The sequence below is a fragment of the Panthera onca genome, chromosome B4 (assembly GCF_046562875.1).
Source record: "Panthera onca isolate mPanOnc1 chromosome B4, mPanOnc1 haplotype 2, whole genome shotgun sequence".
Lineage (NCBI taxonomy): Eukaryota > Metazoa > Chordata > Mammalia > Carnivora > Felidae > Panthera > Panthera onca.
The window spans coordinates 15865236-16153593 of NC_138345.1; the positions used below are offsets into that span (position 1 = coordinate 15865236).

Here is a 288358-nt window from a genome sequence, read left to right on the forward strand (position 1 = left end):
GGAATAGAAGCATCTAATCGTCAAGCGTTTGCTTCAGAGTTTCCAGGCCTCAGAGAAGTTCAGCTGGTTTTTGGCATCAGGATGTATGATAATGGACTACCTTTCATCAGTTACCTCCTTCATTTTTATTTCGCTTTGCTCTGTGGAATCCGGGGTGTAAGTACGCTCAGAGCTGATATTTCCTGGGAATTAGTGTCAAGAGGTTAATTCTGTAAGAGGCGCTTTCACAAGTAGGAAACATCAAGGAGAGCCATCTCTAACGGACGCGTGCTTTGTTGTAAGAACACTCACGGATGAGTAAACAAATAATCCTTTTGGAGGAAGAAAGCAGTTTGAACTGGCTTCTCTTGACCTTACTTTTGTAGATTGCGGAGCTGATTTCAGAGTGGTCCCGCTAAACCTCCGAAACTTTTCGGAAATTGGCGCTTGCCACAAGCAACTGGAAAGTCTTCCGTCGCTTGCCACTCAGGCAACATTTCCAACACCTACTATGCGTGGAAAACAACAGGGTAGGGTGTGGAACTTTACAGTGGTGACACACGTTTTCAAAAGATGCCCAAGTTCAACAACAGGGGCAAAGGGCGCTTGTATCACAGCAACTGAGGTCCTAATACCCCTTAGGAAGAGAGACAGGTTAGCGGCAAGAGGCAGGAAACCTCTCTGATGGGACTATCAGACACAAAAGAACACGTTAGCCGGCCGTGTTCCCAGAGAGGCAATGGTCCATCCCTGCGCTGGGAGAAATGGCAGATTCTCCAAGCGGGAGCATGGAAATCAGTCAGCTGGTGAGGAACTTGGTCGCCAGTGGTACACGGTTGGAGGATTAACTACTTTAGCAGCTGTGGTAGTTTCAAGGTCAGCAAATTGTGCCCTTATGCTTCCACATCGACCTAGTATCTCAGGTGACTTGTTGGCTCCCCTCAAGACAGCTATCTTGGCTTAAAGAATTCGGGGTCTTCTGGAGAGTCTCTGGGTGCAAAGACGTCTAGTTCCCGGACCACACTGAAAGCTGAAATAGAACCCTCTTGTATGAGATAGCAGTACTCATTTAGAGGAAATGCTTCTAGAAAACCGAAGCCTTAGTTCTACATCTAGAGTGATTAACATAGATCGTATCATTGCTGGCATTTTAACTGGACATCTTAAAAACCTAACATGTGGAATAAAATAACGATGAGCCTCAAGGTCAGAGGTCCACACTGCTCCCGGCTCTGCCATTCACCATCTGTGGGGCTGACATGGGGGTCACCAAACCTCACTGAACCGCACCTTCCCCTTCTACAAAATGGAGAAGGGCACCCCAGTGGGCTACATGAGATGGTGATACATGTAAAACCACAATGAAAACAACAATATTCCACTCACCGATCAATGCCTCATTTATTATTGATGACCAATAATTTGGAAAGAACAGACTCTGATATATGATCCACTGAGAGTGAAAACTCAGAGGGAAATTAATGGGGAATAAAATTTTACATAATCAAGAACGGAGAGATGTGCCAGGGCAGGCAACCTTTTATGTTCCTTGCGAGTTCCATGTGATTGTGATACATAAAGCCACCCAGAAATGAGATGAAATCCATTTCGCTGAGGGGTTATGCAGGGAGGGCAATTATTTCCTATGAAACGCACATAACAAAGCCGGGAAGCTTCACTTCCCCTCAGAACACACCGCTGCTCTATTAGCTGGATTAATTAAAATGTTTTCTATCTCAAAACACTCCTGATATAAAAAAAGGAAGCAAGCATGTTTTATTATGATAGTGCCGGTCTTATGGCATGAGTAAAGAAGGATCAATATGAATTCTTCTTTCTTCAAGAATAAAACGTTCATTTTAACCTGAGAAATAAAAACCACGTTACCATATAATCTATAGTTAGCCTATCAAGAACTCCATAAAAATATGCACTGTTTTGAAAAAAGCTTTAAAGCATACTGCATAGTAAACCCCATTGCCAGAAGATCAAATCCAAATCACAGCCTTATTCAGAAACTGTCTCAGTCAAAATAGCTCTTTCCTGCCTAGCCCCCAAACCCTCTAATTCCTTCCTTAACCTTAACCTCTAAAGGAGCTCCATTCGATTTATGATGATGTTTTCATGTAAAGTTGATAAGAAACGAATTTTGAAGTTTGAATCAGATGCTCTTACAATTCCTTCCCACTCCTCATTTTGCAGATGGAGAAAGCCCAGTCTCGTGACAGGACACACATCCCCACTCTGTTCTGATACCTTCAAAAGACGATCACATAGAACATCTCCAAGTGAAAGGACAATGCAGCCTTGTTTACTCAGAAATGTAAGCATTTCGTAACTTTTTTATTAAAGGAAATGAAACTTGTTATCCTGTTCTTTAAAATTCATCCTGAAATTCATCCCACCTATTTCCAATTTAATGTTAAAACTATATTTTATTCTTATTTTTGTTGCTTTCCAAATCTGAGGTCATAGCCACTCGTCCATCTAAAAATAAGACACAACCATCCCCTACTATCTACATCTCTTTGTTGATTCTTGTTCCTTGCAACTCTCTTGAGCTGCACGTCTAAAAATCTCAGGTTGATGGGTATCTCAGATTTAGAGGTAAATTAGCACTGCATAGGGCTGTGAAATAATTTGGCTTCTGCACGCGCAGCACGGTATATATCATTTCTCCAACAGAACTCTAAAATACCTATGACTCTAGTAGATCAAAGTTATGGAGTCCATTTACGCTCTTGCATTTACTTCAAATCCATTCAAAAGACCTTAAAAAATATGATACGTTGCCCTATTTCTTTCTTACCAAACAGACAGGATCACAATACTCCTAGAATGCTAACCTCATTACAGGTTCCACTTTTATATATTTATTTCCTATTAGAGAAAAATGAGTCATGGTGAAGTTTCCTCGGAAACCTGAAAAAAATTACTTTTCAGGATCTCATCCCCAAGACTTATATAAATGCCCTCAAGGGTGTTACTTACTCTCTCTCCTTTTACACCAGATCCTTCCTGTGTAAATTAAGGAATATTTTGTACTTGTTGCTTATTTTTCCCTAACTAAGCAATAACTACCCAAGCCTCATGGGCTCTCCTGTGAAAATAAACACTGGAAATGATATCTTTGAAGTGATAAAGCAAAATGAAGAAAAATAAGATGAAACACAATAAAGCAAGAGAAGTAAATGAAAGCTTTATTGAGAAATCAGATACATAGAGTCTACTCCCTTCTTGTTTTATTAACATCTGAAGTTTGATATGCATATTAATATCCAGTGAGGGGGTTCTCTGTGGCTGCAGGAAAACATTAGAAAACCAAAATACATAACCCAAAATGTTAAAGCGAGAGCAAGAAAAATCACAAGAATAAAAAAGATCCATTCACAAAAATTCAAAAAATACTTCATCCCTACTGTGTGCCAGGCAGTATTTTAAGTGACAGGGATACACTATGAATGAGACAAAGACCCTGCCCTCTATGGTCACTTAATATTGCTCATATAAACTCAAAAAAAAAAATTTCATTCTTACTTATTCCTTTCTTAGACTATAAGTTTGAAGGGAAATTTGGAAAAAAATACACTTATGGAGGTGGACAGCAACAATATGCCAATTCTCACAAGTGAAATACTAATCACCCTCCTCTCCAGGAATGAAATCTTTTTTCTATATTAACCACCTGCACCAGAATTACTCACCCTGGTTAAATGCTCATCTGCGAGGCTCCTGTGATTAATTGCTATTAACTAATTCATTGAGTGTCATATAAAAGATGCCGTCAGGTGCTAGAACAGATGCATTCAAAGTCAGATGGGATAGGGTCCCCAGTTTTTAAAAAAAATTTAATTTTTATTTATTTTTTGAGAGAGGGAGACAGAGCGTGAGTCGGGGGGGGGGGGGGGGAGGTGGCAGGCAGAGAGAGAGGGAGACACAGAGTCCAAAACAGGCTCCAGGCTCCGAGCTGTCAGCAGAGCCTGACGTGGGGCTCAAACCCTAGAACTGTGAGATCATGACCTGAGCGAAAGCTAGACGTTTAACTGACTGAGCCACCCAGGCACCCCAGTTTTTAAGGCACTTGGAATTTACATGTATGAAAAACAAACAAGTAAATCTAGAGCAAATTAACATACAAACCCTAAGTATCTTTCTAAATCATATAAAGCAGAAGGTCTGCTTTGTAGATGAATGATGTATTTTGACTTAAGGTTTCTGTTTGCCTCGTCCAGTTGAAGGTAAATAGGCCAGCGTCTCATAAAAATTATGTCTCCAAAACATCTCCCTGGTCCCCATCTCTGCCTTCAGTCCCTTCCCATTTCTGCCTTGAGAAAACTCCATAATGTTCTAAATTTCAGGCACCCAGAATGCTGTTTTTTCATTCCCTCCCCACTACCCAAATCGGGAAGGTTTCCACATAAAGGAGAGACTCTGACAAAAAGCGATTCACTCTATAATGTTTGCCTAACCCATTAGTGCATTTTCTTTAAATCTCATATCCTATGCCTCCCCTGACCCCCATCCCCCTCCCACTGTCCCACCGCAAATTTCCAACAAAAAAGGTAGAACATTTTCAGGATCCAAGGGACCCCTGAGATCACATCAAGGCCTTTCAAGGGGTCTCAAAGGAAAACCTGATGTTGGCTTTTTGGCCAACTGTCAGGGGGAGAGTCAAAATGCAACTGGTTTTATACCTCAATTTTTATATCCTGCAACTTCTCTGAATTTGTTGATTAGCTCTAATGGTTTTCGGTGGCGTCTTATGGTTTTCTGCTTACAGGATCATGTTACCTGCCAACAGGTAATTTCAGGATGTGCCCCCATCAGAGCTGAAGGAGGCTAGTTCCTGTTGCTAAAAGAGAAAGGTGCTGGGTCTCTTCATCACTGACACCTTTAAAACATAAAACAACAACAACAACAACAACAAAAACAAAAAAACAAAAACACCCAAAGCCTAGGTAAGCAGTTTTCAATTTTGCCTTTTCAGCTGATATTCGTGGTTGAGATGGGCTGTGTCCATAACTCCCCTCACTCTCAGGGTTACTTGGGAAACACAAATCCTGCTTGAGAGCTACAACTATCTTTTTCCCAAAGAAAGCATACCAGACCTGTTCATGGGGATGATCTTGAATCCACCCTATTTTATTTTTCAGAAAGTAAATCGTTTGTGAGCTTGAGCAATTTGTAATTGTAAATTATAAATTTACAACTGTAAATTTGTTTTTTGGGTTTTTTAAAGCTTATTTATTTTGAGAGAGACAGAGATAGTGTGAGTGGGGGAGGGGCAGAGAGAGAGGGGAAGAGAGAGAATCCCAAGCAGGCCCACTGCTGGCAGCGCAGAGCCCGGCGTGGGGCTCGAACCCACTGAACCGCAAGATCATGACCTGAGGCAAAACCAAGAATTGGATGCTTAACCGACTGAGTCACCCAGGCACCCCCACAATTGCAAATTTATAAGTAGTAACTTGTAAATACTGTTACTAGTTATGACTTAATCAGAATGAACCTGACGGCTAATCTCAATATTTCTATTGAGAGCTCCTATCCCTAATGAAGTGTTCCGAAAACTTCTGGAAAGGGCTAGGTTGCAAATATTCTCACCTTTGTGGATCATAGAGTCTTTGTGGCAACTGTTCAACTCTGTCGCTGAAGCGTAAAAATGCCCAGAGATGATACCTAAAGGAACGAGTGTGCTGTGTTTGAGTAAGACTTTATTTACAATAACAAGGAGGCTGGATTGGGCCCTTGGGGCATACTTTGCTGGCCCTGCCCTCCCCAGCTCTTGCTCCCTTCACAGGCTCCCGGGACCCCGCCCTAGGGTCTTGGCCAGTCTCTGGTGGCTTTCTCTCCTTGAATGCTATACACTCTCCTCTCCCTTCCCGACAAAACTTCTCAATACGGATTTTATTCTTTCTTGAACTTTTGATGTGATTTTACTTCCTTTTCTTAAACCACTGTTTTCCTTCAGTCGGCTATCCTGAAACATATTCCTCTGTCTTCCATTTTATTTATGACCATGGTAATACATAGTTTTGACAGAGAAGTACATTTCCCTTCATTAAATGAAGAGTGCACTTCCTCTGTTAAGAAAGAGCACTACTGCATTTATAAATTTTCCAGTCGGCAGTAATTATTGCCAAATAGAGCTAGGCTTCTAATTAACAAATTCCAAATTCAAATGGTGTGCCAGTCTACTCAATTGTATCTGTTGCTTTTTAATTCCCTCACTGGAAGTCTCGGGCTTGGCTTTATCCCCACCATCACGTCTTGTCTTTAGCCTAATCTCAGTTGGACTCTAGGTCATGTTAATTATCTCCACTAATTTGTTTGTTTACGTCGGGTAGAGGACCTCTTAGCCTGTAGAGTTCAGGGAATGTCAGAATCACTCTGACCCACAGTTGTACTTGTGTTACCTCGCAGGCAACAAAAGCAACACCTGACTATGGCTTTGTTTGCTTTGCTGGTTTCATTCTCTCTCTCTCTCTCTCTCTCTCCCCTGCAGTCTCTACATCTACAACCTAACAGAACACTAAAATTCAAACAAAATGACACAGAAGAATAGTAAGTACTGCCGCGTCAGCAGAGAATGAAGTCCAGGAGGTGGAGGTGAAGGTGAAGGTGAAGGTGCTAGAGAGCGGCAGGTGCAAGGCTGAAAAGGGAAGTGACTAGGCAATTAGCAAGGTGGCACCTTGAGTGCCTTCCTGATGTCCTCGCCTCTTGACTCCACCTTCCAGCTGCTTCTGCGCAGCCTGGCACCTGTTAGCTTTGGGCAGGCCTGGAGGACACGTGCAAAGTCTCCATGCGGGTCAATAAGAGAAAGCTTAAGCGCGACTTTTTTTCCTCTTGATGTGAGGTCAACTGTATGCATTTCCTGTTACTGCTGTCACAAATTATCACCAGCTTAGTGGCTTATGGCAGCACAAATTTATTATCTTAGGGGCGCCTGGGTGGCTCAGTCGGTTGAGCGTCCGACTTCAGCTCAGGTCATGATCTCACAGCTCATGAGTTCGAGCCCCACGTCGGGCTCTGGGCTGATGGCTCGGAGCCTGGAGCCTGCTTCTGATTCTGTGTCTCCCTCTCTCTCTGCCCCTAACCCACTCGCATTCTGTCTCTGTATCTCTCAAAAATAAATAAACATTAAAAAATTTAAAAAATATTATCTTACAGTTCCAGAAGTCAGAAGTCCTAAATGGGTCTCACTGGGCAAAAATCAAGGGGTCAGGCAGCAGGGCTGAATTCCTTGGGAGACTTTGGGGGAGAATGTGCCTCCGTGTCTTCTCCAGCTTCTAGAACCCACCAGCATTCCTTGGCCCCTTTATCCATCTTCAAAACATCACAGCAGCATCGTCAACCTTTTTCTGACTCTGACTTTCCTGCCTCCCTCACTTACATATGAGAACCCTAGTGATTATACTGGGCCCACTCAGAAAATCCGGAATAATCTCCCCATCTCAAGGTAAACTGATTAGCAAGCTTCATTCCAGCCACAACCTTAATCCTCCCCTTGTGGTATAATGTAATATATTCATAGGTTTGAGGAATTAAGACATCGTTGACAGTCTAATATTCTGCTTGTGGCATTAACTGAGTCTGGAGTTCAACAAATGAGGGTTCCAGAGGTGTCCCTGTGCATATTGTCAGATTTTCTGCATTCTAAAACTAAAGTTTTACAGGACTTTAGACAGAAAATATAATAATTTTACACACTCTCTCTCCTATCAGACTGGCATTAAGTTCATCTGTAGAACGAACATGGAAGAGGACGGACATCTGCCGACTTGTGGGGTAAAGAACACCCTTGCAGGAACACCTGGGTGGCTCAGTCAGTTAAGCTTTGGACTCTTGGTTTCGGCTCAGGTCATGATCTCACTGTTGGTGGGTTCGAGCCCTGCATTAGACTCCGTGCTGACAGTGTGGAGCCTGCTTGGGGTTCTCTCTCTCCCTCTCTCTCTGCTCCTCCCCTGCTTGCACTCTCTCTCTCAATAAATAAATAAACTTTAAAAAAAAAGAAAGAAAATAAAAGCACCCTTGCAATTCAAGAAACATGTCTCCATCTAAGACATCATTCACGCAATCTGGAAGGTAAAGATATTTGTTTATGGATATGGAAGGATTCCAAAAATACATATTCCATGAGCCTCATCCAAGGACAATATTATTCGAGAAAAAACTTTTAGGCAAGCAAAAAAATATTCACAAAAGAGCTCAGAAGATAGAAAAGTATGGAAAGAGAAAAGAGTGGTCAATAATGAGCTCTGAAATGTACAAATCATTAAATCTAAGGGAAGAATGGTCATATCTGAAGATTAAAAATTAGAGGCTTACTTTATTTGACTGGTCTTAGTAACAAAAATATAATTCACATTTTTAATTGATGAGAAGCCCTGGGAGAAAAACTAGTCTTGATGACACAGGTCTTCAAGGGTTATGTTGCTATGCTTTTCTTAGCAAGACAAGAAAGAGAACGATGAAAAATATTTCCATCCTGGTGACGCCCACAGTCCTCGAAACAAGCAAACAAAGAGACAAACAGTGCCGGGAACTACCCAGAAGGGTCCACGGTACGGAAGATTATACTGACTCGGAGACGCTGTCGTTACATTTACTCGCAGTTATGAGAAAAAGCAGGGCTTGTTGAGAAATATAAGCACTTGACAATCAGGCCTGTGAATATAATGGTTTAACCACAAAGCTTGAAAACATTGTTATAGGAAATTGATTTTGTTCACTTCAGCTGTAAATTAACTCATCAGACTTGTGATAAATAACCTACCACTCAGGATGTGAACTTTCTGGTCTTGTGAAAATGAATCCACCACACCACACGTTCTGTTTTTCAGAAGGCTTTGTGTGTGTGTTTTTTTTAGCCAGTTCTCTTCCCAACAGCTAATCAATAGAATAGAACTATGTCAAGCTGTCTCTGATAGATCTGATCCACACACAACACAGAATTTCTTTCTTCCACACAGTGTAAGTGAAACGCTCATAATAGTCTTGAACTAAAAGTTCTAAATTCAACAAGACCTAGGAATTGAGGGAATGGGAGAAGATTAAGTCAAGTTAGAAGTGTCTTCTTTCTGGCTGCATGGAGGAAAGCAGTGGAGAAATCGTGTATCTGAACCATAAAGGAAAAATATCTTATCTTCACATAATAGTAAAGAAATGATATTTGATTATGAATGTTCTTGTTTACAAGGAGAAAAAGATGGAGACATTTCCAGAAGTTGAAATTTTTAGGACCACGTTCTTTGATGATAATCAACTGAAATTAGATTAAAAAACACACATATGCCTCTATTCCCCCGAAAAGCAGAAATTCACTTCTGAGTACATCTTGGCTAGAAGAGAAAAATAAACGTGAAATCATGAACTACGCAGAGAAAGTAGCAAAAGGCAGAGCACTGCATTCTAAAATCTCTGGAACACAGTGAAAAGTGTACTCGGTGGAAAATTATAACCTGGAATAATGTCTCTGGGGTTCCCAACACCCACAGACGCAACGATTCATGAGGACTCACGGGACTCAGAAAAACTATTATACTCACAGGTATGGTTTATTGCAGGGACAGGGTATGGATTAAAATCAGCAAACGGTGGGGCACCTGGGTGGCTCAGTCAGTTCAGCGTCCGACTTCGGCTCAGGTTATGATCTCACAGTCCGTGAGTTCGAGCCCCGCGTCGGGCTCTGTGCTGACAGCTCAGAGCCTGGAGAGCCTGCTTCGGATTCTGTCTCCCTGTCTCTCTGCTCATCTCCCTCTCTCTCTCTCAAAAATAAATAAACATTAAAAATTTAAAAAAACCAACAATCAGCAAAGGGAAAAGGTGCAAGGGATGAAATCCAGAAGAAGCCAGATGCAAAACTTCAGTTACTGTCTCCCAGGAGAATTACAAAGATGCACTTAATCTCCCAGGACTGATGTGTGACAACACGTGCAAAGTGTGGTCAACCAGCGAAGCTCCCTGGTCTTGGTGTCACGGGGTTTTGCTGGGAGGCAGAAACATAGGCACACACAAAATATTCAAATCACACACACACACACACACACACACACACACACAAATTCACACATACACAAAAACTCACACACACAAAAAAATCACACTGTTAGCATAAAGCATCTGATTAAGCTGGTTACACATGGGCCAAGGCCTCAGGCATGCAAAACACTCTGATCAGGCAGAATATTCTAAGGGCTCAAAGCTCATTTCCCAGGAGTCAGCAAAGGGCCAATCCTGAAGACAGGTTTTTCTTGGCTATGTGCAGAGTTTGAGCAGCCAGACCTGCTGAGTCAGCACTTTCCTGCACAAATACCATTATGATTATAGAAAACAAAATTTAAAAACGTAATGCTAGTTTTAAGAAATTAGAAACAAAATAACGATAAAACAGCAGAAAAAGGACTCAAGATAACAAAAAGAAATAGAAAAGAGGGGGTTCCGGAAGATGGCGGCGTAGGAGGACGCGGGGCTCACAGCGCGTCCTGCCGATCACTTAGATTCCACCTACACCTGCCTAAAGAACCCAGAAAACCGCCAGAGGATTAGCAGAAGGGAGTCTCCGGAGCCAAGCGCAGACGAGAGGCCCACGGAAGAGGGTAGGAAGGGCGGCGAGGCGGTGCGCGCCCCACGGACTGGCGGGAGGGAGCCGGGGCGGAGGGGCGGCTCGCCGGCCAAGCAGAGCCCCCGAGTCTGGCTGGCAAAAGCGGAGGGGCCGGACGGACTGTGTTCCGACAGCAAGCGCGACTTAGCGTCTGGGAGGTCAGAAGTTAACAGCTCTGCTCGGAAAGCGGGAAGGCTGGAGGACAAAGGGAGGGAGAGCTGCTGAGCCCCCGGGCGGCAGAGCTCAGCTTGGCGGGGAACAAAGGCGCCAGCGCCATCTCCCCCGCCCATCCCCCAGCCAAAATCCCAAAGGGAACCAGTTCCTGCCAGGGAACTTGCTCGCTCCGCGCAAACACCCAACTCTGTGCTTCTGCGGAGCCAAACCTCCGGCAGCGGATCTGACTCCCTCCCGCTGCCACAGGGCCCCTCCTGAAGTGGATCACCTAAGGAGAAGCGAGCTAAGCCTGCCCCTCCCGCCCCCGTGCACCTTGCCTACCCACCCCAGCTAATACACCAGATCCCCAGCACCACAAGCCTGGCAGTGTGCAAGTAGCCCAGACGGGACACGCCACCCCACGGTGAATCCCGCCCCTAGGAGAGGGGAAGAGAAGGCACACACCAGTCTGACTGTGGCCCCAGCAGTGGGCTGGGGGCAGACATCGGGTCGGACTGCGGCCCCGCCCACTAACTCCAGTTATACACCACAGCACAGGGGAAGTGCCCTGCAGGTCCTCACCACGCCAGGGACTCTCCAAAATGACCAAACGGAAGAATTCCCCTCAGAAGAATCTCCAGGAAATAACAACAGCTAATGAACTGATCAAAAAGGATTTAAATAATATAACAGAAAGTGAATTTGGAATAATAGTCATAAAATTAATCGCTGGGCTTGAAAACAGTATACAGGACAGCAGAGAATCTCTTGCCACAAAGATCGAGGGACTAAGGAACAGTCACGAGGAGTTGAAAAACGCTTTAAACGAATTGCAAAACAAAATGGAATCCACGACGGCTCGGCTTGAAGAGGCAGAGGAGAGAATAGGTGAACTAGAAGATAAAGTTATGGAGAAAGAGGAAGCTGAAAGAAAGAGAGATAAAAAAATCCAGGAGTATGAGGGGAAAATTAGAGAACTAAGTGATACACTAAAAAAAAATAATATACGCATAATTGGTATCCCAGAGGAGGAAGAGAGAGGGAAGGGTGCTGAAGGGGTACTTGAACAAATTATAGCTGAGAACTTCCCTGAACTGGGGAAGGAAAAAGGCATTGAAATCCAAGAGGCACAGAGAACTCCCTTCAGACGTAACTTGAATCAATCTTCTGCACGACATATCATAGTGAAACTGGCAAAATACAAGGATAAAGAGAAAATTCTGAAAGCAGCAAGGGATAAACGTGCCCTCACATATAAAGGGAGACCTATAAGACTCGTGACTGATCTCTCCTTTGAAACTTGGCAGGCCAGAAAGGCTTGGCACGATATCTACAGTGTGCTAAACAGAAAAAATATGCAGCCGAGAATCCTTTATCCAGCAAGTCTGTCATTTAGAATAGAAGGAGAGATAAAGGTCTTCCCAAACAAACAAAAACTGAAGGAATTTGTCACCACGAAACCAGCCCTACAAGAGATCCTAAGGGGGATCCTGTGAGACAAAGTACCAGAGACATCACTACAAGCATAAAACATACAGACATCACAATGACTCTAAACCCATATCTTTCTATAATAACACTGAATGTAAATGGATTAAATGCGCCAACTAAAAGACATAGGGTATCAGAATGGATAAAAAAACAAGACCCATCTATTTGCTGTCTACAAGAGACTCATTTTAGATCTGAGGACACCTTTAGATTGAGAGTGAGGGGATGGAGAACTATTTATCATGCTCCTGGAAGCCAAAAGAAAGCTGGAGTAGCCATACTTATATCAGACAAACTAGACTTTAAATTAAAGGCTGTAACAAGAGATGAAGAAGGGCATTATATAATAATCACAGGGTCTATCCACCAGGAAGAGCTAACTATTATAAATGTCTATGCGCCAAATACCCGAGCCCCCAGATATATAAAACAATTACTCATAAACATAAGCAACCTTATTGATAAGAATGTGGTCATTGCAGGGGACTTTAACACCCCACTTACAGAAATGGATAGATCATCTAGACACACAGTCAATAAAGAAACAAGGGCCCTGAATGATACATTGGATCAGATGGACTTGACAGATATATTTAGAACTCTGCATCCCAAAGCAACAGAATATACTTTCTTCTCGAGTGCACATGGAACATTCTCCAAGATAGATCATATACTGGGTCACAAAACAGTCCTTCATAAGTATACAAGAATTGAAATTATACCATGCATACTTTCAGACCACAATGCTATGAAGCTTGAAATCAACCACAGGAAAAAGTCTGGAAAACCTCCAAAAGCATGGAGGTTAAAGAACACCCTACTAACGAATGAGTGGGTCAACCAGGCAATTAGAGAAGAAATTAAAACATATATGGAAACAAACGAAAATGAAAATACAACAATCCAAACGCTTTGGGATGCAGCGAAGGCAGTCCTGAGAGGAAAATACATTGCAATCCAGGCCTATCTCAAGAAACAAGAAAAATCCCAAATACAAAATCTAACAGCACACCTAAAGGAAATAGAAGCAGAACAGCAAAGGCAGCCTAAACCCAGCAGAAGAAGAGAAATAATAAAGATCAGAGCAGAAATAAACAATATAGAATCTAAAAAAACTGTAGAGCAGATCAACGAAACCAAGAGTTGGTTTTTTGAAAAAATAAACAAAATTGACAAACCTCTAGCCAGGCTTCTCAAAAAGAAAAGGGAGATGACCCAAATAGATAAAATCATGAATGAAAATGGAATGATTACAACCAATCCCTCAGAGATACAAACAATTATCAGGGAATACTATGAAAAATTATATGCCAGCAAATTGGACAACCTGGAAGAAATGGACAAATTTCTAAACACCCACACTCTTCCAAAACTCAATCAGGAGGAAATAGAAAGCTTGAACAGACCCATAACCAGCGAAGAAATTGAATCGGTTATCAAAAATCTCCCAACAAATAAGAGTCCAGGACCAGATGGCTTCCCAGGGGAGTTCTACCAGACATTTAAAGCAGAGATAATACCTATCCTTCTCAAGCTATTCCAAGAAATAGAAAGGGAAGGAAAACTTCCAGACTCATTCTATGAAGCCAGTATTACTTTGATTCCTAAACCAGACAGAGACCCAGTAAAAAAAGAGAACTACAGGCCAATATCCCTGATGAATATGGATGCAAAAATTCTTAATAAGATACTAGCAAATCGAATTCAACAGCATATAAAAAGAATTATTCACCATGATCAAGTGGGATTCATTCCTGGGATGCAGGGCTGGTTCAACATTCGCAAATCGATCAACGTGATACATCACATTAACAAAAAAAAAGAGAAGAACCATATGATCCTGTCAATCGATGCAGAAAAGGCCTTTGACAAAATCCAGCACCCTTTCTTAATAAAAACCCTTGAGAAAGTCGGGATAGAAGGAACATACTTAAAGATCATAAAGGCCATTTATGAAAAGCCCACAGCTAACATCATCCTCAACGGGGAAAAACTGAGAGCTTTTTCCCTGAGATCAGGAACACGACAGGGATGCCCACTGTCACCGCTGCTGTTTAATATAGTGCTGGAAGTTCTAGCATCAGCAATCAGACAACAAAAGGAAATCAAAGGCATCAAAATTGGCAAAGATGAAGTCAAGCTTTCGCTTTTTGCAGATGACATGATATTATACATGGAAAATCCGATAGACTCCACCAAAAGTCTGCTAGAACTGATACATGAATTCAGCAAAGTTGCAGGATACAAAATCAACGTGCAGAAATCAGTTGCATTCTTATACACTAACAATGAAGCAACAGAAAGACAAATGAAGAAACTGATCCCATTCACAATTGCACCAAGAAGCATAAAATACCTAGGAATAAATCTAACCAAAGATGTAAAAGATCTGTATGCTGAAAACTATAGAAAGCTTATGCAGGTAATTGAAGAAGATATAAAGAAATGGAAAGACATTCCCTGCTCATGGATTGGAAGAATAAATATTGTCAAAATGTCAATACTACCCAAAGCTATCTACACATTCAATGCAATCCCAATCAAAATTGCACCAGCATTCTTCTCGAAACTAGAACAAGCAATCCTAAAATTCATATGGAACCACAAAAGGCCCCGAATAGCCAAAGTAATTTTGAAGAAGAAGACCAAAGCAGGAGGCATCACAATCCCAGACTTTAGCCTCTACTACAAAGCTGTCATCATCAAGACAGCATGGTATTGGCATAAAAACAGACACATAGACCAATGGAATAGAATAGAAACCCCAGAACTAGACCCACAAACGTATGGCCAACTCATCTTTGACAAAGCAGGAAAGAACATCCAATGGAAAAAAGACAGTCTCTTTAACAAATGGTGCTGGGAGAACTGGACAGCAACATGCAGAAGGTTGAAACTAGACCACTTTCTCACACCATTCACAAAAATAAACTCAAAATGGATAAAGGACCTGAATGTGAGACAGGAAACCATCAAAACCTTAGAGGAGAAAGCAGGAAAAGACCTCTCTGACCTCAGCCGTAGCAATCTCTTACTCGGCACATCCCCAAAGGCAAGGGAATTAAAAGCAAAAGTGAATTACTGGGACCTTATGAAGATAAAAAGCTTCTGCACAGCAAAGGAAACAACCAACAAAACTAAAAGGCAACCAACGGAATGGGAAAAGATATTTGCAAATGACACATCGGACAAAGGGCTAGTATCCAAAATCTATAAAGAGCTCATCAAACTCCACACCAGAAAAACAAATAACCCAGTGAAGAAATGGGCAGAAAACATGAATAGACACTTCTCTAAAGAAGACATCCGGATGGCCAACAGGCACATGAAAAGATGTTCAACGTCGCTCCTTATCAGGGAAATACAAATCAAAACCACACTCAGATACCACCTCACGCCAGTCAGAGTGGCCAAAATGAACAAATCAGGAGACTATAGATGCTGGAGAGGATGTGGAGAAACAGGAACCCTCTTGCACTGTTGGTGGGAATGCAAATTGGTGCAGCCGCTCTGGAAAGCAGTGTGGAGGTTCCTCAAAAAATTAAAAATAGACCTACCCTATGACCCAGCAATAGCACTGCTAGGAATTTATCCAAGGGATACAGGAGTACTGATGCATAGGGGCACCTGTACCCCAATGTTTATAGCGGCACTCTCAACAATAGCCAAATTATGGAAAGAGCCTAAATGTCCATCAACTGATGAATGGATAAAGAAATTGTGGTTTATATACACAATGGAATACTACGTGGCAATGAGAAAAAATGAAATATGGCCTTTTGTAGCAACATGGATGGAACTGGAGAGTGTGATGCTAAGTGAAATAAGCCATACAGAGAAAGACAGATACCATATGGTTTCACTCTTATGTGGATCCTGAGAAACATAACAGAAACCCATGGGGGAGGGGAAGGAAAAAAAAAAAAAAAAAGAGGTTAGAGTGGGAGAGAGCCAAAGCATTAGAGACTGTTAAAAACTGAGAACAAACTGAGGGTTGATGGGGGGTGGGAGGGAGGGCAGGGTGGGTGATGGGTATTGAGGAGGGCACCTTTTGGGATGAGCACTGGGTGTTGTATGGAAACCAATTTGACAGTAAATTTCATATATTAAAAAATAAAATTAAAAAAAAAAAAAAAAAAAAGAAATAGAAAAGAAAAACCCAAAATAGATGGAATGTATCTCAAAGCCAGTTCTTCCAAAAGACCAATAAAGTAGACAAACTCTCATGGGCTCAGTCAGGAAAGAGAACATACACTATAACTGATGCCACAGAAATAAAAAGGATAAGAGACTATCATGAATAATTATACGCCAATAAACTGGGTAGCGTAGAAGAAATGGACAAATTCCTAGAAATATACAGCCTACCAAGACTTAATCATGAAGACACAGAAAACTTGAACAGACCAATAATCAGTAAGGAGACTGAATCAGTAATCAAAAACAACTTCCCAGCAAAGAAAAGCCCAGGACCAGGCGGCTTCTATGGTGAATTCTACTAAACATTTAGAAAAGAATTAATACCAATATTTCTTATACTTTTCCAAAAAAATTAAAGAAGAGGAAACATTTCCAAACACATTTTATGAGGCCAGCATTACTCTGACACCAACATCAGACAGACACTACAAGGAAAGAAAACTATGGGCCAATATTCCTAATGATGAACATAGATGCAAAAGTCATCAAAAAAATACTGCCAAAATGAATTCAACAGCATGTTAACAGGATCATACACTATGACCAACTGGGATTTATACCTGAGATGCAAACATGTTTCAACATATGCAAATCAATTAATGTGATACACTGTATTAACAGATTGAAAGATAAAAATCACATGATCATCAAACTAGATATGCAGGAAAAGCATTTGACGAAACTCAACATCCTTTCATGATAAAGTCTCTCAACAAACTAGGTATAGAAAGAATGTGCCTCAACACAATAAAGGCCATGTGAAAAGCCTACAGCTATTATCATACTTAGTGAAAAACTGAAAGCTTTCCCTCTAAGATCTGGAGTAAGTCAAGAATGGCCACTCTTGTTACTTCTATTCAACGTACCATTGGAAGTCCTAACCACAACAGTTAGGCGGGAAAAAGTGATAAAATGCATTGGAGTTGGAAAGGAAGAAGTAAGATAATCTCTGTTTTTAGATGGCATGATCCTATATATAGAAAGAAAATCCTAAAGACTCCACCAAGAAATCAATCGATCAATCTTAAGACTAAATAAACAAATAGAGTTAAGTTGCAAATATAAAATCAACATACAAAAATACATCAACAACAAACTATCCGAAAAGGAAATTAAGAAGATAATCCCATTTATAAGAGCATCAAAAAGAATTTAAAAACTTAGGAATAAACTTAACTAAGGAGGTAAAAGAGTTTTAAAGCAGCAACCACAAATCAGTGATGAAAGAAATTAAAAACAAATAAATGAAGGGACATCCTGTGTTTGTAGATTGGAAGATTTAATATTGTTAAATGTCCATACAATGCAAAGTGATCTACAGATTCAATGCAATCTCTATTAAAATATCACTGGCATTCTTAATTTTTTTTTTAACGTTTATTTATTTTTGAGACAGAGAGAGACAGAGCATGAACAGGGGAGGGGCAGAGAGAGAGGGAGACACAGAATCTGAAACAGGCTCCAGGCTCTGAGCTGTCAGCACAAACCCGACGCGGGGCTCAAACTCATAGACCGTGAGAGCATGACCTGAGCCGAAGTTGGACGCTTAACCAACCGAGCCACCCAGGCGCCCCTATCACTGGCATTTTTAAATAGAAAAACCAATCTTAAAATTCCTACAGAACCACAAAAGACTCCAAGTAGCCAAAGCAATCTTGAGAAAGAGCAAAGCTGGTGGCATTACACTTCCTAATTTCAAAATATATTACAAAGCTATAATAATTAAAACAGTAGGACTTGAAACTAATATAGCATTCTATGTTAACTACACTGAAATTTAAAGAAAAAAAATAAAAAACAGTATGGTACTAGTATAAAAATAGACATAGACCAATGGAACATAATATAGAGCCCAGGAAAAAAGCCATGCATATTTAGTCAACTGAGCTTTAACAAGGGGGCCAAGAATACACAATGGAGAAAGGACAGTGTCTTCAACCAATGATGCTGGGATAATTGGATATCCATGTGCAAAAGCATGGAATTGGATCCTTCTTGTACACTATACATAATAAAACCAACACAAAATGGACTAAAGACATAAATGTAAAACCTAAAACTCTACAAATCCTAGAAGAAAACGGGTGATAAACTTCATGAAATTGGTCTTCGCAATGATTTCTTGGATAAGACACCAAAGCATAAGCAACAAAACCAAAATTAGGCTTGTGGGACTATATCAAATTAAAATTTCTCAGGCTGCCTGGGTGGCTCAGTTGGTTAGGTGTCCAACTTCAGCTCAGGTCATGAGCTTTCGGGTGAGTTTGAGCCCCGCATCGGGCTCTGTGCTGACAGCTCAGAGCCTGGAGCCTGCTTCAAATTTTATGTCTCCCTCTCTCTCTGCCCCTCTCCTGCTCATGCTCTTTCTCTCTCTCTCAAAAATAAATGGACATTAAAATTTTAAAAATTATTAATTAAAATAAAATAACTAATTCTTCACAGCAAAGGAAACAATTATCAGAGTGAAAAGACAACCGATGGAACGGGAGAAAATATTTGCAAAAACTATATATCTGACAAGAGATTAATATCCAAATTATATAATGAATTCTTATAAACTCAACAGCAGCAAAAAACCCGAAGAGCCCACTTAAAAAAAGTGGGCAAAGGAATGAGTAGACATTTCTCCAAAGAAATGGCCAAAAGGCATCTGAAAAGATGTTCAACATCCCTACTCATCAGGGAAATGTAAATCAAAACCATAATAAGCTATCATCTCATACCTGTTAGGATAACTATTATTTTTTTATTAAAAAAATTTTTTTAACATTTATTTATTTTTGAGAGACAGAGAGAGTCAGAGCAGGAGCAGGGGAGGGGCAGAGAGAGAGGGAGACACAGAATCCGAAACAGGCTCCAGGCTCTGAACCGTCAGCACAGAGCCTGATGTGGGGCTTGAACTCACAAACCATAAGATCATGACCTGAGCTGAAGTTGACGTTTAACCGCCTGAGCCACCCAGGCGTCCCTAGGATAACTATTATCTAAAAAATGATAACAAATGTTGGTGAGGATGAGAAGTTGGAACCCTTGTAACATTCTTTTGGGGAATATAAAATAGTTGTAGCTGCTATGGCAAACAGTATGGTCGTTCCTCAAGAAATTAAAAATACAACTACCATAGAATTCAGCAATCCCACTTTTGGGTAGTTAGTTATTCAAAAGAATTGCATTTGAAATATCTCAAAAAGAGATTAGCACTCTTAGGCTCATTGCAGCACCTATTCACACATAGCCAACACAGGGAAACAAACTAAATGCCCACTGAAGGATACATGGATAAAGAAGGTGTGGCATATACATACAACGGAATATTAGCCTTAAGAAGAAGGAAGTCCTGCCACAGGTAACAACTTGGATGGGCCTGGAGCACATTATGCTAAGTGAAATAAGCCAATCAAGGAAGGACAGGTACTACCCGGTCCTACTTACATGAGGTATCGAAAACAGCCAAACTCATAGAAGCAGAAAGTAGATTGATTGGTGGTCATGGGGAGCTTAGGGGTGGGGGAAATGGGTAGTTGTTCAATAGGTATAAAGTTTCAGTTGTCCAAGATGATTAAGTTCTGGATATCTATAGGTACCACCTGGTGCCTATAGTTACCAATATTGTATTGCACGCTGAAAAGTTTGTTAAGAGAGTAGATGTAAAGGGAAGTGGGTTTTTTTTTTAACCACACACACACACACACACACACACACACACACACAAAAGATGAGGTAGGGCTAAAAGAAAACTTATGAATGTGATGAAGATATTTATTACCTTGACCGTGGTGATGGTTTCAGAGGTATATGTATATATGTTCAAATTCATCAAATGTATACATTAAATATATATGCAATTTTTTTGTAAATGAATTATGCCTCAATAAAACTGTTAAAAAATCAAATCAAATAAAGAGCTTTCAAGAGAAAGAAAGAGGGAGGGAAGGAGAGAGACACAGAAAGGAAAGAAGAAAGGAAGGAAGGAAGGAAGGAAAGGAGGAAGGGAGGGAGGAAGGGAGGAAGGGAGGAAAGAAGGGAGGAAAGAAAGAAGGGAACAAAAATGTACAAGATTAGGACTAAGAAAGAAAACACGAAAAATAGATAACACAGATGAAGTCATTTTAAGAAAATGTTAGATATAATTCATAGCAATCAAGTTCAAAACCTAAAGAAAATGTATATACTTTGAGCAAAATATCAACTGCCAACATTGATCCCAGAAGCTGTGAATACCACGAATAAAGAAATTACTATAGGAGGGATTGCAAAGATGAGTAAAGATTTACCATACAAGAGACAGCAGTGCCAGAAACTGTCACAGCGGAGTTCCAAAAATAAAAAGTCTAATTTTGGTGTTAAATAAGTCTAGACCAGAAGTAAATATTAAAAACTCCCAAATTCATTTTATGAAGCTATCATAGCATCTATTAAAAAAACTGATGAAGGTGACAGAAGAAAAAAGAGGAACATCTTACATAAATATAACCAACCTTACATAAATATAAAATGCAAAACATTCTACTAGAAAACACAACCCATCAACTTTTTCAAAGGAATAATACATTATAATCAAGATTTGTTTCACAATTTCATGGGTGTTTTACTATTATAATATCTGTCAACATAATTTATTATGTTAACAAGTTAGAAGAGAAAAAGCATATATCATGACAATGGGTGATGAAAAGTCAGTTGATAAAATTAAACAACTTAGTCTAATAAAATTCTAAATAATGTAGGAATAGAACTATATAAGTAAGATAAATTCTGTTTACAAAAAACAAAATGAAACATCATCCTGAATGATGTAGTGCTAAGGCCATTTTCATTAAAATCAGAACAAGGTGAGGATACTGGTTATTCACATTAATATGGAATGCTTCATTAGAAGTCCTTATAAATAAAAAAATGCCAGAAAAAAAATTGGTAATGTACTTGAAAAGAAGAGATGAATTTTTTTGCTGTTGATAACACTGCATACCTTAAAAAACAAAAACCCTAGTTGAAAAAAAAATCTGTTAGATTAATAAGGGAATTGGGTAAGGTGTATAGGTACAGAAAAAATATTAAAAAATCCCTAGAATAATGTCTATACCATAATAACAGCTAGGAATTGCTATGGGGGAAACTGCATTCACAATCGTATCAATAATTGAAAATATGTAGAATAAATTTATTCTAACAAAGAACCTATAATATAAACTATGAAGTTTTATTGAGAGATGTAAAGCTAGAACACAACAAACTAAAGATATAGTGTCAGGGGGTGTCTGGGTGGCTCATATCATGATCTCGTGGTTCGGGAGTTCAAGCCTTGTGTCAGGCTCTGTGCTGACAGCTCAGAGCCTGGAGCCTGCTTCGGATTCTGTGTCCCCCTCTCTCTCTGCCCCTCCCCTGCTTGCTCTCTCTCTCTCTCTCTCAAAAATAAATAAACATTAAAAAAATTTTTAAAGATAAAGTATCAGAAGTCATGAAAATGTCACCCCTTGAACAGTTCCTTTGTAATTGCAATTCATGTATGATTTTGTAATATTTAATTTAGATAAATCATCTAAAGTTTACATGAAAGAACAGTGTTTAAGACTAGTCAAAAGATTATTAAAAGAAGAGTGAGATGAAACGTATTTTAAAGTCGTTGTAATGCAAACGTTATTATTTGCATTTGCTTAGACAGATTAGGGACACAGAATAGATTTCCCAGAGATGTATACATATATATATATAATATATATATACATATACACATAATATATAATATTACATATACACATAAACGTATATATATAATTGGGTTGGATATACGGGAGTTTAATAGAACATTCAATTCACTACAGGAAAAGATGATTTAATAAATAAGTAATTTTGGCCGTGTGTCAGTTCTGGGTCTGTTTGGTCTCAGATTCATTCCTTGCCTTCCGGCTGCTCTGCTTTGAATGGCATGGGCTGACACCTGCAGGCTGCATTTTCCTGTCTCCCTTGACCAATGGCCTGGCTGGGTACCAGTCCGTGGTAGACTATGAGGGGGTGTCCGGAAGTCAAGACGAAAGGAAAAGACAAGGCATTCCTCCACCTCGGGTGGCAACTCCAGCAGCAGCTGTGTCTTTTCCTCTTTAACTTCAGCTCCTGTGTGACTGGTCTTCTGGGGAATCAAGCTCCAATCAAGAAAATGCGTCAATAGGCAATTCCTCGAGGATAATACAAATGACTAGCTTTCGGGCCAGGTTCCCCCAGACATAGACTCTGGGGTCTATGGGAACAATACCAGTATTTGGGAGGTGAGAGAGAGAGAGAGAGAGAGAGAGAGAGAGAGAGAGAGAGAGAGAGAGAAGAGAGAGAGAGAGAGAGAGAGAAGGAGGTGCCCATGATTAAATAATATGTGTGATACTTATGTATTGTTCCATATATGTATGGGTATAAACCCAAAGATTTGGGTGCAAGTGGCTTAGTTGGGAGTGGGAAAGTAAGACAGGGACGTTAAGGAGCTAATAAAAGTTACACCTTTAAGTAAATCACCAGTTTTAGAAACTGGAGCATAACGTTGCTGGGGAGCTCCTGGGAAAGGTTGCGGACGTGCACTCCAGAGTTACCGCGCTCAAGTTAGCACCAGTCACGGGTGGAGGGTTGCTTCCAGCGAGCATGAACTCCCCAGCATTTTGGTTTGTCATGTGTAGGGGCTGACTGGATCCTAGCGGCCAAACAAAGCCAGAGATAGGTCAAGACATTAATATCATCTGCTACAACCATTAAACACAAAAATCTGTCCCGTTGTCCTGGTAGACAGGAAAATGCAAATTAAAACCATCGATAGCACTGTACCCCATAATACCGGCAAACTACAAAGAGGAGTGACAGACACCTACCTGCTGGGGCCCACAGGAGAGAAGGTTCTCTTACACTTGGGAGTAGCAACAGGAATTGTCGCGATCTTCTGAAGAGCAATCTGATAGGCTCCACTACGAGTCAAAGGGCGTGTGTGTAGAATTGTGTCTATACATAATTTACATGAATATAAATGGTTGTAGCAGTCCCAATGCTGGACTGCATCTCAGCCATTTCAGAAATAAGCGCCATCGTCTATAGGAATATATGTCCAGAATGATTTTATTTTATTTTATTTTATTTTATTTTATTTTATTTAAAAAAATTTTTTTAACGTTTATTTATTTTTGAGACAGAGAGAGACAGAGCATGAACGGGGGAGGGTCAGAGAGAGAGGGAGACACAGAATCTGAAACAGGCTCCAGGCTCTGAGCTGTCAGCACAGAGCCCGACGCGGGGTTCGAACTCACAGACCGCGAGATCATGACCTGAGCTGAAGTCGGCCGCTTAACCGACTGAGCCATCCAGGCGCCCCTTTTTTAATAAAAAAAAAAAAAAAAATTTTTTTTCCTGCCATTTTAGAAGTAGGGAGCACTGTGAGACTCTAGTATTCCTATGGAAAGCCACTGAAAGTTTTTGAGCAAGTGAATAAATGTTTTAGGAAAATTAATGTAGAGTGATGTGCTAGATACTAATGGCTTCTCCTCTCAAACTCATAAATCCCAGCCCAGTGGTTGAATATTTCACAGGCTGAGATCATTACTAGAACATTTTTTTCTTCACTTTGTCACTTAGCTGTCCCTCGTGATTTATGTAACTTCACAACCTTGGAGTCTATGGAATAGGGAGTAGGGGAGAAAAGGGGTTAATATAGACTAGCTGCTAGGATACCCGGCAGGAAAGAGACCTCACGGAATCTCACCAATGAATTTTGCTAAAATTGGTGTTGAAATAAATGGAGCATCACTAGAGCAGTCTTCATGAATGATATTAGCATTCATTATTATAAACCACTCATACTTATTTTTAAGTACACCAAAGCCTTTATTTTTACTGTCCATTTTGTAGAGGTCCAACGCAAAAGGCCCCTTATCTGTGCAGTCTTTCCTAATCCCTACCAATGAATGGACTGGTCTCTTTTCTGAATCTCCAGAGTATTTTAACTTCAAATACCAGTTCCAATCCTCCAGGAAAGATACAATTGGAACAGCAAAAGATTTAGTAGAATCACCTGTGAAAGGTAAGGAGGTGAGGACAAGTGTAGGCAGACTTCAGGCTGCGATGGGAGTCTGGCACCCGTGGAAGAAAAGGAAGGAGGGCTGGCTAGAAGAACCCCAGAGTGCAGGACAGCTCTGCGGAAGTCTCACCAGGCTGGGGAGCTGGGGGGGCCCCAGAGCAAAGATGGTCGGTTAAGCATCCCACATTGGGCAAGAATGGCTGTGCTCCAGGACCCCATCCATCCCTCGGGTGGGTCACCGGCCAGGGAGGGCATGGCCTCAGACATCAAGCCACGCCACCTGCAGCCTGTTACACTCCCCAGCCACAGATTCCTTCCAGAAGGAAGATCTGTGCAGCATACCATGGCGGACACACCTGGTATCTCACATGCCACACCTCACTTCCCGTCTTCGTTAGAGTTATTAACTATGTATCTTACTTCCCTAACTAGCTTGTTCGGTTCTTGAGCCCAAGGTCCCCGTCTGATTTATTCTTGGAAATGTGCCCAACTATGGCATACTTGGAAGGGCCCAGAGACTCGTAACACAAAACAAGTCCTCAGTAATTTATTTCTGCAGTAGTAATCATTTCTCTAATACGTAATGCCTCACGGCACGAAGTCAAGACTTCCCGAGCTACTGCAATTATTCAATTGGTTGCCCTTGGCACATTTTGAGTACAGCAGTTTACTATCCTGACAGCACTCCCTTATTTACTCAGGGATTAAAGTTTTCACCTGTTTCCCAAATACTTTTCCTTCTTTGACAGTGGCGTGAGGTTGAGCTAGTCCAGTGATCTCTAGTAGTCCACACCCCATTGCCAATCCCTTCGGCACAACATTCCTTCTGACGCCATGCTCGTGAAACATTCATTTCATCCATTTCCCAGATTTACCGCGCACCTGGTAAGAGTTCAAGTTCGATGTAGAGTTGGCACCGACTACCGAAGGCACTCGATAAATATTTCTACTTGGAATAAACCAGATTCAACTTTTCCTTCTTCTTCTTTTTTTTTTTTTTTTTTTTTTCAACGTTTTTTATTTATTTTTGGGACAGAGAGAGACAGAGCATGAACGGGGGAGGGGCAGAGAGAGAGGGAGACACAGAATCGGAAACAGGCTCCAGGCTCCGAGCCATCAGCCCAGAGCCTGACGCGGGGCTCGAACTCACGGACCGTGAGATCGTGACCTGGATGAAGTCGGACGCCTACCCGACTGCGCCACCCAGGCGCCCCAACTTTTCCTTCTTCTTACACGGTTGGGTACATAATACCAACAGGCAAAAACAGACTACTGCTCTGTTTACTGGGGGCAGGTCCAAATTCTCTTCCTCTTCGATGCTTTTGAAGAAAAAAATATGGGGTCACTACTGCTGCGGTGTAGAGTTTTTTCCTTTTAAGTGAAAATAGAAACATTATTCTTTGGCAACTCAGTGAGAGCCGACACCTTGAAGATGTCATAAAAAAAATTAAAGGACAAGAAGTCATAATTCTTTTTTATAATCTCATGTCAGTGTTACTCTGGTCAAGTGGCTCCTTTTTAAAAATTCTGCTTAATGTCTTATTTTATTTTTGAGAGACAGAGCACAGGTGGGGAAGGGGCAGAGAGAGAGGGAGACACAGATTCTAAAGTGAGGTCCAGGCTCTGAGCTGTCAGCACAGAGCCTGACACGGGCCTCAAACCCACAACTGTGAGATCATGACCTGAGCTGGTTAGATGCTTAACAACTGAGCCACGCAGGCGCCCCTGGCCAAAGGGCTCTTTGTAGCACAACTATTAGTGTTTTGCCAGTAACAGAATCAGTTAAAAATACAGAAGGAGGCTTACATACCTTCAAACATGCATATATACACAGAAAGAAAGAAATAGTTCCTGTGAACCACTATATTTTGGAATGACAGGTGCACCACAGGGATTAACATCTAGCCTGAGAAAGAAGGGAAGAACTCCCTGTTTACTGAGTGCTATTTTATTTAAAAAGAAACACTTATTCTTTCATTTTCCCCAGTTGCTCGCATCACATTATGAAATTATGAATCAATAAATATTTTTTAGTTCCCACTAAATCATTTATAATGCAGAGGACCCACTTCATGAAAGAGATCCAGGCTAGAATTTTTTAAATTGTCTACAATAAAGATCCCATGGGCTGAAATTTATGAACACCGGAGGTTTTACAAGCCGAAGCCAGAGCAAGCGAATCGAAGCATCTCTTCTATTGCACATTTATTTGAGGATGTAAAACTGTCCCCATGGCGAGGAGGTGAGGATTTCATTTTATCCCACTGAACAAAAAGGGGCATCGAGCCCTGAGCAAACCAACGGATCCTCAGAAACCTTTGCAAATCAGAGGGCGCGGGTTCCCACTACCTCCAAGTCACCATTTACTTGGTCTAATCCTTAACGAGCCCCATTGTGGTGATTTCAGGAGTGGTGGTGCAAAGGTTTAGGCCATCCAGAGTTGATGGCTTGTGAGTAGCATTCTGTGTGCGAGACAGAACCATCCAGTAGAGCAGAGCTGTGTCCACGCGGCCGCCAGCATTCCGCATTCCACTGGACACCTCCTCCTTCCACGGGGTGCCAACCAGCCTCACCTCTTGTAAGCTGCAGAAAATAGAAGCTTACATCAAATGGCCATTTCGGCACCTGCAATTCCCCGAATCCTTCATTTCGGTAGAAGAGCAAATCTGATTTCGCCGCAGCACAAGTTATTAGGGGATAGCGGGGATTATGAAATTTCCATCCCTTGATAGCTACTCTCAGCTTAAAAAAAAAAATAACAATCCTTTAAGAAAATAGGACTGCACTCCCTTCCTCCGCCCTTCAAAGTATCTGTTTTGTGCCCAGCGAATGAAGTCAAATAACACACCGAAGAAAATCTCTTGACGCCAAGATTGAGCTGTAGACCTGTGTGGCCTGAAGCATTATCACTTCACCTCTCGTTCTTGGGTCTGATTGAAATGAGCTTTGGAGAGTGTGGTGCAGTCCCTAGAGGGCCCTGCAGGACAGTAAATCTCTATCAAGAAGTCATCGTGGGTATGAATTCGTGCTGATTTTGTGGGACAGCCTGTTTCCACTTTAGACGGGTTCGAGCGCCACGGAACAGAATCCCTTCTTGCCTCCTTGGACGATTAAAAGTGGAAGCATTTTTTGAACAGAGTCCCCCACGTGGTATTCCCTTTATTACTTTTGTTTTCCCGGAATCATGCAATCTTTGTGTCCTGATGACAGCAAACCTTTCACCCTCTGTCACCTTCACTTCTCCTTGCAGAGAAGAAGTGTCTTAACTAGGAAACTAGCTGGCCCAAAGCACGTTCCTTCATTTTGGTTGCAAAGGAGAATTACAAGGCTCCAACAATGAATCACCAGCCTCCAGAGTGTCATCTCCTGAGAAACTATATTGTCTACTCAGTGAGCCCTCATATTTCTGCCTACCAATGAATTAAATATATTTTTTTTTGTATTTAATTTCTGGGAAATCCAAATGGGTTGCATGGAAAAGTAAATTAAAAGAAAGGCTTTGAAGTCTGACTTATTTCTTTGGTGTGTATTAACGTGGGAAAAATCCTAAAGGAGAAGATTAGTCCATTGAAAATTTATTGAAATCTCTAAGAACAATTATTATGACAATGATTATGACAGTAAGGGCTTATCTGTTCATTTAGGATTTATACACACCTGAACCCAGGTAATGAGAGCAGAAGACAGTCTTTCAAACAACTGCTGATTCATACTCTCCACTGTAACCTGAGCAGCAAAATTCAACATTATGGGCTTTGGAGGCACACAGACCCGTGTTGAAATCCGGCTGGCGTCTCCTCTTATAAACAGTTTGGCTAAATCATTCATCTTCTCGATGTGTTTCCTTATTTTTGGCAAGGCCGTTGAGGTATATACTCTTTTAGGGCTTTTGGCGAGCCCACAACAGACCCTTTCTCGGAGTGGTCCCCTCCTCGGACTCGGGCGGGCGGAAGTGGCCGTGTTTTGTGCTGTCACCTGGAATGGACGCTTGACCCAAACCGGGACCTTCATATTTCTTCCCTGAAAGTTATCACCGTGATGCAGTCGTAGACATTGTCTCTGCTTGTGGGCTGGAACCGGAGAATGGCAGAAGGGAAGGTAGTGTGTGTAAGGAGAGCCAGAGAAAGACAGCAAAGAGAAAGGACACTAGGACCAGACGTAGCTCTTGGCTGAGCTCACATGTGAGGCCAAATCGCACTTGAGTGACATAGTAAATTTTAGTAAATTTCCTTTTTTTGTTTTACGCGGTGAACTTCCTGCAACTAGAAATCAAAATAACCATGCCGGCTATAGAAATAATTGTACTTGTGGAAAAGGGCAACTGTGAATGTTAAATACGATAGAAGTAAAATGTTAGCTCAGGGTGCCTGGGTGGCTCAGTCAGTTAACCCTGTGACTGGATTTCAACTCAGGTCATGATGTCCCCAGTCCTGAGATCAAGCCCTAGATCAGGCTCTACTCAGAGTGTGGAGCCTGCTTAAGATTTTCTCTTTCTCTCCCTCTGCCTCTCTCCTCTGCTCATGCTCTCTCTGTCTAAAATAAAAAATAGGGGCACCTGGGTGGCTCAGTCGATTGAGCCTTCCAACTTTGGCTCAGATCATGATCTCACGGTTCGTGGGTTCGAGCCCCGCATCAGGCTCTCCGATGACAGCTCAGAGCCTGGAGCCTGCTTTGGATTCTGTGTCTCCCTCTCTCTCTGCCCCTCCCCTGCTCGTGCTCTGTCTCTCTCTCTCTCTCTCAAAAATACACATTAAAAAAAATCAATTTAAAATACATTTAAAAAATTTAAAATGTTAGCTCAATTACATTCAGTAAATGGGAGCTATTATTAGGAAATCACTTCTCCTATGAGTAAAATGAGAACACACTTAGCATGAAGGCAAATATCAGAGATAGACTTTAAAGTATGTTAATGGGGGAAAACACTAAGTTGGTGGAAAACATAATTGTTATAATTTATGCTAACATACTTTCCTAGTAACCAGATAGGAAGTTTCTGTACTCTTTCTCACTGGCCCTGCTAATGGGCCACAGGGCTCTTACTTGGGTGTACGTGTGTTTGATCGCTTGTGAATGTGCACGTGCTGTGCATGCACATGCATGTATATTATTTGTAGATGAAGATCATATATCATCATCACATATTGGATTCAGATTATTATAAGGGCACTGAATATCAACTAATGAAGATTACATTAGGTTTCATTACATGCTTATTCTATTTATACAATCGTTAAGTAAACTGGAAATTACAAGCTGTATTTATGAGTGCTAAAAGTGTTTTAAAAAACTAGCAGCAGCATCTAATACCTTAAAACCATAATGTTTGGGGGCGCCTGGGCGGCTCAGTCAGTTAAGCATCCGACTTCGGCTCCGGTCATGATCTCACAGGTTCGTGAGTTCGAGCCCCCAGTCAAGCTCCATGCTGACAGCATGGCGCCTGCTTGGGATTCTCTCTCTTTCTGTCCTCCTGCTATTTCTCTCTCAAAATAAACAAGCTTAGAAAAATAAACATCTAAAAATAAATAAAAGTGAAAACATCATCATGTTTGGCCAGTGGCGGTCTTAGAAGAAACATTTTTTTTGGTGTTATCTCTTTCAGAGCCTAGGGCCCGAAGGAGGGGCTTTCCCACCTTTCAAGTCACCAGATTTATGATCTCACTCTATTCCCTTCCATTTCTGTCTCAAACCAGCCAATTCTTGCCTGAGCTCAACTCTTTCTTGTGATACCTTCCTATATAGAAGTGATAACAACTAACATTCCTAATGTGTTTCCCAAATTCTTGCCTTCAAGCTCGAGCTTCACTGGTATTTGGTCAGCTTTCCTACTTGCTTGCAACGTCACCTCTGCCAAATTTTATTTATATATATAAAAATATCTATTTCATTATATATAATATATAAATAATATCTTTATAAACAATAGTATGTATTTATATAAATACTTATGTATTTATAAATGATGTGTGTGTATATATTTGTGTGTGTGTGTGTGTGTGTGTGTATAAAATAAAATTGTGGAAGGAAGGAAATTAGGGAAGGAAAAACCTCCTGGAAGGCTGGGTTAGGAGTCATTAACAGGAGAATTCTTCAACATGGAGCATTACGGATGTCTTTCCAAGAAGAGGACCTCAATGTCTGCCTGTACAACAATCCCAGTAGGATTTCACCACTGCTTTGGAACACTGACTGTTGTGTGTGTCTCATTCTTCTTTTCTCTCTTTCAGAGATTTTTATTATGTTTATTCTGACATTGAGAGTGAGGGGGTGCAGATAACGCTCCTTTTAATTCATAGATCCCCAAAATGCTAAGAGCCACACCTGGGCCTTATGGAGGAGACTGCTCATCACCCGGAAACTCCGGTCTCCGAGCTCCATTTGGTAACTGGATGAGTTCCTGGGCGGTCCTCCTGTGGGAAGAGAGTATGTTCCATGTGTGGAGAAAGTGTGTAAAAGAGAGGTCTGATTTCTAGAGATTTCCAGCGGTTCACCCAAACCTGTTTCCTTTCCTCCCTCTCCACGGAGACCATGTTTCTTACCCTTCTCTGCGGTAGGACCTGTGATGGGACTCTGCCAATGACCTGTGAGTACAAGTGTGAGGCACCACGCACACCTGGCCCAGAAAAAGCACCCAGATCCGCACTCCTCTGTGTCTGCTCTCTTTCTGTCGGACAGAGGTAAACGGACACGTTTTAGAAGTCGCCAGTCACAGACAGCAGAACACAAAATGCAACATGTCGAATCCTTAGAATGACCGCTTGGAGGCGGATTCCCAATCAGAAACTCCTCTTGAATTTAGAAAACTTAGAAAGAAACGTCGACACCGTTTGAAACGCTCTACGTTTTGAGGTTTGTTGGCCACGCTTACTGGCCTCCCCCCCACACCACACTTCCATTATCTCCAATTCCTTTAACGTTCTGATAAAATTTCCTGATAAAAGTAAATGTGCCACGTTTCAGAATTTCCTGAAATGCGTGCGGCGAGAGAGGTGAGTGTTTCCTACCCGGCAACAGTCCACGAAATTAATTATCTGGAGACGTTTATTAGACAAAGGCTCTGGTTTAGGATTGACATTAAGGAAAGCACAGAAGCATGGACAGCACGTCTTTATTATTCTGAAATGTAAATACTAAAATATCAATAATAGGTACAGAGTTCCAAGGAAGTGATCAATAATGAACCAAATGGACCTTTACAGCTCTTCAAGGATCTAAGCATGAAGCAGTCACTGAATTATCTTAATGTTAGATTTATACTTCATAAGCAAGTACGAATGCATTAATTTTGCCTTTTTCAAATATCAGTATTTTAAAAATCTAGCCATTCAAGTATATCTTTGAAGCTGGCTACTATTACTTTACTTTGAAAAATAATAATTCAATTATACATTTCTAAAACCTATGGGAAGCTACTATTATAGAGTCCACTAAATTGTAACAAAAAATGATGTAGAAACACGGTACCAACTAAAATCCGTCTATTCGGGAATAAAAAAAAGACAATCATTTATACACTCGAAAAAAAAAGCGTAAGATACTTTACAACGTTGATTAACTGCAGTGTAAATAGCAGGGAAGTCTCTTTAAATATATAACACTGACTTTATTTCATTAGAAGTTACATTTGCATTATCATTAGCCCCTAGGATTTTCTTGGGGACACGTTGAAAAGATACAAAAAGAATTTAGATGAGGGGCGCCTGGGTGGCTCAGTCGGTTAAGCGTCAGATTCTTGAACTTCGGCTCAGGCCATGATCTCGGTTTGTGAATCTGAGTCCCGCGTCAGGCTCTGCCCTGACAGTGCAGACATAGCCTGCCTGGGATTCTTTCTCTCCCTGTCTCTCTGCCTCTCCCCTGCTCTCTCTCTAAAAATAAACACTAAAAAAAAGGACTTTATATGAGATAATCATCACCCTCATCCTCGCCATCCATCCTAACAGCAATGGCTGCACCACTTAAAGGGATCTTCAAACTTCCCCATGGCCCTGTGGGCAGGTACCGACAATAATGGCCGGACAACTCCAGGGGGCGCCACTCGTATACTGGTCTATGTAAATGGTGCCTCTTGGAGTTGTGGACGGCCTCCGGTGCCATATGCAGCAGTCTTGACTTTTATTATTCTCACATTACAGAGGAGGAAACTGAGGGTCATAAAGAGGAGGAAAAAACAACAATGAAAGAAGATGAAATTTATACCAGAGGCTCGCTTTGCTTTAGGAGTAGGATTAAAATGAATTCATTTTGAAAAGACAGATAACACCTGTGCTGCTAATAAGTATTAAAGCAATGAAATTAAGTTTGGCGAAAGTTAACCCTTGCCTGTTCCTGGGCAGCTGCTCATCAATGAATGGTGAAGCCGTCTACTAACCAGCAACCAGGACAACTTAGGGCACCTCTTCTGTGTTCCTCCAGCTTTCTGGGCATTTCTCTCTGATCATATCACTGCGCTCTATTATAGGTCTCTAACATGCTAGTTCTCTCCCTGGAATCTAAATTCCTTAGGAGTCAACTGTCCCATATTTCTTATCTCTAGAAATAAGCACATAATAGACATTCTATCGGTTTTTGGGGGAATTGATGAAAGGAACATTAGTTTTCAAATAAACCTGAATGCTAGATTTTTAAAGTTGGTTTTCTACCAGTCACATTTGAGAATCAAAACCTCAACACATTTCAGCAATCAAGCTGCAAGGAAATGGAGGAAAATGTTATTTGACAATCAAAGGCAGCTTTGTAAAAGAATTTCCTTATCATGAAATCCCAGGAGTTGAACTATGTGTGGTATGCTGGCAAAAAACAACATCACATATCTCATATGAAGACAATTTTAACAGTAAAAAAAACAATGTGTCCTCTTAGAGAGTTCCACCCAATTGTTCATTTCCCCAAGTTTGGACCAATTCAAACTCGAAGATTATTTAATGTTGAAGAAAAAAAAATATTTAGTTACAGTTTAGAGTCACGTACTTCGCAAAGTTTTTAAGGCAACTTGAAGAAATAATGAGCCATATTTAAAATTATTTCAAGAGGTGTATTGCTTCTAGAGTGTCCTTTTTCTGGTTTGTTTGTTTGTTTGTTTGTTCTTATCTTGGACAAATATTTTCCACTGGTTTGTTGATTTTTTGGAATAAAGTAAAGAACTTTCGAGATGAAGACAAGAAACCCCAAAGGACATACGTCCCGGATGCCTTTTCTGAGACCTGGCAGATGGTTAAGCAGAGGGAGGGAGTCATACTCATAAATTTGGTGGCTCTGATGCAGAGAGAAAACTTTGGAAATTTAAAGGATAAGACAGCTTTAAGCTTTGAGATCTTAGATATATGAAAAACAACACTAGAATATCACTGTCTACTCAGGAACCTATTATATGAAGTGTCTGAGGCAAGACAGAGGCTGTGTTTAGTGTCAGAAATGCCATTTCTTATTATTAAACGAAAGTGCTTTGCTATCTCGTATGTCTCAGAGATTGACAAGTCCTACCTCAAAGTGTCCACTATTATACGATACATACACTTTTCCTGTGTATCTACTGAGGATCCTGAATTAAAAGTCAAGCTCGCCACTTGGGATGGAATAATGGGACGGGTTTTTTTTTTTTTTTTTTTTAATTTTTTTTTTCAACGTTTTTTTATTTATTTTTGGGACAGAGAGAGACAGAGCATGAACGGGGGAGGGGCAGAGAGAGAGGGAGACACAGAATCGGAAACAGGCTCCAGGCTCCGAGCCATCAGCCCAGAGCCCGACGCGGGGCTCAAACTCACGGACCGCGAGATCGTGACCTGGCTGAAGTCGGACGCTTAACCAACTGTGCCACCCAGGCGCCCCGGTTTTTTTTTTTTTTTTATCTCACCTTGCAAAGGTGCCAATGTTGAGGGTTGACAAAATGCTAGCAGGTGCGTGGCTCAACTCAGGAAGTTTTTATGAAGTCATGAAGGTCGGAATTCATTGGTTCCAACACATGTCATGAAGAGGAAGGGAAAACATGCCACAGGAGACTTCAGAGTTCCCTGCTCAAGGACATATTTATAGTAGTCTTGAGGTGTCTGGGTGGCTCAGTTGGTTAATGGTCCGACTCTTGATTTCAGCTCAGGTCAGGATCTCATGGTTCATGGGATCGAGGCCCGCATCAGGGTCCGTGCTGACAGTTAAAGAGCCTGCTGGGGATTCTCTCTCTCCCTTTCTCTCTGCTTCTCTCCCTCTCTCAAAAATAAACAAATACACTTAAAAAATTTTTTTAAAGGAGTTTCAACATTCTGTTGGAAGTCTGGGGAGTGAAGATGGGGGAAACCATAAAAATTCCAGTCTTTAGTCATAACCCTCAGAAAGCTTGTGATAGGAGAAACTACCTTAAGGTTTTCTTAGAGCATATGGAAATCAGAGACTTTTGAAGACCCAAGGATTCTGTTTTGTTTGAGTCACTGCAGTAACTTCACTGAATAATATACTGTGGGAGAGGAAACCCGCTGACTGCCATTTCCTACTACTTGGTTTCCTAATTTGTATCCAGAGGCCATAGAGGCTGTTAAAAAGCTGGCTCAAAATGAGTGATAATAATGAGAATTTTGTGAACAGTTTTCAGACTGCATTTACCGACAACTCAAAATAGCACTTGCTGGCTGACTACACATACGCCCAAGTACTGCAAAAACTAGAAAACGGTATTCTCAGGAACAAAATCGATGCGCTGACTCCAGGGTTAGCTACGTAACTAACGGGCATGCTCTTCACCTAGATTAGGGAAACAATCTAGCAGATCCGTTGAGAAGAAAATATGCTTCCTGAAATCCATGACTAATCACATTGTGCTTATGTAAGAGAATAACCTTGTTCTTGGACAGTACATGCTGATTTAGGGTAAAGGATCATGGTATCTTCACTGTACCCTCAAATCAATAGTTGATTCCACATGTAGGCATAGATGAGGTGCTCATCATACAATTCTTGGTAATTTTCTGTAAGTTTGAAAAATTAAAAATAAAAGTTTTTTTTTTTTTTAAAGATGCATTTTCTGGGCACTTGGGTGGCTCAGTTGGTTAAGCATTTGACTTTGGCTCAGGTCCTGATATCGCAGTTCATGAGTTCGAGCCCCACGCTGGATTCTGTGCTGACAGCTCAGAGCCTGGAGCCTGCTTTGATTCTGTGTCTCCGTCTCTCTCTGGCCCTCCACAGCTTGTACACTGTCTCTCTCTCACTCAAAAATAAATAAACATTAAAAATAAAAAAAATACATTTCCCCCCATCTTCCATTTCTCAGATGTATCATCTGGTTCAAGTACCTTACTGTTTTGAAATAATACTGGTGACAACCTCAGGGCACCTGGCTGGCTCAGTCGGTTAAGAGTCCAACTTGGTTTTGGCTCAGGTCATAATCTCATGGTCATGAGATTGAGCCCCACATCGGGCTCTGTGCTGACAGCACGGAGCCTGCTTGGGATTCTCTCTCTCTGCCCCTCCCCTGCTCTCTTTCTCTCTCAAAATAAATAAATATTACAAAAAAAAATACTGGTGACAACCTCAAGGAAGTCAATGAAATAAGCCATAACTCAAAAAATTTAGTGATAGATCATCACAAATCTGAAAAATTTCTTCTTATACTTGATTGTGCATTTTGGTTTTGGCCAATTAGAAACAGCCTAGTACTCATGTGATGTCCACTCTGATAATAAAATATGCTGATATTATCTTTATTAAATGACCATCAGTGCTTAGTGATATTCAGGTTTTGTAAATGCAAATATTGTAAAGCAGGCTATTACTGAAGCGCTCTGTTTAATGATAAAACAAGTGTATGTATCCAAAGATAGTTATTAGGTGAACCTGACTGGATCGGGAATTTGTCTGAAGTTAAACTTGGTTCAGAAACAGTGTGGAAATTTCAGCAGTTTCTCTAAAAACAGAAAAGAGAGAAAAAACAGGAAACAAATGTTTCCTTAAGTATTTCTAAATGCACTCGAAATGTTAATCATTATTTTTGTCATTTAGAGACAATGAAGTCATTTGCTGTTATCAATGTGTCACGGCGGCAGAAGAAATATTTTATCAACAAAAAAAATAAATATCAACACCTCCTCTTAAGAGGATACCAGTGTTCCAATTAGGATCAAGGCTATTTTTCACACAATGGACTATTTTTCTGATCCTCACGAGAGCTACAATCACTCTAGCAACTTCAATGTCTAACTTTAATTCCACTTAGAAATATTTTGACACACTGACGATAGTTACATATGTTACACCAGTGAAAATGAGAGGTTGCTTTTGCCTTTAGAATACTGAACATATTACTTTATGAAGATATTCTGTGGGGCGAGTACTTCCATCCACATTTCTTAGCATAAGAAAAGGAGATGAAATATATTCATAGCCCCAAAAGAAAGCTGGTAATGGAATGAACTAGGGGAGAAATGGAGCTGACCATACAGCCTTCTAATTTGTGTCTTTTCTAGAAGGCTGCACACGCAGAAGACAAAGTCCGTTCACCATGGACACAAAAAATACGTTGAAAATCCAAGCCAATTCTTAAAAACCTGATCTGCAGTGAGACCAACTATGGCTGTTCTCGAGTCTCAAGGGCGGTGGAAATACTACATTTCTGGTTAAGAGTATTTAAAGCCCTAACTTTAAGCTTTTGGCTGAGTTATACGGCACAGCCCCTCTGGGTCCTGTTTATGAAATTCTCATTTCGAAGAACCTGGGGGACCACACATGTTCGACCTGGACACCTTGGAGAATAAAAGGGGATAAACCAGGTCTATGAGAGTAAACCAGGACATAAACGTTCCATAGACTACTGCCTTTTACTGATGGAAAGTGGAAGGAAGCATTCTCTTCAAGAGATGTTTGCTACTAGAGGACCAACCATTCCTCTATGACTACAACTACCATGGTGCAGCTAATATATAGGGAATTTCATGAGTCTCAGAAGAGCAACTTGGATAAATACCTAATGAGAAGGGTACCATTCTGGGAAGCCAACAGCATTGGGTACTTAAGACAAAGTTGTTGCGATATCACTGTATTGACTTAAAGATCAGTGAGCTCAGAAAGTCTACTGTTAGGGCAAAGTCTTAATAGCTTATTTCTAAAACTTCACACGTGAGCAAACATTTCATTTCACATATTTGATGAAAATTAATCAAGGCAGTGTCTTACAAATAAAGCAAATAAGAGTATGGGATCCTACATATTACATTCTGATTAATACCACAGAAGGATCTGTGCCCCAAATGAAAATGTAAAAGGTATTATTTATATAAGAATTGCTTCTGGAGTTAATGCATTCAATGTCTAATAACTAATTTTATGGAAAAAAAATTGAAAGCCACATCGCGTATCTTCTCCATGATCAACAGGATAGTATACTAACAAGCTTCAGGGCTTGCAAGAAAGACCACGAAATTTGGAGTCAGAACTAGTTGGATTCAAACTTGAGATCAATCACTCAGTTGGTGAATGACACAAGGAACACCACTTGTAGCAGCGATGGTTAGATATCCATCCAACATCTGTTTTTCCCTTCCTCCTTCTCAACAGAACCCTACATTTGTTTAGGTACACACTTGTTCCCCTTGTGTATCCCCTATCTTATCCCAGGGGTAGGATTACTTGTAAAAGTTGGCTCCATATTCCCTTTATTCCCTTTGCCAATGACTGGTTTAGGAATGTGCATGTGACCAACGTGAGCCAATGAGAAACAAGGAAAGGTTTGATGGGACCATGGGGAAAGTTCTTTCTCCTTCTTTTGGGACAGTGTCAAGAAATGACTCTCTCCTCATCTCTGGATATGTTCAGGTGTACATTTATGAGGCCTGCATGTGCTGCGTTTGTTCAACAATGAGTCTTAGGATGAAGTCAACACACAGAGTTAAGCCTAACTATCACTCTTGCAGGGAAATGAAGCCAGAACAAAAGTTCTCAGCTTGCCCTGTTTTGGACATCTAGATTTGTGGCCAAGAATTCTACATGACTGAAGCCAGTTTGATGGAGCTTTCTGATATTTTCAGCTGGAGGTACTCTGATCCTCCTGAGTCCTTTTCTCATCTGTGAAAAGCAGACTGACAGCTACATCGCAATCTTGCAAGAATTCATGATAATACATGTAAAGTATTACACACAGTGCTTGGCACATTAATACAAACTTCCAGTAAATGGAGTCAGATTTGAGTTTGCCACTTGCCTGGTCACCTTGGCTAACCATGATCTTTAGCAAATTTTTAATAGCCTTGATTTCTGATTGCTCACATTTCCATATCAGAGGAGACTGGTAATATTAGCCTCCAAAGAATACACTGTAATAGCTGAAGCAAGGATCTCAAATCTCTTTGAGGCCCTCAAAAGGCAAAGAATGGAATAATGTGTTGGTATTTTATTGGCTATCACACACATACACACACACACACACACACACACACACACACACCTTAAAGCAAATAAAATAGAACCAGGCTGAGAAAAGAAATTAATCTATCCCATTAAATGCTTATTTCAAAAAGAACTCAGGAGAATGCAACATATTGGAAACTTACAAAATTAATTAAACTTTAGAATGAATACAGTAGGATATATAGGAACGTATTGTGTAAGCTTGAATCATCATTCCTTAATTTAGAAAAGTTAAAATTTGGGACTGAGCAAGAAGAACATGACAACTAAAGAAAAAAAAAACCCAATATGATGAGGATGTAATTCCAAAATTAAAAATTTTGGATAATGTTATTTTTTAAACAAAGCAACATGAACAACACTGAAACTAAAGAGAGAATAAAATATTAAGCACACCAGCTTTAGGCATATAACCTGAATTTGAAACTGGTCTCTGACACTTGCATGCTATGCAACCTTGGGCAAGTTTCTTATCCTCTCTTAGCTGGTTTTCTCACATATGAGAAATAAAAAACGGAGATAATAAGATCTACCTCATAGACTTAGGCTTAAAAAAGATAAAATAATGTACAGGTGCTGAGTATATAGGAAGCCCTTAATAAAATATTTTTACTATATTCTTATAATAAAGTGAGCCCCATGGAATCCCAATGACTTCTGGTAGTCTAGCATAGAACCTGGGGTTTAAGAAAAAAAAAAAACAGACTCAAATTTTCAGGTTCTAGTATAGAACCTGGGGTTAAAAAACAAAACAAAACAAAACAAAAACAGGCTCAAATTTCAGATGGGCCAAGGAAATTTCTAGATGCTATTTCCAGCAACCCCAAGAAAAGACAGGTGACAAGCACTACAAATATAAAATCATATGGGAATTTCTCCTGGATAAGACAGAGAGGCAGGGACTAGATTTAACCTGCTATCTGAAACAATTAAAAAATAACAGACAAGATATATGAAACAATGTTCTTCAGATATTGAACATTAGGCAACTCAGGAAAGTAATCCTTGAGAAAAAGACTCCAGGTTAGCAGAGTCCCACAGTGGCCCTAGCTTACTGCCTAGATGGTTACCAGGCCACAGCACAGGGAGGGGACACTCGGGCAGAGTCTGGTGGTCTCTGTGAGTAGGAGTCAGGGTGTGCCAAGGTAAATCCAGAGTGGAGAGGGCTTCACAGAGAAAAATCTCTGCACAGGGTTCTCTAGCCTTCAGTGATTACAGACCAGCACATGTGAGGGAGGAAACTACCTAAATCTGGAAAAGAATCACCCAAAAGGAGAAGAAACAAGTCCTAAAAGTTAAAAGGACAGAATAATTCACGCTGTTCCCAGAAAGAAATGAAAATCTTGTAATTCATGGGGGTACTGGGTAGGGTACTCATAAGGGTATCATCTCAGTATGAGAAAAACTTGAAAGAGAGACATTGAGCGAGTGGGGGAGGGGCAGAGAAAGAGAGAGAAGGAGAGGGAGAGAATCTCAAGCAGGCTCTGCACCATCAACACAGAGCCCCACAGGGGGCTTGAACTCACCAACTGTGAGATCTGACCTGAGCCAAAACCAAGAGTTGGACACTTAACCGACTGAGCCACCAGGCACCCTAGCACTTCTATGGTTTTTAACGAAGTCTAAAAGTAAGCCTCGAAAAGGAACAAACTGTTTACAAGTAACTGAATTTCCCCCCAGAAAAAATCTCAACATATTTATAGAAACATCAAAATATTCAACACCCACCAAAGTAAAATTCACAACATCCGGCATTCAATAAAAAAAATTCCAGACTTTCAAAGAAGCGGGAAAATACAACTTATAGTGAGGAGAAAAATCTATCAGTGGAAACAGATCCAGGAATTACACCAATGATGGAATTAATAAGGACACTGAAAGGGTTATAAGTATATTCCATATGTTCAAGAATGCAGAAGAATTTTTAAAAAAGGTAGAGGAATGAACAAGCCTGTTAAATAAAGACATGGAAGCTATAAAAAGGCACAAATTGAACATCTATCAATGTTTGAAATGAAAAACATACTGGATGGGATTGATGCCAGATTAGACACTGGAGAAGGAAACATTAGTCAAGTTGAAGATACAGGAATAGGAACTATCAAAATGAAAGACCCCCCCCCAAAAAAAAATTATTAAAAAAAGGAAGAATGAACAGAGAGTCAGTGAGCTAGAGAACAAATTTCAAGGAGCGTAATGTATGTGTTAACTGGTGTCCTTGAAGGAGAAGGAAGAGGAACAGAAAAAATATGTGAAAATAATGTCTTTTCTCCATTATGTAAGCAGTGTATCTTTATCATGTATCGCCCACATTTTCCTGATAAAAAGAAGAGTGCTCCTGGAAGAGTGATGACCCAGAGAAGATACAGGCATGAGAAATATCCCTGTCCATCCATCTTCTGGAAAAGTAATGGTGACTTTTACTATGGGGTCAGGCTTCTCGAAGCCATATGCAAATAGGAAGCCTTTAACTTATCCGGAGGATTGTTTTTAATCAAAGATAAAGTAAGAAGGGCACCTGGGTGGCTCAGTTGGTTGAGTGACTTCAGCTCAGCTCATGATCTCACAGTTTGTGAGTTCGAGCCCTGCATCGGGCTTGCTACTTTCAGTGCACAGCCCGCTTCAGAACTTCTGTCCGCCACTCTCTCTGTCCCTTCCCCACTCGTGCTCTCTCTCTCAAAAATAAACGGAATATTAAACATTTAAAAAAATTTTTAATGTTTACTTATTTTTGAGAGACAGAGCACAAGTGGGGAAGGGGCAGAGAGAGTGGGAGACACAGAATCCGAAGCAGGCTCCCGCTGACAGCTGGTGCTTACAGCTCAGAGCCTGGCATGGGGCTTGAACCCATGGACTGGAAGATCATGACCTGAGCTGAAGTCAGATGCTTAACTGACTGAGCCACCCAGGTGCCCCCAAAAACATTTTTTAAAATAAAACAGTAAAAGTAAGAAATAGTCTTATTAGGTCAAGGGCTTCGGATATTTCATGAGAATCTCTGAGATTTCTTGTGTTTACTAGCATAACAATGTGTTTGCACGTCACATTACATAAATAAAATGTTTTGCATGTCATAAATATACTACTCATTGCATCTTAACTATACTTCTCAGGTAGCTATTTAGGATGGGAGCAGATCTGTTATCTACAAGATTTTCCAATTTTCCTAAAGCTTCCTGAAATTCATGGAATGATTTAAGGTACATGACATGATATAGTATTGAGCTGGTACATTTTTTGTAAGCAAGAAAAAAAACCTAGCCTCAAACAGGTCTGATTTATGGCTTAATTCAGTATTCTATACATACAAAGTCCTCAAAAGAAAAAAAGAAAGTCCTTGGCTGATTACCTGGCTGAGAGCCCACATATTTACATGCAGAAGAAAATCTTCTTTCATGAGAGTCATGATCTATTTGCCTTTCTCTTTTGTTAGGAGAAAAAAAAAATCCGAGACTTCAAGGACCATTATATTGTGTAATGTTTAACTCTATGCAGTCGTTCACGGAGTCCTTTCAAGGGACCATACAGCACTATGGACTATATGTTTAACTATATAATCTGCCTTACCCTCAGATTTAGATGAAAATTATTTTAGAATCTTCCTATTTGGTTACATTGTCCAGCGGCGCTGAACAAGTAAAAAACAGAATCAAGCAAGCTAGTATTTCCCCTAGAAACTAGTGACATGTGGTATTACGAACAGGAGTCCTGACTAAAGTTTGGTACTTTCTAGTACCAGTAATCAGACTTTCTATTTTCAATGCTCACGGATGCACTTCAAGTTTAAGAGCAGAAGATCAAATCCATCAATATTTAACCAATGCTCATTATGCCCGTAGATTCCTGAGAGTGTCACAGTCAGACTTGGTGGTTAATCTATAAGATGGAGTTCACAGTTTTCTTTGTTTTGATCTTGGTATAAAAACTTGTAATAATTTGCCATTATAGAACAAAAAGAACTGTGACTTATGATTTACAGTTCACATAGCTGATATATTGTATCATCAAAATTTATGGGTTTTTTTCCTTTTTTTAAAACTTTTTTTAATGTTTATTTATTCTTGAGAGAGACAGAGACAGAATTCGAGTAGGTTAGGGGCAGAGAGAGAGGGAGACACAGAATCCGAAGCCAGCTCCAGGCTCTGAGCTGTCAGCACAGAGCCCGACGTGGGGCTCGAACTCACGAACTGTGAGATCATGACCTGAGCCGAAGTCGGTCACTCAACCGACTGAGCCACCCAGGGTGCCCCAAAACTTATGTTTTATTGTATTTTAGAAAGTTAAAAAATTCTATTTTGGCACAAAAGGGCATTATTGGCACATCATAATGGGACATGTGGTAGGTTGTCCTCCACCAAAGAGGAAATGTTGTGATGTGAGTGAGGCCTCCCATTGATTTCACAAGTTATAGACCAACTTGGGAAAGAGAAACAAAGAAAACGCATATTCTTTTTGATCAAAGACTTTTGGTTAATGCGACCCTAACCTAGCCAGGATTGTTGCAAAATTTCAACATGCTTTTAGGATGCCAATACAAATATTAATATAAATGTTAAAAAGAAAACCAACTTCAGTTATGTTCATGTAGAAAGGTCTACAATTGTCTCCACAACTTGTTTTTTTTTCCTACTGAACTTTTGCTAGAATGTTGGTATCCTTAGGATGCGGCTTCTTGATCTCACAGTGTTGGGGGAGGTCATCAAGAGGATACGATTGCCAGTTGACCCATGAGCGGGACCCCAGAAACTGGAGGCTCCTTATTCCCTCCCCTGTCCCTGGCATGTGCATTCTATTTGCCTTCCCTGCTCCCAGAAGCTTCCCCAAGGACACAGCCCTGAGACAGTGATGTGGTGTTGAGACCAAGTGGACAATTTACACGTCTGACCCCAGTTAAGGCCTCTACCTAAACTTTTAAGTTTAGCAGACAGATGTGGAGGCCTACTAGCCTTGTGGACACCCAAGACAATCCCATATGCAAGGTCCCTTGCTTATTTAAAGGGCCACCTACCAATCTGAAGTGGCCTGCCTCTTTGTTTGGTCTCTCCCTGTGTTCTGTGGACAGGGGCCAGTTTTGGATTACACCTGGGAAGTTCCAGAGAAGTCTGCGATCCAACACGTACCATTTCAAATACTTCTGAAATTTGTTATCAGTGACACTGAAGATTCTACTTTGATATTCTAGAGAAGATTTCCTCAGGTGAAACAGTAAGTTATATGGGGGAAAACGTAAGTAACCTCTGCCCTTAATCATATATAATTTTTACTAAAATAACTTCTGAATATCTACTCCTTCATCACTGCAAAACGAAAAGATGAATAAATTAGACTTCATGTAACTAAAAGCATGCTCCTTTTAGACAATATTTATATATGAAGTTTTAAGCAATTTATGGAGCCAACAGGTTTCATCTGCTACAGAAGAACAAATAAAATGTGAACAAAGAATGGCATAAAACAATGTCAACCACAATGAAATGGAAGAGGTACTTTACCAAAATAAGCAGCTGACAGCAGAGTGTTCTTAAAAGGGAACCTTTAGTAAAACAGCAGTCTGGCTACGGTTAAGAATTCAGAATTGTATTTGTAATTAATTCAGCATGCGGCCAGTCTGCTCCACTCCTATTTCTGCCCTCCTTGCAATGGTACAAAGACAAGCAAGACAAGCGGGGGAAAGTATAAACACAGCTACTCAGTTCAGTCAAATAACTTATGCAGCCAATGCAGGGATGACCTATGTTAACAGGTATCGTCGTCATGTAAGGGACTGGTATAAAAATGGCAATATTTGATATCACTGAAGCTTTATTTGATGTTTGAATTATTAGTCTTACTTCTCATGTGAATACACACCTTTCCTTGTGAGAATTAAATTTTTGTGTATTTTAATCCTTACAGCTTGCCTATGAAATCAATCAGGTCACGATTACTGCCATTTCACAGAGGCGGGCCCAAGCCATCATTCCCATGCACTATAACCTCCCTTCAAGTGATAGTTTTTGGGGCAAAGACCATGATTTACCTTCAAATATCCTCATTTGCGTGAATCAGAATCAAGGGGACAGCTTTTTTCCCCATCACATTCCCTCTACCTGGAATCTTCTTCATTTGTAAACACCTTACTCATTTTCAGGGCTTCACTCAGAAATGACCTCTTCTCTGAAACAGATTCCACCGAAATAGATTTATTTATTCCTACCTCTGTTTCCTCACAGTACTTCATTCATAGCTGTAACTCCTCATGCTCTTGAAATAGGTTCTCAGTGGAAAAGGAAAATGCTTAAGAGTAAAGTCAGGAAGTTAATATAAATTATAAAGAGTGACTTCAAAATGTAGACAAAGGAGGAAAAACATTGGCCTAAGTCCAACCAACACACCGTTGCAGCTAACGACACAATTCGTGAAGGTAATCAGAAGCAGGCACATTATCACCCAAAGAGAAGGATTTGATTCCTGAAGAATCAAGGGTTTGCTGTAAGTCCTTATATGCACTCTTCGAAGACAGGAAGAAGGACGAGAAGGATATGACCCATAATAGAGAGGCGTGCTGAGGAAAGAGCCCCAGCGAACGCTGGCATTTCACAGCTGTTCTCTCCAGGAAGGGTCCTCAAGACCACCCGCCTTTTATTATCGGTCTGGTGAGAGTGGAAACGGCTACGATAGATACCAACAAGGAAAAATTCGGGGAGTCCCTACCTCATCAGGCCAAATCCTTTGCCAAGAGTTTTCATAGATTACCACGTTTGCCTGAAGCGAGTTAGATTATCACGGTCCCCATTTCACAGGGAGGGAAACTGCAAATCCGAACAAGTTCATGAGCTGCTGAGGACACAAGCTTAGCGGGGAGCTCTGATCAAACCAGGTTTCAGGGCTCTTTCTCTTCTCCCTACAGCCACGGCTTTTCCTGTGGGGAAACACTGTCACTCACCCACCGCGTTGTATCAAAACCACCCCCACCTTAAGATACTATGCTTGGGCTATTTCACATTTGCTAAATTGCAGTTTGAGGATTCCCTTCAGGTGAAGTTGGAGAATTTGTCTATATTCTTTGGGCATCTCATGGAAACCGCGTTTAGGGAGGTTGTTGTCGTAGTAGTGATGGCTGACGGGTGTGTCTTTTACCGTTCTAGAGAAGGGCCAAAAGCCATACAGCTTCACGTGCTCACACAGTTCCACGGCCACACTTGTGATCATCAGGCCAGAGGACAGGCGAAACTCTGTCACACCTTCAGTTCTCCAGAAGAGGGCGAGATTTCTCAGGTACTTGGGATGGAAAAAGAGAACCTTTTGTCTTGCGTGAGCCTCTTTGAGCGTGTTATACACTTTAAAAGAGGCAATGGTGTTGGCCCTGAAAGAAAACGCCGGCAGAAGAAGGAATGCGTCTCCGTAGGTTGCAATGTCCTCCAGAAATATTTCTTTCTTTTTCTTTAAGTTCCCATACCTGCCAGATTAAAACAAAAACAAAAACAAAAACAAAAACAAAAAACCACCACCATCATCATTATGATCAAAGTAGCAGTTTGGGTTACATAAGGCTGAATTGACCACTGGCCAAGCAACTGAACCACTTTTAAGAGACAAACAATGGACTCAAGTACAAGGAAGCATCCTATAAATATCAAGGGGTAGGTCTTCAATGCTCTTTTGAGGTATCTGTAAGCCTTCATTTATATTTTCTTTCTTTTTTTTTTTTAATGCTTATTTATTTTTGAGAGACAGAGAGAAACAGAGCGTGAGCGGGGAAGGGGCACAGAGAGAGGGAGACACAGAATCGGAAGCAGGTTCCAGGCTCTGAGCTGTCAGCACAGAGCCTGAAGTGGGGCTTGAACCCACAGACCGTGAGATCATGACCTGAGCTGGAGTCAGATGCTTAACCAACTGAGCCACCTAAGTGCCCCCCATTTATATCTTCTTACCGGGCTATATCCCCACTGGACCACACATTTCTTACGTTATTTTAGTTTCCAACTCAGTAATTTCTTTCTCTAAGGTTGCTTTTTGATACACGAATACTTCTAAATTAATAATGATTGATGTTTTCTCAAACAGTACACTCTTAAAATGTCTACACATTAAAAAAAAGTCACTGAGCTGTACAGCTGTTATTTGTGTATCTTTCTGTGCGTGTGATCATAACAAGTTTCCTCTGAAGAACTTAAAATATCTATATCCATACACACACACCACACGTCAAATTTATCCCATGTATCGTGACAGCTCTGTATGTGTGATTTAAAGAATACCTTAGTAAATATACTAATCTGTGTGATTGTGTTTAGAAAATAAACTTTTGGGATACAGGTACAATATTTTATATTATTTTAAGGTATACTAGAACTCTCTGAATATATATTTCTACTGTGTATTTTATTAATAATGATTATTGGTCAATTTTGACGAAAGCAATGGAGCAAAACTATGTATGGGGTTTTTATCAACCAGCAACATTTTGTAGTAGTTATGCTGCAAAAAATGAAATAAAGGAATTATTTTTTGCTAATAAACTATTTGAAGTAAAAACTGTTTTTTTTTTTTTTGGGGGGGGGGGGGGGAGGCCAGGTTCTCCCAAGGCTCACTCTCTGAACTTTCTAAACTCTTTATCAAGAAACTGCTCTCAAGAGTAATGCTAAAACTCTGAAAGAAAATTCTCAAAAGTAACTTTACTATTGTTACAAAAGACAAAGAGATAAATGAGTTTGCATTTGATTAGTAATGTTCAGCTTATGACATTAGAAGTACAATTGGTCAGGGCACCCGGCTGCCTCAGTCAGTCGAGCATGTGACTCTTGATCTTGGGGGTTGTAAGTTCAAGCACCACACTGAGTGTAGAAATTACTTAAAAAATAAAATAACATCTTTAAAATAAAATAAAATGATTTCCTTTAAAAAAAAAAGTACAATTGGTCATACCTCTTATGAGGTATAACCTTGAGAAAAAGTAAAAAATTATGAATATATTCTTCTATCTTTTCCCCAAAAGTCATTCCAGCCATATTGCAAGTCAGTTTCAGCAACAAGATTAGTGTTTTTCAGCAACTAAGAAATGTGTTCGACAATGAAACGAATGTTCTCAAACAGTTGTGTAACTTGGAGATACTTACTTTAGTTTTATGATACTGGGGTTTACAGTCACAACATTGGTTTTACTGCCAACGTCTTTACTAACATTTCCTGTAATTGGGGGGAGGTTACACCTGAAATTTGAAAAAAAAAAAAAGTGTTTTCAAAATACCACTTATAAAAAAAGCACATGTACACATATGATCACTGTCACTTTACTGGAGAAAACTGTTGCTATCAAGGGGTTCTGAATTGGTCCGATTTCCATTTAAAACTGTTTAATAAGTACTGAACTCTTTCTTTTTAATTAAAAAAATATTTTTAATGCTTATTTATTTTTGAGAGAGAGACAGACTACGAGCAGGGGAGGGGCAGAGAGAGACAGAGACACAGAATCCAAAGCAGGCTCCAGGCTCTGAGCTGTCAGCACAGCTCAGCTCAGAGCCTGATGTAGGGCTTGAACTCATGAACCATGAGATTATGACCTGAGCAGAAGTACCCACCGAGCCGCCCAGGCACCCTCGTACTGAACTCTTAACTGGCATTTCAACAGTGTATGAAATATACAAACTTGATAAATGTTTTCAATATTAAGACCCTTATACCTATCAAATGAGAAATGACAATTACCTTGCCAAGCTTCTGAAGAGTTCATAATCCTGTATTAAAATTATTATTTCTATCGATTATATTCCCATTGTGGTATGATCGCCAATTTACAGATTTAAAAAAATTGAGGCATTGGGACTAAGGTTACAGTCTGCCAGAAGCAAACACTGTATTAAAAAAAATCAAAATCTCCTGATTCCCATATGGATAGTTTTTCTTGTACCAAATTATGCTGTTAATAAATAAAACCCTAATGTTCCTATAATGATGTTTTCATCTAAATGTTCTCTTCCTCTTTTGAGTACTAATTTGTCTTTAGTACTCAAAACAAATTAAGAATTGTAATTTTGAGTAATTATATTCCTTTCACAAAAAAGAGACGGTTGGTTATGACTCCCCAAGTATTGCTTATAGAATTTCAAGTAGACCATTTCTTTAAAGCTATACATACAAAGGAAGCATATTTGAGTGCTTCCTAAGGAAAGCTGTTTAAAGTTCATGTGTTCTGCAGTGACTGAGGTTGAAATAGTATTCCACACTCTGTGAAACATAAAATCAAATGAACCATGTGCATCTCTCATTGATAAAAAAAATAAAAAAGATATACCAGAAAATAATTAAATATGGCACCTTGGGAAAAATAAATATTAATCACAGATAATAGTCCACAGAAATGCCCTCATTAATGGGCATCCTGTAGTAACAAATCTACTTTCTTTAAAAAAAATATTTTTTTAATGTTTTATTTATTTTTGATAGAGAGAGAGAGACAGAGCATGAGCAGGGGACGGGCAGAGAGAGAGGGAGACACAGACTCCAAAGCAGGCTCCAGGCTCTGAGCTGTCAGCACAGAGCCCAATGCAGGGCTTGAACTCCCGAGCTGTGAGGTCATGACCTGAGCGGAAGTTGGACACTCAACCGACTGAGCCACCCAGGCGCCCCACAAATCTACTTTCTAAAACAGTCTCATACTCTTTTGAAAACCAAAGGTGATTTCCAATATAGTGTCATAGGAAACTCCAAGGCAAACTACATATACAGTAGTAGTTGGTAAAACCATTCATCACTCCTCTTTTTGTTTCTTACATACTTAACTGGGAGCTCCCAGTCTCTTGAAAGGAAGAAATGAATAATAAGCAGTTTCCAGGTTGTTTTTATAAAACTCTGGACACTTATTGCCAAAATCTGGTCAGGCTTCAAATTTAAATAAATTTTAATGACTCTGACGACATTGAAACCCTCACTTAGCCTTTCAGTCTGGGAGGCTAACTTCACAGGGAACTCAGCATCAGCAACATATCTGAGCCTCGGCAAATGCAGACTCTAGAAATGTACACACCTACTGTAGAGTTATAATTTTTTTGATGTTTATTTATTTTTGAGAGCGAGAGAGAGACAGAGAGCAAACAGGGGAGGGGAAGAGAGAAAGTGGGAGACACAGGATCCGAAGCAGCTATAGAGTTATAAATTAAGAAGTTGTTGAGTTCTTTGTTTGTATTTGTTTTTAATGTTTTTATTTATTTTTGAGACAGAGAGAGACAGAGCATGAGCGGGGGAGGAGCAGAGAGAGAGGGAGACACAGAATCCGAGGCAGGCTCCAGGCTCTGAGCTGTCAGCACAGAGCCCGACGCGGGGCTCGAACTCACAGACTGTGAGATCATGACCTGAGCCGAAGTCAGATGCCCAAGCCACTGAGCCACCCAGGTGCCCCTGCTTGTATTTTTAAGTCTAAATCTGTATTTCCTGTATCTGCTATAAGGTAAAGTGAACATTAGGCATAAACATCCCCACAGATGTTTTGGGAATTTTAAGTCTATACAAAGTCTAGCACAAGAAGAATTATGTATCTTTATTATGGCTTTTTCAAATTGGCTAAATCCTTCAGGTATTGGTCATTTTAACATTAATCGTGAGGAGCACACTCAGTGACCTGCTGGAGTGTCAAATCTATTGGTCTGTCATTACCTTCAGCATAAAAACTTTAAATGAGATTAAAGTGAGGCAGTGGGTTGGGGGTGGGGAGCTACCGACTGAAAATCTTCCTTTTCAGTTGCTAAAAAGGGCAGCCTGACATCGATAAAGATGAAAGGATGTCCTCTGATGTATGAAATCAGTACCTCGGCAATAGGAAGAAACAGATTTCGGCTTACTTTTTAAAAAGGTGCATTTCAATTGAAATCCATCGTCACAGGGATGAATCACCTTTCCATCGAATTCTGAAAGCGCAGAAACTCTGTAGCTTGGCTTGTTAGCACAGGCACACAGAGAAACCACTTTTGCGTCTGTTTTTGCAAGCTAGCAGGTATTGAGACACCAACACTTAAAAAGACCAGAATCTAGAAGCCCCACAATTTCTTGTTTTTTGTTTTTTTTTTTTAATTTCAAGCCAGAGAACTAAATAAACAATGATGTAGCATGGCAATAGGGTGCAGGTCAGCATTTTCTTAAATTTTATCTGAGAACAAAACTCTCGAAATGCTCTGTTAAAAAATATTTTTTTAAATATATATAAGCCATAATTATATCTGTGTATCTGTGTGTGTATATATATATGTATGAATATATATGTATATATACGTGTGTGTGTGTGTGTGTGTGTGTGTGTGTATAATCTTTTTTTTTTCAGGTGTACCTGGGAAATATTGTTCTCCAGAGTCCTTCTCAGGGAGCCATGGCATCCTTACGACACTGAAGGCTCTGAGAAGTCCTGCAGTGAAGATCCTTTTTCACCAGGATCTCAAGCTGAGTTTCTGCAAAGGGGCCACAGCACCGTTTTATCCTTCTGGTATTAACATGCTGAGGAACCCGTGATCCATTTTGCACTTCAGGAAAGGCCATCTACGTCATTTGTAGACTTAAGCAACACAGCTCAAAGGTCAAAATTTACACGGAGTACCTTTACACTATCCTTTTAAAATATCCAACTGATCTTTGGTTTCAAAGGAACCAATTTGACAGGTCTTACCTAAAAACGAAGTCGGATTTGTCTATTTCGGCTCCACAAAGAGACTTATTCAGAATCCCCCCGTTTCCAACCACGGCACACCGATTATAAGGGTGCTCCATAAAAGGCTGAGACTATCAGGAGAAAGTGAAATATCTTTAGTTTCAGAACCATAACCATCACCGCTTAATTCCAGCAGCTTAATATTTAGACATGCTAAGGAAAGAAAAAAAGCGAGGAAAAAAAGCAGAAGTAGCAATGCTGATCAACTATGACTTATAATAAAATATGCTGTAAACTTATACTATACCTCTCATTTCTCTTGAGAGGAATAGACAGTGTATCGAATACCATATAATGTAGTAATAGAAAATACAATACATTTGCTCATAAAATATAAGTTAGTGTATTTTACACCACGTAATTAAGTAAATAACATTAGAATGGCAAAATCCCACATTGGGCCTTTCCAACAAACAGGAACATTTTCAGCAAAATGGAGGAAATAAAGCAATTAGAAAGTATCATTAAATCCTCTATTCTCGGGCATAAAATTAATAGCTAATTTAGCGGAAGTTTCCCGTGCTTCTTAAATAGCTAGACCTTCAGGCTCAGTGCTGACATAAGATTGATGCCTGCCATCTCTCCGCAAATGACCAGCCGCGGTTCCTTAGGGAGGCCCTACTGACTCTGTGCTGACATCTTTCAAATTAATTTCCAAGGCCTGAATCTTTTACATTTCCTCCAAGGACCGGACTTGCCGACTCCAAAGGACATCCCCCTTTTACCATATCCTTCCCAGTCGGAAACCTGACTTCCCGAGTCAACAGCACGCTTTCCCCTTCCTGGTCGCTTTCCCTGAAAGAACGATGTGACCTTGGGCAGCACGAAGGACGGCAGCTCAGACACATGGTCCTCGTTTACCAGTTTTGTCTTCAGAATTCAGGTGGAGGTCTTCAAAGGCACAGAGGCTGTTTCTGACTTTTAGCTTTCCCTCTTCTGTCACCACAGACCTCGCACAGTGCAATGGACACGGTGATTTTACCCTAAGTGCGGGCTGGCTCAATGGCCTGCCCTCGTGTAGCCTCCAGCCTTGTGCTGGGGTGCACCTGTACGAGCGGGTGGGAGCCAACCGGTAAATATTCAGGAATTGTGTGCACTGTTGTTAAACCACGGGTAAATATGGGGGGCCTGGGTGGCTTAGTCGGTTGAGCGTCCAATTCTTGATTTCGACTCAGGTCATGATTCCCAGGGTTGCGGGACTGAACCCCGTCCCGTGTCAGTCTTCAAGAATGTGGAGGAGCTTAAGATTCTCTCTCTCCCTCTGATCATCTCCCCTGCTCACGCGCTCTTACTTTGTAAAAGAAATAAAACAATAATAATAGTAATAGTAATAATAATAATAATAATAAACATTGGTTATAAAAGAAATAAAACAATAATAATAGTAATAGTAATAATAATAATAATAATAATAATAATAATAATAATAAACATTGGTAAATTTAAATCGGCCACAGTGGGGGTACTTACACCACCAAAATCGGCCAACGCTACAAATCAGGGCACCCTACTTCCCAAAAACAGTTTACCAGTACCAGTGGCAACACCTCAGGGCCAACGGGGTTCTCAGAAGCCCAAAGTAACCCACGAAGCCTTATGACTGTGATGTGCTCCTGACGCTCTACCTGGGGGATGCCAAACAAGCAAAGAAAACCCTAGGTCGGTACTAGGTTTGTCTCTAGCAACTAAAAATCCTGTGGTGCATATGGTGCACAAGAGACACTCATCCAAGTGCAAGACTTATTAACGCATGTCATCCAAACAACAACCTTATGAGCATTTTACAGACGGGAAATAAAGACATGGGTTTAAGTAACGGCTAGCAGGTGCCAGAGGTGGGACTCAAACCCTTGAAAGAGTCCACGCTCTCATTCACAACACATTACACAGCTTCTCATATTCGATGAATAAAATGTTAATTTAATTATGTATCCGATTCCTCTTTGTATCTGCAACGCCCAGCGGTACCTGGCTCTTAAATTAATGGTTCCCAAATACCTCAGGGTATTTGAAGTTCACTGCACTGCTAGCTCAAGGTGTCTTCCAACACGACCACAATAAATTCTGAATTCCATACGCTGGGTAGAATGCAAATATTCTCTAAATGGTACAACAGAAAAGATTACTGAAGGAAACATCATCTCCAATTAAGCACGCGAAACAATGTTTTTCTCTGGCTTCTCGGTCAACTGGGTGAAAAAGCCCATATGCTTTGGGATTTCACGTTCGGCACGCGTTCACATGAATTACAAACTCCAATGGTTCTTAAAAGAAAGCTCCCAAGAAAATGGAAAATTTGTGCCACGCTAACAATGCCTGCTCATTGCTCACCCTGGTTGAAAACCAACTTTGTTTTCTTTTTATTTTTTATTTTTTTTTTTTTCTCAGGGTAAAATCAATGCTAAAGGAAGATGCATCATTTTTATTTCTTTAGCTTTGGACATTCCTTGACAAATCGTTACAATCCTTAGTTTGAGAAGCACAACCTGAAGGTATATTGAACTTTCTCTTTTTTCATAAAGTGTAAAGATTTCCCATGGCAGAGTGGTCACTGCTGCACATTAACAAATATTTAGGAATTATAAGCATCTTACCAATTATGAATGTCACTAACGCAAGATTTGTAAGTGGAAAATAGGCACTTATGAAATAGAATGGCAATTTCAAAAACTATGTTTAGGTCAATAACTGCATTGAAACCAGAAGTTTGTTTTGGTATGTGTACTTATTGAGTTATATTAGGAGTGCCTATAATGTCATAAAGTGTTCTAAATAAAACTCCAGAATTGCTGGTAAGTCAATGAAAGCTATTTACTGATTGACCTGCCTCTTAATCAGTGAATGAATTATGTTGTGAGTTAGAAATGTACTTGTAATCATATACCTAGGATGACTCCAAAACACAGGAAATTTTTTGTCATAGAATTCAGTACAAAATTTTTATACGATCTGAAGGGAAACCAGAGCATTGTTTTCTTTTTAAATAACTTAGCAAAAGTGTTTGGAGGAAATGACTTCACGACATTCATCAAAAGTATCTATTGTCACCTTCTTGCTGCATGTTCCACAGTGTTTCAGAGTGCAGTGTGGCAGAGGAGAGCACCGGGGGGGGGGGAGCAGGGTGAAGAGGAGGTCAGCTCCCTCACATGCCTCATCCATGGAAAGGGAGTGGCCTAGCTCTGCAAGCCTTACTGTACCGACTTCAGAATTCCCTCCCCCTAATTCTGAAAACTCAGTGTAAATTTGGAAAATGGATGCTGTTGTTATTAATTGCACACAGAATCATCAAGTTTCGGTTAAGTTATTCTTTTCAAGGCGACAATTAGAAGCAAAAAAAAAAAAAAAAATACCTGCTGCTTCTCTGTTCTAGTCAGTCTAAAGCAAGGAAAACACTAGAAAGAGTTGCTCATTATGAAACTCTCCCAGGCCGTCCTTGATAAGGAATAGAAATATTCTTTACTTATTATCTTTTTAATTATTGGTAATTTCAATGGATCATGAGGGCATTTTTAGAACGCTTTGAGTTATTTTTGGTCCCCCTTTCCTCCCAGAAAATTTGCAATATTTATTCTCTATCATTTGCTATTCAGTTCTCAATCATTCCCAGCAAATTCGTCTTCCTTTGAATTATAATATCAAAAGAAAATCCGGAACAACTTGCATGACCAAAAAATTAGTTGTGAGAGGTCAAAGTTCTAACAAAAGGGAATTAATGGCAAGAACTGAATATTCTACAGTTGGTAAAGTCATCCCATGTTTGACCACATTGCCTTAGCTTAACCGCTTTTAATCAAATCATGAAAAGATGCCCGAGAGTATGTGTTTATGAGCAACAGGATGTTCTTCAGGACAAAAATTTTCCCCAAGTTCGGGTTTATATTCAAGGAGAAGTTTCCTCTTACGATGACACTGTGCCATTACTCACTAGTTTATTTAATGAATACATAATGAACGCATATATATGCACTGGGAAATGTTCCGGAGCTTGGGATACATCAATGAACACACTACCCTGAAATCTCTGCCTTGTGAGGTTATGATCGTTGACTGCAAATCCTTAACATATTTACTTCCCAAAGACTAGCCACTAAACCCACAGTTCTTTGTGGACGAATTGATTCAGTCACCAAAACTGACAACTGGATGAATCTCATTCCAGGTGAAAAACGGTCCTCTTCCCAAGCCCCAGTAATTACTGTGCACAAAGCCCAAATACCTCATCTCATTCAAGGATGAGTCATGAAGGACTCAAGGACTCGGAGAGCTTATCATGTAAGATATAAATACATTCCCCACAGAGCTACTTGCATTCAAAATTGCCTTTCTATTTATTTATTTTTTAGGGAGATTGAGTGAGTATGAGCAGGGGAGGGGCAGAGAGAGACAGAAAGAGACAGAGAGAAAGAATCTCAAGTAGGCTCCACACTCAGTGCAGAGCCCAATGGGGGGTTTGATCCCACGACTCTGGGATCATGACCTGAGCCCAAATCAAGACTCGGACGCTCAACCAACTGAGCCACCCAGGCGTCCCCCAAAAGTGCCTTTTTAAAATGGACCCCTACAAACATCTTACACAACAAAACCACATACGGTATTTTAATTCTAAGTTAACCCCTCTATTTGTCTAAGTTACAACATAAAGTGAGAGGAAAGTCACCTGGAATGGTGACACAAATAAACCACAACAAGCCCTTACTCACCACTGGAAACATGTTAAAAATGTTCTCTCTAATTAGGATTTCATTTTTGCTTTCCACCTCGTAACTCATGTTGGTCCCAGCTGGAGTGTTATTCTGAGAAACAATGAAGTTTTGGGCAGCATCACAACAGGAGGCAAGTTTTGCTCTGCAAAGGATAAGAAAAAAAGTGAACCAAGGAATGAGACCAAAAAACCGGAAACAGAGGCTACAATGGAAAATGCAAGAGGGTTCTGCCATAGTGACTCTCAGGAGGAAGAGGCATCATTCACAGTGACATTGCGTCCTAACTGGCCTGGATGGTGAAATGGTGGCCTGGATGGAAAAAAGGGCAAAGAATGTAAAACATACATTCAGGTAGGGACCCTCTCACCAGCAGAAAATACTCGTTGACATAACGGTTCACATATACAAATGTACGCCTAAGCTCCCGGCTGGGGGCACCGGTGGGGAAAGCCCGGGGGTCGACGTCCCCCTCCCGGGCAGCAGCGACTCCTCCACCCTGCTCCAGGCCGAGGTGCTGGATCTGGACGAGGACGAGGACGACCTGGAGGTGTTCAGTAAGGATGCCTCTTTGATGGACATGAATTCCTTCAGCCCTATGATGCCAACGTCTCCTCTATCAATGATAAACCAAGTCAAGTTTGAAGATGAGCCAGATTTGAAAGACCTTTTCATTACAGTTGATGAACCCGAAAGCCACGTTACCACAATTGAACTTTTCATCACTTACAGGATTATTACTAAGACATCTCGTGGGCAAATTGACTCCAGCGAATTTGAAGTTAGGAGACGTTATCAAGATTTCCTTTGGTTGAAAGGAAAATTTGAAGACGCACACCCCACTCTGATTATTCCACCACTGCCTGAGAAGTTTATCATGAAAGGTATGGTGGGGCACTTTAACGATGACTTTATTGAAACACAGAGGAAGGCGCTATGTGATCACCCAACTCTATTGGGCGATCACCCAACTCTAACATTTAATGAAGACTTCAAAGTATTTCTTACTGCACCAGCTTGGGAGCTCTCTTCTCACAAGAAGCAAGGGCCTGGATTACTCAGCAGGATGGGGCAGACAGAGCTGTTGCACTGCAATGAGAGGAGTAAAAAGCCGCCCAGAAGAGTTCACGGAAATGAATAACTTTGTTGAAGTTTTTAGCCAGAAAATAAATTTGATAGACAAAATATCTCAGAGAATTTATAAGGAAGAAAGGGAATGTTCTGATGAAATGAAAGAATATGGCCCAATTCATATTCTGTGGTCGGCGTCAGAAGAAGATCTGGTTGATACTCTAAAAGGGATTGCCAGCTGCGTTGACAAATGCTGTAAGGCCACTGAAAAACGGATGTCTGGACTCTCAGAGGCCCTGCTTCCTGTAGTACATGAGTATGTACTTTATAGTGAAATGTTAATGGGTGTTATGAAAAGGAGAGACCAAATACAAGCAGAACTGGATCCAGAGAGGAAGCTTTGACCTATAAAAAGGCAGATACTGATCTGCTTACAGAAGAGATTGGAAAACTTGAAGATAAAGTGGAATGTCCTAATAACGCCCTGAAAGCAGACTGGGAAAATGGAGACATAATATGCAAAATGATATCAAGTCAGCATTTATAGATATGACTGAGGAGAATATCCAGTACTATGAACAGTGCCTTGCTACACGGGAATCCTTCTTTGCATCACAGACTGACCTCCACTTGGAAGAAACCTCTGAAGATAAACCTGAATCCCACTGAGGACTTCTGTGCTATCTTTGGGAGACAGCATCTATTAACCAAAGTTACTCTTTCTGGATGGACTGTGTCCTTTATAAAGTGGATGAAAAACATTTAGCACTATCTGGAAAACCAACAGCTTGAAACTCAGGTATTCCAGATCATTGACATGAACTGGATACACTCGTGTGTGTGTGTGTGTGTGTGTGTGTGTGTGTGTGTGTATATATATATATATATATATATATATACACACACACACGAATATATATACATGAATATATGTATATAAATATTTAGCTTAGTTTTTATTTTAAATTTATGTGCCAATAATTATATATAGAAAATTTTTTGTCCAAATATTTGTTTGTGGAACATGTCCTTTTAAATATATCATGAAGACTCAGTTTTAATAAAAAGTTTAATATAAAACAAAACAAAACAAAAAAACAAATGTACGCCTAAGGATCATGTTGTAACATTGAAGAGAAAATGACAGGATGCACTGTAGTTATTTCATAGTAATTATAAGGTACGGAAGGTACATTAAGAACAGTGTTACAGTCACCAAAGCAACATGTAGTCATTTACTAGGAAACAAGCCCAATGAAAGGAAGAATCATTCAATACAGTGATTTGTTTCTGGCTTCAGTGGTTTAATTCACAAGCACAAAGTATTTATTTATATTCAAGGTGTATGACTTCATGTTTTGACATGTTTGTACATTGTGGGACAGTCCCCACCACAATCGAGCTAACTTACCTACCCATCACCTCACGTGGCTGTCTTCCCCCCTCCGCCTTGTTTTGTGGTGAGAACAGTTAAGATTTACTCCTTTGGCAAATTTCTAGCATACAATTTAGTATTGCTATCCACAGTCACGCTGTTGTAAAGTAACAGTGACTTTCTAAGTGAACTTAAAGTTGCCAGTCCTTATAGAAAGCCTAGAAAAATGTAATTTATTTATGTTTAAAAAATTTTTTTAAATGTTTATTCATTTTTGAGAGACAGAGAGAGACAAAGAGAGACAGAGCGTGAGCTGCGGAGGGGCAGAGAGAGAGGGAGACACAGAATCCGAAGCAGGCTCCAGGCTCCGAGCTGTCAGCACAGAGCCTGACGCGGGGCTCGAACTCACGAACCGTGAGATCATGACCTGAGCCGAAGTCAGATGCTTAACCGACTGAGCCACCCAGGCACCCCAGTATTTATTTATTTTTGAGAGAGAGAGAGAGAGAGAGTGTGTGTGTGTGCAAGCAGGGGAGGGGCTGAGAGAGAGGGAGACACGGAATCCGAAGCAGGCTCCAGGCTCCGAGCTGTCAGCACAGAGCCCGACGCGGGGCTCAAACCCGCAGACTGTGCGAACATGTCCTGAGCTGAAGTTGGATGCGTAACCAACTGAGCCACCCAGGCACCCCAAGAAAAATGTAATTTAATACCAAGCTGTGTTTACAACTCCTACATGGAGTGAAACATTATTAATAGAACGTAGGCCCAGTCAGGTCCTTTCACGGATCATCTGAGTTTTCCCCTGACCTCTGGCAGGTCAATCTAGATCCACTCAGAGTTTCTATTTTGCTTCCATCATTTTCTAGGGATGCAGGGTCCACAGCATCACCTGGTAATTATTCCAGAGTCTGATCAACCTTGAAGTCCAGGGATTCTCCCATTTGCACAACTCCACTATCTCTTAACTTCAATCCATTTCCCTTGTTAGTTTTCATAGGATCTCTCCGTAAAAACACTTCATGTAATTGAAAATGGTAATAAATCAAGCAGAACTTGAACCTTTTCAATCTTGAAGCCTTCAGAGAAGTTTCTCTTTTCTCTCAGATTTTCCTCCTAGGACCAGTTTTTCATTATTTTAGTCATCTTGTTCCTCTTTAAATCTTTACTTATTTCTCCATATTACTTAAAAATATGTATCAAATAGGCTCTTAAGACAGAGAACAAGCTGAGGGTTGCCGGACAGGAGGTGGGCAGGGGATGGGGTAAATGGGTGATGGGGATTACGGAGGGCACTTGTGGTGAGCACTGGGTGTTATATATAAGTGATGAGTCACAAAACCCTACTACTGAAACTAATATTATACTACATGTTAACTAGAATTTAAATAAAAAACTGGAAAAGGAAAAATATATATAACAAAGCTGAATTCAATCCTAGCACAAGGACAGTCAATATTCAGTGAAAAGGGCTGACTGTGGTCGCTGCTGACACCCTAGATTCGTAACTGGTCCTTCCCCATTGGTTGGTTTTTGGTCTGGAACGGTATATTTTTGTATGTGTTCCTATTGAATTTTGTCCTTCTGAAAAAATACAATGCTCTAATCTGTCATGATCATGTTGAATTATATTCCAGTCTTTCTGAATTTCAGTAATTCTCAGGGTATAAAGAGTCAGTGCTGTGATATTTGTACCCTAAAATCAATATTTTCAACAATACTTATCAGTTCATCTATATCATTTAACTAGTACATTCTTCTTAATCGAATTCTATCACCGGCTTATCCCTCTTTGTATTTCAGAACCTATCATGTCTTAAAGATAGTTCATGGAGACTGACAAAAAGAAAAATTAAAAATGGAAGGATGTGTAGTCAAAAACATGATCTTAAGTAGTTTTTAATTGTAAATTTAACTTCATAACAATTCGTATTGTGAAATCAACATTCTTTTCTGTTTAATATTTTAAATGTCTCTTTTATGCAGCATTTTGAGCAAAGACAGTAGAATAAATTCTCATTTACCTTTAACAAGTAGCTAAACTTCTCTAAGGATATTCAGTGCTTAAAAGAATATTGTAGGGGCGCCTGGGTGGCTCAGTAGGTTAAGCGTCTGACTTCAGCTCAGGTCATGATCTCTCAGTTTGTGAGTTCAAGCCTCACGTCAGGCTCTGTGCTGACAGCTCAGAGCCTGAAGCCCATTTAGGATTCTGTATCTCCCTCTCTCTCTGCCCCTCGCCCATTCACACCTTGTCTCCCTCTCCTTCAAAAATAAAATAAAACATTTAAAAAAAAAGAATATTGTATCACCAAAAAACACTAACCACTGCATGCTTTGTGTTTTCTTATATTAGTAGGTTTTTTTTCTGAAATTGCATTTTTAACATTGTATTATAAAATTTTCAAACCTATAGGAAAACGCAAAGAATTGGCCAAGAAGTACCTGAATAACTACCAGCTAGATTCTATAATTCACTTTTGCATTTGCCTTATTGCGTTATTATTGTGTATTCATCAATCCATTTTTGTTATAGTTATTACAATTCAAAGTCAAATACAGATATCGGTACACTTCACTGCTAAAGATCTCAACACTTATATCATTATTTTGTTTACATTTGTGGGTAAATTTTACATACAATAAAATCGTAAGCACATTTGATGAGTTTTGAAAAATGTACACACCCCTGTAACCCAACCCCTATCAAAATACAGACTCTTATCTACACCCTAGAGAACTCCCTCATATCCCTTCCCAACCTGTCTCTAGCCCTTACCCACCTCCAGGTAAGCACTTTTGTCATTAGAGTTTTTGCCAAAGATTGGTTTGCTGGGGCGCCTGGATGGTGCAGTCGGTTGAGCATCCAACTTTGGCTCAGGTCATGATCTCACAGTTTCTGAGTTCAAGCCGTGCATCGAGCTCGATGCTGACAGCTCAGAGCCCGGAGCCTGCTTTGGATTCTGAGTCTCCCTCTCTCTCTGCCCCTTCCCTGCTCACTCTCTCTCTCTCTCTCTGAAAAATAACATTAAAAAAAAAAAAAAAGAAAAAGATTAGTTTGCCTGTTCTAGAATCCATATAAACAGAATCACATAGTGCATATGTTTTGCGTAAGACTTCCTTCTCTCAGTATATAAATGCTTTTACAACCCATCTACATGGCTGTGTATATCACTAGCTTGTTCTTTTTCATTGCTGGAGTACTATTCCACTGTATGGATATGCCAGAATTGGTTTAGCTAGTGCCTTTGCAGGTAAAAAAAAAATATATCAAAAATCAATGTGAAACACCTCATAATAACCTCCCAGGAAAATATCAGAATAATTATCTCAAATTTCATTTGTGAAGCTTGTCTTCGCTGGCCAATGGGACTTTGTAAAGCTTTATATTCAGTGGCAGAATTATAAATGCATGCTGTCACTTCCCAGCTCATCCATGCAGTAGAGACCCCTGTGGTAGCCAGTGTCAGTATAAAGTTGAAGTACTTAGAGCAAAAAGAAAAAAATGGAATTTTATCTCTGCTCTCCCATTTCCCATCATTCCTAAACAGAGTCACTTCTGGTCTCTGGAGACTCTAAAGTCAGCTAGATATGTTCACAATAATGAACAATTTTCCCCTCTTGTATAAAAAGAGCAGGAAACATTTAAAACATGGACACTGTTGGTATTACCCACACGTGATGGTTAACTTGATGTGCGAGTTTGGACCAAGGCAATGCCCAGATACGGATAAAACACTATTTCTGGGTCCATCTGTGAGGGTGTGTCCAGAAGAGATGAGCATCTGAAGTGCTGGACTGAGTAAAGAAGACTGCCCTCCCTGCCCAGTGCAGCTGGGCGTCGTCCAATCTGCTGATGGCCCGAGTACAACAAAAGATGGAAGAAGGCAAATCTGCTCCCTGCGTGAGCTGGGCTGCCCATCTTCTCCTGTCATCAGACATCGGTGCTCCTGGTTCTCAGACCTTCAGACTCAAGATGAGAACTCATACCCCCGCACCCTCTCCCCCACTTCTTGGGTCTTGAAACTCAGACTAGAACCTTCACCATCGGCTTCTTTTTCTTCCAGGCCTTCAGTTTTGGTTCCCACCGGCTTTCCTGTGTCTCCAACTTGCAGATGGCAGATAATGAGACTTCTCAGCCTCCATAACTGTGTGAGCCAATCCCTCAAAATACATCTCTATCTATCTAGATATATCCTACTGACTCTGTTCCTCTAGAAAGCCCCAATACAGATACAGGTACAAAGAAGTGGGCTGCTCCTGTGACAAATATGTACCAAAAAATGTACAAGTGGCTTTTGTACTGGATGATGGGAGGAGTTTTTAGGCACATGCTAGAAAAGGCCTAGACTTCCACGAACAGAATTTTAAAGGTGTTTCTGTTAAGAACTCAGGAAGAAAAAAGGAGCTCTGTAGAGAAAGATTCCATCTTCTTACAGAGTAAGAAGCAGAATACTGGAAGATATGTGGATGCTATCTAACGGCTGTTCTGATGAGGTCCCTCAGGAAATGAGGGACATGTTATTATCAGAGGACAATGGAGAAGAGGTGATCCTTGTTATAAAGTGGCAAAGAACTTGGTTTTGAATTGTGTTTTGGCTCTAGAGTTTTGTGGAAGGTAGGTGCTCAAACTGGATATTTAACTGAGGAGATTTCTAAGCAAAATATTGAGGGAGTAGCTTAGTTCCTCTTGACTGCTTATCACAACATGCAAGAAGACAGAGATGACCACAAGACCGAACTACTCACCAAGGGAGAAGCAGGACTTATAGATCTGGAAAAATCTCAGGCTATCCACATTGCAACAAAATGAGAAAGCATGTTCAGGAGAGAGCACTAAGAGGGTGGTCAAGAATCTGTTTGATAAGGAGATTAATATGGGTGTGAACCAGACCTAATCAACCACCCAGCAGGAAGACTACCGGTTTGAACTGAAGAAGAGGGACACAACAAGGAGCAAAGGAAGGCTGTCAGAGTGAGAATTAATAGGATGGGACCACAGAGCTACCTGGCTGCAAACACGCACTATTCTTCAAGATCAGGGAAGAATGACCCCAACATTGATTCAGGCTATCAGGGGTGCATCCTTGGTTTCAAGAAGGGAGATATGCCTTTGACAGGCCAGACAGCCTCTGCTCAAAGCTGTGCAGGTGGGGCCACTTGGGGACCCATCCTTGCCTGCAGAGCTTGGGGACAGGACCCCAACCCAGTGGGCCTGGAGGGCAGAGCCCAAGAGTTCAGGAAGTTTGTCTTGCTAAGTGCTGTACCTGCTTGGGACCTGTCATTCTCTCCTTTCCTAGTTTCCCCTTTTGAAATGGGAATGTCTATCCTATGCCTGTCCCACCAGGGTTATTTTGAAGCACATGCCTTGTCTGGTTTGACACAACTGGAGAGGAATTCTGCTTCAGGATTAACTGTACCTCGAGCTAACTCCTATCTGATTTAGGGGATATTTAGATGAGACTTTGGACTTCAGAGTTGATGCTGGGACCAGTTAAGACTTTGGGAGCTGTTGGGATGGAATGGATGCATTTTGCATATGAGAAGGACATGAATTTGGGGGGACTGCGCGTAATACATCATGGACAAAACATCTGTGTCCTCCCATAGACATCCTACCCGCCACATGATGGTGTTAGAAGGTGGGGCTTGTGGGAGGTGATTAGGATTAAGTGAGATCACAAGGGTGAAGCCCTAATGATGGATTAGTGCCGTCAGAGAGTCCTCAGAGAACCTGCTTCCCCTCTCTGCTCTCCGCCACATGAAGCACAACGAGAAGGCTCAGTCTGCAACCTCGAAGAGGTTCCTTACCAGAACTCGACCACGCTGGCCCTGATCTCAGACTTTTTAGCCTCCAGGACGGTGAGAAATCCATGCCTGCTGTTTATTAGCCACCTAGTCTATGGAACTTTGTTATAACAGCCCAAACTGACTAAGACGCTAGAAAATATGATCTTTACCATGACATCTAAATTGTCCAAACTGTGTGGTTTCACATTCCACAATAGTAAATGTCCAACAAGACGAGCACGCACAAACCACACACTTGGAAAGCACCCTAGACTTTCCAGAGCATTTTCACATCCACTTATGTCATCTGATCCCCGTGACAACCAGGGAAACAGAAAAGATTATTCTCATTTCAGAGATGAGAAAACTGGAGTTGAGAGAGGTTAAATGACTTGACCGAGGCACCCAGCTTATAAATGACCCCGACCCAAGTCTCCTCTGACATTCAATTCTCTGCAGTTTACGCTAGAGTATGTTATAATTGGGGGTGGGAGGTGGGGGGTAATAATCTCATTGGGAGTTTCTTCCTTCAGGACGCTTTCCATAATGGCACCACCACAACATAATGGTTCCCCCAAATAATGTTGGTAACGCCTCACTGAAAACTTGCCCATTCACAACTCAAAGGTGGCAAGAAGTTTACATATAAATACTCCAATCCTATATACAACTGAGATATTCAAGGCTCTTGTTTTACATGACATACAGGGTCCCGCAGGGAATCAAGGTTAAAGCTGTCCAGCCAACGTGCTTCCCTGTGTCAAAGGGAGAAGAAACCCCCAGCTTGATGATGGTCTAATGCTTGCTGTTTCATACCTTCCAACAACTTCCTCTATACACTCCGGTTTCAAAAAGCAAAGATTAGGGGCACCTGGTTGGCTCAGTCTTTAAGCGACAGACTCTTGGTTTCAGCTCAGATCGTGATCTCACAGCTGGTAGGATCAAGCCCCACGTCAGGCTCTGTGCTGAGTGTGGAGCCTGCCTGAGACTCTGTCTCTCTGTCTCTGCCCTCCCCCTCAAAAATAAATAAATAAAAGGGGGAAAAAAAAGCGCAAAGATTACTCCCCTCCATGCCCAGGAAAGAACCATATGGAGTTCCAGAACTGAAAAGAATTTACATACTTTCCCACGTGCTTACTTCTCAAGAAGCAGGTTGGTCCCGAAAGAATCGGGCTTAACCCCTGTAGCCTAAACCTAAAACGCCGGAGTCCAGAAAATGTGCACGTCATCTCCGTATCACGTCTGGTCCAGGAGATACCCTTCTGAGAAGGGGATCTTTCTTAGAACCGCAGAAATTCCTTTTCCTTTTACACTGCCGGGGCTGAGTGTTTCGTTTTTGTTTTGTTTATTTTGTTTTGCTTTTTTTTTTCCTATCCGTTTTAGGTCTCAGGTCAGAATGCTCCTTCGGTTCTAAACGGGATGCTTCCTGGATTTCCATGAAATGTTGATGAGCGCCTCAGGCTTAGAGCGTGACGGGCTGTGGAATACACTTGTGAATACTAACGACCTGACCGCCCCAGCTTGGAGCTCACAGGCGTCTCTTCTATCAAACTCCCCCAAACTCCTTAATAAGATGTGGGACGGTCAGGGTGAGGCAGAGGGTACAGGCACTTGCCGAGTGTTAATAAATAGCACCCTTCCTCTGAGATCCATTCTCGAAGACTCTAACGAGGATCCGAGGAAAGGGAGCTTTAAAACTTAAGCGCTTGTACAACCTAATCATCCTAATCAGGTCCAAAACAGTCACATTTCTTTTCTGTCACCAAAACCACCATATGCTTGGGCTAAGCAATACACCAACTCACTGCCTCTTTCCTCGTGATGTCCCCCGCCCCCCGCTTTTTCCTTTTTTGGTCTTTCTTCTATGTCTACTCTACATTCTATAATTCGTTGATTGACCACTAACAAAAATATCAAACACTTAGCGCACTCTGACTATATGCTAAATATTTCACATATATTATCTCACTAAGCCCCACAATAACCCTACAAAATAGGTAGAGTTGCCATTTATTTTACAGTGGAGGACGACCCAGGCTTGTCAGAGGTGAGGAGGTCACACATCACGTATTCATTCATACGTACTTAGCACGGGGGTAGTTACTGAGCACTGGGAGATGCCCTGTCTACACATGAATGAATAAACCCAGCACTGCCTCTGTCTTAATGGTATTTGCGATCTAGTAAGGAAGAAAATAAACAGGTTTTCAAGGATGCGCGGGAAGGGTAGCTGTTTATGACACCCGCCCTCAAATACGCTGCGTTGCTACGTTATTTTGAGCTGCAGGCAGTTGAAAAGCAGCAAATGCAGGAAGTTTTCTTTGAATTCCCCTTATCTGCCTAAAGGAGCTTAATAGTCATAAATCCCCTGCTCAGTAGTTCCACCAACGAGGGAAGATGGGTCCTTATTGCAGGAGAGGGAACGAGACATCACACGAAGACTTTGTCGTAAACTATCACACCTCCCAACCGGTCTCCTAAGAACCCTCATCTTTCCTAAAACCCACTGACTCTCCTAAGAGGCCTACGTGCCCCTGCTCCTTCCCCATGAGGATGGGATCTCAGCCTGAATTCGAAGTCCCCTCGGGGAGACACTCATCTTTCCGCGGGTGTCACCCACGGGGTCTACATGTCCATAATGTTCTATTTATTTGTTTTTCTCACTCATTTCTCTTTCGTTACAGGGGTTTCAGCCAAGAACTCAGAAAGGGAGAGGAAAATCCTTTTCCTTCCCAGAAACTGTAGAACAGTAAAGGGTAAGGCCGAGATTCAAACCCAGAACTCAAAAACCCTTACTATAAAGCCCCTCTCAGCCAATGCCCTACAAAGTACCATGATGTGCAATACTCCCTAAAAAGGAATTGGGGGACATTAAATAAGTAAAGTGTGCTAGTTTGAACCACCGTATCTTACACTCTAATAGATTTTTCTAGAACCCTCCAGTTCATAATTGGAAGCCACTGTCAAAAAAAGTAAGAGAGCGCTGTGGGTTCAAAGGGCCTTATGTATCCTGTAACTATCGATATCACATGACGTGACATCCCAGCCCCATCTCCACGCACCTCGTCACACTCTCGTGGCCGCACTGGGCTCTGTGTGAGTCCGGGAGTTTGTGTGTGAGCCTGTGTGTGCAGCACTGTGGTGTGGGGGCATGGGGAAGGTGGAAGAGAAAGAATAATTTGGAACTGGAGTGCCTGGGTGGCTCAGTCGGTTAAGCATCCAACTCTCGATTTTGACTCAGGTCACGAATTCACGGTTCGTGAGTTCAAGCCCTGCCTCGGACTCCACGCCGACGGTGCTGAGCCTGCTGGGACTCTCTCTCTCCTCTCTCTGCCCCTTCAGCACTCTCTGTTACTCAAAATCAATACATAAACTTGAAAAAAGAAAGAAGGCTTTGGTATGAGAGGTTGAGAATAAGTCATCCCTGGCACGGAGGCTTTGAGGAATGAATAAGATTTCCAATCAGGTTTTAAATGGACTCGTGAAAACAGCAGCATGTAGTGGCTTACTAAAATTCAAATGTGATGTGAACCACATAATTAAAGGAACAGAGGCCACACAAAGTGGGGAGAGATGCACCGTCTGTCATGCTCAGGCGACACTCCGTGTGCTTGGGTCTGTTGTGTAAACTCTGCTTTCAAAAGCACATTGAGAAGCCAGGGCCCCTGTCTGGAGGCAGCAGGTCTGCTGGTGGAAGAACTGAAATTCGTGACAGGTTGAAAGCAAAACAAAACAAGACAAACTAACAACGTCCAGATTGGAGAAGGACAGATGCAGGGGGGAATTAACAGCTGCCTGCAAATATTATATGTACGTATATCCAGAAGGAATTAGATTTACCTTGTGCGAGTGTAAGATCCAGAATTAGGACCCATGCACAGAACAATTGAGCACATATTCGCTGGGCTCTCATCAGAGGACGGTCCTGAGGATCACACCTTACAACTCAGCGCAAATACGAGTCAAGTATGGATAGGCCCTGGCCTCTGGGACCTTACGTACATTAGGAGAGACAGACACAAAATGTAACTGGTATTTCACTGTCATTTCAGGATCATACAGGTTGACACGAGATGAGGCTATGATAAGAAGCGGAGGAAGGGCACTGCAGATAAGCGGGGGGAACAGGGAATATTGTGTGAAGGGGTTAGTACAGTGCTCAGCACACAGGAGACACAGGAGAAATATTTGTTCAATGAGTGAATGGTCTTGTGTTTGTGAGCATGGACAACAGGGGCGGGAGGCCGGACAGGAAGGCCCATTGGGGGTCTATGACTAGAGTTTACGTAACTAAAGATTAAAAGGGCCTCCACTAAGCAAGTGATTCCAGGGTGAAAGGGCAGGGGTGGGGGAAGATGTGAGATCTATTTAATGGATGAAAAAACATGGGTGAGAGACAGACAAAGGTGGCCAGGAGAGAAGACGATGGCTCCACCAGAAATTACTGCCAAACTCAACGTCACGAAAATTTTCCCCAATGTTTTCTTCTAAGAGTGTTATAGTTTTTGTCCTTAAGTTGAGGTCTTTGATCCATTTTGTGTTAATTCTTGCATATCATGTGAGGAAGGGGTCCAACTTTATTCTATGCGTGTGGTTATTTTCTGCACCACTGTTTGAACAGACTGTCCTTTCTCCATTGAATGGTCTTGGCAAAAATGAATTGGCCATATACGGGAGGTTTATTTCTATTCTATTCTGTTTATCTATATGGCTGTCCTGATGCCAGTAACAAAGTAAATGTGTTTTATACATGACATTTAATCCCCATAATATTCTTTTGAAGTAGACATTCTTATTTTCATTTTATAATTGAGGAAACAACCTCAGAAAAATTAATTCCCTGAAGGAATCACAGCTAGTAACTGGGAGATTAAAGATTTAAACCCATCCAATTCCAAACACTGGAAATAAAATCAAGTTCCTAGAAAGACATTTCTCCCCGGGGAATTGAACCCAGACAGTTAAAAGCACTGAAACAAAATAAACTTATAACTCTGCAAAGTTGAAACTCTTTTAAAAAAGCAAAAACAAAAACAAAAACAGAAGATAATGGCTGCACGACAGGGTGCTTCTCCAGATTTTCCAGGACGCTTGATGTTCCCCAGGGGAATTCCTTTATTCCCAAGCTTCTAAATTTTTGAAGAATAGGAAACGATTTAATTAATCCAGAAAATATTTTTCACCTTTGAGTTTTTACATGAGGCCTAGCTGCAGAGGAAAGGAGAAAGACAAGAGAGAAAGAACAAAGCAAAACTGCGGGGAAACCAAGAAAATAAAAACAGACATAAAAGTGACACAGAGAGGAAGAAAACTCCGCGAAAAGCAGAGGGGACGAAGACAGAGGCAGGAGACAGTCTCTCTCTCTCTCTCTCTCTCTCTCTCCCCCCCCCCCCCCCCCCCACACACACACACACACGACCAGGACAGAGAGACCCATCAGAGAGAGAAATGCAAATATTCACGTGATCCCCAATTTCCAGATGCAGAAGCCGAGACAGGCTAAATTTCTTGTCTGAGGCCACACAACCAGGACTCCGATTTAAACCCCAGTCAATATCTGTGTGCTCTTACCCACTGCGCTACACTTCTAAATGTTGCCTTACGCCACACAAATCAGAGACCCACAGAGGGAAAAGAGTCCCTGACATAAGACCTGTAGATAAAGGCTCTGACCATCATGGGAAAATACCTGCTCTTGAGACATTTTGTAAAGTGTGATTAAGTATGCAAACTGCTGAATCTTCATGATTACATGCATAAGAGAGTAAAACAGTATCCAAATCCATCCCTTGGGGGCCAAACCAGACGGATACAGGTTAAAAGGCTGAGAGGTGGGAACTGGCATTCATTTACAGAGTCAAGGCCAAGGCTGAAGATTCTTGTCCAGGCAGGAGTTTTCTCGGGGCTGGGAGTGAAGGCAGAGCTCCTAACCCAAAGATAGGGTCTGACACTGAGAAGAACAACCATGAACAGTGAGCACTGAGAGAGTAAGTAGAGTCACGAATCAAGTTTAGTGACATGGGACAGTATTCAGGGTAAACTCAATTATTCACTCATCTGTGCGTATATTTAGTGAGCAAATGAAGCTCACAGTACTATTCTCTGTACCAGGGATATCATTTAAAAAAATTTTTAAGTTTATTTATTTATTTTGAAAGAGAGAGATAGAGAGAGAGAGAGAGAGAGAGAGAGAGAGAGTGTGAATATCCCGAGAAGGCTCCATGCTGTCAGCACTGAGCCTGATGCAGGGCTCAAACTCACCAACCGTGAGATCATGACCTGAGCCAAAACCAAGAGTCAGATGCTTAACCGGTGAGCCACCCAGGCATCCCAGGATATAATTTTTAAAAAAAGAATGAATGCCAAAGGAGAGCACGCGGTCCGATGGGAGAGAGACGACGGCAGACAATTAGAACATCACACCATCGGCCCTACACCGTGGTGGGGGAGCAGAGGTGAGTGGCTGGGCAAGGCCATGCCAGGCCGGCTGCATACCCCTGATGCAGAAGAGCCTGGAAGGGTAACACTGCAGCCCAGTGGGAACTTCCTTTTGTGACAACAGGGCGGACCTTTGAGACTGACATGATGTCACTGTGACGTACGGAGTGCACCAACTAAGGTCTGGGCTCCTTCTTCACCCCCCCCAAGGGCTACATAAACCACAGAAACTTTCGGTGCTGCTCCGAGCGGAATAAATAATCCACTTACTTGAATCCTTAATCTTGTGTTGATGTTTTGCTGGTTCAATAATAACACAAAGTAAAAGCGAGTTTAATGGAGTCTGATTCCATATGCTCACAAACCCAAGGACCTGGGCCAGCCCTTGAACAGGAGCCCATAGGAAGGTATCCAATCCCAACCCGGGGTGCCAGGGCTCAGCACTCCTGAAGAAGCAAGGCTTAAGTGAAAAGCCAAAAGACGAGCAGAAGTCGGCAAGGCAAGAGAAAGAAACGGAGGGGCCAAGGCTGTTTGGGAAAGCGCAAACGGGGAGTGCGAGAGCCCAGAGGAGAGAAAGAGCATAGAACATGCAAAATGCTGCAAGAAATTCCATCTGGCTGGGGAGACACGGTACTAGGTGGGGAACACTGCAGAACTATATCATGAAAAATCTTAGCAGCAAGGCAAGGTAAACAATCTGGCTTTCTTCTACAGGAAAGGGCAAGGTGCTTGGGCCTTGGGTAAGACAGTGACACTAGAAGATACGGGAGAGGCTCCAAAGTCATTGTTTCCAGCCACTGGGACGATCCAACAAATTCTAGAGCAACAACAGATAACCAGAACACCAGTTAGGAGACAACTAGGCAATAGCTAAAAGATAATTAGAGCAGCTATATCAGTTAGGGCTCTCCCAAGAAACAGAAGCAGTAGTCTATCAGTGTATGTATGGATGGATGTAGCTATCTATCTATCTATGTATCTATCTAAAGAAGCTTATTTTCAGGGATTGGCCCACACAATTGTGGGGCTGGCCAGTCGAAAAATCTGTAGGGCAGGAGCCAGGCTAGCCATTCAGGCAAGAGTTGATGTTGCAGTCTTGAAGCAGAATTTCTTTTCTGGGAAACCTGTTTTTGCCCTTAAGGATATCAACTGATTGAGTCAGGTCTGCCCACCTGATGGAGGGTAATCTCCTTTACCTAAAGTCAACTGATGGTAGATGTCAACCCCACGGATAAAGTACCTTCACAGAAACACCTAGATTAGCATTTGATGAAGGAGCTGGACACTAAAGCCGAGGCAAGGGGACACAGAAAAGTAACCATCTCAGTGACTCAGATCAGAGTAGGGATAGAGAACAGAGGAAAGCAGATCAGTTTGAAACACATTTGGGATTTGTTGTTACAGTTTTGTTACAGTTTTGTGGTTGCCTGGAAATGGACTGAAGGACAAAGTGTCAAGGGTTTCTGACACTGGTCACCGGGAGAAGGGGCGTGGCTTCCCTGACTCAGGGAGGGCACTGGCCTTTTCATAACAAAGTGGTGACCTTTGATCGGTTCTAGTCATACTAAGCCTGGCTCATTAAGGGGAAATGGAATCACGATGCCGCGGGAGAACTGGAGGAATAAATCTAGAAGTTAGATTGTGAAAAAGCAGGGCTGAGAAGTCTCCGAAAGGAGGAGAGACATTCAAGCACCTGGCTGGCTTCAGATGCCCTTCTGCATGAGGGCAAAGCTGTGGCCTGACTGCCCCCTTCCAGGCCCCTGCTTCTGCTCCGGGTCGCATGACTGTCCCCTGCCTTTTTAAAGTTATTAGGTTTAAAGTCAATTGCGAATTACGTAAGTGTGGAAAACACAAGTTCTAAAAATACGAAATCAACTGCTAAGATGGATGTTCAGATTTCTGAATATATTTTACTCTGCAGACCAAAAACTAAAAAAAAAAAGACAAAAAATCCAGGTCACTGCCCTTCATGTGCCATGCATGAAGAGAATGTCAAGGACTCATTTATACGAAACCTTTGTTGACAGAATTTATACTGCCACTTGGTCAGATATTTTGAAGGGGAGAAAAAGGGAGAGTAAGAAACCTTTTTGTTTGTTTCAGATATTGTCTGGCAACATATTTAAGATCCTGAATTAATTTTCCGAACCCTGTGAAAACAGAGTTGTATCATGATAATGGGACTCAATCTTACGCATAAGTGCACTAACATGTTATTCTGTGAAGCATCTCCTGAGGAAGTGTGTTCAGTATATTAGGTTCACACCACTTTCTTTCCTAAAAAGGTCTCATTATTTCATAATTTTTAACTTACTAAGCCAAAACCTAATTGTATGATTCAGTGAAAAGTGACGCACGCGTACCACAAAGGGCTCCTTCTGGGCTAAGGATGGGAGTCTCCAGTCCTGGATTGTTAGAAGGACAGGTAAGAGGCCGGTTCAGCCCACAGCCATTTAATGAGCCTGATTCAAATGCACAAATGAGCCCTAAGTGCTCCTAGAAAGCCACCGAAGGCCAACCCACATCTCAGGCGCCCATCCAGGACGGCACTCGTGGCTCCCGGTGCAATCTACTATCTTCTGCTCTTTTGGCTTCAGCCCCAAACTCAGCTTCTGTTTCTGCCTGGCCTCTGGGAACTCTATACTTATTTTCTTGCTGTTTCTGGCTTTCCTCCACATCCTGACTTTTAATCTCTGCCCCCAGGCGTCGTACAACAGATCAAATCCTCCAGTCCTACTCTGAGTCGACAGCCCTTATTCTGGCCCAATGGGGGGCTGAGTCATCTGGAGAAAGGGCAGAATGTGGAACTCTTTGCTCTGCCTGTCATCAGGCTGATTCATTTTCAGGCAACGCAGAGTCATTCCTGGTTAGACATGGGAGGATGCTACCACATTGCCAAAGAGAGGGAGGCAAGCCATCTGTGCCTACAAAAGTCCATCCTTTCCTATTGCAAATAATGCACAGAAAGACTATAACCTAGGAAGTTGAAGCTTAGTATCTCCTGCTCTGTGTGACCTACTTTCCATCAATGAAACGATGAAAGAACACTGAAATAGAACAAACTAAATAGGAAATGCTGGCCCTTATCAAACGGCATGGGATAATCCGCATGAAATGCATCACAAAAGCAAAACTGAGGCTTAGAAATGTTTACATGTTTCCCTAGGCAGAGGATCGGAAGTGAAACTATCAGAGCTTTGTTGCAACTCATAGACGTGCTACATTTACGACAAGTGACAAAAGTTTAAACTATTTATAGTGAAATATTAATTGTAAGCTAGAAAGATGATGTTAAACTGAAAACAGTAATAGCTCTCATGTATTGAGACTTTAACATATAACAAACTCTGTATTAAATGTTTTACATATGCAATATTCATAAAAACTTCCTGAGGAAGGTATTATCTCTTACCAATCAAGAGACTGCCCAGGAGAAGTGGCTTAGCCAGAGAGTGTTAGTGATGATGTCACAAATAAATTACTCAAAGGCCTCCTGTGAAAGGTGCCTTCAAGATTTTCTATTGGGGGGCGCCTGGGTGGCTCAGTGAATTAAGGGTAAGACTCTTGGTCTCAGCTCAGGTCATGATCTCACAGTTTTTGAGTCCAAGCCCTGCATCGGGCTCTGTGCTGGCAGTGTGGAGCCTGTTTGGCGTTCTGTCTCCCTCTCTCTCTGCTCCTCCCTTGCTTTCTCTCTCTCTCTCTCTCAAAATAAATAAAAATAAACTAAAAAAAAAAAAAGATATTCCAGTGGGGACTCAGCCATTTATAGGGGAGACCAAAGTGAAAATGAAATGAAAGACTATGGAAAACAAACAGGAAAGGTCAATGATAAGATGTGTGGGGCCAACCTAAGGCTGAGCCCGGGCTTTCGAGCTCAGAAACCAGGCTGTGCTTCCCAACCCCTGGTTCCTGACCCATTTTTAGAACCATCTAGAAAGACTCTTGGTTCCTCCCCATGAAAATATGCTCTGATCTTTATTTTGCACTTTATAAAATACGTGATGACAGATTAGCCAAGTCTATTAAGTAATCACCCACACAAAATGGAAATTCATACTAGCGATCAGTGTTTTGAAGGAGAAATTTGCAATTACCGGACAGCAGCACTGACCTAATCAGGCTGTTCAGGGAAGGCCTTCTCGAAGAAGGGATGACTGATTTGGGATCTGAAAGATGAGCACATATTCACTCAGGGAGGTCAGGGAGGCAGAAGGGAGGGCGCTCCATAAAGGCTCTATGGCTGGAGCACATAGAGTACATTTGATGAAGGAAAAGACCAACAAAAGTGGAACAATAAAGGTGTGGCGTGCAGTGAGGCTGTAGAAGTGGGTAGTGGCCCACAGCACAGGGCCTTGAGGGAGTTCGTTCAATGTTTGTTTTGAAAGCAATAAAATAAAAAAAAAGCCACCAGCAGATTCCAAATTGTTTGAGGCAGTGGTGGGAGTGGCAGAAGCCAGTTGTGACCATAGACCATTGTCTAATTTCCATTCAGAAGAATCCATCCGGCCATTGCACAGAGAATGGATGGGAAGGATACCAGCAAGGTGGATGAGGACCAGGGTGCAGGTCACTGCAATGGTCCACAGGAGAGGCAACTATGAGGCAAACAGATTGCACCCAACCACAGCCAGTCCTGGAGTGCCTGCCATGTGCCAGCAAGGATTCCCACGTTCTTAGAGAGAGATTCCGAAAAGGGTGGACTGATAGGGAGAGGAGGAAGGACGAGTGACACGGAAACCAAGCATGAGAATCTTCCAAGGCATAAGGAATGGTCTAAAATTTCAGGATGTTGATAAGAAGTGACAGATCGAGCAAAATGGGAATGGAAAATGCCTTTTGGAGGAGACAGTTTTGGTGTAAGAAGGGAAGTGAAAAAGAAAGTCGGGATGCCATGCTAAAATACTGTCATTTTAGAATCAACTGGCCCATGATGAATCTATGTCTCAAACGAAAGGAATAGTTTGTATCATTAAAAACACAATGATCAGGGCGCCTGGGTGGCTCAGTCGGTTGAGCGTCCGACTTCAGCTCAGGTCACGATCTCACGGTTCGTGAGTTCGAGCCCCGCGTCGGGCTCTGGGCTGATGGCTCAGAGCCTGGAGCCTGCTTCCGATTCTGTGTCTCCCTCTCTCTCTGCCCCTCCCCCATTCATGCTCTGTCTCTCTCTGTCTCAAAAATAAATAAACATTAAAAAAAAAAAAAACATTTAAAAAAAAAAAACACAATGATCTAAGAATTCCAGTGATTTACAGGGTTTCTAAAGGCATTAAAGCATTCCGTTTCAACCCCGACAGATCAGAAGAATGAAGGGCTTCAAACAGATAGTACTTCTTTTTAGCAACATGCCTGTATGTAAATTAAAATAGAGCTGTCCATGAGATTGAACTAGCTGCCCAGAGCACTGGGAAAAATTCCAGAAACCCAGAGGGCATCTGCTCTTAGTCCATGTGATTATCAGGCTGGCATCACACTGAAAAGTATGATGGGGGTATTGACAGTTACCCCTGGTTCAGATTAATTCATGACACTGATCACACAGAGAAATTTTATCTCCAAATCCCTGGCTCTCTTGCAAAATGAGGAAGATGCAATGGCCTATACATTTGGAATTAGAGAATCAGACATCAGTGATCACCCTTAATGAATCCAGTTAGATACAGGATAGAGGGAATGGGGTTCAGAAAAGCCCATCCACTGATCATTCACATCTTAACATGAATTAGTACATGACATTTCAGTGGAGATCTCTCAACGAGAAACTGGAGTTTTAAGGAAGGATAAAGGAGAGAACATTTGGAAACATGGAAACGTGCCATTGCACAGTGCCTCTGAATCCCTGAGGCATTGGATGGAGAAATAAGAGAGAAGCAAAAAGGGGCACCTGGGTGGCTCAGTTGGTTAAGCATCAACTTCGGTTCAGGTCATGATTTCCCGGCTTGTGAGTTTAAGACCCACATCCGGCTCTGTGATGATGGCTCAGAGCCTGGGGCCTGCTCCAAATTCTGTGTCTCCCTTCTTCTCTGCCCCTCCCCTGCTAGTGCTCTGTCTCTCTCTCTGTCAAAAATAAATAAACATTAAAAAAAGAGAGAGAGAGACAGAGACAGAGAAGCAAAAGAAGAAGCTTTACAAAGTATCCAAAAAAAAGGGAGTGGGGAAAACCCAGGCAGCTGAGACAAAGTGGAGGCTCAATGCATTTGGAAATAGATATGAAATGTGCAATGAAAGAATGCTTCACCTACTTTGCCATTGTGCCCAAGGTTCATCCTAGCTCTACCCCAACCCTCTCAAAACAGTGCTTCATAACCTGGCAGGCATCGACAAATCCAACAGGATGTGTGATCCAGTGTTCAATACGGAATCAATACAAGTTTCAGGCTAAGGAAGAGAGTAACTGAAGACGAAATTCAACCAGCAACTCAGATGATTGAGTTTTTCTCTTATTAGCTAACACGTGCACTGATACTTTGATGCTTATGAAAGATCAGCCCATGTATTTGAGTAGGATATAAGAACTAAGCCGAGATAAAATAAAGTATAACAGAGTATGATTATCAAAATAAATGACAGGGAAACAAGAGAAACTTGAACTCAGAGTAAAGGAGCAATGTTGAGACACTGGAGAAATGTCTACACACTGGGACATCGGTACCAGGGTTAGAACAAAGTAAGGGACCAATGAGGACACTGCAAGCAGTGTAAGCAGGGTTTGAAAGGCTAGGCAGCCTGAAAGGAGGCTTATCTGACACAGCTTCATAAAGCAATATACTTAATACTGAGTACAACTGGAGAGATAAATTTCCAAGTGAAATTTAAAAGATCAGTAAACCTCATGTGGGTCTGATGTATTTTCACGGCAAACTTTATATTCTGAAAACTAAGACAGGAAGGACTCCCTAAATGCACAAGAGCCAGTCGCTATTATTAAATACGGCAGGTGTAATGACACAGTGTGGTTTTTGTGGCTTCTCTAAATGCACGGGCATGCTGTATGGTGTGACAAATAGAAGATGATGTGACAGGATATTAACGGAGAAAAATGTTCCCGATGCAGAGGGAACGAGGAAACGGAGCTTTTTCAATCTGACAACTGACCCAAAACACCTCTCACAAAGTGCACACATCTTCTTACGTTGAAAAAAAAGTAAAATGTGTGTTTCTTTGAGCTGTCATCACAGTCACCCTGTATGAATCATAAACAGCACACATTTAAGGGGTATGAGGACGAGGGGAACGGTGGCTCGGAAAAATGAACATGGTCTTGGGGCTCCTGGGTGGCGCAGTCGGTTGAGCGTCCGACTTCAGCCAGGTCACGATCTCGCGGTCCGTGAGTTCGAGCCCCGCGTCGGGCTCTGGGCTGATGGCTCGGAGCCTGGAGCCTGTTTCCGATTCTGTGTCTCCCTCTCTCACTGCCCCTCCCCCGTTCATGCTCTGTCTCTCTCTGTCCCAAAAATAAATAAAAAACGTTGAAAAAAAAATTAAAAAAAAAAAAAAATGAACATGGTCTTGTATAATCAAAAGCACCCCCTACCAGAGATGATTCCCGCTTCTCTCCAAGAAATCTGTGCTACAAAACAAAATGCCTGGGACATAATAACGTTCAGTAAATGTTAACTAAATGGGGGAAAAAAAAGTGTAAGCTCTCATGAAATACTAACCAAAATCAAACCATAAGCATGCTTTTGGAGGAATATTTCAGAAACTGGCTAGAAGCTTCGTTGGTTAAACGAAGTCTGGTTGCTCAGTTCTATGATTTCTCGAAAAACATTGATGAGCTTATCCGTCTGTTTATCCACAGAATTTCTGTCCTTTCACAGAGCTAACTCATTAAATGACACTGTTTTGGTCACGTGATTGTCAGGTACTAAGAAAATATTAACATTTGTGATACAAGGTATGTAAATTAACAGCGTCGCTCTAGTTTTTCCAAGGAACTTTTCTAAGGAAAAGCAGCACACTGGCTGATGTTTTATAAAACTCAATCAATCTACTGATACAACAATGCAACCTTTTCTTATAAATCCTGCACAAGAAAAGCAAAGCAGTAACTTTCAAGAAAATTTAATCTAATCAAACCGGAGTGGATAATTCCATTTTTAATAAAATTGCTACCATGTGACAGATCTCTGTAACAAAGTAATCAGGTACAAAAATACCTGTTTTACAAGTCATCTGAAAGGTATCTCATTGGCATGAGTCTTCAAAAAAACGTGTGCATTTACGTAATAGCACTGTTCTCTGCCACTGAGTTTTCAGCAAACATGTGACTGATAACGTTCAGTCATTGTGGCTGCAAACTCACAGCCATGAAACCCAGGGATGTTTAAAGAAATCAAAGGGTATTACAGGATCCAGAAGAAACCGAAAACAAAATAATAATAAACGACACCATGAGTGTTTGTGGGGGTAAAAAGGACAGTCAAGTGAAAATCGAGCCCTGTTCCTTTGCGTACCTATTAGTTTTCCATAATTGATTACACAAATGAATACAGTTCTTTTAAGTAAGAAGACAATTCATGAAAGCTAATGCGGTAATTACCAGGCAAGTTCCTAGGGAATCCAAGACTAATTATTGAAGCTCAGAGATCTTCTGCTGGGAACAAACCTGCTTACCAGAAGTTCCCAGAGCTTTGCAAAGGAGTTTTCGAGGGTCACCTAGAGGAAGTGGAGAAAGAAATGTAGGGAGCACTTCATATCATGTTTAATTTAAATTTGAGGACCTTGGTATGATTCTCAAATAATCTGAGTATCCTGCTGAAGCAGATGATTATCCATCCATCAGTTTCTAAAAATATGAGGGAGAGAATGCAAAGAGTAATAATTCCTCAAACTGAAACCCAGGTTCGATTTTCCGCAAATCTATTATATGTGTTATCAGCTCCTGCTTGGGGCGGGGGGTGGGGGAACTGCAGTGGGTAATAGGAGACTCCATTGATTTTAAGAGCAGAAAGCAGGGGTGCCTGGGTGGCTCAGCCAGTTAAGTGTCCGACTTCAGCTCAGGTCAGGTCTCGTGGCTTTTTGAGTTCCAGGCTCGCATCAGGCTCTGTGCTGCCAGCCCCGAGCCTGGATCCTGCTTCAGATTCTGTGTCTCCCCCTCTCTCTCTGCTCCTCCCCTGCTCATGCTCTGTCTCTGTCTCTCAAAAATAAATAAATGTGCTGGAAGTTCTAGCATCAGCAATCAGACAACAAAAGGAAATCAAAGGCATCAAAATTGGCAAAGATGAAGTCAAGCTTTTACTTTTGGCAGATGACACGATACTATACACGAAAAACCCAATAGACTCCACCAAAAGTCTGCTAGAACTGATACTTGAATTCAGCAAAGTTGCAGGATACAAAATCAATGTACAGAAATCAGGTGCATTCTTATACACTGATAATGAAGCAACAGAAAGACAAATAAGGAAACTGATCCCATTCACAATTGCACCAAGAAGCATAAAATACCTAGGAATAAACCTAACCAAAGATGTAAAAGATCTTTATGCTGAAAACTATAGAAAGCTTATCAAGGAAATTGAAGAAGACACAAAGAAATGGGAAAACATTCCGTGTTCATGAATTGGAAGAATAAATAGTTAAAATGTCAATACTACCCAAAGCAGTCTACACATTCAATGCAATCCCAATCAAAATTGCACCAGCATTCTTCTCAAAGCTAGAACAAGCAACCCTAAAATTTGTATGGAACCACAAAAAACCCCGAATAGCCAAAGTAATATTGAAAAATAAACCAAAGCAGGAGGCATCACAGTCCCAGACTTTAGCCTCTACTACAAAGCTGTCATCATCAAGACAGCATGGTATTGGCACAAAAACAGACACATAGACCAATGGAATAGAATAGAAACCCCAGAACTAGACCCACAGATATATGGCCAACTAATCTTTGACAAAGCAGGAAAGAACATCCAATGGAAAAAAGACAGTCTCTTTAACAAATGGTGCTGGGAAAACTGGACAGCAACATGCAGAAGGATGAAACTAGACCACTTTCTTACACCATTCACAAAAATAAACTCAGAATGGATGAAGGACCTGAATGTGAGACAGGAAACCATCAAAACCCTACAGGAGAAAGCAGGAAGAAACCTCTCTGACCTCAGCCACAGCAATTTCTTACTTGACACATCTCCAAAGGCATGGGAATTAAAAGCAAAAATGAACTATTGAGACCTCATGAAAATAAAAAGCTTCTGCACCGCAAAGGAAGCAGTCAACAAAACTAAAAGGCAACCGACGGAATGGGAAAAGATATTCGCAAATGACATATCGGACAAAGGGCTAGTATCCAAAATCTATAAAGAACTCACCAAACTCCACACCCGAAAAAAAAATAATCCAGGGAAGAAATGGGCAGAAAACATGAATAGACACTTCTCTAAAGAAGACATCCGGATGGCCAACAGACACATGAAAAGATGCTCAATGTCACTCCTCATCAGGGAAATACAAATCAAAACCACACTGAGATACCACCTCATGCTGGTCAGATTGGCTAAAATGAACAAATCAGAAGACTATAGATGCTGGCAAGGATGTGGAGAAACGGGAACCCTCTTGTGCTGTTGGTGGGAATGCAAACCGGTGCAGCCACTCTGGAAAACAGTGTGGGGGTTCCTCAAAAATTAAAAATAGATCTACCCTACGACCCAGCAATAGCGCTGCTAGGAATTTACCCAAGGGATAAAGGAGTGCTGATGCATAGGGGCGCTTGTACCCCAATGTTTATAGCAGCACTTTCAACAATAGCCAAATTATGGAAAGAGCCTAAATGTCCATCAACTGATGAATGGACAAAGAAATTGTGGTTTATATACACAGTGGAATACTACTTGGCAATGAGAAGGAATGAAATATGGCCTTTTGTAGCCACGTGGATGGAACTGGAGAGTGTTATGCTAAGTGAAATAAGTCAGGCAGAGAAAGACAGATACCATATGTTTTCACTCTTATGTGGATCCTGAGAAACTTAACAGAAGATCATGGGGGAAGTGAAGGAAAAAAAAATTAGAGAGGGAGGGAGGCAAACCATAAGAGACTCTTAAAAACTGAGAATAAACTGAGAGTTGATGGGGAGTGGGAGGGGGCAAAGTGGGTGATGGGCACTGAGGAGGGCACCTGTTGGGATGAGCGCTGGGTGTTGTATGAAAACCAATTTGACAATAAATTTCATATTAAAAAATAACAAGTAAATAAATGTTAAAACAATTTTAAAAATTTAAAAGCAGAAGGCAGACAGCTCAACATTCTTAACTTTGTACAGCTCTATGTAAATTAAATGAGATGGCAAGAGAAAAACAGAAGGTAGGACACCTTTGACTCTTGCTTATTAAATCCCTCTTTAGGGTCAACTGGGATCTCACAGAAATGCCATTCATAACTGAAATGGAGGATGTCCAGAGGACAGGGAGGGATAAATCTGCAGTTGGGCCGTGGGGGGACTTATGGTAATCACACTTACAGGGAAGACGAAACAAGCAATAAAACCCCCAAGTCTGAAATGAGTCTGAAAAGAGTCTCTTGTAGGCAGCACATAGGTGGGTCTTTTTCTGTCTGTTCCGTCACCCTATGCCTCTTGATTGGGGCATTTACATTCAAGGTAATTATTGAAACACAAGGTATGTGTTTATTGCCATTCTGTTACTTGTTTTATGGTTAGCTTTCTTTAGTGGTAGACTTGTACTCCTTTCTCTTTATTTTTTGCATATTTGTTACTCATTTTTGATTTGGGCTTACCATTTGGCTCGTGTGTAACATGTTCTGTACATAGCAGTGTGGATTAAGGTGACGGTCACCTATGTTTGAACCCACCCTTTACTCCTCTCTCCTCACATTTTAAGTATTGGGTGTTCATATTTACATCCTTTTATCATCCCTTGACTGATTTTTACGGATACAGTTGTTCTTACTGTTTTCATGCCTCCTACTTCCCTCTTTCCTTCCCACTCAAAGAGTCCCCTTTAATATTTCTTGTAGGGCTCGTTAATGGTCATGAATTCCTTTAACTTTTATTTGTCTAGGAAACTCTTTATCTCTCCTTCTGTTCTGAATGACAGCATTGCTGGATGGAATATTCTTGGCAGCAGATTTTTTCCTGTCGGCACTTCGAATACATCCTGCCACTCCCTACCAGAGAGGGCCACGTTTCTTACACGAGCCAGCTTTACACTACGCTGACCTTTCTTCTTCAGAAGAGTCCAATTTCGCTTAACATTTACACGAAAGAGATGTCTTCTGCATCTGGCTGTCTCAGCGTCTGCTCAAACACAACCTGCTCACTAGGGCCTTGTCTTCTCAAAAGCGATCTCCCTCTGAAATCTTTCTGCTTTGCACTAGCATGGCTATTATCCCAATCAAACGGTCTCAACATTTCACATTTGTCTTCAATTCTCTTTTGCTTCCTCGATTTGAAACCCAGGGATCAATAAGCAAGCTAGTCCTGCCAATTTTTCTGTCATGTCTACTGCACCCATTTACTGGGTTCCCTCTTTGCGATGGGCACTGGGGACACAAAAGCTAAATAAGGCACGCCACGCTGCCAAAGAGACCGCTGTCGAGCGCCCCTTCCTTGATAGTTTTATAATGACCACTGATGTTCTAGATGTGCATCATCCTACAGCCAGCCCCTGACAATGGTATGGCTTTCTTCCTTCAGTCTATTCGCTCGCTCCTGAGACTCCAATTCACATGACATTTTTTCTGAGCAGATTCTTTCCTTAAAATAATAAATTCATCGTGTGATACCCTTGCTAAGAATACCTCCACGGGGTTCTGGGGTGTCTACAGGAAGTGTGTGGGCTCTACTCAGATCATCAGAGCTGTGTGTGTTTACCTGCAGGTTTCCCTTTATCCCAAGTACCCTTTAGTTTTGATTTCTTTTAATGTGTATTTATTTTTGAAGGTGGGGAGGGGCAGAGAGAGGGGGGGACAGAGGATCCGAAGCACTGACAGCAGCAAGCTCACTGTGGGGCTTGAACTCACAAACTGTGAGACCATGACCTGAGCTGAAGTCGGATGTTTAACCCACTGAGCCACCCAGGCGTCCCTCCCAAGTACCCCCCCTTTAGTACAATTCTCTGCTCCAGTGAAGCTGGTCCTGAAACTGACTGATGTTTACTCCTGGTCTCAGGACCCCTCCCCTTTCTATTGGTCCTCCAAGTCACGGCTCAAGTCCTGTCTCTTTCTGCAAATGTTTCAACATTTAGATGCTGATCATAAGTATTCCTAGTTTTATTTTCTATCTTTCCGAACTGACCACAATTTCTTGTGTTTTTCTTGTGTACTTTCATGTGTCCATTCATCTGAAATGTGTTTATTGAGGTCCTATTTTGTGCCCTGCACTGAACCAGGCTGAGGGGGTCTACTGAGCTTTAAATAGCAAACCCTAAACAGATATTGGTTGATTAGCAAAATGCATCCCTCCTGCTGGTAAGTGGCATATTTATTTAAGGAAAATAACACTTAGGCTTGCCTGGGTGGCTCAGTCAGTTAAGCGTCAACTCTTCAATTTGGCTCAGGTCATGATCTCATGGTTTGTGAGTTTGAGCCCCACGTCGGGCTCCGTGCTGGCAGTGCGGAGCCTGTTTGAGATTCTCTATTTTTTTCTCTTTGCCCCTCCCTGGCTCGTTCTCTCTCTCTCTTTCTCTTCCTTTCCCAAAAATAAAATAAACCTTAAAAAAAAAGAAAAAGAAAAGGAAAATAACTCTTAAAAACCATCTTATTTTTAGACCACGTGGCCAGAGAAGTCCCATGATTTCCCAACAGCCCCTTCGTGTCAACAGTTGGGAGTTTCAACAATCAGGCTGGAGGTGAATTTAGAATATATTCATTTGCTCATATTCATCATAATTGAATGAACCTTTTAGAATCCCTTTTAAAATTACGCTATCACCTTTCTAAGGGTCACATTTCACTTTTTTTCAATTTGGTGTAAAATGCTCACATAAAGCAAATGGACAATCGTCCATCGTTAATAAAAGGAGGTGTTTCTGCACTACCAGTTTTACAAATAAGCCCGAAACTCCCCAGATTTGGCCAGCTGTATTAGCAAAACTTTCGGAAAGTGGGCAGCTTATTATTACTTAATTGCACAGACTTCTGTTGAGGGTGTGCATAATTTAGTTTATAAATATGCCCATAAAAAGAACATTACAATATGATAAATATTCAAGCAGATAAATAAATGTCACTGTGACTCTTCTCTCCCATGACAACAAAGAGTAAGTGTTATAGTCCCAGCTGTTTACGTAAATTGGTCCTGGAGGGATAGACGGGCTGTGGGGAGTCATCACGGTTACTGATGTGCTTTTTATACTAAGACGGTACTAAGGGGGAAATGGTCATTCTGTCTGCATTTCCTCTATTTCCACAGCTTCTATTGGCATCATTTGCAGCAGCGACTCTCAAGCGGCTTTGGATTGGAAGACTCTTGATTTTTAGCATAAAAAAAAAAAAAAAGAAAAAGAAAGAAAAAAGGAAAAAAAAGAAAAAAAACCTTTGAAGAGAATTACTTTTTTACTTGGGCTAGATGTGTGAAAATTTGCACAGATTATTTAAGGCCCAGAATGAGGCTACCTTCTTCTAGAGAGGACTTGCTTTGGTTTCTATCAGACATCTGGGCTTAGGGTAGATCCAAATCCAATCGAGGGTGGAAATGATTCACATCTGGGCTTTGCTCCTTTAGAGGACTGGTCTTTTCTAGGGATTGTCGGAAGCTCGGCCCAGCTTCTCTGCCGGTCAGCCATGCTCTCGCTTTTGCATTCAGCAAGTTTCTTGTGAGGAAAAGTGGCCTCAAACGCAGGGCTCACCTCCCTTGGCTTCCTTCTTCTTCTGGATTTTAGTTCTGACAATTCTCCCTGCCTTGGTAGCTCACCAGTGTCCTCAAACAGCGCACTTTGTTTAGTATACTTTGTTTTCCTTGTATTATCTGCGGGAGGTTCAAGCGAAGGCAACGTCACAGCTGGAAGGAGAAGTTCCTCTCCCCCCTGCTTTGTGACCAGTGTCACTTCTCATCAGTCTCGCCAGCTGACCATTTTGGACTAATCTTTAATACCTCAATACCTCAATATCTCCCTCTTCCTTTTTCGTCTCTTCTGCACAGGTAGAAAAGTCTCTCTAAACCAGACTCTTCTGCCACTCATTGACCCTGTGATCATTTAAGTTACAACTGTCCAGGTTAACTTTCTATCTGGCCTCCTGGTCACGGGAATCTCTCAAGTGTAGTCTTGAGTAGGACTGTGTCCTAGTCCGTTTCAGCTGCCATAGCAGACCAGTATCCACTGGATGTGTTATAAACAACAGAAGTGTATTTTCAGAGTTCTGCAGGCTGGGAAATCCAAGGTCAAGGTGCCAGCAGATTGAGAGCCCACTTTCTGGTTCTTAGATGGCCATCTTCTTGCCGTGTCCACACATAGTGGAAGGGGCATAAGGGCAGGCTGAGACCTCTTATAAGGTCATTAGTCCCATTCATGAGGGCTCAACCCTCAGAACCTACTCATATCCCAAAGGCTCTACTTCCAAATACCATCACGTGGGGAATTAGCCTTTCAATTTATGACTTTTGAGGGGACACGTTCATTCTATATCAGACTATGTAGCATAAAATATCCTGGAAACTAAATACAGAAGAATCCCTTTATCTAGCCCCTCGCTCTGAAATGTCAGTTAGGAAAGATGCTTAATGGTATCCTACAGGAAGTCAATGACATCCAGGAGTCTACCCAACAGAGGGAAAATATTCACTCACTCTGAGCTCTAACACAATCAGGAAGTTACTCTTTCATGCAGTGGAGCTGGCCACAACCCCTCTCAGACTGGCAGCAGAATAAAAGGCAGTTGGTCCAATGACCTGGGCATAAAGTGACTGAAGGTGGGACAGGCTGAACCACAGGGCTATGTAAGTAAAGAGACCTGCCTTCCCACAGAAAGCAAGCCAAGGAGCAGAAACTTTTTAAGAGAATCTCCGGGGAAGGGCACCTGGGTGGCTTAGTCAGTTAAGTGTCTGACTCGGGCTCAGGTCATGATCTCATGGTTCGTGGGTTTGAGCCCCGCATTGGGCTCTGTGCTGACAGCTTGGAGCCTGGATCCTGCTTCATATTCTGTGTCTCCCTCCCTCTCTGCCTGCCCTTCTCCTGCTCTCACACACACACACACTCTCTCCCTCTCTCAAAAATAAATAAAAATCAAAACAAACAAACAAACAAAACAAAAACCCAACTTTTAAATAAAAGAGAATCTCCAGGGAAAATAATCTCTTTAAAAAGGTCTTCAAAAGACTCAAGGCTTCAAGTCTGAAAATATGAACCAGTGAAGATAAAAACATATTTCTGGATTGTAACATGACAAAATAACTTGGCACCAAAGAAAACCTGTGTTGCATGCACAGCAAAGAATCAGAATGCGGGCAAAGAAGGGCAGAGCAAGGAGGACCAGGCCAGCCCAGAGACAACTGGCCAGGGTGGGCCGTATGACTGGGAGTAAAGGGTCCCACGTAAGGATCATGCGCCCCCGGCAGCACAGTGGTTTGACCCCATTTATTTGTGTTAAGTGGCTCCAAGTTATCCAAGGGCAGGAAAGCTCTATAATCACCCACTGATAACCTGGTCTTGTCAGTTTGAGTTCCTCTCTCGGTTATTAGCTGGAGCAACTCACACTCCTGAATGTTGCTCGTGTTAAAAAGCTAACAAGGATGGGGCGCCTGGGAGGCTCAGTCAGTTGGGTGTCTGACTTCGGCTCAGGTCATAATCTCACAGTTCATGAGTTCAAACCCTGCTTCAGGCTCTATGCTGACAGCTCGGAGCGTGGAGCCTGCTTCGGATTCTGTGTGTGTCTCTCTCTCTCTGACCCACCCCTGCTTGCTCTCTGTCTCTCAAAACTGAATAAATATTAAATTAAAAAAGAAAAGCTAACAAGGAAACTGGAGGGGAAAACACAGAAAGGAGTGCAGTTTTTGTTCTGAAGCGATGGCACCTTGGAAGACATTTTCCCTCTATGTTTTCTTTTTTATTTTTTTCTTTTTTTTTTTAACGTTTATTTATTTTTGAGACAGGGAGAGACAGAACATGAACGGGGGAGGGTCAGAGAGAGAGGGAGACACAGAATCCGAAACAGGCTCCAGGCTCTGAGCTGTCAGCACCGAGCCCGACGCGGGGCCTGAACTCATGGACCGTGAGATCATGACCTGAGCCGAAGTCGGACGCTTAACCGACTGAGCCACCCAGGCGCCCCCCCCCACCCTCGCCTACGTTTTCCAAACATTCACTAATGCTATCCTGTTATATATGTGGTTATATGAATCAGATACACAAAATAAATAAATACCAATGCAAATGCTCTAAAAAAGAAGCCATGTCTTCTAAAATATCATAAAGAGTCCAACAAAATTTTCTTTCTGAATTCAGGATTTTTGTAATTAATTCCAATAAAAGAATTAAAATTTCTTTTTTTTTTTTTTTCAACGTTTTTTATTTATTTTTGGGACAGAGAGAGACAGAGCATGAACGGGGGAGGGGCAGAGAGAGAGGGAGACACAGAATCGGAAACAGGCTCCAGGCTCCGAGCCATCAGCCCAGAGCCTGACGCGGGGCTCGAACTCACGGACCGCGAGATCGTGACCTGGCTGAAGTCGGACGCTTAACCGACTGCGCCACCCAGGCGCCCCAAGAATTAAAATTTCTAAATAGGGAGACGGGGGCAGAGTGCCACGTGCCTCGGGGCGGGGTGGGGCGTCTTAGAATTAAATCAATCTGGTGGTCAGCTGGCCCTTTCTACTCTTCTTTCTAACAACAGGTTATTTCCCTCACAAAGCAAATATACAAGACATTTTTCAATCTCATAATACTGATGAAGAAACGTCTTACCTAAAATTCTCGTATTCTTCTTCTTGTCGTCTCCATGGGCAGCTCTGTATATTTCTGATAATCGGAAGATAGTCACTCTCTAAACACCTAAAAGTCAAATTGGTGAAATTAGAAAACAGAGATCTCACATATTGCTAAACAAATGTATTAAGTGTCCCAAAGGACATTATTATAATCTACTCACTTTAGCTCTCTAAATATTTTCTGAAATAAGGTAATGTAGAAATAACTAAATATCATACCCATTTCCAAAAACCTAGGAACACAAATTTGGAAAGAATTATTATGTTGATGTAGGAATGTGTAATTTGCATGTAAGTCTAGAATTACAAATAAACCATGACTGCACCCCAACTCACACTCATATTTTATAGCCATTTCACTTTGCTGTAACTCACTGACAAATATATCTTATAGATGTTTCCCATAAATACATGGTTTATCCTTTTTTTATACTCTAAGTTGACCGATATACCTTGGGATATATAGACAAAATTTCCTTAAAATAATTATCTTAAATTTTAACTTTGAATAGTAAAAAAACAGATGAAACTAAGTTAAGAGAGATGTATATTAGCATAAAATATCTATAGGCTCAGCGGTACAGTTTTGCAGGATTCCAGTCCCCAGTAAATCTCCCTCTATCCAAAATTCCATTATTAAGTATTAATTCCTTTAATCCTAGAATAGCCTATTTAGTCTTTAAGGGTTATCATTTAAAATGCAAGTATCCCTTTGAGTGAAAAAAAAAAAAAAACCCTTAAAGTTCTTTCAATGAATATCTTAGTCATTATTTCCCTGCTACTTGAGATCAAGGCTCTGCAGTAAGGAGATAGAGTGTGTGTGATAGGTGGGTGGAGAATGGACAGGGCTGTGGAAAATCCTGTCAGAAATCACTCCCCCATCCCCATCCAGCAAAATGCAGACCCCCTAAAGCTTAACTCTGAAAGAGGTATTTGTTACAGGTGGGGAAGGTCATCAACCTTCTGACAACTCTTCTCCCCTTGAAAGTTACCTATCTTATGGGTATCTCTCTCTTCAAAATAAATCAAAAATAGGGGCACCTGGGTGGCTCAGTCAGTTGAGCATCCAGCTTCGGCTCAGGTCATGGCCTCGCAGTCTGTGAGTTCGAGCCCCGCGTCGGGCTCTGTGCTGACAGCTCAGAGCCTGGAGCCTGCTTAGGATTCTGTGTCCCCCTCTCTCTCTGCCCCACCCCCACTCATGCTCTGTCTCTCTCTGTCTCAGAAATAAACATTAAGAAACATTTTTAAAAAATCAAAAATATTTTCCCTTGGCTGCCATTGGCCCAGCTAAGAAAATCTGAAAATCTTGAAAAACTGTTATATACTAAAGGAGAAGCAAAGCAAAAAGCTACCACCGGAGAAGTTAAAAATAGTTTTACTTGCATACAGGTTTCCAACTGTAACAGATTTTTTTTTTTTGATGTTTTTTATTCATTTTTGAGACAGGGAGAGACAGATAATGAGCAGGGGAGGGGCAGAGAGAGAGATAGGAGATACTGTCACATCGCTCAGGTAAAAAAGATACAAATCACCACCATGAGACCAATGGCAGAGGCTGCAGGACTGACAGTCCTACAGACATAAAAGCAGAGTAACAACTTTATGCCAAAAAATTTGACAACTTAGATACAATGGACATATTTGTTGAAAGACACAAACTACAAAGGCTCTCTCAAGAAGAAAGAGAGGTCAGAATCAGAGGGATTTCCTGTTCTCTGAACAGGAAAATGTTCAGAGAGAGGCAACGTTGCCAGCTTTGAAGGTGGAGTTAAAATATAGAAGAGATCTGGTTCAAGACGGTGACGTAGAAAGATCCTGAACTCACCTCCTCCCACAGACGCAGAGTCTACAGCTATATATACAACCGTTTCCTCTCATAAAAACAAAACAAAACCAAAAAAAAACCCTAAAAAACTAAACGCTAGCTGAGCAACAGCTACACATTGAGCCGAGGAGAGGGAAACCACATCAAGGTAGGTAGGAAAGGCTGGGACACAGCATTACCACGAACCCCACCACCGCCAGTGCAGTGACCCACAGCCAGGAGGGAACTCAAAACCCAGAGGTTCTCCCTGAGGAGTGAAGGGTTTGAATCCCACAGCGTGCATTTCAATTTTCAAGACATACAGTTGAAAGATGAGCCCCCAAACATCTCACTTGGAAATACAGTGAGTGAGGCTCACGTCCCAAGACCCACAAAATTGAAGCAGTCTGAGAACCTTCTAATAAGTGCTTGCGTCCTTGGACTCCGTCTGCCACCGCCCCAGGACCCAGCGCCACGGCAGCTGACTGCCCTGGACTTGAAGTGAAGGAGTCTCACCTGTTCTATGAAAGCACTGGGCTATGGGGGCAGGCATCTACTTTAACACTCCTATCTAGGAGCCTCAAGGACCATTCTCCAGGGATGGAGACTGACGGATGCCACCTTCATGCTCCCCTTGCTGTCTCTAGAACAGCAGAATATCCCAGGAACTTCCACACATCCAGTGCCCTGATTTCTGCACCTGCCACCTTCACTGCCTGCCTCGAAAGGCCAGGGGAACTTGCAATCCTGGTTCCACGGGACTGCAATAATCAGTGTCAGCCAGAAAGGAGCTCATACCCTTCCTCGTCTGGCACCCTGATTTTGGGGATTGCTGTTAGGGGATATGACCTGGCTCTGGTGGCCAGTGGGGCCACTCATGGATCCCACAGGACTGTAACCAACAGAGAAAGAATTCCTAAACACTGACCATCCTCAGGACACAGCAAGAGGCAAGAGGCCCGGGAATTTGGTCTTTAGTGAAGGAGGCCTACTGACTAATCATCACGACTGTGCCCTGAGAGGCAGGCTTCCAACTGAGCATACACCTGGGGGCTGACTATAATCCTTTCCAGAGTCCTTGAGGGCAGGTACTGTCCTCACACTCATCCTTTGCTGTGCTCCAGAGTGCCAATGTCTTCTGGAGAGGGGCATTCCACGTCTGGCACCCTGGCTATTTTGTCTGACGCTCCAGCATTTGTGGCTGCCACCCAGGTGACACTTTGTGGTCACCTGGATCTGGTGAATGGAGGGGCTTGCCTTTCTGGGTCCCATGGGACTGTAGCAGTCAGTATGATAGTTCTTGGGAGGCTACCGTTCTTCTTTCTGTGAAGGAGGCTTCTCTGCTCATCCTGGAGCTATGGTCTGAGGGGCAGGCTTCAGGTTTGGCACACATTGATGGCCTACGGAGTTGCTTTCAAAGAATGCAGGCTGTGGATGTCATCTTGGCCGTCTTTCTCTGTCTTGCTCTAGCTTGCCAGTTATCACCCAGAGAAGAGGTTTACATTCATCGGGGCTTTGATTTTTGCTATTGCCATCACCTCCAGATCACCTGATTCTGGTGGATGCAGGGCTTGGGCTTACAGTCCCATAGGACTGTATATACTGGCATACTTTAAAAAGCTGATGTCTGAGGGTCTGGCTTCCAGTGCGAACCTGGTGCTGAGATCTTCCCCTCTGGGGCACTGGCAAGTACTAGGACACACTTAACTACTGGAAGCACTCAAAAATATAATAGTCTGCTTGGACAAGCACAAAGGTTTCAGATATAACCAAGAGCTGGGGCAGGGTTGAGTCACAAAGCTCATATCCTGCACAAGGCCACTTCTTTAAGATTAGGTGAGGTTATTTTTTTTTCATCTACTACTATAGAAATCAACACAGAGTTAAGTAAAACTAAGAAAGAGAGGAATGTGTTCCACACGAAAAAACAACAAAGCGTCAGGAAAAACCCTCAATAAAATGGAGGTAAGTAATTTACCTGACAAAGAGTTGAAAGTAATGGTCACAAAGACGTCCACAGAACTGGGGAGATAAATGGATAAACATAGCAAGAACTTCAAAAAATAGAGAAAATACAAGAAAGTACTAAACAGAAGTCACAGAGCTGTAGATAATAACTGAACTGAAAAATATACTAGAAAGGTTCCACAACAGACTAGATGAAGCAGAAGAAAGGATCATTCAACTCAAAGACAAGGCAGTGGAACTCACCCAATCAGAGTAGCAAAAAGAATAAAGAATAAAAAGAAAGTGAAGATAGTTTAAGGGACCTAGGAAAACATCAAATGGTCTACCATTCATATCATTCAGCTCCCAGAAGGAGAGGAGAGAAAGGGGCAGAAATATTATTTGAAAAGATAACGGCTGAAAACTTCCCTAACCTGGGGAATGAAACAGACTTACAGATCCAAGATTCCTGGAGAGTTCCAAATAAGAGGAACTCATAGAACCCCAAATCAAGACATATTATAATTACAATGTCAAAGTTATAGACAAGGAGAGAATATTAAAATCCAGACAAGAACGTTTTGTTGGGAAAACAAACTTTTTATGTGGGAACCCACATAAGACTGTAAGATTTTTCAGCAGGAACTTTATAGGCCAGAATGAAGTGGCATGACACATTCAAAGTGCTGAAAGAAAAAGAACTTTCAACCAAGAATGCTCTACCCAGAAAAATTATCATTCAGACTTGAAAAAGAGAGAGTTCTAAAGAAAAGCAAAAGCTAAAGGAGTTCATCACCATTAAACCAGCCTTAAAAGAAATGTTAAAAGGACCAAGCATTGAAAAAAAGGAGAATGAACTAGTAACAAAAACAAATAAAGAAGAATATATCATACACTGAGAAGGTCAATACATAGTAAAGGTAGTCGATTAATCACTTATTAAGCTAACATGAAGGCTAAAAGACAGAAGTAAAAATCACTATGAATACAATAATTAAAGGATATACAATAGAAAAGGATATAAAATGTGACATCAAAAAACAGAAAACATGGAGCGGGAGAGTAACAATATTAAGCTTTACAATGTGATAAAACTTAAGCTGTTATCAACTTAAAATAGACTATTATAGATATAAGTTTTGATATGTAAGCCTCATGGTAACCATAAAGCAAAAACCTACAGTAAATACACAAAATATAAACAAAAAGGAATCTAAGCATACCACCAAAGAAAGTCATCAAACCACAAGGGCAGACAGCAAGAGAAGAAAGAAGAACCAGAGAGAAACTTTAAAAACAGGCAGAAAACAATGAACAAAATGGCAGTAAGTACATACGTTCAAATAAATACTTTAAATGTAAATGGACTAAATTCTCCAATTAAAAGACATGGAGGGGCTGAATGGACAAAAAACAAGACCTACCTATATCCTGCCTACAAGAGACTCACTTTAGATGTAAGGAATCACACAGTCTGAAAGTGAAAGGAATGAAAAAGATATTCCATGCAAATGTAAACCAAAAGAAGCCTGGTATAGCTATGCTTATATCAGACAAGGTGGACTTTAAAACCAAGACTGTAATAAGAGCCAAAGAAGAGCATCACATAATGATAAAGGGGTGAATCCAAAAGAAGACAAAACATTTCTAAATATTTACGTAGCCAACACAGAAGCACCTAAACATATAAAGCAAATATTAACACACCTAAAGGGAGAAATAAACAGCAAACAGTAAGAGTATGGGACTTTAATAACATTCTTAGATCAATGAATAGATCAATCAGATAGAAAATCATTAAGGAAACATCAGCATTGAATAACACATTAGACCAGATGGTCCTAACAGATACCTACAGAACATTCCATCCAAAAGCAGAAGAATATACATTCTGCTCAGGTACATATAGAACATTTTCCAAAATTTATAATGTTAGGACAAAAAACAAGTCTTAATAAGTTTAAGAGAAATGATCATATCAAGCATCTCTTCCAACCACAATGGTATAAAACTCGATATTAATTGATGAAGAGAACTGGAAAATTCACAAATATTAAAGATGAAACAATAGGCTACTGAACAGCCACATGGGTCAGAGAAGAAATCAAAATTGATATAAAAAAGATCTTGATACAAATGAAAATGGAAATGTAATATACAAAAACTTATGGGAGAAAGCAAAAGCAATTCTAAGAGAGAAGTTCATAGCAATAACGCCTACATTAAGAAGAAAGAAAAGTCTCAAATAACAACCTAACTTTATACCTCAAGAAACTAGAAAAAGAAGAAAAAAACTAGGCGTAAAGTCAATAGAAGAAAGGAAAAAACAAAGATCAGAGCAAAAATAAATAAAATAGAGGTTAAAAATAAAAAAGGACAATAGAATAATCAATGAAACTAAGAGTTGGTTCTTTGGAAAGATAACAAAATTGACACATTCAGCTAGAATTACCAAGAAAAAAGAGACTCAAATAAATAAAATCAGAAATTAAAGAGAGGCAGAGACACCTGGGTGGCTCAGTCAGTTAAATGTCCAATTCTTGATTTCAGCTCACGTCATGATCTCATGGTTTGTGAGACTGGGCCCCATAGCGAGCTGCAGGCTGACAGCACACAGCCTGCATGGGATTCTCTCCCTCCCTCTCTGCCCCTGCCCTGCTTGTGTACATGCTCTCTCTCTCAAAATAAATAGGGGCGCCTGGGTGGCTCAGTCGGTTAAGCGTCTGACTTCGGCTCAGGTCATGATCTCACGGTCCATGAGTTTGAGCCCCGCGTCGGGCTCTGTGCTGACCGCTCAGAGCTGGAGCCTGTTTCAGCTTCTGTGTCTCCCTCTCTCTGACCCTCCCCCGTTCATGCTCTGTCTCTCTCTGTCTCAAAAATAAATGAACGTTAAAAAAAATTAAAATAAATAAATAAATAAATACACTTAAAAAAAAAAGAAATGAAAGATGTGACAATTGATACCAGAGACCAATTGGATCATAAGACATTATTACTAACTATTACATACCAAAAAGTTGGAAAACCTTAAAAAAGTGCTTAAGTTCCTAGAAACATAAAACCTACCACGACTAAATCATGAAGAAACAGAAAAAATGATTAGACCAATTAAGAGTAAGGAGAATGAATGAGTAAATCAAAAACTTCCCCACAAACAAAGTCCTAGACCATGGCTTCTTTGGTGAATTCCACCAAGCTTCCAAAAAAAAAAAAAAAAATCTTCTCAAACTCTTCCAAAAAGCAGACAAGTATTGCACTCTGCCAAACTCATTTAACAAGGCCAGCATTAACCTGATACCAAAACCAGGTAAGAACGTAACAAAAAGAAAAGAAAAACAAAATTACAGCCAGATATCCCTGATGAACAGATGTAATACTCCTCAACAGAAACGTATTAGCAAACTATATTCAACAATATATTGAAAGGATCACACACCAATACCAAGTGGGATTTATTCCAGGAATGCAAGCAATGGTTTTCTTTAGGTAAGAGAAAGAAATAAAAGACTTTCAATTAGAAAGAAAGAAGTAAAACTGTCACTATTTGTAGATGACAAATTATATATAGCAAATCTTAAAAAACTCCATCAACAAACTTAGAATTTATAAGCAAATTGAGTCAAGTTGCAGGATACAAAATTAATACTCAAAATTCTGTTGTGTGTTTTACGCACTAAAATAAACTATCAGAAAGAGAAATTAGGAAAACAATCTCACTTACAATTCCATTGAAAAGAATAAACTACTTAGAAATACATTTACCCAAGGAAGTAAAAGACCTGTATGTTGAAAACTATAAAATATCAATGAAAGAAATTAAAGAAGACACAAATAAATGGAAAGGTATTCCACACTCATGAATTGGAAAAATGTTATTAAAATATCCATGCTACCCAACACAATCTACAGATACAATGCAATTCCTATCACAATTTTTCACAGAAATACAACAAGGAATGTTACAATTGGTATAGAACCATAGAATACCCCGAATATCCAAAGCTATCTTAAGAAAAAAGAAAACGCTCCCTCATTTTGAGCTGTATTACAAAGCTATCACAACTAAAACAGGATGGTAAATAGATGGGTGGAACAGAATACAGAGCCCAGAAATAAATCTACACATAGATGGTCAATTAATTTATGACAAAGCAGCCAAGAATATATCATGGGGAAAGAGGGCAGTATCTTCAACAATGTTGGAACAATCAGACAAGCACATATGAAATTGAACTACTACCTTACATCGCTCACAAAAACTTACTCAGAATGGATTAAAGATTTGAATGTAAGGCACAAAACCATAAAACTTCTAGAAGAAAACACAGACCATAAGCTACTTGACATGAGTTTTGACAATAATTTTTTCAATCTGATACCAAAAGCAAAACTAAGTAAGTGGGACTATATCAAACTCAAAAACTCCACATAGCAAAGGAAAGCATCAATAAAACAAAAAGGCAGTCCACTGAATGGGAGAAAATGTTTGCAAATCATATATCTGATAAAGAGCTGATATTTAAAATATATTAAGAACTCATACAACTCAAAACTAAAAAAAAATCCTTTTTAATAATGGGCAGAGGATCTGAACAAACATTTTCCAAGAAGATATACAAATGGTCAACTGGCACATGAAAAGATGTTCTATGTCATTAATCATTAAAGAAATGTAAATAAAAGCCAAAATGAGATGCCATCTCATACCTATTAGAATGGCTATTATAAGAAAAAAAGCTAGAAATAACAAGTGTTGGTGAGGATGTAGACAAAAGAAAACCCTTGTGCACTGTGGGTAAAATGTAATTTTGTGCAGCCACTCTAAAAAATAGTATTGAGGTTCCTCAAACAATTAAAATAGGACTACTATATGATGCAGCAATTCTACTTTTGGGTATTTATCCAATGAAAATGTGAAGAAGAAACTCAAATAGATATATGTACCTCCATGTTCACTGCAGCATTATTTACAATAGCCAAAATAGGGAAATAACCCAAGTGTACATCAATAGATGAATGGGTAAAGAAAGTATGGTATATACACCTTATTTAGCCATTAAAAAAATATATGTAATCTTCAGCACCTGGATGACCTGTCAGTTAAGCATCCAACTCTTGATCTCACCTCAGGTCATGATCTCATGGTTCATGACACTGAGCCCTAGGTCGGGTCTGTCCTGACAACATGGAGACTGCTTGGGATTCTTTCCCTCTCTCTCCTTTCCTCCCCTGCTCACACACTCTGTCTCTCAAAATAAATAAGTAAACTTAAAATATAGATAGATAGATGATAGATAGATAAAAATCTTGCATTTGCAACAACATGGACGGACCTCAAGGGCATTAGGCTAAGTGAAACAAGTCAGAGACAGGGAAACACAGTACTATTTCTCTTATCTGTGAAGTCTAAAAAATAAAAATTAAAAATACCAAGCTCACAGGGATAGAACAGATTAGTGCTTGCCAGAGGCAGAGGGTAGGGGTTAGGGTAGGAAAAATGGGTAAACTGGTTTGTTTCGTTTTTGTTTTTCAGTTTAAATAAATTGAATTTAAAAATATAAGAGGTTATATATAAGTTTATTACTTGATCATTTTATCAATACAATGCTAAGGGATTAAGACACTAGAGCAAGAAAAATTTGATGAGTGTAAAAAAAAAGAAAAAAGATGTGAATAGTCCTACAGCTATTAATAAAATTAAAATTATAATTAAAATCCATCCCAGCTGAATGTGTCCTTAAAAAACCCCTCCAGGCCCAGATAGCTTCACTGGAGAACTTTATCAAACATTTCAGGAATATTAATACCAATTCTACATAAATGCTTCTATAAAATTGAAGCAGAGGGACACTTCCCAACTCATTGTATAAAGTTACCCTGATAAAGAAAACAGAAAAAGACACTAAAAGAAAAAAAATGTACAGACCAACATATTTCATAAATGCAGATGCAAAAATCCTCAACAAAACACATTGGCAAATTGAATCTAACAATATGTATAAAGTATAAAGCACTATGGCCAATGGGGTGTATCTCAGGAATGGAATGTTGAAAATCAATTAATGCAACTCACCATACCAATAGAATAAAAAGGAAAAGAACAAATAATAATTTATGTACATTTAAAAAAAGCATTTCACCTAAGTCAACATTCAGCCATAATAAAAACTCTCAGCAAACTATAAAAAAGGGATTTTACAAAACTTCATAAGAAGTATCTACCAAAAAAAAAAAAAAAAAAAAAAACACCTGTCAGCTATAAGCCTACATACTGGTGACAGACTGAATGCTTTCTCCCTAAGATCAGCATCAAAGCAAGGATGTCCATTCTCACTATCTCTATTCCATCTTGTACTGAAGGTCTAACCATTGCAATAAGACAAGAAAAAAAAAGCCATTTAGATTAAAAAGAAATAAAACTATCTTTATTCAGAGATAAATCTGAGGAATCTACAAAAAACATTAGCAAACTTGCCAGACACAAGATCAATAATTATATTTATAATTTATAATATTATAGACCAAAATTATATTTCTGTACACTAGCAATAAAAAATTGGAATTAAAATTTAAAACAATTCCATTTACAATAACATCAAAAATATAAAATACTCAGGAATAAGTCTGACCAAAGATGTGCAAGACCTTTATATTTAAAAGAACAAAATAGGGGCACCTGAGTGGCTCAGTCAGTTAAGCATCTGGCTTCGGCTCATGTCATGATCTTGCAGTTTATGAGTTTGAGCCCCACATCCAGCTTTGTGCTGACAGCTCAGAGCCAGGAGCCTGCTTCAGATTCTGTGTCTCCCTCTCTCTCTGCCCCTCCCCTGCTCATGCTCTGTCTCTCACTCTCTCTCAAGAATAAACATTTAAAAAATTTTTGTAATAAAAGAACAAAATAGAGCTGAGAAAAATTAAAGAAGACCTAAATAAATGGAGTAATATCCCGTGTCCACAGGTCAGAAGAGTCAAGATAATTAGAATGGTGGCCATGTATATGTATATGTATATGTATATGTATATGTATATGTATATGTATATATGTATATATATGTGGATACATATGTATAGATAATAGACACGTGTATATATATATACATATACATATATATACATATACATATTTGGTGCAGCTGTAACCAAAATTTGAGAAATAATTTCTGTAGAAATTGAAAATTCATGTGGAAATTTAAAGACCTGGACTAGCCAAAAGAATATGAAAACAGGGGCGCCTGGGTGGCTCAGTTGGTTGAGCGTCTGACTTTGGCTCAGGTCATGATCTCATGGTTTGTGAGTTCGAGCCCCACATCAGGCTCTGTGCTGATGACTCAGAGCCTGGAGCCTGCTTCTGATTCTGTGTCTCCCCCTCTCTCTCTGACCCTCCCCTGCTCATGCTCAGTTTCTCTCTATCTCTCAATAATGAATAAATGTTAAAAAAATTTTTTATAAAAAGAATATGAAAACAAATTTGGAAGAGTTATACTACCTGATTTCAAGACTGACTACAGTGTTATAATAAGTGGCACAGTGTCTTATATATATCAAGATAGATAAATAAATTGATGGAAGAATAGGAAATCCAAGAATAAAGCTTTTAAACAAGGTGATTCAATGGAAAAAGAATAATCTTGTTAACAAATGCTGCTGGAAAAATTAGATACCTATCTATTAAAAAACAATCCTCCCCATTCTTATTTTATTCCACACCCAAATATTAACCTAAAATAACTTGGATCATTTATCTAAGTATAAGAACGAAAACTATAAAACTTCTAGAAGAAAACTAAGAAAAACCTTAATGACTCTGTTTTACACATACTATGCACAAAATGTACATACCAGAAAAGAAATCTATAAAGTACTCTTAATCAAAATTAAAAGGTTATTTCTCAGTAACCACTGTAGATCAAAGACACGACACAGACTGAGAAAAAAATACGTGCACAACACATACCTGATGAATAACTTACATCCAGCATATATAAAGAATTTATACAACTCAATGATAACACAAACAACCCAATTAAAAATTGGGAAAAGATGTGAAGGGACCTTTCACCAAAGATGGTAAGACAGGTGGCAAACCAATGCATCAGAAGATGTTCGACAACATTAGTTAGTAGCGAAATACAATTTAAAATCATCATGAGATGCCACTACACACCTAATACAGTGGCTAAAATTGAGGGGCGCCTGGGTGGCTCAGTCAGTTAAATGTCTGATGTCGGCTCAGGTCATGAGCTCATGGTTCGTGAGTTTGAGCCCCGCATCGAGCTCTGAGCTGACAGCTCAGAGCCTGGACCTGTTCAGATTCTGTTTCTCTCTCTCTCTCTGCCCCGTCCCTGCTCACTCATGCTCTCTCTCTCTCTCTCTCTCAAAAATAAACATTAATTTTTTAAATAAAAATAAATGAATATTTAAAAAATGGCTAAAACTGAAGACTATGTTTGTCAACTGGAACTCTCACACACCACTGGTGGGAAGGTAAAATATGCAACTACTTTGGAAAGCTATTTGATAGTTTCTTCAAAAAGTAAACACCTACCTGCCATGCAACCCAGATATTCTACTCCTAGGTTCGTAGGTATTTACCCAAAAGAAATGAAAACTTATATTCACACAAAGATTTGTGCACTAATATTCATAGTTTTATTTGTAACAGCCACAAACTAAAAATAACCTAAATGTCCATTATGATGTGAATGGATAAACAAATCATGGCATACACATCAAATGGGGTAGAGTTGCTTTTATGTAGTGAAATAAAGAAAGGAATTATTGGGGGTGCCTGGGTGGCTCAGTCAGTTAAGTATCTGACTTTGGCTTAGGTCATGATCTCGTGGTCAGTGTGTTCAAGTCCTGCATCAGGCTCTGTGATGACAGCGCAGAGCCTGGAGCCTGCTTTGGATTCTGTGTCTCTGTCTCTCTCTACCCCTTCCCTGCTCAAGCTCTCTCTCTCTTTCAAAAATAAACATAAAAAAAAACTAAAGAAATGAATTACTGATACCTGCCAGAACAATGATCAATCTTAAAATAATTATGCTGTATGAACAAAGCCAGACAAAAAGAGTACACAATGTAGATTACATTTCAGAAAATGAAAATTAGCCTACAGTAACACAAAGCATACCAGAGGCTGCTTGGAAAAGAAGGCTAGCATGTGGGGCTGGACAATGGTCAGGATAAATCAATTTCATGAGACACCTTTCATGGGAGGTGTAGATGTTCATCATCTTGATTGTATTCATGCTGCCTACATACGCCAATATTCTGTACATTGTACACTTAAGTCATACTTTGCTGCACACCATTTACACCTCAATAAACTTTCAAAATCTTCATTATTGGGCTAAAACATTGTATTTTCCATGAGATATAACTCAGATAATAAGCAATGTACATCAGCCATTGTTAAGGATCAAATATCTAAAATTCAAAATCTAGTTACTATGAATTTACAGTGTATCTAAATGGTTTTCCCTTTAAAAGAATTCCCTGGAGAGCTAGTAAATTGCTACTTCCTACCTCCCAGAGTACTTGAAACCAATACTCCAACAACAGCCTTTTTTACATTGAATTTTATTGTGTTTACATGTTGGTTTCCCCTTCTAGACTGTCTCTTTCTCCCCACCCCCGCCCAGGATCTCAAGGACTGAGCACTTTGAGCCCAACACAATCCCAAGGACAGGCTGGTTGTCCTCGTTAATCCGGAAAATGCATGTTTAAACCTAAGCATGAAATGTGACAAGGTCATAAACTCCTCTGAGTAAGTTCAAAGGAACGTTTTCCTTATTCCATGGATTATGGCTTCTACTTAATATTTTTTTTCCAGTGCTGACTTTCAGTTACTTTTTCTGTTCACAACGCACCCTATGTTAAAAGGAAGCCCTCCTTCACTGTGGTGCCTGAGAAGCTTGGATTTGAGCTCACTAGATATTCATTCAGTCGTTTCAGCCAATCCATTAACCCAAATAATCCTTCCTGCCTTCCAGTTTCTCAGCTTCATGAAAGAGAAGGGGTATGCATGTGTGTGTCCTGTTAAATGTTTACCCCCCACCTTTTTAAAAAATGAGTAACTGTCTCCATCAGTTGGGATCTCAGCCTGCTCAATAGTGATCAATGTAGAATTTGTTGAAGATTTCACATAGGAAATGGAGGAAAGGGGTTATGTTGCTGGATAAGTAGAGATCCAACCTTGGCAACATTTAAAAGCAAAAAGCACAACAAATCGCTATCTCATTTTGGGCAACTCTTAGAATCGAGAGTAACTTCTTTTCTCAACCTTCCTTGATGGCACAGGATGGGTGTGGGGATCCCCACATCCCTTCCTCCATACTTTGTCACTAGTGCTCCAGAGCTGATTCAGACAAGCTTGTGAGAGCTACCTGTTAAATTGTTGGGAATGCTGTGAGCAAATTGTTAAACCATCAGTAGCTTAAAATTGGCCAGCGTGGGTGTATTTACACCATGGGCATTGCCAAATGTGACCAATCAGGGCTCCCTCCCCCAGCAGGTTGCTCAACGTGAATGAGCGCATGGCTGCTCCTATAATTCAACCCAACTGGGAGACCTGTTGGCTTAGCTCAAAACTTTGCCCTCCCCACAACATCCCAGTTTGAGCTTTATGGAGGCCCACCGAGAAGGCCAGGAGAGACTGCTGCCATATCTGACTCTTCTGATAGCTCTTCTTCAAATCTGACAAGACTGATCCACAGCAGTCCTAAGCCTCAGGGAAATGAAACTATCATATTGGATCCAAAGAGCAACTGCTATCTTGGAAATTAAAGGTGACTTTATGTCCATCAGGATTTTGAACAAATGCTCAAGGGGGAAAAAAAGTATATTATATTTTTACTTTGACTTCCTTGAAAAGCAGAGTTTGTATCAGTTTGAAATCATTCTTGCCTATCAAGCTTAAGCTAGAACATTAAAATTAGCATCCATTGCCAAGTAGAATAAAGGTGCATTGGGCCACATGGGTGGCTCAGTCGGTTAAGCATCCGACTTTGGCTCAGGTCATGATCTCACGGTGGGTGAGTTCAAGCTCTGAGTCAGGCTCTGTGCTGACAGCTCAGAGCCTGGAGCCTATTATGATTCTGTGTGTCTCTCTCTGCCCCTACCCTGTTCAGGTTCTCACTCTCTCTCTCTCTCAAAATAATAAACATCAAAAAATATTTTAAAAAAACAGAAAAAGAATAAAGGTATATTATATAATATGCATAGTCTTTAAAACATTTTGTTTTCGTGACATATATCCCCCAATAAATTGTAGCTGGCTCCAATTTAACTGAATATTGAAAGATGTCAATCATAATGTATTTTACTAGTATGTTAGCTGTGTAGAAAGGCTTCTGACTGTACAGTCACTGATATTTAAAACTAAGTTAAGGGACAGCTGGGTGGCTCTGTCGGTTAACCTTCTGACTCCTGATTGCAGCTCAGGTCATGGTCTCATGGTTTGTTAGTTCAAGCCCCACATCAGGCTCTGGGCTGGTAGTGTGGAGACTTCTTGGGATTCTCTCTCCCTCTCTCTCTGCCCTTCCCCTCCTTACACTCTCTCTCTCTCTCAAAAATAAAATAAATAGACATTATTAAAAAAAAAAAACAAAAACAACTAAGTCAACACACAGCAGATCTACCAGGAAGAAATATTCCTGACCATTTTACATAGGATAGTACTCAAGCTACTTACTGCCTAAGGTTGCTACGTTCAGAGAATCCTTTTCATGTCCACTCTAGAAATGAAGCATCATCCGCTAATACTACAAAGGGAAGACTAAAGAATAAGGAATATCAAAGAACGCTTTTTTCCCTACATGCTTGCCTGTCCTCCTGAAAAATAAATCACCATCCAGCTTTTTTAGAAAATTAAAATTACCATTGTGATTTGTAAAGTGCGAGCATGGCTGGAGTGGAAAATCACTGAGGAAGGTAAATTACACATATGCTATAAGGGTGGGCTCATCCGTGGGAGAAACGTGTCCCTGTAAACGTTTCCTGTCAAGTAAAATGCTCTCAATCGCATCCAAATTTCTGCAAATTTACATTTATAGTTGGTTTTCAGTTACAAAGTATAGCCCCCATCCCACCACCCTGAAAGACAGCTGTCTCTGTACTACCCCATTTTTATGGATGACAAAACTAAAAGTTCTGAGAAGATGAACAGCTTGCGAATATTGTGCCGTAAGTGGCAGAGCTAAGAATTAAACTCGTGACTTCTGATTCACAGTCTGGCTCTCTTTCCAATGTATCACGCTGCATCTCATCTATTTTCATAATGAAACTGAAATTAATCCCATCAGAAACATTTTCTGGTCCCAAGATGTACAATAAATCATACTAAATAATGCAGCAAGTTATTTTCAAAAGAATAAATAACGTCTATTTAAATCATTATCAATAATACTCAAAATGAAATACAAATTATAAATAACATTTGAAATGACACTAAGTGAACATGTTAAAGTTTAAAAGATTCTTCTAGAAACTTCTCTTTGGAGATGAAGACCCACATGCTATGACCAGTTTTACCTCAATGAAGATGTAGATAGGGTTTTTTAAAAGCCCTCTATAACTCTGGTTAATTAATTTCATCATTAAATACTTACTGGTACTTATTAGAAGTTATCTTGAAGACATTCATCTATTAGTTCCATTTCAGCTGCTGAGATACTGATTAGTTTCCTACAACATCACTTCATGGTGAAAGCCAACCTTTCCGTCTAATGAACTGCGTGGAGAAATCCCAATAATATCAAGTCTGTAGGTTTCTAAGTGGCATGCCATGTAGATCACTTTTTTGTAGCTAGTTTCTACCAAACCCTGGAAGAGCTCGGGTCTACATGAAACCAAACACTGCAAATCAATATAACGCTATAAGATTTTCAGTTAATACAGCCAATCATTTTCACTGGGCAAAACTTGTTAAAGGAACAGTTGATGAGTGTATGACAGGCAACCAAAACACATATACAGCAGGTAGACTGAGTTGAGCTACGAATACTACAGACAAATTGTACTGACATTTCATCCACTAAAGGTGGAAGAATTCAATTTGCTTGGTTTTCAACTCTACATGATAGCAGCTTCTAATTAGAATGCTGTGGCTATTGTCAATTGGCACAGGGGAAAAGGATCTTAAACTTTTATTCTCTCCATACTCTTATCCCTCAGACAAGTTAAATATTCTAAAACAGCCTCAGGAATTAATTCCTAAAAATGCCAATGTTCTTCACAGCCCGTGAAATCCCCGAACTGCCATATGTAAAACAGTCAGATATTGATTTCGTAGGAAAGAACACTTTCTCTGCCCTAGGCAATTAGCTTTTGGAGTTTTGATATTAATTACATGTTTAAGACACATAGTAAGAAAGTCTGCAACAGGGACTAACCTCAGCCAACCAAGAAGGAATTGGGTGTCTATTTACAAAGGGGTGGGACGTGGCATAGGGAAGGTAACAAGGAGTGGTGACGGACGCTCTAAGGCTAGCAAAAGGGGTAGACTAGGAAAGCTGTTACTGCCCCAAGTCTATAGGCTACCTGGAAAGAACCGTGGTAGGTTCAGAAGAGGGCCACTGGACAGGAGGGATGGCCTTTGGTAGCCATCCCTAACCCAAGCCTAACCCAAGCCTACAGAGAGCATCTGGGGGAATAAATATTCCAAATTTTCTCTCCTCCCACTTTCCACTCTCCTGCCAATGACTCGCATAGGACTGACCCTAACCAGAAGCCACAGGCAATGGGAGTGCACCTAGTGCAGCCCAAGGGAGTCAGCTTCCTGGAGCATGCAGCACGGACAAAAAGAGTAGATTTGGAAGGTTAAAAGGGAATTTTATGGCACAAATAAAAATCCATTCATGATGCTATTTTTGGAATTATTTGGGGGGTAAGTGAATTTACTTTGCTGGTCTAGTTTGATAGCATGCCCCAATAAAGGAGTAACTCACAGCAAAACAAAAACAATCATTTTTAAATACCTCCCTCACAGAGATCTGCAAGATGCAAATACATTACCAGGACAGAAAGAATGAAGAAACAAAGAATGAAGATGCTCTTTAGGATTTTCCCATTTCCTCTCACGACACAAACACAACAAGATTTCCAAACATGAAAAAAAACGATGACCCACCTTTCAAGTTCATAGGAATAAATCTCCCAAGACATACACAAGAAGTTCCAAAGATGAACATGCCAATTTAGTGATCTTATACTATCAATTTTTAGAAACAGGATCCTATATATTTTAAGGGATCTAAGAGAACCAGTAAATTCAGGGTTTCTCCATCTCTTGAAGAGTTACATTCTATAGTTACAATGAATTAACAACAGTGAAGGAGCTAGCATGGAGAGTGTACCAAGTTAAGATTTTTTTTTAAGTTTATTTACTTATTTTGAGAGAGAGAGAGAGAGAGAGAGTGCACGGGGAGGGGAGAGGAGGGGCAGAGAGAGAGGGAGACAGAGAGAAACCCAAACAGGCTTGGCACTGTGACCACAGAGCCTGACACGGGGCTTAGACTCATAAACTATGAGATCATGACCCAAGCTGAAATCAAGAGTCAGATGCTCAACTGACAACTACCCCTAGGAGGTGAAGATTTTTAAGCTATATATAACTATTAACCTTCTGCCTTTCAATTCTTCTGACTCATATAAGCAACCCCCTGTATCTACTATATATTTCTATACCACTTTCTTTTGTTTGCATGGATTTACTCAATAAATACCTAATGGGAATCTGCTATATGTCAGGTACTATTCTGGGAACCAATAATACAATAGTGAACAAAACAGACTGTTTAAAAAAAAATCTATGGGGGGGTTCCAGGAAGATGGCGGCATAGGAGGACGCTGGGCTCACCGCGCGTCCTGCTGATCACTTAGATTCCACCTACACCTGCCTAACTAACCCAGAAAACCGCCAGAGGATTAGCAGAAGGGAGTCTCCGGAGTCAAGCGCAGACTAGAGGCCCACGGAAGAGGGTAGGAAGGGCGGCGAGGCGGTGCGCGCCCCACGGACTGGCGGGAGGGAGCCGGGGCGGAGGGGCGGCTCGCCGGCCAAGCGGAGCCCCCGAGTCTGGCTGGCAAAAGCGGAGGGGCCGGACGGACTGTGTTCCCACAGCAAGCGCGACTTAGCGTCTGGGAGGTCATAAGTGAACAGCTCTGCTCGGAAAGCGGGAAGGCTGGAGGACAAAGGGAGGGAGAGCTGCTGAGCCCCCGGACGGCAGAGCTCAGCTTGGCGGGGAACAAAGGCGCCAGCGCCATCTCCCCCGCCCATCCCCCAGCCAAAATCCCAAAGGGAACCAGTTCCTGCCAGGGAACTTGCTCGCTCCGCGCAAACACCCAACTCTGTGCTTCTGCGGAGCCAAACCTCCGGCAGCGGATCTGACTCCCTCCCGCTGCCACAGGGCTCCTCCTGAAGTGGATCACCTAAGGAGAAGCGAGCTAAGCCTGCCCCTCCCGCCCCCGTGCACCTTGCCTACCCACCCCAGCTAATACGCCAGATCCCCAGCACCACAAGCCTGGCAGTGTGCAAGTAGCCCAGACGGGACACGCCACCCCACAGTGAATCCCGCCCCTAGGAGAGGGGAAGAGAAGGCACACACCAGTCTGACTGTGGCCCCAGCGGTGGGCTGGGGGCAGACATCAGGGCCGACTGCGGCCCCGCCCACCAACTCCAGTTATACACCACAGCACAGGGGAAGTGCCCTGCAGGTCCTCACCACTCCAGGGACTACCCAAAATGACCAAACAGAAGAATTCCCCTCAGAAGAATCTCCAGGAAATAACAACAGCCAATGAACTGATCAAAAAGGATTTAAATAATATAACAGAAAGTGAATTTAGAATAATAGTCATAAAATTAATCGTTGGGCTTGAAAACAGTATAGAGGACAGCAGAGAATCTCTTGCTACAGAGATCAAGGGACTAAGGAACAGTCAGGAGGAGCTGAAAAACGCTTTAAACGAAATGCAAAACAAAATGGAAATGACGACGGCTCAGATTGAAGAGGCAGAGGAGAGAATAGGTGAACTAGAAGATAAAGTTATGGAAAAAGAGGAAGCTGAGAAAAAGAGAGATAAAAAAATCCAGGAGTATGAGGGGAAAATTAGAGAACTAAGTGATACACTAAAAAGAAATAATATACGCATAATTGGTATCCCAGAGGAGGAAGAGAGAGGGAAAGGTGCTGAAGGGGTACTTGAAGAAATTATAGCTGAGAACTTCCCTGAACTGGGGAAGGAAAAAGGCATTGAAATCCAAGAGGCACAGAGAACTCCCTTCAGACGTAACTTGAATCGATCTTCTGCACGACATATCATAGTGAAACTGGCAAAATACAAGGATAAAGAGAAAATTCTGAAAGCAGCAAGGGATAAACGTGCCCTCACATATAGAGGGAGACCTATAAGACTCGTGACTGATCTCTCTTTTGAAACTTGGCAGGCCAGAAAGGATTGGCATGATATCTTCAGTGTGCTGAACAGAAAAAATATGCAGCCGAGAATCCTTTATCCAGCAAGTCTGTCATTTAGAATAGAAGGAGAGATAAAGGTCTTCCTAAACAAACAAAAACTGAAGGAATTTGTCACCACGAAACCAGCCCTACAAGAGATCCTAAGGGGGATCCTGTGAGACAAAGTACCAGAGACATCGCTACAAGCATAAAACATACAGACATCACAATGACTCTAAACCCATATCTTTCTATAATAACACTGAATGTAAATGGATTAAATGCGCCAACCAAAAGACATAGGGTATCAGAATGGATAAAAAAACAAGACCCATCTATTTGCTGTCTACAAGAAACTCATTTTAGATCTGAGGACACCTTTAGATTGAGAGTGAGGGGATGGAGAACTATTTATCATGCTACTGGAAGCCAAAAGAAAGCTGGAGTAGCCATACTTATATCAGACAAACTAGACTTTAAATTAAAGGCTGTAACAAGAGATGAAGAAGGGCATTATATAATAATTACAGGGTCTATCCATCAGGAAGAGCTAACAATTATAAATGTCTATGCACCGAATACCGGAGCCCCCAAATATATAAAACAATTACTCATAAACATAAGCAACTTTATTGATAAGAATGTGGTCATTGCAGGGGACTTTAACACCCCACTTACAGAAATAGATAGATCATCTAGACACACGGTCAATAAAGAAACAAGGGCCCTGAATGATACATTGGATCAGATGGACTTGACAGATATATTTAGAACTCTGCATCCCAAAGCAACAGAATATACTTTCTTCTCGAGTGCACATGGAACATTCTCCAAGATAGATCATATACTGGGTCACAAAACAGTCCTTCATAAGTATACAAGAATTGAAATTATACCATGCATACTTTCAGACCACAATGCTATGAAGCTTGAAATCAACCACAGGAAAAAGTCTGGAAAACCTCCACAAGCGTGGAGGTTAAAGAACACCCTACTAAAGAATGAGTGGGTCAACCAGGCAGTTAGAGAAGAAATTAAAAAATATATGGAAACAAACGAAAATGAAAATACAACAATCCAAACGCTTTGGGATGCAGCGAAGGCAGTCCTGAGAGGAAAATACATCGCAATCCAGGCCTATCTCAAGAAACAAGAAAAATCCCAAATACAAAATCTAACAGCACACCTAAAGGAACTAGAAGCAGAACAGCAAAGGCAGCCTAAACCCAGAAGAAGAAGAGAAATAATAAAGATCAGAGCAGAAATAAACAATATAGAATCTAAAAAAACTGTAGAGCAGATCAACGAAACCAAGAGTTGGTTTTTTGAAAAAATAAACAAAATTGACAAACCTCTAGCCAGGCTTCTCAAAAAGAAAAGGGAGATGACCTAAATAGATAAAATCATGAATGAAAATGGAATTATTACAACCAATCCCTCAGAGATACAAACAATTATCAGGGAATACTATGAAAAATTATATGCCAACAAATTGGGACAACCTGGAAGAAATAGACAAATTCCTAAACACCCACACGCTTCCAAAACTCAATCAGGAGGAAATAGAAAGCTTGAACAGACCCATAACCAGTGAAGAAATTGAATCGGTTATCAAAAATCTCCCAACAAATAAGAGTCCAGGACCAGATGGCTTTCCAGGGGAGTTCTACCAGACGTTTAAAGCAGAAGTAATACCTATACTTCTCAAGCTATTCCAAGAAATAGAAAGGGAAGGAAAACTTCCAGACTCATTCTATGAAGCCAGTATTACTTTGATTCCTAAACCAGACAGAGACCCAGTAAAAAAAGAGAACTATAGGCCAATATCCCTGATGAATAGGGATGCAAAAATTCTCAATAAGATACTAGCAAATCAAATTCAACAGCATATAAAAAGAATTATTCACCATGATCAAGTGGGATTCATTCCTGGGATGCAGGGCTGGTTCAACATTCACAAATCAATCAACGTGATACATCACATTAATAAAAGAAAAGAGAAGAACCATATGATCCTGTCAATCGATGCAGAAAAGGCCTTTGACAAAATCCAGCACCCTTTCTTAATAAAAACCCTTGAGAAAGTCGGGATAGAAGGAACATACTTAAACATCATAAAAGCCATTTATGAAAAGCCCACAGCTAACATCATCCTCAATGGGGAAAAACTGAGAGCTTTTTCCCTGAGATCAGGAACACGACAGGGATGCCCACTCCCACCGCTCTTGTTTAACATAGTGTTGGAAGTTCTAGCATCAGCAATCAGACAACAAAAGGAAATCAAAGGCATCAAAATTGGCAAAGATGAAGTCAAGCTTTCGCTTTTTGCAGATGACATGATATTATACATGGAAAATCCGAAAGACTCCACCAAAAGTCTGCTAGAACTGATACATGAATTCAGCAAAGTTGCAGGATACAAAATCAATGTACAGAAATCAGTTGCATTCTTATACACTAACAATGAAGCAACAGAAAGACAAATAAAGAAACTGATCCCATTCACAATTGCACCAAGAAGCATAAAATACCTAGGAATAAACCTAACCAAAGATGTAAAAGATCTTTATGCTGAAAACTATAGAAAGCTTATGAAGGTAATTGAAGAAGATATAAAGAAATGGAAAGACATTCCCTGCTCATGGATTGGAAGAATAAATATTGTCAAATTGTCAATACTACCCAAAGCTATCTACACATTCAATGCAATCCCAATCAAAATTGCACCAGCATTCTTCTCGAAACTAGAACAAGCAATCCTAAAATTCATATGGAACCACAAAAGGCCCCAAATAGCCAAAGTAATTTTGAAGAAGACCAAAGCAGGAGGCATCACAATCCCAGACTTAGGCTCTACTACAAAGCTGTCATCATCAAGACAGCATGGTATTGGCACAAAAACAGACACATAGACCAATGGAATAGAATAGAAACCCCAGAACTAGACCCACAAACGTATGGCCAACTCATCTTTGACAAAGCAGGAAAGAACATCCAATGGAAAAAAGACAGTCTCTTTAACAAATGGTGCTGGGAGAACTGGACAGCAACATGCAGAAGAAGGAAACTAGACCACTTTCTCACACCATTCACAAAAATAAACTCAAAATGGATAAAGGATCTGAATGTGAGACAGGAAACCATCAAAACCCTAGAGGAGAAAGCAGGAAAAGACCTCTCTGACCTCAGCCGTAGCAATTTCTTACTCGACACATCCCCAAAGGCAAGGGAATTAAAAGCAAAAATGAATTACTGGGACCTTATGAAGATAAAAAGCTTCTGCACAGCAAAGGAAACAACCAACAAAACTAAAAGGCAACCGACGGAATGGGAAAAGATATTCGCAAATGACATATCGGACAAAGGGCTAGTATCCAAAATCTATAAAGAGCTCACCAAACTCCACACCCGAAAAACAAATAACCCAGTGAAGAAATGGGCAGAAAACATGAATAGACACTTCTCTAAAGAAGACATCCAGATGGCCAACAGGCACATGAAAAGATGCTCAACGTCGCTCCTTATCAGGGAAACACAAATCAAAACCACACTCAGATATCACCTCACGCCAGTCAGAGTGGCCAAAATGAACAAATCAGGAGACTATAGATGCTGGAGAGGATGTGGAGAAACGGGAACCCTCTTGCACTGTTGGTGGGAATGCAAATTGGTGCAGCCACTCTGGAAAGCAGTGTGGAGGTTCCTCAGAAAATTAAAAATAGACCTACCCTATGACCCAGCAATAGCACTGCTAGGAATTTACCCAAGGGATACAGGAGTACTGATGCATAGGGGAACTTGTACCCCAATGTTTATAGCAGCACTCTCAACAATAGCCAAATTGTGGAAAGAGCCTAAATGTCCATCAACTGATGAATGGATAAAGAAATTGTGGTTTATATACACAATGGAGTACTACATGGCAATGAGAAAGAACGAAATATGGCCCTTTGTAGCAACGTGGATGGAACTGGAGAGTGTGATGCTAAGTGAAATAAGCCATACAGAGAAAGACAGATACCATATGTTTTCACTCTTATGTGGATCCTGAGAAACTTAACAGAAACCCATGGGGGAGGGGAAGGAAAAAAAAAAAAAAAGAGGCTTGAGTGGAAGAGAGCCAAAGCATAAGAGACTGCTAAAAACTGAGAACAAACTGAGGGTTGATGGGGGGTGGGAGGGAGGGGAGGGTGGGTGATGGGTATTGAGGAGGGCACCTTTACGGATGAGCACTGGGTGTTGTATGGAAACCAATCTGACAATAAATTTCATATATTGAAAAAAAAAATCTATGTTTTCATGAAATTTATATTGTAATACGGGATGACAGGCAGTAAAACAAATGTATGGGCTGAATTTTATTTCCCCAAATCCATATGTCGAAACCCTAACACTCCTTTGAATTTGATCGTATTTGGAGATAAAGCCTTTAAATAGGGGATTACATTAACACGAGACCATTAGGGTGGTCCTCATCCAATCTGACCAGCGTTTTTATAAGAAAAGGAAATTTGTATACACAGAGAGACACCAGGAATGTGGCATGCATAGTGAAAAGACCACAAGAGGACACAGAGAGAAGGCAGCTGTCTGCCAGCCAAGGAGAGAGGCCTCAGGAAAAATCAACCTGCTGACGCCTAAATCTCGGACTCCCGGCCTTGTGAACTGTGAAAACATTAATTTCTGTTAATGCTCTGTTATGGAAGCCTGAGCAAACTAATACGCCAAATAATATGTATATTAATAGCATGTTGGAGTGCTATGACTTAGTACCATAAAGAAAAATACTGCAGGAAAAGAGGGAAAGTGTGTGAAACAGGGTTACAATTTAGGTAGGGTGATCAGGGAAGATGTCACCGGGAGGTAAGAGTTGGGTAATGACTTGAAGAGGTGACTAGGCAAGCCATGCACATATGGGGGGTGGGGGGTTGTGTGGAAATGGAAGGGCATTCTAGGCAAAGGGAATGACAAGTGCAAAGATCAGAGAAAGGGGCAGGCATGATATGCTTGAGGAATATCATATCCACAAGATGGACAGGATGCCTGGAAATCACCCATGAGTCACACAGGAGTCCATTCACAGGTGGCAAGAGATGAAGTCAGAAAGGTAACAAGAAATGTGATGGCAAAGACCTTGCTGTTCAAAGTATGGACCTCAGGGGCGCCTGGGTGGCTCAGTCGGTTAAGTGTCTGGACTTCCACTCAGGTCACATCTCACAGTTCGTGGGTTCAAGCCCCAGGTCAGGCTCTGTGCTGACAACTCGGCACCTGGAGCCTACTTCGGATTCTGTGTCTCCCTCTCTCTGCCTCTCCCCTGTTCGCTCTCTATCTTTTTCTCAAAAATAAATAAACATTAAAAAAATTTTTTTTAAGTATGGACCTCAGACTAGCAGTATTAGCATTACATGGTTAAGTCTGTTAGAAATGCAGAATCTCAGGCCCTATAGACCTACAGAGTCAGAATCTGTATTAAAATAAAATCCACGAGTGATTTCCGGGCACACTAAAGTTTTTAACAGCTTTTTGGAGGTACAAAGTTGACCCTTGAGCAGCACAGGTTTGAACTTCACAGGTCCACCCATACACGGACTTCTTCTCAATACAGAACAGTACTGTAAAATGTATTTTCTCTTTCTAATGATTTTCCTAATAACATTTTTGGTCTAGCTTACTTTACTGTAAGAATACAATATATAATATATATAACATACAAAATATGTGTCAACCAATTGTTTATGCTTATCAGTAAGGCTTCTGGTCAGTGGTAGTCTATTAGTTGCTAAATTTGGGGGAGTCAAAATTATAGATTTTCAACTGCATGGGGGAGTGGGGTCAGTGTTACTAATCCCATGTTGTTCAAGGGTCAACTATAATTCATATACCATATAATCAACCCATTTAAAGGGTACAAACCAATGGTTTTTAAAGAGTATTCACAGATACGTATAACCATCACTACAATCAATTTTAGAACACATTTATCACCTCAAAAAGAAATCCTGTACACTCTGGTTATCACCCCCAGCAACTCATAAATTTTGAGATGTTGTGTCTTCATTTTCATTCATCTTGGAGTATTTTCTGATTTCTCTTTGTATTACTTTGTGGAGAATTGTCTAATTTCCACGTATTTATGAGTTTCTCAATTTTTTTTCTGAATACTGACGTCAAATTTCATTACAATGTAATAAGATAATTTTGCAAGCTATAATAACACTTTTATTCTATTCTTTTACATTTATTTGAGATTTGTTTTATAGCCTGGCATATGATTTAATCCTAGAGACTGCTTTGTATGTATTTGAGAAGAATGCACATTCTGTTGCTGTTGGGTGGTATATTCAATACAAGTCTGTTAGGTCTTGTTGGTTTCTAGTATTGTTCAAGTCTTCCATTTCCTTGTTGATCTTCTGTCTCATTGTTTTATTTGCTTTTAAAAATAGGATACTGCAGTCTCCAATAATTACTGACTTGTTTATTTCTCCCTTTATTTCTGTCCGTTTTGCTTTGTGTATCTTGGTGCTCTGTTATTAGGTTTATAATTATTAAATCTTCCTGTTGAATTGATCCCTTTATGATTTATAAAAATCTCCTTTTATTTCTATTAACATTTTTTAAAGTCTATTTTGTCTGGTATCAGTATAGCTACTCTCCCTTTCTTGTACTTGCTCTATGCATGTTATATATTTTTCCATCCTTTCACTCTTAACCTATTTGTAAATTTGAATCCAAAGGGTATCTTCTGTAGATGGTATATGGTTGGATCATGTTTTTAAATCCGGTCTGACAATCTCTGCCTTTTGATTACATGATTTAACCCATTCACATTTAATGTTACCATTGATACAGTTAGACTTACCTCTGCCAGTTTACTCTTTGTTTTTATTTTTCATGTATTTTTTGTTCCTCTACTTCTTTATAGCATTCTTTTGCCTTAAGTGAATATTTTATAAAGTAGCATCTTAATGTATTTAAATAAGTTTTAACTTTATCTCTTAGTGGTTGTTCTAGGCCTTGCCATATACATCTTACTTTGTCAGAATCAGCTTCCAATTAATACTACCTTAATTGCACTTTTATATACAGTATTACTTATAGCACTATTCCCTTCCCCCCCTACACGTTGTGGAAATTTTGTTACACAATATGACATCTTTTCATGTTATAAACCCACTTAGACATTGTTATAATTATTACTTTACGATCTGTAATCATTTCCTTGGCCCAATAACAGCTTTGCTCTCACCCACCTCCTTTGTGCTATTATTGGCAAATATATTACATGTATGTGTAAGAAGTGCTCATAAGGGCCTTGTAGGCTACTGTAATAATTTTGTCTTTTATTTTGAGTGAAATGGGAAGACACAGAGTGTCACACAGAGTGAAATGGGAACAGAGAAGTGACTGGATCTGACTTATATTTTAAAAAGGTTTCTTCTGTTGAGAATTGCCTCTAAGAAAACAGGAGGCCAATTAAGAGAAGTTTCCCAAGGGCACCTGGGTGGCTCAGTCAGTTGAGCGTCCAACTTCAGCTCAGGTCATGATCTCATGGCTTGTGAGTTCGAGCCCACGTTGGGCTCTGTGCTAACAGCTCAGAGCCTGGAGCCTGCTTCAGATTCTGTGTCTCCTTCTCTCTCTGCCCCTCCCCCATTTGTGCTCTGTCTCTCTCTGTCTCTCAAAAATAAATAAATGTAAAAAAAATTTAAAAAAAAAAGAGAGAGAGAAGTTTCCCAGAATGCAGGAGAATAAAGATGGCTTGGACCAGGGTGGAATTTACAGAATTAGTAAGAAATAATCAGCTTCTATATATGATTTGAAGGTAGCCAATGAGATTTAGTGACAGATAATGAGATGGATAAAAAGAGAGGATTCAAGAATAACTCTGAGAATTTAGGCCTGAGCACTGGAAGAACAGACTTGGTATTAACTGAAGCTGGGAAAAGTGCTGGAGTACAAAGCATTTCCCTTTAGGAGAAAGTCCAGCAGATCCTATAAGATGTATGAAGTTTCAGATACCTTACAGACATCCCAGTGAAGTGCTGACTGGACAAAAGGAACACCCAAATTTGGGAAGAGGTTCAGGCAGGAAATGTAAGTTTGGAAATCATCAGTATGTACATGGTATCGAACTCCAAGAGACTAAATGTGGTCCTTGAGGACTGAGCATGAAGAGAAATGAGGCCTAAGGACTGAGTTCTGGGGGCACTCCAGTGTCAAAAGTGAGAAAAGATGAGGCATCTACGAAGAAGAATAAGAAGGAGAAGCCAGTGTATTCTGAATATCTGACCTTCTTAATATACTATGAGCGGCTAAAAAGAAATAAATTCTAGGGGTGCCTGGGTGGTTCAGTCAGTTAAGTATTCAACTTCAGCTCAAGTCATGATCTTGCAGTTTGCAATTTTGGGCCCCATGTCTGGCTTTGCTCTGACGGTGCGGAGCCTGGAGCTGCTTCAGGTTCTGTGTCTCCCTCTCTGCCCCTCCCCTGCTTGTGCCTGCTCTTTCTCTCTCTCTCTCTCAAAAACAAACATAAAGAATAAAAAAATAACTTATTATCATCATGTTTCTTATACAAGAGTTCTCAACCACACATATTTTTTTTAATTTTCTTTCTTTTTTTAATATAATTTATTGTCAACCGGCTAACAAACAGTGTATACAGTGTAGTCTTGGTTTTGGAAGTAGATTCCCATGATTCATTGCTTCCATACAACACCCAGTGCTCATCCCAACAAGTGCCCTCCTCAATGCCCATCACCTATCTTCCCCTCACCCCCAACTCCCCCATCAACCCTCAGTTTGTTCTCTGTATTTAAGAGTCTGTTATGGTTTGCCTCCCTCTCTGTTTGAAACTAATTTCTCCCCATCCCTTCCCCCATGGTCTTCTGTTAAGTTTCTCAGATTCCACATATGAGTGAAAACATAGGATATCTGTCTTTCTCTGCCTAACTTATTTCACTTAGCATAATAGCCTCCAGTTCCACCCACATTGCTGCAAATGGCCAGATTTTATTCTCTCTCATTGCCAAGTAGTATTCCATTGAATACTATATAAACCACATCTTCTTTACCCATTCATCGATTGATGGACATTTAGGCTCTTTCCATAATTTGGCTATTGTTGATAGCGCTGCTGTAAACATTGGGGTACATGTGTCCCTATAAATCAGTACTCCTGTATCCTTTGGATAAATTCCTATTGCTATTGCTAGGTCATATGGTAGTTCTATTTTTAATTTTTTGAGGAACCTCCACACTGTTTTCCAGAGTAGCTGCACCAGTGTGCATTCCAACAGTGCAAGAAGGTTCCAGTTTCTCTACCTCCTCGCCTACATCTGTTGTTTCCTGAGTTGTCACACTCTGACCAGTGTGAGGTGGTATTTCAACGTCAAACACACATACTTTGAAAATGCTTCGAAGGAGTCTGATGTGAACCTCTAGGTTGAAAATAGCTGTCGCTGTACCTGTCCCAGTGCTGAGCACAAAGAAGTGGTTGGGTGTTCCTGCAACTGAAATTTACTACGCAATTAGAACACAAAAACATCCAAAGGTTTCAGGTATTAACTTTGAACTATGACAATAATTAGCCATCAGCCTTTATCTTACCAAGAGAAGCCAGACTGACCCCAAAGTTGCAATTAGGGTACCTGCTGTGCAAGACAATGCCACATCCACACTATTTACATTTCAGAAGCTTAAGTAAAAGAAATATTAAAAAGTGAAGAGAATGTACAGTATTTTTCAGATGCACCACTTTTCAGTAGCTTCTCGTCACAAAGTCAAATGTTTTATATTATAAAGTCTTGTATTTGTCACTGGTAATTCTGCTCTCATTAAGAGCAGTACCATAGAGTGCTGAAAACAAAATAGTCAGAATTTCATCCAAATCCTAGTTCGGACTGTCTGATGCTCTTTAAGCCATTTAAACCCTCTGGCCTCGTTTCTTTCACTTGTGTAATCAGAATACTGAAACCCACTCTGAAAAAATATTGCAAGGACTATAGATGCGTTGAAATTCTCTTGCATACCGTAAACTTACAAAAGTAGTAGCTGTTAATTATCACTATTTAGTAATTCTGGCAATAATAATTGTCATTATGATAAAAATAATACAAAGGATTGTGAATAGTAATAATTAGTTATCGATGGATATGTAATAAACTACCCCAAACCTTAGTGACTTAAAAAAACAAGAAACATTTATTATTAAGCAGTTTCTGTAGGTCAGGAATTCACCAGCAGCTTAGTTGAATGGGTCTGGCCCACTAGTCCTCAGTAAGCTGCAAAGTCAAGATGCTTTGAGAAACCTCCACACTGTTTTCCAGAGTAGCTGCACCAGTGTGCATTCCAACAGTGCAAGAAGGTCAGGGCTAAAGGACCTACTTTTAAGAAGGCTCACTCACATGACTGACAAGCTGGTGCCAGCTATTGGCAGGAGACCTCAGTTCTCGCCATGTGGACCTCTCCATGTCTTTATGACACAGTAGGCGGCTTCCCCCAGAGCAATCTTTGATGGCAAGGCAGGACTTTTATGACCTGGCCTTGAAAGGTGGACTTTGTTACTTCTGCAGTACTCTTACACTGTTAGCTGGTTACAAGGGAAGCCCCCTTCAGTGAGGGAAGGGAAAGCATGTGGATACCAGGAGAGAATCACTGGGTGCCTTCTTGAGAATGTGGCTACCATAAAGAGTAAATAAACTATACTTTTAACATTACCTGCTTTATTTTTTTTTGAATGTTGAGTAAACATAATAGATTTGTTTTCTTTCTCTGTACCACTTCTAAAATTAGGAATAATCTCCATTATTTCTCAATGCCCTTAAAGAAGTTTCACTATTTTTATTGTCATTGTCTATTAAAGGTTTCTTTCCCATAACTAGTTATTTGAGCAAGTATAAGGAAGCCTTCTGATATGAATACATAATCAACTTTGCAGCATAACTAGAAAGCCAGCATTTCAATTTTCTTCTGAGGGCAAATTCAGCTTTGTTTCCACTGATAAATACAATAAAACAACACACTGTTTCAATCTTCAGCATGGCAAAAAAGATATACTAAGCAACTCTTACCAAGTATTAATTAAGGAATTCAGATTAAGATTATGTTAATTATTTTCCAGCATCAACAACAACACACGCAAAAAATCTTCTATTTTCCCAACTTCTCATTAACTGGTTGCCTAACATTAAACAAGCCATTGTCTCATTGCTTAATCTTTAAACTAACGCAATCGATTTTGTAGAAAAATTAAAGCCATACATACTTTTGGTAAGAACAGAAAAAAGTATATGGATTAGAAGAATTTGAGACTATTTCTTCGATTTCTTAAACTGTATGCTACCTATTTCTTATGTACTCTCTGAGGTCCAGAATGATGGTTAAGTAACCTTTTAATAGATCTGGCATAATTGTTTGGCATAAACGCAAAAAAAGTTTTACAGACTTCTTTCATAGCCTCAATATTAGCATCTGCCTCAACTTAAATTTTTTTAAATGTTTATTTATTTTTGAGAGGGAGAGAGACAGAGTGCCGATGGGGGAGGGGCAGAGAAAGAGGGAGACACAGAACCTGAAGCAGGCTCCAGGCTCTGAGCTGTTAGCACAAAGCCCAAAGCAGGACTCAAACTCAAGAACCTCGAGACCATGACCTCAGCTGAAGTCAAACACTTAACTGACTGAGCCACCCAGGCGTCCCCCACCTTAAAATTTTAAATCAACAAACACGGCACTGCTTTGGTTAACAAGAGAAATTTCCTGAGATATTAAAAAATGCACCATGTTGGTACAAATGGCTGTTTTGTGTTAACTTCTCCTTTCTGACCTTTCTACCAAGGAAAGAAAACAGTGCTAGATTCTGGAGCCCTTAAATCTGATATAAAAGGCAAGGTAAAGGGTCGGAGGTCAAAAGACAGAAGTGTGGGTATCATTTTAAGAAGCGATGAAAGCACCATAGATTTAAAGCTGAGCAGAAACAAGTCATATATCACCCTATGCCAAGAAAATCTTGTACAGGAGCAAAAATCATTTTTCCTGATAGACAACTTGAAACTTAAAAATACTTGCTTTGTTAGCAGGCTGTCAAGTGATATGCTCACATTCGGGGCTTTTTGAAGTCTGATCCACCATAATTTATACCTCTTCTTTTCAAACTGCAATTCAGGTCATGTTGTACTCTCCAAGATAATACTGAAGAACATTTAGGGTCAGTCTTCAACTCACTTTGCCTTTCACCTTGCAAAAGGGTGTGTTCTAACTAGCATCTCTGCGATGCCTCATTGAGATGATACCTTTCAGAAAATTCTACTCTCAGTTATTTTAAATGGTACCGCATGACATAGCTCATCAACCATGTGCAATCACCAAGTAGTGCATGGTTTAAGCCACACTTAACCTATGCAATGAAGTGTTGTTCCAAATCTTAATCCTGAGAATTTGGATCTTACCCTGCCCCCAAAAGTTCTGAATGCAAATGAGTGTTTTATGCCTCAGTGATTACCCAGGAAGTTACACATAATGTAACTATATACACATATGTACACATAATGTATAATTACACATTATATATTGCATTCCTAAAAAGATCTATTCTTTCCATAGAGATACTATATAAACTTCTCGAGTGTTCAAAGGATGTAAGAGACTGCTGCTTGTTTGTTTGTTTACGTTTTCTTCTTTCTTTAAGAAACACTTTAAGAGGAGTGCCTAGGTGGCTCAGCTGGTTAAGTGTCCAACTCTGGATTTTGGCTCAGGTCATGATCTTACGGTTCGTGAGCTCAGCTGACCCCCACCCCTGCCCGCCACACCTTGCACTTTGTGCTGATAGCATGGAGTCTGCTGGGATTCTCTCTATCCCTCTGTCTCTCTGCCCCTCCCTTGCTCATGCTCTCTTTCAAAATAAATAAACTTAAAAAAGAAAGAAAGAAACACCTGAGAGGCCAAGAATCAACAGAATGATGAGAATAAAAGAGCTATTTGATATATAGGTGGCAGAAATATCTCATTGACCACTACTGATTGGTGCTTTCTTTCTATAGTGTATAGCTGGTCAAAACTAGCTGTATGACTGCAAACATGGAGGTGGGCCCAGCTCTAGCCAATAAAATGTGACTGTAAGTGATGTGTGTCCCCTCCAAGCCATGTGTGCTTTGTCCACAGCATCTTCTTCAGCAGCAAGCCTGGGATCCTCTATTGTAGATGGCTATAATCCTCTTCATAAAATGGGAGGAACCAGATTCCCTGAGTCAATACTCAAAGAAAAGTCGCCTGATCAGAGTCTCTACACTGAGCGTTGTAGGAGAGAGAATCAAATTTTGTGTTACAATGTTGCATTTTGGGAATTTTTGTTATAACAGCTCATCTACCCTGACCAAATGGAGGAAATTGAACAAATGTAGGTGTGCGTTTTCTTGAGATCCAGGATAATCTGACAAAAAGGAAGGGAAGCATGAGGAGGAAAAAAAAAAGGCACAGCAACAGAGTCAGAAACACTCAAGGAGAAAAACGAGTTCATCTCCTGGGTCAGCTGCTCTCAAGTGTCTGCTCTTAGAAAAATTTCTTCATTTGTCTGAAGCAATGGAGACTAAGATGGAATGCTTGGATATTCACAAAAATCATCATTTTTCAAAAAATGTAAGCAGAAAACATTACACATAATCTTTGCCATACTGAAAAATGAGCAAACTAGCATTGATCATATAGCTAGATAGCATTTTTAGTACAGCATAATATTTTATCTGGGACACAACTTGATGACAAGGATTGGGCTGGAGAAACTCAGAGAAATATTCAAGGGGAAAGGATGGCCTAGGAAAAAATGGACAAAACTAGAGATTCAAATTAAGGAAAAGAGAAAAATAACTATTGGTTTCAAAAGGAGTTCCAGTTTATGGATTTATGGCTAATTTTTTAAGAGCTAGAAATTAAAGGTAGGATACAAAATGCTTTGGAGACCTAAGAAATATATTCATTCACTCATCGAATTATTCATCAAATATTTACCAAACAACTACTACGTGCTGAGGCCAGTGATAGGCACCCGGGACAAAAATGTGAACAAGCACTTTGGAACCAGTGTGTTTTTTGTTATTGTTGTTGCTTTGTTTTGTTTTGAGGTATAGTTGACATACAATATTATGTCAGTTTCAGGTGTACAACATAGTGATTCAACACTTGTATACACTGAGAAATGACTACAATAAGTCCAGATACCATCTCTCACCAAAATTAACATTATTGACTCTATTCCATATACCGTACCCTGTACCCCGTGTCTTATTTATTTCATAACTGTAAGTTTGTACTCCCTGACCCCTTCACCCATTTCAACCACCCTGCTCACCCCCCTCCTCTGTAGCAACCTCCCATCTGTTCTCTGTATCTTTTAAGTCTGGGTTTTCTTCTGTTTTGTTTTTCACACACAAGTGAAATCGTGTGATATTTATCTTTGACTTATTTTACAACCTAATACTTCAAGGTCCATCCGTGTTGCTGCAAATGGCAGCATTCCATTCTTTTTTTTATGGCTGTGTAGTATTCAGTGAGACAGAGAGACAGAGACAGAGACAGAGACAGTGAGAGAGTTTGTAACACATCTTTATCCATCCATCCGCCGATGTACACTTAGGTTGTTTCCACATCTTGCCTACTAGAAATAATGCTGTAATGAACATAGGGATGATGTATCTTTTACAATTAGTGTTTTCATTTTCTTCAGATACATACATACCCAATAGTGTAATTCCTGGACCATACGGTAGTTCTATTTTCTTTTTCTTGAGCAGTCTCCATGCTGTTCTCAATAGATGCTGGACCAGTATACATTCCCACAAATAGTGCACGAGGGTTCCCGTTTCCCACATCCTGGCCAGTACTCCTTTCTTGTCTTTTTTTTTTTTTTTCTTTTTTTCTTTTTTTGTCACTGAGCTGTGTGAGTCCTTCATCTACTTTGGATATTAACCCTTTTGGAAATACGATTTGCAAATATCTTCTCCCATTTAGTAGGGTGCCTTTTTATTTTGATGAGGGTCTCCTTTGTTGTAAAGATGCATAGTGTAGTCCCATTTGTTTATTTTTGCTTTTGTTTTCCTGGCTTTTGGAGTCAGATCCAAAACATACACACACACACACACACACACACACACACACACACACACACACACTGCGAAGACTAGTTTCAAGGAGCTTACCACCTGTTTTCCTGTAGGAGTTTTGTGGTTTCAGGTCTTATATTAAAAACTTCAATCCACTTGAGTTAAAATTTTTGTATATGGTATATGATAGTGTCAACCTTCATTCTTGCATGTAAGGTACCCAGTTTTCTTGACACCATTTATTGAAGAGACGGTCGTTGCCTCATTGTATATTCTTGCTTTCTTCGTGGAAACTGATGGACTATATATACGTGGATTTATTTCTGTGCACTCTATTCTATTCCATTGATCTATATGTCTGTTTTTGTGCCAAAACCATAATGTTTTAATTACTAATCTCTGTAGTATATAGATTGAATTCAGGGAGCATGATACCTCTGACATTGTTATTCTTTCTCTAGATTGTGGTGGTTATTAGTGATCTTTTGTGTTTCCGTATACATTTTAGAATTATTTGTTCTAGGTCTGTGAAAAATGGCACTGGAACCTTGAAAAAGACTGCAATGAATCTGTGCATGGCTTTGGGTAGTATGGACATTTTAACAATATTAACTTTTCCAATCCATGGGCACAAAATTTCTTCCCATTTATTTGTATCTTCTTCAGTTTCTTTCATCAATGTCTTACAGTTTTCAGACTATAGGTCTTTCACCTCCTTTGTTAAATTTATTCCTATGTATTTCACTTTTTTTGATGCAATTACAAATAGGATTGTTTTCCTGGTTATCTCTTTCTGATAGTTCATTATTAGTGTATAGAAATACAACATATTTTTGTATATTAATTTTGCATCCTGCAACTTTACTGGATTTATTTTTTAGTTCTAATAGTTTTTTGGTGAAGTTCTTGGGGTTTTTTATGTATAGTATCATGTCATCTGCAAATAGTGCCAGTTTTAATTACCTCTTCCTTTCCAATTTAGATGCCTTTTATTTCTTTTCCTGCGTAATTGCTGTGATTAGAACTCCCAATACTATGCTGAATAAAAGTGGGGAGAATGGGCATCCTTGTCTTGTTACTGATCTTAGAGGAAAGGCTTCTAGGTTTTCACCCTTGAGTATAACAACTATGAGTTTGTCATATATGGCCTTTGTTACGTTGAGGTAATTCTCTCTATACCTTCTTTGCTAAGAGTTTTTAATATAAACAGATATTGAATGTTGTCAAAACTTTTCTCACACTGAGATACCATATGATGATTTTTTTGTTCATTTTGTTAATGTAGCATATCACATTGACTGATTTGCAGATGTCGAACCATTCCTGCATCCCTAGAATAAATCCCACTTGATCATGGTGTATACCCTTTTAATGTATTTCTGAATTTGGTTTGCTAATATTTTGTTGAGGGTTTCTGCATCTATGTTCATCGGGGATATTACCTGTAATTTTCTTCACTTTTTTTGTTTTGTGGTTAACCTTGCCTGGTCTGGTATTAAGGTCTCATAAAAGGGTCTCATAAAATGAGTTGGGAAGTGTTCCCTTCTCCTCATTTTTTTGGAAGAGCCTGAGAAGGACAGGTATTAAATCTTCTTTAAATGTTTGGTAGAATTCACCAGTGAAGCTGTATGGTCCTGGACTTTTGCTGCAAGGTTTTTGATTAGTGGTTCAATCCCTTTACTCTTGACCAGTATATTAAGATTTTCTATTTTTTCACAATGCCATCTTGAAAGATTGTAAGCTTCTAGGAATTTATCCATTTCTTCCAGATTGTCCTGTTTGTTGGCATATAATTGTTCACAGTAGTCTCTTAAAATCCTGTGTGTTTCTGTGGTATCTTTTGTAATTTGTCTTTTATTTATGGTTTTATTAGAACCTTCTCTCTTTGTTCTTGGTGAGGCTACCTAAAAGGTTTTTTTCCCCATCTTTTCAGAGAGCCAGCTCCTGTTTTTATTGATCTTTTCTCTTGTCTTTTTAGTCTCTATTTCCAGTTTGAGCTTTAATGATTTCCTTCCTTCTATTAACTCTGAGCTTCATTTGTTCTTCTTTTTCTAGTTCCTTTACATGTAAAGTTAAATTGTTTATTTGAGATTTCTCTTGCTTCTTGAGGTAGACCTATATTGCTATGAACTTCCCTCTTAGAACCACTTTTGCTACATCCCATAGATTTTGGTATGTCATATTTCAGATTTTATTTTATTCTAATTATTTTTAAAATTTCTCCTTTGATTTCTTCTATGACCCAGTAGTTGTTTAGTAACATGTTTATCTCCACATATTTGTAGTTTTTGCAGGTTTCTTCTTGTTACTGATCCCTAGCTTCAGACCATTGTGGTCAGAAAAGATGCTTGATAGTATTTCAATCTTCTTTATTGTTTTGTGTCCTAACATGGAATCTATCCTGGAGTATGTTCCATGTGCACCTGACAAGAATGTATCTTTTGCTGTTTTGGGATGAATGTCCTGTATATATGTATTTAATTCATCTGGTCTAACATGTCACTTAAGGCCACTGTTTCCTTATCAATTTTGTCTGGATGATCTACCCATTGATATAAATGGGGTACTAAAGTCCCATATTATTATTGTACTACTGTCCATTTCTCCCCTTAGATCTGTTAATATTTGTTTTATATATTTTGGTGTTCTACATTGGGTGCAAATATATTTATAAATATTATGTCTTCTTGTTGGATTGACCCCTTTGTTATTACATAGTGCCCCTTTTTGTCTTTTATTACAGTCTTTGTTGTAAAGTCTATTTTGTCTGATATGAATACAGCTATACCAAATTTCTTTCCAATTTCCATTTGCATGAAATATCTTTTTCCATCCCTTCACTTTAAGTTTGTGTGTGTCCTTCCTTCTGAAATGAGTCTCTTGTAGTACACTATATCCTTTTTTTTTAACGTTTATTTATTTTTGAGAAAGAGAGAGAGAGAGAGAGAGAGAGAGAGAGAATGCACACAAGTGGGGGAGGGGTAGAGAGAGGGAGACACAGAATCCAAAGCAGGCTCCAGGCTCTGAGCTGTCAGTGCAGAGCCCAATGCGGGGCTCAAACTCATGAACTGTGGGATCGTAACCTGAGTTGAAGTTGAATGCTTACCTGACTAAGTTACCCAGGCGCTCTTTTTTTATTTTAATCCCTTCATCCACCTTATGTCTCTTGACTGCTGAGTTTAATCCATTTACATTTAAAGTAATTATTGGTAAGGTGTCATCTTGTTCATTGTCTTCTGGCTGTTTTTGTGGTTCCTCTCAGTTCCTTTCTTCTCCTCTCTCTTCCCCTATGGTTTGATGACTTTCTTTAGTGTTAGATTTAAATTCCTTTCTCATTTTCTTTTGTGTATTTACTACAATTTTTGCTTTGTAATTACCATTAGATTCATGTATATCACCTTAGGTATATAACATCTTATGTATAGATTTTAAGTTGATAGCAATTTAAATTTAAACACATTCTAAAACTACATTTTTTTTCCAACACTGCCACATTTTATATTTTTGAGATCACATTTTACTTTTTTTTATTTTATGTAGACTTTAATTATTGGGAGTTTTAGTTGATTTTAACTATGTTTTTTAACTTTTATAATAGTTTTTTAAGTGATTAATACACTATCTTTACTATATATTTGCTTCTCCCAGTGAGATTTTTACTTTCAGATTTTCTTGTTATTAATTAGTTCCATTTCTTTTCAGCTTAAAAAGTCCCTTTTAACATTTCCTGCAAGGCCACCTTAGTAGCAGTAGGCCTTTAGCTTCTGGGTTCTGGAAAACTCTACCTCTCCTTCAATTCTGAATGATAACATTGTTGGGTAGAGTATTCTTGGTTGTTGTTTTTTCTTTCCTTTTAGCACTTTGAATATATCCTGCCACTCCCTTCTGACCTGGCAAATTTTCTGTTGATAAATCTGTTGATGGAGTTACAGGTTTTCCCTTGTCAATAACAAGTTGCTTTTCTCTTGCTTCTTTTAATATATTCTCTTTCTGACATTTTAATTATAATGTGTCTTGGTATGGATCTCTTTGGACACATCTTATTTTGGATTTTCTGGATTCTTAGACCTGGATGTATTTTTCCTTTACCAGGTTGGTCAGGAAATTTTTCAGCCATTATTTCTCCAAATAAGTATTTTGCTCCTTTCTCTCCCTCTTCTCTTTCTGGGACCCCCATGATGTAAATGCTGTTCCACTGGATGCTGTCCCTTAGGTCTCTTAAGTTATCTTCATTTTTTAAGTCTTTCTGTTTGCTGCTCTAAGTGAATTCCACTGCTTTGTCTTCCAGCTTGCCAATCTGTTCTTCCGTTTTATCCGGTCTGTTGCTGAACTGCTCTTGTGTATTTTTCAGTTCAGTTATCGTATTCTTCAGCTCTGTGACTTCTGTCTGGTACTTTCTTACATTTTCATTCTCTTTGTTGACGCTCTCATGGTGTTCATCCCAAGTTCAGTGAGCAACTTGATGGCCATTGCTTTGAATTCTTCATCAGGTAGATTATTTATCTGCATATCATGAAGGTCTTTTTCTGAGGTTCTGCCTTCTTCATTCAGTAGGAACATATTTCTCTGTTTCCTCAAGTTGTTTGACTCTGTGTTTGATTCTGTGTAATAGGTGAAGCAGTTACCCCTCACAGTCTTGAAGAAGTGGCCTTGGGTAGGCGATGAACCTTCTTGTTCAACCTTGTCCTAGCTCTTGCACCTTTGTGATTGTCTAAACCACACAATTTATTCTTGATTTGTCTCTGTTTTTAAGAGTGTGCCAAGAACTGTGAGTGTTCCAAGGGCAGGAACCCCATTTAGCACCAAGTTTCAGGCTGACTGGAAGCCAGACCCTCAGGCAGCAGCTTCTAAAGTATGTGAATATATACACTCCTGTGGGGTCACAATCATGCAGGAGATCCAGAGGTGTCCTCTGGGCAAGAGTGCAAAAATCGGGGCTCAGGATGAGTATATAACCTTCTCACTGGGGGGGTCTCATCAAGCTGCAGGGAGGCCAGGGTGCTGCTCAAAGATAGTGCCTCCCTGGAAGCACTTCCTCAGCCTCCAGATATGTGGGGAATCTAAAGCCTGTCCCTCAGGCTGAAGCTCCAGGCCGAGGAAGGAGGCCTTTTTCAGAGGAAGATGGCTATTTTTCAGTCTGCTGTCTGTGTGGTGCCCCAGGCGTGGTGGCCTGTCAGTAAGTACCCTCTGAATTGTTACCTTTCTGGGAAGCTTAAGGACTCCAGCCCCCTTGGCCACCATGGCCAGGTAGTCAAAGGGTGTTCCCTGTGTGGACTGCATATGCCCACTGGCTTTAACTGGGCAGCCAGTGTTGGGGTTGGGACATGCTTGCTGACTTCAAAAAGGCAGCAGGAAAATGTTTTGACAATGTGCGCCCACCAGTGAGTTTCGGGAATAGTGGGATGCGCCTTGTCTGTGAGTGCGTGCCAGCTCTTGGAGAGCTGGAGAATACCATGCAGGAGAATACCATGACCACTCCCACTCACCTGCCCCAGCCAGGGAGCAGGTGAGTGCTACAACCACCCACACCCTTTGGCTTCAGCAAGGCAACGGGATGGTGCCACATCCCCAGAGCTCATAGTCTTAGACAATAAAGAATTGTGGTACACAGTTCTCATCCTGCTGTCCTCCAAGTGGCAACTGTTTAATTTTCTTTTATTTAAAACTGGACTAAAGACCAAAGGAGAAAAAGAGCAATTTCCCTCCCACTATGACTCTGTCTTCCTAGATTCTATTTTAGCAAACTGAAAGAGACAAACTGGCTGAAGAATGAGAAGATTCTAAGTCTTTAACGGACCATGACAAAAGACAGAGCTAAATAATTATTTCTAAGAAAATGAAATTACTTTTTATCACTATATACTGAATGGCCTTCCCGATTGTCCCCTGTAAATCCGTAATAACACCGAGTCGCAGAACACACAATTCCTGACAATAGACGATGCAGCTGAAAAAAAATTAGTCTCCTATGTGCAAAATAACACTTTCATAACAATGGGCAATTCATGCTTGCTCTCTCTAGACCTTTGCCAAACAGAACACCAGCGCAGGCTAATTATGTGAGCTAGTCGAAAATTGTGTGCATAATGGAAATGCATCCCCCTAAGGAATGGCAGAGAAGAGGTCTTAGCACCAAATCCAAAACAATAGAAAAGTGAGAGAGCAAACATAAGGGCATGCACACAGACATTCTCATTAGCACACTGCAGCTAACCGTCCTTGTTGACACACGTAATAAAGTTGTTCGATTCTGGCCTTAAAAAAAAAAAAAAAAACCACACACCTTCCACGATTAAAGAATTTTCTCCCATGCTGACTCAAGTGCTTTGCTCCAACGCACAACTATGGATGGTCCTTATGTTGAGGACTCTTGTCACTTTGGGGAGCAAGAACAGTTCATGTCAGACAGAACGCTGAAGAAAGTCAATGGCAACTTTCACTTGCTGAGTCAGACAAGGAGTCCAACTGGCTCGTGACAGGGTAGAGCATGGACCAGCTTTTCAACATGTGCCACAAGTCCAACGCATGGAGCATGCGGCAGGTCTGGGATTCGAGATCCGTGGGACAAGTTTCAGAAAAAGGCCTGTAAACCCCCACACCCAACGAACAAAACAACAGCTACAACATGCCCAAAAGAGACGCGCTGCACCATCGGTGATGCGTGTGCTACTTTAAGTCCATCCCCAAATTCAATAAATCGATCATGCGAGGAGGGAAGCGTTTCTAAGAGTTTCTCCTGGCCCATCTTCGGTGAGCAAGAGTCCTGGCAGAAATGATGGCCCACTCAATTGTGTCATTTAAGAAGAGCTTAAAGAGGGACTTTTTCAAAAGGCTTGGACTGGATGCAGGGAAACACAAGTACGATTCCAGGGGACTGTTAACAGTTTCTTCCTGAAGAGTCCAATGAAGAGAATGAAGGCAGAGGGAATGGGACAAAGAGGCACCTAACAAAAGTCACGACCTTCATTCAAGATGCAGCACTTTCCTTTGGTCAAGGAGGTAGTTAACCTAAAGCAACACCACCAAGCAAGATCTTTTTCCTTCCTCCCTCTTTCCGTTCTCCTTCTAGTGCTCCCCTCTGGGTCAAATCCAAAGAAAACTAGATGACAAAAGGAGCAAGGAATATATTGATGAAGTTCTCATTGGTCAACATTCCAGGGCAAAGAAAGGCACAGAGTAAACTTAGGGAGAGGAGTAGATCAGGTGTGGCAGATGTAAGGTACAAGGCACAGTGGATTTTTCCAGGAAGCTTAAGGCCCATCCGTTGGAATTTAAGGAAAAGAAAACCAAAATTTTATTAGGGCTATCCTTTTGTGATTAACTGAGCTAACATACAGGATTGGATGGTCACACCCGATTAACTCAAATCAGAGATCTTACCCAGGATCAGGCCTCGCTAACAATTTCAAGGATCCAGGCAGTCACGAGGCTCAGACAAAGAGAGACGCTCGGGACGTCAAGGGTGATCACCCTGGTACCGTCTTCCTGCACTGGATGTGTTCCTCTGGCCCAGAATAGTAGCTGAGGTCTCCAAGTAAAATGTGTGGGGTTCCTTACACAGCAGGAACACTTACACTGTGAAACATTTCCCTTTTCTGCCCAAAGAGTTGGGACAGTCTATGTGCCACTCTCCAGGGAGACCTACCTCACAGATCCTGGGTTCCCTTTAGTATCATTAATACTACATCCAACTCAGCTTTGCTCCTCTGAGGAAGATTACAGGTGTAACCACAGGCCCCCCTACCCCACATGCCCAGCCTTCACCCAGCACTGTCAGATTCTGCTCCTTCCAGGTATAGTCAAGGCAATACCACCCCCATCAGTCTCAGGCCACCAAGGGCCCTTCCATACGCGAAGCTTGGAGCTTTTAGATCCACCTTCCCAGTATGAAGAAGATGGTCTAAAATACAGAATTAGAAGCAGGGGGGAAGCTTAAGGTGACCCACAGTTAGGACGAGGGGTAAATCTGTTACCCTTCTGGATATAAGCAATTCAGTACAAATACATGTGCCTTTTGCTAGGATAGGGTCCAATGATGGCCTAGAAAAGTCTAGCCAGTAAAACTACATGGTGTTTTAGTGAACGTGGATCCAGGGACAGATACATTGAATCCCCGCTACCCTGGTCTGCACTGTCCACTCTCCTGGCCAGAGAGAGCTTCTCAGAGCCCAAGGTCAAGCCACAGCATGAACACAGTCTTATTTTCCAAATGGTTTCAAAGGTGCTGTAAAATATGTTGAATGCAAAACACCGATTTTACAATTAAATTGTGAAAAGTAGAACTTACCTTTTTACTTTGCTAGATAAAGTCGCAAAGCCGTGTTGCAGACTTTTGCATGTTTCCGTCAGCCGGAGCGACTTCTCATTCAGATATGTGCTGTTTCATGAAAGAGATTTTAAAAAGATTGATTTAAAATGAGAGGTATAGGATGTTGTTAACGAAATGCAGATTTAATTGATAAAGCACGCCCAAATGAAGCCTGAATTTCATTCCATAATGGATTTCCCCATGGAAAAGGAAATGGGTATTTTCACCTCTGATGGGTTTCAATTAAGAAAAAAAAAAAAAATCTCGCACTATAAAGTCAAACGGAAATGAACTCTCTGTGGAAGACTTCATATTTTCAGGTTTTCATATTTTGTGGTTCGTATTTACAACGAACACATTATTGACTGACTAGTTTTAAGACTGCATAGGACATAAACATTTTTCAAAGACATTGTCTCTGGCAGGAAGCACGCAGACACTGGAGATCAGTAGGTCTCTCCAAAAAGAAAGCAAGGGAAATCTGGCGCTTGATTTTTATAATGCCGTGATATAAAGGTCTGTTGCTATTGTTTCACGAACTTGGAAAATTGGAGTTGGACAGAAACCAAATTAAAAATCAAGGGAAGGAAATGGATTATGGAGTTGGGCGGCCTCATGAGCCTTGAAAACACACCTGTGCTATTTAATCACACCAGACCTCAGCTTCCACGTCTCTAGTCTGACCCCCCCCCATTCTGTTATCGTCGTGATATATACATGATATAGAAAATAATGTAAAGGCCTTGGTACCATGACTGAAACAGTAAATCCTCAAAAAAAATATCCAGTATCACTTTCCTGAGACTTCCAAAATACATGTACAGTTCTGACTTAGCATTAAATGCATTTATTTATTCATCCTGAACATTTTTGCTGAGAACCTGGTATGGGCTAGGGGCAGGCACAGGATGCTTAGGCAGCTGTAACAGACAAGGGTCCTTTCCCTGACACAGCAGGCCTTCGGGTCAGGGAGAAAGATACTGAACAAACAAAGAGCCACACAAATGAATACAGAATTAGGAACTGTCACTGGGATCATTAAAACAGCAGTGGATGCGACGGTGGAGTGTAGCAAGGAGACCCCCACCCCCATCCTGAGGGGGCCTCTGAGACAGTGGTGCTTAGGACAGAGATGGAAAGGATAATCTCCGTGAGCTGGGTGAACCTTGGGAAGTGGGGGGAAGGTTCCAGGTAGAGGAAAAAGCAGGTACAAAGGCCCCAGAATGGGGGCCAGCCCAGAGTGTTATAGATCTATCCTAATAACAAGGGGAAGCAGGAGACTAATGTGACACTGATGTATGTTTTAAGAGGTTTGCCTCGCTGAGAAACGGAACGAGAGGTGATAGGGCTGCCGAAAAGGGGGGCAGGTTAGGAGAGAGAGGAGGGCGGTTTGTGTCACTAGTCAGGATACGGTGGACTGTGATGTGATCACAACACACCCAGCTTTACACAGCAAGGTCTGCCCCTCGATCGCTCGCATGCCCACCGAGCTACCCTGGGCAGCTGTGCTCCTTGTGATGCACGGACCCAGACAGCTCCGGTCCTGTGGCACCTTCATTTCCACAACCCGCTTCAGTACCTGCAGTGGCAGGAGAAGAAAGCGCTGGAAAGTCCCACCCAGCACCTGAATGCATTAGCCCAGCCAGCGCCAGCCGCGGGCCCAACCTGATTGCAAAGCAGGAGTCACGAGCTGACAGACTTGAGATCTATTCTGGAGGTGAGATGGACAGGACTTCGGAATAAATTGGATATGGGAAGCGAGGGGAGCAGGAGCAGGAGGTGTGGAGGTAAAGATAGACACAAGACAGCCTCATAATCAATTCGCTGGTATGGTGCAGAATGCTTTCTAAAAACACTGTCCACAGAGCACTTAGAGGCTCACAGAATCCCTTTTCATCCTGATCCGATTTTTCTCCCCCTCCCCCGCTGCCTTCCTCCTTCTCCCTCCTCTGCCTCCATGCCTGACCTTCTGTGCTTTCCAATTGTATCATCGTACCTTCCAAGGATTTGTTTATTTCGAATTTGCTGTGTATTTTATTCAGGCAGCATCGCTAATGAAGCGAATTACCCAGCCAACAGTGCTTTGAATTATGATGGCTTTGCAATATTGAATTGTGGAACTGTGACCAGGAGGCACCAATAAGGGTTGAGCATCCTCCAACTTGTCTTAAATTGGAGAGGATCTTTGTTAATAAAAAGTCAGAACAGTTTTGCCCAACTGAAATCACAGACAGACTGATGGAAAGCAAATGAGAGGATCTGGTATAAAGTGAAGACAGACAGGAAGTCATAGCAAAAAAACAGAGTCTGTAGTATCGGTAGGGCCAGGTTTGACCATTTCCTTTTTAAAAATCTTTGCTCAATAGAGTAGTTACAGGGATGCTACAGAGGGAATGTCTGTGTCCCCCCAGAATTCGCATATAAAAATTCTGACCCCTTGGCAGGTGACGAAGGTCACGGAGGGGGGAGGGAGCCTCATGAATGCAATCAGTGCCCTTATAAAATCAGCCTGACATGCCCAGTCCGGTCCCCTTCTGCCATGTGAGGTTACAGTGACAGGAAGACCGTCTCTGAGGAAATGAGCCCTCCCCAAATCTGAAGGTGCCACCATCGTGGACTTCCAGTCTCCAGAACAGAGACATGCATTTGGGTTGCTTATAAGCCACTCAATCTATAGTATTTCATTACAGCAGCCTCAACAGACTAAGACAAGGGCTTACACGGGTGTGTATAAAAATACACAGCAGTTGGGGCGCCTGGGCGGCTCAGTCGGTTAGGCGTCCAACTTCGGCTCAGGTCATGATCTCACAGTTCGTAAGTTCGAGCCCCACGTCGGGCTCTGTGCTGACAACTCGGAGCCTGGAGCCTGCTTCCGATTCTGTGTCTCCCTCTCTCTCTGCCCCTCTCATGTTGGCCCTCTGTTGCTCTCTCTCAAAAATAAATAAACATTAAAGAAAAATTTTTCAAAACCCACCCAGAAGTCACTAAATACATGGTCCTTTTGTATTCTCCTAAAGGCATCATTGTATTCCTTCCCCAAACCAGTCATGGTTATGAACACAGGGGTCAGAAACTTCTCCCACCTCTAGAAGCTGCTTCACCATGAGAGGAACAGAAAGGGAAGTCCCCGGAGTTAGTTCTCTTTGCTTTCTGTTTTTTTCCTGTCCTCTTCTCATTCAGAGACTTCATAAGTTTTCTTCCTTTTCATCTAATGTCCTTAAAACCTGCCTAGGAAGGCACTAAGATACTCACAGGCAGAACCTGTGAACTTCAGACATTTGTCTCCCTGAGGCATCTGATCGATACAGCCCCTTTTGCTGCCCTCTAGAGAAGTCTCCTCCTCGCACGTGGTGTTTTCAACTATGTTTGTTATTCAAGACAGAAATACAAATTAACAATAGAACTGCCATGTTTTGAAATGCTCGAATACCTGAGACCCTAAGAGACACCAGGAATCCTGGGAGATGTGGAGAGCATTAGGCCTTCCAGGGAGAAGGTGAGATCATCTGGTTGGGCTAGCCCGTCAGACCTCTCTGCTGTGAGAATAAGTAAGAGTTAGATGTGGCTTGGATCTGAGAGCTTTAGGAAAACCACAAAAGAGTCCCTTGCTCTTCGGAGAGTAAAAGAAGAAACTTTCGCCATTCTGATTTGAGAGCAGACACGACCCGGAGACAGACCCTATTTGAGAAGCTGGTCCCCACCGCCAATGAAGATAGACGTCTGAGTCCTCTCTAACTTCTGGATTTGGGGATATCTCTCAGACAAGTCAAAAGAGAAAAAAATGATCAAGGTACAAGTAGGGATTCTAAAGACCTGGAGTCAGAGCCAACCTGGAGGAGCAAGAGATTGCCACGAGACAAGTGTGGGCTGATATGTAACCCAGAAGGGATTCTCGGCAATCGGGTTGGAACGGCCCAGCTGAAAGCAGCAGGTGTCAGGGAGAACTTGAAAAGGGAAGCTACGGAGGTGAAGCATATCACAGCCTGCTGTGCGGAAGTTCCTACGCAGGCAGAAGTCAGGACGAGGGCCCCCCTCCCACAAACTAACTCAAGTTCATAGTCTGAGCAGTTGAGTCTAGGGAGAAAAAGCACAGGAATGAGGAGGCCTGCCAGATGAGCTCTAATAACCAAAACCCATGGGGCGCCAGACTTTTTCGGGCTCAAAATAAGAATTCTATTTCTGTTGACTCAGACTTTTTTTTTTTTAATTTCAATTTTATTTCAATTTTTTGGTGAAGGCTCTTCTAACATACTTCTTACCAGAATTAGGTAAAGACAGGATCGGGTGACCTATGACCTACTGAGCTACACAGCTTGCTCCCAAGACAAGTCACAGAAGAGACACTGGCATGGGGAGCCTGGGTGGCTCAGTCAGTTAAGCGTCCCACTTTGGCTCAGGTCACAATCTTGGGTTCATGAGTTTGAGCCCCGTGTTGGGCTCTGTGCTGACAGCTCGGAGCCTGGAGCCTGCTTCGGATTCTGTGTCTCCCTCTCTCTCTGACCATCCCCCGCTCAGACACTCATGCGCTCTCTCTCTCTCTCTCTCTCTGTCAAAAATAAACATTAAAACAAAAATCTAAAAAAAAAGAAGAAGAAGAAGAAGAGACACTGGCCATCCTCCTGGAGAGGCACTAGACCTTGGACCAAGTCAGCGCTTGCAGCCTCCCAGATCAGAGAGCAGAGATCTCTGGCCAGTGCCTCTTTAATCACTCCATTATGAGATCACAGTCTCTGCTCATGAGTCACTGTGTGAGACTGCCTACCTACTCGTTTGTGACATTCGTGGCATCCTTTCAGTGCTCTCAGTCGCCTGCTCCCTTAGCATTCTGTCACTTCACCTTGCAAAGCTGCAGTAATGGAGCACGACAGCCCCTGGCATACTACCTGGCTGCACCTGACCCCTCAGGACTGCTGGGGAAAAAAATCATACAGGTAGGTGGTTGGTGCCTTGATAAAGGCATGGTGTCCGATCCGTTCAGCCTTTTTTCCACCTTGATGATAATGTTACATGTCGCCAGCTACCTTCTCTTCCCATTTCCCTCAATGGCTACCTACCCATTTACCGTTCTCTGCCCTCTGAACTTCTCAATCACGCGTCCCATCTCAGAGAAAAATGTCGCTGCCACGTGTGAACTGATCTTTAGGGATCAGACATCCTTACTTTCCTTCTTAGAGGAAAAAGTCTCTCTGCTCCACAAAAGGATAATCCACCTGCCATCCCCTCCCTCCCCGTCTCCCCTGAGATCTGGACCCGCCCCCTTCATTTTGCTCTCCATTGAACCTTCACCCTTTCCCTCCCACTGCCCCCTCCTCCTCCTCAGGCTCAATTCTCTGCCATCTCAAGGTCAAAACCAAACAAAACTCATTCTGCTCTTCTCCTTTGCCTAATGCCTTGCCTCGCCTTCCAACTGTACCCCGCTGCATTCACTTTTCTTTCCCCACAAATCCGCCAAACTGTTCTGGGGAGGCATCACCAAAGCCAGGGGTTATTTCAGTCCTCTTTTACGTCCCGCCATCTCAGCTGCAGACCCCCCACGCTGCACCTGGTTCCCATCACAGTCCTCTCTCCCTGTTCTTCAGGGTTCTTCTTCCTGTTCTGCCTGTTACTTTTACATAACTGGCTGGTCTTCAGTGACAGCATTCCCCAGGACTCCCTCCAATCGCCTTTTCTCCTCAGCCAGCCTGCTTTCTCCAAACACCTCAACCAACCTCTCTCCCCCTTTGCTCCATCCTAACTGCCCCCTGGGGGTGGTGTTACGCATGCACATTGGATCCTGTCATTTCCCTGGGCTAAGTCCATCTGGGGGGGACCCCCCCCCCCCCCCCCCCCCCGCCTCCAGCCACCTCAGGACAGGCTCCACACTTCTTGACTGGACCTACAGAGCCATCCAGGACGCAGCCCCAAAGACTCTGGGCTCCTCTTTCGCCGACAGTTTGCTAACTGCTAAACGGTACAAATTCTCCATTCCTTGCAAGTCTTACATTATGGATTCTGATGGCTTGTATTATTTAATTATAGAATTTGTTTATTTGGTTCTGGCAACCAAGACTTCAGGCACATCTTCAATCACTTCAGTATATGTCAGAGGGAAAAAAAACTCTTTAATAAGAACTGGGGGGAAAAAACGCACACAGAAACAAGCGTGTGGCTGATCTGTTTTTTAGAAATTCTGTCTCTTTAAGTCAGCCTTGAGTCGAAAGCGATCACTTTACAAAACCACCTGGCAAAATTTCACAAAATAGCAGGAAGCTTAAGGACCACACAGTTCCTGCAAGAGGATAAAAATTAAGCCTCTGAGGATGCAAAAAAAATACCTCTTTAAAAAAAAAAAAACAAGTGATTCAACCCCTACAAAATAATGTGCCCAGTACTCAGTGGGCAACCACTAGGACCTCGAAAACAGAGTTTACATCACCTTCTGAGCATCACTTGCAGTGAATGCCATCATGCCATTGTCCCCTGGACAAGTAAAATATCCCAAAGAATAATGTCCATAGGTGACTAAGGACTTTCAAGACCATGCAAATCCTTTGTCCGGTGGCCATAAAGGGGGCAAAACTGGAAGGTGTTATCTAGATGTAAAGCGTAAAGCCTAATCAGTTTTACTCTCTCAGGAGAAAGAATGTTTTAACAGATGGAGAATGCAGCCTAAAACTGGAAAGAGCCCAATGAATGGGAATTTTCCCATTTACTTCTCAGGCTCCTTCCCCGTTCCCAGGAAGAGGAGCTATAAAGCCAGGAGTGTCTCCTGACCACCAGCGGAAACCCCCTATAGAGACGTGTAAGAGGTGACAGTGACCACCTATGCTCTGACTTCAACGTTATCAAGCAAAGGTTCTAATTATTAATGTGCCCCCCCACCCTATAGTTTCCCTGAGAGACAAAGGCCAAGTACCCAGCCTACTGCATAGCTTGATTATTCTAGCAGCCTGGTTAACACAAGTCTGCCTTTACACACAGGAACTGGCCATACCAAGTCTTGGCGCCTTACAGAGATGAGGGGCAGACCCTGGGCTGCCTCTTTGTTCAGTCGTTAGCCATGTATCAATGGAGCCCATAGCCTGGGCCACTGGCAATGGTGGCTATCGGAGATAGGACAGTAGACAAGACAGTGTCCTTGCTGCCTTAAAGCAACGAGTCTGGTGAGGAGGACAGACAGGTAAACATGCACTTATCAGGCTGACTTTGCAGAATGAGCGCTGGCTGTTTTCTGTAATATTAATTTCAAGGAACCGTGAATCTGTGTTTTGGCGGATGTCACGTAATTCAAAATAACAGTAAATGCTCTCAAAATGACCACGCAGAACTTCATTCTTTTCCACATGAACACTGCAGCCAACTGAAAATGGAGGTTTCTGCAAAACAATCTCTTGCTAACTTGGTTTCACCTTAATGTTTGCCTGTCTTTGGTCACCCTTGACAGAGATTAATTGGGTAGCTCTCTCCCACTAAATCAGTAGCCATAATGTATTCTGGCCCCCTACCACTGTTGAAAGATAGCTTTCAAAAATGCAAAGTCATACATCTCATACAGATGTGAAATGAACACGCGTTAAAGATTTTGTTCTATTCAGAAGGAGAGAATCAGTTCAAAGGAGAATCCACAGCACAGACACATTTATAGACCAGGAATATCGAGATGAATGTCCAAAGGGGGGCAAAACCAGTGGAGAGGGGGTGGGGAAATCAAGTGGACCTCTACCAGGTAGGACATCGTTTGCATATTGCTGAGTTAACTATAACTTACAGAGTTGTGAAACTGCTCCCAAAGGATCAGGACCAGATAACTCGGAGGTGCGTTGTCTGAACAATGCAAACTTAACCAATGAAGCACAAAATTTTCCCTCGACCATTTACAATATCGCTGCCCATCGCTATGATGTTGAAGGAAAGATCCATAGTAATGAACCTCACAGACTCCCACTTCTGGTAAATTTCAGCCCTTCCGCCCCACAGCTTGCCCTGAGGGGAACAGGCTGGCCAGGCGCAGGTGTGAGTCCTTTCTGGCAGACGGGAAGCACTAACGATGAGTTACCAAAAGGACAAGTCTGATCCGGAGATTAATTAAAATTTCAAATCCAGATGGGCAACAGTAGGGTCAAAATAGAGATGAAATAAAATAGAAGCACGTTGGGAACAAAAGGAAGACAAGTGACAAGCATTGGAGCATTCGTGTCTCACTGCACTGTCCTTAAGTGTGAGATCCTTGGGGACTGGAGATAAGCTCACACGTGTGGAGTCGGGTGGGATTCGTCCACACTGTGGCATTTCTAAGTATTTTTTTAACCCACCATCAACAATATCTTCTTGCACGATACAGCCAAAATCATTCTGACTTTTTTTAAAGTCTATTTATTTATTTTGAAAGAGACAGACGGGGGGGGTTGGGGGGGGGCGGTGGTAGACAGAGAGGGAGAGAGAGAATCCCAAGCAGGCTCCACACTGTCAGCTCAGAGTCTGACGCGGGGCTCGAACCCAGAAATCTGTGACATCATGACCTGAGCCAAAACCGAGAGTCAGATACTTAACCAACTGAGTCACCCAGGCACCCCTGGTTTGACTTTTTCTTAACATGCTTCGAATTTGAAAATCTTGGACAAACTGAGTATATTTTCAATACTAATATCTATACTCCTTGAAGCAAAAATTCCACTATGCCTTCCTCGTGAAGCATAAAGACAATGGCAACATCTATTGCATGGACATTAGGCACCAGGTGTCGTTTCAAACACTTCATACATATGTCACCTCATTTATTCCTCAAATAAATATACAAAGTAGGCACTCTGTCCATTTTACATATGAGGAAAACAGCACGGTAAGATTAAAGGATATATCTACAATCACTGTGCTAGTTAGAACTGGAGTTTTGAAGCCACGTGCTATCGCTCTGTGTTCTTAACCACCATCCGATGCCACTTCCACTAATAGGGGGGAAATCTACCTTCAGTGGAGGGTTATTCACGGTCTATAGCAAGCACCACTTGCCCCCCCCCCCCGAATCTGAACCTATGGGAGCTGAAAAGACCCTCTCCTTGATCAAACTGTCGTCAGGTTCCTTGAGCTTTTTCAACTAGACCCCGTCCTGGGGCATGTCCTTCAGAGTCCAATTTTAGCAAAAATCCTGCTAAGTCAGTTTGGCCCGAATCCCTTACCCTCCACATGTGATCACGCTGAATATCTAACCCAATTCCTGATCCCCCACTGTTCCCCAGGTGATATCTGACCACCCTGGCCTGCCTTCAGGGAGAATCCTGCCAGGCCAGTTCAGCCAGAATGCCCCCTTACCCGGATGCCTCCTTTCAGTAAGTGTTCATCCACTAACCCCTGCCCCTGTGTGCTCCTTAGCTATAAACTCCCCCATATCCTTGTTGTCCCCAGAGTTGAGCCCAATCTCTCTCCGCTAAACACCCCATTGCGGTGGCCCCCATACCTGTCCCGAAAGAACTCTATAGTCTGCTTTACCACTTTAACAAGTGTCATGAATAATTTTTTCTTTAACAGAGCTATTTTGCAATTCTATAAATTGCAGCTAGCTGACAGCAATGCAAAATAATTCTTGTCAACAGGCATACAAATGAATTATGTCCAGTGGAGAGACAACGCTCCCCCACAGAGGGAAAATTAGGTTTGCCTCCATTTGGTCATTCGTCTCAATATTCCTGATCTATAAATCTGTCTGTTCCTTTGAACTGGTTGTAACACCTTACCAGTTTCTTTACGGATGAGTTAAACACAATCTCTCAAAGGTGTTCATTTTCCTATCTACATGAGAGGCATGATTTTACCTTTTTAACAAAACTATGTTCCAACACTCCGGACGAGAGTGTTGAAGACATTTCCGAACTGAATAAACAGATCACCCTGATCAAGAAGATACACTCTGGTGGCAAACAGACCACAGTTCAGAGCCGTGGCACGCTAGGCGCTTAGCTCCAAGAAAGTTCTTTAACTCCTCTGTGCTTTCGGCTTCGTGCGCAAAATGGGGATAATACCGTCTGCAGATCTGATGCAGTTTGTAAGAGACAGTGCGTGAACACGCTCAGCACAGTAAATGGAACAGAGAGCTCGCTTCAACGGGACTCAGCAGGAGCCCTGGAGGGGACTGTCATTTTTGAGGGTGCCTCTTAAAGCAACACTCCTGAAGCTGCAATGCGCCTCTGAATCACCTGGGAATTTTACTAAAATCCAGATTCTCAGTCGGGAGGTCTGGGATTGGGCCTGATATTCTGCATTTGTTTCTTTTTTTTTAAGTTTATGTATTTATTTTGAGTGAGAGAATGGGGTGGAAGGGGCAGAGAGGGGGAGGGAGGGAGGGAGGGAGGGAGAGAGAGAGAGAGAGAAAGAGAGAATCCCAAACAGGTTCTGTGGTGTCAGCAAGGAGCCCGATTTGGGGCTTGATCCCATGATCCATGACATGATGACCTGAGCTAGAATCAAGAGCTGGATGCTCGGGGCGCTTGGGTGGCTCAGTCAGTTAAGCACCGACTTCGGCTCAGGTCATGATCTCATGGTTCATGGTTTCGAGCCCCGCATCTGGCTCTGTGCTGACAGCTCAGAGCCTGGAGCCTGCTTCGGATTCTGTGTCTCCCTCTCTCTCTGCTCTGTCCCCACTCGTGCTCTGTCTCTCAAAAATAAATAAACATTAAAAAAAATTTTTTTTAAATGAGCTGAATGCTTAACCCTGAGACACCCAGATGCCCCCGAATATTCTGCATTTCTACCAAGCTCCCAGGTGATGCCAATCCTACTTGACTAAACATTGCACTTTGAGTGACAAAGTCTTACTCTTTTTTTAAAAGACTCTTTTTTTATGATTTTTGTAATGTTTATTTATTTTTGAGAGAGACAGAGCACAAGCAGAGGAGGGGCAGAGAGAGGGGGACACAGAATCTGAAGCAGGCTCCAGGCTCTGAGCCATCAGCACAGAGCCCCACACAGGGACTGAACCCAAGAACCATGAGATCATGACCTGAGCCGAAGTCGGATGTTTAACCGACTGAACCACCCAGGTGCCCCAACAAAGTCTTAAGCTTGATCGATGATCACGTTCTTCTACCCTGATTGTTCTCTCCTAATAGCCTAGAATAAGACTTTCAAGAAATGCAGGACTGCCTCACAGCCAGTAGCGTTAGTGGGAAAAATGATGAAATAATTTGAAAAATTGCAAGAGTAAAGTGAGCTAAGTTACCATGCCACTAACAAGAGTTTGTTGCGGTTTTTAAATTTTCAGATGAAAAGCTCAAGGAGGGAAATAATTTAAGAGGAGATTTATGGTACTGAGAACATTTAACATGATTGCTTTTCTGAGTCAAGACACAGCGCTCAGCCTCCCGGGAGCTCTGCTACAGAGAACACACAACCAGCCCCCATTGTCACTAATACCTCCATTCGGCCCCACCACCCCATCAAACGCAACCCTCCGATGGGGACTGTTCCAGAAAACTGGACGGTAAGTGAAGGACATGGCCTTTTCTGAGAGAATGCCAATGGACGTGAGTTGCAAATGTATCTAAAATGGCATTTAAAATCCATGTTTAAGGGGCGCCTGGGTGGCTCAGTCAGTTAAGCGTCCGACTTCAACTCAGGTCACGATCTCATGGTCCTTGAGTTCGAGCCCCGCGTCGGGCTCTGGGCTGATGGCTCAGAGCCTGGAGCCTTCTTTGGGTTCTATGTCTCCCTCTCTCTCTGCCCCTCCTCCGTTCATGCTCTCTCTCTGTCTCAAAAATAAATAAACATTAAAAAAAAATTTTTTTTTACATAAAATCCATGTTTAAGTGTCCATATGAGCTATGCAATCTCAATCAAAGCTCTTCATCCCAACCAAAAAATAAACAAATTTCTCTGTCAACTAAGTATTTCGTCAATAAACCTTGGAGAAGTAAATAGTAAGATAAAAATTTAACTGGGAAAATAACTTTTACCTATATTCCATGCTGAGCCTATAGTGGTGTCTGAGGTAGCCATATGGCCACCGGAAAACACTTAAGAATTTAAAAATATGTGGGGTGCCTGGGTGGCTCAGTCGGTTAAGCCTCTGACTTTGGCTCAGATCGTGATCTTATGGTCTGTGAGTTCGAGCCCCGCGTGGGGCTCTGTGCTGACAGTGCAGACCCTGGAGCCTGCTTCAGATTCTGTGTCTCCCTCTCCTTCTGCCCCTCCCCTGCTCGTGCTCTCTGTCTCTCAAAAATTAAATAATAAACATTAAAAAAAAATTTAAAAATACGTAAATATTTGAACCACAACTACAGTTTTAAAATAATCTTAGTCATGAAAGAGTAAAATCTGCCTTATAACCCATAGGTCCATAGCTCATTTTTATAAAATCATACTTCATATTCATTTTCAGGAAAGCATTAGGGTCAAACACTAGGAACCTCCTGAAGACGCTTTTACAGACTCTTCTTTAAAAAACAAAATGAACAGGGGTGCCTGGGTGGCTCACTCAGTTAAGCGTCCGATTCCGGCTCAGGTCATGATCTCACGGTTCGTGGGTTTGAGTCCCGCGTCGGGCTCTGTGCTAACAGCTCAGAGCCTGGAGCCTGCTTGGTATTCTGTGTCTCCCTCTCTCTCTGCCCCTCCCCTGCTCATGCTCTGTCTCTATGTCAAAAATAAATAAACATTAAAAAAATAATAATAATAAAAAGCAAAATGAACAAAGGTGGTGCAACGGTTTCTGATCATCGGAGCAAGGAGAAATTGACTCAATACAAACTACGGCAAAGACCGGGTACCAACGTGGAGGAGATATTGAAGCTCCAGGGAAATAATATGCTATGAAAACATAAGTATCCCCAAAGCTAGGCACTGAACACATCTGAGCAGTGAGCAAAATCCTAATTTACTGGTTTAACATTAAAAAAATAGCATATGGTGGGACACCTGGGTGGCTCAGTTGGTTAAGCGTCTCTCAGTTTTGCTCAGGTCATGATGTCGCGGCTTCCTGGGTTCAAGCCCCACATCGGGCTCTGCACTGGTAGCACAGAGCCTGCTTGGGATTCTCTCTCTCTCTCTCTCTCTCTCTCTCTCTTTCTCTCTCTCTCTGCTCCGCCCCTACTTGGACTGTCTCTCTCTCTCAAAATAAATAAATAAATAAACTAAAAAAAAAAAAAGTAGTGGATAGTGATGTATCTTATAAAGGCTATTTGGGGTTTACTTGTGGAATTAAGGTCAGTGTCACCATAATGAAAATCAGCGGAAAAAAGTCTTTCAGAAATCATGTCCAAACATTTGGGAGCACCTTAGATATGAAATAAAATGGCAATAAGGATGTGTCATAATAAAATAAAAGTAGCCAGTAGAATATTTCATCTTACTGTGGCAATTTTATAAATGTGAAATGAGGCAAAAGGCCCTGTCACAGAAAAATGATTTTCAAAATCCTGAAATTACTTCATTCAGTTCAACAGGAAGTACACAGAATCTCCCTATCGATCAAGATGTTTTGTGTGACTCATGTTTTATAAGACAATGATGAAAAACTATAAACTAGAGTTTGTTCAAAAAGCAACTTCTAGAATTTGCCCTCGATTCACTGTTAATACATCTCTATATCAGCCTTTGACACGATTGTGTCTTCCTCATCTCTCAGAGGCCCCCTCTAATAAATCTGAACAAATGGGTGAATGAGCAAATGGCAACTAAAACTGAGATACCAGAAGACTATAACTCATGGAGGGGAAAAAAAAAAAAAAAAAAAAGGAGTCTGGAGCCATTCAGACTGAAAAGAGAAAATTCTAGAAAAAAAAATTAACAGCAAGAACTAGAACCAAAAGGATTTTCTGATTAACCCCCCAGCTAATTATAAGATTTAATTACCCAGAAGAACCTAGTATCTCTTCATTTTATTTGAGATTTTACTGTGTTTAAAATGATGCTGTCCAAGCGTTCTTATTAATATTGAATGAAAGTGGAAGAGAATTGGCTAACTGAATTTCCGGAGCTTAGGTAAACCGTAATTAGGAAGCGTTAGGAGAGTATCCCAAGAGACCTATCCATCTCAAAATGGAGCGATAGAATTACAGATGAAATCTGACAAGGAAACAGCACTACGTAATCATGCCTGAAAAGACGAAACACAATTACTGGAATGTGGTGCCGGGTTCTACGCAGTGCACTCAATCGCGTCACGTCTCATTCCGTGCACCTCCAGAGCAATAACCCTACTCAACAAACCTCAACTCCCAATTACATTAAAATCTACCAATCTCCTTTCTGCCATTCGCAATTTCCTATCTGATAAAATGTGCTGCTGTTATTTCACTTAAAATCTGGAATAATCTGAACCTGCTTCAATCAGAGCTCCTGCGTCTGGGTATGGATTTGCAGAGAGGGGGGCTGGATGTTTACTTTTCGCTTTGCTGTCTTGCGTCTGAGCCTGGAAGACCTCATGGGCGCTGCCTGCCAGACTCTGAAAGGACCATTTCAGGCCATTTCTGAGAGGACCTCTTTCCCTGGGCTCAGGTTCTCCTTTAAAGTGCCTTCCCTCTGGAGGCTATTTCCTCTTGCTTGTTAACTAGTTCCTACTCCCATTTCCTACTCATCCAAAAAACTAGTCTCTGTGAATAGGATCATACATGGCAACGAGTTCTAATGAGTTTTTAATGTATTGCACTTCACAGTGAACGAATTTGCATTTAAAAAAATGCTTTTAAAGATGTCTTCTTCTGTCCCTAAGTCCAACCCCATTTGCAAGGAGAGCCCCCACTCTGGTCTAGGCTGAGTACTGCCATCGCTTGAGCCTCTGGCAGTGCTCTGGCCCCTCTGGCCTCCCTAGTCCCCACAACCCAAGTCCCTCAACCCAAGTCTCAACTTCCGACCCCACTCCCGAGGGACAGATTTGCCTTTCCCGGTTTTCACCTTAGGATCCCTCTCGGCCATGGCCAGCAATCACTGTGACTACCCTCACATCACTGACATCTGGCTCCTGTTGCCCTGGACAATAGCTGCCCTCACCCAACCCCCAGCTCTAGCCTCCCGGAGCCTCACACCATCCCACCCATCCACCAGTGGCCAAGCCAGCCCCAGCCCCTCTTGACGGGCTCAGAGAAATTAGTAATCCAATCAAGGGTGCTAAAGTGGGAACTGAGACTCTGGAGCAGCCCCAAATGTTGGACAGAGGGGAGCTCAGGCCCATGGGAGCCCCCATTCGCCCGTTAAGTGTCAAGCAATAGGCCTGATGAGGCCACGCACAGGGATGACCCTGAGTGGGGACCGATGTGCTATGAATCCCTAATGTGAGCCTAGGGGCTCCATCCGCTGCTACATCAAAACGGCTGCATCAGTTCGAAACCGCGTGTTCCCCAAACACAGGCCTTTTAGGTACTTTGCCCACAAGAACTTTACAGGAATGGGTCTGTATTCCACGTAAGTTGCATACTAACGCCACAGAATCAAGGAGAAGTTCAGATAAAGGCACACGCAGTACTAGTGTTTTCGTTATCTAACACACCTCTTTTTTCAATTCTATCAAAAATGGAATCTGTTCTATTTATTCTATCCACTGAATGCATTTTTTTTAATTCAAGAGATACAATATTCAGAATAATTACTTTTATTACAGCCATGGGTTTTTCCTTAGGCAATGAACGATTCCATCTAATTCAGCTGCTTATTATCTTTTTTTCTCAACTCCTGCATTTCTTTCCCAGTAATAACATATATTTTCTCAAGTTTTAAAATCTCTTTATTAGACACAATTGAATGTAATTTGGGATTTACAAGTCTTATCACATTCTGCTTCTGCCTGAGCGATTCTGAACACAGGAAGTACAGACTGCATGTATTTCTTCAGAGTCCCTCTAACTTTTTGCTTGAGATTTGTGAAAAAAAATTATGGTTCTTTGACATCTTTTCATCTAGTCACTGCTGCAGCATCTGGAAAACACCAGGAGCCTTACTTGCCCAATGCCCCACTCTGACACTTCTCACTTACAGGGTTGTTTGAAATGGGCCATTTTGCCAAGGGGGTTGGCCACACAGCTAAAACTAAGGAGAACCAATAATTTTGGACGCAACGATTCATCCATTCATGAAACCTATTTTACGTGCTATCATTTACATATTATGATTTTGCTCATGGGTGTGAGAGCTAGAATGGAGGGCCTTCAGGAAATCGAGATATATTATATCCATTGTATTACTTTAGTTTACCAGCCTGATACCTCCACTTACCGTGTAGCAAGTATTTTCACCCGATATTCAGAATAATCCTGCGAAGTGAATATTTCTATCACCACTCTCATATACCAAACAGAATTTATTGCTGCTAATTTTAATACGTTCTACTCACTTACGCCAGTATTCTCCCTGCAATCATTCTTCAATCGTATGGAGACTTCCCTGCAATACACACACCTGCCTTCATTTCTCTCCCTGCCCAACTCATGTCCCCGAAAGCATTCTGAATTCCCTTGCCTCTCTCTCTCCGTTGCCCTCGCCTGGAAAATTCAGAGCCCTGAATATACCCAACGCTCTGCCATCTGGGCCTGCCCCCAACCAGCCAAATCCTGCTGGAGAAAAAAAGCACACAATTCCAGTGAATGAGTGCACTTCAAATTTGGCTCTACAAACTTCAAATTGATTTCTGGCAGTCCTATTTCCCTAATAAATTTCAATCTCTTTTAAAATCATTAGTTCATTTCTTCTCTGCTCCAACCTCCCTAGCCCCCACCTCTCCTTTCATCTCAGCTGATGGCCTCACCTCATACTTCAGTGAGGAAAAAGAAGCCCACAGAGGGCCCTGCTTTCAAACACCTTCTACTAGATCTAAAACCTCTCGGCTTCTGTGCCTCTCTGTCTGCTTGGCCCGCCATCACAAAATACCTCAGACTGGGTGGCTACACCGACAGGCATTTATTTTCTCACAGTTCTAGAAGCTAAACGTCCAAGATCAAAGCATCAGGCTCGGTTTCTGGCGAGACCTCTCTTCCTGGCCTACAGATGGTCACCTTCTCACTGTGTCCTCACAGGGCCTTTTCTCTGTGTGCACACACATGCAGAGAGAGTTCTCTGGTATCTCTTCCTCTTTTTCTAAGGACACCAGTCCTATTGGATTAGAGCACTGCCCTTACTTCCTCATTCAACCTTAACTGCCGCTCTAAATATTTGCACGTTGGGCATGAGGGCTTTAGCATGTCAATTCTGGTGAAGATACAAATCAGTCCCTATCAGAGACCATCTTCTTTGCTTACCATGAATTACATCAGAAGAATGTCTCTGCCCCTATCAAGAGCCAACAGCCCCCCTCTCTTGCTCTGGATCCCCAGCCCTTACCACCTTTGTAAGAATATCATTGATGGGGCGCCTGGGTGGTCATTTAAGTGTCCAACTTAATCTTGATTTTGGCTCGGGTCACGATCTCACAGTTTGTGAGTTTGAGCCCCGCGTCCAGCTCTGTGCTGACAGTGCGGTGCCTGCTTGGGATTCTCTCTCTCTCTCTGCCCCTCTCGTGCTCTAAGTAAATAAATAAACAAAAACAAAAAAGGAAACGAACATCACTGACCTCCCCTTTCCTGTGCACAACCAGCGTCTGCCCCTCTCTCCCTTGGGTCGTTCTTGCAAGCGTTCTGACATGCTCCTCCCAGACTCACAATCCCTCTCCATCTCCTAGCTGCCTTCTCTGCCCCCCTTCAAACAGTTCCCCCAAGCACTGTCTACATCACTGCTTGCCTCTCCTCAATGATTTTTTCACTCATCAAAACCACTCAAATCTGGCTAAAACTGCTTGCCTCAAAAGCTCCACAACATCCCAACATGCTCCAAAAGTTAATGGAAACAACTTCTTATTTCACTCAATTGTTCAGTTGACCACTCTCTTCCCCCAAAATTCTCTTCTTGCTGGAGCCATGCTATCACACTCTCCTGGGTCTTTCTGCTCTGCTTCTCCTCCTCTTTCGAACCTCTAAATCTTGGAGCGCCCGAGAACTCGCTCCTGTATCATTTGGCATCATCATCTCTTGCCCAGCTACTTCTAACCCGATGTGATTTCAACCCTGTTTCCCGGCTTTCCCTGCCTCTCTGACGGTGACACACAAATTTATATGTGCAGCTCTGACCTCCCGGCTGAGCTCCAGACTCATTTATACGGTCCAAATGTGTGACAGCTCCTCTTGGATGTCTAATGTTCTTGTGCAATGAGGCATATCCAAAACATAACCCTTGACTTTCTTCTCCCTTTCCAGACTTCCCCATCTCAGTAGATGGCAATGAACTGCTCACACAAAAACTTTTATCACCCTTGACTTCTCCCCTTCCCTTATCTCCTACTTCCAGTCTTTGGCAATTCAGCCTCAAATGCATCTCCCTCTCTGTATCTCTAGCCCAAGGCACCTCATCTCTCCCCTGAACCGCACACAGCCTCCTAACTAGTCTTTCCGCTTCCATTCCTGCCCCACCGCCATCCATTCTCTATGCAGCTACCAGAAGAACCTGTTAGAAACTTACATCAGATATTTCATCTTTCCCTTACGCAAAACCCCTCCGAGATTTCACTGATCGTTGGAACAAAACTCAAAATCATCACCAAGGCTCGCGTCCTACATTATCTAACTGACCAGACCTCTCTTCCTACTCTGCCCCGTCTCCCTCACCTCCCCAGCCCCATTCTTTCTGCTTCTCAAACATGTCAAGGTCAGGGTCTATGTACCCACTGCTCCCTCTGCCTTGAACACTCTGGCCCGTCATGCAGGTCTTAACTCAAACGTCAGCCCCTCAAAGTGATTTTTCTGACGCCCTGTCTAAAGCAGACCCTCACCCGTCCCCAGCACTGACTTTCTATTTCCTTCATACTGCTTATCACAATGAACTCCAAGAGGGGAGAGTTTCGGTCTGCCATGCTATGTTCCCTGCTCTGTCGTCAGCACCAAGCCCACAGCTGGCACACAATGAAAACTCACTGAAAGAATGAAATTGGTCGCACGCACTCTCTCTCTCTCCTCCAGGACGCCAAAGGAAACCCATAATTGCCTTCCCCAATCCTCCATTTGTCCCCACCCCATCTATCTCCTAAGGAGAGCTATATCAGCCAGACCGGTCCTGGGCTCTTTGTACATCAGAGTCAGAGAGCTGACAGAGAATTAATAGAGGAAGATAGAACCTGAAAGGCTTAGGAAGGGAAAAACTTGGGAGAAATCGGCTGTCAGTCAAAAATAATAAAGAATAGAGGTCTGAGTGAAGAGATGGGGGGAGGAAGCAATGGGAAGGAGGGGGAAATGCCTGTGGTCTAGACGTAAGCGAGAGAGTTCTTTCTCCACTTGTCAAATCTGACTCTCTGGAAGGAGTGAGAGACAAAAAAACTGAGAAGAGTCAATAGGATACGAACAGCAGAGCTGAGGATTCTGAATTGAATCCCTTTTTATGTATTTTAAGAGGAAGGAAAATAAGAATGCATTTTTTTTTTTTTTTTTTTTTTTTTTTTTGCATGTTGAATCGTGCTTCCTCAAATACCAGCTTGGAGCTGAACTACACAGGCCCATGATTTCCTAAGGGAAGAAAATAAAGTTCTGAAATTGTGTGACATGACCACAGTCATTCAGTTAACAGTGGCAAAATGAGGAAGCCAGGTCTCTTGCCTTCAGGGCCCAGGTTTCTATGCCTAGGCCACCTCCGTCCTTCCAAAATAAGAAATGAGGTTCAGTGCACGGGCCTTGTTCCTAATCAACAATGTGGCCTCCTTCTGTTACTTCCTTTCTAAATGCTCACCATAATTTAAGTCAAGCTCTCCAACTCATGCTTTCCAAAATATATCTTTATCCCCCCTCCAAATATCGAAACAGCATCGGTTCCATTTTTCGTTTTCTGTCATCTCTCCTCTGTGATTCCTAAACCATTACCAGGAGTGGGCATCCAATTCCATGTGTAAAGAACACTAAGTTCCTGGCAGATAATCTGTCTACATCTGGAGAAGGGAATTATTGAAAGTGACAAGATGATCTCTGACCAGCTCTTCACCTGTCTTGGGTTTCCATTCTTCTTTCCTGTGAGAGGTTTCCTACTGGAAGATCATTGTCCTTGAAAGAAGCTGGAAATGAGAGTGGAATGGAGTTCTGATTTCCCCACCTTCAGGGAACAGGATCCAATCGGCCTCAAACACAGAACATACCCTTTTCTCATTCTTGCTGAACATATGGCTATGGAAACACACCAGAGGTCATCAGGGGTCACCGTACTCCAGCCTTCTCGCGACCTACCCGCAGCGCACCTTTGCGGAATGCCCTTACTTCATCCTTCCATCCACCTTTTCCGGCATCTGAGGTCATGCAGTCATCCACAGTCTAAGTGCACCTCCCAAAATTTTCATTTGCATTTCAGTCATCAGAATGAGTGGCCTTCCCACATGGCAACCCTTAAACTACACACCTGTTTTCTTTTTTTTTTAATTTTTTTTTAATGTTTTTATTTATTTTTGAGACACAGAGAGACAGAGCATGAATGGGGGAGGGGCAGAGAGAGAGGGAGACACAGAATCGGAAGCAGGCTCCAGGCTCCGAGCCATCAGCCCAGAGCCATCAGCCCAGAGCCCGACGCGGGGCTCAAACTCACAGACCGCAAGATCGTGACCTGAGCTGAAGTCGGACGCTTAACCAACTGAGCCACCCAGGCGCCCCTGCACACCTGTTTTCTAAAACAGAGGAATGAGACTTGAGATGCTAACTATGATATAGACAGTTTTAATTGTTACCTCAATGACTGAGAAGACTGAAATGCTTTGGAAAACAGAGCACATTTTTCTACGATGGTGAAGTCATGTGAATATTGGTGCCACTTGTGATCATCCCGCAGAACTCTCTCTGAGGGTCATCCCGAGAACATGCACGGACGAATATCTCTCGGAGCCAATTTAAGTGCTTCCATATTCAAGTGCTGTGAAATGAGTGCTCACATGTGTAGAGGATGCTATGGAATGCGACACAACCCTTCCGTCGGGACCATGGCGTCCACCCTTCCCGCTGCTGGGACTGCTGTCTGCTGAGGGCCCACCTGGATCCTTCCCCAGGAACAACACTCGGGAAGGATCTGCCTCCTCCAAGGTCACATGCCCTGGAAGGCAGATGCCTCCTACAACCAGTCAGCGTCCTTCCCTTTACCTCAATTCAGAGAAGCCAGTTTCCCAATCTGCAGCCAAGGCCTCCATGGCAAGTGCATCAGGGTCCAAATCCTCCCATGTCTCAATTCTGCTTCCCTCATTCCTTCAGCAGCGTGGTTCCTGACAGCACTTCCCTGCACACAAATCTCCGTCCCAGAATCTACTTTTCAGGGCATCCGATGTCTAACAATCCCTAATACAGTAGAAATTACATAGTATGTACTTTAATTCATCTGTGCTTGTCACTAGTATGCTAAAATATCAGGTATATAAACTGTCCAACTAACTAGCCCTGTATGAGCAAGATCCAAGAAGTAAAAAGATGAATACAAAGTTAGAACACATTATAAACTGAATTTTATTTCCTTTCTGGGACATTTTCCACAGGTATAACCCTCAAAGTATTAAAAAAAAAAAAATACCTTGGAAGAAAGCTTACATTTGAAATGGTCAACTATTCTAAAACTTTTGTGAATTATCATTTTTTAATTTTTTTAACACTTATTCATTTTTGAGAGACAGAGAGAGAGAGAGAGAGCATGAGAGGGGCGGGGGCAGGAGGTAGACAGAGAGGGAGTCACAGAATCTGAAGCAGGCTCCAGGCTCTGAGCTGTCAGCCCAGAGCCCGATTCGGGGCTTGAACTCACAAACCGCGAGATCATGCCTGAGCTGAAGTCGGACGCTTAACTGACTGAGCCACCCAGGGGCCCCGAATTACCATTTTTAACCTTCAGTTTATGCTCTGGGCTATCATTTTGCCTAAAGCAACTCCCCACAATAGTAATTAAGAGGTCTTTTTTTCTTTTTAACGGCCTCAATTTAGCCAGTCCGAAGCAATTATGGAAGATCAGAAAAACAAAATTTAGATACCACTTTTTGTCTTCCTACAATACTGATCTCCTCTTTACCAAACGGTAGCCAACAGCTGCTTTCACCATTAACAGCAGATAATGTACTACTCCATGGCAAACACAGCCGTCAATAATTCTGTTCCTCCCTTACCGCCATCCCCGGGCTCAAGTGAAAATACATTGATGTCGTTACGGCTCTCGACACATTGATTAATCAGGTCATACACATTCTAAACACTTAGTGAAATGGACTGTAAAAAAACTATTTTACTGACTCTCAGGGGCAACGATTTATCTTCTCTTACTCTAACAGCAGTGCTGTATCTGTGTCTTTGCAGTCAGTGGTACTTAAAAATCATCTGAAAATGTGTGGGCTTTGTGGATTCAACATCATATAAAGTTCACTGAATTTGGCTAAAATTTTCAAAAAAAAAAAAATTAAATGGACAACACAAAGCATGCTAAGACCCAGAGACAGGAACAAGAGAAAATATTAGAAACTGTTTAACAATATGGACCGGACAGGATGATGGGCAGTGTTAATTTCACTCCGAATCCAGCCCACTGGAAAATGATGACGATCCCTTCCAACACAACAGGAAATAAATACGCACGGAAGCAATTCTTAATAGAATACCGTTGCCATTCATCTGGCAGTACCAGAGCCAACAAGACACTCAGAGAGTGTTTGGTAACAACAACAAAAAATATGTGCCTGATATATTATGCAGCCAAATTAGCAAGCAATTAGATAGAAATATTGAAACTGCACCAGAAGCAACTGCCATCCTAAAATTCCCTCTGTATCCAAACAAGTAAGCGGAAGCTTGCGAAATTTACTGAATTTACAACCTCTCGTTCCTGTTTTCCAAATCCTAATAATCATCTCCCCAGGGAAAACGTTTTCAAATCTTCCAAAGTGGGTCCCCTTGCTCTATGTTTTCACAGCACCGTATTTCTTTTCCTTCATTTAACTTGATGTTGTTGGGTTCCGTGGTTAATGTTTCCCTACGCCAACTGGACTGCCAGACCCCACGACTGGAACCCTGAATGCCTAGTGCTGTGTATGACACGTTACAGGTGCTCCAAGTATACATTTTAAATGAATAAATGACATTCTTGACACATCAGCGATTTTCTCCATTTCCCAGCCTCGTTTTGGTTGTCACTTGCATATCTCTAGACACTGACTCTCTCTTCTGCTCCAAGTCTGACGAGAATACAATAGCAGACAGCATCCCTAGAACAATGTGACACTTACAGGAAAAGGACACATTCCTCCTACCCCTTTTGTTCTGTGTACACGAAAACAGACTACTTGTTAAAGTGCATTTAGGTACCTGTGATAGGTCCCAGAATACACAAGCAATAATCTTAAGGGAAATTTTACATCTTTGTCCGAAATCGTCTTCGGAACAATACTATGTATTCTACACCAAGCCCTTTATAGATAAGCAGGAATCATAGATATTAATGGAGTATTATACATAGGTATTAATTAACTAGCACCATGCTCCAGTTATTAAGAAATCATCCAACATCAAGAACAGAGATATAACATCTTCCCATTGGATTCTTTTTCTTTATGTTTATTTCTGAGAGAGAGTCAGAGTGTGAGCTGAAGGAGGGCCAGAGAGAGAGGGAGACGCAGAACTCGAAGCAGGCTCCAGGCTCTGAGCTGTCAGCACAGAGCCCGACGTGGGGCTCGAACTCACAAACCGTGAGATCATAACCTGAGCTGAAGCTGGACACTTAACTGACAGACACCCAGGCGTCCTTCCCATTGGATTCTTTTGTCCAGCTCTGGTGGTTCTCACACTTTCTAGCTTCTGGCTTTGGAGTGACAGTCCCTCCATCACCCCCCACATCACACTTTATACTGATATCTTACCTTTAGTGACTTTGACAGCATTATTCCCAAGTTCTGCTTCTGCCTAACTGTCACTGTGACATACACCATATTGCAGCCCTGACCGCAACCCCCCCAATGGTGCGTGTGTATGAAGCCTGTCATCTATTAATGGACTTAGGATTTTAACCTTATTGTCAATTACAGAAGAGGAAAAATTGCATTTTCATGATACATTTTGAGAGCCACTTCGACACATCTTAATTCCCTCTCATTCCATTCAGTCATCATTATTTCAACATCTCCATTTTTTTTTTTTTTTACTTATAGCTTTTTACCCATCAAACATGGATTTTGTTTTTCTGTTTTTCTTTTTAGAAAGAAAGAATATATAACATCAGCTGTGTAGGGATCTAAAGAGCTCCCTCACCCTGCCACCAACTATTTGAGATTCAAAACTAGAGTAACAACCTAGGAATGAAAACAGAAGGACTTTCGGAAACCACGGAAGTTACTGAGTTTCCTGCACAGAAACACTTTGCCGGCAGGACTGGCTTGCGTGACTACATGCGGTTGATTGGTGTTCTTAGTTCTTAGTCCGGGTTCCCCTAGAAGCGGACCAGGAGACAAAAATTTGAATGTGAAAAGCATGCTTGAAAGAGGGCTTCAGGCAAGATGGGAAGGGAGTGAGATGCTGTGGCATCAGGCCCCACATTAAGGCCCTGTATTATGTGGGTCTTGATGATGAGGGGTCCCAAGGCAAGCCGAGGGCAAAGCACAACCTAACGACACCCCTGCCCCCAGGTGAGATATGTGTGACCTTCCTCGGCACTCCTGGACGCCCAAGAGCAGAGGACAGGAAAGCACATCAATGGTTAACTGATAAGAGATCACCGTCGTGCAGGAAGGGAGTCTCCATGGGTTTACAAATATCTTAGGAAACTGCAAGAAAAAGGCAATCTTATCAACAGCCTAACTTCCAGAAACCCACAGACTCAGTTTCCTGGAGCCCTAACATCACCCTCCCCTCCACAGTGACGTGGGGAACACAGGCAAGAAGAAAATGTAAATAACGTTAAATTTCTTGATAGCCTGCAGCCCCGTTGACATACACTTGAGGCAAAAACAGAGTATAACATTCCTCCAGGAACCCTCTACCGTCTGAATGTTAATACTTTGCTACAGGGAAAATTAACTAGCTCAATAAGGCAAGGCGTTGGGTATCTTACGAGTCCTCTTTAACATACGAAACCGCCCTTTTTCCTTACCCCCGCCAACTCTCAGTGTATTATCAGTCACTCCTCACAGCCCCAGCGCAGCTCTTTCTGCAACATGGGTCCTGTCCCTGGGTTTAATAAAATCACCTTTTTGTACCACAGACATCTGAAGAACTCTTCCTTGGCCATCAGCTCCAGACCCCCGCCACTGTTACAGAACCCGGTCTGAACCACCCTGTAGAAGAGCCAAGAGGTACTCGGAGATCTTGGAAGGCAGGAGGTTTGTTTCACACCGGCAGGCTCAGAGGAGATCACTCTCCAGAGATCTGAGCCCCTAGCATAAGCAGAGGGAACGATTTATAGTCTGTTACTTCCACATTTCGCATTAGTAGTAATTTGGCGCACGAGGCAAGCAGGGCAGGAAGAAGAACCTGGAAAGGGAGTCTTTGGCTGGGGACTGGAATTTCCCTATCAGTCCTGTTGGCCATCTTACAGCAGCCCTAACACCACCACTCCAAAGGGGCATCACTGACTTCTGGGGAAAACTAGGAGGGCCCTGAATGGCCTAACCACAAGCTCTTCTCTCCACTCTGCTCCCACAGACCAGGCCCCCTGACTTGTCACAGGACCAGACACAGCCTCTGTCTATCCCTTAGTCGTGGGCTTCAGTCCCCCACCCGCCCACAGAATCACTCCCAACAGATCACATCCTCCTGCAAGAACCAATGGACACCCCGCCCTCTTGTTCCTACAAAGCCTTCCCTGGTCCCGCGCTCCTGCTCCCGAGTGCCATCTCCGTACAGTTCCACGCGGCAGGCGGTGTCCTCTTCCAAGGCTGCGAGTCCGTGTAACTCACAAACTAAGGTTGGTCCTGATTGTCCGTGTCCCTGTCATGGGTCTGGCCATCTCCATCACCCTATGGCAGGAGCCTCTTCCTCACCAGTGGGGACGAATAGGAGAAAATTGAAACAGATACAGAAGGAAATATAGCTAATGAAAAGTGCCTTAGCAGGTTACTACTCAGAGCTGCTGGGTATCTGTCCTAAGACCCTCTCGAGAGTTCTGGGGGCCAGAGGACAAATACCAACCCGGTGTGCTGAAAGAGCTAACTTTGCCAGGTACAGTTGAGGGCTGCTCCTGGGGCATTCACCTCCCACACCAGATACACGGAGGCTCCTCCGCCAGCCAGAGCGAGCCCTGAGGCAGAGATGCAGAGCCGGCAGGTGGTTCTGCTGGCAGGACAGCTGTGAGGGGGTACGGGCAGAGGCCCCTGGAGCAGTGGGGAAGAGCAGTGGTCCATTTGGCCAAAATCCTGGTAGCTCCCAAGTTGTTCTGCGAAATTCACTAATCCGCATATCTTTTGGCACCAATAAAGCTCTAGGGAAGAAAAGAGATTGGTAAAGGGAAAAAAGAAAAACGTTGATGGTCTGATAGAGTCGCTAATTCATTCCTCTACCCACGAGCAATCAGGAACGACTTCTTCTTGGCTGGGGCTTCTCAGACTCTAGCACGTATCAAGATCGCCTGGAAGGCGTGGGGCTCAACTCCAGAGTCTCTCCTCAAGCGGGCTGGTGGGAGGCCTGAGAGCCCGCGTTTCTAACAAGTTCCCTGGTGGTGCTGATGCTGGTGGTCCAGGGACCACAGCTGGCCCGAAGCCAGGGCTCTGCCACCAAAGGTCTTCAAACACGGAGCTGTGGAGACCCGGCATTCATGATAAGGATGTGACAGAGTCAAAATAACATTACAGCAGGTCTCCTCAACAGAGGGATGGACCATCGAAGCATGAGGTTAAACAAAAGAAGACAAATCAGCAGCTTTATCTTTGCAGCATTATAATTCGAGGAGACAATGAGATTTCCTTTATATAGATCACGTCCGGGTAAAAGCAAGTAAGGACAGTAAGGATGGCAGCTAAACCTGTATTCACACAAAGTCCTGGACATGTTTTCCATGATGGGGTGACCAGGGGCTTCCTAAAGAGATGGTATTGAGAACTGGAGTCAGGGTCACTCTTTCCCGGGCGACAACTGGGCACTTCTCTGTTGATAAGGAAATGTCTTGCGCTTGCCTTTATTTACTTACTTACTTACTTATTTATTTATTTATTTATTTATTTATTTATTTATTTATTTTGAGACAGAGAGAGACAGAGCATGAACGGGGGAGGGCCAGAGAGAGAGGGAGACACAGAATCGGAAGCAGGCTCCAGGCTCTGAGCCCTCGGCCCAGAGCCCGACGCAGGGCTCGAACTCACGGACTGCGAGATCGTGACCTGAGCTGAAGTCGAATGCTTAACCGACTGAGCCACCCAGGCGCCCCAACGCTTGCCTTTATTCCTCTAGTCCGACAGGAGTCTGGTTTTGCCTTCGGAAACAGCCCCAGTGTCCTGATCTCACAGAAGGTCCCGCTTGCGCATAAAAAGAGGACCACCTGACTAGCCCTTTAACTTTGGCCTCTGAATTCAAGTGCTCAAGATGCTATCCCCAGATCCATTACTGCTTGAAAAGAAAGGAGAGGAAAAGCCTGAAATCTCACCATCAGGTGACGTAGGAAAGCCCATCACAGTGCTCTTGCTGAGATGTGAGACAGCGTATCGATACAAAGCACAAGGAAGTTTTTCCTCCCCGAAATCTCTACTGAACCTTGGCATTCAGCCCCCAAACGAGCTTTCCCTCAGAAGCTCTAGCTTCCCCGGCCATTATTGAAAGGACCAGGCTCATCATTCATACAACTGTCATCTTCCAAATGCGTATTGAGTGCCTTCTGTGTGATAGGTAATGTGCATTCTACAAGAGCATATTCAGAACGCGGTCTGACAGGTGTAAGAGGCTCCCGCGAGGGCCTATGTGTCCAGGGAGATCCAGTTGAAATCCTGCCATTTCAGATGCATTCCTTGCTAGTGAGGTACGAGGTCTTGAAGGGACTTCCAGTGACCTGAAATACACCTGGTGAGCACCCCAATACTGACCTGAATCCTACAGGAACACCTCGGTGGACATTAACACACGATCCTGTTTGCCAATCCGGATGGCTCAGCACAGAACCACACGGGTATGATACGGAAAAGGCAGTTTGGTGGTGGGAAACACGGGGTACAAAATGCGCGAAGAAGCAGTGAGACATCAGCATTAGGGGAGGTGCTCCAATGCACGACCTGAAAAGCGAGGGCGAAACAGTAATGCCCTAGAGGTGGTGGGTGATTCAAGGAGCCCTGGGTGCTCCCGGCAGGAAAAGAAGGCTCTGAAGGGTCTATTTCACAATTCCGCATACAAATCGAGAGCGAGGCTGCCAGTCTGTGTGTGTATCTTCCTGCTCCCTGTCCCTGCAGAGGCAAAGTCAGACATCTTCTAGGAGGTCAGCCGAAAGGAGAGGCGGATCCGAAGACAAATGGAATCAGCAGGAAGGCTTTTCTCTCTGCCCGAGACACAGCCGTCTCCTTGTACGAAGACAAGAACCAAGATCATTGTGTTTATTGTCAGAGCGTTTCGAGGCATTGCTTTGACTCGATTTTAAGCTCTGTTAACTTTCAGCATTATCCCTCTAAGTTTTCGTCCCTTGCTAGCTGAGCGACTAACCCCCTCTGAATGCCCATTTCTTTCAACACAAATACTCGACCAGGTATTCCAGAGGCTGCTGCGTTGACGGAGAAGCAGTACGTGAAAGTGTCAAGCTGTGCCGGGCTCCTTGTAACTGAGTGTGAGCTTCCAAAATCCGCATCCCTCCCTCCCCGCTCTGTGCTCCCCCCATCCCATTCGCAGTCATGATGACTGTTTTCTCTCTGGAGTCTAGACAGCATTAGACACCCTAATACTTTCATTCATTCATTCGGCAAATACTTGTTCTCATTTGTGATACAACATTGAAGTAAATGCCGGAGACACAAAAATGACAGGCAGAGCCTCCTCACGCATAGCTCTCTGTCTCCCCAGGGGATGGGCAAATACAGAGTCCATTTACCGGAGTGTGATAATGAGCTATTCCAGAGAAACACAGAGGGAGGGAGTTAGAATCAGGAGGAGAGGCAGCTGGGACGGTCCCCAAGGGGAGAGGCAGCTGAGCTAGGTTTCCAGGGAAGAGCTAAGGAATGACACAGGTAGACAAGGGAGTGAAAGAAACAGCAAATGTGAGGGCACAGAGGACAGAGAGTGAGACGCCTCTGAACGCTAGGAAAGGGGCCAGAGAGGCAACAATGAAGGACGGGAAGGCGACGGTGGATGACAGGAACAGCCAAAATGCTGGCATCACGCGAGGCAAAAAGGAAACCATTCAGAAAGGAAAGGAGGGGTCCGATCGGAGGAAGCAAGTAGTACGGGAACTAAGAAGTGTTCGTCGGCTACGTTGCTGAGAATCTCAGCAACGAGAGTCAGAGAGCAGCAGGGGCAGAAGTCAGTCCGCAACAACGTGGGAAGTGAAACGGAGTCGAGCGTAAACATACCACATGGCTTTTGTGGCCAGATCTGCACCACCTCCCCCCTGTCCCTGCCCAGCACCGCCTGTCGTGTCAGGGGAGTCATGGTCACAGCAATGCAGTAGGCACAGAGGTGCACCACTGTTCGCTTATAGCTGGTATTTGCGGAAAAGTCTTTCTACATCCGTATGTCACACTTTGAAGTATATCTATTGCCCTTAGAGCTTATGACCTCTTCCACATTTATACAGCCGTTTGGAGATAAACCACTGGAGATAAACCCCCCCTTTGGAGATAAACCATTACCACCACTAACCCCACTACCGACCCATACCTCCACATACTCCTGGGTGCTCATTCTGCTTTGATCTGGACCTGGTCTGGGGCTTCATTTAGCATCTTGGACTGTTCTGCAGCACCCTCTCCTTCCAAGTATCTATATTCTTTATAACAGGGTTACACGAAACACTTGCTCAATGTGCCTGGGGGCTCCCCCTTGTGGCAGAGAGCAGATCGACAGTCCCAAAGCCATTCACAAAGCCCCTTTGCATTTCTCAGGCAGGAAAGCTAGAAGGTTGATCTTTCTAGACTTCTTTGCAGCCAGGCAAGGCGTGTGACAATTATGGCCCAAAAGATTTAGACACAAATCTCTGGGTAGGGGTTTTGTTTCCAAGTGTACAGGTGATGCCTCATTAGGAAAAAGCTCTTTGCCTTGGACCCTTCCCTCTTCTAGGCAATGCAGACCATCCAGCTGCCATTTGCAGACATGAGGAAAAGAACCACACACACACACACACACACACACACACACACACACACAGAATGATGGAGAGGAGCCCTGGGACTCTGATGACATTGGGGAGTCGCTACACCAGTCTGAGCTGCTACCTAAGGACTCCTGCTAAGCGAGAAGCGTAAACCTGTTACTGAACTAGCTAAAGATGATTTATTCTTGGGGCACCTAGGTGGCTCAGTTGGTTAAGCATCCGACTTTGGCTCGGGTCATGATCTCACGCTTCATGAGTTCAAGCCCCGCATCAGGTTCTCTGTTGTTGCAACACGGCATGCTTTGGATCCTCTGTCCCTCCCTCTCTCTGTCCCTCCCCTGCTCATGCGCACTCTCTCTTTCTCTCAAAATAAATACATAAACTTTAAAACATAAATAAAGATGACTTACTCCCAAGTGCGTCACTCGTGGAAGCATCCCAGGCAGGCACTTGGTTGGTGGCCACTGTTCTGTGTGGCCCCTTGAAAATGGAGAGCCCTCCCATGGCCATGCTACCGTGGGAGGATCTGTCACTTGGCAGTTCGAAGTGTAAACAAATGAACCTTGGCCTCACTGTTTGGTGTCTCTAGTGCACCCACAGCTTCTGCCAAGAACACGTCCTCTCAGACACCCTGAAGTCTGATTTGATAGGTTCCTGGATACTCTTGGTTCCTGGACAAAAACAGGAGAAGGACCCAGAAGCTTGCCTGGGTTTGAAAGCATGAAGTTGCATGGGTCACACCTATGAAAGTGGGCATGTGCCCCCAACCCAGTGATATAAAATTACTGAAGGAGGGGAGAAGCAGGACAGGACGAAGGGATGGGGGGAAGAAAGTCTACCAGGATACAGAGACGAGCAGGCAGGGTCCTGAAGCCTGACACCAGGGACCAGCCTGAGAGTGCAGGAGGCAGGGGTACGTTGAGATTAAATACTGGAGCCTACATGGCTCCTTTAGAAATGCAGATTCCTGGGACCCAGGCCCAGGGAATCTGATGCTATAGATCTGAGGTGGGGCCTAGGAATTCTCATTTTCAGTGAGCACCTCGAGTGATTGATTATGCCTGTGATTCTCAGTTTTAAAACTCTGCTAAAGGCTACAAAACTATGAGCTAGTGAAGGGAAGCCTTGACTGAGGGTTAGAGAAGCTCGGTGAGTAAGTAGCTTTTCTGGACCTCAGCTGGAAAATGACTAAGCAAACAGTTCTCAAACTCTTGTGCCATGGAACCCCTCCCTTTTTTTTTTTTACTAGTAAGATTTAATACCGATGCTTAATGTATCAAATTGATGAAACAGATCCATTTCGAACTGAAGCAGAGTGGGAAACTCGAAGTACCACCCGATCCCCACCCCCGCCTCACCCTGTCACGTTCCTCTGAGGAAGCTGGAGGCTCTCAGCATCTCTGGGCCAAGCAGCTTCCTGAGTCCATTCCAGTGAAGACGTGTGACTTGACAGAATGCCACATAATTAGGGGAAATATTTGTGGCCCTTGTTCTGAGGTCAGGTAGATTCCATCCCGAGATGGAGGTTAAAAAAAAAAGTCAGAGCATATATTTTAAACCACACTTATAACCTTTACATAAAAGGGTTTCTTCACAGTGCTGTTTTAAAGGTATTTTAAGCACATCACGTCAAGGTGTGACCAGAATAATGCTACACTGATTTGAAACCGGTCATTTTAGTAAGCAATGAGAGCTTAAAGCGGGGGTGGGGGGCGGGGGACTGTAATTGTGATTTATTTATATTTTTGAAAAAATACACTGAAGAAATTATAAACATAAACCAGAAGGACAGCAGAGGCCACAGAGGAGGAATCCAGAAAGCCAGTGCTGAGACCCTTTCTGTCACAGAAACATCCCCGCAGGAAGGCGTCCTGGTTCAAGTCCCAAGTCTTACACCTGCTACCTCTGTGATGTGGGGCAGATCGACTCAGTTCTTGGCACCCCATTTTCTTCAGCTGTAAAACAGGACGTGACTTGGCAAGTGTTCACGTGGTAGCTACGATGTGCCAGGTATTATTCTGGCTGCACGTGCAACAGCCAAAGAGTTCCTTACCCACATGAAGTGTATTTCTGAGCAAGAGGGGACAGGCAACAATAACTGATGTGAAACAGAGGGTAGGTCATAAGGTAAAAAGCAGCAGAGAGAAAAATAAGGCAGGGAGAAGGTAACCAGAGAGTAGGTGACCTGACAATCTGGAAAAGGGCATAAATGAAGGAACAGGTGGATAATTGGGGGTGAGGGTTAGGGATCGATGGTCTGGACAGAGGACACAGCCCAAGAAAAGGCACCAGAGCATGGCGTGTTCTAGAAGTGGGAAGATGCTCTGTGTAGCCAGAGTACAGGGAGCAAGGAGGAGACTTGAAAGGGACGAAGTCAGAGGCAGTGGGGCCAAATTTTATAATGACTCACGGGCCATTGAAAGGACTCTGGTTTTTGCTCCGGAGCTAGACAGGAAGTTGCTAGAAGAAAGTGATGTGATGGAGTTTACATTTAAAAAGACCACTCCGCTCACTGTTTTGAGAATCTGAGGTTTCACTCGAGAAGGGCACGGGTTCCAGTTCGGAGGCAATATAGCGATCCAGGCAGGACGGTGGATATGTGCCGTTTCTACCCCACCCGTGTGTCAGGATTTAAGGTGTGTAAAGATTAGTTTCAAAACACTGCATGTATTTAAGGCTTATTACTGTTGCCATCTTATGGCCTTTGCACTAGAAACACGCTAGCAGGAAAAAATACAGCCAACAAACAATTTTGTATTATGAGCTTGCGGGTGATGAGGAAGATGTCAAACAATCAACCCTAGATTGGTATTGTATTTAGAGCCTGTTTAATGGCCCACTGGAGACGGCAGACAGGGCACATCCCAACTTTTCTGGCTTCATGTGACCCAAGAAACTAACCGGTATTCTACATCTGGAAAAAAATAATATCCTCTCCTTTCCTCAACAGGACAACACATTCCACATCAACCTGTCAAACGCAAACACACACACACACACACACACACACACACACACACACACAGAACCTTGCTTTCATAACTGTTGAACACCGTCAGCGAAAATATCACCGGGCATCATTGACTTAGGTGTAAGTTAGATGGAAGTTCTAAGATACAGCTTTAACACTCAACTATTAATAATCAAAGAGATTCTAATTAAAGAGATACCATTTTCACCCATCAGATCCAGGTCTTTGTACCTTGGTCGAAACCCACAGAGTGTAAAACACCAAGAGCGAACCCCAGTGTAAACTGTGGACTTTGGGTGATTATAATGTGTCCATGTAGGTTCATCTATTGTAACAAACGTCCCACGCTGGTGGGGGATGTTGACAGTGGGGACGCTGTGCATGGGTGGGGCGGGGGAGGCGGGTCTATGGAAAATCTCTGTACCTTCCTTTCAATTTTGGTATGAATCTAAAACTGCTCCTTACAAATGTACATATTTAAGAAAAAAAACACACAAGGAGAAAAAAGGGAGATGTAATCACAATCCAGTATAAAACTCAGCTCTGAGCAATATTTACAGGCTCATGACAACATAAACTGAACATCAAATTCATTTAAAATTAATAAAACTAGGGGCAGCTGGGTGGCTCAGCCGGTTGAGCATCCAACTCTTGATTTCGGCTCAGGTCATGATCCCAGGGTCATGGGATAGAGCCCCACGTTGGGTTCCACTCTGAGCATGAAGCCTGCTTGGGATTCTCTCTCTTTCTCCCCCTCTCTCTCCCTCGGTCCCCCTCCCCCACTCGTGTTCTCTCTCTCTCTCTCTCTCTCTCTCTCTCTCTCTCAAACTAAAAAAAAAAATTAACAAAACTATATTAGGAAAGTGGGGAGAACGAGGTGTGAAGGGGTAAGGTGTGTGTGCATCTATTTGTCTCTTGGAGGGGGGATACAGAATAAGGGGACTAAACCTATTTCTGCCATAAACAGACTTCAATACAAAATTAAATTTAAAAATTCAATTATAAAACTAAATTAAATAAACTTTAACATTAATTAAATTTTATAAATGAAGAAGCAGAAGTGGAGGTGCATTGTTAAAAAATATCAAAAAAAAAAAAAAAAACAGGAGAAAAACAGCTAATGTGTTTGAAAGTTATTACCGCAGAGGTGGGGGGACAAAAAGGCAGGAATTGCTAATCTTCATTATGTCTCTCAGTCCTAATAAATGACACTTACATAAGGTGCCAGGTACTAACACTAGTCTAAGCCACAGATGTAATTGTTTTCTAGAAGAAAATATGTCATCACAGTCTGTGGCTTTTTAACTATTTAATACACTACTTAGAAAACAACAAAAATTGACTTAAAAATAGGGCACAGTGGCTCTCAAACTAGGTAATTTAATTACGGGACTCAGGGGTTTCTAAATTATAATACAAAGTTCAATTCCTATTGAGCACATATCATTAATGCTCTGCAACACCACAGACAGACACCCTGGCGTGAGGTGGCATTTGCTGAGAGCCCCACTCTGATACGAGATTCACTGTGGGGCTCACTGATTGGGTATTTCCTCCACACCCCGCTCTGATGAAACATGGGAGAATAAATGCATGAGAACTGAGTGCATCCCGTTATCTCATTTGATCCCCTACCACCTGGAGAGGCAGGCATAGGCTGTCTGTGAGAAGGCAGGTAAATGTCCCAAGGTCACAGTTAGGACGGTGCGATGGACTGAATACCCATGTCTCCCCAAAACTCATATGCTGACGTCCCAACCCCCAATGTGATGGTCTTTGGAGACGGGCCTTTGGGAGGTAATTTGGTTTAGATGAGGTCATGCCCCTGGGGTTCTGATCCGATGGGATTAGTGTCTTGTAAGAAAAGACACCAGGAATACCTGGGTGGCTCAGCCGGTTAAGTGTCCATCCAACTCCTGATCTCAGCTCGGGTCATGATTTCAAGGTTCGTGAGTTCAAGCCCTGCATCGGGCTCTGGGCTAATAGTGTGGAGCCTGTTTGGGATTCTGTCTCCTCTTCTCTCTGCCCCTCCCCTGCTTGTGCACACACTCTCTCTCTCTGAAAATAAATAAATAAACTCAAGAAAATTTAAGAAAAAGAAAAGACACCAGAGAGCTGTCTCTCTCTACCTCTGTCTCTATTTCTTTTTCTATCTCTGTCTCTAGCTCTATCTCTGTGTCTGTCTCTACCTCCCTCTCTCTTTCTCTCTCTGCCATGTGAGCACAGAGCAAGAAGGCAGCCACGTACAAGCCAGGAAGATAGCCTTAACCAGAACCCAACTCTGCTGACACCCTGACCTTGGACTTCCAGCATCTGGAACTTTAAGAAATAAATGTCTATGGTTTAAACAGCCACCCAGTCTGTGGTATTTTGCTACGGCAAATACACTGTTTAAACCACCCAGTCTGTGGTATTTTGCTATGGCAAATACACACACACACACACACACACACACACACACACACACACACACACACCATTCAGAACTGCAACCATTAGACGATGGCCGCTCTAGCTCTCCAGAAGTATCCCACGGAAACCCCCTGACACCCAGCTAGTCTCTCCAGGCATCAGCTATGAGAAACCAAACGAACTGCACTCACCTTGAGAAAATGTGAATTTCCAGAACTATGTAAACATCTGCCACCTCAACCTAGTTCTTAGGATTTTTTCCATGAAAGTCGCCCTCCCACCTTACAAATACCACACATCAATTCAGGTCACTGGAAGTATAGGCAAACCTCATTATATGATCCCTCAGAACGACCAACCTTCACTGGCTCCCCGGTTTTGTTGATGTGTCCGTGTTGTGGGCAGAATTGTGTCCCCACCCCTCAAAATTCATGTGTTGAAATCCTAACCCCCAGTACCTCAGAATATTACCTTTTTTGGGGATAAAACCTTTCAAGGGGAGATTAAGTTAAAATGAGGCAAGTGGGACACAGATATGTCCAGAGAGAAGACCACGAGAGGACACAGGGAGAGATGGCCGCCTACAAACCAAGGAGAGAGGCCTGGAACGGACCCTTCCCTCACAGCCTCAGAAGGAACCACCCTGCCCACACCGTGATTCAATTTCTTGCCTCAATAACTGAATTACACAAAAATGAATGAGAAAATACATTCCTGCTGCGAAAGTCCTCCAGTCTGTGGAACTCTGTTACAGCAGCCATAACAGACTAATACAGCCCATGAGTGCACACATCCGTGATCAGGCTCTTTTCACCCCCCACCGCCGCTCAATCACAAAGACTTGAGGACTCAGCCTCCTCAAGCTGCTCCTCACATTGCTGTCCACTCCCATCACTTGGCTTTTAACTCAGGCCCATCCTAGTTTCTGGCTGTGACGGCCTCCTGACTGGTTTCTCCGTTCTTTCCCCTTTCCACCTATCATCTGTACACGGGGGATGTTCACAACAGACCCCACCCACACAGAAATAGGTGCCAAGTGCCTGGTGCCAGACAGGGTACCAGTCATGCACGTGCCTGCCCAACCAGGTGGCCACCCCTGGTGTCCCCGGGAGAAGGGGCAGAGGCCAGGGCGGCCCTACCCCGGCCCCAGAGTCGCTTTCCCGATCACAAAGCTTAGCATGTGGCCCCCTCCTGAAAGCCCTTCAGCGGCTCCCGCACCCTGTGTTACCTGGCCAGGAGCACGCCTTTGCTCTGCGGTCCCATGTCCCCCACCCCACGCTGACACCCCGGGCTCCGGCCACCCTGGAGTCCCGGCTTCACGGGCACACCGCGTTCATACGTCTCCAAGCCTTGGTATATGTCATGAATGTCTGCTTCCCTCTGCCCACTCGTGGAATTTCCACTTCTGCACCCTCATCTGTCCAGCCACCCCTGGGCCGCCGCCCTGTCCTGGAGACATGTCTCCACGACAACACTTGCAGTGGGTGGTCCTCATGGGCGCTTGCGGCTCCCTCTCGAGGCTGGGGCTCCTCGGGAGCAGTGACTGACGCTTATTCAGGGCTGTCAGGGCCTCTGGGGACCAGAGTGGGGCCTCGGAAAACGTCTGGAGATTACAGGATTGATGTGCTTTGCCACAACCACGAGCTGAACTTAGCAAATGCCTCCCTAAGGAAAGAAGGCCGTTTTTACCCAAATCGAATTAGGCACCGCCCGCAGATCCACCCCTCCTGGCACCCAGCTCTAAGAGGAGAGCACAGGTTTCCCGCAGCATAAATATCCGCCGAATGGATGAATGAAGCCATTAATAACCTTCGGCTGTGTGTGGGAATCGGTGCTGCTGGGAAGAATGTTTTCAAAAGAAAAGAAAATCACCTCTGTGAGTGAGTCAGGATAAAATCGTTTAGATACAAATATAGTCCTTTCTTAGGGGACTTGCTCTCGGTGAAGTTCCTGGGGTGTAGTGGATGTGTGTGTGTGTTCCCTGGGCCCTCCTCGGCAGGCTCTCCGGTCTCCCAAGGGTGGCCAACAGAGCGGGAATAGAGAGAGAACCCACACCCCTGACTATGGGGGGCGGGGGAGACACACGCATGCATACAGGCGCACACGTGGGCACAACGGGAATTCTGTAAAGCTTGGGAGGGCTAAGTTGCCTGAGTGGGTTGGTTCCAGCTTGGGCAAAGGAAATAACGGGGTCTCAGTGCACTTCCTCTGGCCCAGTCTGTGGTTTCCCCGCAGCCTGAGAGGGCTGCCTTCCAGAGGACGTGGGCACCCGGAGGCATCCGCAGCCCTTGAGGTCGGGCCCAGACCGCCCACCCATGCAGATCCAGACGGCTCTCCTCCGGCCGGGCTGCGCACCTTCCAGACAGAGGACAGCCCACTGGCCCAGGGACGTTTTCCAAGAGCGCCCTGGGGCCCGGAGCAGCTCCCTGGGGCGCAGAGATGTGGGACCGCTGGTGAGCCACTGAGACGACCCACTCCAGGCACGCTCTGCTCTGTGTCCCCCCCCCCCCCCCCCGCCCTGCTTCGGCACACCTGACTTCACCAAGAATGACCTTGGGGTCTGAAGGGACTCAAAGCTCACCCTCGGGCCAGTCCCCTGCCTTCCAGGGCTGTGAAGCCTCCCGGGCTCCCACCCCCACATGTCCCCGAGGCCCTCCGTCCCAGCAAGTCTCAGTCACGCGTGACCACTCCCTGTCATTCTCTCCCACCGCGCCCTAGATGACCAGCAAGATCACCCTGCATTAACGAGGACACATTGCGACTTGCCCCTGCTTCTCCGCCTGGAGCACAACCTGGGACATGAGTCAGCTGCCCCTTCCAGCACTGTGGCCTGGGACCACTGCCTAAACCCTCCGGGTCTCAGTTTCTCCTTCTGTAAAATGGGAATGCTAACAGTCCTGCAGAACACCGTCGCTGGGACAATGAAATGAAGTCAGACTCATAAAGCTGCTAACGCTGGGCACATCATTACAGCCCAAGAAACCGCTAAACCTCTCGGATGCTGTTGAGCTTGACAGAGAGACGTATGCATCCCAGGCGCCCACATTTGGGTGATTATTCTCTATCTTAAATAAATAGCATTTCAAACCTGACTTGAACTGCATAGAAAACACGACAAAAAAATGTAGGAAATCCGCATGCGAAGGGGGAACTTGTCACGTTTTGTGTCATCCTTACCTCACAATATTGTGGGTTACCTAAGAAGACTTTCCGAATTGGGGGCTCTTCAGAAATACTTAAACCCTCTGCATATCCCAGTAACACAGCCCTCACATACTTCAGCGTCCTGTATTTAAAACACACACACACACACACACACACACACACACACACACCTGCATAAAGCTTACACAGCTCAAAGCGGCCACAAACATGCATTTTCTCACGAGATTTCCCGCACATAAAAAATTTCGAGTGCACAATTCAATGACATTCCGTAACTTGATGGAGGTAAACCACCACCAGTTTTATCACAACCCAGTGCTCAAAGATTTCTGTCTCCCCAAAGAGATCCCTCGTTCCTAATTTGTACCCCACCCCCACCCCCCTCAGACAACCACTGATGGGGTTTTTACCTCTGTGTCCTACAGGATTTTGTGTCTGGCTTCTTCCACTTAGCATAATGTTTTCTTCCACGTTGCAGGGTGTCATATTTCATACCTTTTTGTTGCTAATTAGCATTGCATGTATAGATACGCTGTATTTTGTTGATCCATTCACTGGCTGATGAATGTCTGGATTGTTTCCATTGTCTGGATATTATAACTAATGTTGCCATAAATATTCACATGCAAGTCCTTTGTATGGACACATGCCTTTTTTTTCTTTTGGGTAGGTATCTCAGAGTGAAATTCCTGGGTCACGTGACGAGTTTATGTTTAATTGTGAGAAGCCTTCACTTTTCCAGAGTAGTTTCACTTGGACTTCCACTGATGATTGGTTGAGTGCCAGCAACCTTAAGGCTCTTGCCTGTGTCCTGAACAATCCTGACAGCTCATTCCACTACCACCTCCACCCCCAGTGTGTCCTCGATGGCACCAGGCAAACAGGGAAGCAGAGCTATCACCATAGGCTGGCCTGTTAAAGCCCACCGCCCGAGGGAAAATGGTCCCTTAGAACACCAAGAGCACCAAATGTCTTTGCGGCTCCTTCTGCCCTTGCTTTGCTATAGAGATCCTGGTCTCAGGGTTACCGAGGGATTCACACTTGGTGCCCAGAAGCTAAACCTCAAATGCTAACCAGCCCTAAACGCTTTTCCTCCTCACCTACTAAGGATCACATGGAAACCAATGAGTTCGTGAGCCAATATAAAGATCCCCGACAAAGATGGATCCTCCTTAGTTCTCCAGTATTTCAACAAATGCCCAAGAGTGACAAAGGCCAACGAGTGAGACCGAGATTCCTGAGACAAGAAGGCTTGTAACGATTATCCTGGGGATGATAACTTCCTGGAGGGAGACCCCTGGAGTGGTTGATCTAGTTAATGTACTTGATTCTGTCCCCATTTCTTCACCATTACAGACACTTGTACATTCACCTTTGAGGTGTCCCAATGTACTAAATTACCGAGGGGGCACTCCATCTTCATACCATTTATGCAGACAGAATCTTCACAGGCTTGCTCTGTTCTCAAGCACCCCAGCTGTGCCCTTACTCTGACAACATCCTACTGAGGGGAGAACTCATAAAGCTACTACACAAGACATTCGAATGCAGTCTGTACTTAAGCTACCTGCAGTTGGGTCACTGCATCCCAAGAGATCCACTTGAGATTTACGGGCATCATTTGGTCCCCAGAAGACCACTATATACCAGATTCAGTCAATAACCCTATCCCAGAACTCTCAAACAAGCCCAACAACGACTTGCCTACTTGGCTTCTAGAAGCAATTATCTTCCCCAGCTACATGTTTCATTAAAACCTACTAAGGCAGTCCCAAGAAAATCATCTCAAATGGAATGAATGCCACCCCAACAACTGGCCCTGGAAGCCACCCAAAAGACTAACAATGCCACTAGTCCTATCTGGTGATTCCTATACTGTGGAAGCCCTAGTCACTAATTCTCATGTTTTCTAGAATCTCCTTGCCCAAGTCCATGGGTCCAAGAAAGATCGTCCCTTCCCTGGTCTTCTTGGCCATTTGCAGGGTCTCGAGTCCAGGAGAAAGGGAATCCATTCATTTTATGGACAAGAGCAACACCATCACACGTGATGGAATGCACTGGAGGCTGCTTTTTTCTATCCCATTGCTAAGACTCAGTTGATAAAGGATGGGGATCCAAAGGTTGGTCACTTTGGCACTGGAGGATTCCCTCAATGAAGGTAAATTCATTACCCATATTCTTACAGACTCTTGGGTAGTAGCTAACGGCCTCACTGTTTGGTCTAACCAACAGGCACAAAGTAGATTTCACATTCAGGATTGTTCCCTCTGGGGTCTTCCACACTGGGAATATACAGCTGTTCACACCTCACATACCACAATTAGAGTCTGCCGTGTCTCACCTAATACTCAAGGTCTCATGGAGAAGGCTCAGTGTGAAGCTATAGCTGACCAACTAGCTCACATTTCTTAAGTAAATTCATATAGTACCCCCATTCCCTGGGCCTAAAGGCCCAGTCATTGTGGCCTTTGGACTCTTTAAACATGAGGCTGAATACCATGGCATCCCCATGCCCCTGGCTTTAGCCAAAACCCTAACCTCCCAATTGATTTCGCGCCATTTTGTGTCCTGGCATCATGGCCGATGAGGATCATCTCAAGGAGCGAATGCTCCTTTGCTCATTAGCAAACGGATTTCATTGGGCTTTTGCCCAAATCTGCAGGCACAAATCACTATGCCCTCACAACGATGAACAAGTCTGTGGGCTCACGTTGGGCTTATTCTTCCCCGCATGCTAGTGCTGACACCACTATCGTAAGTCTCACCAAAACTCTGTTAGTTCTCTTTGGGCCCCCAGATATGATCCACTGTGACTGGAATAAACACTACTCATTCAGTGTAGACATGGCTCTTAAGACATTATTGGGAATTCCACTCTTCTTATGTATCTTGGTTTAAAAGGATGTTCCAGGGGCGCCTGGGTGGCTCAGTCGGTTAAAGCGTCTGACTTCAGCTCAGGTCATGATCTTACGGTTCGTGAGTTCGAGCCCCGCGTCGGGCTCTGTGCTGACAGCTCGGAGCCTGGAGCCTGGAGAGTGTTTCCCTCTCTCTCTGCCCCTCCCCTGTTCATGCTCAGTCTCTCTCTGTCTCAAAAATAAATAAAACGTTAAAAAAAAATTTTTTAATAAAAAAAAATAATAATAAATAAATAAATAAAAGGATGTTCCAGCAGAAGCCACTCAGTATAAACTTGAGTAGCCCTGAACTTTTGTTTTGAACATGCATTTTTTTTTAAATCCTTACATATTGAAATATACATTTAAATAAAAAGTTTCCAGTGCTCTGTGACTTTACAAAGAATCTTCAAACCCCACAGAAGCAGGGGTTCTCAGCTGGGCTACAGGAATATGTGATCACTAATGTCTAAATTTTTTATTAGAAAAAATTCCCCTAAGTACAAGTATCATAAGACAATGTCTGTTTATTCAAATTCTGTATTAATCTCAATTTCCCATTTACGAAATAATTAGAGATCTGAGTTTTCAATCTTGCAGGCTTAATCCATCTTCCTCTAATCACCAACTTTATTTTATATACTTACAAGCGTGCAACTATAAAATCAGGTTTTATCACTGATATTTTACCATGTGAAACTCACTATGTGTCTCTCTCAAAATGCAATATGATAAAGTATAGCCCCCAAAACCTAGTGCTGTTATTGAAACAAGGAAAGAAGACTCAAATCCCAACACGTTGGAGTTCCAGATTATAATGGGGATACCACGGTGAAAGAAACAGACAAGGCACATACCTCACCAAACTTCAATCTATTACATGAATAATATTCCCTAGACACAGAAAACATGAGTACTTTGGTATCCCCAAAATGAAAGGGGAGTGTGAGATGAATTGCCAAATCAAAGACACAAAAATCTGTCTGCAAACTTGATGCTCAAAGAGTAAAGCTGTGCTGACAAATATAAACATGCAAAATCTGGGTCTTCCCCTAAAATATTAAAGTAGCAAATATACTATAAAATACATACCAAAGCAAAACACAAATCATTGGGATCACCCATTATACCCCCCAGAGTAAGGAAATCAGGAGATACAATCTCAAAAAAAAATACAGTTGACCCTTGAACGACACAGCATTAGGGGTGCCAACCCCTGTGTACTCACAGATCCATACAGAACTTTTGATTCTCCACAAACTTAACTACAATAGCCTAGTGTTGACCAGAAGTCTTACGGGTAACGGTCCAGCAACTGTTATGTGTTTATATGTTCTATGTATTATGTCCTGTGTGGAAATTAACAAAGGGAAACCACAATAGAATGTACCTAGGAGGCTGGCAGGGGGAGCACCCATGCCCTACCTCCTGCGGTCAACTGCACATCCAACAGGAAGAGACGAACCTTGCACATGGATACCACTTTACTATGCTGCCTGAGCAAGAAAAGCTTACCTCTTCCTGCTGGCAACAACCCAGCCAATGGGAGAGTCACAACTCAGCCAATGAAAAGCCACTATACTTCTAGCTCCCAGTTTACTCCAATGGGCTTTCGGTTTACAACAGCATTATCAACTCCACCCCCTCCTCTATAAAAGGGCATGCTTCTCCTTTGTTCAGTGGACTTGCCTAACTAAGGTGTGTAGGCTTGCTTGTCCTTGGTTGCAATTCTCGGCTACTCCAGACTAAACCCATTTTGGCTGATAAGGTAACTGGCAGTTTTAGTTTGAAGGTTACCAACTGCATTCTTCAAATAAAGCACGCTAGATCAAAGAAAATGGTATTAAGAAAATCATAACGAAGAGGAAGTATATTTACAGTACTATACTGTATTTATTTTTTAAAAAATCGCATATAAGTGCATGCACAGATTTCAAACCCATGCTAGTCCAGAAGTGACTGACTGTATATGGCACATTGAATATACCCCCCCAAGGCAGCATGTAAGGTCACCACTTGCCTTCCAACTGAGATTCTAGCAACTAGTGAGAGCTCTTAATCATTTTCAAAGTTAATGGACCTCACAACTCACAATTCCAGTTTTCTGGAATGCCAGTTTAAAAATTATATGTAAGGGGCGCCTGGCAGCTTAGTCAGTTAAGCGTCCAACTTCTGCTCAGGTCATGATCTCACAGTTCGTGGCTTCGAGCCCCACATTGGGCTCTGTGCTGAATGCTTGCCCAGAGCCTGAAGCCTGCTTCAGATTCTGTGTCTCCCTCTCTCTCTGCCCCTCCCGCACTTCTGTTCTTGCCCTCTCTCTCTCTCTCTCTCAAAAATAAAAAATAAACATGAAAAAATTGTTTAATCATGTTTGGGAATCTTAGTGTTTTTATACTTACTTACTGTAACTAACAAGGTAATGGAAATTATTTTACAGTGATTTCAAAAAGCACAGGTTATGCCCTATAAAATTATCTTCAGAAATAATTACGCCCATGGATATGAAGGTTCCCAAGAATTACTGACTGATTATCCAAAGCATGTACAAAGCATTCTTCATACTTCCTGAAACAAAGCTGTTGTTGTTGTTGTTCTTAATCTGTGAAGGGGAGGGGCGCCTGGGTGGCTCAGTCGGTTAAGCGTCCGACTTCGGCTCAGGTCATGATCTCGCCGTCCGTGAGTTCGAGCCCCGCGTCGGGCTCTGGGCTGACGGCTCAGAGCCTGGAGCCTGTTTCCGATTCTGTGTCTCCCTCTCTCTCTGCCCCTCCCCTGTTCATGCTCTGTCTCTCTCTGTCTCAAAAATAAATAAACGTAAAAAAAAAAAATCTGTGAAGGGGAGCAAATTTTGCCACCCCAAGATATGCCTCTTTGACATATTATTTTAAGCTGGTTATTTTTAGGAAAGGACAGATCCAGATGAAGCTCAGAAAACTGAATACAAGTTACCCTTTTGTAAAAGACATTTACATTTATAAGACAAAATCTCCATTTGTAAGGGTATCTCCCTCCCTCTAGCAAGAAAAGGAGGATAACTCAATCTCTAGAAACTCTCAGGCCACAACTTAAATCTGCACAACCCTACCCTTGTTTCTAGTGCTTTTCCTGATCAGTGTCTGCCCAAAACTGAATCCCCAACCCCAACATCTTTTGCCTTTAGCCGAAGATGGTATTTAACGTGCTGGCTCTGGCCACTTTGGAGGGTTACTCAGTTTTTCTGGGTCTCTCCCATATACATGCTACCAAACTTTTGCTTTTCTCCTGTTAACCTGTTGCAAATCAATTATTTAACCAACCAAGAAACCCAGAAGGGAAGAAAGGAAAACTTTTCCACTGCTCCCTTTGAGAGTACAGGCAAGACAGATCTAAGTGTCCTCACAGAGAGCAAGATGGAGTCACTCCTGGTCAAGCGGTGACTCATGTCAAGCAGTAGGTAAGCAGCCAAGAGCGGTGCACCTGAGACCAGATATCACCAAAACCAGGACAGGTGGCCAACACCCAGAAATGATGACCAGCAGAACGTGAAGAGGACTGCAAAGGCCCAAGATGGATGAAACTCCTGGGAGGACTTTTGCAGCCAACTGTCAGACTCACATCTGACCATGCTGAAAAGGCCACTTCCGCCAACAACTCTGTCCAAGTAATCTCTGAACATAACAGAGATCATCCACTGCTTGAACATAAGAAGCAGTAAGCTCCAAGAGCTGATCTGGGCCACACCAAGTCCTCGTCCAACTGTGCACTCACGGACTGACTTCGCACTGGGCTTAATTCCTACCCCTGGTTTATCTTGTGGGTTGTGTGCCGTTGTGTCGGGCTTTGCTTTGTGTGAAGTGGATGAAGCCAAGTTAAATGCACAATGAAATGTCATTGAGTTTGGAATCCTGAACCTGCTTTACAATTATGTTAACCTTGTTTTATGACTGAACAAAGCTGATGTTGTGGGAAGACATGACTCATCACAGCGCACTCACGACAGACCTAGATTAGCTAGCTTCCTAAGTGTGTATAGATAAATATGCTAAAACAGTAATAATATTTTTTAATTTTTCTTAATGTTTACTTTTGAGAGAGAGAGAGAGAGAAAGCTAGGGAGGGGCAGAGAGAGAGGGAGACACAGAATCCAAAGCAGGCTCCAGGCTCTGTGCTGACAGCTCAGAGCCTGACGCAGGACTCGAACCCATGAACTGTGAGATCATGACCTGAGCCAAAGTTGGATGCTTAACAGATTGAGCCATGCAGGCACTCCCAAACACAATTTAAAACTTTTTTTTAATGTTTATTTATTTTTTGAGAGACAGGGTGAGACAGAGCATGAGCAGGGGAAGGGCAGAGAGAGGGAGACACAGAATTTGAAGCAGGCTCCAGGCTCTGAGCTGTCAGCACAGAGCCCAATGCGGGGCTCGAACCCAAGGACTGTGAGATCATGACCTGAGCTGAAGCCGGACGTTTAACCGACTGAGCCACCCAGATCCCCCAGTAATCATATTCTTAATGGTAACAGCAGCTATAAAACCATACATCAAGACACAAGAACACTTTTCTCAAGTTTATTCATGGCGTCACTCGCTCTTTAAAGGGCTTCTTTTTCTGCCCCCAAAGGAGAGGCTGTAGAAACCTTTGCACCCTGAAACTGCAGAGCAGCTAATATTAGTGACTCTAAAAAGAATCACTGCACCTGGCCGATGAGAGATATATTTATTTCCTTTTCTTCTCTTCAAATCCTTCTGCTGTGCCCAGGCTTCTCCTCTCTTTAGTCCTCTGTTAGCACCTAATCTCTCAAAATGTTTGCTCTTTTCCATAACTCTTAAAGAAAATCTTCATTCCTACTACCAGGAAGTCAGACTTATTCTGCTGGTGTTTCAAATTCGTCCTGAGGCTTATTGGCTCAAGGAAAACGTCTCTGAAAGGCACACCGAATTAATATACAAGGGCCAGACGACTCATGGGGCCACCCTAGTTGCTGTTTCAGGGGAACCACCTTCACTGTGACATACATGTGTGAACGTTATTTCTGCTGGAGGTTGCTTCTCAAGCCAGGAGGAGAAACCCCCAGCCTTCTGGTGAAGAAAGGCCCTGAAAAGGAAATTGTGGAGTTATATGAGCCTAACCGAAAATATAAGTCCACCTCCCATCCCGGCTTTCCTGCCTACGTGGCAAGGAGCCCACGGAAGGCCAACACTGCCTGCAGCCCGTGTCCTACCCCCCTCCCTGGGACAGCTCCCCTGGACAATTGTGGCCCACAGCTTTACCAGATGACAGGAAAGCCAGGAGATAGGTGATCAATATCAGAGCAGAAGTGAACTCCCAGTAAGCCTTGAAAAGAATGGCTCCAATTAGGACACAGGATGAGGGAGTAGAAAAAGAGGCAGAATACAAGATTTAAAGCCTCATTTCAAATTATTTCAGAAACTAGACTCAAGGCAACTTTAAAATGTACTCAATTTTTAAAATCAGGATACACACAGTATCATTACTCCTAAAAGCAAAGGAGTAAAGATACCAAAGTGAATTATATTGTTCTCAAAAATAAAATCCAATAGCCTTCATCTATTTGGAGGGTGGGGTAGAGAGGAAAGGGGTAAAAGAGAGTGAAAAGCAGCTGTTGCAGAGTTATGTTTAGCTCTATGGCCCTTTTACAAGCCCTAGTTCACACTTATCTTGGATTTCTGAAGCTCACAATTATGATCCCTGTGTGAACATAGACAACAACAAAAAGTCGAATAAAACATTAGTACAACTTTCAGTTTGAGGCAGCAAAGAGCAAAAAGTGCCTGATTCTCTCTCTTCCAGACTATTTACATTCTTACGAAAGTACACAAGTCTACACAAAATGACAACTGCACATTGTGACGGCAACAGATAGCTGCTTCAGAAATTTGTCAGATTCCGGGGAGAAATACTGTTAACAAGAGGGTATATGGAACCACACGGAGAAATTACCAGCAGCTGATGAATCAGCAGGTCCGGGGAGAAAAAAATTAGGGTGGTTTTGATCTTTCTCCCACTGTCTACCTTTCTTTACCTGAGCAAAGAGAGCCTGCCCCAACCAGAAAATCAGGTGGCTGTTCCCACACAAGAAGGACCTGTTTCCGGAGACAGCGGAGGCTGTTTGAATGCTGATGTGCCAAGTACTCATTCATTATTCCCTTTCTACATTCTCTTGAGATTATATCTATACATATTATTGTATTGTATTATATTATATTATATTATATTATATTATATTATATTATATTATATTATATTAATTATATTATAACACTGAAGGAATGGGACAGGAAAGGGAATCAGTCACCATACCCTGGAATGTAAAGGAGGTGGCAGCTATGAGGAGAGCTCCAGGACCCCAGCCCTCTCTGGATTTCAGGTGATATTTGGCATGCACTACTCCTCTCGGCAGCAAAAGTCCAGGTCGTTTAGGATAACTTAAGAACACATGCACTTTCTGGCAGTCATGAGATCAACACATGAGAACGAGACAGATTTGAGGCTCTGTCTTTAAAAAACTCAAATTAGTAAACTTTATGTTACTTGTATTTTACCACAATTTATTTTTAATTTGAGTTTTAAAAAAACAGACATTTGTTTATGCGCTATATGGCTCAGCCTCTCACCTGGTGTGTGCTCTAAGAAGGGTAATCTTTCAGCCCCTGGTAGGAGCCAAAAGGAGTTCTAAGATATCCTGTCTGACGAGCACAAGGCTAGAGAGAGGCCTTCTCATGCAGAGATATCTAAATCAAAAAGAAGCCAAAAAAAAAAAAAAAAACCCACAAAACAAAATATAAAACGTGTTAAAAGATTCTCTAACTGGATCCCTCTGGAAGATGGAAGCAGAGTAGGGGGACCCTAGGCTTGTCTCTTCTCAGGAACACAACTAGATAACTATCAAGTCATTCTGAATACCCCAAATATCAACCTGAAGGTGACAGGACAAACTCCACAACTAATGGGGGAGAGGAGGCCACATCAAAGAAGGTAGGAAGTGGTTTAGGGGCAAAATGAATCGCAGTTGCTATAGAGGGGAGAAAGCCATGGTCATGGAAAAGGGAAAGAGACAGAGAGAGGAGCACATAGGCGAAGGCACAAAGAGAACGTTTCCCCAAAGCCACTGGTGGAGAAAAACAAAAGGGGCTGAATTTCGTAAGTTCTTGCAACCATTGGGCTTAGAGCCTGGAGTGTTAAATAAAGGCCAGCGGAGTTGGCTGGGATACAGCCTTGAGGGCACTGCCCTGTTCCTGGAGAAAAGGCAGGCAAACAACCTAGGGGCGGATGGCATGGAAACAGTGATGTGAAGAATGCCTGGGCCACACAGTGGAGAGATAATTCACTCTCCACAGAGGGCACCCTTGAGAGGCAGAGTCCGCAGAGACACCTCTCCGAGGACAGGGCAGATGGCTGGCACCATTTCCCTCCCCCATCCCTCAGCATAAACACAGAGCCACCTGTGGGAAGCAGCAAAGCTCCAACACTGGCTGCCTAACTTGCTTGCACCAAACTCCACACCCCTGCACTCTGACAGGACTGCCCTTCTCAGTCAAGCCTGCCTCAGTCCCAGTGTGGCAGACCCCTTCCCCAGAAGACCAGGACAAACCCTTGCCCACACCATGTCTCCAGACCAGAGAGTTCTGCAGGGCCTCAGTTCTGGTGGAAGTGGTGTCAGGTCTCACATCACAAGCAGACCAGAGCACTCCTAGTAAAAGTTACGCCAAAGACCAAACACTGCTCACAGCAGGTGAGATGAGCCTCTCCAGACAACTGGCTTGAAGGATAGAGCAGCCAAAGCACAACAGTAGAGTGCACACAGCACACACTAGAGACACTCCTAAAGCACCAGCCCTGGGCACTACATGACCTCTTCTTCATAAGGCCATTACTTTCAGGAACAAAAAACAAATGGGCTTCCTAACACAGAGAGGAAGGCAGAGACTTAGACAAAATGCCAAGATGAAGGAATTAATCCCAAATGAAAGAACAAGATAAGGCCATGGCCAGAGATCACAGCTAAACAGATATAAGTAACATGTCTGATGGAGAATTTAAACCACCAATCATAAGGATATTCACTGGCCTTGAGAAAAGAAGACATCAGTGAGACTCTTACCACAGAGATAAAGAGTTAAAAAAGAATCAATCAGAAATGAAGAATATAATAAATAAGATTAGAAACAGACCTGATGAAATGAAGAGCAGGCTAGGAGAATAAGAGGAATGAACTAGTGATACAGAAGACAAAACAGTAGAGAATAATTGAACTGAACAAATGAGAAAAAGAAGAATTATGGAACACAAGAACAGAATTAAGGAGCTCAGTGACTTCGTCAAACGTGGTAACATCTATTATAGGAGTCTCAGAAGAAGAAGAGAGAAAGGGGGGGCAGAAAATTTATGTGAGGAAATAATAGCTGAAAACATCTCTAATCTGGGAAAGGAAACAGGCATCCAGATCCAGGAGGCAGAGGGAACACCCATCAAAATCAACAAAAGCAGTCCATATTGTAATTCAATTTGCAAAATATAGTGATGAGAAAAAACATCTTAAAAACAACAATACAAAAGAAGTCATTAACTTACAGGGGAAGACAAATAATGCTAGCTGGAGATTTCTCAAGAGAAACTTGGCAAGCCAGAAGGGAGTGGCATGATATATTTCAAGGGCTGAATGGGAAAAATCTGCAGCCAAGAATACTTTATCCAGCCAGGCTGTCATTCAGAATAGAAGGAGAGATAAAGAGTTTCCCAGATAAACAAAAACTAAAGGAGTTCATGACTACTACACCATCTCTGCAGAAATATTAAAGGGGATTCTTTGAGTAGAAAGGAAGGACCAATAGTGGCAAAGACAAGAAAGGAACATAGAAAATTTCCAGAGGCAGCAACAAAACAAAAAATACACTTGATCTTAGCCAAAAGGCCGAGAAGCGATAACAAAACAAAAAATAAAATGGCAATAGATACGTATCTATCAACAATTACTCTGAATGCAAAAAAATAAAATAAAAAATAATTACTCTCAATTCAAGTAGACTAAATGCTCCAATCAAAAGACATAGGGTGTCAGAATGCATTAAAAAAAAAAAAAAAAACAAGATCCATCTACATGCTGCCTGCAAGAAACTAATTTGAGACCTAAAGACACCTGCAGACTGAAAGTGAGGGGATGGAGAAACATTTATCATGCAAATGGACGTCAAAAGAAAGCCAGAGTGGCAATACTTATATCACAAAAAAAAAAAAAACAAAAAACAAAAAACATAGACTTTAAAACAAAGACTGTAACAAGAGATGAAGAAGGGTACTATATCATAATAAAGGGGACAATCCAGCAAGAAGATCTAACAATTGTAAATATTTATGCAGCCAACATGGAAGCACCCAAATATATAAAACAGTTAACAACAAACATTAAGGAACTAATTGATAATAATACAATAGTAAGGGACTTTAACATCCCACCTACACCAGCGGACAGATCATCTAAACAGAAAATCAACAAGGAAACAATGGCTTTGAATGACACGCTAAACCAAATGGATTTAACAAATACATTCAAAACATTCCATCTTAAAGCAGCAGAATACACATTCTTCACAAATGCACATGGAAAATTCTCCAGAATAGACCACATACTGGGTCACAAACCAGCCCTACAAAAAGTCTGAAATCATACCATGCATATTTTCAGATCACAACACTATGAAACTTGAAGTCAACCACAAGAAAATATTTGGAAAAAAATAAAAATTAAAAATAATTAAAAATAATAAAAAAACAAGAAAATATTTGGAAAGTTCTCAAATACATGGAGGTTGAGGAACATCCTACTAAAGAATGAACGGGTTAGCCAGGAATTTTAAAAAGAAACTAATAAATACATGGAAGCAAATGAAAATGAAAACACAACAGTCCAAAACCTTTGGACTGCAGCAAAGGCAGTCCTAAGAGGAAAATACATTGCAATTGAGGCCTATCTCAAGAAGCAAGGAAGGACCCAAATATACAACTTAACCATATACCTTAAGGAGCTAGAAAAGGAACAGAAAAAAAAAAAAAAAAGCCTAAAGCCAACAAAAGAAGAGAAATAATAAAGATTAAAGCAGAAATAAACAATACAGAAACAACAACAACAAAAAAATGGTAGAACAGGTCAATGAAACTAAGAGCTGGTTCTTTGAAAGAATTAACAAAATTGCTATATCCCTAGCCAGAATTATCAAAAAGAAAAGAGAAAGGACCCAAATAGGTAAAATCATGAATGAAAGAGGAGAGAGAACAACCAACACCACAGAAATATAATTATAAGAGAATACTATGAAAAATTATACGCCAACAAACTGGGCAATCTTGGAAAAATGGATACATTCCTAGAAACTCACAAACTACCAAAACTGAAACAGGAAGAAATAGAACAGACTGATAACCAGAAAAGAAACTGTATCGGTAATAAAAAATCTCCCAATAAACAAAAATCGAAGGCCAGTTGGCTTCACAGCTGAATTCTACCAAACATTTAAAGAAGAGTTAATACCTTTTCTTCTGAAACAATTTCAAAAACTTGTTCAATTTCAAACAGTTTCAAAAAAATTTGGAAACTTCCAAATTCATTCTATGAGGCCAGCATTACCCTGATGCCAAAACCAGACAAAGAGTCCGCTAAAAATGAGAAGTACAGGCCAATATCCCTGATGACCATGGATGCAAAACTGTCAATAAAATACTAGCCAACTGAATCCAACAATACATTAAAAGAATCATTCACCACAAGCAAGTGGGATTTATTCCTGGGTTGCAACCGTGGTTCAATATTTGCAAATCACACAACAGGATACACCACATAAATAAAAGAAAGACTAAGAACCAAATGATCTTCTCAATAGACGCAGAAAAAGCATTTGACAAAGTACAACATCCATTCATGGTAAGAAACCTCAACAAAGTATGACATTCCTCGACATAACCAAGGTGATACAACAAAAACCCACAGCTAATATCATCCTATGGTCAGGAACAAGACAGAGATGTCCACTCTCATCTGTTTTATTTAACACAGTACTAGAGGTCCTAGCCACAGTAATCAGACAGCAAAAAGAAATAAAAGGCGTCCAAATCGGCAAGGAAGAAGTAAAATTTTCACTCTTTGCAGATGACACGACCCTATATACATCAAAAACCCGAAAGGCTCCACCAAAAAATTGCTAGAACTGATACATGAATTCAGTAAAGTTACAGGATACAAGATCAACGTACCGAAATCTGTTGCATTTCTATACATCAATAATGAAGCAGCAGAAAGAGAAATTAAAGAATCAACCCCATTTAATTGCACCCCAAACCACACGATACCTAGAAATACACCTAACGAAAGAGGTGAAAGACCTGGATTCTGAAAACAAAACGCTGATGAAAGAAACCGAAGAGGGCACAAAGAAATGGAAAGACAGGGGCACTTGGGTGGCTTAGTCGGTTAAGCATCTGACTCTTGATTTCAGCTCAGGTCACCATCTCACAGTTCATGAGTTCGAGCCCCACGTCAGGCTCCATGCTGACAGAGTGGAGCCTGCTTGAGATTCTCTCTCTTCCTCTCTCTCTCTGCCATTCCCCAGCTCTCTCTCTCTTTCTCTCTCAAAATTAATGCATAAACTTAAAAAAGAAGAAATGGACAGATACTCCACGCTTGTGGGTTGGAAGAACAAATATTGTTAAAATGTCGATACTACCCAAAGCAATCTACACATTCAATGAACTCCTTATCAAAACACCAACAGCATTTTTCACAGAGCTGTAGCAAACAATCCTAAAATCTGTATGGAACCACAAAAGACCCGGAATAGCCAAAGCAACCTTGAAAAAGAACAGCAATGCTGGAGGCATCACAATTCAGGATTTTAAGTTATATTACAAAGATGTAGTCATCACAAGAGTGCAGTACCAGCACAAAATGGACACGGAGATCAACAGAATGGAATAAAAAACCCAGAAACGAACCCACAACTACACAGTCAATTAATCTTCAACAAAGCAGGGAAGACTCTCCAATGAGAAAAAGTCTCTTCGACAAATGGTGTTGGGAAAATTGAACAGCGACATGTAAGAGAATGAAACTAGACCACTTTCTTACATCATACGCAAAAGTAAATTCAAAATAGATTAAAAACTTAAATGTGAGACATGAAACCACTAAAATCCTAGAGGAGAACACGGGCAGTAACCTCTTGGACGTGGACTGTAGCAACTTCTTACTAGACATGTCTCCTGAGGCAAGGGAAACAAAATCAAAAATAAACTATTGGGGGTGCCTGGGTGGCTCAGTCAGTTAAGTGTCCAACTCTTGACTTTGGTTCAGGTCCTGATCTCACAGTCGTGCGACTGAGCCCCGTGTCAGGATCTGTGCTCAGTGTAAAGCCTGCTTGAGATTCTGTCTCTCTCCCCCTCTCTCTCTGCCCCTACCCCACTCACCTGCACATGTGTCCTCACTCTCTCTCTTTCTGTCTCTCTCTCAAAATAAATAAATTAATTAATTAAATTAAAAATAATAAACTACTGGAACTACATCAAAACAAAAACTTCTACACAGTGGAGAAAATAATCAATAAAACTAAAAGGCACCCTATGGAATTACAGAGGACATCTGCAAAAGATATATCTGATAAGTGGTTAATATCCAAAATATAGGAAGAACTTATAAAACTCAACACCCCAAAAAACAATTAAAAAATGGACAGAAGAAATGAATAGACACTTTTCCAAAGAAGACACACATATGGCCAATAGACACAGGAAAAGATGCTCACCATCGCATATCATCAGGGAATACAAATCAAAACTATAATGAGATAGCACCTCCCACCTGTCAGAATGCTAAAATCAACAACACAACAAACAACACAAGGTGTTGGCAAGGATGTGGAGAAAGGGGAACCCGCTGCACTGTTGATGTTGATGAGAATACTCTGGAAAACAGTATGAAGGGTCTTCAAAAAGTTAAAAATAGAACTACCCTAGGATTCAGCAATGGCACTAGTAGGTATTTACCCAAAGAATACAAAAACACTAATTCAAAGGGATATTGTACCCCAATGTTTACAGCTGCATTATCTACAACAGCCAAACTTTGGAAACAGCCCAAGTGTCCACTGACTGATGACTCGCTGAAGATGTGATACGTACATACAATGGAATATCACTCAGCCATAAACAAGAATGAAATCTTGCCGTCTGCAATGATGTGGATGGAGGCTAGAGTATTACCCTAAGCAAAATAAGTCAGTCAGAGAAAGACAAATACCATATGATTTCACTCATATGTGGAATTTAAGAAACAAAACAAATGAGCAAAGGGGAGAAAAAAGAAAAGGAGAGGTAAATCAAGAAACAGACTCTTAATTATAGACAACACACTGAAGGTTACCAGAGGGGAGGTGGGTGGGGGGAATGGGTTAAATAGATGATGGGGATTTAGGAGTGCACTTAAAATAAGCACTGGGTAACGTATGAAGGGTTGAATCACTATATTGTACACCTGAAACTAATATAACACTGTATGTCACCTAACTGGAATTTAAATAAATGTTAAACAAATATTCTCTAACTTGGAAGAACAGTGTTCCCAAGATGTAAGAAAAAATTGTACTTTTAAAAGATATTCACTATAAGAAACAGAAGAAATCTTGAGAAAGCATTTGCTTTGTGTTCTCAATAAAATGCAAGAAAACTTGAAGTTAGAAATGGAGGGTGAGGTTTATTAAAAGTTTACTTAGATGCTTTCTAAGATGTAAGTAAATTGATGTGATAAGGTGCAGGCTGAGAGGAGAAAAAAATTGTAAAGAATAAAAATGTAATAGATTTACTGTTTTAGACAGAGCAAAACAGAGAACTGACACTACAGAGAAATAATTCAGTAATGTAGAGGACAGCTTTGAGCAGCCTTCCCAGAGGGCAGAGGGAAAACACACACACACACACACACACACACACACACACACACACACAAACACACAGAGAAAACCACACTAAAAAAAAATAATAATTGTTTACATGGAAAGGCAATGGTGGCGAAGAAGTATAGCAATGCAGGACAGAAAATGAAAAATCAATTCACAGAATACAGTCAGAATGTGTGGAACACATCAAATAATCCATGATAGGACACAAAAGAGAATAAATAGGCCAGTGGATTAAAAAAGTTTACCGACAAAATTAACTCCAAGAGGTCACCCAAAAGACATATCGCTGGAAAATTAACAATTTTTAAGTAGAAAGAAAAATCCTCTCCAGATCCATAAAACAAATCATCAAACAGGTGACTTTTGAAAAAATAAAAGTTAAGGGGAGCCTGGGTGGCTCAGTAGGTTAAGCATCCGACTCTTGATTTCAGTTTGGGTCATGATCTCAAGGTTCGTGAGGCTGAGCCCTGCATGGGGCTCTGTGTTTGTGATATTCTCTCTCTCTCTCTCTCTCTCTCTCTCTCTCTCTCTCTCTCCCCCTCCTCTCTCAAAATAAATCAATAAATTTAAGAAAAGAAAAATGGAAAGTTAAGACTGCTCCTATTTGTTTTTCAGGGCCCTAAAAGGCAGACAATAGAAGAACAGAAATCTTAAAAAATTTGAAGACAGAAACCAAAAACAGTGGAGTCAGGATGCAATATTTCAGTACTTATATGTGAAAAATAACAATTGCACCCTGAGGCGCCTGGGTGGCTCAGTGAGTTAAGCATACAACTTTGGCTCAGGTCACTATCTCACGGTTCGTCGGTTTGAGCTCACAGCTCAGAGCCTGAAGCCTGCTTCAGATTCTGTGTCTCCCTCTCTCTCTGCCCCTCCCCTGCTCACACTCTGTCTCCCTCTGTCTCTCTCTCTCAAAATAAATAAACATTAAAAAAATTTTAAAAAAAGAATCTATACTCAGTATTTCTAGATTTGTAAGCAAGAGTTTAATTCAAATTTAAGAAAAAGAATTCTCAAAGGAGAAAGCACACGATAGAATAATAGCTTAATAGAAGCTCACCCCGGGGTGCCTGGGTAGCTCAGTCGGTTGAGCGTCTGACTTCGGCTCAGGTCATGATCTCCTGGTAGAAGAGTTTGAGCCCCACATCGGGCTCTGTGCTGATGGCTCGGAGCCTGGAGCCTGATTCTGTGTCTCCCTCTCTCTCTGCCCCTCCCCCACTCATGCTCTGTCTCTCTCTGTCTCAAAAATAAATAAACGTTAAAAAAAATAAAATAAAAGCTCACCCCTTTCGCCACACACCAAAAGAAGTTGTACAGCGAGTAAAGGTTTAAATATGTAAGAGTGCATTTAAAATGTACACTTAGCATAACCAATACATCAATAAATGATCAGTAAGTTTATCAATTCAGAAGCAGAATTGAGAAAGAAAAGTAGATATAAATGACAGGAATACAGAAAGGTTGAAAACTTGTACAGATTACATAACCACAGACGTAATTAAATGTTAACTAAATTAGAAAATCAATTTAAATGCACAGTAAATAACTTTTCTATTTTTGGTCTTCCTAAACCTCTTATAAATCACTAAGAAAACAGCATCTTGATATGAATATCAAGAGTATGAAAAGCCAACTTAGAAAAAAATAAAATAAAAAACATCTTAAAAGTTAAACACACTGGTAAACAAATAAATACAAATTGAGACATAAATAAAATGATTATCTCTTGGGAATGAAACTGGAAAGATGAAGAGAGTCGAATACACAGAACAGTCAAGAGTTGTAGGGGCGCCTGGGTGGCTCAGTCGGTTAAGCGTCCGACTTCAGCTCAGGTCATGATCTCGCGGCTTGTGAGTTCGAGCCCCGCGTCGGGCTCTGGGCTGATGGCTCAGAGCCTGGAACCTGCTTCCGATTCTGTGTCTCCCTCTCTCTCTGCCCCTCCCCTGTTCATGCTCTGTCTCTCTCTGTCCCAAAAATAAATAAACGTTAAAAAAAAAAAAAATTAAGAGTTGGAGTCAGTGGTCACTCTCACACATTGCTAACGTGAGTGAAAGTTGGAATCAACTATTATTGCTGGACGAGTCACAGCGACGTTTTGAAATGTCACATATCCTTCGATCAAGCCCCTCCACTTCTATTAATTTATCTGAATAATCAAGAATATGTGCAAGGATACAAAGCGGTTCATATTAGAGTATAAATAGAAATCGAAAAGAATACCCCAATTGTGCAACAGGAAAGAATACGTAAATTCCGGTCCAGGCACACATTCAAACACTATGTTCTAAAGATGATGTTGCAGAAGACCAGTGACATGAAGAAGAGTTGAGATGTTGTTAAAAAGCATTACTAACCCATACCAAAATATGCACAGCAAAATTACCAGGTATGTGTATGCCAAGTTATCAAAAATATGAAGAGCACCCATCTTTTGGACGCTGAAATGACAGGCAGTTTTTATTTTTCCCTCTGTGTTCATCTAAAAAACATGAAGTAAGGGGTACCAGGGTGACTCAGCCGGTTGTGTCCGACTTCCGCTCAGGTCACGATCCCAAGATTAGTGAGTTTGAGTCCCGCATCAGACTCTGTGCTGAAAGGGAGGAGCCTGGAGCCTGCTTCAGATTCTGTGTCTCCCTCTCTCTGCCCCTCTCCCGTTCGCAATCTGTCTCTCTCTCTTAAAAATAAGTAAACTTTAAAAAAAGCTTTTAATAAAAAAAAAACCGTGAAATAAAATCTCTGCATGACGTTCCCTACAGTAATGACTTGGGATATAAGACAACTGATACTTGATGTCTGCCCTCCCTGGAAGCCGGGGTCTCAAACAGGGACGAGTCAAAGTTCTACCGCAGGGAGAAAGGGTCACAGGGAGTGCGAAGACAGCCTATTAATGGAAACAAGCAGGTGAAGCTCTATGGGAGAACAGAAAAGTAGGAGGGTCCCCGCATCTCCGGAAAACTCACAGTCCTATCATCCCAGATGGCGCACTGACGTGGGCAACAACAAGCAGGACTTTCAAAGCACAGCTGCTGCTACCCAGGAAAGCCCAGCCAGCCACAGCTCCTGAATCCCCACTGCGGATGCTGAAGCCAGAATGGACGCTGCACTAACAGGTGCCAAGCCACAACGGGCACCTGGATCGTTCCACGGAGGGACCCTGGAATTCCAGGCCGGCTAGTTATAGAGCCTTGCTCTGGCCACGTGATTAACATCGCCATAGTCCAATCTCTCCTAATTTGAGAACTTCATGGCATTATAGCAGATTTTCCTGGACTTCTTTTATAATCAAAAAATGAAATTAACATGAAGAAAAAAGTATTCAAAAAGAAGAGAATATTCAATTAGTATTTTTTTTTAATTCCAACGACTTGTAAATTTAAAAGTACTCTTGGGGCGCCTGGGTGGCTCAGTTGGTTAAGCGTCCAACTTCGGCTCAGGTCATGATCTCATGGTTGGTGAGTTGGGAGCCCCACGATGTGGGCTCTCTGCTGTCCCCTCTGAGCCCCTCTGTCTCTGTCCCTCCCCCACTCTCTCTTTCTCAAAAATAAATAAACGTTAAAAAATTTTTTTAAAAAGCACTCTCCTCAATAACTATGGAGATAAAAATTATTTAAAATGTTAATGTAATTATAGGGGCACCAGGCTGGCTCAGTGGGTGGAGCATGTAGCTCGGGATCTTGGGGTTGTGAGTTGGAGCCCCACATTGGGTGCAGAGATTACTTAAAAAAAATAATAAAATCTTAAAAAAATTTTAATGTAATTATAAACAATTTAGAATATATTTTTAAAAATCTGAACACTATGTATCCAAACTTAAGGAACAGATCCAAAGCTGTATTCAAAGGAAAAATCACAGTAGTAAATTTTAGTAGAAAATATTTAGTAATAAATATTTCTGTTACAAAGAAAAATGGGGGGAAAAAAGCATTCACTTCAAGGCATTAAGTTGGAAAAAAAAGGTATGACTTAAAAAAAAAAAAGGTAACACAAAGGAAATACAACATGGAAAAAATATCAGAATTGACAAATAAATTCAAGAGCTGGTTGTATGAACCAACCCATGACAGACTTTGGCAAAGCTTATTAGAAAGAGAAAGCATCCATTGTAATGGGGTTATATTTTGAGAATTATTATTAAATTTTTCTCTTTTGTCTTTCTGACTTTGACATGACTTTTCCCGAAGTCATTTTAAAGCATCCTTTGGGGGATTCTGGAGCGAGAAAGACTTGTTACTGAAAAAATGCAAAGAGAAAGCATAAGGTGATATTCAGCTTTAGCTAAGCAAAACAAGATATGCTACCGCCCCAAGAAAAGATTTTCCAAATTCCTCTCATTCTGCCTCTTTAGCAATTAGCCATCTTACTTGGAAGACACAGCTCCTGGAGCTTTCTCAACCTTTTTACTCCTGGTCCCCACATATCACCATTAAGGCTTAGGTTTGAATCAGGCCTGGAGGTCTGAGTCAGGACAAAAGAAAATAGGAAGGACAGGGGTAACCTTCACATTTCTAACTGGGAGCAAGGGTGGAAAGAAGACAGAAAAAGGAGGAGGAGAGCTCTGGCTTGGGGACAGAAAGGTAAGGGTAACCACAAAGGGTAGAGGAGGTTTGGCCTCCTCCCCCAACTGGGACTCTGCAAAGAGATCACCTCTTGGGCCACCTCCCATCCTGAAATTAACTTAGAGTAGGGCATGGGGCAAGTAGAGGGAGGCCCTGATAGTTAATTTCCTGAACCAGCTTTGGTTCTTCTATGTTTAGATGGGTTCCAGAAATAGCCAAGACTGGCTGTGAAGCTGGCCGGAGCTAGTTGAGAGAGCATCAGAGCAAATGTCGCAGAGTGACAATGCAAGATAGGACTAAAAGAGAATCTTCACCAGATCCCTGAGAGGGAGCATCAGAAGCTCACTCAGGTGAGGTTGATACAGCGGGGTCCCAGTAGGGTAGAACACCTGAGGAAGAAGAATGAACCACAAGCTGCAGCTTTCCCAACTGGCTGTGAGCTAATAAATGTAAAGTGCTTATATCAGTATCTGGTCCATTAAAACATTCAGTAAGTGTTGGCCATCCTTAACTGCTATTAGCATTACTATTATATGATAACTTTCACCTATTACCTGCAGTGCGGGGCTCATGAAGGAAACAGCAAGCAGATCAGCTACAGAAAAAATAAGAAATTAGAATTTCCTACATAATCTAGTAGCATAAATTAAAAATCGTACCCCTGCTACATAAATAATCAAGATCATAAGTGATAAAAGGGAGATAAACCAGACAGGGTTTTAAAAAACATAACAGAATGGTCTAAAGAATCTTTGAACCAGATTCAGAGAAAACATATGAATTACCTCTATTAGCTCAAGAAGTATGCAAAGTAGAAAAGAAGTATGCCAAAAGAAGCTGAAAAATTCATCAAAGAATTACCTCAAAAAAGGCCTAGGACCAGATAATTCAATTAGTGCATTCTTTCTAATTTCCCCAAGGGGAAACGCGAAAATGGGTAACAGCACAAAGGCCTGGAAAGAGATGGAATGTTCCCCAAATCACTGGAAAGCTATGCTATCTAGAGTATATAACCCTGCAAAACATAAAACTAGAGGCCACAGTTTTTCTCAAAAGCCTTGTGACTCCAGGATTTCTTTGTGCCTCTAACATGCTGTAAAATTCCAGCACAGGAATTTTGTGAGAGGTTGTTTCTGCACTTCAAGATTTCTTCCAGGCTCCTCCTCCCCCCCCCAACACTTCTCGGGACCGTGCAGGAGCCACACAGGAGTCTGGGGTCATGCAATCCGAAGATTCAGATGGTCCAAGAGCCAAGAATATACAGAAGGAAACACAGAGGGAAAGGGAGTCACAAGAGATAAGCAGAGGAAAAGAGACAGGACACAAAATTGAAGTAATAATAGCAATGCTGAGGCCCAAAGCAGTACATTCTTCGGATGAAAATGTAAACTGAATCAACTCTCCGAGGATGTAATTGGCCATGTGTATTTGGAACCTACAATGTACATACCCTAACCTAATAATACCACTTCTCTCACTGGATCCTGGAGAATTTAAGATGAAGATAAAGATTTACATACACAGATACACTTAATAGAATTATTAACAGCAAATAAAAACAGAACAGGAAACAATCTAAATATCTGGAAGCACAGTTAAACAGATGATGGCACATTCATATGATAAATTATGCAACAATCAGAAGCAATGTTGCCGTGGGGGGTGGGGGGCGGTTAATGAAATGTACTGCATGTGTCCAGGTTTTTAGGAAAAAAGGCAGAACACAAACAATAAAGTATAATCTTCAGTATATTTTTTAAATATACCTACAGAGGAAAAACTCCTGGAAGAATACAGACCAAAGCCTTAATATGATCTCTGGGTGGCAGAGCTCTCGGTGAATATTTTTTAATACATTTCTCATTTTATCGAACTTTCTGCAACAAGCATGAATTACTTTTATAATCAGAAAAAAAAAGATTTAAACCAAAAAATGACTGCACACGGATAAATAGTCCTCGAAGTGAAAAAGAACAATTTTAAGTCTCCATTCACTAAGGAGACAAAACATTCTCAACGCTGTGCACACAGAATTCCCCAAACGTGAATCTTACCCGGGTGCACTGGATAGCATAAAGACAAAAAGCACACCGACCATCCCTCTATAGACAGGCTGAGCTGCCTCTCTTGGGGGTTTTCAACACACGGTTATGCAGAAGGGGCCCGGGCACCCATTTTTTAAAATGCAGCTGTTTGAGCATCTCCCTTGGTTCCAAGAACCTCTACACGGAGGAACAGTCTTTACAGAGGAGACTGAGGGAGTGTGAGGGGCCACACACACACACACACACACACACACACGACCAAACCCACTCAGTCTTGCGGTCCCAGCCAGACACCTCCAAGCGAGTCCTGCGGGTGCAGCCGTGCCCCACCCGCGCCCCGCAGCCGCCGAGCCCCCGCCCGCCCGCCCGCCCGCCCGGCGCCGCGGGTACCTGTTCGTGGGGCGCGGCAGCTGGGTGGCCGGGCTCCGGAGCGACCTCAGCGCGGCGGGGGTGCCGCGGGTGGCGTCCCTGCTCTCCTCCACCGAGAGCCTGCACAGCCGGGAAGAAAACTAAGTTGTTACACCTCGCTGGCAGCCTCGGCAGCGGCCGCGCGCTCGCACCTGGCCGGGGCGTCCCCGCGCGCCCCGGCTCCCCCAGCGGCTCCCAAGCCCCGGAGTTTGAAGCCGCGTAGGGCGTGGAGGGAGGGAAAGCACGGACCAGAACGGCGAGCCCGGGACACTGCCGGGGACCCGACGGCAGGTCCCGCTCCGCGGCGACGCCCGCCGGAGCCCTCGCAACCCTCTCCGCCACGGCGGGTGCCCGCCCGGTCCGAGCGTCGCCCCTCGGTCACCCCCACCCGGCCAGCCCTGCCTCCTGGACGCCCCGCTTCCCGGCCCACCCTCGTGCGGCCGCCGCCCGTCGGCTGCCCTCCGCGGCGGCCGAGAGTCCGCGCCCCGAGTGGGGCGGCTCGGCGGCGGGGGTCCCCGGGGCGGGGGGAGGGGGGCTGGGCGCGCGCGCGCAAGGCGGGGGTCGGCCCGGGGCGCGGCGGCTGGGGGTACCTGGAGCGGGCGGGCGCGTCGGTGGAGCACCAGAGCAGGCGCAGCAGCAGCGACAGCAGCAGGCCGGCGAGCAGGGCGAGCAGCGCGCCCCCCGGCCGCATCCTGATCCCCGCGCACGGCCGCCGCCGCGGCTGCCCCGGCGAAGCGCAGCCCGGCCGGCCCGACTCGCCGCTCCCGCCGCCGCCGCCGCCGCCGCCGCCGCCGCCGCAGCCGCGCACACCTCCAGTGTTCAAAGGCGGCGGGGAGGGGCGACGACGGCGCGCGGCGCGGGCCCGCACTCCCCGGCGCCCCGGCCCAACCCGCACGCCGTGCGGGGGCAAAGGGAGAGGGCGCGTGTGCCGGCTCTCGCCTTCTGGCGCCCAGCCCCGGACCGCGGAGCTCGGCGTTCGGGTGGCGGTGGCGACTCGCCGCGCTCGCCTCCTCTCCTGCCGGAGGCGCTCCGAGCTGCTGCGGGCTCTGGTCGCCGCCGCCGCCGCCGCCGCCGCCGCCGCCGCCGCCGCCGCCGCGCGGGGTCACCTGAAGGTTGGGACTCGCGAGCTGGACTCGGTGCTGATTGGGCTCCAACTTTTGTGCGCCCTCGCCTTCTCCCGGGTGCCCGCGGGCTCTTCTCCGGAGCCCACGCAGCTCGCTCAAGCACACCACAACTCGTTCTGCGTCCCTGCGGGGCACAGCGAGGACTTGGAGGGGGTGGAAGAGGAGAGAAGAAAGGGCCCACTTCAAAACTTTCAAAACTGTGTAGTCGTTCAGCTGGACCGCCCCACGCAAAGGTCGCTAGGGACTTGGTTTTGTTGGGTAGATCCTGGTACCCGAGGGAAGGAGTACCCTCCCCTTGCTGCGACGCAGATTCAGAGGCACAGAGAATGGATTTCCAGGGGCCGTGCAATCCTTAGGAGTTGGCAAACTACCACCCGAAGGCGGAATTGGGCCGCAGCCTGTTTTTGTAAATAGTTTTCTTTGGAACACCTACGTGCCCGTTCCTTTGTTTTATCCATGGCTGCATATGGCCGTGTTACCTGTGGCTGCTTTTGCGTCGCGAGGGCAAAGTTGAGTAGTGGCGACAAAGATCCTTTGGCCCACAAAGCCTAAAGTATTTATTTTCTGCCTCTTTTCAGAAAAAATGATAATAATAATAGCAGACCCCTGATCTAAATCCTATTGGTCTAGATCATATTGGTTAGATCTCATTTCTTAGTATTTCATTGTAGGAAAATGATTCTGTGACAGTGTGATAGAGCCTGGCTCTCCTGTTCAGTGTCTCTGGCCCAACTACCCCCAGCTGCGCAAACTCAGTTTTGCTCCTGACTCAACCCTTGAGGAACTTCAGTAAATTACAAACCCCATAATTGTTATGTGGGGACTCATTAGACCGGTCTCTCTAGTTCTGTACAGATTTGAGATTTTTCCAAAAGCGACCCCTGGACTCTACCGTATTGCAAATACCTCGATAAGTTATTTGGCAAAGGCTTTTAAACTTTTGAAAAGGCTTTCATGAGTTAGCTTTCCCGAGTGACAGAAATATTTGTATTTCAGTTGGAGTCTCCTAGAGGCATCAGGCCTTAACGTGGAAGACCCACGTGAGACCCTTTGGGGGAGCACGTTGGCCAGACAGCTCGACGAAGCTGTTGCCAGGGATTTTGTTACTGAAAAAAAAAAAAAAAATAACATATATCAAGAAAAGACATAGGGGCTGCCTAGTTGCATTCTGCTAATCCTGCATTTACTCTCATTAAAAATATTTAGTTGAAAACAAACCAGAGCTTTGCGCATAGCAGTCGATCAATAAATGTTTGGTCCATGAATAAAACGCCTAGGAACTTACACTTTTCTTAAAGAGAAAAAGGAGAAAACACTGAAAATAGGTGTGACCGGAAATCTGTTTCCTTCCATAGCTCACTCTCACTGTTAAAATACCTACCAATCCGTAAAGAAAAATGTGCGCCTTTTTACGTAAGACTGACGTTTTTAGGAATATGGCTGTTAATCTGAGTATGGTAATGATACATTAATACTGTGTTCAGGTGGTGCTAAAACAATAAAGAAATCCATTACTACGTGTTTGAAAGTTGAAGCATTCTGTTAGATAAGCAGGAGACAGCACAATTATCCTGAAAATGAAAAGTTGTCTGGATTTGGAAGATAGTCTGAATTTTATTTCTCTTAGAGCAGAATTGTGCAGACAACTCATACTGGAGATGGTTTGCAGAAAAAGAAAAGGGCATTATTGTATCAGCCAGGAAGCTGCAATTTCACCTAATTTACTAAAGTTTAATATTTCAGCACAGCTGGGCTCAAGGCAACAGCAGAAGAGGCAGCCTGCACTGGGCTCCCTTAACACCCTTGCTGTAAATGAAGTTACTTTTTATCAAGCCAATGGCTATCAGCAGGGGACTCACAAAAGCCCATTTTAATTGGAAAACTGAGTGTAAATTTGCAATGGGAATTCTGAACCCAGTGTTAAAATTTGACAGTAGGGAACTTTACCACAAGCTTTGTAAATGAAGACTTGGGTTGGTAAAATATGAATTATCCTGCTTATCCTTGAGAGATAAAAAAAAAAAAACTGACAAAAACATGAGTCCTTAAATATTATCAGCCATAGAACCCAAACTGGAAAATGGTGTCTTTGGTAATTTAAGATTAGGAGGTTTGACCAGCAACCTCAAAGATCTGTGCCATGTGATACTTTGAGTAATCTGCTGAGGCCCAAAATCTAAACAGAAACTCAGGCTGTTGTGCCGAAGTCCAAGCAGGGGTGTGACCTACCTCGCTCACCCAGTCTGCCCGGCATTTGACCCTCACTGGCCTTTGTTATTCTTCATTTATCACCATGAATGCCCTTACTTTCCTAAAATAACTTTTAAAACCTGGTTGGGAAGTAAGGCTATATAAAAAATGTCCAAGTAATTGAAAACCTTTCCTGGACGTTGGGGTTTCTCATCTTGGGGGTAAGGTTTTAAAGATTTCCATGTGCACGGATTTGGGGACGCATGAAGAAGAATCCCAAATATCAAATGGCTACTGTAGCCACTGCTACACATGAGTGGAAACTCTCAATATAGAGAAACACAGAAAATTGATGCACCCAAGATTCTTTTCCTTCATTTGGGTGACATTTTTAACTCCCTGATAGAAAGGGTGGTTTCTAATGTCTTCAAGCAGCTTGATTGGTTTTAGTAATATTAGAGATTTGTGAAGGCTACTATAGCATGTTCATAAATATTAAACTATTCCTTAGAGGAGGAAATTCATAAGGATAGTATAACCAAGGCTACATATTTTCAATAAGTCATAAGATATAAATAAAAGTAGAAATCACTTCAAGAAATCAGCAACCTTGTATGAGAGGGAGCTGTGTGTCCAAGTATGTTTTATTACAGATTTTTCCCACTGCTAATTGAATATAAAACATTGATGCAATTCTGTGCATAAAGTAGTTTTAACTTTAAAGATAGAACACCTATCGTCTAAAGATGATATACAAATTTCATATAGGGTCTTACATATATAAGACATCCAATTTGCAGTGTAGCTAAAATTACAGAATAAGAAAATAAGAGCTATTATTCACAGTGTGAAACACATTTTTAATGTATAAAACATTCAGACTTCTAAAATTCCTCTCCCTGAAATCCACCTAAAAGATCATCAAGGACCGAAAAGAGAGATGGAAACTATTTATCCTGAAGCTATAATACAATGGCCATAATCCCATTCCACAAACACCTGAGAATATCTGTGAAGGGTGAACCAAATGGCCAAGAATACCATGTTCAAGACTCATCTACCCTCTTTATGAACTTAAATTTGTGGTGGGTGGAGGGAATGGAAAAGTTTTTGAAGGCCTTACTAACACACAATTTGGAAGAGCTAAGTCTGGGAGTAGGTCACAACAAAAATGAGTAGCAATTAGTGTAAATGGCCAGAGTTAGGGAGTTAAAAGAGAGATGGTGACCTATATTTCTGTTTCCAGTGAATACAGCTTTCTAGGCAGAGGAATGATGATCTAGAGATAATGCTTATCTTGAAGAGAGATAGTGCAAAAAAAAAAAAAAAAAATTATAGCTACTGATTAACTTACCAAAGAAAAATGAGTACTTTTCTATGTATTCAATAAACAAAAGGTCCTCAAGCCATTGGTTTTTATACTGAATTGGCTTCTCCCAGAGTATCCTTTCTGATTCCAGAGTTTGCAAGACCAGGCAGAACCTCAGCTATTTCAAAAGTCTGGAGGATGGGAGTTGGAGGTACAGAGATAATATACCTAAAACTGCCATATTCTCTCCTCAACTTCTCTCCCCCACTGCTTCATTGTGTACCACCTAAACTGTAAGCAGAAAAATAACTAAATAATATCCAGTAGGAAGCCCTTCACGCAAAACTAAGTTTCAAAAAGTGGGCAAATGAAAAGGAAGCACTGTGGAACAAGACTTATTCCAGGAAACAGCAGAAAAGGTAAGCAACCATCACTTCGTACTAACCAGGAAATGACATATAAACATGATGACAGAAAAACCCAAAGAAGAAATAAGAACTGGAAAAAGACATGGCAAAGCAACAGTATAAGAAGTGAGCTGACAACAAGAGAAAAAACAAACAAACGAAAGCCATTGCAGAGCTTACATCTTAGAAGCCTGAGCAGAATTTGGATGGCAAAAATCTGAACCAGTGTTAAGGAGATTAGGCTGATGAAAATTACAGAAAACATAAAGGAAAGGGACAAGGAAAATACAATGATTAGAAAAACAATTGTATGTATCAAACACAGGTATTACATATATACAGTGTAAGCATTAGGGTTCATTTTTAAAAGCAAAAGAATGAAATATTAAAAATGATTAAGGATATAATGGAAGAAAAGTTTACTGAAATAAAATAACATAAATCTGCAGATGTTTTGTGTTCTCATTGTCTGAACTCATGTGAAATCATGATGTTCTAGAGAAATTTACAGAAAACAACTAACTTCATGATTCATTCTCCTGCAGAGATTATTCAAAAACAAAGAAACCTAAGAGCCTAAAGACAGAAGAAACAGGTAGAAATTAATCCTACTTCTGACTTTGACTCAGCACCATTAGACTCAGAGAGAACAAAACTATATTTCTAGGGTTTTTGAGTGGAAAAGATGTGACCTCAAAATTCTATACCCAGCTAAGATAGCTTTTATAAAAAAAGCAAATATTTTTACATATGATGTTTTCAAAAAACAAAAAACAAAAACAGGGGCATTTAGATGTCCCAGTCAATTAGGAGGTTAAGTAGTTAAGCATCAAACTGGATTTCAGCTGAGGTCAGGATCTCACAGTTCGTGAGTCCGAGCCCCCAGTGTTGGGCTCAGTGCCAGCAGTGCAGGGTCTGCTTAGGATTCTCTCTCCCTCTCTGTCTCTGCCCCTCCCTAACTCATGCTGTCTCTCAAAATAAATAAACTATAAAAACTAAAATTAAAATAAAATAAAATAACAGAATATATGTTCCTTATGTATATATCCTGGAAAAAAATCGATTGGAGCCATAATCCAACCATAAAACACAAATCAAAATAAAGAATTCACAATGAAGAAGTATGGATCATAAGGAATTCAGAGGAGCAATAGATTATTTTGAAAATAGAATTGAGTCTAAATAATAGACTCACAATGTGTTACCTTTTCTTTAAAAATCACTACATAAATATAAAATTAGAAGTTGACACAGTAAATCTGGGAAGGAAAATCTCTAGTTCACAGTAAATAGTGGGAAATATGAAATAATAATAATGAAGGATGGAGTACAAGTACATTACTTTCCTTATCTTTCAGGGTGAATATATAGAATCAAATCATCACAAGGCAGCTATGTTTTAAAAAGTAATAATTGTCTTATTACCAAAAAAGGATAAAAAATATATAAATATTTTCCAACGAAGGAGAGAGAAAGAAAGAAAACTCAGATTTTTTTAGCTAAGGATAGAAATACCTGTTGGCACAATACATGGATCTATTACAAACACCTAGAAATGTTTTATAAAATATAACCAAAAAAGAAAATGCATAGCTGAGCTCTCAATAAAGAGAGGAAAAGTCCCAGGTACCAGAAATGAGGAAAGAACTGAAAAAAAAAGAAAGAGCAGCGAGTGTGCGATGTGACCCCGAACTCACCTGGAGTATGCAATTGTCCTGGCACCCTGGAGGTTTGCTTTTAACATCTTTTCGGCAGCTGAAAGGGGAGTACTGGCTAGTCCAGGGAGAAAGAGTTAGAACTAAAATTTCTGTGCAAACCTTTGTTTCGTGTTAAAAACAAAATATGTGAACTAGAGAAACAAAGATCCACACACCTCACAATGACAACTGTTTGTCTCCATCGGAGCTCTGGGTGAAAGCATTTTGTTTTATTCTAAAACTTTGGCTTCATTTGAGTTTGTGGCCCAATTTTATCCCACCCAAGTTTTTTCTGAAGTTGACATAAAGATTGGTCCCTGGCTAATGAAGTTCTAAGGTGTATAGCAGGAAATTGCTCATTATTCTGGTTCCATAAAAAAAAATCTCAAAGAAAAGGAAATCTCACTAAAAATGAGCTCAAAAGACAAAAATATTTTCTAATATTACTATTACAAAATACTTAAGGAATTCACCCATAAGTATGTCCCAACAGTTATCACTAATGGGAGGATCATGAAACCAGTAATCAGAAAAACAACATAAAGCAATGAAGTTTAAAATCATTAAGGACATGGAAGGGTGAATCGACACAGTGGGGAAAGAATGATAATAAAAGAAGAGTTCCTAAAGAACCAACAGAGCTGTGAGAAACAAATATATAGTCATTGATATCAAAATAATCAATGATGGGTCAAGTGGTAAGATAACACCTGGCTGAAGAGAGAATCAATGACCCAGAAAACCAATCTGAGACAACTATCCATTGAAAGATAAAGAGATAGAAAATATGAAAGCATGGCTAAAGACCTGTAGAAAAGAGGAAAATCCATCCTGTTATCTACTGCTGCACCCCAACACCCACTGGTTTAAAACAATAACATTTTATTATACCTAAAGATTTTGTAGGTTAGGAATTGAGACAGTACCTAGCTGGGTGATACTGATATATCACATATTATCAAATGTGATTTGGAAGGTTCAGTATGGTTTCACTCAAGCCTTGCTCTTTGATGAGATTGTTGAAAGGATAAATTAAGCTGAGATTATCAACCTGAGTGCCCACACATGAACTCTCCATGGTAGTGATTTCAAGGTGCTCAGACTTCTTACATTAAAGCTCAGCATTCCCAGTGACACTGTTCTGACAGACCTGGATAGAAGCTGCATGTTTTTTAGAAGCTAGTGACAGAAATTCCAGGACATTGCTTCTGCTCTATTCTATTGATCAAACAAGTCCCTAAGTCTAGCATATATTTAAGGGGAGAGGAATCAGACTCCTTCTCTAAGAGAAACAATAAATAATGTGTGGCTATCTTAACCTACCACAATCCAACATTTGTGTAACAGGAATTCCAGAAGAAGAGAATAGAAAGAATGGGGAAGAGGTAATATTTGAAAAGTGAATGTCTATAAACTTTTCAGAATTAATGAATGATTTGAAACCTTATTTAAAAGTGACAACAAGTCCTGACCAGGATGAATAAAAATATATCCAACTCTGGGAGCACCTGGATGGCTCAGTCGGTTAAGCGTCCAACTTCTGCTCAGGTCGTGATCTCACAGTTGGTAGGTTTGAGCCTGGCGTCGGGCTCTATGCCGACAGCTCAGAGCCTGGAGCCTGTCTCAGATTCTGTGTCTCCCTCTCACTCTGCCCCTCTCCTGCTCATGCTCTGTGTCTGTCTCTCAAAAATAAATAAAAATGTTTTAAAAAATTTAAAAAAATACATCCAACTCTAGATACACTGTAATAAAACTATGCAACTCCAAAGCAAAGCCTTTGGAAAGAAATGTAACTTACAAAGAAATGATAATTAGATTACAGTATATTTCTCATCAGCAAAAGTAGAGCCCTAAAGTTAACTAAATCTTCCAAGAGCCAGGGTAAAAACATCATTATTAAATTTTGTAACTGGCTAAACTATCACACAAATGTGAAGGTAAACTAGAAAGTGTTTACACACACTGACAATGTTTACCACCCATAGACCCTTGTTGAAAAGAAAATCTATAAATGGTCCATTCCAGGAACAAACAAATGGATTCCAGAAGGAAGGAGTGAAATGCAAGAAAAAAGGTAAAGAAGGAAAATGGCAAACTGACACTGGCTATATAATACAAAATAATGACTGATCTACAAAGGGAACCACAAAGCGAGATCAAACTAAAATAATAGTAATAACATGAAAGGCAACAGTGGCTACCAGAGTGGAAGCACACAAAGACCCTTGGTCTATTCAGGAGATGAGTAGCAATAGTAATTACCTTTATATAGCGTTAAGTCAAATACGTACTTTTTAAATGTTAAGACATCCACTATAGGGGCGCCTGGGTGGCTCAGTAGGTTAAGCACCAGACTTCCGCTCAGGTCATGATCTCACAGTTCATGAGTTCGAGCCCCACATCAAGCTCTGGGCTGACAACTCAGAGCCGGGAGCCTGCTTCAGATTCTGTGTCTCCCTTGCTCTTTGCCCCCACCCCCATCCCCGCTCATACTCTGTCTCTCTCGCTCAATATTAACAAAAAAAGAATTGAAAAATAAAGCATAAAATAAGATCATATAAATAAATGCAGTTATGTTCTTTGTCATAGTGAATATAAATAAACTCAGCAGTTAAAAGAAACTCACAGATTAGATAAAAATAAACAAAATGTTATTGAAAAGAAGAAAATAACAGTATATAAAATCATATACAAAAGAAATACTAACCAAAAGGAAAGCTACAACAATATGAGACAAAACAGACAGGGAGGTGGAAAGTATTATTGAAAGCAAGGTAGGTCATTTCATAACAATAAAAAGCACAATGCGCTAGGTAGAAAAGCCGTGAACCTGTAGGGAACAATCAACAACATAACCTCAAATTGTACAAAACAAACTTGATAGATTCAATGCAGCTTTCTCTCAAGAAGACAAAAAATTAGAAAATCCATGAACTGCACAACACAATTCAAAAGAAATATTCTTTTCAGGCTAACCTGATATCCCTCTGAAAACTGGCATATTCTACTCCACAAAGCAAATCACAACAAACCCCGCAAAAACCCTATTATAGACATTGTATTCTCTGATCACAAAGCAGGAAATCAGAAACCAATAACAGAAAGATTAATAAAACCATTCCCATACTTAAGCATACTTTCAAATAATTAATAGGTCAAAAAGTCATCTTGGTTAAATTTAGAAAATATTTAAGACAAAACTAATAATGAAGAGACAGCATATCAAATTGTGGGCTTTAGTAAAAGCAGGCATGTGTAGAGCCTTAAATGCATTTTTTAAAAATTTAAAAATTGGGCCACCTGGGTGGCTCAGTCAGTTAAGCATCCAACTTTAGCTCAGGTCATGATCTCACAGTTTGTGGGCTTGAGCCCCGCTTTGGGATCTGTGCTGACAGCTCACAGCCTGGAGCCTGCTTCAGATTCTGTGTCTCCCTCTGTCTCTGCCCCTCCCCCACTTGCATTCTGTCTCTCTCAAAAATAAACATTACAAAAATTATTTTTTAATTTAAAAATTGAAAATGAGTTAAGTATCCAACTCGAGATGCTGGGGAAATAAAGCCAGGTAAAGCGAAAGACTATTGAAATATATCAAAAACTGCATGATAAGGTAAGACAAATGGGAGATTAGTCCAAGGATCCTATTATCCAAAGAGCCCAGGTCTTCCCACTCAATCTCCGAAAGCAAAGTTGAACAAAGGCTTTTGTGCAGGTCGTTTGTTTAAAAATAAATCCCCAGGAGCAGGAGTGCAAAACTGAAGAAAGTAAAGCAGAGATGAGAAAGCCAGCACGAATGCACGTCATTGAATTGGACATTCCTGTGGACACTGAGTTTCATCACACCCAGAATTCTCCGACGAACCTCACAGAAGGTGCCTCGGCAGGGTCTGCCTGAAGGATGAATGGCGTTTCCCCATCTCCACTGTTGCCCAGGTACATTTTCAGGTTGCACGAGAATGAGTGGCAGGTGTCCTGCGGGGGGACCATGACCCCACATCAGACTTCAATTCACAGAAGAGTGCTCCCTTATTAATGAATTCTCCCCTCTTCGGGTGCAGATTCTACCTTCTCTGCTCCAGTGCTTTGAAGATCCACAACCGGATGTACGGCTTGGTTTCTGCCAGCAGGTACTGCAGTATATTTCACGTGTATTCTCTTTCCTCCAGGAATATAGACTATGTTTTCCTGCTTGTGCCATGCTGTGACTTGACCTTGGTAATTAGTCTGGAGGCAATGAGAGGAGAGACAGATCTTGAGGAGGAAAGACATGATAATAAGAAGTGTCTGTCTTTATTAAGGGTAAAGATCTAGGCAGGGTAAAGCTGATCTCCCTCATCAGGGTGGTGGGAAAACGGGGAGGGGATGGCTTGGGCCAATCTGGAGAGTTTAGGAGAAACTGGGGCTTCAAGATTCTCCAGCTCCTCTACCCAAATGGCCCAATGACGGGTCTCAAAGCCCTCCCCTTTCCTCTTATAACCTTGGCGTGTGCTGTAGATTTAATCCTCTTTGTAACACTGCAACCCACAGAACTCAATCTTGAGCCCGAATATTCTGCAGCCCCAAGTGATGATACTTTCTGTAAGTGCTGACACACGGGTCTTCCAGCTTCCAAAGCCTGCTTAGAGTTGATAGTCAGCTCAACTCGAGCCTGTCATTTTCTTATTTTAAGCTTCTTTTTTTTTTTAACTTTTTTTTAACGTTTATTCATCTTTGAGAGACAGAGAGAGACACAGCACGAGCAGGGAAGGGGCAGAGAGAAAGGGAAACACAGAATCTGAAGCAGACTCCAGGCTCTGAGCTGTCAGCATAGAGCCCGATGCGGGGCTCGAACTCACGAACTGCGAGATCATGACCTGAGCCGAAGTTGGACACTCAACCGACTGAGCCACCCAGGCGCCCCAGCTTCTAAAGCATTAAGCAAAACCAGCCAATCTGATCCTTCCCATTACCATTGCCCCACACCGTTCAAAGGCCTTGCTTGTCTCCCAACTGAGCATTTTATTTTCACCTACACCTCACCCCAACTCACTTCAGTGAGAGTCTCAGTAATTATGATGTCAAGGGATATCACCATGCCAACTGCCACCAGCAACGGGGTCCTCATTGTGGTCTCACTGGTAAGCAGTTCAGTTCCAGAACTGTATCCTGAGATTCTGCTTTGTAGGGCTGATTATGAGACCAGCTTTTGACCTGCCCACCACTCACCCATCCCCAAGCGAAGCTGAGGCAAATGGTTGCAAGTAGAAACTGATTTGAGAAGTGATCCCCGGAAGTAGGACTGAGAGATGTGGGAACAATAAATCATTCCATTGGAGTCTGGAGCTCGGTCCCAGTAGGCACCTCCTAAGGAACCATGGAGAATGGAACCTCAGAATTTTTCATGTGACAGCCAGTCAGGAGGAAGATGTATCCCTCAGCTCGTATCCCTATCTGTCAAGGGTTGTCTTCTGAGCTACAAACTCCTTCATGCTTTCAGGTTGCACGTGAGTGAGGACCCAGTGGGTTCTTGAAGAAATAGTATCAGAGAAGAAATGGTATCGGAGAAGCCCCAGAAAGGAAGCAGGAGATATACACAGCAACCGAAGTTTACACAAATGTGGAAATCTCAGCAGTGGATACCAGATTTAAAACCCGATCATGTACAAAGGATCAGGAATTAAATTGTCATGAGAGGTGATAACAAGCTAGCGGTCAAGAAGGAATTCACAAAGCAGACTACTTGGGTTTACAGGCAGACCTTCCCACTGGCCTGCTATAGAATCTGGGGTAAGAGATTTATGCTTTCTGTACCTCAATTTCCTCATATTTGAAATGAGGATACTAATAATAGTATCTTTCTCCTGATGCTTTTGTACATAATAAATGAGATATTTTATACAAAGAGGATGCCAACATATAGACACCATATACATTTTGTTATTACATTCTTGACAGCAACAATGGCAGCTGAAAGTCAATGGAACAATAGCTTCAAACTTCTGAGGCAAAATTATTTCCAATCTAGAATTTTTATACCAAGGAACAGAGTAGAAACTACCTAATCGCCCTTCAGTAGGAGAATGATGAATATTTTGTCACTTATTCATTCATTCAGCAATTAAAATGAATGGACAAGGCCACAGGCCAGAAATCTCAACAACTACCTTAAAAAGAGCCATTAGCACTTTATGCTTCCAACTATATGACATTCTGGAAAAAGAAAAACTATGGAGACATAAAAGGATCACTGATGGCCAGGGGTTGGGGGGTGGGGAGAAAGGCAGAGCACAAGGGGAATTTTTAGGGCAGCGACACTACTTGGTGAGATATCATTATGGCGGATCTGTGCCCCACCTTCGCCTAAACCCACAGAATGTACAAAACCAAGAGGGAACCCTAATGTTAACTATGGGCTCTGGGTGATAATGATGTGTCAATACAGATTCATCCCTTGTAACAAATGTTGATAATAGTGGAGGTTCTGTGCGTGCGGGGGTAGGGGGCCTTTTTGCTCAACTTTTCGCTCAACTTTGCTGCGAATCTAAAACAACGGTAAAAAATAAATTTTTTTAAGTCTTTTAAAAAAGGACCACTAGCATTTACTCTCATGATGCCAAGATAGTTTAACACGAGAAAATCTAATTTTATTTATCCTATTACCTGATCGTTTCAGAAAAGCGCGATCATCCTAGCAAAATAAAAAGGCATTTAATAAACTTAAGCAACATTGTCTTAGATTTAAAAACTCTTTAGTAAAACAGGATTTGACAGTGGTTTCTTAAAAAGTGATAGAAAAATAATAAACATCTCAAATCAAAAGGCTTCTCTTGTTTCATTGATAAAAATTTGTCTATCAGGAATGAGACGAGCTCTCAATAAATATTTGTTACATGAAGTGTGTCCATGGTCCTGAGCAGGTTCTTGACAATGGCATTTGACTACTCAACACACTAAAAATAAGTTTCAAAACTTTCAGTAAGCCCAAGTGGAACCATGTAAAAACATTCAACACTTTCATCCATAGCTCAAGACCCAGTATAATCGCAAGTTGCCAATTGTTCTATTTCTTTTTTTTTTTAATGTTATTTATTTTGAGAGGGAGAGAGTGAGCCTGAAGTATGGAGGGACAGAGAGATAGAATCCCAAGGAGGCTCCATGCTGTCAGCACAGAGTCAAACATGGGGATAAATCCCCTGACTGTGAGACTTCTCATGACCTGAGCCCGAATCAAGAATTGGGCGCTTAATTGACTGAGCCACCCAGGCATTCCCCAAATGTTCTATTTCCATATCTAAGACTCAACGTTAGGATTGATTCTACAGCTATCTCTAAAACTGGAGAAGAGAAAATAAGAGAATAAGCCTGATTTTACCGCTGGTAGCAATTAACCCAAATAATATTCCTCACTATTCATTTGTGTGATCGATTTGATCCCTACCTAAATGCAGATTTCATTATTTTTTTTTTAATGTTTATTTATTTTTGAGAGGGAGAGAGAGACAGAGCATGAGCAGGAGAGGGGCAGAGAGAGAGGGAGACACACAGAATCTGAAGCAGGCTCCAGGCCCTGAGCTGTCAGCACAGACCCCGACGGGGGGATCGAACCCATAAGCTGCGAGATCGTGACCTGAGCCGAAGTCAGACGCTTAACATACTAAGCCACCCAGGCGCTCCCTAAACGCAGATTTTATTTATTTTTTTTTAAGTTTTTTTTAACGTTTATTTATTTTTGAGACACAGAGAGACAGAGCATGAATGGGGGAGGGTCAGAGAGAGAGGGAGACACAGAATCTGAAACAGGCTCTAGGCTCTAAGCTGTCAGCACAGAGCCCGACGTGGGGCTTGAACTCACGGACCGTGAGATCATGACCTGAGCCGAAGTCAGACGCCCAACCAACTGAGCCACCCAGGCGCCCCTAAACGCAGATTTTAGATGCAGTAGAAAGTTGCGAGCTCTGTTAGCACAAGTAATTCACCTTTTGTTGTCACTGGCCATTCAGAATCCCTAAAGGCACCTTTCTTCCAGACGTATCTCTAGAACATGATCTCATAATTCAAAATTGAAGAAGAACATCTTAGAAATATTTTGGAATCAGGAATAAACTTTAGATCATTTTCTTCTTGTGTCCTTTCTAGCTCTTTTCTCCCAGACAAGGAGGAAGGGACCATACAATACACATGGGAAACAAGAGGTCACATTATTTTGTCACAATGCTTTGAGCTTGCAATCCTGTTGCCTCTGCCAGAAATTCTTTTGTTCCAGATATGTCCAGGGCTTATTCCCTCTTTCTTCAGTCTGACCAAATATTACCTTAATAAAATGAGAACTCCCCCTCAACCCTAGGTGCCCAAAATTTCTTACCTTGCTATACGTTTTCCATAGCCCTTATCAGCACCAAGTACATTATATATTTATTTGTACATTGTCAATCTCTCCCAGTTACAATGGAAGCTTTGTGAAAGCACAGATTTTTTGTCTATTTTGCTCTATCCCTGCATTCCTGGTGCCTGGAACACATAGAAGCTACAAAATAAATATTTGTTAAATATACAAATGCATGTAAATTCTAGAACGTTTAGGATACACAACCACTATTTTTCTGTAGCTAAGCTAAATACTGGTTTTCCTCTGGAAATTTGAATGGCCCTTAGAAATGCTGGGCACAATAACAGTAATAATACAAGAGCAAATATAAGAAGCTTTAGTCCCTAAACAATGCAGAATAAAGTATAATGAAAGACCAGGAAATTGTATTAGCTACAGACTGGAAAAGTCTAGCAAGTCGTTTCCCTATTAAAATATTTTTCCCACTGGGGTGCCTGGGTGGCTCAGTGAGTTGAGTGCCCACCTCTTGATTTCACTCCAGGTCATAATCCCAGGGTCATGGGATCAAGCCCCACATTGGGCTCTGCACTGAGTGTGGAGCCTGCGTGAGATTCTCCCTCTCTCCCTCTCTCCCTCTCTCCCCGTCTCCCCCACTCATGCTCTCTCTCTATATCTCTAAAATAAAATATTTTTCCCATTAAAAATGTCAATTGGAAACACTTCTTTGGAAAAGGTGATACATACGTACAATTGCAGAACTAAGATTCGAATAAATTACTCCCTGATTTTCCTATTCTGACACTCAAGAGTACTTTGTTGTAAGAGAAAGAGCGTGAGCTTCTCATTCAAAAAGATCTGGCGTGTATCCTGGTTCAGCCACTCACGGGGTGTGACCGTAAGCGTATTTAACCTCGTCAAGTTTCTTCATCTGCAAAGCAGGGGTAAAATGAATGTAATCCAGACTCAATTCTGCCTCCTGGTTTGTCTAAGTGAAGGACATCATGAGTCTGCAAGTTGCCCACACCTCCTGTTCCGCACCACTACCCCACATCTGCCCGATCAATAAGCCATTTCCGTTCTGTACCGTGAAGACATCTTGAATTCATTCGTTGCTCTCCATCCACACTACCCTCTGCCACTTCCATGGCCCAGATCACCATCGCCGCTCTTCATCTGGGTTACTGCAACAAAATCTTAGCTGATTTTACAGCAGACAGTTTCCCCTCTACCATAACCAGTTCCCCTCCATTGCCCACACATCAGAAGGAAAGATCACTCTAAAACGCACACATGAGAAGGAGCAGCAGACATTTCCCTCTTTTCCTGGCAGTCTAATATTCTAATCCCTCTTTCCACCTTTGTCCATGTTCTGGGAGAATTCCACATTTTCTGAATTGGGGCAGGAAAAAAGCCAATCTCCCACTATCAAAGTCTGTAGGAGTCAGACGTTCTATCTCATAACCCTCTGGCAGCTGAGTTATGGGCCTGTGATCCCCGTACGGCCAATCATCCACGAGGATTCAGTGGCTTTTCAGTGGTGTTCATCCATGGAGAGGTATAGATTACAAAGCCCTGGCAGGTTTGTTGTCCCTGTCACCTGGTCCCCTTTGATTCAGATCCATCTTCCAAGCTCTATTCTCCAGGCCTCCTGGTATTTCCAGAACTACCCAAGACGTTTCCTTCCCCTAAATTCCAGCCCTGCCCATGTCAACTACCTATGCTGGCAACCAAGAGCACCGCCTGGTACATCATGAAACACTCACCCCCTCCAACTCCTACAAGCCCTCCTACCACTTCCAGTGGCCTCGTGCTAACCCCCACCATCCTTAGACCTGCTTTTGGACTCAAGTACCGCTCACCTGTCTGGCTGCTGCTTCTCACTTTACACCCCAGCCACACGTCCCTTCCTGCCCTTGGGCTAGCAGGGTGTGTCCTCTCTTGCTTCTGGACATGCTTTCTTTTCTCTACCCAAAATCCTCCCCCCCTGCACATAAGCTTCCTTCCCTCCCTTTGCCAGAGGATCCTTCAACTAGCATGGAACACAGCTAGAGGCACAACCATACTGACGTCCTTAAGTTTCATGAAGAGACTGCTTTTGCGCTAGCTGCAGTTAAAGAACAAATTCCAGAGCAGGGCCCACTTTGGGTCATGAGCTCACTTTTCTCATAACACAGATGAGGTGTTGTGACTGTCTCACGGAGGTCAAGGGCCCACCTGTGTGGCCTGGAGGGAGAGTCTTTGACTGTCCTCCCTCTGCCCCCCTGTGGTGTACTTTGCCTACAGAGATGACCCAATATCTAGCTATTTTATTTAGGAAAGAATTTCTTTTTTTTATTTGTTTTTTATTTTGAGAGAGAGAGAGAGACAGCGAGCGCAGGGGAGGAACAGAGAGAGAAGGAGACAGACAATCTCAAGCAGACTCTGCACTGCCAATGCAGAACCTGAAGCAGGGCTCGAACTCCTGAACCATGAGATCGTGACCTGAGCTGAAATCAAGAGTCGGCCGCTTAACTGACTGAGTCACCCAGGGGCCCCTAGGAAAGAATTTCTGAGTTCTGATTGTGAGTGGGGGGGAGGTATAAAGGAGAGAGAATTGGAGGGAAGCAGTAGGCATTTCTGGAGAGAATAACAAAAATAGAGCTCTACAATGAGGACAAAGCTGAAGTTGAGTGTTTTGAATTGTCTGAAGGCAGTGGACACTCAGGGCTGGGAGGGAACTCTAGGAGGTGGGAAAAGAGCACCTGTTAAGTGACAGGAGAGGACAGAAGTTGCAGGTGTTTTATAAATCTGCCTAGGCTTCTTGGTGGCAGTCATCGCCATTTATGGATGGAAAAGCGTCCCAGTGCGTTAAGTGACAAGGAGAAGTAAGATGAACTTGAGATTTAAAGTCAGGCAGACATGAATTCTCAGTCCTGGCACCTTCAGGTTCAGTCAACTTAAACTCTCTGAGACTCAATTTCCTCATTTGAAAAATTAGAATAAAATACCGTTCTCAGTATTAAATGTCCAAAGCAAGATGAAGAACCATGTGTATAGTATGGTCCCATTTGTCTTTTTTAGCACAGGTGGTATAGTCATCAAATATCACTATATCTGCATGAAGTGGAAACAGTAGTTACTTCTGGGAAGGAAGAGGAGTGAGACATTCCATTATAGTATATTCCTTTGTCTTGTTTGATTTAAATACGAGGTATGAATTGTATCTCTTCTCATTAAATAATTACACAAAAATATCTATTTTACAAAGTTGTCGCCAAGAAAACCCACCCTACATGGGTTCCCTCCCCCTTTGCAAGAGTTCACATATCACTCATCTGAATTAGCATATGACATCTGGAAACCTTCTACTGTAAACCGCGTTGATCACTGTGAAGGAGCCCACACATGTACTTTAGTCTGAGTGTGTGTGTGTGTGTGTGTGTGTGCGCGTGTGTAAATCTTCCATGTATATAGTAAATGGGCATCAGACAACTTGAACCCACATCCTATTGAGACTCACTAAGTCATCTTCAAGAAAACTTACGAAGTTTGAAGGCTCTTAGATCATACCTCAATCTATAACAGTTCAATTTTTAATAGGGGGAAAATAAACATTAAATATTGAAAAAGCAACTTGGACACTTTCCAATTCTGAACATTGATATACAAGGTGAAGGTGGTCCAATCTGAGCTAATAATTCTGAAAACTGGGGGAAATGTTTTGGTACTTGTAGAATAACCCTCATTTCTACCCATCGGGAAACCACTGTCTGTGACAGGTCCTCTAACTCACTGACCATCACCTGCTAAGGTCTGCCCGTAATTCTGCACCCTTGGCTCCCATGAGCCATTTCACCAACCGAGTCTCTAAATCAACAGCATATTCGCCCACCTGTTCATTTTTCCACTCTATGAATGGAAAAATGGAACACAGGGCCAAAAGCAAGGGTCTTTTGAAATGAACAATCTATTAACCCAGAATAAGTAGTAATAGGAAGAAGCCACTGTGACTTACCAGTCTGCATTGGATATTCATTAGAAGCAAACACATAAAATATATTGTGGATCTAAATATATAACTCATGCTGTGTAAAGGTATTCCAAAGTACCAGAGGCCCAGGTACCTATCAAGTATTCATGTGGTTCTTCTAAATACATGTTTTATTTACCATAAAATATATAAAATATTTACTTTTTTTTCTAAAAAGATCCTGTGAATTATTCAAATCCCAAAGAAAGATCATTTCGCCATTTCTTTCCATGGGTAAAACAGGTTTCTTGGATCAGTAGCAATTTTTTTAAAAAAGCAATCCTGACATCCCAGGAAAGCACAATTCGGGAAAATCAAACACTCACACAGGAGACTTAATTGGTTCAAAAGCCAACGTGAAAAATTGGATGTCTGTATGGAAAAAATCAAAAGTAGTCATGGGGATTAACAAATAGCACTATCATGATTAGAGAATAGTACAGAAATTAAATATCATTCTTCCATACCTTATTAAAGCAGGAGATGAAAAACTAAGGTTTGGGGCGTTTTTTTAAATCTAGAGTCACCTGAACAGGAATGGAATTTCTAGTTAAGCCAAAACTATTTTGACAATTAAGCAAATCCTTGATGAATACAATACTCCATTTCAGACCCCTTATTTTTTTTTGTTATTATCTTTTCCATCCTGTTATAAACAGACATGTAAACAGCATTTCCCCAGAAGAACAATTGGTAAGGAGACACCTGCTTACTATTTTACCTTGGAGTCGCCGTTCCTTAAGAGAACATTTTCTTAATCTCTTAAATTCAATGAATTGCTTAGCCTGGCTCCATGCCAGACACATGGATCCCTGCACAGTTCCAACTCACATATGTTATAAACCTCAATTCTTATTCTCTTAGAGTCTACATGATGTGTCAATGGTAATTTCCCTTTTAAGTTAGGAGATAGCCATATGTTTACCCATCTTAATTAATTTTCCCTTGGAAAATGTTCCTTTAATGATGTGTTTCATATTTGAATGAGTCCCATTTCCCACCTGTGTTCAAAGGCACCTGATTCTAATGGGTTGATTCTCGAGGTTAAAAAACGGATACTTTGATAACGACCTTACATGTTTGATGTAACCTGTTGTTTTATCACCTCATTACTCCATTAAGACTTTTCAATGTTATTGAACATCTTGTGGATATGTAGCTAAAATATAAATGTAACCAGATTTGTATTATAGCCAAAATCATAGAGCCAAGACAACTTGGCCTTTTCCTCGCGCTTTCTTCGAGGGGCTTTCGTGAACAACGCTGAGCCTGTCTCGGCCAATCATCTTCACTGTCTTTCTTCCACGGGCACCTTTTTTTCTCTTTAAGTTTTCCTCTGTGTATCACTTTGCCTCAGTTAGGTTTCCAGCACGCACAGAAAATAAAAGTTTGAAGGAGTCATTCAAATCATCTGAGCCGATAGCATGTTTCGTGTCTGGATCGCTGGAGGAAGGCCAGCAGGGCCAGAATTTTCTTTCCTGCCTTATCCAAACAACAGCCTAATTACCCTTTCTATTCCAGCTGTGAAAGCCCAGCCAGTGGGAAGCTAACAGATTTTTCCCTAGTCCCAAAGCAAGTGATTAGCCGCTGAGGACCCAGGAACCTCCACCATCTCTGTGGGTGCCATCAAATATTACCCCCTGTGCAGCTGAGCTGGACCATATTTCTCCACCCACCTTCCTGAGAACAGCTGTAGGCTGTTGAAGTTACTGGTCACATTCTACTTTAGACTGACTGACTGTGCCCTAATTTAGTACATACGTACAACAGTAAATACGTACAATAGTTAATACTACTAAATACAGAAAATAAGACCATTTACAAGTAGTAAATACGTACAATAACGTGAGTACTAACATTAGGGCTTTCCCTCGAGTGAAAATACCTTAAAAATTAAAAGGCTTTCAGTCAGAATTTTGTTTTAGGTGGGTATAAATTATAGGAATTTGTCGGCGATAGAGAGAGAACCAGCTAGGAATAGGCCAGCGTCTCTCAGAAATGTTTAGGTGTTTAAGTAAAAGCAAGGACAGCTAGAGAACTAAAATGTAATACAAGAGATTGCAAAAAATCTAAAATTACCGACCAAGGATGAGTTGCCATTTTAAGAACACACCTTTTTATAGAATCGGTCACCAAGTTTGAGCGGAACTGAACAGATGAATATCATCCAACACAGGTAAGAAAGTTTCCTCGTCTGTGAAACAACATGGCACAACAGATACCCGAAGGAAGGAAAATTCCTCTGGCTTTTTTTTCTCATCAGCTATTTTTTAGCAAAGCACATTCTCCGAATTTGTAATGTTTCAGTACAGGTATTGGAATAACATGACTTAATTTGAGCCCCACACATAAGTAACTGGTCACTCTTTCATATCTTTTCCCCCCAGGAATAACCAATTAACTGTATACATCCTTTTTTTTTTGCATTTCTAGATATTTAAGAAATTTAAAATTTCCCATTTTTTTCCTAGTTCCTTTTTTAAATTTTTAATGTTTATTTATTTTTGAGAGAGAGAGAGAGAGAGAGAGAGAGAGAGAGAGAGAATGAGTGGGGGAGGGGCAGAAAGAGAGGGAGACACAGAATCTGAAGCAGGCTCCAGGCTCTGAGCCGTCCACACAAAGCCTGACCCGAGGCTCAAACCCACGAACCGTGAGATCATGACCTGAGCCTAAATTGGATGCTTAACCAGCTGAGCCACCCAGGTGCCCCTCCTATTTCCTTTTTACTGGTCTTTTTTAGTTAAGGAAATATACAAAGCTCAAGAGTTTTTCTGTTCGTAAGTCCAAGCTCCCTGAGGACAGGGGTGCTGCCTACCTTGCCCACCCTCTAACCTTGGCATTCAGAACGACACTATTCCTTGAGCAGGTGTTGTCAAGAGTTTGCAGCATAAACGAAAAACTCACGGAAGGAATGGAAAAATCACTTGCGCAATACGCATCATCATGATGTCTTACAAATATAAATAAATTCCATACTACCTGGAGCTTTTAGGAAATATAAGCGGCTTCTTGAATTTGAAAATGACAGATCTGTGGAACTCACTCCAGCAGCAAACAGAGCAAAAGACTTTCTTCTGAGACCACTGGCAGGCCAGACTAAAATGTCATGTTTACTGGGGAAAAGAGACGAGTTCTATTTTAGAAGTGGCGACACCCAACACCAGCTGCGTTCTTTCAGGAACAGGAAAGCCGGAAAGTATAAAATAAAAACTTGCGGACGAAGAGCCACAGTTAGAAGGAGTGGACGTGCCTTTGAATGCACAACCTCCCACACCTTAGGACGGAGTGGTTAGCAGGCTCTCTTATCATCAAGCGTTGCCTTCACGATGGCTCTGGTTATGCTCCCTTATCCTAAAACCAAAGCGAATCATACCATTAGCAGTTGAAGGCTCTGTTCATGCCATGCATATGTTAATGTGTCCCCGGTTTGGGGGGTGGAAGAAAGGATGAAAACCACTGAAAAAATGTGGGCGTTTTCTCCCTAAATTTCAATCCTCAGTCCCTTCCTCTCTGCTCTGCTCCTCGGGGAACGCGTCCACGTGCTTGGATTGGCTCCATCGCTCCGTAATTGGATGGCTTCTACATTTGCCCTCCAACTGCGTCCTCCCTGGTACACAGAAAACTCCTATTTCTGGAAGGCTGCCCAGTACCTCCACTTGGATTGGCCACAACTTTTATCTGTTCCTCCTCCCAGACCGCGTCTTCCTCATGGCCTCCCTAGTCCCTGCAAGGATACTATCAAGCCCTGCCATGCCACTCAGGCTAGATTTCCCAAATTCATCTCTGCCCCACCCCCTTCCCTCCCCTTCAATCCACTCCCAAGGTCACCGCTTTCCCCTGTTATAGCATTGGATCTGCTCCCTTGACATCAAGTTCGTCGTCTTCTGGTCTATCCTACATGCCACTACCGAAATAATTTTCCTTAAACTTGCCACACTGCTGTTTCAAAATCTAATATTCAGGGTCCTTCAATCGCCTCTCCGTTGAGATGAAATTCCGTGATCAACTCTTCTCCCCTGTTATTATCAGCACCGAGACAGCAGGGTTCAATATCCTGGGTTTGTTACTATCGGTGTGATCTCAGCCTTCCTATCTCCATGCCTCAGTTTCTTCACCTGAAAAATGTCCTCTTGCGGTTGTGTCAAGATGAAATGCATTAATGTACACTAGGAAGTTAGAACGGTGGCAAATACTTAGTACGTGTTTTATCGGTATTTCTTGTTATGACTGATCTCCTCGTCTAACACATGGACATTCTCACCATTTCCCACACGTGTCTTCATGGTTATCATTCCTAATCTGTTCACCTTGTTCCCTCTGCCTTGAGTGACCTTTTCTGCACCTGAAATCCACCCACTTTTCAAAATCCACCTCAAATACCAAGTGTTCCCTTGAAACTTTCACTTAAAAGATTTCTTTTTCTGAATTTGAGGTAATAGGTCTACCCCATCTTTATTCACAATAAGTGAAATAATACAGATTTTTGTATTTTTAAAATCTCTGTATAAAACGCTATCTTATAGAGCCATTATCGCAGCCACCTTCCAAATATTTTTTGTTATGGTGTTTTATTCCCTTTGTTTGTAAGTGACTTTGAATTTGAAATCGCTCTCAATGGCAAAACCAGAAACAAAAACACGGCTTTAGAAAGAAAGAAATTAGAGCTTTCTAAAAAACACAGTATTCTAGGCTTTAGGAAGCTTTTTAAGAGAAAAGAGAGTAAATCTTTTTTGAAAGCATTTCTGAGGAATCTGAAGAAACAGACGTAGCCTTATGCCAGTGTTGTGCCATTTGCTAGTATTACAGATGATTTTAAAATTTGGATGACTCTTTGTTTCCCTTCAGCTTCCTTTTTTCCCCCGCTGTCCTTGATGCATTGGGAGGCTTTAAAGGTTGGCCTCTCATGGAGACAGATCACACCTGGGGAAATTCGTAGAGGTGCAGCCAATTAATTGTGGAGTCAGACACTCCCCAGGGTAGTGACCGTGCGTTCCCACTACCCACTCGACTTTAGGCTTCTTCTCACATGATAGATCGTTGCTTTTAATGAGCGAAAAGCGCCCCCGTGAGGTTCGGATCTGACCCTGAGTTTGTTTGGTTTTTTTAACCTAAAGATGATGCACTTTCCTATGGAAAATCTGGCGGCACTCCGAAAACCACGCTCTCCCCGGCGCCCCCTTCTCTCCCCTTTGAGGTCCTTATTGGTAGCAGATCCCTCCCAGGTGGTCCCTTCGCTCACCCACCTGCTTCCAGTCAATGGCCACACACCATCTTCCACCTGTCCTCACTGGAATGTTCCATGCTCTATGCTTCCTCGGGGCAGGATCCCTTGGTGGACCCATCCATTCCAATGTCTTCCTGAGAGAACCAAAAGAATGACTTCCACAGTGGTCTGTGTTGGGCCCCTCCCTCCTCTCAACAGCTGATTCCCTTGGTTTCTCTCTCCCACTCTCATCCGTCCCAACCCTCTCCCCTAGGCTTTTTAGTATCTTTGACAAAGATTCTCTTATCTGTGTTTATTCTTACAAAATGTATAGTTTGGATTTGTGGGCATTTCTTAAAGCCTCACAGAAATGGTACTGGGCCACCTTCGTTACTCAGCACCACGTCTTTAAGACATCCACGTTGTTGTATGTGTGGTCAGTGCATTGCTTCTGGCTACTGCCTGTATTCTATCTAATGTTCCACTTAGAATTTTACATCTATGTTCTTCCTCAGTGTAGACAACCAGATGGCCTCCAGTTCCCACAAACAGTGCTATGATGAACACCCAGGTTCCACTGTGGACCCGGGTGCGAATTCCTTCGAGAAATTCCAAAGAAGAGAATTCCCAGAATCTACGATATGCACATACTTACTTTGATCATTTTCTGCCAGGATACCCTTTGGGATGGCTACCCCAATCTGAGGGTACCTCATACCCTCATGTGGCAACTCTGCATCCCCCTCATTCTGCCAGGCTAACGTGTGTGAGGAGACATTTCACTGTAATTTTAAATTACATTTCTAATGAATAATGTATTCGGGTAACTCTTCGGGGCTGGTTAACCTCTGGGGTTTTCCCTTCTGTAAGTTGGCTGTTCATATTCTTAGCCCATTTTTTAATGTTAGGTTTCCTACTTGCTTCTGGTTACTTTGCAGACAGTCCCCATTCCTTATCTGGTAGGTTTCAGTCCTTTGTCCGTTTTAGGCACTGTCAGATAATCTCCCATATTTGTCGCTTCTGACCTTGTCCATGGAATCTTTTATTGAATGGAATCCTTGGTTTTGCTTTATGGCATGTGCTTGTGAAGGTGTAGGAAATCCCTTTGACCCCCATATGAGAAGTTTCTCTCTGACATTGTCTTCTATGAAATTTTAATGCATATTTTCCACATTCAAGTCTTCAATTCATCTGGAGTCCACCTTTGCAGATGATATAAGATATTATGTTCATTTTTCTTATATGGGGAGCCCATTTTCCCAACATCATCTATTAGCATGCAGCTTCCCCATTAATTTGAGTGCCATCTTTATGATATATTAAGTCACTGAATTGTCTATTCTATTCCAATGTATATTTGTTCTTACGCTAGTGTCATTGTTTTTACATTAATGTGGCTTTGTAGTATATCTTAATACGTATCTTAGAGGACAAGAACCCTCTCTTTTCATTTTTCTAAAGACTGATTTAGCCATTCTTGGATGTTTATTCTTTCACATACATTTTATAGCACATCCAACCAGGATTTTGAAATTTCCCTTGAAAATGTAGATTAAATCATGAAAAACTGACATCTTTATATTAACATTCATCCAAAGACAATGAAAATTAATTATTTGAATTCACTTTTGCATCCTTTATTTAGCATAAAACTTTTCTCCAAAAGTGTTTGTATTCTTTGTTAATTCCTAAATGCTTTTACATGCTATTGGAATTATGAATCATATCTCATATTTTCTTGACAATGCATACAATTATTTTTTTAACGTTTCATTTATTTTTGAGAGAGAGCACGAGTAGGGGAGGGGCAGAGAGAGGGGGACAGAGGATCCAAAGTGGGCTCTGTGCTGATAGCAGCCAGCCCTGATGTAGGGCTAGAACTTAAGAACTTCAAGATCATGACCTGAGCCAAAGTCGGATGCTCAACCAACTGAGCCATCCAGGTTCCCCAATACAATTATTTTTTTTTAATCATTGATTTTGGTAAGTCTAGATTAAGTCTAGACTAGTAAGTCTAGTCTAGATTTTGTATATCTAGCAATCTTCCTAAACTCCCTTAATTGTTCTAGTAGCTTGTATATTAATTCTGTGGTTTTTTTTCTGGGTAAATTATATCATCTGCAATAATGACAGTTCCATCTCTTTCTTGACCAAACATTGTATGTAATTTCTTTCCTTTCCTTCCAGCATTCACTAGAATTATCATAGCCACTATTAGTGCTCATAGACACTCTTATCTTTCCCCTACCTAAAAGGGATTTTTTTAGTGTGGAATATACAATGGTGGCAAACATTTTCCACTTTCCCCCCATTTCCCATTATGTTACAGAACCTCTGAATTTTTGGCTGGACTCACAACCGACCAGAATCAAGACTACCTTCCCCAACCTCTCTTGCAGCTACATATGACCTCGTGGGTAAGTTCTGATCGATGGGATGTGAGTAGACGTGATATATTCATCTTTTGGTTGTAACTTTACAAAAAGAAATGGAAGGGTGCCTGGGTAGCTCAATTGGTTAAGCATTCGACTTTTGATTTCAGCTCAGGTCATGATCTCGAAGTTCACGGGATCAAGCTCTGAGTTGGGCTACTCACTGACAGCGTGGAGCCTGCTTGGGATTCTCTCTCTCCCTCTCTCTATCTCTCCCCTGATCATGCTGTCTCTCTCTCTCTCAAAATAAATAAGCATTTAAAAAAATAAAAATAGGGGTGCCTGGGTAGCTCTGTTGGTTAAGCATCGGACTCTTGGTTTCAGCTCAGGTCATAACCTCATGGTTCGTGAGACTGAGCCCCATATCGGGCTCTGCACTGACAATGCAGAGCCTGCTTGAGATTCTCTCTTGCCCTCTCTCTCTATGCCCCTCCCCTACTTGTGCTGTCTCTGTCTCAAGATAAACAAATGTTAAAAATTAAATAAAATTAGAGTTACATTTAAAAGGAAATGGCATGGCTCTCCTTTCCTCATTCCTGGTGGCTGAAATATGCATATAATGTGATAGGTAGAGTAGCCACCATGGATCATTGATGACACCAGCCCCCTAGGGATGTTACACCTACATGATAGAGGGAGCCTGGGCCCCCCAAACCATGACATTGCCCTGTCGGTCCTGAACTGTTATACAAACAACACACTTGGAATAAACACTTAAACTTTTATTTATACCCTATGTATAAATGCTGATAGGGCTGGATTTAAGTCTTAGCACAAAGTTCATCTCTTTTCAATTCTGTAAAAATACCAAGCCACCATCGTCTTGTATCCAGTGCTGTTTTGAAAGTTTGATTTTTGTTTCTCTGTAGGTCATCGTCTGTCTATCTCTAGAAATTTTCATAATTCGCTCTTTCTCCTTGAAGTTCTTAACATTTAGTATCGCCTCCTGGTATGTGGGTTTTGTTGTTTGCTTTTTTTTTTTAATAAAATATTTTTTAACGTTTATTTATTTTTGGAGCGAGAGAAAGAGACAGAGTGTGAGTGGGGGAGGGGTAGAGAGAGAGGGAGACACAGAATCTGAAGCAGGTTCCAAGCTCTGAGCTGTCAGCACCTAGCCTGACGCGGGGCTCAAGCTCACGAACCTCGAGATCATGACCTGAGCCAAAGTCAGACACTTAACCGGCTGAGCCACCCAGGCTCCTCATCTGGTTTGCTTTTTAACAGCTATGACATACCCGGCATTTTATGAGGCACCTGTTCTGGTCAGAGATTCACCTCTAAACTCCTGAAAAGAGTAGGTATTATGAATAGATAGTTCCCCTCTGTTGCAATCTACTAGCCCTAGGGGTTTAGAGACACAGAAGTGAACACATTGCCAGAGCGTGGCTGGTCATACCTCGTTTATTTTTATAAACTCATCAGTCCTTTAAGTCTTCTGTTCTGCCTTAATATTAGCCCAAGGGCCCTGGCATCAGAGATGTGGGCCGTAACGGTTGATTTCTGTAATGAAGGGCCCATCAACTATTGACTCAAGACCTTGTAAGGAAGAAGCAAGGACAGAACATAGACACTCGTCTGCATCCTATTGTCTCACTGCACCTGCACTGTTCTCAAACTACTCCTCTTCCCTCCAATCTGCCCTTCATTTGCCCCCCACACAAACACAGCTCACCATACTGTCACTCTCCCGAGGAGGTTCCTGCCTTTTTTGTTAATTTCTCAAATCCATGCTTTCCTCTCACTTCTAGTTTCTCTAAGGTTGATTTGACGAGAGGAAGCCAGCAACCTATCCTAGTTTGCCATCCCTACGGGAAGCCAAATCAGATACAGGAATTTTTTAATGGTCTTATGGAGATACTGGCACATTAATAATAAATAATAAAACTTTTGGACCTGCAAGGAAGAAAAGATGCCTTTGCGAGAGGCTGGAGAGGAATAAAAAATCAAGACAAATTAAGACAAACAGGACCTTGCTGGACCACCTATAGGCGGTCCACTCGGTAGGCAGCTACAAGTTACTCAAACCATCAGTGAGGTCATCTCTGGGGAAAGGCATGACCAGAGTAGGGACACAATAGGAATTCCCCCAGAAAATCCCCTACTGAGGCACCCCTTAACTGATTGGAATGGTGAATAGGATTCAGGTAAGAAGAGGGATCAAATAAAGCTTTCTTTCCCATTACTGATCAGTATATCCTAGAAACACATTGCAAATGCAACACAACTGACATGAGTGTGCTGGGTATCCTCAGTTTTTCTTTTCTGAAATTTGCATGGGCCGTTCATTATCTAACCGGAGACTTGCCCTAGCGACTTTAGGGAGGTCGTCATTCTGACATGTCATAGTCAAAGGACTACGAATGCCAGTGTATTTGGTGCTGCTGAGTCGATGTGACTTTACTGAAGCCCAAAGACCATTGGAAATCACAGCCTCTGGGCATTGTCTTAGCCCAGTGCCCCAAAGAAATCCCAGGACTGTAATTAAACTGATGGGTGTCAGGAGAGAGAGTAAAAGTTCTAAAGTCTTGCATGTGAATTTTGATGAGTCTGAGTTTTTTCTCCTACCTTTTCTAGAAAAAAAGTAGGGATGTCTGGTCTTTTAAAATAAGCATTAGAGGATCCCAAACACAAACCTCAGAAGGGCCATTCTAAAGAGCAAAACAGGGAAAATATCATCAGAAGATACTACTGTTGGCAATTGAACTGGATTGATCCCGAAATAATACTGTCACACGCTACCTTAATAAAGGTATTGGCATCTCAGACTTCATTCTATCACATCATCCACCCCTAGAGACAGCCGTGCCCGTTAGTATTAATTAAATGTGAATGTTAAAATATAGAAAGATTTATAACTTCCTCGGCCTGTCAGGTATGCTGTAGCCGAAATGCATCAAGGAGGATGAATGACCCAGTCTACCAAATGTGAATTACGATCCACTTCCCCAAATTGACCAGAGCATTTTAAAAGTATTTCGGGGAATTTGCCAAACAAGCCCTTTCCATCCTGTCTCCTCATCCCCATTCTACCCACTCCAACTATCATAAAAGAAATGTATCTACACGAAGCAGTGTATAAAATTGGGGCCCAGGCTCTATAAGGGGAAAAAGTGGGTAGAAAGATCTAGTGATCAAGTGCCAAGTCGCACAGTTGCGAAGGAAAACGGCGTGGGCTAGAATCCCCCCTACTTGGACCGCAGCCAAACAGAACTATATATTTCACATAATCTACCAGTACAGATTTAAGGTGGGTCAGAAACAAAATTCTCGTCTTATTTTACACTCGGGGTTAGATACCAGAACGAATGGATGTCAAAACATCTCTGAAATTTCACAACAGAAAATAGACCACAAACGTGATACTGACAGTCACTGCTCATCATGACACTTCATGCTGCTTTCAAAGCCAACATTTTTCAAAACCTAACCAATTTACCCACATTATGATTTGTGGGAACTCACGTGAGGTTCTGAAACCCTGATTTTTATATATTCAATGTACTTATCTGTCTATGTTATCTGTCTATGTTAACATGACTTTATCATCCCTTCTTCTTTACAGCTTTATAGCATGACATTACAATTCTAGGACACTCTTCCCCGGGAATAACTCGATTGATCAGTACAGGAGCTTCCCCAAAGATCCACAAAGCCTTCCCTACAAAGCATCGACAGTGGGTTTACGCTTCCCTTCCCTCTTCAAACGTCTTGCCTCAAATTTCTTGCTTTGTCATTTCCTCTAAATCCTCAAGTATTAGATCATGACCCTTATCGAATACTGACCAAGCCTCTGCTTTGAAAGCCCCACCTTAGACAAAGTTTCAAATTCTTCACGGAATCCAACTTGCCTTTCTCCTCTGAGACCCTGTAAAAACTGTGGACGTGCTGTCCCCCCTTATTACAGTAAGCAGTAAACTCCGTCTTGTGCACAGTTTGTGTGGGTAATATTTGGGAAGAAGTTGACAGCAGATAATGTAGGATAGCTGCACGCTCATTAAATGCACTTGGAACTTGTGGAGAGAAGGATAATATAAATGACAAATTATTTTTCACCTTAGTAAAGGCTCATCTGGAAGAAAAGCTGACAGACGGAACTTTAAATTGTTGTAAATAGTGAAGGGGTGGGTCTTGTCCTATATACAGTTCTGTATACCCTATATAAAGTAGTGAGCCTCTCCTACCCCCCCGCCACAACTTCTATCCGCCCCCCCCCCACCCCGCCATCATATCGCCTGTCTTTTTTGCAGGAAGACATAGAGGGTAGGGATCAGCATTCATCTGACATACTAAACACGTATGTTCAAAGTTGCTTATTTGTTTATTGTCTGTCTCTACACACAGTTCCAACTCAAATGTAAGCTTCATGATGTATTCCCAGCACTTAGAACAGTACCAGACTTACGGTAAATATTTCAGGAAGGAAGCAATGAAGAACCAGAAAGGAGAGGGGGAAGGAAGGAAGGAAAGAAAGCAATACAGGGCTACATTAAACAAGGCTGCTTAATCCAGCGGCAAGTGCCCGGATTTGGAAATAAGAACAGAACGTGAATTATTCCATCAGCTTACTATTTCTATGAACTTGAACAAAATACCACAATGTTGTGAGCCCCTAGTCTCTAGTCTATAACAGGGAGATAATAATGTCTATTTTACACAGCTGTAAGAACAGCAAATGTGGAAAAAATGTGTTAGTATGGTGTCTCACAAGCAGTAAACCATTAGTAAGTACAAGACGGGCATGGAAAGAGAAGACACTCAGTAGGAAAGAATGATGGCTAAGCTCTGCACTCTAATAGATGGGGAGCATTTAGTGGGAAATGGAGTTTGGGTTGAAAAACACATCGTAAGGAGCCTCTGAGCCTCTCGGGTTTAGAAATCAGGGCACCTTTGGCAAGTCACAAAGAGAGGAATTAGCACATGGGTGCCCCAGGGATTCTGCATGATGAAGTGCCAATGCTGGGGGATGGAAACTTCCTGGTGGGACCACAGGAGAGAGGAGGGCAGGGTCCTGGGTGGCAGCCGAGGGCAGAAACCAGGCGTGTGCTCTAGAGCAAGGGGCTGGAGGCAGGCCTTGCAGAGAAGGGTAGCCGGAGCCAAATTCCTGGGGCAGGGATGGCCCAGGGGCCTTCAGATCAATGCCAGCCATGATTCGGGTTTCAGTGTTCTGTGCTCTGGTGCTATCCAACCGTCCGGTATGGTCGGCTGCTGGGAACATTTGTCTTATGTTCCTGGCATCCTGGTGGATTTAGGTAGAAGCAGCGAGCAGGTGCCGCTTTCTGGGATCATCCAGCTTTAGATTCTAGCGTGGCTGCGGTCATATATTAAAGTGAGAGCGGGCGTCTCCGTGAATACTGACTCAGGAGCAGGTGCGTGCAAACCCCACTCCCCGGGGGGACCCTGGAAGGCAGCAGAACAGAGCCTTCGGCCCTGCAGCTCCTGTGATCTGGTAGGAAGATGTGAGAGAGGAAGAGAGGTTCAAGGGACCCCAGCAGGGCCCGACTAGGGTGAGGCAAGGGAGACATGCCTCAGTGGTAAAATATTGGGGCTCTCTGGAACACTCCATACTCGAGAGAAATAATATTTTCATGCATTAGGTTAATAAGCCAACATAATGCAAAAATATCCCTGATGAGCAAATACCAAATTTTTAAGTAAAGACAGGATCATTAAGACTCTTTTTTCCTTTTTTAAAATGTTTATTTATTTTTGAGAGAGAGAGAGAGAGTGCAGGTGGGGTAGGGGTAGAGAGAGGGGGAGAGGATCCAAAATGAGCCTGATGTGGGGCTTGAACTCTTGACCGTGAGATCATGACCTGAGCCAAAATCAGACACTCAAGTGACAGGCGCCCCAAGACTGATTTTCCCTTTTGCCTCACCCTTCAGTAAGGCTCAGCATGGACCTGTTACTGATTCTGACTTTATTAAAATACTGACATTTTGGTCTTCGTGGATATTTTTATATTGCTTCTGATGTGTTTTGTGTTAAAATAGTGGATTAGCATTTAGTGGAGAGAAATAAATAGAATATATATAATATATATAAATGTACATATACGATTATATGTAATATATAAAACCTGCTTCACTCAGTCTACCAGTTCAGGGCTAATCTCTTCCAGACACACCCTCATAGAAACACCTAGAAATAACACTAGGTATCTGAGAATCTGTGGCCCAGTCAAGTTAACACATAAAATGAACCATCACAAACATTATTTATCTCAATTACTAAGCTTCTTTGGTACTCCCTAAGTTTTGGACAGGGCTAAGCTTTGGACCACCCAAAGCCCAGTCCTGGACCACAGATACTGTGTTAATATACATGGAAATCTTAGTGAAGTCCCAAATTTCAAGAAACATTAATTGAACACCTACTGAGTGTTGGGCAGTGGGTTCAGTTCTAGAGACTGAATAGTAAGCAAGACAGTCAGCCCCTGCCCTCAGGAAGATTACCGTTCAGTGAGAGAAACATACACCAACAGTCAAGGGGATGGTTGTTATGGAGTAAGCACAGAAAACTCTGGAAACCTAGAGCAGCAGGCCCCCCCCCCAAGTCAAAGGGTCAGCGAAGTCCTCTCTGTAGAAAGGATATTACACCTCAGTCCCAAGAGATACACAGGAATTGCCTAATGAGGAGGTAGAGAGCAGATGAGTGTTCTAGGCAGAAAGAATAGTATACGGAGAGGCCTAGAAGCAAGGAAGCTTGCCTTGGGACAGGCAGCGAAAGAAGGTCAGTGCACGTGAGGCGTAAAAAGTATTAGGCCTGTTATAAAATAACCAGGTCCTGGAGATGTACCGTCCAGCATGGTGACCATAGTTAACAATACTGTATTACATACTTGAGAGTTGCTAAGAGAATAGTTCTTAGTTCTCATCCCAAGAAAAAAAGTGAGTAGCACACCGTGCCGATGGATGTCAACAAGACTTAGCGTGGTGATCATTTGACAATATATACAATTATCAAATCATTATGTCGCTCATCTGCAACTAATATAATGTTGTGGGGAATAAACTGAGGAATTCCCTGAGCTTGCACCCATGGGTTAACAAGGCATATAGGAATAGGAAGCCTCAGGATGAAAGCACCCAAGAGTAGGTAATCAAGATGAGGTATTCTGGGTGGAAGCACACCCCAACTTAATGTAATAGCAGAAAGCTGCTTTCACAGGAGGGAAGGACCAGTATAGGTAAACAGGTAAACAGGGCTATACACTGCAGCAGGGGGGAGTTGCCCTGAGCAGAGCTAATTAGCCAAAGAAAGGTGCCTTGTTGACCCTGAGGTAGCATGCTCTGTCTGTCTTATCACCTAGGTTAGCTAAGATAAACAGACCCAAAGTGGAGCCTCATGCCTCCTGTAAACAACCATCTGCTCGGTGCCAGGACTTTGTTTTGTATTGACCCAAACCCCTAACACTGCATATCTTCCAAACTCCCTTTCCCTCACACATGTGAGTTAATGTTCACAGTTTCATTGTCTCTTTGGGCACGCCCATCACCCTTGTAAGCCTTCTGATCCTAATAAAAACAGAACAAGGACGCTTACTCGGGGCTCTTGTCTCCTCTGGGACATTAGCCTCTCTTGCATTTCAATCCTGCATCCTCTCTCTTGCTGGACAAGAGAGAACTCCAGACTCAGAGTCTATGACATAATGTTATATGTCAGTTATATCTCAAATACAGAGGGTGGAAGACTTGCAAAGTCACATTACGTGCTCAGAACGTCATCCAAAGGGTGATCAGAAGACTTCAAAGATGTTTAAGAGAAGGAACAGAGTAAGATTTGTGCTTTGAGAAATCAAAATTTGGAGATGGCACCAGAAGAGGGAAATGTGGCAATGGTCCAGGTAAAAGGGAGGGCGCTCAGAACGAATGTTATGGCAGCAGGGTCACAGAGAAGTAGGAAAATTCTAGAGACATTCATAGACGAAATAATCAGGATTGAATGCCTCTTTTATAGGAGTAGTGAGGTCGAAAAAGGGAATCAAATCCGATACCTTGGGTATCAGTATTGCTAGCTTGGGCAACCTAGTGGTTGATAGAGTCATCTCCTAGACAGTAGCATTAATGAAGGTAAGCCCTCGCTGCACATGTGCTAGAACCTGAGACCTGAACTGATTGTGTGTGTGACCTATGGTACTTATTTACTTCCCCCAAAAAGAATCGGATCCTTGCAGACAAAGAAAGTTTATTTAAAAATAGAAATCAATTACATAAGTTGACTGCTATACCATGTGATAAGAAATTACAAGTTGTCATTAATCATTTTGAAAGGAATGTAAGTGATCTAAGATTTGGAAGTCACACATAATACAATACTGGAACAGCAATAGTTGAAAGTGTAGAAGTTCATTTCCTTTTAATTCATCCAGTTTGTGTGGCTTATTATTCATACATTCTGTAAGCTTACATTTCTGAGAGGCTTATCATAGAAAAAAGGTCATAATTCTCCATATTTATTTTGAAGGGGGTTGGAATGATTTATTCCATAATATTATAAATGGAGACAAAACAGCCTTCTCTCCTGAGACCCTTGATATTTTCCAAATCTTGCTCAAGGATTTTCATTGTATCTTCAAACAGTATCATGTTTATTATCTGATATGTTTAAGGGGTGGGGGGAAGGACAAAGCCATTACAAAGAAAAACAAATAAAATTTCACCTTGGGTTTTATATACTCAAAAATATGTCCAGCAGCACATTTGCTCCCAAATTACCCACAGCCAGAAAGATTGCAGCAGTGGCAATAACACGGGACAGGACAATTGAGAGAGCAAAGCAAAAACCCATGGACAGCAACTACAACACAAGTGACAGGGACCTATTCCCACAAGCAGGAAGGGGCAAAGCACTAGCAGCATCGAGAAGTGTAGCGACAAGTACAGGAAGAAGCAGGACAAGGGACTTTCAAGGAACAGCTCCGGAATGGAATTAACAACAGTTAGCCACTCCCACAGGGAAGGGTCCACTCTGAGCACTGAGAGTTCTTTAGACCAATCAGACAAGAGTAACCAAACTGGGGAAGGGGCTTTGCCAGCTCCAGATGCCCTGCAAACTCTCTGACTCAGATAACAATGCATTTAAAAGGATAAAGAAGCCTTTGTAACTCTAAAAGCTAACATTTACCATGAAATTATGACAGGACATTAATATTTCTGCACTCAACACCCAACACCACTTTCATAGAACAGAGACCACAGGAAATCCCCGAAAGAAACTGTTGTGTGTTGGCTGCAAACAGAACAGATCAGGGACACTAAAGGCAAAAGAGAGAGAGAGTGTGTGTGAAAGAGCTAGACCACAGTGGGAAGGGTAGCAAAGGCAACACATCTCAGACAGGTTAAGTCCATAGAGCCGAATGTACCACGATAACAATAGAAAAATGGAGCCCTAGGGCATTTAAGCTAGGAAGGATGCTCAGGGTACCCTCTGCTCTAAGAGCACAGAAAAACCACGAGCAATAGCCAGTTGGTGGTTGAATCCATACCATGTTATTTTAAAGGAAGAAAAAGATAATAATTGACAGAACACTATTCCTACAGATGGTAAAATCATACTGTAAAGATATGATCATAAAACAATAAAAACCATAATGTTATACAGTAAAACCTTGGTTTGCGAGCATAATTTGTTCCGGAAACATGCTTGTAATCCAAAGCACTTGTATATCAAGGCGAATTTCCCCCTAAGAAATAATGGAAACTCAGATGATTCATTCCACAACCCAAAAATATTCATGTAAAAATGATTGTTAATACTGTGAGATAATACAAAATCGTAAAGAAAATACTAACTATAAAGAAAAATAAGCAAATTACCTTTGAAATTTGAATTACCTTTGCACTTACCTTTGAAAACTTTTGTGGCTGGTGTGAGGGAGACAGAGAGGAGGGTTATTGCGCAGGATGATTTTCACTATCACTGATGGAATCGCTGCTATCTACTAGCTCAAAGGAATCTCTTTCTTTTCACGCAACTTTAACAAGGAACCTATCCATTGACACTTGCTTTTGCCTCCTTTTGAGGATTTCATGGAAATGTGGCATTGCATCGCTCGCACTGCTACAGCCTTATTCGGGTGGTGCTTTTTTACAAAATGTTGCACTGTTTCCCACGTTTTACACATCTCCCTAATCTCATTTGAAGTGAGGGATTCCTCCGCCTTTTTCTCCTCCTCCTCTACCGATGAAATGCAGATGTAGACTTCTTATAAAATTTTGCAATTTTGGCTGCTCGCATATCTCATTTGTACTTCTCAATGATTTCCCTCTTAATTTCCACCATAATCATCATCTTATCGCCTTTCTTTTCAACCTCTTTCTGCATGGTGGCCATTGTATATGCTCGCACGGATGTTGACTACAGTACAATATTGATAAACTCTTGTCATATACCATATTTAATGTAACTGCAATAAGGCAGCAGAGGAAAGGGTCTATATCCGCAGGCAGCCTGACCTAGAATGAAGCAAAGCATTCCTAAGCTTACTCTTGTATGGAAAAGCAAAGGACTGTCCATAGGAGCTTTGAAGTGACAAAAAAAACCACACAAGTGCCAGTTGTGGACACCTTCCAACATTCTGAAAAATCACTGATTTCTGCCAAAGACCAAGACCTGAGACCGAGCATCTGAGCATGGGAGATGATCACCCACAATCCCGCAGAGAGAGAGGCTCAGTTGTGATCATGTGATGTTCGGCATCACATACTACTCGCATTACGAGACATCGTTCATTTATCAAGTTAAAATATATTAGAAATGTTTGCTTGTCTTGTGGAACACTGGCAGAACATGTTACTCACAATTCAAGGTTTTACTGTGGTTCCAAGTGAGCTAAGAATTTGAGAAAATGATAGAAGCTATGGCAGAATGTCATAAGACAGGAAGAGAACATGAGATGACTGGACAACAGAAAAGCTTGAAGAGTGGGTTGAGAGAATTTGAGAATCAGAAGTAAAAGAAAAAAATAATTTCAGAAAGGAACAAAAGCAAGGAGAACGCAGTTCAAATCAGCATCATAAGAGAAGACAGAAAATAGAATGGATAGAAAATAAAAAACAGAAACAAAATACAGAAAAAGATTAAAATCATTAGGCAGAAAATAATAGATTATTCAGGACAATGTCAATATAAAGACGATCTGAACCTACATATTTAAAGGGCACCTGAGGACCATGGAAAATCAGCTCAGAGTGGCCAAAATGAGACATGTTTTAGTAACTCTACTGAACTAAAAGAAAAAGAAAAAAAACATCAAACATCCAAAGCAAAATGACCAAGCTCCAACACTGGACTTTTCAATAGCAACACTCTATGCCATAGGACAATGGAGTAACATTTGTATTACAAGGAGTAAAAAAAAAAAAAAAAAAAAAAAAAAAAAAATGTGGGCATGGATTTTCTATCCAGAAAAATAGACATTCAACTTTAAAGTCATATAAAAACTAATGAATATGTAAGAACTCAGGGAGTGCTGTTCTCATGTGCCCTTTCTGAGGAATCCACTAGAAATGACTCATACAACCATTTGGTTGAAGAACCGGCATAATGTCTGGCTATCAACACTTTGACTATGTATGTATGCGTAAAACTAACACTAAAGTGAGGGGCATAAGGAAGACAGTATACAAAAAAAGGGGGGGCCACCTGGAGGCTCAGTCAGTTAAGCATCCAACTCTCTATTTTGGCTCAAGTCATGATCTCACAATTCATGGGATCGAGCCCTGTGTCGGGCTCCTCAATGACAGCCGAGAGCCTGCATGGGATTCTCTCTCTGCCCCTCCCCCACTTGTTCTCTCCCTCTCTCTTCTCTCAAAATAAACAAATAAACTTTAAATAAATATATATATAGAAGTGTTATGATATAGCACTATTATAAATAATTATAATTTTAAATTTCCTTTAGAAAGCAATCCCTATCAGTCAAAGCAAAATACAATGAATAAATGTAACTGTTCATTCGTTTGGCAGCATAAGCACAGAAAGAGGAAATATTTCAAGTGACTTTAAAATATGCCAATCTGGTGATATATCCCTAGCGATATGGGCCCTGAAAATAAACACAATAAATTTTAAACTATTTTTAGTAATAATACTGGCATTGCCATTCTGTAACTATTATACATTCTGTAGGGGAAATCGAATAAGTAATTCTGTGAATGTTCTTAGGAACAAACCAAGATTTCCAGTGTGAGGGAAAAAAAGTTAAAATCAAAGAATTGTTCACTCTTATAAACTATAATCTAATCTAATTCTCTATTATCTAAAATTTCTGGGTTTTTTAAAAATAAAATTGAAAAAAAATGTAATGTTTATTTATTTTTGAGAGAGACAGAGCATGAGCAGGGGAGGGGTAGAGAGAGAGGGAGACAGAATCTGAAGCAGGTTCTAGGTTCTGAGCTGTCAGCACAGAGCCCGACATGGGGCTCAAACCCATGAGCCAAACTTGGACGCTCAACTGACTGAGGCATCCAGGAGTCCCTAATAAAAATTTTTTTAACGTTTATTTATCTTTGAGAGAGAGGGAGAGACAGAGCACGAGTGGAGGAGGGGCAGAGAGGGAGAGGGAGACACAGAATCCAAAGCAGGCTCCAGGCTCTGAGCTGTCAGCACAGAGCCTGACACAGGGCTGGACCTCACAAACCGCGATATCATGACCTGAGCCAAAGTCGGCCACTTAAATGACTGAACCCAGGCGCCCCTCTATTATCTAAAATTTGCATTGGAAATGTAAATACAAACTAATACTATAACTTAAAAATATATACACCTGCACATATATGTCAGAGAAACCAAGGCTTCCCTTGGGTAAATGGCCGATCGCAGGTCTTGGGCAAGAAATGTACAAGGTGAGCCTAAAATGTCTTGTCATGCCAAAATAAACCTAAAACATCACATCAAAAGAACTTAAGAGCCAAACTGGAGAGTCTTTAACTGGCCAACAACAAGACAATTTGAGCATCAACTAAATATTAACTGCCACCAATTGAAAGACGTCAACTATGTTTAAATCCATTAGCCAGTACTGATACCAAAAAAAAAAATCTCATTGGTCCCATTTGGGAGATGTGAGGGAATCCATTTGTTATTTCGAAAAGTGATGAGGGTGAAAATGAATTCAAGTAGTTATCTTACCTGATATGTTTGAATGGTACTTCAGGAAAATAATTGATGAGGGAAAATTGGACAGCATTCTATCTAACGAAGAAAGAGTGATAAAATTAGAATATCACCACCTTGGCAAACCTGAATGAAATAATGCATCTAGATCTACGCAATGATTGTTAATGATTGTTGATAACCCAGACAGCCAATCAGATAACAGGTACCTCCTGATGGAAAGAAACACTTTTATGAAATATTACCATCAAACAACTTGAATCTGAATAATTAAGCCTCTAGATCTCACTACCTGATTTACAGGAAATGCAAGAAAGAGTTAAACCATATAGTACAGGGATGCAGTTAGAAAATTTCAGGAAAGGGGAAGCTTACCAGACAAGTATTCTGGTTTTCTTAAATCCATTATAATGAAAAATGAAAGAGGGAGCCCAAAGATAAAAAGAAACTTAAAAGATTGATCAACAGATTGCAACCTTTAGATCTTATGTCATACAAACCAACTATAAAAAAATTATGAATCAGACAAATTTGAACACTAATCAACAGCCAATAATATCAGGAAATTATTGTTAATATTTTCAGGTTTAATAGTGATGTTCTGGTCATATTCTGAAAAGGTCTTTAGGCTGTAGGGATGCATATTAACATACTTTTGGATCAAAGACTGAGAAGAATATCATAGCATTTGCTTCAATAAAAGATGAACTTGCTCAAAATAATCTTGTAAGGAGAAGAGTATTAATCGGCCAGTATTAGCCTTGAGTGCATAATTATTCAAATTGAGTGATGAAACCTGGGGTTTCTTATACTGTTCTCTATACTTTTGTATATGTTTGGAATTTTCCGCCATGAAGACTTTTAAAAACACTAGTGTCATTTGATTTTAACTTTTTAAAATGTTTATTTTTGAGAGAGAGACACAGAGTGCAAGCAGGGGAGGGGCAGAGAGAGAAGGAGACACAGAATCCAAAGCAGGCTCCAGGCTCTGAGCTGTCAGCACAGAGCCCAACGAGGGGCTCAAACTCACAAACAGTAAGACCATGACCTGAGCCAAAGTCAGACGCTTAACTGACTAAGCCACCCAGGCGCCCCTATTTTAGTTTAGTTTAGTTTTTGTTTTTGTTTTGTTTTGTTTTTTTTACATTCCAGCTTGATTGATCACAATCAGTCCATCTACAACGTGCATGTTAGATTAACTTTCCAGGTTACCAAGCCATTTGAAAATGGACCGTTAAGTTGAAAGAATAAATCATACCACAAGTGTGACACATTTCCCCTGAAGTTCGTATATATCATCTGTCAATGAATTTTAATAAACACTAGGTGGCATCATGATTGCTTTATACTAAACAGGCAAAAGGGAAAATGGATTATCCACCCTGATGTGTGCAATGCCATCTATCAATGCTATGGCACGGTGACGTCACTTTTTGAAATGATCCCATCTCTTCATAGATGAAAGTATCTTTTCTCATTTCAAAATTATAATTCTGCTTCTGCATTACAAGTTCACTGAAACATAATTTATTGAATCTTGTATTTACCTAGTAATTTTCATTCTTGCATTTTTTTTTTTTTTTTGGTGCAATTTTTAGTTGTTTTTAACATGGTTGTGCCCTGCCAGGAAGAGGCTGGAACTAAAGTCTACATAGTTAAGCAGGAGGAAGAGTGTTGTTTTCTTCAAACTGGATTGACACCAAGTATTTCATATGCTGCAAAAATTAATATGAGAGAGTCTTCAGCCTCTTCTCCAGTAGCTGCATATTGCTTCTAGTCTTTCCATTCTCATGTCATTAATTGGTCCCAGATCTTGTTTTAGCTATCTCGACATTCCTGTCAGATAATATACCATTCTATTTTTACAGTGCATGACTAATTTAGAGAATCACTGTTTTAATTAATGGCTTATGATTAAAGGATGCAGCTTCAAAATCCATTATTGCGGACAGGAAATAAACTTACCCCCCAGTGAGATAGTAAAAAGAACAGTGGATTTAAATGTCTGGAGGTCTGCTGTGCCACATGGCATCGGTCCCTTCAATTCACTTCTCTGCATATGTTAGTTTCCTCCATGCAGTGTTCCACTGAATGGCTCTTTATGTACCTACTAAGTGGCTGGCTTTGTGCTAAAGCTAGGAACGCAGTGCGAAGTGCGATATCGCATCTCCATGGTGGGGGTGGGATGGAGACTGGAAAAATGTTTAAGGGTCAGAGTGAAGAGTGGGGGGCGGGTGTGTTTGGGAAAAGATAACAAGCTCAGTGGTGCTGAGGAAAGGAACTGGCATAAAAATTGGTAAGCATGATTTCGAATGAAGAGGGGAGATAAGAAAACAGAGAGACCCGCCTGCTAAATGGAAGGATTAAACCAAACAATCCATTAGATCAGTTCTCGGTGCTTCTCCAGTTGGGTAGCAGTTGAATCAGAGAATCTTGGCTTTGCCATTTATTACCGTCATGATTATCTGCAAACTCTTGGTGTTTCTAAACCTCAGTGTCCTAATCTATAGGACAGTAAGCCTACCTACCTCAAGATTGTTCTGGGGCTTAAATGAGGTTATATATTTAAAGCCTATGTCGGGGGGCGCCTGGGTGGCTCAGTCGGTTACCGTCCAACTTCAGCTCAGGTCATGATTTCACAGTTCATGAGTTCGAGCCCTGCATCGGGCTGTGCTGACAGCTTAGAGCCTGGAGACTGCTTCGAATTCTGTGTCTCCCTCTCTCTCTGTTCCTCCCCCGCTCATGCTCTGTCTCTCTCTCTCCTTCAAAAATAAATTTAAAAATTTAAAAATTAAAAAAAAAAAAAGAAAGCCTATGTCGGTATATACAAAGCATTCTGTAGAGAAATGGTAGTGATTGGGGCACCTGGGTGGCTCAGGGGGTTAAGCAACTGACTCTTAATTTTGGCTCAGGCCATGGTCTCACAGTCTGTGGGTTTGAGCCCCATGTTGGGATTCTCTCTCTCTCTCCCTGTCTCTCTCTCTGCCCCTCCCCTGCTTGGGTTATCTCTCTCAAAATAAATAAATAAACCTTAAAAAATGATGATTATTAGCTTATATTTTACCCTTCTCAAAGAAGCTCCTGCGTCTTATATCTGATTTTATTCCAACAAATGTCCTAGAAAAGGTTTATGAGATTTACAGCAGAATATTATTTTTGTTTTACAAATGAGAAAACATGAAGTCAAAGAAGCGACACTGGAACTGAATGAAAAAAACTGGTCTCCTGGCTTCCTGTTCAGTCTTTTTTTTTTTCCCCATCACACAATTCCCTTCTGACCACTTTAACTTCTTTTGAACAAATAGGGAATCTTAACACAGACTGGGGACTTGTATAGACTTGTTCCTCTTAGAGTTCAAGATTTCAGGTTTTCCTTTTTTTTTTTTTTTTTTTTTTTCCTATTATTTCAACAGATCGATCTTACACAGAAGCTATTTCTCTCATGCTAAGCCTTCTTTTTGGAGTATTGAGGTTATGAACGTCCTGTCAGTCAATGACCTGTTAGAATGAAGGCCAGCAAGTGTTTTTAATCATTTTTATGTGCCCCCTAGTCTCTTCTCTGTCATTCTTCCATTCCTTTGGATTTGTGAGTGAAAATTTTCTTTATAAGCTATTTCTCAAGAAATCAGTAATGCTTCCGCTAGAAATTGCCTCCATTGGATGACAGACCTCAAATACAAAGTCAAACTATCTTGCACTGTGTGCACATCTTCTCTTGACAATTCGGTAGAAGTAGGATCATTAGACTAGTTTTTACTCGAATTGCAGACAGTCAGGAAAACCCCAAAAGCAACCATGACTGTATGTCCGGCGGGGGGAGAAGAAAGGAGAAAGTTGGGTATTAACGGACATATTTCAACAGCCTTTTCCACTTTTCAACACTTAACGGAGCTGACCTCTGTGCTATTTAAAAATGACTAAATGGAAGTTCCTCTTATCAGCCGCTGTGCAGTTGGGTGTGTGAGTACAACTCCAACTTCCTTCTCTTCCAGGCAAAGTTGTTAGTTGGTCCAGGAAGGGGAACAAGACATTTTCCTCCTGAAAACAACTCAAAGGGAAACTGTTCAACTTTTCGGTTTCCCTAACTCTATCAAAGAAATATTTTTTGGCTGTCCACCTGAAATTTGCTTGGATGTTAAATTTGTAGTACAGCTGAAGATGTTTCTTAAATATTAGCTATCTATTTTGAGTGTGTTGACGAGTACGACAAGTTAATTTTTACTGATATTGTCACTCCTATTTCTATCCATCAAACTTCTCCCCACCTTTATGAAATCTGTCCTGGTTCTCCCCACCCCTGTCCCGTGGAAACTTGCCTAGACTTGCCTCTCCACCCAACCCATAGCTATCTGTACCTCCATTGAGTTGTGGTTATTTGCATTCTGGTCACGGCTCTTTCTAGACTATATGCTTCCTAAGCTAAGCCTTTGGTTTCGCACCTCCCTGCAGGACGTATTGTGGTTCTCTGCACATAGGAGGTAGGAACCTAGGAAATACATTAGAACTGAATTCTCCTACCTCAAACCAAAAGTACTTTATGTGCCAGAATGATGATGCTTGGAGCAGGGCGGGGCGGTGGGGGGGGGGAATGCATTCCTTTGAAGCCTTTGGGAAAAAGATATTAACAATGATACAGTATACTTCAAATTATGGATCTTAGACTTCTCAGCTTTTAATACAAGCCATAAATTTAGGCATCAAATTGCTCTTCCTCCAAAAAGAAAGCATGAGTGAAGGTTTTGGTTGTATGCTGATGATTAGGGCTGCTTTCATGATGGGAGAAATCTGTCTATCAAGAGACTCAGAGTGCTGTGTGATGCATAATCATTACCGCTCAGTACAGGGCTGTCAAAGGTCTTATTTTAAGAGTGTTTCCCTGAAAATTATCCCTGGCCATTTGCCCGGAGTAGCTATATTTCAAAAATAAAATCTTTACGGAAAAAAAGTAAAGACAAAAGAGAGAAGAAATGGACACTGATGAAAGACATCTCACTGGAAAAGATTCACAGAATAAGCACAGTGACACAGCTTGATTTTGTAGGAATCTTGTCTTTCCACGGGCCTTGGAATGATTTGTAATATAAAGTCAAATCTGCAGGTAGGATACCATTGTCAGTAGAGTTCTATGCTACAATTCGACTGATACACCAACATGGCCATTAATTTCTTAGACGTAATCAATGAAATATGCACGTGATAAAAGAAACTCACAAGAAATACCTACTCAAGTGTTTAAAAACTGGTGATTCACATGATCTGTATGTAGTCTTTCTGTGCGGTACAGAAGGAGAATGAGACCACTCATGCTGTCTCTCGTACAGTTCTCACTGTACCTTGAAAAGCACCAGCCGTGACGGACAGATTTATTCTCTGTTTCCTTACTTTGTACTTCATTTGCCTTTTTATCTTTATGCTGTTTGAACCACAGTGCCACCCCACTATTCCCACTGGAGAATTTCTCATCAAAATCTACACAAATGGGCTCCTTCTATTACCGAAACCAGAATCAGATGACTAATTTCATTTGATTTCTAGGCGATAACCACCTTCAAATCCACATGACTACCAGTTGCCCTGTTTGTCCTTAGGAAATGCCACGAGTGACATGGGTCAGATCCCAGGGATGATATGAATTTTGCAGCATTTGGGGTTTCCTGTTTGCTTTGGCTTCCTGGATGTTCAGAGTCCAATTTGTAGCCCCATTGACTAAACTCAGAGGGCCCTGTTCTTTGCATTGATCCATGATATTTTCCAGCTTGTCTTATCGTGAAAGTGAACTTGTATTTTCTCTGGCCTGGATTCTATTTTTCATTACTCTCACATTTTATATTGCTCTTAAGCCACATCAAAATCTTCCATGGTAAACAAGTGTACAGACACATAAATAATTACTTCGGCTACAGAATGCTGTCCAGAGAGCCAGAGTCTTCTTTTTGGTGGTGGGGGAGAGGATGACAAAGACAAAAGATTATGTCTCTTTAGCAAATTATATCCAAAGGACCTCATAGTGCAACAGTAGTGTGTCTGACTCCAGAAAATTATATCTCAAATAAAATAACATCATGCCTAATAATTATCCTCTAATTGTTTGCCTCCATTCTTACGCCATTCTAATCTAAGGTCTTGAAATTAATGATCTCTCTTAGGCATAGATATTACTTTCCTGCTCAGATACCCTAGCTGGTGCTCCCTACAGAATAAAGTTCAAGTCCTTTACAAGATGGCACCATCTTACCTGCCTAGCCTTTTCTCCCTGCCCAGCTCCAAGGTACCCTGCCCTCAAGCAAATTTGTACAATGTGTTTCTTTACGAGCCTTTCCTTTTAGAAAAAGCCGGTTTTGTTACTTTCTTATTAACATCAAACATTCCACTTTCGCCACTTCTTCCCAAGCTCACTTCAAAAACTATACGTTTTAGCTCAAAATTCTCTCTTGTGATTAATGTTTACTCTGTAGCATATTTGGAAGTGATACTCCTTAATGATGGAGAGGTTTGGCTTTGGAGTCAAATGAATTTGGATGCAGCCACTTTAACCTTACAGGCAAAATAAGTTCATAATATTCACTGATGTTTTAAAATATGTCTGAAAATTTCTTGACATCTCTCCAATGAAGACACGAGTCTCCATATTCTGTTAAAACTAGGCGCATTTACAACTTGTTTATAATCGATAGAATATAGGAGAAATGATCTGGGTAATTTCCAAGATCAAGTCAATAAAAGGTATGCAGCTTCTGCCTTATTCGTTGAGATATTCACTGTTAGAGCCTTGAGTTATCATTTAAGAAGTCCAACTACTCTGAGCCACCATACTGTGGGGAAGCCCAGGCCACAGGAAGAGGCCATACGGTAGGTGTTTCAGTAGGCAGCCCCATCTGAGGTCCTAGCCAACAGCCAGCATCACTTGCTTGGCATGTGAGTGAAGACACCTCCAGACGATTCTAGCCCTCAACTGTCAAATCAATGCCTGCCCATTGAGTCTTCCCTGGAGAGGCCCCAGCCATCATGGAGCAAAGGCAAGCTATTTCCGCTGGCCCTGTCCAACTTCCTGAGCCAAAGGATACATGAGCATAATGAAATGGTTGTTTTAAGCTATTCATTTTGGAAGCAATTTACTATGCAGCAATAATAACTAGGACAGATATTTGGTACCTAGAAGTAGAGTGCTACTATTTCAAAAACCTAAAGCATGAGACATTGGCTTTGAGGCTACAGCTTGGCTGCAGCTGAACCTGAAGGAGACAGTTAATGAAAGCCTGACAAGGGTAGAGCGGGCTGCTGGTAAGGATTTGAAGAAAAGCAAGGAAAATGTTATAAGAAGCTAGAGGAAAGTGAAATCTTATTACCCAGTGGTACAAAGTTTGGCCAAACTATCACATGTGGTAATGTGAAAAATTGGAAATACACCCAAGGAATTTGATGCTCTAGCAAAGCGTATTTCCTTGCAGAATATTTAAAAAGCCCCCTGACTTCTTCTTGCTGCCTATGAAAAAATGGCTAAAAGGCAAAGTGTTTAGTGTTGAAGCTAAATTTTGAGCAAACACACAAGAGCTAGACGTTACTGAGCTCAAAAGTAAAACTGTTTCATATTCCTGGCATCTTCAAATGTCAAACAATTTCCAAATTAAGAAGTAGTTCTAGGGCAAAGATAACATCTAAAAGGGAAGCTGTGACATCATTTGTTGAGGCCTCAGAGAAGATCTCAAAGATGATCACAGAAACTTTCAGACATACAAAAAGACCCCTAAGGATATCAAAGGCATATCTCATAGATCCTCCCTTTTAAAGGGCTTCCAGTAATTTCAAGGGCTTTGTCACTCAACAACCTCTCTGGGACGTCAAGATAGAGAAGGTATCTTAATGATATCTGTGTTCATGGATTTGGATAATGGAGTGAACCTTAAAGAGCCAGAGAAAACCCACAGAGTTTTAAGAAACTTGTACTGATGGAAACATATCAGTTTGTACTAAAAGGGACAGAACTAGTACATGAAGGGAGGCCTTTGGACTGAACCCATATTACAATGGGCAGGAAGCAGGATGAATTTGCCCAGTTGCAAACATGAGTCAATTCTAATGGAAAAGAAAGGACAACTCAAAGGGTTGAACCAAGAGTTGAGAGAGAAGAGTCCAAAACCACAGAAACAAACTCCTAAGAAGGAGAACTGAGCTCTACTCAAGTAGAACTGAGCAGCCCATGTCTGACTGGATTTCAGAATTGCTATGGACCACTGGCTGCTGTGTGCCTCCATTCTGTAGCCTTTTGAACCAGGATGCATTAACAGTTATCTATGCCTGTCCCATCCTGGAATGGTGTTAAGCTGGGTGTGTATAGGGTAAATACTTGGTTTCTTGGATCCGCAGATTCTTGGATAAAGAGGAACCATAACTTGAAGAGCTTCCCAAGGAGTCTCAACCACACATGGATTGATTTTGATGCAAGATACCAGACCTCAAGCCTAAGCCTGATGACATGTCACTTTCAGGGCATCTTGGGAAGAAGCTAATGTTTTTACATGAGTATAAACTGTGGTTGCTTTAAAACATGTCTGCAAAATCTTTGACATTCTTTCTTTAAGAGGTGGGAGTCTAGGGGCACCTGGGTGGCTCAGTTGGTTAGGGGTCTGATTTTTTATTTAAGCTCAGGTTATGATTCCATGACTCATGAGTTTGAGCCCCACATCGGATTCTGTGCTGAATTGTGGAGCCTGCTTGGGATTCTATCTCTCTGCCCCTCCCCCACTCATTTGCACATGTGCACTCTCTCTCTCTCTCTCAAAAATAAATAAATAACCTTAAGGAAAAACAGAGGTGGGAATCTATGTACCCTTTCTGTGAATTCAGGGCAGACTTGAAATTCCATCATAACCAATAGAGTGCATTAGAAATAATGCTGCATGACATCCAAAGCTATTCATTAAAGCCAATGCAGTTTCCTCCTTGTTAGCTGGAATAATTAATCACTTTTGGAGGTCCTGGGAACATCATGCTGTGAGGAAGCCCCAGCCGCACGGAGAGACCAAGTGTAGTGGCCAAGTCAACAGCCCCAAACAACGGCCCCAGTCAACAACCTTAGTCAACAGCCCCAATCGACAGCTAATATCACCCACCAGGTATGTTAATAAGAACATTTCCAGATGGTTTTAGATCCTGCTTTCAAACTGTCACTGCTGAGACCTGAGACTTCACGAATCATAAACAAGCCATTTCCTCCATGCTCCGTCTAAATTTTTGACCCAGAATCTGTCAGCGTAATAAAAAGTCATTGTGAGCTACCAAGTTTGGGATTGCATGTTGTACAGCGATAGTAACTAGATTAATACCCCGAATATTATTATGAGGATTAAAGATACATTAAGGAAAAAGCTTGGTGTTTGTCAAAATAAACATTGGGTGAATGGGACTTATCGAGGGCTACCTCTCCTCTCCTACTTAAGTAGCTCTGCTCAAAATAGTTAACATGAGGCATACAAGAGATGCCTAATAGATACTTGTTGACTTGAGATGATTACAGACTTGAGGACCAAAAGGAGGAGATTGAAGAGAAATCACGACCTCATTTTTCTGACCCGAGAGGGATTTGTTTTTTTTTTTTTTTAATGCTACTAAAAGAAACTGAATTCTCTCAGTTGCACCTACCAAATTCTGAAATTTATCTTGGTGAGAAACCAGATCATGCAATGCATTTCATTACTGCCTTCTCAGCGAAGTCTACGGTAACAAAATTGTAAGTCCCTGGATTCAGTGAGTAATAGTTAATTTGGGAAACGAGGGAGCCTGGCTAGCAGATGTGAGATACGGATACTGCAGCGGCTCACATCTGTCCCAACTTTCAGTGCAGCTGTGAAGTGAGGTTTCTGCCCTCTCATCCACCCTTCCACACCCTCAAACCCTCTCCACACTCCAGCCCTGTCCCTGTCCTCCTCTTCTTACGACACCTCATCATATGCAGTCAAACACTGGAAGGAATTTTTGTATCAAAGCATTACATTTTTTTGGGGGGGGGACAAAACCCCATCTAAGGGTTGGGCCATCCCCACCAGTTTGGGGGTATTTGTATCCCAAGTACCACTTTCATAAATCACTTTCATAAATACTTTCGTAAAATACAAACATATCACTACTTTCATGAAATCACACTGGATGAACACCGTCCCTAATTTCTTACCTACTTGGTTACAGCTGGTTTAAGAGACAACACAAAGTGGTGACGCTGGTTTCTAACCTGTGGAGTCCTAATGTCCCCAAGCAAACACTGGGCGTGCCTCACGTAGAGGGACTCCGCAGGGCACTAGCTCATCCCGTAACAACATTGTGAGGTCTGTGTTCCGTGTCTGACAAATGGTCTTTGCCTCATTTCCCAGTTGTCAAAGTTGCTAGAGTCTTAGGTCTTCTTGGACTAAGGTCCTGTTTGCTGTTACTAATCAATTGCTCAGGAAATTCTCATTTTCCTCCTAAACCCCCGAGTAGTGGCTGGACGCCTTGCCAACACCAATAGGGAGCCCTATCACTAAGGGTTCCAGATCAGGACTCCCAACAATTATTTGTGCCCGTTTTCTCGCTCACGAAAGCCAGGCTAGCCTTTTGGAGCACGGTTAACACCTTTGCTAGACTCCCCCCGACCTCACGCCACACCTCCCGGAACTACCAGCCGGCCCAGCTGGCCTGCTGATCGGCTGATGTGCCCTCGGAATAGTGCATTCGGCCTCGACGTGGAATTTTCCAGCATCTGCCACGTCCAGTGAATGCCGACTAGTTTTGTTCTGGTTAAGCAAGTCACGTGGAATAAAATGACAGTAACATGAAGAAGAAAACCTTCGTAGTTTTTTAGAGGGTTTGATTTTACAATTACAGCATGACAAATTAAATATGCAAATACCTTTGCTTCTTGAACTGCTCTTTAGAGAAGGAGAACGAAATTTCAAAATATCTGTAAAACGAGGCCAAAGGACATAGCTTTCAGTCATTTGAGTAATTATCCCCTTGCTGAGAAAAGGGCAAACAGTAAATAATTTCATTTTATTTAATACTGAAGATACAGAAAATGTGTCTTTTAAATTCATTTCTAAGACACTGTCTAAAAATTCTCTTGGCTCTAGGGCAAATCTTTTAATGGAACCAAAAAAAATAACAGAAAGGAGGATAAGAAAAGGAAGAGAGACTTTTCGTCCAAAAATTGGACTCATGCTTGTTTTTAACACAGGGTACACTCTCTGAGGAGCGGGTGTGGGAAGAAGGGGAAAAGGACTATAGACCTTAGCCATTTACATCAGGAGAAACTCTGGGAGATAATGAGACAGAAATGCTTGACAGGTCTCCCCAAGGATAAGACCAAGCTGCTTCAAGTGGCAGTTCCAAAAGTACGTCTGTAAGTTTCTCAGATTTCTCACCCATTAAAATTCTAGGAAAAGGAGGCTAATCTTGCAAAGTAGCCAACTCTAACTTCCTGTTGTATGTGCCTCTCCTAAAATGACAAGAAGAGAATTATACGATCAGAAGACTTGAATAGCCAAGGCAGTTTTTCCAGGAACTCATTTGGTAAATAGATATCTTGAGATGCTTGCAACCTTTGGTTTTTAAATAATGAATTAGATACAGACTTCCAGGTATGGGACGATTAATTCCTGGGGACAAAAGGTACACCGCAGGGAACATAGTCGATGGTGACAGATGGTAGCTACCCTGTAATGAGCAGAGCATAATGTGTGGATTGTGGAGTGACCATGTTGTACAGCGGAAACTAGTGTAACATTGTGTGTCAACTACACTTTCAACAAAAAAACTAAACTCAAAAAAAATTTTTTTTAATGTTTATTTTTGAGAGAGGGAGAGAGAGAGAGAGAGTGCAAGTAGGAGAGGGGTAGAGACAGAAGGAGACACAGAATCGGAAGCAGGCTCCAAGCTCCGAGCTGTCAGCACAGAGCCCAACGCGGGGCTCGAACTCACGGACCGCGAGATCATGACCTGAGCCGAAGCTGGATGCTTAACTGACTGAGCCACCCAGGCGCCCCCAAAAACTAAACTTTTAAGCACAGGAGGTACTACTGAAGCAGTTACCAAGAGTACGGCCAACACTACTACGTAAAAGTTATCTCAGCTATTGTACCCAGTGGTCTCACTATGCCTTGTGGAATATGTGCAAAAGAGGCACATCACGTAGAAAGGATTGACATTGGTAGATGCTGAGGAAAATGAGAAGAAAATCTCTGGCCCAGGTAAGCTAAATAATTGGGAGAAGAGAAACAACATGAAAGAACCAGCGGAAACAATTATGTGCTCTGGCGGATCATTTCCCAAGATGGCACCAACAATTCCTCTCATTTCTATAAGCACATGCTACTCCTTCCATCAAGAGGTAGAATTTATTTCTCTGCCCCTCGAATCTGGGCTGGCCTAATCGCTTGCTTTGACCAAGAGAGGGCAATGGAAATAATGGCTCTTTACTTCTCTGGGACCTCTGAGTCAAGTCTTTCAAAGATCTTGTAGCTTTGGCTTTCACCTTAGAAGCCAGCCACCAGGTAAAGAAGCTCAAGCTAGACTATCAACACAATGACAGACCAGATGGGGAAAGAAAGGCCCAGCAAGCTAGCTATTCCAGTCACCAGCTGAGGTACCAGACGTGTGAAAGAAGCCATTGTGAACATTCTAGGCCAGCAGACCTCCCAGTGGAATGCAGCCACATGAGTGATCCTCAAGAGGAAGAAAAGAATATCCCAAGTGAGGCCAGAGAATCCATGGAATCATGAGAAATTACTGGCTGTTGTTTCTTTTTTTTTTTTAATGTTTATTTATTTTGAGACAGAGAGAGACAAAGCATGAATGGGGGAGGGGCAGAGAGAGAGGGAGACACAGAATCGGAAGCAGGCTCCGGGCTCCAAGCCATCAGTCCAGTGCCTGACGCGGGGCTCAAACTCACGGACTGTGAGATCGTGACCTGAGCTGAAGTTGGACGCTTAACCGACTGAGCCACCCAGGCGCCCCTACTGGCTGTTGTTTCAAGATAGTTTTGAGTAATAGATAACCGAGACAGAGTCTCTGTCCCCAGTGTCATTGAAGAGATAGTTTGGCAAAATAGATGCTTGAGTGGTGAGCAGACTAGATGTGTGGACAACTTCTGGGTAAGCCAGTGGGCTTCTGGAAGGCGGGCAATAAATAGCGAACCACCTAAGCAACAAAAAGCTTTTGCTAATTCTAAATGGATGAAGAAAGGGCCGATAAAGAGGGGTGAAGCAGAAAGATTTTCCTGACACTTTTAGAGTCAGGTCTGTGGCGGATCCAAAGAGCTGAGTGATACAACTCAGAAACAATCGCTTCCCAAGGTCTCTCATGCCAGCCGGGGGTAGGGGGTGGGAAGGAATGAAATACAAGTGACTGTCACATGTCTTACTTTCGGTTTCCATGGAAGGAGACCCCGAGCCACGTATTTGAGAAGGAACACAGACCGGTGAGGGGGAAGTTTGATACAGAGAAGGGGAGGCAGCCAAAGTTAGTGAGCCAGTTACCAGAGCTGAAGACAGAGAATCCCCGAGAAATAGCACAAAATACACACTTTCAGAAAGTTTCAGGCCGGGCTGTGAGAAAGCCAGAATGAATCTACACACTGCCTCATATATATACATATACATGTATATATATATATATATATATATATATATATATATATATATACACACACACACACACACACATATACATGTATATGTGTATGTGTATATGTATATGTATATGTATATGTATATGTATATGTATATATGTATATATATAGGATTATGTGCTGGGAGAAGGGGTAGAAAATGCTTCCCAATATATTCCAGGAACTTGATTTTCTGGAAGAGGCAAAATAACAAATGCACGGATGAAGGCTTGCCGGTGAATCCACAGACAGTCCTTATGAAAAGGAACCTCACAGGCCATGCTCTTGGCCAAGTTCGAAACCAGACAAGCAGCAGCCTTATCCCAGAACTGAAGGGAATTCCCCGACGGAAAGGGTAACTACAAGTTCAATGTATCAGAAGCTTTGGAGTCAGAAAGCCATGTCTTCTCCTTTCTGCTTGTCACAACAGTCTACAGAGGCAGGCAAGGGACAAACTAATTACTACACTCAAGCCTCCAAAGCACTACTAAGATAATAAAAACTGTGTTTCATGAGGACATAAATTTGAGACAGTAATGAGATAAAATGCAACTGAGAAGCCTGCTATATCGAAACATCAGACAAATGAGTTCTTTTCATGACAGAAGTCTTCAAGGTGATAAGACAGAAATTGTGTATTAAACAACTTTAGGAAAATACTCTATATAAAATGAATGAAAAAAAATAGGTTGGCACTGTTACTTTCTAATTTTTATCTCAATCAGCTTCTTGGTGAGCCAACTTAATTATTTATGTCCTTGATATTTATTAAAGTGTAGATGTTTAAATATTAGCTTATTAAATTCCTCATAATTTTCAGATATTTCCACTGCTACCCTATTCAAAGCATATGTTTCATTTCTAACAATTCTTTAAAGATTTTCATAATTTTACCTTCTCTTCTATTTTTGTGCACTTGCAAACGAATTCGTTAGGCAGAAGGGCTCTTTTCTAGAAGATACGAAAGTATGTATTATAATTGGATGAGAATAAACTAGGTAATGACTAGGTTATTTGTTCTTAATTCTCTAGTTTTTTATTCTCACTCTCTCAAGAATATGGCTATTCTAATAAGAATATCCGATTTTAAGAAATCAAAACATAGCAAGCACATCACTTTGTGGCGTTGAGATTTGATTTTAAGACAACTCAGCAATTTTTGCATATTAAATAATAGCATGTGTTTCACAATCAATAGAAACTAATTGAAAAACAATGAAAATATTTTTAAACAAAGAAAAACATTGAAGAATTTCCTTCTGTTAGTACAACTAATTTAGAAAATTCTAATAAACACCTACCCTTTACAGAGCAATGCTATCTATAAGGCCTTCTGATCATTATTTAATCCATACATCAATCCTTATTTTACAGATGGCAGAAAAGAGAGACTAAGAAACCAGCCCACGGTCTCCCAACCACCAATGAACGTGGTGCCTGAAAGCTTATCCTCACAGTATTAACCCCAAATGAGAATTTTGGTGGCCTTTGGAACATCAGAGATGATTTCCTCTTTTCAGTTCTGGAGTGTCAGGTTGACACTGCTAAAGATTTAGGATCAAGATCATACTTCCACTACATGTTTCAAATAACATAGAGGGGTGCCTGTGTGCTCAGTCAGTTGAGGGTCTGACTCTTGATTTTGGCTCAACTCATGATCCCAAGGTCATGGGATCGAGCCCCGCATTAAGCTCTGTGCTGAGTATGGAACCTGCTTGAGATTCTCTCTTTCTCTCTCCCTCTGCGCCTCTCCCCTAGTCCTGCTCTCTCTCTCTCTCCCCCTCTCTCTCTCTCTCAAATAAAACAAAATAATTATAAAATAAAATAATATATGGAAACCATAGTTCCATCAGCCAAGTTTCTTAAACTTCTAACAGTTCAACAATTCTTTAACTGGGAAAAAATATACTAATAGTGCAAATTCTTTATTAAATAATTTAAAAAAAATTTTTTTTTAATGTTTATTTATTTTTAAGACAGAGAGAGACAGAGCATGAACAGGGAAGGGTTAGAGAGAGAGGGAGACACAGAATCTGAAACAGCTCTGGGCTCCGAGCTGTCAGCACAGAGCCCGATGCGGGGCTCGAACCCACGGACCGCGAGATCATGACCTGGGCTGAAGTCGGACGCTCAACTGACTGAGCCACCCAGGCGCCCCTCTTTATTAAATAATTTTAACTAGCAATAATGCTCATTGTATAATATTCGGAAAAAGGAGGGAAAAAAAAAGACAATTATCCTACTAAGAAACGTAGTACAAAAGTTTAGCATCTATACAGACATACGACTGTTTTTGGAAAGACCCTAAGAGATTATCTGGTCCGGCTCCTATCTATGTCGCTAAGGCATTTTTTTTTTTTTTTTTTTTAATCCAGTGAAAGTCAGTAACTTTCCTAGGTCACGTGGCCAATAAGTGGCAGAGAGAAAACAAGAACCCCAGTCTCTTCCTTCTCCACATATTTTTCTACAACATGATGCCATCCTCTTTATAGCACCTTACAGACTAGTCAAAAATAGATACCTTTCATCAGGCGCATTAAAATAAATTTGAAATACAAGCATGTCCCTTTGGAGGACAAGCTTCCACTTGATTAGACCCACAGTCCATCAGACGGATGACTATGCATTATTTCAGCCTACCTCTCCTGATTGTTACACTTCTGATGGGACTCACTGTCGCTTTGGAAGGCATTCCTTCCTGTTTGAATTTCTGCATCTGTTTCTGGAAGTTGTAGGGGAGACTTTGAATTAAATTTGGATTATCAGGACCACTGCTGAGGTCTAGAAAATGCATTGCAGTATTTCAAAACAAGGGCTAATACAAAATTACTTCTAAAACAAGCCTCACGTGTGTTTTGCATCCTAGGTTGGATTCCTCCTTTATTCCTCAATCCTGGCATTGCTTCCAAGTCTTCATACACTCATAAAATGAAAATTAATTATAATATCCATCTAAAGAATATTTTAGCATGACTATCTAGCTACTTTCAGACACAAAGTTATAACTCCATAATTAAGTATTCCAATCCCCACTGGCCCAGAATTATGCAAGAATTCTGGAAGTTTCTTTAATCTAAAGTGGCCCGTCTGGCTTCCAAATAGGAGGTAGAGAGAAAACTATAGATCTGATCAGTCCCTACTTCATCACCAGTGCTGATGTTGCTACCAGAAAATTTTCTGAAGGCCATGTACCATTGTTCACATTTTCATGATTTCATGAAAATGTTAAAATGTTCATGCCATACATCTTTTTTTTTTAAGTTTATTTATTTATTTTGAGAGAGAGAGAGAATGCCTAAATGGGGGAGGGGAAGAGAGAGAGAGAGAGAGAGAGAACCCCAAGCAGGCTCCCCGCCATCAGCGTGGAGCCCAATGCAGGGCTCTATCACAAACCATGAGATCATGACCTGAGCCAAAATCAAGAGTTGGACGCTTAACCAGCTGAGCCCCCAGGCACCCCCATACTTTTTCTTAAAACAAGAGCGATCCTTCCGTCTCTTGATGGAAGGGGACTTAGAGTTATAGTTCTTTCATTTGTGTTCACTTGCTCAGTCATCGTCCCCCAAGCCTGTCCACGCTAAAGAGAGGCAGGAGAGATTTGCAGCCTCATCCAAAGGTTGTGCTGGACCTAGCCCACCCCATCCAAGGGATAAGGTCTCATGAGGATCCATGGCCATGTGTCCAGATACCCCCCTCCCTGATGTGATCTCCATCTTGGAAAACTTTGGAACCCTTGCAAGGCATCTAGACATCAATCAGCACCCCCTCAGTCCTCAAAGGGATTCTGATATACGGACCTTTAATAATAGAAATGATGATAACAGCTAATACACAGGGTGTGTTCTCAGCATTTTTGTTCATTTAATCGTCATTCGGACCCCATGAAGTAAATATCCATTTTTGCTCCACTCTTCAGATGGAGGAACAGAGACACAGAGAAGAAAGGTAACATAGCTAGTAACTGACAGAGGGTATTTGAACCCAAGAAGCCTGGTTCCAGAGTCTGTGCTTTCCCTAAGGTCAGAAGGGAAAGGATTGAAGCCTCTGCTTCCCGCAATTTCCCTGAGCCCCATGTAAGGCTCTCCACCATCCTGGCCTCAATACCTCAACAGTTAACAGAGCAGAGACTTCGTCAGACTGCAAAAGACACTGGTGATCCATTCTCATGAGCAAGCTGCACAACCGCATTCTGCCTCAGTTTTCCAAAACGCAAAATGGGACCATTCCTCCTCGCTTCCCAGGGTGAAGCGTGCCCTCAAAGTGTTAATCCACACGAAGTGCCTAGAACAATGCCTGCCACAAGTCCTCTGACTCCAGTCCCACTAATCGCTACTACCCTCAATACTATTATTTATAGTTTTCCTCATCATTAAGATCATACACAGGGGTAGGAGGACTAGGTAATGCTTTTCAAAGTAAAATACCGAGTGCTTGAGTTAGGTACCACTTAGGATGTTGTGTATCTTGGCCCCTGTCTATTAAGAGGCTGTGTTAGTCAGGGTTCTCCAGAGAATCAGAACCAATGGGCACTGTGCGTGTGTGCGTTAAGGAATTAGCTCATGTGATTGTGGGGGCTGGCAAGGCCAAATTCTGCAGGGTAGGCCAGCAGGCTGGAGACCCAGGAAAGGGTTGATGTTGCAGCTTGAGTCCAAAGGTAGTTTGAAGGCAGAATTCTCTCCTCCCCAGAGGACCGTGGTCTTTTTTTTTTCCTTAAGGCCCTCAACTGATTGGATGAGGCTCACCCACATTATAAAGGATAATCTGCTTTCCTCAAAACCTACTGATTTAAATGTTAGTCACATTGGGATGCCTGGGTGGCTCAGTCTGTTGAGCGTCCAACTCTTGATTTCAGCTCAGGTTATGAGCCCAGGGTCACGAAATCGAGTCCTGCCTCGGGCTCCACACTTCACACAGCAGATTTTCTCTCCCTCTATCTCTCTCCTCTGCCCCTCTGCTTGCTCATGCTCCCTCGCTCTCTCTCTCTCTCTCTCTCGCACTCGCTAAAAAACAAAAAAAAAAAAAAAAAAAACCAAAAGACGAAACAAAACAAAATTTTGAAAACCTCACATCAATAACTAGACTGGTGTTTGACCAAATATCTGGGTACCTTGGCCTAGCCACATTGGCACATAAAATTAGCTATCTCAGGCATAATGGCAACTTGTTTTGGCTTTGGAAAATAGTCATGGACAAATGCTACATTTTGCTCCTCTGAGTCAGAATCCATCCCCCACCCAGACTTAGCTGCAGAAAAGAATAGCACAATCTTCTATGCAGGTTATCAATTCTGCTAAAACATATGTGCCACAGACAGTACGCTGAAAGCTCTGAGAGCCATGTTGCGACAGCCAAGTCAGCGCCATGGAAGATTTTGAGCTTGGAATCCCAAACTGCTGGAATTCTGCTGTCTCTTCTCTCTCCTGGCATTTACCAAGGACAGGAATTGTCCGTGTGGCTGCAAACCACAGAGCTCTGACAGTGCTGTTGCCATTGCGAAACACCACATCTATTCTAATATAATTTAATTGGAAGCAAGACTGCATATAATCCCAGGATGGAATCCTCCTCACTCATTCATAAATGGATTTCTCCTGATGAACTGCATCTTCTAGGGTAGTTGACAGCTCTCCCATTGAAAGCTCACTTGGGGTAGGAGACTTTTAATTGCCAAGGGGTTCCTCTATTATGGAGAAATGTCAGCCTCTTCTTCTACTGGGCTGTGGGGACCTAGATAGACTATGGTCCAATTTGCAAAGCCGAACAGTAGGATTGAAATGATTATCATGGAAATTCGGCAAATAATTTTTAATTTGTTGCAAGTTAACCTACGTGGTATCCACAGAGAAGTACCTCTCGGATCTCCCCAAGACCTGCTGTGGGGAGTCTCTAGCTGCCACTCCTTGAGATCCAATATGGTGCCCCTGTTGAGGCCAAGCTTCCAATGTGTAGCTCCCACAGTAAGGGTGCCAGTATCAGCCTGTTCCTGCCCAACGCGGGACTTCTCCAACAGGCACCCTTTGCTTGGGGATCCTATCAATCTGGTCAAGTCTTTCCCATAACTGTGCTACAATCTGAGGCTCTTCCTAAACAATCTTCTCTCTCTCCTTCTCTCTCTCCCTTCTTTTCATCTCTCTTTTTATAGGTATCAGACATGCCTCACCGACTGGAGCTTTCTCCACATCCTCCTGATCCCCATTCTTTCAGCTGCCACAGGAGGTTAACCCGATCTCTGGCTCATCCTGTACCTGCTTCTCAGAGAACCTTAACTGACCCAACCTACTTATATCCTATTGCTTTTACAATGTTCAAAGGATGATAATGGCTATTTCAGACACCTTTTAAGCTGTAACATTGAAGATCTCACACCCTAGTTTGCCCAATGCAATCCCACTTTATACTTATGGTCAAGCATAATTACTAATAGCTCTCTGCATATTCTCAAAGACATACATGTTGGGTAATAAATTATATGGTTACCCCAGCTGTCACTTATATTTAAAGCTTAGTCTAGTAAAATGTTGCCCAAAGTCTATTTGGGGGAACACAACTCTTGGAAGAGGCTCTAGGGAAAAGAGTTCACTCGTCAAACTTGGGAAATATTCCTGTAGGTTGACAACATCATTAGTGTGTTACCATCTTAGAGAGGGCCTGCAGTAGAAAACCTTGCTTAACTTTGTCTTTCTCGATGTTTCCCAAGCTTATTTGACCCAATACGACATTTTTGTCTTGAATTCATGACACCGTGGAGAGAAGCACAGCCAAGACTGGATTCTCTTTGCTCGAAGCTACCCTTAAAAACAGTTCAAAATGTTAGGAGGCTCGGAGTACGGCAGCTGGTTCACTTAGCGGTTCTGGCTTGATGCAGCCAATAACTGGCCGAGTCTGTTCTGGCTCCTGACTCACCTCTGAGTGCTATTCACATTAGCAACTGTGATCCACAGAGGCATTTTGGCCCTCGGTCAAGTGAAGTCATTTGGACTTGGATACTGCTTTTAATAGCCTCTAATTTTACTCATAAAAATTTTCAATCACAGAAAGCCTCATTTTTACTACCAAATTGGGGATTTTGTTAGCAAATCACTTGATCTAGTCACTAAGGTGATTTCAAAAGGCCCTTTCCATCTGGCCAGTTCTCCTGCTCCCAGCCCTGCCAAAACTATGCCATAAACCCAGCTTCTCAATTTGGAAAGCAGAGGCTGGCTGCTCCCATGCTTAGCACACATCCAACTCATTCCATCTCTTGGATCACCCGCTTGCACCACGTGCATGCATATCTGTGCTTTAATATCAGATGCAGATTCTTTAAGGGCCACGTCATGCTGTAGAAAACTACATATTCCCTGCATATCTTGGCAAGGTGTTTTGTGTCAAGTACTTAGTTGAAAGAAAGGAAGGAAGCAAAGGAAGAAGAAAGGGAAGGAGGGAGGGAGAGGGAAAGAAAGAAAGAAAGAAAGAAAGAAAGAAAGAAGAAAGGAAGGGAATGGAAGGAGAAAGGAAAGGAAGGGAAGGGGAGGGAAGGGAAAGGAGAAAAAGAAAGAAAGAAAGAAAGAAAGAAAGAAAGAAAGAAAGAAAGAAAAGAAAAGAAGAGAAAGGAAGGGAAGGAGAAAGGAAAGGAAGGGAAGGGGAGGGAAGGGAAAGGAGAAAGAAAGAAAGAAAGAAAGAAAGAAAGAAAGAAAGAAAGAAAGAAATACAAGAAAGGAGAGAAGTGGGAAGGTAGGAGGGAAGATGTTACCAACACAAACACTAAAGAGGGCTTTATGTTTGCACTAAAAACTAATGACATTTGGCTAAATTAGTGTTTGTGTTCTATTAATGCCCCCAAATATTTTACATATTGCAATGAAAATAGATTTTTTCAAGAATTCATCAAGCAAGAAGTGTTAGGTAACTAGGAAAATGAATAAAATACATTATCTATTGTTTTTTGGTTAAAGAAATCCTGAAGAAAGACATAATTTCAGTCTTACATTATTTTCTGTAATCTCCCAACCAACTGAATTAGACACTAATTATGAATTACACTAAAAGCTATATTAAGTATTCTTGATATGTAGGAAACAAGTAGTATTTAAACAATAATTTTTAAATCCTCATGCAAGGTTAGGGTTCTCCTGTTGCTCTATAAATACCAAGACTTGCTTTTGAAATATAATAGCAAATTTCCTGGTTTGAAGAAAACATAATAGTCCAATATATTACTATGATATTACTACTACTACTACTACTATGTATTATTATATATTATTATACTCTTATTATTTTTCAATTATTACAGAATTATCATTATATTACTATTATACTATTACATTATTATTATTATTATTATTATTATTATTATTAAATCACTCAATGGGATAAAAGAGAATGTCTCATTCATGCTAAATATTCATCTTTTAAAATCAAATTTTTAAAACTAAACAGGTCCTGGGGCGCCTGGGTGGCTCAGTCGGTTAAGCGTCCGACTTTGGCTCAGGTCATGATCTCATGGTTCGTGAGTTCGAGTCCCACATCCGGCTCTGTGCTGACAGCTCAGAGCCTGGAGCCCGCTTCGGATTCTGTGTCTCCCTCTCTCTCTGCCCCTCCCCTGTTCATGCTCTGTCTCTCTCTGTCTCAAAGATAAATAAACATTAAAAAAATAAATCAATAAAACTAAACAGGTTCTGGGGTGCCTGGGTGGCTCAGTCGGTTGAGCGGCCAACTTTGGCTCAGGTCACGATCTCGCTGTCCGTGAGTTCGAGCCCCGCCTCAGGCTCTGGGCTGATGGCTCAGAGCCTGGAGCCTGCTTCCGATTCTGTGTCTCCCTCTCTCTCTGCCCCTCCCCCGTTCATGCTCTGTCTCTCTCTGTCTCAAAAATAAATAAACGTTAAAAAAAAATTTTTTTTAAAAACTAAACAGGTTCTTATTGTTACCTTAAATTTTCTGTCTTTAAAATTTCAGAGGAGTTATTTAAAATACAGTGTCAGTTTTCGTAAATTTCTGGTTAGATGTAAGAGAAAATGCCTTAAACAAGATAGCTATGATAGAATATGCAGAATCAACTAAATCCATACAAACTATTTTTTCCTTTCCTGTTTCCCCACCCCCTTTCTCCCCTCTCATTTGGATAATCTGCTACACATATATTGAGCTGCTTGAAGTCTTACCACAGCTCATTAACGATCTTTTCCCGTTTAAAGGTTCTCCCTCTGTGTTTCATTTTGAATAGTCTCTATTGCCGTGTCTTTGATTCATGACTCTTTCCTCCTGCAATGTCTAATCTGCCATTTATCTCATCCAGTTTTTTTTTTTTTTTTGAGAGAGAGAGAGAGAGAGAGAGAGAGCGAGCGAGCATGCACAAGCAGGGAAGGGGCAGAGGGAAGGAGATAGAAAATCCCAAGCAGGCTCTGTGCTGCCAGCTTCGAGCCCCACACGGGACTCAATCTCTCAAACTGCAACATCATGACCTGAGCCCAAACCAATAGCCGGACGCTTAACCAACTAAGTTCATGTGCCCCTAGAACATATGGACTATAGTAACAATCACAGTTTTAATGTTCTTGTATACCAATTTTAACATCTGTATCAACTCTGTGTCACTTTTAATGAATTGATTTTTCTCTTTATTAGTTGTATTACTTTTATTAGTAGTATTAGTTGTATTACCTGTAATTAAAAAAAAAATTTTAATGTTTATTTATTCTTTGAGAGAGAGAGAGAGCAAGCATGACCAGGGGAGGGGCAGAGAGAGGGAGACACAGAATCTGAAACAGGCTCCAGGCTCTGAGCTGTCAGCACAGAGCCCAACACGGAGCTCGAACCCACAAACCTGGAGATCATGACCTGAGCCAAAGTCGGACGCTTAACCAACTGAGCCACCCAGGCGCCCCTACCTGTCTGGTAATTTTTTATTGGATTTTAACTTTGTGGGTGCTGAATATTTTTGTATTCTTCCTATTACTATTAAGCTTATTTCTGGGGCCTGGTTAAGTTACTTAGAAATACTTCAATGCTTTTGAGTCTTGCTCGTAATATTTGTTATTCAGGACCAGTGTGGTGCTCATGCTATTTCTCAATGTTGAGACAAGGCTTTCCGGGAATTCTACCCCATGCTTTGTGGGTTGTACTGACATGATTCCTGTCCCCTACTAAGTGCCAGGTAATTTCCTTCTAATTCTTTCCCCTGATTGAGGTAGTTTCCTCACCTGTATCTGCTGTTGGGTATCCCGATGGAACTCAAGGAGGACCTTTGGCAGGTCTCTGATATCCATTCTTCCATTCTCTATGCAGCCCTCCTTTCTCCAGTATCAGTCCTGCAGACTCTTCCTGCATTGATCTTCCTGGACTTTCATTTCTATCTTTTCAACCCCAAAAGTCTGATAGGCTCTGCCTGTGTCTTCTCTCCCTCTGCTGGAAAGTCTCTCAAAGCCACAAGCTGGGATAATTGTAGGGCTCACTTTTGCTTCCCACCTCTCAGGACACAGTCCTTCATCGGCTGACCTCCAGTGCGTTTTAAACTGTGGTAAGACAGTTATGCAGAATCAACTAAATCCAAAAAAAATTATTTTAAAAGCAGAAAGTCAGAAATTTGACTGCTGGTTTAAAATTATGTCTGTCTGGCCACCTCTGATCCAGCTTTCTGAACTTCCCTTAAACTATGCTACACAAAAACCTCACACTGGGGGCGCCTGGGTGGCTCAGTCGGTTGAACGTCCGACTTCAGCTCAGATCATGATCTCACACTCCGTGAGTTCGAGCCCTGCATCGGGCTCTGTGCTGACAGCTCGGAGCCTGGAGCCTGCTTCAGATTCTGTGTCTCCCTCTCTCTCGGCCCCTCCCCTCCTTGCACTCTGTCTCTGTCTCAAAACTAGATAAAAAACATTTAAAAAATTTTTTTTAAAACCCCTCATATTGGAGACGATTTCAACTTAATATGTCCAACGGACATATTAATAAGTCCAATGGAATTGCAAATAGAAGGCTAGCCCTATGAAGAGACTAAGGAAAGACTCTTTATTTCTGCCTTCGGATGATTTTCCAGGCCCAATATACAAGATCTAAACTACTGAGGAAAGTGGGCATTCTGCTTACGTAATTTTAAGACACCCAGATTGCTTTTGGTCTTCCCTCCCCTTCAACGCACTCCCTCAGCCAGTGTCATCAGTTCCTGTCTTCCAAACTCCACCTGGAAACTGCGATCACCATGAATTCAACTGGGAGAACCAGTAGGTGGAGGTCTGGAAGCGCTGTTTTTCCTTCTAGAAAATTCTAGTGTGCCCACATTGGGCCAAAACCAAAGCATCTACACACTAATATCCTGGACCTCCCCCTTTGCTCCAAATTGTCTACTTCGTATTACTATACTTGGAAGTCCCGTAGACATTTTGACTTCAGAGGAGTTCAAAATCTACCCCCTCTCGCCCCTGCCCAGGTTGCTATCCCTCCAGGGTAACCTCATCCTGGCAGACGCAACCTTGTTCACCCAGTTAGTTACCCTAGAAAATTGGTGGTCGTTTTGGATACCTCCCTCTCCCTCCTCCACATCCGAGTCTATCAGTCTGTCTCTTCAAAATTTTTTTGGAGATACCCTCTGCTCCCCATCACTACCGCCACCCTGGGTCTAGCCGTCATGACCTCCTTCCTTCTGCAACAGCCTCCAAACCATCTCCCCCGTGCCCCTTCCCCGACCCTCACTATTCCAGCCTCTCAGGGTGATCATTAATGATCTTCTCAAACTACACGTCCAACCACAGCACCACTCTGCCTAAGGTAGAGGCCTTAGAGGCCTCCTATTCATCTTAGGAAACCATCCCAAATCCCCAACGTGGACTGCATGGTCTGCACAGGCCCTTGCACTCGGCTGTGGCCACTTTCGACTTCTTTGAATCCAAATGCTCTGAGCTCTCTTCTGACTCAGAAGCTTTGCACATTCCATTTCCTCTGCCTGGAATAGTTTCATTTCTCCCCGATACGAAGCTCACTTTAAATCACCCTTTATTACCTCAGCTTGAGGAAATTTCCACAACTTCATAAACCCTCAATTCTAGGAAAGAGGCCTCATTATGTCACATCCTGCATTTTTCTTCTATACCACAGTGTTACTAGAAGTTACCCATGGGATGATTTGTTTAATTCTTTCACAAATCTCTGCAATTCATGCCTGTCATAAGAGTGTCTCCAATACTTACAGTGGTTGCACAGAGGAAGCCCTCGGCAAATACTTGTTAACAAAAATAAGTGAATACACTACCTTCGAGAAACCGACATAAAAAAATAACACCGGCAAATAATAAAAGAATTGGCAAAGGCAGTATTTTCTGTCAAAATAAAGGAAAGTCATTTAAGTACCAGAACATAATACCTACTGCAATGCTTCTCCCTTAGTATTAGACTTGGTTACTATGCTTAAATTTAGCTTGCGAAAGCGTAATGCTTTATTTTAAAAACCTGAATCAGCAGAGCACCCGGGTGGCTCCGTGGGTCAAGTGACCAACTCCTGATTTCAGCTCGGGTCATGATCTCACAGTGGTGAGATCGAGCCCTGGTTTGGGCTCAGCACTGTCAGCAAGGAGCCTGCTTGGGATTCTCTCTCCCTCTCTTTGACCCTCCCCCCTTCTCAAAATAAAAAAAGAAACAGAAAAAAAGAACTCTACTGAAATATTTTTTCAGAACCTGAATTGGCACCTTAACAAATAATAAAATACGATCTCGAATACATGGGTATAAAATAAAACTACTTTATTTATTTAAAGTCACATATGCCATCTGGATCGAAAAAAGGGAGAAGCGATATGGTGATTAATTTTACGTGTCGACCTGACTGGACCATGGGGCACCCAGATACTTGGTTAAACATTATTCCGGTTGTTTCTATGATGGTGCTTTTGGATGAGGGAGAGCAAACTGGTAGACTGAGTAAAGCAGATTGTTCTCCCTAATGTGAGTGGGTCTCGTCCAATCAGTTAAAGGCCTGAACAGAACAAAAAGACCAACTTTCCCTCAAGCCACGGAGACTTCCTCCACCCCGTGGCCTCCGAAGGAAGACATTAGCTTTCTTCCTGCCTCTGGACTCAACCTGAAAGAGCAGCTCTTCCTGGGTCTCAAGTCTGCCAGCCTCCAGACCAGAAATACGCCATGGCTCCTCCTGGTTCTTGTGCCTTGGCACTCACACTGGAACTACACCATTGGCTCTCCGGGACCTCCAGCTCGCTGACTCACCCTTGGGATTTGCCAGCCTTCATAATCACCTAAGCCAATCCCTTACAACAAATCTCTTTTTATATACACATCCCGTTTGTTCTCTTTCTCTGGACAATTCTAATACATGGAGGTACCTGTGAAACTAGAAAGGTTGGAGAAATAGTAAATGCGGGAAATGTTAGCAGACCTACTAAAACCTGCATCCTTAGGTGCTTGTAGGAAGCCCAGTGGGGACACTAACACAGGGAAGATTTGGAGAGGGACCAGATTGCTTTATGCAATTTAGGGGCACCAAACAATGGGGGGAAAGACCTTAAATGTAACTTAATTCATACTAAGAGTCCTCAGGAAGTTTGGGTTCCATATGTAAAATACCTGGCCCATCATAGCTTAATAAATTTCAGTTACATCACTTTTGAATATAACCTCGGTGATCCAATTATTTTAATCGGAAAAGGTTAATAAACCAGATATCTGTAACCAAATGCCTTCTTCTATCGTCTTCCCCCGAGGTCACATATTCAAACCTTACTGTAAGAAATAGCTGAGAACGCTTTTAAATGCTGACTCCTAGATTCATCCCCTGGTGATCCGAATTCAACAAGCCCGGGGCGGGGCCAAGAGTCAGTATTTCAACATGCTCACAGGAGTTTCAGGTGCGGATGGCCAGTGAGCACCGTCTGGGAATCACTGAGGTAGAACCAATACACAGACCTGTGATAACTATACTTTAAAACTGTCACATATAGGATATTGGGATATTCGACTGTAAATAAAATAGCCTTCTGGAAAATACATAAAACTGACTGATGGGGTTCTTAGCACTCTTACCTTACTTTTAATACTTTTCTGTACTTCCTAACCTTTATGTCGAGACTCAGGATTTAAATTTTTTTTAAGTGTTTGTTTATTTTTGAGAGAGAGACACACACACACACACACACACACACACACACACAGCATGAGCAGGGGAGGGGCAGAGGGAGAGGGAGACACAGAATCGGAAGCAGGCTCCAGGCTCTGAGCTGTCAGCACAGAGCCCAACGTGGGGCTTGAACCCACGAACCAGGAGATCATGACCTGAACTGAAGTCAGATGCTTAACCAACTGAGCCACGCAACTGCCCTGAGATGCAGAATTTTAAAATCAGAAAGCAACGTTTGAGAAGTCATCAGTATGCGCTACATTGTTTTCAGCATCTGTTTTTAGTCGTGGGTCTGCTCATGCTAAACATGAAACACTGTAAATACTCGAAGGAAAAAGCACTAAAATATCAGAAGTGGTTCTAGCCCTCGGGGGACAATGACATTTTTGTTCATCCCCACCTTTTTGGCGCCCCGCTCATTTTTTTGGTGCCGAACATCAACTCTATTTTTCAAAGAAAAGAAGGGTGTTTTCTCTTCGAAAGTTCTCTTCTCTTCTCCATTCACTTCATAAAGTACTTGACAGTTTGGGCAGAAGTGCAAGCAAGTCCCCATAGCGATTCCCGCTCGGACACAGGAAAGAAAGCGAGGGCAACCTTGAAGGCTGCGAAATGGTTCATTTATGTGTGTCTCCAACCTCCCTTTTAGGTTACATTCTCCCTCTTGCCCTGGTGTGAATTCCTTCACCTCCCCCCAGGTGTTCAAGCCCAGCGCTTCCCCACGTTTAAATCCCCCACTCCTATCCGAGCAGAGTAACAGTGAGTATTTCTCCTCGTTAAGAAACATGCAGAGATGACAATAAATAAATATGATAACTTACCTTGGAAAAGAGCCAAGTGTGCCTACGGATGAGGATGCCGGAAGCCTTGCAGCTTGTGCGTTGTGGGGGGTAGAAGGAGGGTCCGCTGAAATCAGAGGGGAAATTTGCAACACCAGTTGTGGGTGGGCGTCGCCAGTAATGCTGGCAGTAAACTGAGGCAGCTGGTAGCTGTTCAAGGTTGTGCCTTTTGTGTATGCCTACCGAGCTCCTGTCAGCCCAGTGCAGCTGCCTCTGTTCCACTTAGTAGAGGCATACTTTGTTTCATTACGCTGCTTTATTGCACTTCACAGATACGGTGGTGGTGGTGTTGTTATTGTCTTACGAACTGAAGGTGTGTGGCTCCCCTGCGTCCAGCAAGCCTACCGGCACCGTTTTTCCAACGGCATTCGCTCACTTTGTGTCTCTGGGTCACATGTTGGTAATTCTTGCAAAATTTCAAGCATTCTCATCATTATTACATTTGTTATGCGGATCTACGGCTAGTGATCGTTGATGGCTCTATTGTAACTGTTTTGGGGAGCCCTGAACTGTGCCCATATTAGATGACACCTTCCACAGAACAGAAACTAAAATAACCTGTTATTCAATTAGTCACAAATACAGTCCTCGAGTTTTTTGCCCATACACATGAGTATTGTCTAAAACATGTCTTCTTTGTAGCAGCTAGGCCCTGCCACCACGGTGCTTGGCTGAGTTCACAAATCTGTTGTAACCTGTAGCTTCCCTGTCACTTCTCTGGCTCTCCTCTCCTGCTAAGCTTTGTTTCCTGGCAGTAATTAAAACCTTCTGCCATTGCCATAGCTGTTGCTGCTGCTGGAACCGCCACAGCCACCTTGGTTTCGTGGTTTGGCAAAGTATTGGCCTCCACCACCATAGGGGCCAGAGCTTCTGCCTCCAAAATGTCCTCCTTTCGTGGGTCCAAAATTTGAAGATTGATTGTTGTAATTGCCAAAATCATTATAGCTTCCACCACCTCCAAAGTTGCCTCCATCGTTACCAAATCCGTTATGGCCATCCCCACTGCCACCATATCCCCCACCACCTCGACTGCCGCCAAGGCCACCTCGCCCACTGAAGTTTCCTCCGCGGCCAAAGTTGTCATTCCCACCAAAACCACCTCCACGACCACCACCGAAGTTCCCAGAACCACTTCGACCTCTTTGGCTGGAAGAAGCACTAGCCATCTCTTGCTTAGATAAAGCTTTCCTTACTTCAAAGTTGTGGCCGTTCACAGTATGGTATTTTTGAATGACAATCTTGTCTACAGAGTCATGGCCGTCAAAGGTCACAAAAGCAAAGCCTCTCTTTTTGCCACTGCCTCGGTCGGTCATGATTTCAATCACTTCAATTTTCCCATACTGTTCAAAATAATCTCTTAGATGATGTTCTTCAGTGTCTTCTTTAATGCCACCGACAAAAATCTTTTTCACGGTTAAGTGGGCACCAGGTCTTTGAGAATCTTCTCTCGAGACAGCCCTCTTTGGTTCCACAACTCTTCCATCCACCTTGTGTGGCCTTGCATTCATGGCTGCATCCACCTCTTCCACAGTGGCATAGGTGACAAACCCAAAGCCTCTGGAGCGCTTGGTGTTGGACCTCTCATTACCACACAGTCCGTAAGCCTTCCCCATTGCTCAAAATGGCTCCTCAGACTCTCATCGGTTGTTTCAAAGCTCAAACCTCCAATGAAAAGCTTCCACAGCTGTTCAGGCTCTTTGGGAGACTCTGACTTAGACATGACGGCGGTGGGAGGGGAGACTTTCACGATGCTTACTCGGCGGCGTCCACGGGCAGAAAGCTCAAAACTATTATTTAGAGGTAGCATGGTCTTGTATATAGAAACTATTCAGGGGATCAACAAAATTGCTGGAACTAATCGAGTTTAACATGATTGTGGGATACAAGGTCAACACACGAAAATCAATTGTACCTGTATATACCAGCAGCAAACAATTGGGAAATCAAATCTTTTAAAGTTACCATTTATAATAGCATCGAATGACATTAAATACTTTTGAATAAATTTAATAAGAGATGTGTAAGACCTTGAAACTGGAAACTATAAAATATTACCAAAATAAATTGAAGAAGGCAATAAATGAAGAGATATACAATTTTCATGGAATGGAGGTCTCAATATCATTAAGATGTCAGTTCTCACCAAATCAATCTATAGATTCAATGTGATGCCAGCTGACTAGGCGCCGGGGAGGGTGGAATTATATTGCTGGGAGTTTAAAATGGCACAATCTTTTTGAAAAATCTGGCAATTTCTGGGGCACCTGGGTGGCTCAGTCCACTAAGCATCCAGCTCTCAGTTTCAGCTCAGGTCATGACCTCACAGTTTTGTGAGTTTGAGCCCTGTGCCGGGCTCTGTGCTGACAGTGCAGGGCCTGCTTGGGACTCTCTCTCTCCCTTCTCTCTCTCTGCCCCTCCCCCACTCACTCTGTCTCCATCTCTCTCAAAATAAATAGATAAACATAAAGAAAAATCAAAAAACAGAAAAAAGAAAAATCTGGCAATTTCTAATGAAGTTAAACATATCGCTACCCCATGCCCCAGGGATTCTCCTCTTAGTTATATGCCCCAAAGAAATAACTACATGTGTCCACTAAAAGGCTTGTCCAGAAATGCTCCTTAAAGCTTTGTTCATAATAGGTCAAAACTGGAATCAGCTTTGTCGTTCATTAACAAGAGAGTGCATAAGCCAAGTATCGTGCACTCACACAGTGGGATGCTGCATAGCAACAAAAAGAAGAACCAGTTGAAATATGTTAGACAATGATTGAATCTCAAAAACATCATCTATTATGATTGAAATAAGCCAGCTATTAAAAAGTACATGCTGTAAAATTTCATTCACATGGAGTTGAGGAATAAGCAATACAAGCCTGTGCGGTTAGAAATCAGACCAGTAATTGCATCTGGGTGAGCAGTCTCTGACTAGAAAGAGGCATGAGAGAATTTTCTGGAACAATGGAACTGTCCTATATATATATATATATATAATATATTATATATTATATATATATAAAATATATAATATATATAATATATAATATATAATGGTGGTATTATACATATATATGTATATATATATTCATGTGCATACACATATATATGTGCATATACATACATATATGCATATATATGTGCATACACATATAAAATTCTCAACCTGTTCACTGAAGATTTGTTCATTTGACTGTATATAAGTTGTACCTCACTAAAGTGTCTATATATATATATATATATATATATATATATATCCCACACTCCCCATCCCCCTTCCTGCTTTATTTTTCTTTATAACCTCTATCCCCTCTTAGCCTACTGCATGATTTTTTATTTAGGTTTAGTTTTCACATTATCTATCTCCCCTAGTGGCACGTAAGTTCTAGAAGGGCAGGGCTTCGGTGCATTCCTGGGTCTCAACAATGAGAACATTAGCATATAACAGGCAGTCACAAATATTTCTTGGAAGAATGAAAGACATCTGAATTTTTGGATCACATGCCTTGTATCTCTTCTACTTTTTCCTCTAATACCGTTTTTCTTGTTGTCTCTTTATCACTAGACTCTCAGACACTGGGTCTCCTCACAGTGCTATTCCTATGTGATACCAACAGCATATCATTTTTACTATTTTTTTAAAGTAAGCTCTATGCCCAACATGGGGCTTGAACTCATGACTTGGAGATCAAGAGTTTCAGGCTCTGGAGCTCCTGGCTGGCTCAGTTGGTTAAGTGTCTGACTTCAGCTCAGGTCATGATCTCGTGGTTCCTGGGTTGGAGCCCCGAGTCAGGCTCTGTGCTGACAGCTCAAAGCCTGGAGCGTGTTTCAGATTCTGTCTCCCTCTCACTCTGCCCCTCCCCCCTCTCTCTTCTCTCTCTCTCTCTCTCTCTCTCTCTCTCTCTCTCTCTCTCAAAAATAAACATTAATTTTTTTTAATAAAAAAGAAAAAACAGTTGCATGCTCTACAGACTGGGGCCCCTCAAGAGCATATCATTTTTTAACACATCCCCTATATAATAAAATTATTTTCAAGAAAATCCTTGTGACGAAACAAATAATAATAATGGCCAGAAAAAAATAGAGTGAAAATTCTCTTTGAACTCCCTACGTATGCTCATGACAGAAAAACATTGTGAATAAAAGTTGAAGCAAATATTATAACACCACCAAGGAAAAATGTAATGGATTGATACTTTTAAATTAGATCTATACTTTCATCTTGCAAAATGGAGGAGAACTTACACGTACATACTGTTCAATCTTAGGAATGAGTAATAAATAACGTTATAGTCTTAAAGATGCAATGGCCTTACCAAAACTGATCTTTCCTGCATTTACATGCAGCAAATGGTATCGTTAGATTTGTCAACCTAACTGGGCTTAAAGGTGATCGAAACGCACCTTATTAGTTTTATTTCGCATAAGGCAACAGATACAGAAATGGAAAGAGTCTTGAAATCAAACATAAGTTCGATGGAAAATTTAAAGATCCTTTTAAAATTCCAGAAATGGCAACACTGTCTATATACAGCAGCTTCCAAATGGGTCTGTGGTCCAGAAATTTGAAACAAATCTCCAAGTGATTACGCGGAATGAGAGATCAAAGCAATTCAGTTTCTATGTCTTTGTTTTACAATCATCGCACAATCGTTCTTCATTTTCAATCCACAGTGTAAAATATGCACGCTGCAAAAATACGTAGTTTTACAGGGCGTGGATGCATAACCTGATGGAGTTCTGGAGCAAACAGCTAAGAAACAATTCTTGAGACGTCTTTGGTGCAAAAAGGAGATTTTATTAGAGCACGGAGACAGGACCCATGGGCAGAAAGAGCCGCACTGGGGTTGCGAGGAGTGACTTATTATATACTTTTAAGTCAGTGGGGGTTAGGGAGAGTGTGTGTCTCTAAGGAACTTGAAAGCAAGGCTTTCAGGACCTTGAGGGGCCAGCTGCTGTTAAGATAAGGTTACTTTTAGTCTCTAATAAGACAAAAACACCAAGGAAGGAAGGCAGGCAGCCATGAGTTGCTTGAGGAAGGTCACACTGCATGTTTCGGGTGTTTATCAGTGGGCTGCGAGCTGTAAGGAGATTTAATTTAAACTCTATTTCTCTTGTCTTGGTTTCCCTAATCATTGACTACAGCTGAGGTGAGCTCCAGATCTGAACTGTGACATATTTACCCTTAATGTTAACATATAGCTGAGTCCGCGGTCCCTGGGGCAAACATATAACTAGGCATTCTCTGAATCAATTATGCAGAATCCAATGCATATTACAAAATAAGAAGTTAAACTTCTCTTATTTGAAACTTGCACACGTAGCACCAAGACTCAACAGTAAGCCACAACAGTGGGTTAGGGCTTAGACCGATACGAGATTTTGTCCCACCCACCGGGGCACGTGGAAAGCAGTCCAAACCTCTTAGCACAAAGTTTCACTGCCCAGAACATTCGGTGCAGGGAATGGAGCCATCCTGGGAAGAGAACAGAATCCCCACAAAAGGTTTCAAGAGATGCAGCCCTTGGGTGAAAGTGCAGGGCAAATCCTGGGGAGACTCGGGACCTTTGGCTTTGCCGAGTGGGTTCATAGAATGACACGGATAGAAAATGGAGCGTAGAAGAAAGGAAATAAATAGTGATTCTGATTCTGAGTCCAGATCCTGGAGAACTCGGAAAATAAAAAGAAAACAAGTGTTTAAAATGGCTCTGTGTGCAAGTAAGACTGATCACAGTCATTCACGCAAACTAATTGCCATTTTCTGACCTCATCATACAGCGTATTAACAATAGTCTGTATCACCACATATGTGTCCATTAACTAAATTTAATTGGACAATGTGTCCTCCATCATCACAGCTTATAGCTCATGTAGCCTAACCTAGTCTGTCTGCCCATAGGTTCAAAGAATTTAATGGAACATTTGTCCCATGAATTTTTTCCCCCGTAAAAGCTGAATTCTAGGAAGCTTTGGGCTTCCCACAGTTGGGAACTTCATCACTGTTCTCTCCTTTTGTTTATGCCTCTCTCCACGGCCATCCACGGAGATACAACTGCTGCTGTGCGTCCATCTGTTGGAACAAACCTCGAAACACAAAACGGATACATCCAGTGTTCCAGCAAGAAATTGTTTAGTATCGTTTCATGGCAATTATTCAAGAAGGCAAAAGCAAGGAGCTTCTGAATGCTTGAGTTACTAGCCACCAACTAAGGAGACAATCAATTAGCACTCACGGAGCCACACGTATGATCACCATAGATTCCAGATTTCCCCAAAGCCCAGATTTCAAATAGTCTCTCCTTCAATTTGTGGTTCAGAAAATGTGGTTTCTGAACTCAGGGCCCATGACTATCTAGCCATACATCACTTGAGTAAAGGTACCTGAGACGGCGATGAAGGGGCTTAGTGGGGCGACGGCCCCAAGAGCTCTGTAGTGCTGTTCGGTGTTAAAACCCCCTCGGAGAGGCAAATGGGATGACAGCAACCATGGACACCCTTCCAGGCTGCGTCATGGAAGCTGGTCACACTCCGCAGCCATGGCCCAAGGCTGCACATGCACACCCGGCTGCATCAATTCAGGTGCTGTTCCCCGGTGTTTGGTATTTCCAAGCAAGGGCATGATTTGGGAAACTGTGGTCCATTAAGACAACAAGCGATGATTTGTTGTTGTTGTTTATTTGTTTATTTTGAGAAAGAGAGAGAGAGAGAGAGAGAGAGAACGAGTGGGAGAGGAGCAGAGAGAAGGAGAGAGAGAATCCTAAGTAGGCTCCACGCTAAGCATAGAGCCCCACATGGGATTCAACCTCATAACTACCAGATCACAACCTGAGCCAATATCAAGAGTTGGAAGCTTGACCAGCTGAGCCACCCAGGCACGCCCAACAAGCAATGATTTTGTTATTTTTATTTTTATTTAAATCCAAGTTAGTTAACATATGGCGTAATAATGATTTCCGGAATAGAATTTAGTGATTCCTCGCTTACATCCCAATAAGTGTCCTCCTTAATGCCAGTCGCCCAATTAGCCCATCCCCCCACCCAACACCCCTTCAGTAACCCTCAGTTTGTTCTCTGTATTTAAAAGTCTCTTATGGTTTGTCTCCCTCTCTGGTTTTATATTATTTTTGCTTTCCCTTCCCTTATGTTCATCTGTTTTGTATCTTAAATTCCACATATGAGTGAAATCATATGATATTTATCTTTCTCTGACTTGTTTCGTTTAGCATAATATACTCTAGATACATCCACGTTGTTGCAAACGGCAAGATTTCATTCTTTTTGATCGCCGAGTAATATTCCATTGTAAATTCCCCATCTTCCAGTAAGCAATGATTTTAAATGATACTTGTATTTGTTCCCTATTGCTGCTGTAAAATTACCATAAACTGAATATCTTAAAACAATATATATTTATTATCTTCAATTCTGAACCTCAGACACCCAAAATGGATTGGGAGGAGGCTCCAGGAGAGAACCTGTTTCCTTATCTTTTCCAGCTTCTAGAGACTGCCCACATTCCTCAGCCCTCGATCCCTTGTCTCACTCTGACCTCTGCTTCCATGGTCACATCTCAGATTCTCCCACCTCCTTTCCTTTAGGAGGACCGTCATAATTACAGCAGATGCACTCAGACAATCCAAGATATATAAGGGTAATCTCTCCGTAGCAAGATGCCTAAGATAACAACACCCACAAAATCCCTTTTGCCACATAATGGAAAGCAGTCACAGTTTCCAGGATTGGGATGTGGACATCTTGGAGATAGGGGTGACTGTTCCACTTGCCACAATGATCAGAAAACATCAAAACAAGGGAAAGCATTTTATTTTTTTAAGTCTATTTATTTATCTTGAGAGAAAGGGAGAGGGTGCATGTGCAAGTGGGTGGGGGCAGAGAGAGAGAGAGAGAGAGAGAGAGAGCGAGAGAGAGAATGAGAATCCCAAGCAGGCTCTATGCAGTCAGTGCAGAGCTCCAAGCAGGGCTCTATCCCACAAACCATGAGATCAAGACCTGAGTAGATATCAAGAGTTGGACGTTTAACCAACTGAGTCACTCCAGTGCCCAAAAGCATTCTTGATAAGTTAGCTGAAGCAAAATATGCAATTGGCATTATGTGGCATATAAAAATGCACACATGGAGTAGGAAATCAGGTTTGGATGTGAAAGAGGTTCTCTAAAAATAGCAGGATTGGGGCACCTGGGTGGCTCAGTCGGTTAAGTGTCCGACTTCGGCTCAGGTCATGATCTCGCGGTTTGTGAGTTCAAGCCCCACGTCGGGCTCTGTGCTGACAGCTCTGAGCCTGGAGCCTGCTTCGGATTCTGTGTCGCCTTCTCTCTCTGCCCCTCCCCCACTTTTGCTCTGTCTCTCTCTATCAAAAAATAAATAAATGTAAAAAAAAATTTTTTTAAATAGCAGGATGATGTATGCTTTTCATCCTCTGTCCTACCTCTAGTCAATCATTTCTTCAATGGTATATTCCTTTTTTTTTTTTTTTTTGAGGGAGAAAGAGAGAGAGCGAGCACTTGAGAGAACATGTGAGCGGGAAGGGGCATAGAGAGAGAGAGAGAGAGAGAGAGAGAACCTTAAGCAGGCTCCGTGCCCAGTGTAGAGAGCACCATGGGGCTCCATCTCATGAGATCATGACCTGAGCTGAAATTGAGAGTCAGTCTCTTAACTGAGTCACCCAGGTGCCCCTTCAATGTACACACAAAGAGAGTAATTAAAATTAAAAAACAGTAAATGCTTCCTTTATCTCAACAAATAATTAAATTAGGACTTCCGTTTTCATTCCTGAATTGTAATAAAATGGAAATAAATAAATGAAGGAAAGCAAAACCCAGATTCGCTGGGCCAGATGGAAGAGTAATTATCACTTCAATTTCATGATTTGGTCAAATAAACAAAGGTATTCAGAATATTGAAAGAAAGGGTTTTATGAGAATCTAGAAACCTAACCCTGTATTGATTCTTTAGAAATTCTGTAGTCATCAAGGCAGTATGGTATTGGCACAAGAAGAGACACATAAATCAATGGACTAGAATAGAGACCCCAGAATTTGACCCACAAAAGTATGGCCAACTAATCTTTAGCAAAGCAGGAAAGAGTATCCAATGGAAAAAAGAGAGTCTCTTTAGCAAATGGTGCTGGGAGAACTGGACAGCAACATGCAGAAGAATGAAACTAGACCACTTTCTTACACCATTCACAAAAATAAACTCAAAATGGATGAAAGACCTGAATGTGAGACAGGAAACCATCAAAACCCTAGAGGAACAAGCAGGTAAAAACCTCTCTGACCTCAGCTGCAGCAATTTCTTACTTGACACATCTCCAAAGGCAAGGGAATTAAAAGCCAAAATGAACTATTGAGACCTCATCAAGATAAAAAGCTTCTACACTGCAAAAAAAAAAAAAACAAAAAAAAAAAACAATCAACAAAGCTAAAACCGAAGGAATGGGAAAAGATATTTGCAAATGACATATCAGATAAAGGGTTAGTATCCAAAATCTATAAAGAACTCACCAAACTCCACACCCAAAAAAACAAATAAGCCAGTGAAGAAATGGGCAGAAAAAATGAATAGACACTTCTCTAAAGAAGACATCCAGATGGCCAACAGGCACATGAAAAGATGCTCAATGTCGCTCCTCATCAGGGAAATACAAATCAAAACCACACTCAGATATCACCTCACGCCAGTCAGAGTGACCAAAATGAACAAATCAGGAGACTATAGATGCTGGAGAGGATGTGGAGAAATGGGAACCCTCTTGCACTGTTGGTGGGAATGCAGACTGGTGCAGCCGCTCTGGAAAACAGTGTGGAGGTTCTTCAAAAAATTAAAAATAGATCTACCCTCTGACCCAGCAATAGCGCTGCTAGGAATTTACCCAAGGGACACAGGAGTGCGGATGCATAGGGGCACTTGTACGCCAATGTTTATAGCAGCACGTTCAACACAACAATGGGCAAATTATGGAAAGAGCCTAAATGTCCATCAACTGACGAATGGATAAAGAAGATGTGGTTTATATATACAATGGAACACTACTTGGCAATGAGAAAGAATGAAATCTGGCCTTTTGTAGCCACCTGGATGGAACTGGAGAGTGTGATGCTAAGTGAAATAAGTCAGGCAGAGAAAGACAGATACCATACATTTTCATTCATATGTGGATCCTGAGAAACTTAACAGAAGACCATGGGGGAGGGGAATGGGAGGAAAAAAGTTATGGAGAGGGAGGGAGGCAAACCATAAGAGACTCTTAAATACTGAGAACAAACTGAGGGTTGATGGGGGGTAGGGGAGAGAGGAAACTGGGTGATGGGTATTGAGGAGGGCACCTGTTGGGATGAACACTGGATGTTGTACGGAAATCAGTGACAATAAATTATATTTAATATAAAAAAGAAAAAAGAAAAAAAGACATTCTGTTTATCATCTAAACTTCATTAGCAAAGTTTAAAACAGCTTTCTTGAGATATATTTCACATACCATAAAAATCATACTTTTGAAGTATACAAGTTGTGTTTTTGAGTACACAAGAATAAAAATTGTGCAAGAATAACCACTACCTAATTTTACAACATTTTAACCTTCCCCAAAAGAAACCCGATATGCATTGGCAGTCACTCTCCCCTCTGCCCTTCCCCCAGCCTCTGGCAGCCACTGGTCCACTTTCTGTCTCTATGAATTGATCTATTCTAAACATTTCTCATAAATGGAATATGGGGTCTTCTGTGACTGGCTTCTCTTACTCAGAGATGTTCTCAAGGGTCATCCATGTGGTAACATGGGTCAGTATTTTATTAACCTTTATGTCTCAATAATAGTCCATTGTATGGATATACCTCATTTTATTATGCATTCACCAGTCGATGAACATTTGGAGGGTTTCCATTTTTTGGCTATTATGCATAACGTTGCTACGAACATTCGTGAACAAGTTTTTGTGTAGACATGGTTTTCACTGTCTTCAGTATATACCTAGGAGTGAAACAGCCGGGTCATATGATAACACTATGTTTAACAAGTTTGAAGAAATGCCAAGCTGTTTTCCAAAGTGGCTGAACCATTTTACCACCCCACCAGCAATGGAGGGGGAGTTCAATTTCTAGAAATTGTCGTCAATACTTGTGACGATCTGTTTTTAAAATTCTAGCAATCTTGGAAGGTCTGAACTGGTATCTCATTGTGGCTTTGATTTGCATTTCTCTAATCATAATGATACTGAAACATCTCTTCATGAACTTATTGGCCATTTGTATATCCTCTTGGGAGAAATGTCTTATACAAATCACCTGCCCATTATTGTAATTGGGTTATTTGTCTTTTTCTTGTTGAGTTGAAAGAATTCCATATATTCCAGACACAAGTCCCTTGTCAGATCAATGATTTGCAAACATTTTTCCATTCTGTGGGCATGTTAAAACACTTCTTTTTAATGTTTATTTATTTTTGAGAGAGAAAGAGAGAGAGCATGAGCAGGAGAGGGCCAGAGAGGGAGAGGGAAACACAGAATCCAAAGCAGGCTACAGACTCTGAGCTGTCAGCACAGAGCCCAACGCGGGGATTGAACCCATGAACTGTGAGATCATGACCTTAGCTGAAGTCTGACGCTTAACCAACTGAACTACCCAGGCGCCCCTCTGTGGGCATATTAATTTTCCAAAATCAAACACACTCTGGGCACACTTACTGAAGCCTATAACAATGGCAACCAACTTATTCTGGCTCTTACTCTCTTCACATTTATATTTTCCCTCCATTCCTTTCTTCCCTGTCTAAAGTTCAATGTTACCATTCTGAAAATATTTAACATGTGATTGTCAAAGACAAATATTACCTTGACATCAAAAACATCGTGGAACTCCTCTCTATAAAGCACTTGGTTTTTTTTTTGTATCTTGCACTGCTGTTTTTCTTTCTTTGTATCTGTAACCAACCAATAAAAGAGAGAGAGAGGAGAGGCCTTTCTAATAAATGCTCTCGTCTTGTCTGTTACTTACAAAATCGAAGATTATGCCCCATTTTGTAGCTGTAGGTTGTCCCCACGGGTTGCTTCTGTCAAAATGCAGAACGTCCTGCTCTGTTGAGGGCTGGTTTTTTTTTTTTTTTTCCTCTTCTCCTGTCAGGACCCTGCTGCTGTGCTTTGTAAACATGAAAATCTTTTCAGGAGCCGTAATCCTTCACTGTGCAAGTGATAATCTCTATCTAGGCTGTCTCAACATTTTAATAACCCAGAAGTTTGTACTAAAAGGAACATCAACCAAAATAATTGTCATGGAATAGAATTAGAGTTATCCCAGATATTACTTTTTCTCTCTTCCTTCCTTCCTCCCCTCATTCTTCCTTCCTTTCTTTCCTTTCTTTCTTTTTCTTTCTGTCTCTCCCTCTTTCTTTCCTTTCTTTTCTTCCTTTTTTTCTTTCTTTTCTTCCTTCCTTCATTTCCTTTTCTTTCTTCCTTCCTTCATTTCTTTCTTTCTTTCTTTCTTTCTTTCTTTCTTTCTTCTTTTTTTTTGGCTATGCCCATTATTTTTCTGTCTCTCTTCAGACAGCTATTGACATGCTATCAAACCACATCACTTCTTTCTTTCACCAGCTTTCCTTTGACAAGATAACTGTAATCTAGCCTGAGGTCTTTATTCTGCTGTCAGTGGTTCTTAACTCCCTGGGCCTTTGTTCAAACCTAAGCTGTTAGCATTTATCCTCTCCCAATACTCCTAAAAGGCATTCTGATAAAATGGTTTCCATAGCAAGATATAGCCTCACTGCCAGGTGGGGGTTATGTTCATCCTTTGGTGATCATGCATGAGGAAATCCTTGACAAGGCCAAGAGTCTTCTCTGTTTTAAAATTATTGGGAAAGGCCGAAGTTAAATTTCTCACTTGTTATTAGGAATTGTAAGGACATTTATTTACTTTTAGGAAAAAAATATCCTGAAAGCCCATATAGTTGATTCCACTGTCACTTCTTTATACTTGACTCTCATTCATATAAAATTATCAGGAAGTTCCATCGTGGCTTGTGAATTTGATAAGCTAAATTATTAATGACACCTCAAAGAGGATGTTATTGGACATCTGCATAGTGACTACTCCATATCTAGTAAGAATTACCCAGAACTATTAATAACATGAAATCACGCTTGTCATCAAGTGAGAAAGCAGGATGTACAATTGTAGGTTCATTTTGGTAGCCATTATATAAATAAAAACGCTTTTAAAACATCGAAAGGATATACCTGAAACTGATATAACACCGTATGTTAACTATGCTGGACTTAAAATATAAAATGAAAAAACAAACAAAAAACATTGAAAGGAAATGCGCTGAAGTATTAACGTACATGACAGCATTCATGATTGTTTCCTTTGTCAGGAATTCCTAAGTGCTCTGCAAAAGCAGTTTTCATTGACTCTAAGATGCCTCCTTTCCCATGTAACAGCTGTGAGACAGGGACACACCTTAGAATCCCTCTCCACGTGCATGGGAGACACGGTTATCATGGTTTGTGCACAAATATCCAAACTGTAGACCAGGTGCCTGCAGTTTGGAAGACTGTCCCCAGGTCGAGGAGAACACTCATTTAAGCAATGCCGCATTCATTAACACCCTGTTCTCACGGAGGACGGAAGCACGTGGAAAACACAAACCTCCATGATCCCGTGTCCAAAAATCATTTAGAGGAGTCGCACTATCAGCTGAAGAAGCTTTAGTAGTACCCTGACCAATTTATTTAGCTAATTATAGTTCTTGGTGCATTCTTATGGGTACGCAAGAGGGATATATGATTTTTTTTTAATCTTTGCAAAAATGAGCCTACAAGAGTGTTTTTTCTAGGAACAAAGTTTTTAAGTGATGGTAGAATTGGGAGATAGTGTATTTGAAAGCACATTTTCCTTCTCAGGGGTATAAATACTCATGCTGCCTACAGTCGACGGCACCTTACGTTGGGCTACCGACACTCCAAATAACCGTGGTTTAAATGAAATAGAAGCTTATGCCTCTGGAGGTCGGTGGTCTGGAGCTGATACAGCCCCTGTATGACAAGGTCACCTAGAGATTTTGGCTTCTTCGGTCTTGCTACTACTCCTCCATCCCTAGGGTGTTCGTCTCATCTACATGGCTAACTGCCACACTCATGTGCCAGGAAGCAGGAAGAAGGCAGGTGAGCAAAGAAGTATGCCCTCCCCCTCCTGTAAGGATGTAGCCCAGGTACATAGGCCTGAACTAGGCCCATGACCTACCTAGCTGGCTGCGAGGGAGGCTGAGAAATGTTGCCTATATTCTATATTAAGGGTCAACAAACATATTTCTGTGAAGGGTCAGGTAGTAAATATTTTAACCACATAACATCTCCATTGCATTTTCTTCCTCCACCTCTTCCTCCTCCTCTTTCTCCTTCTTCGTCTTCTTCTTCCTCTTCTTCTCCTTCTTCTTCTCCTTCCTCATCTTCTTCCATTTCTTTTCCTTCTCCTTCCTCTTCTTTCTCTTCCTCTTCCTCTTTCCCTTCCTCCTTCTTTCTCTTCTTCCCCTCCTCCCCCTCCTCCTCCTTCTCCCCCTCCTCCTCCTTTTTCCTCTTCTTCTTCTTTGTCTTCTTCATCTTCTTCTTCTTCTCAACAACTCCTTTAAGATGGCTAATTTTACATGTCAACCCACCTGACTGGGCTAAGAGATGCCCAGATAGCTGGCAACACATTACTCCTGGGTGTGTCTGTGAGGGTGTTTCTAAAAGAGATTAGCGTTTGATTTAGTAGATCCAGTAAAGAAGATGTGGGTGGGCACCATCCAATCTGCTGGTGGCCCAAATGGAACAAAAGGCAACACATGGAACAAGAAGGCAAAGGAGGGGCAAATTCTTTCTCTCCCTTCTTGAGCTGGAACTCCCTGTTTTCCTGTCCTCAAAAACCAGAGCTCCTGGTTCTCAGGCCTCTGAACTCAGACTGAATTATTCTATCAGCTTCGCTGGGTCTCTGGGCTGCAGGTGGCAGATGGTGGGGCTTCTCAGCCTCCATAATCATGTGAGCTAACTCATATAATACATATACATATACATATACATATACATATACATATACATAGTTCTCCAGGGAACTCTAACACACGCTTGCAGCTATAAAAAAAATTCTTAGCTTGTAGGTCATACAAAAACAGACAACAAGCTGAATTTGGCCCCTAGTATGCCAATCCCTATTTCCGAGAGTCATGTGCATAGCTGCAAATCTAGAGTGTTCCATTTCTATAGAGTATCCGGGAGTGGGGGGAGGCATGAAAATATATTGAAGAATAGCTAACTATTCCTGTCATAGCGTATATTCATGTTAAGATAGTTGTAAAAATTTAAGACTACCACTTATTTGAAATAATGAGGGAGATGCTCATGACATAAGTTTAAAAGGAAAGTACAAAGTTTATTGAATATTTTTAAAGCCCTAAATACAAAAATTACACATGGAAAGAAACCTGGAAGAAAATTAACTAAAAACATTAATATTAACTCTCTTTGGTTGATTTGCTTCTGTGCTCTTTCATACAATTTATCTTCCTATTGGTCTGAACTGCAACAATTTTATGGTAATGAGCACACATGACCACTTAAATGCAAATTTTTAAAAAGTAAAAAAGTCAATCATTTAGACCATCCCCTCATTCGTATGAGGATAAATCCATAGCTTTCATCTAATGTGACTTATGTCATAGTGATGTATTTAAAACATAATATCTGTTAGAATTTTAGAGGGGCGCCTGGGTGACTCAGTCAGTTAAATGTCCGACTGTTGATTTCAGCTCAGGTCATGATCTCACGGTCGTGAGATCGAGCCCTGCCTCAGGCTCCACACTGTCACCATGGAGCCTGCTTAAGATTCTCTCCCTCTTTCTCTGCCCCTGACTCGCTTGCTCTCTCTTTCTCTCTCTCTCTCAAAATAAAAATAAACATTAAAAATTTTTTTTCAGATCTGGAAAGTACCTTAAAGTCATCTGGTATAACTCCTGTATAAAATTTTAATTTGTCAACAGTTCAGTACTAGAAAAAGATGGACTTGTTCCCTAGTTATTATGCGCAGAAATCAGATGTAATTTCTCATCACCGGTTTGAAGGCAAAGTGCTCAAGAATGAAGAAAAGAATAGTCTAATCGGTGGCTCTCAACCAAAACCCACTCCAACCTTTGTGGGGGAAATGGGGCTGCTTAAACTGGCACAGAATTGGGGAGCACTGGTGACAGCTGGTTGGCGGGGATCTGGGAAGCTGGAGCTCCTCCAATTTAGGGAGATTCTTCCCTCACCAGGAGTGGTCCTATGTTTCGTGTGACTTTCATGTAGATGAAAACCCATTAAAAAATTATCTGAGCTTAGGGCCCCTGGGCGGCTCAGTCCGTTAAGCACCTGACTCTTGATTTTGGCTCAGTTTGTGGGATGGGGCCCCACATCTAGCTCCATGCTGAGCGTGGAACCTTCTTAAGATTCTTTCTCTCCCTCTCCCTCTGCCCCTCTCCCGCTTACGCATGCGTGCTCTCTCTCTCTCTCTCAAAATAGATAAATTAAAAAAAAAAAAGACTTCTTTTAAAAAAAAGGAAAAGGTATACCTATATTAAAAAAAATTATCTGAGTTTAGAACTTGACTCGGATTTCCATGAAAACCAAGTTATGGTTTTGCACACTTGTATACACTGAATTTTCTAGAACGGCAGTTATCACATTTGAGGGAAACTTCAAATTTGTTTTGCAACTTCGCCAAGAGTTGGTTACCATTTTAGAAAGTCCTATTGCTGATTGCAGCACCGCAGGTATTAGCTGAGTCACAAACGCAATACCCCTGAATGCACTACATTTGTGACTATGACGTTCATGGTGAACTTGCACAGAGAGGCAGGTACCTGATCTCATCTTTTCTGGTATTGTCAGGCCCAAACAATGTACTATGAAGTGCATGTTATTTAAAGGATTATCTTTTCATTAATTTTGATCTTCTGACCTAATATGGGAAACCTATATATAAGCTGAGAGTGATTTTAGATAAGATTACGGGTGTCTCGCTGAGATCCCCCAAAAAGTAGAAGATAACTTGGCAAGGTGAGTCCAAAGCTGATTTTTATTTTGGCGGAATTTTATTCCTACCAGTTTTTCTTGGGCTCAGTTATGTTGCTGCTTTCAAATGGAGGATCCTCTGAGCTAGAAGATCCAAGATGGCTTCCCGCACCTGACCGGCCGGTGGTGGCGCCCGTGGGATGGAGTGCTTCGATTCTCTACCACTTAGCTTCTCGTCCTCCACCACATTAAAGGGACTTCATTTCATGTCTCAGGGTACTGTTTCAAAAGAATGAAGGCAGAAACTGCAGGGTCTCTTGCGATCTAAGACCCAGGACTCATACAACGTCATTTCTGCCGTATTTTGGGGGGGGGGGGGGCGGGGGGGTCAAAGCTAACAGGCTAGATGCAAAGGTGGGGTGGTGAACAAAAAAACACTTCTGCAAAGGAAGAATGGCAACATCTCGATGCACAGGCAGACGCAGACGGGGATGGGTCAGCTATTAAACAATCTAGTCAAAGAAATGTTCTTGCGTCTAACTCTTCCTGTCAGTCACTGGCTTTCAATCAAAACCATATGAAATAAGGCAAATCTCTTTTTCAAATAACAGCTTTTCAACTGTTTGAAGAGAGCTGGAATATGACTTATAGGTCTTCTCTTCCTTTGTTCTTTTTGCCACTTCTCAACTTGACTTGCTAGCTTTATTCTAGAATTATAGAAAATAAACCAGAGCAAATACTGGTACTTTTCATTGAGGAATGACTACATTCGGTAAAGAATGTTAAGTGTACAGCTCGGTGAAGGGTCACATCTATTTATATTTATGCAACCATCACCCAGGTCAAGATATAAAACATTTCCAGCACACCACCAGCTCCCAAGTCAGTTCTCCCCCCTCCCTAACAGCACCAACCACGATGCTGCTGATACCTCTCATCATGAGTGGTTTTGTCTGTTCCTGAACTTCATATAAATAGAATCATACTGTATTTATTCTTTTGTGTCTGACTCATTTAACTCAACATAATGTCTATAAGCATGATCCAGGTGACGGGTACCAGTAGTTCATTCTATGATATTGCTAGGTCACATTTTATACTCTATGAAAACATCACAATGTATTCATCCCTTCCTGTTCATGGATATTGGGCTGTTTCCAATTTTAGACTCCCATAAATAAAGTTGCTGAAAACATTGGTATATGTGGGTTTTTTTGTAGACCTACACATTCATTTCTCTTGAGTACATAGTCAAGAGCCTTTGGAACGTACTGCCAGCTTTACAGAGAGGTTACCAATCTAAACACCCACCAGCAGTGGACAGAACAGAGAGCCCGGAAATAAACCCACACATAAATGATCAATTGATTTTTGACAAAGGAGTCAAGAAAATATGGGGAAAGAATAATCTCTTCAATAAATGGGGCTGGGAAAACTGGACAGTCACAGGCAAAAGAGTGAAACCAAGCCACTATCTTATGCCGTACACAAATGGATAAAAGACTTGAACGTAAGACTTAAAACCGTAAAACTCCTAGAAGAAAACACAGTTGGTAAACTCTATGACATCAGTCCTGATATTGAATTTTTGGATCTCTGGCTCCAAAAGCAAGGACAACTAAAGCAAAAGTAAACTACTGAGATTATAACAAACTAAAAAAGTGTCTGCACAGCAAAGAAAACCACCAAGAAAAGGAAGAGGCAACCTAGAGAATGAGAGAAAATATTTGCAAATCGTATATCCAATAGAGGGATAATATCCAAAATATATAAAGAAACACACAACTAAGTAGGAAAAAAAATCCAATTAAAAAATGGGCAAAAGATCTAAATACACATTTTTCCAAGGAGGACATACAGATGGCCCACAAGCACATGAAAAGATGATCAGTATCACTGATCATCAGGGAAATGCAAATCAAAATCACAACGAGCTATCACCTCACAGCTGTCAAAATGGCAAAAATCAAAAAGACAAGTAATAACAAGTGTTGGCAAGGATGTGGAGAAAAGAGAGCACTCAACCTGTTGTTGGTGGGAAAGTAAACGGGGGCAGCCACTACGAAAAACAGTATAAAATTTCTTCAAAATATTAATAGGACCATCATATGATTCAGTAATTCTACTTCAGTGTATTTATCCAAATAAAATGAAAACACTAATTTGAAAAGCCCCCCCCCCATAGTCATTGCAGCATTATTTGCAAATAGCCAATAGAGAAAAAACCTAAGTGTAAGGATAAATACCATATGATTTCACTTACATGTGGAATCTAAAAAACAAACCAAGAACAAATAAAAACACAAAATTCACAGAGAACAGATCGGTGATTATCAGAAGGGAAGGGGGTTGGAGGTCGGTGAAATGGGTGACTAAGGTCAACTGTACAGTGATCGATGGTAACTAGACTTATTGTGGTAATCACTTTGTAGCATATACAAATATTAAATTATTATGTATGCACCTGAAACTAATAAAGTGTTATGGTCTGCTTTTACCCCAATAAAAGAGTGTTCTCAAATGGCCTAAATAAATGTTTGTGGAGCACATAGAAGTCGTAGAAACTATATCACATGTTAAATTAACAACCAGGGAGTTTAATTCCAATTTTTTTTTTCTGTTGGTCCATGTGACTTAACCTTTACTTGCATTTGTATCCTTAGATGTTCAGCAGGAATGTTTAGTGACCTATTACATTTGGCCACGATGAAGAAAAAACTAAGACCATGTACTCTAAATCACAAGACAAATATAAATTATTATCTGGTTAAAAATGAATGATTTGGGGGGCACATGGGTGGCTCAGTCGGTTGAGCGTCTGACTCTTGATTTCAGCTCAGGTCATGATCTCACGGTTCATAGGATCAAACCCCACATCGGGCTCTGTGCTGACAGCATGGAGCCAGCTTGTGATTCTCTTCCTCTTTCTCTTTCTTTCTCTCTTGCCCTCTCCACCCCCTCTAAAATAATTTTTTTAAATGAATGACTTTCAGACAGGTTGCTTTCCCTATTCTGACATCTGAGGCTGCTAAAACTACCTTGGAGGAGTCTTTTGGTAGCTTAAAAACCCCCAGCAATTTAACTGAAAAGTGTGAAATTACAAAACCCATTATTTTCAGAGCATGATCCTAATATAGTAGCACAAAGCCTTACCTTTCCTTTTCTGTGACACAGCTGTCATCTTAACTTGACCATGGCTGTTAATTTAGTCTATGACTACTTCAATTCCAGCTGAGCAAAGAAACTGTAGTTCATTAAAATCCATTTCTCAATTCAAACAACTGCCAACCATACAAGCTGTCCCAGCAATTAAGGAAATGTAAAGTGATCCCCCACAGAGAGGAATGAAGTCAAGTCAGAAGCTAGGCCAACAAATCATTTTCTCCTTCCAGCTTCCCAGAAAAGCTTTGGCAGGGGATTCGACGAGACCATGAACTAGAATAAATAGATGAAGGTTTGTTTGTATCATGCCTCTATATAGTCACTACACGAAAGGACTTTTTTCCCGCCCCCAGACTCTACCAGATTCCGGATTCTGTCCAGATTCCATACACTTCCAATAAAGCTGCTGCAATCAAGTTTTATACTATCAAGAAATCTGGAGAGTTTTAAGTACGATCACCACCCTGGGTGGATCAAGTCCACACTGCTTTGCTTCTGAATTCCCTTCATTATAGATTCAAATAATTCTCAAGCAGTTATAATTCTACTTTTATGATGCCTTCTCATAACTGAGCGATAAATTTTTTGCACTTGAATTCTTTTTTGTCTTTCAGCATAAGAAAATATGAATTCTGCACGCAACTTCCACAGTGTTTACTTTTGAAGTCATTTAATCTATGTTTCCCTTAAAAAAATTATTTCAATAAACACCACACTGCTACCATCCTGATAGCATGTTTCCATGTCCTTAATTTTAATACCTCGCGGGGTCGTTTGCTTGATTGGTTTTAGAAAAAACATGAGAACTTGAATTTACTTCATTGCCATGAATGACTCACCTTGAAACCTTGTTTAAACCAGACATTAATAGTCAAATACAGATTTGTGCTCTATCAAGTCTGACCATGCAGAAGCAGCTTGGAATCCATGAAGTCAATAAAGAAACGTAGAATTGCGGTGGCACGAACCCGAGACAATTTACCAGCTACTACGTCTGCCCCAAACCCCACAATTTCTCACCGCTCGCCTCTGTCCTTCGTCACCTCCTCTTTTTTTCTGCTGCAGACACACAGACACCCTTACACACTCATCTGTTATTTGAGAGATTTAAATCAACCCAAAAGAAAAATGTATGCTGAAAATTAAGTGCTCAGTTTCTTCTTTCATATCCTACGCATCATCCCTCCATCTCTGAATACCTTTCAACTATCTACTGTGCAGAACTGACACAAAATAAACATGCAGGGGTACCTGGGTGGCTCCGTCGGTTAAATATCCAACTCTTGGTTTTGGTTCAGGTCATAATCTCATGGTTCATGAGATCGAGCCCTACAGAGGGCTGTGAGCTGAAATTGGGATTCTCTCTCTCCCTCTCTCTCTGCCCCTCCGTCCACCCTCTCTCTCTTTTTCTCTCTCTCTCAAAATAAATAAATAAAACTTTAAAATAAAATAAGATAAACATGCAGACCAGTGGAATAAGACACAAAGCCCCAAATAGATTCTACTCTATATGGATTTCTATGGTTTCAAATAATAGAAACATCACAAAGGAATATGTAAAGTTTGTGTGCACCAAAGTACTTGTGTTCCCTGGAGGGGGGTGGGGGGGGAAGTTGTGGGAAACCTACAACTACAAGACACAATGGAGAGGAAAATAAATTGCAGTAAAACTAATAGACAAAAGATAAATATCTCTACCAAAGAAACAGCTCTTTCAGATACATCAAGAAAACATCAAGAATTCCATAGACACAAAAAATGTGCATCTTAGGAATCAATATTAAGACAGCTCTAAAGTACCATTTTATACCTATTGAACTAGGTATAATTTTTTTCAAAAAGCATTTTGTAAATGCTGGTGATGCCCCCCAAAAAGGGTAACGTTAATAGCACTGAATATTCGTATAAACTTCTGGAAAAGTATCACGACAAAAAAATGCATCCAGAATTATTAAAACATTTATACTATTGAACCCAGTAATGCAATTGATCGATATTTATTCTAAGGAAATAATTTAATAGAAGCAAAACTATCTGCTGAAATGTGTTCCCTTCAGAATTATTTTTATAATAATGCAACAGTGTAATTATAAGAAAACAGCTTAACACATGAAAGTATTATCTGCTAGAACTTGCTCATTGCAGCCTAATTATAGTGGTGGAAAAGGAAAAGTCTAAAGTCGGATTAATATACCAAAAGGGTAAATGATATGAATAATCAGTCCCATGAAATATAATATCGCTATTTTAAATGGCAATTATAATTGCTATGCATAGATCTAAAAATGATACCAGTAAAAACTTATGTGATTAGGAATATATGAAATTATAGAGAGGAATTATGGGCTTTTTCCTCCAAATCTTTGATTTAAAAAAAGTCTTGGGGGCACTTGCATGGCTCAGTCAGTTAAGGGTCTGACCGGCTCAGGTCATGATCTCACAGTCTGTTAGTTCAAGCCCTGCAACCGGCTTTGTGCCTACAGGTTGGAGTCTGGAGCCGGTTTCGGATTCTGTGTCTCCCTCTCTCGCTGCCCCTCCCCCGCTTGCACTCTGACTCTCTCTCTCAAAAATGAATAAGCACTTTTCAAAAATTTAAAAATGATATCATTTTTTAGAAATGACTTTTAACTTTATTCTGAGAGAGGGAGTGTGTGCGCGTGCCCATGAGTGCATGAGTGGGGGAGGGGCGGACGGAGACGGGGAGAGAGAGAATCCAAAGCAGGCTCTGCACCGTCAGCTCAAAGCCCAACACGGGGCTCGGACCCACAAACTGTGAGATCATGAGTCGGACGCTTAGCCAATCGAATCACCCAGACACCGCCTAAGAATATTTTTTAAAAATAAAAATGGGGGCCCTCTGTAAATAGGTCTATAGGAAGCTTACAGTGAAAGTAAATTTTCCTTTGAGAAATACAAAGGTTTTTCACCAACTCGTCTCCACTTCTTTTGGGACACCAGCATCGTTCACAGTTTGCTTGGACTATGTGACTAATGGAACACCAGTGAATGTCCCGGCCACATCTGGCCCATCACTTCCCACATGGGAATCTGTGATTCTCCTTGCCTCCGCTAGCGGGATCTCGTCCGGCACACTGACCCGGGAAGCCACATGTGATATGCGGCACAGCCGTGAGCGAGAACGAGCCTGGGTCCCCGACTTGCTGTTGGCAGCGGGTTGCACACCGATCCATTTTTGGCTGACAGTAAACTGCTGGGACTTTGAATACATCGGGTAGACTAGCCAGCCTTGCAACCTCCTGACTTTCAGTTTGAGGATTTCTAATTCGTTTCAGCAAGGAACTCGTAGGAGAGTTGGAGCTCCGTCAGGCAAAAATTCCAATTTACAACTTTGCGGCTCCCACGCGGATAATCCAGATTCTATTCTCTCCCCTTCAATGAAAGGTTTTCTGTCTTCTTCTCTAATACCCCTCTTCTTCTGGTTTAGATTTTTTTTTTTTTTTAACCTGATCAAAACCTCAGAATTTTGGCGTCAAATGTCCATGCCAACGAGCATTTGCAAATATCCTTCCCGGCGTCATAAGGAAGAGGGGGGAGCGTTAGTGGCTGACTATTCTGTAGCCAAGTACAGCAGGTGGGTGCTTGGCAGACGCAGGTGAACCATGCTTGAGCAGACGAGGCTCAAGCAGAGGCAGAGGATGTCCGAGCATTTATGGCCATGGGATGCATTCGTATGCCAGAATTTAGCCCCTGTGCCTCTTACGGTTCAAAGAGTTTAAATGTCAGTGTGATTACAATCAGTCAGTTGGTAGGTCACATGAGAGACTGAAGGCCTTGATCCAAAGGCTGGGAATTTCTCTAGGGATCTTGTAATTGTAGTTTAAGGCTCTTGCCCTCAGTCGTGGGAGGGCCTCATGGAGCTGGCAAGATGATTTAAGTCCCTCTAAACAGAAGTAAGGGGGGCGCCTGGGGGGCGCAGTCGGTTAAGCGTCCGACTTCAGCCAGGTCACGATCTCGCAGTCCGTGAGTTCAAGCCCCGCGTCAGGCTCTGGGCTGATGGCTCGGAGCCTGGAGCCTGTTTCCGATTCTGTGTCTCCCTCTCTCTCTGCCCCTCCCCCGTTCATGCTCTGTCTCTCTCTGTCCCAAAAATAAATTTAAAAAAAACGTTGAAAAAAATGAAAAAAAAAAACAAACATTTTTTTTAGGGGCGCTTGGGAGGCTCAGTCGGTCAAGCATCCGACTATGGCTCAGGTCATGGTGTCACAATTCATGGGTTCGAGCCCTGCATCAGGCTCTGTGCTGACAGCTCAGAGCCTGGAGCCTGCTTCGGATTCTGTGTGTGTGTGTGTCTCTCTGCCCCTCCCCCCTCACAGTCTGTCTCTCTCTGCCTCTCAAAAATGAATAAGCTTTAAAAATATTTTAAAAAGAAACATTTTTATGTTTATTTATTTTTGAGAGACAGAGCATGAATGTGGGAGGGGCGGAGAGAGAGGGAGACACGGAATCCAAAGCAGGCTCCAGGCTCTGAGCGGTCAGCCCAGAGCCCAAAGTGGGGCTCGAACCCATGAACTGCAAGATCATAATCTGAGTTGAAGCCAGATGCTTACCCAACTGAGCCACCCAGGTGCCCCTCAAAGTAAACTTTAATATGGCAACATATAAGCATTGTCTGACCCTCTCCTCCCTACAGGCCCCCATTCCATCACGACATGCCCCTACCCAGTGACCAGCAAACATTTGTGTTATGTCTCCCTCATAACCCGAGCTCATCTCTATCTCCAGCCTCACTTTCCACCACTTCTCAGAAGTTAACTTGTACAGAAACCACACAGAACTACGTCATGTTTTCCACCCCAAACTCCTCCCGAACTGCGTGCCTCGGTCCGGCATTTGCCCCTTGAATGAAATCTACA

General features: G+C 41.9%; 1 protein-coding gene, 1 long non-coding RNA gene and 2 pseudogenes across 6 annotated transcripts; 2 read left to right on the forward strand and 2 right to left on the reverse strand.

The window, feature by feature from the left end:
- Positions 1 to 44249: 44249 nt before the first annotated feature.
- On the reverse strand, positions 44250 to 195664 carry ST8SIA6 (ST8 alpha-N-acetyl-neuraminide alpha-2,8-sialyltransferase 6). The gene is made up of 8 exons (XM_060659739.2): positions 195529 to 195664; positions 194921 to 195019; positions 132350 to 132439; positions 88749 to 88835; positions 56223 to 56367; positions 51481 to 51593; positions 47948 to 48040; positions 44250 to 46287 (listed from the first exon to the last, which is right to left on the reverse strand). The coding sequence occupies exons 1-8, from the start codon at positions 195627 to 195629 to the stop codon at positions 45813 to 45815; spliced, it is 1203 nt and encodes a 400-aa protein (XP_060515722.2). The 5' UTR covers positions 195630 to 195664; the 3' UTR covers positions 44250 to 45812.
- LOC132695057 (sorting nexin-7 pseudogene) lies at positions 56684 to 58341 on the forward strand (annotated as a pseudogene).
- LOC144616976 (uncharacterized) lies at positions 137159 to 162918 on the forward strand. Of its 5 annotated transcripts, none has more exons than XR_013556960.2 (5): positions 137159 to 137301; positions 143604 to 143822; positions 157535 to 157652; positions 158075 to 158236; positions 159715 to 162918. It is a non-coding gene; the product is annotated as an uncharacterized LOC144616976 (long non-coding RNA). The 5 variants fall into 5 exon arrangements; XR_013556961.2 differs by lacking the exon at positions 159715 to 162918 and adding an exon at positions 141586 to 141675 and having other exon boundaries at positions 158075 to 158869; XR_013556959.2 differs by lacking the exon at positions 159715 to 162918 and having other exon boundaries at positions 158075 to 158869.
- Positions 195665 to 263843: 68179 nt separating the features above from the next.
- On the reverse strand, positions 263844 to 265071 carry LOC132695056 (heterogeneous nuclear ribonucleoprotein A1-like; annotated as a pseudogene).
- Between the last annotated feature and the right edge of the window lie 23287 nt (positions 265072 to 288358).

Excerpts from the sequence above, each read along its gene's own strand:
- ST8SIA6 (XM_060659739.2), bottom strand. The coding sequence starts at position 195,629 with ATGCGGCCGGGGGGCGCGCTGCTCGCCCTGCTCGCCGGCCTGCTGCTG. Across the intron at positions 132,440-194,920 it reads CTGCCGCGCCCCACGAACAG|CACATATCTGAATGAGAAGT; the intron begins GTACCCGCGGCG and ends TTCATGAAACAG. Across the intron at positions 88,836-132,349 it reads TTATCTAGCAAAGTAAAAAG|GTGTTTAGAGAGTGACTATC; the intron begins GTAAGTTCTACT and ends TTTGACTTTTAG.